At 45.6% G+C, this 278895-nt stretch overlaps 28 protein-coding genes, 8 long non-coding RNA genes, 1 other non-coding gene and 3 pseudogenes across 53 annotated transcripts; 25 read left to right on the top strand and 15 right to left on the bottom strand.

Annotated features, from left to right (window-relative positions):
- Window positions 1–1990: 1990 nt before the first annotated feature.
- LOC100825881 (MEIOTIC F-BOX protein MOF) lies at window positions 1991–8416 on the bottom strand. The gene is made up of 3 exons (XM_010231814.3): window positions 3065–8416; window positions 2750–2923; window positions 1991–2497 (listed from the first exon to the last, which is right to left on the bottom strand). Exons 1-3 carry the CDS (start codon window positions 4121–4123, stop codon window positions 2162–2164), a joined length of 1569 nt encoding a protein of 522 aa, XP_010230116.2. The 5' UTR covers window positions 4124–8416; the 3' UTR covers window positions 1991–2161.
- An 11482-nt stretch (window positions 8417–19898) lies between these two features.
- Window positions 19899–20894, top strand: LOC100824958 (annotated as a pseudogene).
- A 24199-nt stretch (window positions 20895–45093) lies between these two features.
- LOC100824655 lies at window positions 45094–48065 on the bottom strand (annotated as a pseudogene).
- A 6916-nt stretch (window positions 48066–54981) lies between these two features.
- On the bottom strand, window positions 54982–58056 carry LOC100824040 (ervatamin-C). Its single transcript, XM_014896317.2, has 4 exons — window positions 57526–58056; window positions 57363–57421; window positions 55745–56046; window positions 54982–55665 (listed from the first exon to the last, which is right to left on the bottom strand). Exons 3-4 carry the CDS (start codon window positions 55968–55970, stop codon window positions 55070–55072), a joined length of 822 nt encoding a protein of 273 aa, XP_014751803.1. The 5' UTR covers window positions 55971–56046; window positions 57363–57421; window positions 57526–58056; the 3' UTR covers window positions 54982–55069.
- An 846-nt stretch (window positions 58057–58902) lies between these two features.
- On the bottom strand, window positions 58903–71250 carry LOC100841566 (suppressor of RPS4-RLD 1). The gene is made up of 23 exons (XM_003557625.4): window positions 71068–71250; window positions 70806–70915; window positions 69511–70079; window positions 69403–69447; window positions 69220–69321; window positions 69065–69145; window positions 68830–68896; window positions 68530–68630; window positions 68014–68121; window positions 67416–67486; window positions 67265–67321; window positions 66396–66504; window positions 66149–66229; window positions 65180–65266; window positions 64896–65102; window positions 60860–61161; window positions 60700–60786; window positions 60509–60608; window positions 60214–60305; window positions 60042–60080; window positions 59871–59961; window positions 59560–59657; window positions 58903–59483 (listed from the first exon to the last, which is right to left on the bottom strand). Exons 1-23 carry the CDS (start codon window positions 71181–71183, stop codon window positions 59195–59197), a joined length of 3009 nt encoding a protein of 1002 aa, XP_003557673.1. The 5' UTR covers window positions 71184–71250; the 3' UTR covers window positions 58903–59194.
- A 4957-nt stretch (window positions 71251–76207) lies between these two features.
- On the top strand, window positions 76208–78504 carry LOC100840462 (uncharacterized protein At2g23090). Its single transcript, XM_003557620.4, has 3 exons — window positions 76208–76398; window positions 76511–76551; window positions 78090–78504. Exons 1-3 carry the CDS (start codon window positions 76326–76328, stop codon window positions 78207–78209), a joined length of 234 nt encoding a protein of 77 aa, XP_003557668.1. The 5' UTR covers window positions 76208–76325; the 3' UTR covers window positions 78210–78504.
- Window positions 78505–78871: 367 nt separating this feature from the next.
- Window positions 78872–83344, bottom strand: LOC100839551 (casein kinase II subunit alpha-2). The gene is made up of 10 exons (XM_003557617.4): window positions 83061–83344; window positions 82089–82218; window positions 81811–82005; window positions 80891–81048; window positions 80321–80411; window positions 80140–80205; window positions 79792–79874; window positions 79645–79708; window positions 79482–79550; window positions 78872–79243 (listed from the first exon to the last, which is right to left on the bottom strand). Exons 1-10 carry the CDS (start codon window positions 83144–83146, stop codon window positions 79184–79186), a joined length of 1002 nt encoding a protein of 333 aa, XP_003557665.1. The 5' UTR covers window positions 83147–83344; the 3' UTR covers window positions 78872–79183.
- A 1344-nt stretch (window positions 83345–84688) lies between these two features.
- Window positions 84689–84805, bottom strand: MIR1127 (microRNA MIR1127). Its single transcript, NR_126835.1, has one exon. It is a non-coding gene; the product is annotated as a microRNA MIR1127 (primary transcript).
- Window positions 84806–87529: 2724 nt separating this feature from the next.
- On the top strand, window positions 87530–91499 carry LOC100839855 (peroxidase 50). Of its 3 annotated transcripts, none has more exons than XM_024458105.1 (4): window positions 87530–87884; window positions 88005–88371; window positions 88946–89387; window positions 91123–91499. In XM_024458105.1, exons 1-3 carry the CDS (start codon window positions 87657–87659, stop codon window positions 89338–89340), a joined length of 990 nt encoding a protein of 329 aa, XP_024313873.1. In that variant the 5' UTR covers window positions 87530–87656; the 3' UTR covers window positions 89341–89387; window positions 91123–91499. The 3 variants fall into 3 exon arrangements, with proteins under 3 accessions (XP_024313873.1, XP_024313872.1, XP_003557666.1); XM_024458104.1 differs by lacking the exon at window positions 91123–91499 and adding an exon at window positions 89639–89656 and having other exon boundaries at window positions 87531–87884; XM_003557618.4 differs by lacking the exon at window positions 91123–91499 and having other exon boundaries at window positions 87531–87884; window positions 88946–89519.
- LOC106865850 lies at window positions 89489–94477 on the bottom strand. Its single transcript, XR_001405247.2, has 3 exons — window positions 94158–94477; window positions 93954–94076; window positions 89489–89810 (listed from the first exon to the last, which is right to left on the bottom strand). It is a non-coding gene; the product is annotated as an uncharacterized LOC106865850 (long non-coding RNA).
- LOC100840154 lies at window positions 89810–90892 on the top strand. Its single transcript, XM_003557619.3, has one exon. It carries the CDS (start codon window positions 90009–90011, stop codon window positions 90723–90725), a length of 717 nt encoding a protein of 238 aa, XP_003557667.2. The 5' UTR covers window positions 89810–90008; the 3' UTR covers window positions 90726–90892.
- On the top strand, window positions 91702–93398 carry LOC100823730 (putative disease resistance protein RGA3). Its single transcript, XM_003561450.4, has one exon. The coding sequence runs from the start codon at window positions 91733–91735 to the stop codon at window positions 93266–93268; it is 1536 nt and encodes a 511-aa protein (XP_003561498.1). The 5' UTR covers window positions 91702–91732; the 3' UTR covers window positions 93269–93398.
- A 5336-nt stretch (window positions 94478–99813) lies between the features above and the next one.
- LOC100823429 lies at window positions 99814–102535 on the top strand. Its single transcript, XM_014896515.2, has 2 exons — window positions 99814–99955; window positions 100262–102535. Exon 2 carries the CDS (start codon window positions 100293–100295, stop codon window positions 102261–102263), a length of 1971 nt encoding a protein of 656 aa, XP_014752001.1. The 5' UTR covers window positions 99814–99955; window positions 100262–100292; the 3' UTR covers window positions 102264–102535.
- A 10295-nt stretch (window positions 102536–112830) lies between these two features.
- LOC112270057 (GDSL esterase/lipase At5g03610-like) lies at window positions 112831–114483 on the top strand. The gene is made up of 3 exons (XM_024457715.1): window positions 112831–112953; window positions 113079–113396; window positions 113533–114483. The coding sequence occupies exons 1-3, from the start codon at window positions 112908–112910 to the stop codon at window positions 114369–114371; spliced, it is 1203 nt and encodes a 400-aa protein (XP_024313483.1). The 5' UTR covers window positions 112831–112907; the 3' UTR covers window positions 114372–114483.
- A 1475-nt stretch (window positions 114484–115958) lies between these two features.
- On the bottom strand, window positions 115959–118611 carry LOC100822501. The gene is made up of 4 exons (XM_024458775.1): window positions 118528–118611; window positions 118339–118374; window positions 117193–118167; window positions 115959–117092 (listed from the first exon to the last, which is right to left on the bottom strand). Exons 1-4 carry the CDS (start codon window positions 118609–118611, stop codon window positions 117027–117029), a joined length of 1161 nt encoding a protein of 386 aa, XP_024314543.1. The 3' UTR covers window positions 115959–117026.
- Window positions 118612–120133: 1522 nt separating this feature from the next.
- On the bottom strand, window positions 120134–122063 carry LOC104581751. Of its 2 annotated transcripts, XR_002962384.1 has the most exons (3): window positions 121733–122063; window positions 120730–121634; window positions 120134–120579 (listed from the first exon to the last, which is right to left on the bottom strand). It is a non-coding gene; the product is annotated as an uncharacterized LOC104581751 (long non-coding RNA). The 2 variants fall into 2 exon arrangements; XR_729878.3 differs by having other exon boundaries at window positions 120730–122063.
- Window positions 122064–123462: 1399 nt separating this feature from the next.
- Window positions 123463–124467, bottom strand: LOC100822187. The gene has a single exon (XM_003561446.1). The coding sequence runs from the start codon at window positions 124465–124467 to the stop codon at window positions 123463–123465; it is 1005 nt and encodes a 334-aa protein (XP_003561494.1).
- A 7379-nt stretch (window positions 124468–131846) lies between these two features.
- On the top strand, window positions 131847–133615 carry LOC112270713 (GDSL esterase/lipase At3g09930-like). Its single transcript, XM_024458767.1, has 4 exons — window positions 131847–131907; window positions 132040–132381; window positions 132933–133240; window positions 133439–133615. Exons 1-4 carry the CDS (start codon window positions 131847–131849, stop codon window positions 133613–133615), a joined length of 888 nt encoding a protein of 295 aa, XP_024314535.1.
- A 1053-nt stretch (window positions 133616–134668) lies between these two features.
- LOC100821567 (putative disease resistance protein RGA3) lies at window positions 134669–143242 on the top strand. 6 transcript variants are annotated; one of them, XM_024457004.1, is made up of 5 exons: window positions 134669–136972; window positions 137684–140060; window positions 140411–140601; window positions 141650–141758; window positions 142492–143242. In XM_024457004.1, the coding sequence occupies exons 1-2, from the start codon at window positions 135484–135486 to the stop codon at window positions 137704–137706; spliced, it is 1512 nt and encodes a 503-aa protein (XP_024312772.1). In that variant the 5' UTR covers window positions 134669–135483; the 3' UTR covers window positions 137707–140060; window positions 140411–140601; window positions 141650–141758; window positions 142492–143242. The 6 variants fall into 6 exon arrangements, with proteins under 6 accessions (XP_024312772.1, XP_024312771.1, XP_024312773.1 ...); XM_024457003.1 differs by having other exon boundaries at window positions 140411–141463; XM_024457005.1 differs by having other exon boundaries at window positions 140411–141758; window positions 142492–142565; window positions 142762–143242.
- A 973-nt stretch (window positions 143243–144215) lies between these two features.
- Window positions 144216–145367, bottom strand: LOC112269802. The gene is made up of 2 exons (XR_002961937.1): window positions 144603–145367; window positions 144216–144494 (listed from the first exon to the last, which is right to left on the bottom strand). It is a non-coding gene; the product is annotated as an uncharacterized LOC112269802 (long non-coding RNA).
- A 633-nt stretch (window positions 145368–146000) lies between these two features.
- Window positions 146001–147776, bottom strand: LOC104581750. Its single transcript, XR_729877.3, has 2 exons — window positions 147325–147776; window positions 146001–146293 (listed from the first exon to the last, which is right to left on the bottom strand). It is a non-coding gene; the product is annotated as an uncharacterized LOC104581750 (long non-coding RNA).
- An 11757-nt stretch (window positions 147777–159533) lies between these two features.
- LOC100846776 (cysteine-rich receptor-like protein kinase 6) lies at window positions 159534–166010 on the top strand. Of its 3 annotated transcripts, none has more exons than XM_010230149.3 (8): window positions 159534–159688; window positions 161898–162075; window positions 162157–162406; window positions 162992–163214; window positions 163321–163441; window positions 164358–164561; window positions 164993–165027; window positions 165137–166010. In XM_010230149.3, the coding sequence occupies exons 2-8, from the start codon at window positions 161914–161916 to the stop codon at window positions 165840–165842; spliced, it is 1701 nt and encodes a 566-aa protein (XP_010228451.1). In that variant the 5' UTR covers window positions 159534–159688; window positions 161898–161913; the 3' UTR covers window positions 165843–166010. The 3 variants fall into 3 exon arrangements, with proteins under 3 accessions (XP_010228451.1, XP_024313844.1, XP_024313843.1); XM_024458076.1 differs by lacking the exon at window positions 159534–159688 and adding an exon at window positions 160913–161767; XM_024458075.1 differs by lacking the exon at window positions 159534–159688 and having other exon boundaries at window positions 161774–162075.
- Window positions 166011–167384: 1374 nt separating this feature from the next.
- LOC100846168 lies at window positions 167385–171215 on the top strand. The gene is made up of 7 exons (XM_003561440.4): window positions 167385–167724; window positions 167858–167953; window positions 168474–168514; window positions 169619–169730; window positions 170148–170228; window positions 170691–170880; window positions 170994–171215. The coding sequence occupies exons 1-6, from the start codon at window positions 167491–167493 to the stop codon at window positions 170754–170756; spliced, it is 630 nt and encodes a 209-aa protein (XP_003561488.1). The 5' UTR covers window positions 167385–167490; the 3' UTR covers window positions 170757–170880; window positions 170994–171215.
- A 356-nt stretch (window positions 171216–171571) lies between these two features.
- Window positions 171572–176670, top strand: LOC100845865 (annotated as a pseudogene).
- A 245-nt stretch (window positions 176671–176915) lies between these two features.
- On the top strand, window positions 176916–179876 carry LOC100845557. The gene is made up of 3 exons (XM_014899979.2): window positions 176916–177943; window positions 178061–178665; window positions 179327–179876. Exons 1-2 carry the CDS (start codon window positions 177234–177236, stop codon window positions 178089–178091), a joined length of 741 nt encoding a protein of 246 aa, XP_014755465.1. The 5' UTR covers window positions 176916–177233; the 3' UTR covers window positions 178092–178665; window positions 179327–179876.
- Window positions 179877–182478: 2602 nt separating this feature from the next.
- LOC100838937 lies at window positions 182479–185472 on the top strand. 2 transcript variants are annotated; one of them, XR_002962496.1, is made up of 4 exons: window positions 182479–183481; window positions 183715–183984; window positions 184662–184830; window positions 184930–185472. It is a non-coding gene; the product is annotated as an uncharacterized LOC100838937 (long non-coding RNA). The 2 variants fall into 2 exon arrangements; XR_002962495.1 differs by having other exon boundaries at window positions 183715–184830.
- A 3891-nt stretch (window positions 185473–189363) lies between these two features.
- LOC104582342 lies at window positions 189364–190008 on the top strand. Its single transcript, XM_010231808.1, has one exon. It carries the CDS (start codon window positions 189364–189366, stop codon window positions 190006–190008), a length of 645 nt encoding a protein of 214 aa, XP_010230110.1.
- A 1347-nt stretch (window positions 190009–191355) lies between these two features.
- On the top strand, window positions 191356–191800 carry LOC112271544. Its single transcript, XM_024460844.1, has one exon. It carries the CDS (start codon window positions 191389–191391, stop codon window positions 191776–191778), a length of 390 nt encoding a protein of 129 aa, XP_024316612.1. The 5' UTR covers window positions 191356–191388; the 3' UTR covers window positions 191779–191800.
- LOC104581749 lies at window positions 191779–193974 on the top strand. Its single transcript, XM_010230145.3, has 2 exons — window positions 191779–192492; window positions 192802–193974. The coding sequence occupies exons 1-2, from the start codon at window positions 191811–191813 to the stop codon at window positions 192834–192836; spliced, it is 717 nt and encodes a 238-aa protein (XP_010228447.2). The 5' UTR covers window positions 191779–191810; the 3' UTR covers window positions 192837–193974.
- Window positions 193975–194642: 668 nt separating this feature from the next.
- On the bottom strand, window positions 194643–203780 carry LOC100844947. Of its 2 annotated transcripts, XM_024461871.1 has the most exons (7): window positions 203426–203780; window positions 203158–203310; window positions 202921–203075; window positions 198480–198762; window positions 198234–198360; window positions 196507–196624; window positions 194643–194859 (listed from the first exon to the last, which is right to left on the bottom strand). In XM_024461871.1, exons 1-4 carry the CDS (start codon window positions 203733–203735, stop codon window positions 198526–198528), a joined length of 855 nt encoding a protein of 284 aa, XP_024317639.1. In that variant the 5' UTR covers window positions 203736–203780; the 3' UTR covers window positions 194643–194859; window positions 196507–196624; window positions 198234–198360; window positions 198480–198525. The 2 variants fall into 2 exon arrangements, with proteins under 2 accessions (XP_024317639.1, XP_024317636.1); XM_024461868.1 differs by lacking the exon at window positions 194643–194859 and having other exon boundaries at window positions 196490–196624.
- Window positions 203781–223726: 19946 nt separating this feature from the next.
- Window positions 223727–229865, bottom strand: LOC104581747. 3 transcript variants are annotated; one of them, XR_001407454.2, is made up of 5 exons: window positions 229520–229864; window positions 229164–229240; window positions 228683–228943; window positions 228531–228589; window positions 223727–224023 (listed from the first exon to the last, which is right to left on the bottom strand). It is a non-coding gene; the product is annotated as an uncharacterized LOC104581747 (long non-coding RNA). The 3 variants fall into 3 exon arrangements; XR_002962107.1 differs by having other exon boundaries at window positions 228918–228943; window positions 229520–229852; XR_002962106.1 differs by having other exon boundaries at window positions 228531–228943; window positions 229520–229865.
- Window positions 229866–236216: 6351 nt separating this feature from the next.
- On the top strand, window positions 236217–243869 carry LOC104582341. The gene is made up of 2 exons (XM_010231807.1): window positions 236217–236390; window positions 243126–243869. Exons 1-2 carry the CDS (start codon window positions 236217–236219, stop codon window positions 243867–243869), a joined length of 918 nt encoding a protein of 305 aa, XP_010230109.1.
- A 2982-nt stretch (window positions 243870–246851) lies between these two features.
- LOC100838628 lies at window positions 246852–248578 on the top strand. Its single transcript, XM_024458081.1, has 2 exons — window positions 246852–247945; window positions 248230–248578. The coding sequence occupies exons 1-2, from the start codon at window positions 247480–247482 to the stop codon at window positions 248262–248264; spliced, it is 501 nt and encodes a 166-aa protein (XP_024313849.1). The 5' UTR covers window positions 246852–247479; the 3' UTR covers window positions 248265–248578.
- On the top strand, window positions 246867–247325 carry LOC112270709. The gene has a single exon (XM_024458749.1). The coding sequence runs from the start codon at window positions 246867–246869 to the stop codon at window positions 247323–247325; it is 459 nt and encodes a 152-aa protein (XP_024314517.1).
- Window positions 248579–249870: 1292 nt separating the features above from the next.
- On the top strand, window positions 249871–256013 carry LOC104581744. Of its 2 annotated transcripts, XM_024458080.1 has the most exons (5): window positions 249871–250315; window positions 250608–250686; window positions 250803–252172; window positions 253985–255404; window positions 255674–256013. In XM_024458080.1, exons 4-5 carry the CDS (start codon window positions 254333–254335, stop codon window positions 255706–255708), a joined length of 1107 nt encoding a protein of 368 aa, XP_024313848.1. In that variant the 5' UTR covers window positions 249871–250315; window positions 250608–250686; window positions 250803–252172; window positions 253985–254332; the 3' UTR covers window positions 255709–256013. The 2 variants fall into 2 exon arrangements, with proteins under 2 accessions (XP_024313848.1, XP_010228444.1); XM_010230142.2 differs by lacking the exons at window positions 249871–250315; window positions 250608–250686; window positions 250803–252172 and adding an exon at window positions 253172–253198.
- Window positions 256014–260486: 4473 nt separating this feature from the next.
- LOC104582339 lies at window positions 260487–261608 on the top strand. Its single transcript, XM_010231805.1, has one exon. The coding sequence runs from the start codon at window positions 260487–260489 to the stop codon at window positions 261606–261608; it is 1122 nt and encodes a 373-aa protein (XP_010230107.1).
- Window positions 261609–262462: 854 nt separating this feature from the next.
- On the top strand, window positions 262463–264041 carry LOC106865866. Its single transcript, XR_001405353.2, has 2 exons — window positions 262463–262820; window positions 263724–264041. It is a non-coding gene; the product is annotated as an uncharacterized LOC106865866 (long non-coding RNA).
- A 2296-nt stretch (window positions 264042–266337) lies between these two features.
- On the top strand, window positions 266338–270853 carry LOC104581745. 2 transcript variants are annotated; one of them, XM_010230143.3, is made up of 2 exons: window positions 266338–267683; window positions 267994–268332. In XM_010230143.3, exons 1-2 carry the CDS (start codon window positions 267212–267214, stop codon window positions 268026–268028), a joined length of 507 nt encoding a protein of 168 aa, XP_010228445.1. In that variant the 5' UTR covers window positions 266338–267211; the 3' UTR covers window positions 268029–268332. The 2 variants fall into 2 exon arrangements, with proteins under 2 accessions (XP_010228445.1, XP_024313208.1); XM_024457440.1 differs by lacking the exon at window positions 267994–268332 and adding an exon at window positions 269536–270853 and having other exon boundaries at window positions 267021–267683.
- A 148-nt stretch (window positions 270854–271001) lies between these two features.
- Window positions 271002–274091, bottom strand: LOC100838329 (L-ascorbate oxidase homolog). Its single transcript, XM_003557613.4, has 6 exons — window positions 273622–274091; window positions 273023–273132; window positions 272557–272936; window positions 271726–272449; window positions 271533–271611; window positions 271002–271446 (listed from the first exon to the last, which is right to left on the bottom strand). The coding sequence occupies exons 1-6, from the start codon at window positions 273784–273786 to the stop codon at window positions 271243–271245; spliced, it is 1662 nt and encodes a 553-aa protein (XP_003557661.2). The 5' UTR covers window positions 273787–274091; the 3' UTR covers window positions 271002–271242.
- A 6-nt stretch (window positions 274092–274097) lies between these two features.
- Window positions 274098–278637, top strand: LOC112269921. Its single transcript, XR_002962182.1, has 3 exons — window positions 274098–274234; window positions 274689–274917; window positions 278483–278637. It is a non-coding gene; the product is annotated as an uncharacterized LOC112269921 (long non-coding RNA).
- The last annotated feature ends 258 nt before the right edge of the window (window positions 278638–278895 follow it).

Genomic DNA, 278895 nt, shown 5'->3' with positions numbered 1-278895 from the left:
AGATATGATATCTTATGAAAAATAGCCACACAATCTGAAACATAGTCTGTCAAAATCAGAACTCATAAAACAATAATACACCACGTGAGCATGATTATCATATCAACTGTTATTAAGTAAGATGATTTCTCTATCAACTTTCATTAAGCAAGAAATACGAGTAAATTTATGACAGTTAAGACATCAATGTGCAATTATACATGGACATCAACGGTAGATAGCCAAAATAACTAAGAGTGCAGAAGTTGCGTCTCCCGGAGAACCTGTCTTTGCAAGCTATATCGTCGTCGATTGCGCAAAGTCACGTTAGAACGCCACACACACCACCTCACATGGGCGTTGAAGGCCACCGATGTAGGCGACAATTGACCCGTCGTCACTGCCTCCTACGACATCTTTCTCAGACCCCGTCCAAATGAATAGCTTGGCAAGTCATCGCCATCGCGGCGATTCAGAGTTAAATTAGTTGAAATTTTGCAGATTTATTTTATATAGAAACGCAAATGCAAAATCTAAAGGAGCAAACAAATGTGCATCTAGCAACGATTTAATAATTTGTCTTAAAATTAATCCGAATAGCCAGTAACTTGATGCAATGGTTACGTTATCTAACACGAATTTGTCCTTCCTTCATGTAATCATGTTATTCTCATTTGCTTATCTCCTTGCCGAGCGACCCAGCCCCTCGCTCCGCGGATCTTCTTCCTCCTCGTGCAAGCGCCGCCACTCATCACGCTGCCGAGCGCCCAAGCCCCCTAGCTCGTCTTCCTCCTCGCTCGAGCACCTCCACCGCAGGTTAATCTCCCCTTCGATTCTCTCGCTCCTGACCGTTTCTCCTCCCATCACCCCACGAACGGATTCCGCCCTTTAGATCCCCGTTTCATAATCTTCCCCAATTCGTAACTGAGGCAAAAAATCAAGGTAGGACGGCCGCCCTGCCTTGCCCTACTGGGTCCTCCGCCCGTGCATCTGAGAATCTTTACACTATCTTATAGTTTGATGTAGGAAATTCTTGCAGAGGATGATGACAAGCTTCAGAAGTTAAAAGAAGAGCATGGCGAAGAATTATGCACCTTGGTAAAAAGGGTGCTGCTTGAAATCAACGAGTACAACCCCAGTGGTCGATATTTTGTACCGGAGCTGTGGAACTACAAAGATGGCCGGAAAGCATCACTGGGAGAAGTCATTGAGTTCATCCTGAAACAATGGCAGTCACAGAAGAGGAAGCGTTGATCGAGTCCTCATTTGACAGCAGGCTTCTTGTGCTGCTTTCGCTTTCGTAGCCGTAGAATTAGTACTTCCACCTTGAGCTAGACATTATGTAAGTTTAATGCCAGTGGATTAGTTAGAGGCATGTAGACTGTAGTTGTTCAATGGTCTTGCTGATCGTGCAGCTAGATTGACCGTTATCACCTTTGGCAACTAAAGCTGAGCTAGATTCTCTTTTGCAGAATTGGCATGGATGCTAGTACTAATCTAGAACGTAGATTACCTCTTATATTTGCAAATGAGATGCTTGCCCTTGGGAACAGCTGCAGGTATGCTCCTGTGTGTGTTTGGCAAGAAGCTCCTGTGTTGTTAAGAAGTAGAACTGCGTCATGGACCTTAAACCGAACATGCAAAAGCAGCAGCACATAACATAGTGCAGTTGTTCTATTTGGGTGGTTATAAACTAGATTTAGCTTGCCTTTTCATCATGTTTGAACAAGTTCCAAAGGTTGTCTTCAACATTATTGGTGATGCTGCTCTATTTATTGAAGTTAATTTTTCTTCTGTTCTCCTACGCACAATATTATTTGCAGAATTAGCCTTTTATTATAAATGTACACTGAAATCAGTTAATGATTAAAGACCTGAATGCCTGCAAGTTGCCTATTCAGTAGGTTATGGATATTCTGTCAACAAAAATATAGACAAGAGATGACCCACGAAACATCATAAAATGGAAATAGGCATATCAAATTCCTTGTCTATAGTTTGCAACGATGTATTACTGACGGAGCAAGGATCTCCCTTTAAAAACAAATCGATTTTTTCAAGGATATGTGAATGATCCACATTTAACCACGGTTTTTCAATAAAAGGCTTTTAGGCACCATCTTTATTAGAAAGCCAAACAAGGTCAAGCATCGGACATGAAGACAAACTGCACAACTGCTAATCACAACTGATCGTCGGGTGTCTTCGGGAAGAAGCTGGATGGTGGTTGATACAACACTTCCGTTGTATTGAAATATATCTCGGAACATATCCCTGGGGTGCCCAGGCTGCACAGATCCTTGCAAGGCTCTTCACTTGGACGGGCCAGATGATGGTATGTTATCGTCAACCTCTTTATATCCTTCGACATAGAAAACAATGTATCCACAAAGGCAAAATCATGTCCCGATCCTCTAAAGTTATGGATTTCCACTTCATCAAGGACATCCAAGGTGTAACATTTACTCAAGTTCGGTTGCTGACCACAAGCACAAACCGATGTGCATGGAGTATCCACCTGAAATGAGGAGACAATAGCTCAGGAGACAGAATAATAGGAGTACCAAACATAGTGCTACGAGAAAATCGTATTTTTATCTAACACCAAACCTAATGTGTTTATCACGATTGAGGCTATTGGGTGACATGTCAACCTACTTGACATTCATTCGACTTCTATCTCAATATAACCGTGGAGATAAATTTTAGAGGTTCATTTCACAGCAGCTTTCATAGAGACTAAACCAAAGAGAAGCTATAACTACTTTACCTTAAAGTTATCAAGTAATGTCACTTGCAGCTTTCTAATACCAGGACATATACTGAGCAAGTGGAACACAGAAGCTCCAATCGCATGTCCTTTTGTCTGTAACCACAGAGACAGAGTCTGAATGTTGGGAAGCCCGGTTATGATTTCCATCAAGTATTCAAACTGGCTTAAATCCTGCAAAATCAAAGAAAGTCATTAAAAAACTGAACAATCCCGTTTCAAAAGCAAACCTGTTTGTTACAAATAAATATAGATAATACATTCAGCTAGTTTGAAGTTCTTGTTGCCATTTGGAGATAAATTAGAGAGACTCACCCGTTCATAGATGAGCTTGAGGTCAAGCCGGTGGACAACCGGGAAGTGCTGCAAGAGCATGACATAGTCCTGAAGGAGCGCGTAATCGAACCGCCCATAGACAGGGATGTTGAATGTGGTGAGCTGCTGGAGGCTCGCCGCCTCTTCGTCGCCGTCGCCGATGCCGAAGATGGTGAGGCTCGGATCAAACGCATCGTTCCACCAGAGCAGCTCCAGCCGCGGCACACAGACCATGGCCACCGGCTTCCTCCAGGCAAAGCAGGCGTGGACATTCAGCGCCCTGAGCACCGGCGCCATGACCGTGAGCTCTTCCAACCCGTACAGGATATCCAGTTCGAGACGCTCCAGCGTCTCGGAGACGATGGTGAGCTTCTCCACGCCGCGGGCGATGGAGATCCGGAGGTCCCGCAGCGCCGGGCACTGCGGCATGGAGAGCACGTCGCCGAGGTGGTACCCGCCGCACCGGAAGTGGACGCGCTCGAGGCGGAGCTCGGTGAGCCTGGCGAAGACGCCGCCGGAGCCGGAGGCCGGGGGGAGGTCCAGGTGGGCGAACCCTAGGCGGAGCCAGAGCTTGGCGGCGGCCTCGAAGCAGGGGAGACGGAAGGCGGTGCGCTGCCATGCCGCGGCCCCCACCTGCTGCCGCTCGTCCCCCGGCGTCCGGTTGTAGAAGTAGATCTCGCCGCCGGGGGCGAGGCGGCCCGGGGCCGCGGCGGCGAGGAGCCAGGCGTCGGTCGCGGCGGCGGGGGCGTCCCGGCACGCGACGTGGATGAGGCGGAGACCCGGGGATGAGGAGGTTCTCGAGGCGAGCGCGGGGAGGACGGAGGCTGGGGAGGAGGGGAACGGGAAGCGGATCTCCGGGAGCTGGGTCCAGAGGCGGCGCCAGCGGCGGGAGAGGACGCTGGTGCGGGCGGCGGCGGCGGTGGAGGGGAGGCGGAGGAGGATGGAGCGGAGGACGTCGTCCGGGAGCGCGCCGAGACGGTCGTCCCCCTCTCCGCCGCCGCCCAAAGAGAGCTCCTCCATCCCCGCAGCGAGCTCGCCGTCGCCCGCCGGAAGAGACATTTCGCGGCGGGTGATGGGGGCTAATGTAACGGGAAAATTTATTTATAGCCATGGAAGGAACTCCTCCGACAAGTTCAAAATTTGAAACTTTTTCTATGCAGTTGTATATGGAACGCTCCGCCCATCCTAAACTTAATTATAATTTGGCCGATTATAAGAAGATGATCATTGATCCAATCGCCAGCTGCTCGATCGCTAATTTACTCTGACGGTGTCAGCAATGGCGATCGATCGATCGAGAGGTGTCTAACTAACTAATCAATCCCCCAGGGCGAACGAACTGGGTGGTTCGTTTCTTGTGGTGGAAACAGGCACCCATGTTCAAGTTCCGGACTTGTGTTTTCAGTGGAGTTCCGTCAACGACGAGACGTCAATGATGACTTCGTCAATCTTAAAATGATCTGCCGGCGGTTCAGTCTCTGAGAGGGGTGAGTGTACGTGCGTGTGTGTGAACTGTGTTTCCTAAAAAAGAAAAAAAAACCTAGGGCTTGCTTTAATGAGTATTAATCCCTGTTGATACAGAACAATACAGAGCACTTGTTAGCAAATCTTTTGATTTTCATCCATTTAATACGGTACATATATGTAATGCGATATTCTGATTATAGTTGACTGAATTGACATATGCTTTCAAGACAAAAAAAAATCGACTTTATGATCTTTTCGAGCGGTCATGGATTCATGGTGAGAACGTTGCAACAACGCGGTATATATAATTTTTGAAAAATGTTACTTACCGCTCGTTTGGGTATTCCTCATTTCATTCCATTTGGTTGAAATCGAAATCAATTTTTGTTTGGATTTCATTTGGTTGAATTTGAATTCAGGAATCAAAAACCATGTTTGTCTGCCACATCGATTTGGTGAGCGAGAGACATTTTCATAAAAATGATGGCTTTTTCTAGAGGAATTGAAGTTAAATTTATGAAATTTTAAATTAAATTTCTATATCCAATTCGGAGACAAACAAACAAGTTTCTGCAATCTAAAATGAACTCAAGAATTATGTGTCCAAATGACGATGACGAACAAACTCGAGTTGTCATCGGAATTCGGCATTACGATGGATGTATGGAAGAGATTTGGATTATTTGAAATGCTTCGATATTTTTCTACTCCTTCCGACTCATATTACTTGTCTCAAATTTGCCCAAATATGGATGTATCTATGTTTAAAAAGCGTCTAGATACATGTAATATTTCGAGAAGTAATATGGATCAGAGGGAGTAATACTTTTCGAGCTGTCATGGTGAAAATGTTGCAACAATGTGGTATACATATCTTAGAAAACAATTATTACTTGGGGAAATTCAACATCGCGAGGGACGTATGGAAGAGATTTGGATTATTCGGAGGGTCATAGTGAAAATAATCAGCAGTCCCTTCTTCTTCCCCAAATGGCCAAACCCTCCACTCTACTCACCGTCTTCCCCGCAAGCTTCTCCCATGTCCAAGGACGAGAGCAAGGAGGAGGTGCCCAAAAGATACAGGGAAGACCCGGACCTCCCCCTACGGGAGCTGCCTAGGGGAATCCAGATCCCGCTGCACAACTGGATCCTCGAGGTGGCGGTGGCGCGCGCCTCCCGGAATGGCCGTGCCAACCTACGCCTCCTTCCCCCGCCCACCGCCACCGCCGTGCCGGACATTGATCCTTCCCAAGAGTCCGGCCTCCGCGCCCTCGGCCTCCTCCCCTTCGTCCGCCTATCCCTCTCCCTCTCCCCCTCCGTCGCCGCCCCGCCGCGACCTCGTGGCGGCCCTCATCACCAACTACCTCCCGACCCGCTAGTGGAGCTACGCGTGAGGCGGCGGCTTCCAGGTCTCCACCGCCGCCTTCGTCGACGCGCTCTCCCTTCCTGCCCCCGGGCGGTTGAATTCCGTCGATTACGACCCCCCGCCCGGCGTTGACCCGGACGCCGTGGCCTCTGCGTTCTTGAAGGTCTATATCCTCACGCAGTTGGAAGCCACTACCACCACGGACAACAAGGGGAAGAAGAAGCTGCCATTGCCCGGCTATATGTCCCAACAACGATGACGAACAAACTCGAGCTGTCATGGGAATTCGGCATTACGATGGACGCATGGAAGAGATTTGGATTATTTGAAATGCTGCGATATTTTTCTAATACTTTTCGAGCTGTCATGGTGAAAACTTTGCAACAATGTGGTATACATATGAGAGAATATCTTGTGCTCCCAACCCCTTAGGTGCTACCGTGCTACCAACGCACGGTAGCATCGTTAAAAAGTTTTCAAATTTTTTGAAATAAATTGAGTAGATTCATAAGATGTGTGTCTATCACCTTACAAAGTTTCAAATCCAAATTCATTATATGCATAGAGAAACAAAAAAGACAAATGCCAGCATGAATATGTCAGGAATTTTGTCTTTTGTGTTTTTTTCTTTTTGCGACCTATTCACATCAGGATTTGTCTTTTTTGTTTGTCTACGCATATAATGAATTTGGGTTTGAAACTTTTCAAGGTGGTAGACACAGATCTTATGAACCCACTCAATTTATTTCAAAATATTTGAAAACTTTTTAGTGGTGCTACCGTGCGTTGGTAGCACGGTAGCACCTAAGGGGTTGGGACCACTATTCTCTCATATACATATCTTAGAAAACAATTGTTACTTTGAGAAATTCAACATTGTGAGGGACGTATGGAAGAGATTTGGATCATTCGGAGGGTGATAGTGAAAATAATCAGCGGTCGCTTCTTCTTCCCCAAACCCTCCACTCCACTCACCGTCTTCCCCGCAAGGCCGCAAGCTCCACCCATGTCCAAAGTCGAGAGCGAGGAGGAGCCCAAGGGATACAGCGGTGATCTGGACCTTCCCCCACGGGAGCTGCCATGGGGAATCCCGATCGCGCTGCACAACTGGAACCTCGAGGTGGCGGTGGCGCGCCTCCCGAAATGCCGTGCCAACCTCCGCCTCCTTCCCCCGCCTGCCGCCGCCGCCGCGCCGGACATTGATCCCTCCCACGAGTCCGGCCTCCGCGCCCTCGGCCTCCTCCCCTTTGTCCGCCTCTCCCTCTCCCTCTCCCCCTCTGCCGCCGCCGCGCCGCGCCGCGACCTCGTCGCCAACTACCTCCCGACCCGCCAGTGGAGCTACGCCCGAGGCAGCGGCTTCCAGGTCTCCGCCACCACCTTCGCCGACGCGCTCTCCCTCCCTGCCCCGGGGCGGTTGACTTCCGTCGGTTACGACCCTCCATCGGGCGTCGTCCCGGACGTCGTGGCCTCCGCCGCCGCCGCATTCTTGAAGGTCTATATCCTGACACCGTTGGAAGCCACCACCACCACGGACAACAACAAGTGGAAGAAGAAGCTGCCATTGCCCGACTATGTCTCCTCGGCGGCGCGGAGGGTGAAGGATGGGATGGTGCATACTGTTGACTGGACATTTCTCATCTGGCGCGCGCCGTGGAATACGAGATGTTCGAGCTGAGGGAGGGGGAGAGGGCCGATTGGGCGTGCTACTATGGCGCGTACCTGCAGAGGATCATCTGGGTGAAGAGGCCGGACGCCCGGACCTCTTCTTGCCGCAGCCAGAGGCGCCTTTGGTGGATACCGTGGATGTACCAGTAGAGCAAGCAGCATTGGTGTCTGTCAGGGTGGACGCCGAGCTGGCTCGGCTCGGCTCGGTCCGAGCTCGCCGGCGGCGAGCCGAGCCCGGCTCGTCCCGAGACCTTGGCGGGCCGTTTTTGCTGCCTCGGCTCGGGCTCGCTCTCAGCTCGGGCTGCCTCGGTCCGGCTCGGTGGCGATGAGCAGCAGCAGCACATCGAGCAGGCAAGAACCAGCACAGCAAGCAGTAGCAGCAAGCAACAGCAGCAGCACAGCAAGTAGCAGCAGCAAAGCACAGCTAGCAAGCAGCAATGGCTGGCAAGCAGAAGCACGGCAAACAACAGAACAGCAAGCAGCAGGCACACACACACAACAATAGCGAGGAGGAGGACGGTCCCTGCGTTGCGGTGCTACTGGCCCGGGATGGTCGGCGAGGACAGTAGCTGGGTTCGCCCTCGAGGCTGGAGCTAACCTTGCCGTCGCCAAACGCCGCCGGCACCTTCTTCCCCGCTGCCGGCGTCTTCTTCCGCAACGCCGGCTTCTTCTGCTTCCCCGCCGGTGGCTTTACCCTACGCGAGAGTGCGTTCCTTCTCCTTCGCGGCTGCTGCAGCGCCCTTATCCATGGCGGCGGCCGGCGGCGCCGCGGACGGGCGAACGGGGCGGCCTGATCACCTTTGGCGGCTAGGGGTGAGGCAGAGTAGGAGGCGGCTCGGGATGGAAGGAAAGGTATCGAGGTGAGGTCGATTTGGATCGGGGAACCCTACTGGGCCAGCCACTTAATCGCCCAACTGGGCCAGATTGCTAGTTGGGCCGCAGCTCGGCCCGAAGATTTAACGAGCCGTTTTTGTGGGCTCGGCTCCGCAAAAAAAAAGCTGGCTCGGCTCGCCGCGGGCTCAGTCCAGCTCGCCGAGCCCAGCTCGAACGTCCACCCGGAGGTGTCACGAGACAGCCGCCGGTCAGAAACTGACGAGAACCGAAAGCTCCGTTCAAAGCTGGAGTCTAGGATTCAGAAGTTTGAAGCAAGATTGAAGTTGGTCGATGGGAGATCCAAGCTGCTTGACGCTAGATCAAACCAGCTCGAAGCAAGGTCTATTGAGGTTGAAGCGAAATCCGAGCAGCTTGACATGCTAGCTGCGCGATATGATCATGACAGGAAGGAATTTGGTCAGGAAAAGGAAAAGTTGCACGGTGAGATGCGCGTAATCAAGTTGCTCAACCAAGCTCTGGTTTCCAAGGAAGCAAAAGACCGCGGTGAGTTGCGGCGTGTTCAGAGAGAGCTTGTAGATGTGAGAAAGCAACTAGCGGATTTTCAGGAAGAGATGCAGGCTGTGAAGTTGCTCAACCAGGCTCTGGCTACCAAGGAAACAACAAGTAATGATGGACTTCAACAAGCGCGGAAAGAGTCGCTCAACCAAGCTCTGGCTACCAAGGAAACAATACTCAGCGATGAAATTCAACAAGAGAGGGAAGAGACGACAGATGTAAAAAAGCAACTAGCAGATTTACAGGAAGAGATGCAATCAACAAAGTCACTCAACCAGGCTCTCCTTGCCAAGGAAAGAACGAGCAGAAAAGAGTTGCGATGCATTCGGAAAGAAATGTTGGAGTTAAGTGATGACCGGGAAGCACTGCAGTCACTCAACCAAGTTCTAGTAACCAAGGAAAGGGTAAGCAACAATGAGCTGCAAGTTGTCCGGAAAAGGCTAATAGATGTAAGTGAGCGATTCCTAACTTTTTTGTTCACCATCCGTCTTTGTGATTGATCCATTCCAACATTGGCCGGCACAAGTTTGCTGCTTTTGCACCACATTTCATCATATCGTTACTAATTCACGTCGTGATCAATATGTTCCAATAATTTCTTACATGCATTGATGTGATACTTTTGCACCAACTTCCACTATATTGCACTAATTTTCCCTGTGGTCGATCTTCTGCATGTTTTGTAGGGCTTGCAGAAGTTTACAAATGGACGAGCCAATATAGGTGTCAAAAGGATGGGCCAGCTTGACCTGAAGCATTTGCAAATGCTTGCAGAAATGAATTATCACAAGATGATGCACAAGTTACTCTTCTTTGTTCAAAGTGGCAAGCTGAAATTACAAATTCAAAGTGGCACCCTTTTAGGGACAATGTGGTTGATGGTAAAACGTCGGTACGTAGAATTTCTCTTCTATTCCTTATAAATCAAGATTTAGTTGTAATTTTCTATTACTGGTAGCTTTTTTTTAGCATCTCTGCTTGTCTAAACATTTATTTTTATAATAAGAGTATAAGACGCACAAACATTTCCATGATTCCATCTGATAGTACACACCATCCTTTGGTGTAGGAAAATCTCTTGGAGATTGATGGCAAGCTTCAGAAGTTAAAAAAAGAGCACGGTGATGAAATATACACCTTGGTAACAAAGGCTCTGCTTGAAATCAACGAGTACAACCCCAGTGACCGCTATGTTACACCTGAGCTTTGGAACTATAAGTATAACCGGAAAGCAACACTGGAAGAAGTAATTTAGTTCATCCTGAAACAGTGGCAGTCACATAAGAGGAAGCGCTGAGCCCTTGTAGCTGCAGGCTCGGGGTGCTGCTTTTGCTTTCGTAAAGCTACTACTTCCACCTTGAACTAGACATAATGTGATTTTGGTGACACTAGATTAGTTCGGGCCTGGTAGTGGGTGCAGTTTAACGCTGATCTCCTTTTGATTGTTAGAGTTTAGCTAGATTCTCCTGTTGCACCATTGACATGGATACCAGTACTAATTTCAGACTTGCGGACTATCCTTGTATCTTTGTGTATGTGCAGCTCCTGCCCATGGAATGCTTGTATAAAATGGGTATTTAACTGATAGACTTGTGAGTTCATTTTTATGTGTTAACACTTAACATACTTTCTCCGTCCAACAAAAAATGTCTCAAGTTTGTCAAAATTTGGATGTATCTACAAATGACTTAGTGTATAGATGCATTCAAATTTGGTCAAAATTGAGACATCCTTTGTTGCACGGAGGGAGTATTATGTTTTCGGGGGAAAAGTTGTTAAGAGTGATCTCCCATCCGTGTGGGCCCAACGGCCCATTGGGCCTAGATCTGACGGGCCCTGATTGGGGGCGTCCAACCCAATATGGTTGGCGGGCCCCTGTCGCGCTGCGCTATATAAAGAGGTGGGGGACCGGGGCACGCACTACGAGGTTCGCTGCGTTTGCCACCGACCCCACCTACATCCCCTACCGATCTAGGGTTGCGCAGAGGCGATGGGAAGCTCCGTCCACGCCGTCGCCCCACCGTCTCTCCCTCGCTGCCGTTTGCCATAGCCATGGCCGCACCGTCGGGATCTTCTAGCCAAGGCGAAGGTACTGCTCTCCCTCTCTCTCTCTCTTTTCGCCCCATACCCGAACCATGTTGAATCACAATATAAAGTTCATCTTCCCCGGATTGTTCTACACCTAGTTACATCTAGGATATTAACATTGGTATCAGAGCACACTGTTAAAAGTTGTAGATCCGTCGGAAGAAAAGGAAAAAGAGAAAGAAGAAAGAAAAAGCAAAAAGAAAAAGAAAAGAAACCCTAGCCAGAGACTTACCCGAGGATGGCCGCCGGTCACCTCCACGGGTCACCGGGAAAGGGCGGCCGCCACTGATCCCTTGACGGCGACGCGCGCACCCTCGGGTGCACGCGCACGCCGGCAAGAGGCCAATGAGGCCGTCGTGGAAGCTGGGGTGGCGTCACCGTCAAGGTCAAAGAAAGGGAAAGAGAAAAGAGGGAGGCGAGGAGGAGCGTGGCTCACCGTCGCTCGCCGGCGGGCGGCCGCCGGCGCGCCATCCAAAAGATCTCCCCGCCACCGCCGCCATAGAGAGGAGACCAGGAGGGTTTCGGCAGTTAGGGTTTTTTTTTGCTGCTAGGATTTTCGGGAGTCGGCCGGGGGCTGGTTTTGATCCGGCCGAAACCCGCGCTCAGCCGTCCGATCTGATCGGAGGGCTGAGACTGAGCCTGGCGGGGCTGAGCGCTAGGTGGGCCGGCGTGGGTCGGCTTGCCGATGTGGGCCATGGGCCACGGCCGGCTGCACAGTGGCGCTCGGGCCAGCGCACAGCGAAAGAAGGCCGTGGGCCGTCGGCCGAGGCTTGTGTCGGGACAAAGAGGCGCGCACGGCCGTGGGCCGCGTGTGGAAAGCAAGGCCGTGGCACCTGAAAGTTTTTTTTTAACAGAGGCATTCTTTTACTGTTTATACTCAGTTTTTGCACATTTAGTCTAATCTTTTATCCTATTCAAACTGAACTAAAGAGATGTATTTTTTAGGAAATCGTAAAGTGCAAAATGATGCTTCTGAAAAATATAAAGTTATAATTGTTGTTCACAGTTTCCGCTGCAAATAGTTTAAAAATATTGTTTAACTCAAAAGAACGTGATTAAAAGTGTTTATTATGTTAATTGTGACCGTGTTATTTTTCCTTGATCGACGTCAATAGCATGATCATGATTAATGGTTAAAGTGTGCATTTAATTCTATTTTCTGCCCAACGGTGATATAGATTAAATTGCACAAACAGTTGTATGTATCAATTTTGACCAAGGTTGGATTAATGCATGCAATTGTTGTTATCTTCTCACGTCATTGTGGTTTCAGGATGGTACTACTTGATGGGATTCCTCAAGGACGTACCAACCCTCAGGGCTGACAACTACACTGAGTAGAGAAAGAAAGTTGAGCTGGCCTTTGTTTGTGCCAAGGTGGACTGGGTAGTTGATATTCCACAGCCACCAAAGCCTACAGAGCCAGTCAGGGATGCAAAAGATGATGCTGCTGCTTGGGAGAAAAGAAGAGGGAGTATGCTCCATTGGAGATGTCATACACCGTCGAGAACAAAAAGTGGCTCACCGCCAATAAAAAGTGCATGGTTTTCATAAAGAACACAATTGACCATGCTATTGTGGGCTCAATTGCAGAGTGTGCTTCCGTAGGGGAGTATCTTGAAAAGATAAAGACCCAGTTTACTGGTTCTTCAAAGACGTATGCTACTCAGCTGCTGAAGCAGCTGGTGACAGAAAAGCACACAGTAAAGGGACATGGCATAAGAGAGCATATTCTTAGGATGAGCAACATGGCTTCTAAGTTGAAGCCCATGGATGCTGATCTAGAGATTAAGCCTGCAATGCTTGTTCATCTCAGTATGGCTTCATTGCCAAAAGAGTTTGACACTTTTGTTGTCAACTACAATATGCAACCAGAGAAGTGGGATGTTGAAAAGACTATAGCCATTTGTGTGCAAGAGGAGGATATAATTAAATCCTCATATGGTGGTTCCCTGAACTATGTGAGGGATAATAAGAATAAGAACTTCGCTCAAGGCAATCAAAGTTCTCCTTCAAAGCTACATGGTAAAGCTCCCATGCAACATCAGCAACAGCAAAAGACTTTTCCAGTGGACAAGACACATGCCTCCACTGCAAGAAGACCGGACATTACAAGAAAAAGTGCCCGGAATGGCTAAAGTCAATCATGGCAAAGAATGGTATAAACTCCATTTCCTTTGTAAATGAATCCTTGTATACACAGTTTTCGAAATCTACTTGGTGGATTGACTCTGGTGCAACTGTTCATGTTGCAAATTTTTTACAAGGATTCCGTTCGACACGGACTACGCAAAGAAACGAAAGATGCATTGAAGTTGCAAATGGAGTCCAAGCGGACGCAGAGGCTATCGGTGACATCTCTTTGGAGCTTCCCGATGGATTTACGATCCAGCTTAGAGATGTGTTTTATGTTCCTTCATTACACAGAAACTTGATTAGTCTATCACGTTTGGACAAAGTTGATTTTGAATGTCATTTTGGACATGTCAAGTGTGCCATATGGTTTAATAATGATTGTGTGGGTGTTGCCTTCTTTCACAATGAGCTTTATTTATTATCCATACACGAAAAAGTACATTCTGTGTGTAAAGTGAATGAACATGTTGCCTCATCGGAGAAAGTACAAAAGAAAAGAAAGAGGACTAATGAATCATCGAAATTATGGCACTGTCGTTTAGGCCATATTTCGAGGGGGAGAATAGAAAGACTTGTTAAAACAGAAATTCTTCCTCCATTAGAGTTCTCGGAAATAGAGAAATGCGTAGATTGCATTAAAGGAAAGTATGTAAAATAAATAAAAAAAGGGTGCAATATGTAGCACCAGCACACTCGAAATCATTCACACTGACATTTGTGGACCATTTCCTTTGAAAAGTGTGGATGTTTATGATTCGTTCATAACATTCACAGACGACTACTCCCGTTATGGTTACATTTATCCAATAAAAGAAAGGTCAGAAGCATTGGATAAATTTAAAATATTCAAGGATGAAGTTGAAAATCGGCATGATAAAAATATAAAGATAGTAAGATCCGACCGTGGGGGGAGTACTACGGTCGGCACACCCCATACGGCCAAGTCCCTGGACCTTTTGCAAGGTTTCTACAGGAGACTAGAATAGTTGCCCAGTATTCAATGCCGGGCAAGCCTCAGCAAAATGGAGTAGCTGAAAGGCGTAACCGTACCCTTATGGATATGGTGCGCAGTATGATGAGTTATTCCGCATTACCATTGGGATTGTGGATGGAGGCATTAAAAACCGCCATTCACATTTTCAATAGAGTGCCAAGCAAGTCGGTGCTCAAAACACCGTACGAGCTGTGGATAGGAAGAGTGCCTTCTCTACAACACTTGCGGGTGTGGGGGAGCCCAGCTAAGGCCAAAGTGTTTAACCCAAATATTGCAAAGTTGGATACCAAGACAGTAAGTTGCCATTTCATTAGCTACCCTGAAAGATCACAAGGTTTTCGTTTCTACTGTCCAGACAGATACACAAAGTTTGTGGAAACCAGACACGCCGTCTTCTTAGAGGACGAAATGATGAGGGAGAGCACGGTAGCTCGGAAAGTTGATCTTGAGGAGAAGAGGGTGCACGCACCTAATCCGATGACTCAGTAGCCATTCTTTTCACTACCTGTTGTTGATGCACCGACAATCCCTGAGATTGTGGTGCCGACACCTGTTGCGACTCCCCACATGGCAACAATGAGTGAAGGTCCGGAACCTATCCTTCAGGAGCCGACTCAACCCATTGTTGCACATGAAAGGGAGTTGCAGCAGCCTGAACATGCGCCACGTGTAGAGACACAGAACGTGCTAGAAAATGAGGCCCCTAGAAGGTCTCAAAGAGTTAAAAGGTCATTCATTCCAACAGATTATAAAGTTTACAATACAGAAAGAGTTCATATGGAGAATGATCCCACTTTATATGAAGAAGCCATGAGTAGTTCTCACTCATCGAAGTGGCTGGAGGCCATGGAAGATGACATGAGATCCATGAGTTCCAACGAAGTTTGGGACTTAGAGGAAATTCCTAAAGGAGCCAAAACGGTAGGCTGTAAATGGGTCTACAAAACCAAATATGACTCTAGAGGGAATATAGAAAAGTACAAAGCACGACTCGTGGCAAAAGGATTTACACAAAGAGAAGGAATAGATTACAATGAGACATTTTCACCAGTCTCATGCAAAAATTCTTTCAGAATAATAATGGCACTAGTGGCACATTTTGATTTAGAGCTACATCAGATGGATGTAAAGACGACATTTCTAAACGGGGATTTAGAAGAAAAGGTCTACATGAAACAACCCAAGGGTTTTATCATGGAAGGCAAGGAAAACATGGGATGCCGCCTAAAGAAATCCATTTATGGATTAAAGCAAGCCTCAAGACAGTGGTATCTAAAGTTTAATGAGACTATTAAAAAAATTGGGTTTAAAGAGAATGTTGAGGACAACTGCGTTTATGCAAAGTTTAAAAGTGGGAAATACATTTTCCTAATCTTGTATGTGGATGATATCTTGCTTGCTATCAGTGATGTCAGTCTACTACTAAAAATAAAGAAGTTTTTGTCCTCAAATTTTGATATGAAAGATCTTGGTGAAGTGTCATATGTCTTGAGCATAGAAATTCACCGAGATAGGAAAAATGGGGTTCTAAGACTATCGCAAAAGGCATATTTGGAAAAGATTCTAAAGAAATACAATATGCATGGGAGCAACGCCACACTTGCTCCTATAGTCAAGGGCGATAGTTTCGGGAAATTTCAATGTCCGAAAAGTCAATATGAGATCGATCAAATGAAAGCGGTTCCATATGCTTCGGCCGTTGGAAGCCTATAGTATGCACAAGTGTGCACTCGCCCTGACTTAGCTTTTATCACAGGAATACTCGATAGATATCAAGAAAATCCAGGCATAGAGCACTGGAAAATGGTAAAGAAAGCTTTGCGTTACGCGCAAAGCACAAAAGACCTCATGCTAACATATAGAAGATCTGATTCCTTAGAGATAACAGGGTATTCAGATGCAGATTTTGCGGGAGATAAAGATGATAGAAAATCCACGTCTGGATATGTATTCACTCTCGCAGGCGGGGCTATTTCGTGGAGAAGCTCCAAACAGTCAATAGTTGCATCGTCCACGATGTATGCAGAATTTATAGCATGTTATGAGGCCACGGGGCAGGCGATATGGTTAAAAAAATTTATACCCGACTTGAAAGTAGTGGATTGTATCGACAAACCACTAAAGATGTACTGCGATAATCAGCCCGTAGTGTTTTATACTCACAACAACAAGTCAAGTAATGCTACCAAACCAATAGAGATAAAGTATTATGTTGTGAAAAATAAAATCCAGGATCACACTATATGTCTCGAGCATATAAAGACAAAGGATATGCTTGCGGATCCGCTTACGAAAGGCCTACCACCCAGTGTGTTCAAGGAACACTTAGCCGGCTTGGGTTTAAGGGAAAGCCTATGATTCCTGGATAAAGAATGGCCCGAAAAGAACAGAATTTGTTTCAACATTGAAAGGTATGTCGTAGCTGTCTGATTCTATCGGCAATTGAGCTGAGACGATGAAACATGCTTTACGTACTAATCGATGGTGAAACGAGTAAAGCAAAAGGTATATAGTTAAAAGAAAGTTGAGATCAAGGGGGAGAATGTTAGAGTGATCTCCCATCCGTGTGGGTGTCTGGGGGATGACCCCGGGTAGGGTCATGACAACACAACACTAGCCGGGATGACAGAGGCAGCTCTAAGCCGAGATACAGGAAGTCAGGTCGGCTTAGGAAATCCTGCCTGCGTCTCCAGGTTTGGCTAATGCTAAGCCGACATACCTAGCTTATGTCGGCCCGGCGGTTCTATGTTGCTCAGCTCGTAGGATCAAGAAGAGCACGGGAGTCTCGGCAGGAGCCGAGATCCCTCAACGGTCTTATCCAGGCTACGCGGCTGGAGGAAAAGCAAGCTCATCATCATCACGGGAAAGCGGTCAGCGCCTGCATCCGGACGTCAGAGGACCACGCGCTGGAAGCACCAAAAGGAGATTCCCTGGAAGAGTTGGTAAGGTAAAGTAGTCTTGTTCCCCACCGCGCGAGCTGAGGGAACAAGGCCGCGTGTCGGCAGGGCCCCCGGATGACGACAGGCAATCCCGGCCCACATGGCAGTGAGCCGGGAGGCACCCATAAATAGACCCTCACCCCTGGGTGAGAGAAGGAGGCTCCCTGAAAGATAGAGGTTTTTCCCTGTTCTTCCTCTTCTTCTTCTTCTTCCCCAAGAATACAACTCAAGGAGCGCCATTGTAAGCTTCTCAATCTCGGTTAATACATCTAGGCAGGAGTAGGAGTCTTACCTCGACAAGAGGGCTCCGAACCTAGGTAAATCGGGATGTTTTTGTGTGTTTTGTGCGTGTTCTTCTTCACGTCCTCCCTCCTCCGGATCCCCCATCGTCCATCGGCCCCAATTCAAGCCATCCCATGACATCTGCCGTGACACCACCACGACAGTGGGCCCAACGGCCCATCAGGCCTAGATCTGACGCACCCTGATCGGAGGCGCCCAACCCAATATGGTTAGCGGGCCCCTGTCGCGTTGCGCTATATAAAGAGGTGGGGGGCCGGGGCACGCACTACGAGGTTCGCTGCGTTTGCCACCGACCCCACCTACATCCCCTACCGATCTAGGGTTGCGCAGAGGCAACAGGAAGCTCCGTCCACGCCGTCGCCCCACCGTCTCTCCCTCGCCGCCGTTTGCCATAGCCATGGCCGCACCGTCGGGATCTTCTAGCCAAGGCGAAGGTACCGCTCTCCCTCTCTCTCTCTCTTTTCGCCCCATACCCGAAATATGTTGAATCACAGTATAAAGTTCATCTTCCCCGGATTGTTCTACACCTAGTTACATCTAGGATATTAACAAAAGTCACTTATCTTATTTCTACAGGCTGGAAAGTTTAACCTTGCTGTAAATTTTAACTTGTGATTTCCAGCCTAAGAATCTCTTTATTGTGGTATTACTAAAATTTTGTGTTTTTGTATCTTGTTCTACATTAAGACATCTAACGTTCGCTGTTGACCAAGTTCTGCTACCAGATCCCTGTCATTTTGTTGTTGTTGGCATGCTTTCAGCACTGCGTAAACTCTGATTCACATCAAAAGTATTCACTTAATCTTTAATTCATTACCTGTAATAATCGTTTTCCTCTGGTCGATCAAATCAATAAGTTCCATTTGCAATTCCTGCATGAACCTGTGTTACAACTTACAAAGATTATTATATCCAGTATTTATGGTCTGTATAATAAGTTCAACTTGTTACTCTTGTAGCTTCTGAAATTGATCCTAGTAATGATGCTGCCCGGCAAGATAATGAGGTATAATCTTTCATTCTTTATATTTCAGTCTCACTAGGAGTCTTGATGGAGTTCGTTTCTATCAACTACCGTATTTTAATGTTTCTAATTTGGTAGTCAAAGCCATGATAGTTTCATATATTATCCCACCTTTTGTTTTCTTTGGAATGATGTATGTGCGACTGTCATGTTACACACATTTGTTTCTTGTTTCAAACTTTTTGGCCATAAATTTGATCAAGTGCATTTTGTAGCGAGCTTTAGTTTACCGAGTTATACTGTGTTTGGTTTGGAAATGGTGATCGTCAATGTCATGCCAATTGCTTTTGAAGGGGGGTTTGGCAGCTGCTGTTTCTTCTTAAGGTATGTGGGGTTTCTACTTTGGCTGCTATGCTGTCGCGTCGATGAGCCTCTATCAGTCACTTGCTGCTCTGGTTTGTTTTCTTTGATGAGCCTGTTCCACAGAGATTTTGCTGGGCATTGTCATTCATGTCTTCCTAAGAAGTGTAAGCCAATCACCTTAATCTTGATTTAGCGTCTGTAGCTAACTTCTTCTTTGTTTAAGACCGTAACTAGTACTGAACTCATTCCTCTGCCACTTTGCAACAGTTTCCATTTTGTACCTTACATATTTGGCAATTTTCAGTTAAGCTGACGAGCTTCTCTCTGATTCACAAAGAGGGGGACAACAATCAACGCGGCAAGGTGAGGCTTTTAATTAAACCTTTTGGAGCTGACAGCTACTGATACGAACACACACCACATTTTACTTGAGAAATACATGGATCATGCACTTAATTTGTTTTGTTTATGAGAAAAATTAATGGTTTTGCTATTTCTTACGCGACCGAGAAATAACTATTTCTTACTCGATGATAACAACCTTTTGATTCAATCATTGAGATTCGTGTAAGATTAATGTAGGTCTGATGGATAAGAAAGTCTTCATTGGATGATTATGATTGTCGATTGAGAAATAACTATTTTTTAGGCGATTGAGAAATGGACGCTCCCAAAAATTAATGAATTAACTTAGGTTTCAATATATTCGGGACCACCGATTAAAGGATTGCTCAAAGATCTTATATATACTTAGAAACGGAGAGGGTGTTTTTTTTTTCCAGAGGTGCATGGTTTCTCTTGTCAGTGCCGTCGCTTTTCATTCCGGATTAATGGACTAATTAACTTGACACGGCACTGTCTTCCGTTGGCCCGTAGTTTTTATCGGAAGAGAATCGGATTCAGCTCGGACTGGTAATGTTTGGCGGTGGCGCGCCGAGTCTGACTCGATCTCGTATATACGAGCTACGAAGCAAGAATACACCAACTAGGACTCGATGCTGGGCCCATGGACGAGTATAAAGGGCCGAGGCACCCCTGCCGCTTCTCTCCACCAGGAATCAATCGAGCAAGCAAATTGACTCAAATCGATCACGCACAAGAGCTTTCAAGCGCACGTTTTAGCCAACGAGAAACGGGAGCAATCCAAGCAGATTATTAAGATGGGGTGCAGCATGAGCCGTCCCGCAAAGGCGATCATCTCGCTCGTCATCCTGGTTCTTCTCTTGATGCCCGGCGCCATGGCGGCCCTCGCCAGCTTCGACGCCACCCGCAACCAGCAGCACTTGCCACTCCCTCGCGGATACCTGCGCGGGCCGGAGAGCGTGGCGTTTGACGGCGAGGGCAACGGTCCTTACAGCGGCGTCTCCGATGGACGCGTCCTCAAGTGGAACGGCGACAAGATTGGTTGGACCACATATGCTTACGGCCCCGACTACAGCAGCGAGAAGTGCACCGCGTCCAAGCTCTGCCCGGAGACCGTCACGGAGAGCCGTTGTGGCCGCCCGCTCGGCCTGCAATTCCACCATAAGTCGGGGAGCCTACAAGGGCCTCATGCGGGTTGGCCCTGGAGGTGGGGAGGTGGCGGTGTTGGTCAACGAGGTGGACGGTGCACCTCTCCGCTTCACCAATGGTGTCGATGTTGACCAGATTACCGGGAAGGTTTACTTCACGGATAGTTCAATGAACTACCGAGGTCGCAGCACGAGATGGTTACGAGAACAGGGGACTCGACGGGCCGTCTCATGGGGTACGACCCACGGATGAATAATGTTACCACACTGCAGTCAGGCATTACGTACCCAAATGGTGTCTCCATCTCTCATGATCGGACGCACCTCGTGGTTGCGTCTACCGGCCCGTGCAAGCTCCTGAGGTACTGGATCAAAGGGTCCAATGCTGGCATGATGGAGCCGTTTGCCAACCTTCCAGGTTACCCTGACAACGTCAGACAAGATAGTAGGGGTGGCTACTGGGTGGCCTTGCACCGTGAGAAGAATGAGCTTTCCTTTGGCTTCGATAGCCATCTACTGGCGGTGAGGGTCGGACCCAATGGGAAGGTACTTGAAGAGATGAGAGGGCCCAAGAGCGTGAGGCCGACAGAGATAATGGAGAGAGGCAATGGCAAATACTACATGGGCTCCGTCGAGTTGCCGTAGTTACTCGTAAATAGGAATCAACTTAATGCTTAGTTCTATTTTAGTTATTCTTATCCTGGTCTAATAGTGTGATTTACGATCTATGTAATCAATAAATTTGCATCTGTCTTTCCTTAAAATGTTGACATTGACATGTGCTACTGTAATTGATGTTGTGTTCGGTTGTCACCATGTTCTCCTTCTGCAAACGAGCCTTTCTACAATGTCCTCGTGGTGTGGATCACAAATTATTTCTGAATTGTGGTGAGCGAAAAATGATGTGAAAGAATTTTCAAGATTCAGAACAGCCATTTTGTATTCTGTTTGCCTTTCCCCCGTCAGATGAAGCCACATTTTCAATCACAAACTCCTAACAGATTTGGATATGGCAGGGAAAACCTTCTAGAAACAAAACCTTTTTATACCCAAATCAATCTTGTACCCTAACAAACTAGTGATAGCAATGCAAATCAATCCGCGAGATGGAGTGGAACATGAGGGTGGCTCCGCGAGCATGAGGCTCGCTGCTGCAGGCGATGAGCCGGGGCGTGGCGGGCGTCAAGACACCGATGTTCTATGTGGCGATGACTGGTCTTCATTTTTATTGAATAGAAAACTAATTACTCTAGTCAATTTGAGTTCCCACCACTTTTCGCACCATACAGTTTGATTCCTTATTACGAAGAAAATTGTTTTTCCGTTGCTAATTAAATACGTTGCAATATGAAAGAAGCTCTGTTCAGCCGGGTGCACCAGTGATTGTGGTAGCAGCGCCCAGGGACATGGGTGAGACGTAGTGGAACATGGGGGTGGCTCCGCATGCACTAGAAATGCTCCACATACATACTATTGGTTTAATCGTCGGTCAAAATTCGACCTCGAAAAATGTGGGCGCCATTCTTTGCGAAAAGGAGTGAGTATGTTGCAATATGAAAGAAGCTCTATCATGTTGTGTGTACGACACATGAAACACTAACGTTAGAAGAATATATAGTTGGTTAGTACAACCAAAGATTTTCTCAACTCTGTAGGAACCTATACACAAATGTTGGATGCATGTGTACGAAGCATAGTACTGTACAACATAAGCTTTGGTAAGCGGTGCAGGAAGCATAGTACTGTATAACATAAGCTTTTTCCAACTGTGTAGGAAGCACGATGCACTAGTGTAGGAAGCTAGCATGCATGATTTAATTATGTGTGACTCAAACTTTGTTAAGTTCTGTAGGCTGAACCACAATGCACTAATTTAGGAAGCATGATTCATGTGTGATAAACACTTGTTAGGCTGTGTAGGAAGCATACGGGTATAGTGAAACCTGCAACATTTTCTTCCTGTGTTTAACCGCAAATAGCGCTCCAGTTTGATTTTATTATTAGGATGTGTGTGGGTTCCGTGGATGATAAATTGCAACATTATGTGATTTGCACTTGTTTGATGGAAGGATGAACGAATGGTGATGGGATGGTTCGATTGGAACCAGGTATGTTTTTCGTAACAAATGGTGATGGGATTGTTCAGGATGCATGAAGCACCTTCAAGAAAGGACAAGATATCCAAGATACTCAAGCATGAAAAAATGACAATGATCTATATATCCATTAATTGAAACAGAAGTTGAAGGAGATTATTGATGCATTTCAACAAGAACACAATTTCTGCAGAAAGTAGAGTGTCATCTTTGGAGGCTATTTGGGATGTGTTATGTGGGACCACCATCAGCCGCGCACCAAGTCCAAGGATCCTCCAGGGGCGCTGGATTATTTGGGATAAGTTAGGAAAACAGATTTTCTTATGGTAGAGTTTTCGTCCCGTAGTAGAAGGTTTCTTTGACGTTACCATATCTGTTAGTCAAAAGGCAGATTCCAAGTCAATTGCAATCCGTAGTCAATATAATGCCCCAGACAGGTTATGGAGAATCAGGCAAGGAAAGAGCTCTAGCTAGAAGAGCATGTCGCTTTTGAAGTCTTGCGCGATCTCCCGCAAGAGGCGCTGGAACGACAACTTGCGGATCAGAAACTTGGTGCTTTCCTGGTACTTGCCGATCTCCCGAAGCGAGATGGAGCTGGGGCGGAAACGGTGGGTCTTCTTCACTCCGCCGCTGGCCGGGGCCGACTTGCTTGCCGCTTTCGTCATCAACAGCTGCGGGCTGACTACCTTGCCGTCTGCTTCATGCCGCCAATGGAGAACAGGGTGGAGGGTTTCTTCGGACTACTAGTGCTTACTTTCTTGGGAGATTTGGGAATTGGATGAGACGAGAAGGGGAAGATGGGGTGTTTATGTAGGGGAGAGCTAGCGGTAGATTGGGAAATTTTGCGGGCATCGGCGGGATTTTGCAGAGGAAAGATGAGTTTGGACGTCAGATTGGTGGCAGGTGGACGGTTTAGATCAGGTTCTAGGGGGTGTGTGCTGATCGATTGTGTGTGTGTGTGTGGGGAGGGGGGGGGGGCTAGGGGGTTCTGGCTTCTGATTGGCTTCTCTTGGAAGGTTGGTGTCACATATATCGTGACATGGTTAGTTCTCGCCTTGTGGTTAGCCAGCCCGTTAGGGTAGGTAGTTGCGCACAGTGGAGTGTGCATATAGTCAATGACAAGTGGGTCAGATAGCCTGTAGCCACGTAGGATGCGGGGCTACGATTGGATTTGGATTTTCATTTGTCAACAAGAGACAAGGTGTCAAAAGGAAGATCTTTTCTCCGACGTTGATGGGGTGATCCTTCCTGGAAAAAGGAGGACATGCCTGCCATTGCAACAACTCAGGAGGATGGATGAACAGTTAGTGAAATTCGGTGAAGCTGAGGTGGAGGTGGAGAATTGGCCTATTGATCAACTATTCGCTGCAGAACCAACGACGGAAGAGGGGTTAGCTTTAGGAGTATGCGAGAACATCGAGGACACCATGATCCTTGGAGACAACAAATATTACCAATGTCCGGCAGCAGAAGAAAATTAGATGGACACCATATTGGTTTCACTAACATGAAGAACATTGGGGAGTCCGAGGAGATGCCGAATTTTGGATATGACACGACTCAACAACATATAATGGCAACCGAAGATCAAGAAGGTGATGGCATTATTGATGTTTGTCCTAGCCATCATGTCATTACAAATCACTCATGTTTTCATACCCACTGAGATGAAATCCTAGCAGTGCCCATGCTTTAGAAAATGTCATTTTTAATAAGAAAAAATATTTGAAGGATTTTTTCTCAACTATGTTGGAAGCACAATGCACTAATATTGGAACGATGTTACTATGTCATTGATTTGTCCCCAAGAGTGCACGGAATGATGAGCGTAGAGTACAATCAATTAATATAGTGGAAGCTCAACGACTTGTAGTACCAACGTAAAGGATGCACCATCGTCAAGCAAAGTGGGTTCCCAAGAATGTTTCTTGTTATCCCTTTACACCATGGGGTCATTTGCTATTAAACACGTGAAGAAAATAGTGCAAGTTTCACTATACCCATCTGTTTACACAACCTAACAAAAGTGTCTATCACATATGAATCAAGCTTCCTAGATTAGTGCATTGTGGTTTCTACACAAATTAACAAAGTTTGTATCACATATAAATCATGGTTCCTACATTAGCTAGTGCATCGTCCTTTCTACACAGTTGGAAAAGCTTTTGCTATACAATACTATGCTTCGTGCCCAGCTTAGAGACCTATATATGGCGGCGCGGTGTTGGTCGCTTTTCGTGCGGTGATGCAATGCAAACGGTGAAGGACAGGATCCGTCAAACGTCGCATGATCATCCCCCGAGGCACATGCTTGTCATGCCATGGCATTGTGTGAATAACAGTTACTCCTATATTTCTAGCTAGTCTATTGTCTGCATGCATATGCATGCCCCTTGTTACATGTGAATGAAGAAATAAGATCGTCTTATATCACCAAGCCATCAGTCCTACGAGGCCAACCTACATAGGCTCATCTTGCTGAAGTGGCTAAAAGTTTTTGTGGCGCAGCCGGCGTGAACATTGGAATCAGCAATTGAAGACGAGGAGGAATATAGTATGAAGTCGGTGGATGCGACTCAGAAGCTCTGCTCAAAGCTCGACTCAAAGATGCAGGAGATTTTTGTGGCGAGATATGCACACGTTGAACCAAGATCTAAAGACTGGGAATTGAGAATTGAGATCCAAACAACTTGATATGAGATATAATTAAGCAAGTTGTTCAATGATTCAGGCTACTTGAAGCAAAATGAACATGGGGAGAGAAAATCAAGAAGAGGGAAAGCAACAAGAGAAACAACAACAATGAGCTGCGGCCCTCGCAGTTTGATTCTGAAAAGAAAAATATTTTTGACATGAGGTCCTTGCAGATAATTGAAGAAACAATCAAAGAGTTTTATGCAAGAACCATGCAACTAACTTGAAGGAAGATCTAAGAAGAGTAACATGGTTCCAATATTAGTGCAGTGTGCTTCCAACATAATCGAGAAAAACTCCTTCAAATCTTTGTCCTTATGGAAAATGTCATTTTCTAAAGCATGGGCACTGCTAGGATTTCTTCGCGTTGGGTATGAAAACATGAGTTATGTAATGACACGATGGCTAGACCAACATTAATAATACCATCACCTTCTTGATCTTCGGTTGCAATTATATGTTGCTGAGTCGTGTCATATCCAAAATTCGGCATCTCCTCGGACTCCCCAATGTTCTTCATGTTGTTAGTGAAACCTATTTGGTGTCCATCTCTTCTTCTGCTCTCGGACATTGGTAATATTTGTTGTATCCAAGGATCATGGTGTCCCCTATGTTCTCGCATACTCCAAAAGCTAATCCCTCTTCCATCGTTGGTTCTGCAGTGAATAGTTGATCAATATCGATGTTTTCATGAAGCCAATTATCCACCCTCCACCTCAACTTCACCGAATTTTACTAACTGTTCATCCATCCTCCTGAGTTGCTGCAATGGCAGACATTTCCTCCTTCCAATAAGAATCACCCCATCAACGTCGGAGAAAAGATCCTCGTTTTGACACTTGAACAAAACGGAGAAGGTGTTGACTGTAAAGCCATGGATTCCCAATCAAACACAACACTCTTCAGCAATGCCCAAACAAAGCTGCCCCAATCCACCTCGTACGGCTTCCGCTCATCCACCAGCTGCAAAGGCACACAACACCTCCTCCAGAAACAGGAACGCCCACCACCCCCTCCACTTCCCAGTAGCAGTCGGTACGTCATTGATGAACTCCCTCATGGCGGTGATCACATCCGGGAAGGAGAACACGGCCATGTTGACCTCCGGGGTGAGGGCCCGGTAACCCTGCCCAGCGGCAGCGTGAGGGCCTCCTAGAGGTCGGTGGGCGAGAAAGTGACGCAACAGATATGAGCAACACCCAACCATCACCACAAACCGCAAATTAAGAGATAGTAAAGAGTATGATTTTCATTCCAAAAAATATATAAAGCTACATGCATGTAGCACGGAACAGAAAGAGTTTTTGCTTTCTAATTCGTAAGTTTTCATCGAGGTCTCCTTTCGTGCTCGCACTACTACAGAAAACCCCATCCGTGATCCCCCTCCAGTGGCAATTAAAACGGACCAAAAAACACACCTCCACTGGAGGCCTCTCGAGGCATCCACGAGGGCTACCAGTGGCGGTGACTATCACCGTCGCCGACCCCCTACTCTTCAACGCCACTTTGCTTGGTCCAGACCCATTGTTGGCCGAAAGTAGAAGGTTGGCGATTGAATACCTCACTCGATTCATCTTGAAGCACAGAGACCGCCATTTCGTATTGATATTGTACCATCTACAGTAAGTTGTTTTCAATTCGCGTGAATACATAAATCTTTTTCTGTTGGAAGACTTGCTTGTTATATTATTTGGCTAATACAATGTGCATTTTTTTGTGAAACAGCGGCCATTGGGTGACAATCGCCATCTGCCTTGATATGGGAGGGGTCACATATTTTGATCCACTAAGACGCAAGGGGAATGAACCACAACGTGACTTTGGGCCCATCAAATATGTCATCGACTTAGCCTATCGCAACGCGGTGAAATGGTACGAGATGACTGGCTTCAGCCGCAATCCTGACGCTCCCCTCAAGCACAATTTCAACTTCCCCTGTGAGCAACAGCCTGAAGGATCCGTCTACTGCGGTTACTACTGCGCGCACACTATTCAGCAGATGATCAACGACTTCCAGCCGAAGGGAAAGAAGACCTTCGAAGAAGTGAGGAATTGGTTTCTGGCCAACGCCGAGTTAGGGCACAACTCTGAAATTCTCGTGTACGAGATCCAGAAGGACATCGGCGAAATCCTCAACAAGGAGGTTCTCAAATCGAGCAGGGATTACTACGGCGGCGGGATTGTCGCCAAAAGTGGCTAAATTGTGTGGAATACTTTTATTTGTGGCTCATTCTTTCAAACACTTTATATACACATGCATGTGACTTGAATGTTTAACTCGTGTGGAACTTTGTAATATATTTGCTACTATTTCTGTTTATTTGGTATTGTATATTGTGCCGCTGTTATTATCTGTGATGTGCTGTATTCCTGCTATTTCTGTGCTACAGGAATATTTATTTTTATAAATAACTCATTTATTTTTTTCGGGAAAAAATAGTACCAGTGGCGGTTAAGAACCACCGCCACTGAACACATAGCAGTGGCGGTTAGGCAGGACCGCCACTGGAAATTGTCCAGTGGCGGGTACTTTACCCGCCACTGATGTACTTCACGCACTTTTCGGGTGGTGCCGGAGGGATTTACAATGGCGGTTTGTGGGTATTCGGTGGCGGGTATTTTACCCGCCATTGTTGATCTCGGAGCAGTAGCGGCGGGTATTTTACCCGCCACCGGTGCCGAAATCTCCAGTGACGCAGAGTTGGTGGCGGGCGTGATCACCGCCACCAACCCCATTTTTTGACCGCCACTGGAGGGGTTTTCTGGAGTAGTGTCGTGTAATTTTTGCCCGAGCTAGTTTCATCTTGTCTCTTGTTGACAAATGAAAATCCAAATCCAATCGTAGCCCCACATCCTATGTGGCTACAGGCTATCCGACCCACTTGTCATTGACTATATGCACACTCCACTGTGTGCAACTACCTTCCCTAACGGGCTGGTTAACCACAAGGCAAGAACTAACCACGTCACGATATGTGTGACACCAACCTTCCAAGAGAAGCCAATCAGAAGCCAGAACCACCCCCCCCCCACCCCACACACACACACGCACAGATTGCACCCCACGATCAGCACGCTCCCCCTAGAACCTGATCTAAACCGTCCGCTTGCCACCAATCTAACGTCCAAACTCATCTTCCCTCCATGAAATACGCCGCTGCCCCCAAAATTTCCCAATCTCCCACCAGCTCTCCACTACATAAACACCCCATATTTCCCTTCTCGTCTCACCCAATTCCCAAATCTCCCAAGAAAGTAAGCACTAGTAGTCCGAAGAAGCCCTCCACCCCGTTCTCCGTTGGCGGCATGAAGCAGACGGCAAGCGAGTCAGTCGGTAGCAAGGCCCCAAGGCAGTTGTTGGTGATGAAAGCATCACACTTCGGTAGATCGGCAAGTACCAGAAGAGCACCAAGTTGGCCCCGACCAGCGGCGGAGTGGAGAAGCCCCACTATTTCCGCCCCGGCACCATCACAGTTCGGGAGATCGGCAAGTACCAGAAGAGCACCAAGTTGCTGATCCGCAAGCTGTCGTTCCAGCGCCTAGTGCGGGAGATCACGCAAGACTTCAAGAGCGACATGCTCTTCTAGAGCTCTTTCCTTGCTTGATTCTCCATAACCTGTCTGGGGCATTATATAGCCTACGGATTACAACTGACTTGGAATCTACGTTTTGACTAACAGATATGGTAATATCAAAGAAACCTCTTCTACGGGACGAAAACTCTTACCATATATAAGAAAAATTGTTTTCCTAACTTATCCAATTAATCCAGCGGCCCTGGAGGATCCTTGGACATGGTGCGCGGCTGATGGTGTCCCCACATAACGCATCCCAATAGCATCCAGAGATGACACTCCACTTTCTGCAGAAATTGTGTTCCTGTACTCTTGAAATGCATCAATAATCTCCTTCAACTTCTGTTTCAATTAATGGAGAATATATATCATTCTCATTTTTTCATGCTTGAGTATCTTGGATATCTTGTCCTTGGTTGAAGGTGCTTCATGGTATCCTGAACAATAGAGTTGATTTCATTGACGTTCTCCTCCATCATGCATTGTATTTCAGCTTGATTATCAATTCAAATCTTTGTCCTTAATTATTCAGAACACCATTATCTAAAGCACATGCACGGGCTAGGATTTCTTCTTGGCAGTGATTTTAAATTAAACCATGGCTACTTTGGACCAGCATTGACAATGTCATCACCTTCTTGATCTTCAGCTGCAATGCCGAGTCACGTCATAGCCAAAAGGTTGCCTCGCCTGCTCCGACTCCCCAATGTTCTGGCATGTCACTGAAAGCAATATGACGTCCATCTCCTCCTCGTCTTCCCGACAATGGTATTAGCTGTTGTCTCAAAGGATCATGATGTCCTCGATGTTCTAGCTTACTCGAAACACCAACAACCCATGTTCCATCGGTGGTTCTGCTGCGGAAAGAAATGTTATTTTCAAAGCTGCTCTATTTTTCTTTCTATGCACATGAGTAAAGCTCGGGTTACGCATAAACAAAATGCAGCAAGTTCTCCTACACAGCCTAAATAACAAAAATGTTTATCTCACATGAATTCTTCCTACATTAGTGCAATGTGGTTCCTACACAAAGCTTGTCTCACGCATGAATAATTCTTCCTACGTTTGTGCATCTTGCTTCCTACACATTTAGAAAAAGCTTATGTTATACAATACTATGCTTCGTGCACAACATAACAAAATTTGCTTCCAGCATTTGTGTATAGTACTTTGTTACACATTTGAGAAAAACTTCAGTTACACTAATTAACTATATATGCTTCTGATGTTAGTGCGCTATGCATCCTACACATAGGTTGAATAAACTTATTTCATATCGAAACAGATCTACACAATCAACTATATATCTTTATACTCCTATAAACAGTGGCGGAGGCAAGGGGACCAGCAGGTGCCCTGGCCCTCACTAAGATCTGAAAATCACCCCTAAGTCCCTACTTTTGTACACTACAAAGTGTATATTTTTGTGTTTTGGCCCTCCCTAATTCTTGTACTTTATGATTTGGCCTCTGTTATAATATTTTTTCTGCCCCCGCCCCTGCCTATAAAAGACTTAATTGGTGACGGCGGTCTGTACGACTTAGAGTGTCAAATCATTGAAATGATAATCAATATGAATTAGTCGTTTAAAAACATAGATTACAACAACATATTAATACCCGAAAAAAAACAAGAACAACATATTAATGGCACGCGGCCAATGTGCATGGATGCTGTGGAGTGCACACCGACAGAACAACATGAAACAACGATCAATGCACAGGCACGGCGCACCGGTTTGGTGGCCTATCTAGGAGGAGGTGGAGCGGGCACAGGAGGAAGGGACGTCTCCATGGGGTTTCTGTTTCAAGTTTGGCTAACTAGAGAGAAGCTGGAATGTTCAAATTTTCCATGCTTTTGGAAACCATGACAAAATATCGGTTCTTACGAATTGAATGCATTTGGTTTCTAGCGCTCAGCATAGATGATCAAACACTGTAGAAGTAATAATATAGGGAGGGAAGAAATTCTCATGATCCATTTTTCTTGCATACGTACAGGCTGCATCGTCAAATCTTCGATTTAAATACATAGGCAGCTTTGCAACCATAGCTGTGTGTTGTGTTTGCGAAATAAAACATTCATGTGATTATCTGCGAAATAAAATGATATGTTCTTTTAATTATTTTTGTACGGCTCTTTTTGGCTTTGGATTAGATAGGGTGGATTGGGTGGAACAGTATTTTTCCTGCTTCTCTTTTCTCCTCAAATTCTTCTTTCTTGATGCAGAAAAGAACGGCATCTCCATGCGTTTCTTTCAGTGTTTGACAAGTTAAATATTGATTTATGGTGAGTTTTGGAATTGCAGAGTGGTTGCCTTGTCGGCTGACATGCATGTTGCCCACTAGCCTCAATTGTGGTAAACACATTTTTTTTCTTCGAGAAAGCAAAAAAAGCTTCAGTTGTGCTAAACACATTTAGAAAATAGTTCTAGGACTAGATATATAGCCATGCAATATCCTCATTGTGCAAGGTTTTGTTTTTGCATATTTGTCACACCTACACGTGTACATATACTGGCCTTTGGCCTCTTTGTAATACAATTTGCATATTTCCTAAAATGGTATCTGAGACTAGGGTTTTGATTTCTCCACCGAATGCGCAACTCTAAATTTCAATCTATCCAGATTGATTCCTCTTCCCCGATCTTTTCCCTATCTCATATGTTCCTTATCAGGTCACTGGCTCTTCTCAGGTGCTGCACATCGCCGGCACTGATTCTCTTCTGCCGCCGCTGGACCTCGCCAATCTCGTCGGCCGCCGCCGCCTCAGCTAGCTCCTGAGTTATTCCCAATTCCCTTCCCCTTTCAATTGGATATGTTTATCTCGTAATTGAAAGAATCCTTACTCAAATTATCGAATTGGTTGGACCTTCTCATCAATTCATTCCATTTATGTCAATCGGAGGTAGGTCATAAGCGGAATTGTCGTGGGGCTTAACTCCACATCTGCAGATCGGTTATAAGAGGGGTTGTAATCTCGCTCTGCAGGACGTGCAGGAATTGTCTCGGGGCGACTCTGGCCAAACTCCTCCACCGATGCATCCTTCCATTTACTTCGACTCTGGCCACTGCTCTGTCTCCTGCGATCTCTCTCGTTGGTGAGAATCTCCTAAATACCTTCACGTGCACCATATACTGTCCGCTCAACCTCTTCATTATATGCCCAACCTTATTAGTCCTCTTATAAATTATTTAGTGCTATACATTGTGGATTCATGTGAATAAGGTGGTTAGAATTATGTTGTTCTAGCTCCTAGATTTGTTTTGGGCATCCATATACAAGCACACAACTAGCTAGAACATTCTAGTTTGGGTACTTTTTACTATTGTTGTTACTCCACAATCATCTCCACAAGGTTCTTAGATTATAGTTCGTAACTATGTTTTAGGCTCCTCGGGTCAGTTTGAAGCAATCATCGAATATGGATATATAGCTGGCCTGGCCACTGGTGTTGCAATATGTTTCATGTTATTGTAGACTCTTCTTACTGAATTGGTCGGCGAAGAAAACCATGACCGGCAAGGGTCTCCAACGAGAAGCAACACGGTACAGATCTGGTAGCCAATGCGAATCAAAAGCTCAGCTCAGAGCTCGATTCCAAGACGCATGGGTGTTCGCCAAAGAACCTAAATTTAATCAATATTTTGTATTATTGTCTTCTGAACTTGTCAATTATGAAACTATTAAGAGATACAAGGAAAATGGGGATGGGGCCCATCCCTGTAATTTTGGGGATCAAATCTCCCCATACCCCTCCCCTAATAGATGAATTTCCCACAGGGTCACGGGGAAAGGGGCCAATTGCCATTCGTAGCAATAGCGAATATGGATAGCTGGCCAGTGGCAGCACAATACATATTAATTCCGCCATTGGAGCGCTCTTGTTCGATGTCGTCTGTCAGCTGAGCTTGCCGATGTTACCGGAGGTACTCACGACGAGCACTGCATAGATGGAAATATATATGAATCAAAATTTAATTTGTTTCGTTGAAAATATATGCGATTGCAGTTGGAAAGAAATGTTATGTCCAAAGCTGCGTGATTTTGCTTTCTACGCACATGAGTAAAGCTCTAGTTACACATAAACAAAATGCTTCAAGTTTCAATAAACCCATATGCTTCCTACACAGCCTAACCAAAGTGTCTATCACACATGAAATCTTTCTTCCTACATTAGTGCAATTTGGTTCATACACAAAGTTTGTGTCACACATAAATCATGCTTCCTACATTAGTGCATCGTTATTCCTACGCAGTTGGAAAAAGCTTATGTTATACAATACTATGCTGCGTGCACAACGGGCTAATAGCTCAAACGAACTCCACGAGTGACAGCAAACACGAAGCGAACCGATGTGGGTGGCAATCTCTCAAATTAACGAGCCGTGCGGCGCGGAGGCAATGTACGGAACGCCACCGCAGGCAATGTAGGCCATAGCCTTTGACCTCATCCCTGAGGGGCTGATTGGTTGGCCGGCCCAGATCTGGCTTGCACCCACTATTGTATAGGCCGTGGGGAGGAGCTGCAGCCCGAATGCAAAAAAGCCCTCCACAGCCTGCATGCGTGCTGCATCAGATTTGGGAGTTTTTATTGCCTGCACCGTGTCCATGTTCTTTCCAATCGATCTCGTTTCTTTCCTTCCCGTTGCTCCACCGACCGCAATTCTTCTCTTCGGTACCGTCCTGAACTCGCCGCCACCCAGATCCCAGATCTCGCCGCCCACTACTCTGCCCTCGCTCGATGTCCCCCTCCTGCGTCCGCCCTGGCGCCACCACCCAGATCCCACCAGCGACCACTTCGCCCTCGCTCAACGTCCCCCTCCCGCGTCCGCTCTGTCGCCGCCACCCAGATCCTGCTGCCCATCGGATCTCACAATCACATAGGTCCCGGCGCGTGCGCGATCTCGCCGCCTGCTCGACGCCACCGAGGTCCCACCGCCCGCTCGTGGCCACCCAGATCCCGCCACCCTCCACTCCGCCCTCGCTCGACGTCCCCCTCCCGCATCCGCTCCATCGCAGCCCCGATCTCGTCGCCACCTCGATCCTGCCACCCACCCATATCCCGCTGTCCACCACTCCGCACTTGCCCTTGCTCGATGTCCCCCTACCGCATCCGCTCTAGCGCATACCCGATCTCACCGCCACCAAGATCCTGCCGCCCTCCCGATCTGCTCGCCACCAAGATCCCGCCGCCCACCACTCCTCTCCTTGCCCACCGCCCACCCGATCTCGCCGCCACCTGTTGGCACAGCCCTCCAGCGACACACGCCGAGCAGCCCTCCGGCGAAACGAACGCCGGATGACGGAAGGAGACGAACTCGAGACATGAGTATTTCCGGCGACATACGCCTCGGCGCACAAACGCCTCTGCCGACGAACGGCTTCTGTTTACTCAAATTGGGCACATACCCATACCTCGCGCACATACGTACAAGGACTCGACCCTACACGACGGCAGCCCCGGCAACCACCAGGGGCACACCCACACGAGAGACTACTGGAGACTACATTTTTCTCCTAGCTACTACTCTCTACACAGCTCTCTAAGCAGTACGGGCTTTATACACGGGCCAAGCACATGCGCACGCACGCACGCTGCCCACCTCGCTCGCCTGGCCACGCGCAACGCGCTCCAACGTGCACGACGCGGCTGCCTCCAACAGCCAGCAACGGTCCCTACTGCATGTAGCCAACTTGGTCCACACGCCTGAGCAACAAACTCATGCATGCCACTAACCACTAGTCTAATCAAGATTACCACTAACACCACCCAGATCCCGCCGCCCACCACTGCGCACTCGCCCTCCAGCACCGCCCCGAACTCTCTGCCGCCCAGATCTCACCGCCCACCACTACGCCCCTCGCCAGATGCCCCCTCCCGCGTCCGCTGATCGCTATTCTTCTCTCCGGTGCCACCTCTACCTTGCTGCCACCCAGATCCTGCATGCGGATGACCGATAGTTACTCTTGGATCTAGATCTTGTGTTTTTTTAAAGGTACGTTGCCAACTTTTTAGGTTATTTCTCCCGTTTGTGGGTGAGCTTCTAACCAGAATTCTTGAATCGTAGGTGTGAGGTGGCGCCGCTGGGGCTCCTGGGTCTCCAAGATCAGCCACCCTGTGTTGTATGTATACCACATTCAGAAACAAGCTTAGATTATTTTCTAATCCCTACGTTCCTCAATATAAGAAGTTCTAGATTTGTCCTAAGTCAAGTTTGACTAAATTTATAGAAAAATATTACTCAGACATACAATATCAAATGAGTATAATATGAAAATATACATAATGCCAGATTTAATAAAACTAATTTGGAGTTCTATACGTTGGTAGGATTTTCTATAAATTTGGTCAAACTTGAAGAAGTTTGACTTAGGACAAATCTAGGACATCTTACGTTTAGGAATGGAGGGAGTGTGTTTTTGTCTCTGTCTCTCCAGGACATACGTACGTACAGCCCGCATCTATATGAATTTCGGATTTCTATTTTTTTATTGAGGCGCGTTTGAATTTTTTATTCGTGCGTGCAGTAAGACGAGGATATGGCTGGGGACGTGCAAGAAGGTGGAGGATGCGGTGCGGGCGTACGACGAGGCAGCACGGGTCATGAGTGGGCTGCCGCAGGCACCAACTTCCCTGCTTCCGACAACGTAACTGGCTGCTTGTCCCAGGCCGAGCGCGCCAAGCTGGAGAAATGTTACTTGTCTCTGTCGTCCTCCATGACAGTGACGGCTCCGGTGTCAAGCTCGTCATCGACCGGACGTGCGGGTGGCACCTTGACCGACAGCGAGGAGTTCATCGAGGAGATGATCAGGGAGATGACGCACTCTGCCCTGTGGAGATGGGCTGCATACAATTAATATGTTGTTGTTATCTATGATTTTAAAACCCTAATTCGTATTGATTATCATTCAGATGATTTGGCGCTCTAAGGGTGACGGACCGCCGTGACCAATTAAGTCTTTTATAGGAGTAAAGATATATAGTTGATTGTGTAGATCTGTTTCAATGTGAAATAAGCTTTAGTCAACCTGTGCGTAAGACGCATAACGCACTAACGTTAGAAGCATATATATAGTTAATTAGTGTAACTGAAGTTTTTCTCAACTGTGTAAGAAGTACTATATATACACAAATGTTGGAAGCATGTTATTACCGTGTCCTGGACATTTTATATAATGTGCACTAAGCATAGTATTGTATAACATAAGCTTTTCCTAACCGTGTATGAAGCATGATGCACTAATGTGGGAAGCATGATTTTCCTGTGACACAAACTTTGTGTGTATGAACGACATTGCACTAATGTAGGAAGAATTCATGTGTGATAGACACTTTTGTTAGGCTGTGTAGGAAGCATATGGGTTTATCGAAACTTGCAGCATTTTGTTTATGTAGAAAGCAAAATAGAGCAGCTTTGGACATAACATTTCTTTCCAACTGCAATCACTTATATTTTCAATGAAACAAAATTTCGATTCACATATATTTCCATCTATGGAGTGTGCTAATCATGAGTAGCTCGGGTATACCATCGGCAAGCTTGGCTGACCGCCGACATCGAACAAGAGCGCTCCTCCAGTGGCGGAATTAACAAGCACCGATTGCGAGACAACGGAGATAGTCAGCGATGGTGCAACGGGAAAGCCCGCGCCAGCTTAGTGCAGCCATCGCATGGCCATATCGCGCGGATCTCACGACAGTTTGCATACAAATCGAATGCTATCACAATGCTCCTGGACTCCTCGACCGTCTCCACTTGGTGAATTGGTGAATGGGAGTGCAGCCAGACAAACTGTCAATGAGGCGAGGAGCCCAGGCGGGAAGGCGGTGGTGAAGCAAAGGCTGCAGAGTGCGGCCGGCAGCGTCGCCGTAACCAAATCAACGTCGATTACGAGACTGTGCACAGTGCAGCGGAGAACAGAATTCCGGATCTGAGATTTGAAAAAACTGACCGAATTCTTTTATGGGCTTAGAAGTTAACAGGCTGGCTACTAGTTCAACCCTTTATCAATTTGGACTAAAAGCCCGGGCTGAGCTGTTGGATCCTAAGCATTTTTAGAGATTTACTACTGGGCTTAATTACCTATACTAGATGGGCCACCACCTGGGCTAGAGCCCAGGTTGCCCTGGGTGTAGACCCGCTCTGCTCTTATATCTTAATTAATCTTGGATGCCATTTGGAACAAATGAAGAACGCAGGAATTTTGGATGATCATATTTCTACATGACACATTCCTAATATGGAGTATCCACCTGAAATGACGAAACAAGATGGTCAACATAAGACTAACAGATTCGTGAATGATAAATAACACAAACAGGACAGAAACAGAGGAATGGTGCGGGAAAAGTCGAGATACACCATCATCAAAGAACAAAATCCTTATAGTGCAAACGTAGTGCTAGAGAAAAAAAAGTATGCTTATATAATAAAAAAATGAAACATAAGTATTACGCTGCCACTGGTGAGCTATCAATATTCCATATTGCTAGGAATGGCAATTGGCGCCTTTCCCCGTGACCGTTGTGGGAAATTCATCCATTAGGGGACGGGTATGGGGAGATTTGATCCCCAAAATTACGGGGATGGGGATTGGAAGATCTCCCCCATCCCCGTTTTCCATGTATATGTTAATAGTTTCATAATTTACAAGTTCAAAAGACAATAATACGAAATATTGATTAAATTTAGGTTTTTTGGTGAAAGCTCACGTGAACTGAGCTTTTGATTCGCATCGGCTGCCAGACATGTACCGTGTTGCTTCTCGTCGTTGGAGACCCTCGCCGATCGCAGTTTTCTTCGCCGACCAATTCAGCAAGAAGAGTCTACAATAACATGAAACACATTGCAATACCGGTGGCCAGCTATATATCCATATTCGATGATTGCTTCAAACTGACCTGAGGAGCCTAACAACAACTATTGGGGTTGATCGCTCGTATCGAGTGACATATATCTACTGAATACCGGACACATCATGATATAAATGAAAAGTGGAACATAGTTATGAACTATAATGTAAGAATCTTGTGGAGATGATTGTGGAGTAACATCAATAGTAAAAAGTACCCAACTAAAGATGATGTGTGCTTGTCTATCGATGCCCAAAACAAATCTAGGAGCTAGAGCAACATGATGCAAAACAGTTATGTAAAGCTAAATGATTAAAATGTTCTCACTAATATAAATTTCTCTATCCACCTTATTCACATGAATCTACAATGTATATATAGAACTAAATAATTTATAATATGACTAATAAAGTTGGGCATATAATGAAGAGGTTGAGCGGACAGTAAATGGTGAAGGTATTGAGGAGATTCTCACCAACGAGAGAGATCGCAGGAGACAGAGCAGTGGCCGGAGTCGAAGAAAATGGAAGGACGCGTCAGTGGAGGGGTTTGGCCCCGAGACAATTCCTGCACGTCCTGCGGAGCAAGATCACAAACCCTCTTATAACCTCCAGATCTGGAGTTAAGCCCCGCGACAATTCCTCTATAACCTACCTGCGATTGATATAAATGGAATGAATTGATGAGGAGGTCCAACCAATTCGATAATTTGAGTAAGGATTCTTTCAATTATGAGATAACATATCAAATTGAAAGGGGAAGGGAATTGGGAAGAACTCAGGAGCAAGCTGAGGTGGAAGATTATATCAGCAGGCGGCGGCAGAAGAGAATCAGTGCCTGCGACATGCAGCACGTGAGAAGATCAGCCGGTGACCTGATCGGGAACAGATGAGATAGGGAAAAGATCAGGAATAGGAATCAATCGGATAGATCAAAATTTAGAGTTGTGCGTTCAGTGGAGAAATCAAAACTCGGGTACCATTTTAGGAAATATGCAAATTGTATTACCAAGAGGCCAAAGTCCAGTACATGTACACGTATAGGTGTGGCAAATATGCAAAAAAACGTTATACAATGGGGATATTGCCTGTCTATATATCTATTCTTAGAACTAGTTTCTAAATGTGTTTAGCACAACTGAAACTTGTTTTGCTTTCTCGAAGAAAATAAATGTGTTTACCACAATTGAGGCTATTTGCCGCTTTGTCTGCGACCTGAGCTTATTTGAGCTGAATAATGAGGATGAGGGGGACGAGCCCCCCTGCAGCGGCGCCTTTGAGCTGCCCAGCTTTGAGAAAGCCAGACAGATCTGGCTCGACCAGCTGGTTCGACGGTTTCACAGCCTCGCCATGCCGCCTTCTGGTGTGTTCGCCCGGCTCACAGAATTCCACCTGGACGACTGCTTCGATGCCGTGACTAAGCCGGTTGCCGACATCTCAGCCCCTCAACTGGTTTCACTTGGGCAAGCGTAGAAACGCCACGGTTGCACGCTGAGGTGCGGCAGCTCATTCATATTGTGTCACCCACATATCTAATCTTAGAACTATATATTTGCTAAATGTGTTTAGCACAACTGAAGCTGTTTGGTGCTTTTCTCCAAGGAAAAATGTGTTTAACACGATTGAAGATGTGTGGTGCTGTGCAGGTGGCTATGAAAAGGAAGATAAGGCTGCTAGGGCATATGATCTTGCCGCTCTGAAATATTGGGGTGCTAATGCTACCACTAACTTCCCTGCAAGTGTCATCCATTCCTGATTCCCTACAAAGGCCAGTTTAGCTATTGAAAATCTTAAGGTTCCTAATAGTTATTAACGTAAATTTGTTCTTTTCACTTCTGCACTTGCTTTGGAATTAATCTTTCATCTTGTCCGATGACATCTCCAAACTCATGATGTGGTACTGACATACTGTTTGAAAGTCACATATATAAGGTTCTTACAGTCCATTGCCCAAAGTTGGAATTTGCTGTGGGCTTCCATTGTGCTGTTAAATTCATTTGTTGATGTAGATTATGATGTAATTAAAATTGATTTTCTTCGTTTTTAGAAAGACAGCTACGTCAGAGAGACCAAGGAGATGCAAAACATGAGCAGGCAGGACCTTATAGCTTCATGGAGGAGGTTTGTGTTCATAATTCGTAATGAAGTTCAAGCATTATATGCGTGCTTAATTACAACTATCTGTAAATCTGCTGCAGGAAGAGCACTGGCTTTTCTTGAGGTGCATCTATTTTTTTCGAAAAGGGGTGGAAACCCCGGCCTCTGCACCAATCGATGCACACATCTTTTTTTATTGCAAAGTTATAAAGAGGTGCACAAGGTAATTTTCTACTATAGGAACCCATCAGTTGATTGATAATATTCAGCAATGGTGACAATCTTCTCAACTTAGTCCCTGATATTTTTGTCAGGCCCCACCACCATGGACGCTGACAAGCGAAAATTGGTCGAATTGCAGGCAACAAGGAGATTTGTTGATGCAGGACTGTAGGAACTAGAGTGCTAGACTTAGTTTGTTAGATCCTTGTGAATAGATGGTGGTTGATATTGTTTCAATTTATGACTTTCTCCAAAGAAGATCGAGGAGCCGGCGAGTGACCTGAAGGAGATAGGAGTCTTACGGCTTGGACTTGGAGAGAAGAAGAGGAGCCGGCGAGTCGAGGTACGACCTGAAGAGGAGAGAAGGCTTGCGGATTGGACCCAAAGAGAAGCACGAGGAGTCAAGGTAAACAACAGTATATTTTGTGCATGCTTGATTTTTTTAGGAGGATTTCTCTATGCACTGTATGGCTATTTGTTAGATCTACAACAATGAGTATCTTGATGCATGGAGCATTGCCATTTTTTTGATAGCCATGTATGCATTGTAGATGGTAAAGAGGATGTATGTGAGGCAAAAATTCCTGATTAGGGGAGCTGTAGCTATTGTTGTAATTAATGTCATCGGTGGCTTTGGTTATTCGTGATAGAATAAAGAAGAGGAGACCCTGGATTACCTACGGACCAATTTGGGAAAGAGACCAACAAAGAATCAATTATATGAACAATAAAATTTTCCAGTGTGATGTGAGATGCAGAAATATGTTAAGGATTGAAATAGCACCCTTTTTTCGATTGTTATGTTGCATGTATTCTTATATATATATATATATATATATATATATATATATATATATATATATATATATATATATATATATTGTTGATGTGAAAAAAGTACAAAGAAAGTGCTGCCATTTCTTTACTAATGTTATTACAAATCAATATTTTGTCAGTATTTTGTTGGTTTTATCGGTCACCGTGATTGCTAGTTGGTTTAAGGACGTATTTGTAGTTTTTATTACTTTTAGGATCTTTGTACTGTTGTTGTTGGTTATTGATAGTTCGATGGACCTTTTAAAAATAAGTAAGATATTCAATCAACCTCAAAACTAACTGGAATACAACTTTTCAGTCGATTTGAATAAATGTCAGGTCTGCAAAAAAAAATCATGAAAGTGATCTTATTTGTTTCGGGGATGCTGTGGAAAAGCAACAGATTTATAGTAGCATTTTCACGTGTAAATGTGGGGATCTTCCTCTGACTTACTTGGTGATCCCAATTGATTATGTTAGAATAAGGAATAAACACTGGAAGGGGATTGAGAATAAGATTCAAAATAGACTAAGTTGCTAGCAGGGGAGGATCTTATCTATGGGTGGTAGAAATTTTCTGATCAATTCTAGCTTGAGCAGTGTACCTTTATACATGATGTCCTTCATGAGCTATCTATTGGAGTTTGTATACGAATTGACTTCTATAGAGCTAAAATGCTTTGGCAGGAAGAGGAAGGTATTACAAATGTTGCTTTGGAAGAAAGCTTGCCAACTTAAGGAACGGGGGGGCTTGGGGATACTTGATTTAGAGATGATGAATCATGCTCTAATGGGAAAATGGATATGGAAGTTATTTCATAGTTCGGGTTTGTGGCAGAATTTGCTCAAATCTAGATATATCAAGAACAATTGTTTTCGGGGGGTCAAGCATAGATCTGGGGATTCTATGTTTTGGTCTAAATTTTGCACAAGGATGATTTTCTGAAACTCTGTAAGTTTAGAATTAGAAATGGGTTGAATACTAGATTTGGGAGGATTGATGGATTGGGAGCAAACCCTTGATGTACCAATACCCTGACCTATATGAAATCTGCTTCAGTATAAATGTATCTGTAGCAGTTATGGTGCAAAGGAAAGGGGAAACTATTAGTTTTAGGCGTAATCTGTGGGGAGGGGGGATTAAATACTTGCTGCTTGTGAAAAGGTAATGTTGAATGCTTCTGATGAGAAAATTTGGTAGACTCTCTTCCAAAAGGGATAGTTTAATGTTAGTTCTTATTATAGACATTTGATGTGGACTGCTGTTGATTTCCCACGGAAATTTCTGTGGAAAATTAAAATTCCATTGAAAATTAGGATATTTTTGTGGCTCATTGCTCATAAAAGTATAGTGAGCAAAGATGTGTTGGCTCACAGAGGGTAGAAAAGAGATACTAAGTGTCGGTTTTGTGGGTTGTAGGACGTCATTGCACTGCTCTTGCATTGTTCTTTAGCTCGTTTTATGTGGAATGTACTGAAGTGTGTTTTTGACCTTCCAAGACAGCCAGGCACCGTTGCTGACCTGTGGCAGGTCTGGCTTCCTGCTTTCTTTGGAACTGTTAAAAGTTGGTTATGGTTGAGGTGGCAGGTCTATTGTGGGTGTTATGAAACACTCGGAATAGAGTTTGCTTTTCTAATATCAGACCCACTTCTCTATTTGGAATGGTGAAACTCTTGTGTTACTGGCTAATCTCTGGTCAATTTTGCAGAGAAAGGAGGCAAGCAGAAGTCCGTGGGGTACAAGCCTATGGTTGCTGAAGTTCTGTGAAGCTTGAGGAATGGGGTTGTTTTTTAACTGCCGAAGAATGTTGATCTTTGACAGTTGGCCCGCATGTATATGACTTATGGCCCGCATGTATATATATACTTATTAACCGGGCAGGGCAGGTCTGAAGAAATAGGACGTACATACGGCCCACATGTATATGACTTATTAACCGGACAGGGCAGGTCTGAAAAAATAGGACGTACATACGGCCCGTATGTATTTTTTTATTGAGGCGCTTTTGAATTTTTTATTCGTGTGTACAGTAAGATGAGGATAAGGCTGGGGACGTGCAAGAAGGTGGAGTACGCGGCGTGGGTGTACGACAAGGCGGCACAGCTCATGAGTGGGCCGCCGCACGCACCAAATTCCCTGCTTCCCGACAACGTAACTGGCTGCTTGTCCCAGGCCGAGCGCGCCAAGCTGGAGAAATGTTACGTGTCTCTGTCGTCCTCCATGACAGTGACGGCTCCGGTGTCAAGCTCGTTGTCGACCTGAGGTGCTGGTGGCGCCTTGACTGACAGCGAGGAGTTCATCGAGGAGATGATCAGGGAGGTGACGCACTACAGCCCTGTGGAGATCGTCCCTTCCTCCTCCGTCCACTTCACCTCATCCTAGATAGGCCACCCAGCCGGTGCCCCGTGCCCGTGCATTGATCATTGTTTCATGCTGTTCCGTTAGCGCAAAGCTTGATAGGCCGCTGTGCACTGCACACCATCCATGCACATGGGCTGCACGCCATTAATATGTTGTTGTTATCTATGATTTTAAAATCCTAATTCGTGTTGATTATCATTCTGATGATTTGACGCTCTAAGGGTGACGAACCGCCGTGACCAATTAAGTCTTATATAAGAGTAAAGATATATATATAGTTGATTGTGTAGATCTATTTCAATGTGAAATAAGCTTTAATCAACCTGTGTGTAAGACGCATAATGCACTAATGTTAGAAGCATATATAGTTAATCAGTGTAACTGACGTTTTTCTCAACTGTGTAAGAAGTACTATACACAAATGTTGGAAGCATGTTATTACCGTGTCATGGAAATTTTGTTATGATGTGCAATAAGCATAGTATTGTATAGCATAAACTTTTTCTAACTGTGTATGAAGCACGATGCACTAATGTGGGAAGCATGATTTATGTGTGACACAAACTTTGTGTGTATGAACGACATTGCACTAATGTAGGAAGAATTCATGTGTGATAGACACTTTTGTTGCACTAAAATAGGAACATATGAGATAGAGAACATACGAGATCGGCGAGGTCCAACGGCGGCAGAAGAGAATCAGTGCCGGCGACGTGCAGCACGTGAGAAGAGCCAGTGGCCTGATCGGGAACATATGAGATAGGGAAAATATCGGGAAAGAGGATTCAATCTGGATAGATTGAAATTTAGAGTTGCGCATTCGGTGGAGAAATCAAAACCCTAGGCTCAGGTACCATTTTAGGAAATATGCAAATTGTATTACAAACAGGCCAAAGGCCAGTATATGTACACGTATATGTGTGGCAAATATGCACACAAAAAAAACTTGTACAGTGGGGATATGCATGGCTATATATCTAATCTTAGAACTATTTTCTAAATGTGTTTAGCACAACTGAAGCTTTTTTTGTGTTCTCGAAGAAAAAAATGTGTTTGCCACAATTGAGGCTAGCTAGTGGGCAACATGTCAGCCGACAAGGCAACCCGTCTGCAATTCCAAAACTCACCATAAATCAATATTTAACTCTCCTTCTTCGGCTTCTTGAGCAGCGCAGCGGAGGCGGGAGCGGGAGCGGTGGCGGCAGGGTCTGGGGCTAGGGCTGCAGCGGCGGCGACGGGGGCTGGAACGACGGTGGCGGTAAGAGGGGTGGTAAAATTTTCGTCCGCCAAGTCGAGGCCGCGCGAGAGGGGCAGTGGGGAAGAAGACTGGAAAATTTGAAATGTGGTGTCAGTCGCAGACAGGAGGGCCAGGGGTATATCGAGGGCGAACGAGCGGCGTTCCGTTTCTTGTCCGCGCGCGAATCAAACCCAGCCCAAATTTGGGTTGGGAACGGGTTGCGCTGGACCGAAATCCGGACACAGGCGGCAATGCGTCGCCCCGTTGGACCGCAGTTTCGTCCGTTTGGACCGAAACGGACCGGTCCGGCCCAATTGGGTTGCCCTGCTGGAGTTGCCCTGACGGCAATCAGAGGCGTCATCATATGTTATACTCCCTCCGTTCCATATTAAGTGACTCGAATTTGTCTAAATATGGACGCATCTATGTATTAAAAAGTTTAGGTACATGTAATATTTCGGCACTTAATATGGGACGGATGGAGTATGTAGGAGAGTTGGTATTCATATTACAGAATCAATCAAATCAAAATAGAATCATAAGAGTCATAACTCCAAAATCTTTTGTAACAGATAATAAATTAAGCAATAATTTTTTTGATACAAATTACAAGATGTGAACAAAATCTTTTGTTCATCCATTCCGGAGGCTGATTTAGATCAAATCTAAATTTAACAATAGGCGCTGCCATCCTCTCGCCGTCAATGGGTTGTGCTTCAGACTCATCAACTCCAGCCACGTTTGGCACCTCTGCTCCCATCTCCATCATCTCTTTGCACTATCTTGTGTCATATTCTTTATGGTGCCTCCCGGGGATAAGGCAGGCGAGACCCCATCCAAAGCCAGACGATCCTGCGTCACCGGTGCCTTCCTCGACCACCCTCGTGACTTACCTAGATGGTTCTTCGATCATGAAGGTGGCATTAGGCAGAGCTAGCACAATCATGTGCGGTGGTGAACTGGATCCTTCGGCGACCTTGACGGACATGCCCGCCTCAGCCTCATCGGGCGCCCTGATCTTGCGTGGACACCCCCTCTTCCTTTTCGGCTGCAAAGGAAGTAGAAAATTAAAACTTCTATATAGCTAGTAGCCAAAACAAGCATCTCGTGCATGCAAAAGCAACCAAAAAAACAAGAGAGGAAGGAGTTTTTTTTTTACCGGAAGAAGAGGAAGGAGTTTGTATACGCACCTGCGCCTCTTTTCGTTCCCCTTCTGTGCAGATCTCCGCCGCACCCTTGTTCATCCGGGATGAGTTCGCAACCAGTGCCTTCTTATTCTCTTCATCCGTCTCAGTGTTGCCTTGAGCTCCTCAGCCAGGGTCCATGAGTGATCTCCCAGTTCATCAGAATTGGACTCTGGCGACGCCTTTCGTCACAGTTCTGTGTGCCAGCTCGACTTGCGATGAGGGGAGGAGTGGGTGGAGGGTATTTATAGGAGCGGGCATACTATGGGCCGTTGCTGGTTTTGCTTAGGCGGTACCTGAGAATACAAGTTACTAGAGGTGGAGCCACATATCTCGTGGGGGCCATCTATTCACTCATTTCGTCCCTTGGTGTTATTTTTCATTTTGGGCATCGTAGGTGGTGGGATGCCAGTGCTCTGGAGTATGGATTATTTAAATTGCTTAGCAATGAGAAGTTGCATTCCCATAGTAATTTGCATAAAAAGCTAGAAAAACCGAGCAACACTTGTGTTTCAGCTATGAGCACTACGGGAGAAGCCAGCTTTGCCGAGTGTCAGGGGCACTCGACAAAGCGAGATATACACTCGGCTTATACATTTGTAGTGTACAAAAGTAGGGACCTAGGCGTGATTTTCAGATCTTAGGGGGGGGGGGCACGACACCTGCTGGTCCCCCTGCCCCTGCTACTGTTTATAGGAGTATAAAGATATATACTTGATTGTGTAGATCTGTTTCAATATGAAATAAGCTTTGTTCAACCTATGTGTAGGACGCAAACCATATATAGTTTATTAGTGTAACTGAAGTTTTTCCCAAATGTGTAACTGTACACAAATGTTGGAAGCAAATTTTGTTATGCCGTGCACGAAGCATAGTATTGTATACCATAAGCTTTTTCTAACTCTTTAGGAAGCAAGATGCACAAATGTAGGAAGCATGATTTATGTGTGACACAAACTTTGTGTAGGAACCACATTGCACTAATGTAGCAAGAATACATGTGTGATAAACACTTTTGTTAATTAGGTTGCGTAGGAAGCATACGGGTTTATTGAAACTGCTGCATTTTGTTTATGTGTAACTAGAGCTTTACTCTTGTGCGTAGAAAGCAAAATAGAGAAGCTTTGAAAATAACATTTCTTTCCAACTGCAATTCGGTTAATTCACACGTACACCATATCGTGTGACATACATATCTGATCTTAGAACTATTTTCTAAATGTGTTTAGCACAACTGAAGCATTTTGTGCTTTCTCGAAGAAGAAAATGTGTTTACCACAATTGAAGCTAGTGAGCAACATGTCAACCAACAAGCCATCCATTTAAACTTAGTGTGAATTCCACCTTTTCATGGTTTCCAACAGCGTGGACATTTTGAACATTCCAACTTCTATCTATCCAGTGTTTATTTTTCATGTGATTCAATCACATACTGACTATCGAGAAACTTGAAAGAGAAAGGATCAACGATGAATTTCACTGGCAAAACTTCAGATGAAGGATGGACCTAAACTTATGAGAAAGGATGTACCATCAATTTCAATACCAAAGACCAACATTGATCAAACACCAAGAGGTCCAACATAGATCAGACAGAGACAGCAGGAAACAAATATAAGATATCATACTAATTTCTTACATACAAAGATCGATCCAAACATGCAAGATCGATCAGGCCGTAAGCACCGGGTATACTCCTGGAGCATGTAGATACCCAAAGCGCCTCGCTTGTCGGCAACGTGCCGGCGGATCCTCCCAAACCCACCCTCACCCCACTCCTCTCCCCATGAATTCTTGAAGCGCCAGTACTCGACGCCTTCGGAATCCTTGCCATAACCGACAATTAGGACATAGTGCCTGCGGTAATTGCTCCTGTCAAACGTATAGTCCATGATGCCCCCTTTGTACCTCTGAAGATCATCAGAACTCTGCAAAGTGACAATCACGGGCCGCTTCGCTACCGCTTTCTCCAGAGCATTCTCGGATGGGTAGACATAATGGAAGTTCGATATCCTTGCTGTGCTGCGGCTGCTGTTTTAATCCGCTTGCAACCCAAGGTACTCCTGCGAGCCTCGTATGGGTAGGAGGATTCGCTCGATAGTCCATTTTCCCATATGTAACTGAAAGCATTGTAGTGATAACCACTTCGCAGCCATAGTTCCCTGTGTCGCAGTCGATGAGCTCTTGAGTCGACAACGTGATTGACTGTTTGGTCTCCATGTAGTGTAATGCCTCGACAGAGCCTACAGAAGCCATGGCCCAACAACTGCCTGCAACAAATGCAGTAGGCAAATTTGTGGCGAATTGCAGTATAAGGAGATCTATGTGCTATAATTAAAATGTTAAATTGTAATAAAAGGAGTCGATGTGCTAAAATACAAATAAATGCTATCTTTGTCAGCTTCCATTGCATAAATAATCTGCACGCGGTTGGAGTCAACTAGGATCTACTTAGCAGAATAATTTAGCTCAAGACACTTACCACAGTCGTTTTGGTTCCTCACGACCGGAGAAACAACACCAGCTTCAACCCAGTCAATCTTTGATGGGTGGAGGTTCTTCATATACCAAAGTCCAACAGCAAAGGTAGAACATCCAGCGATTGCCATAGCATATGATTTTCCGTCCCTGTAGAAGGATTTAAATACATTGTAATTACAATCCTGAAGAAGGTCATTACGGGAAACTTAATTTCAGAGCAATCTCGATACTCTTTTTAGAAAGTAAAGTGCTTTTTCCGAAAGATTATCCTAACCGAATTGTAAACCCTAGATTGTGTGTGTCTATATATAAAGAGTACACGCCTACCGTTGAGAGGCACGGCGATTCAATCCAATATACTGTTTTTACATGGTATCAGAGCCAATCCGCTCTTTGATCATCCATGGCTCCTTCTTCCCCCGCAGCTCCAACCAACATCGCTCAAACCATCGGCGCTGTGATCACCGTCAAGCTCGACCAAGATAACTTCCTGTTATGGAGGGCTCAGGCTCTCCCTGCTCTCTACAGCCTCGATCTGTTTGGCTTTGTAGATGGGAGCAACGCCGTGCCGTCCAAGAAGGTTCCAGCGTCCGAGGGAAGTTCAGAGACGGTGAACAACCCTGAGTATGATGTCTGGTTCAAAACAGATCAACAGGTTCTGTGTGCTCTCCTTGCATCTCTGAACCCATCCATGCTCGGCCATGTGATGCTGCTAAAGTCATCGGCGAGCGTATGGGATGTACTCGTCATGATCCAAGGCGAAGATCGTGCAACTACGCACGGCGCTTGTGAAGTCAAAGAAAAGGGAGATGTCCCTTGCTGACTACTACAACCACGTGAAGAAAATTGCTCACACCATGGCAAGAGTCGGCAATCCTCTGAGTGATTCAGATATCATATCATATATTCTTGCTGGGATCAGCAAGGATCATGAGAATTTCACCACGTCGATATCGGTGATAGCTTCGAAGGGTGACGATGATTTCACTCTCAGCGACCTCTACAGGCACATGGTCACGTACGAGGCACGCAACGGCGATCGCGTGTCCAATGGATCTCCTCAGTTCCAACACTCTGCCAACAACGCATCGCGTGGAGGAGGACGCGGTGGTTTTCAGCGTGGCGGCGGAGGCTGTGAACGCGGTGACAGCGGCGGCGGCTATGGAGGAGGTCGCAACTACAACAATGGCGGCGGCTATGGCGGTCGCCAAGGAGGCGACAACTCCGGGCACGGCAATGGCCAAGGAGGAGGACGTGGACGCGGCGGCAAATCCACGTGCCAGATCTGTGGTGTCTATGGACACGATGCCCTCCGCTGCTACTCTCGCTTCAACCATGCCATCCAACCAGAGACGTCGAATCATGCCGCCAACTACTCCAACTCTAACGACACTTCTGAACCAACCTAGATCATGGACTCCGGGGCGACGGATCACATGACCAACGACATGGATCGTCTCCATGTACAGAAGAATTATGAAGGCCACGATCAGATCCACGTGGCCAATGGTACGCATATTCCTATTTTACATGTTGGTGAATCCTCTTTACCTGGTTCAAATCAATCTGTTCTACACCTGAAAAATGTCTTACACACTCCACACGTTAGCAAAAGTCTCATATCCGCAAATAAACTTGCTTTCGATAACAAATGTTTTGTTGAACTTCACCCCTTTTATTTCCTTATCAAGGACCGCATCACGAGGCAAATTCGTCTACACGGTAGGGCTCAAGGCGGCTTGTATCCGGTGTCACATCCACGCTCTCGTCAAGCACATCTCGCCACTCCATCCAAAGACTTGTGGCACCGGCATCTTGGTCATCCGACGTCATCCATCGTTCAATCCATCATCTCCACCAATAAATTAGTTTCATCGTTGAATAAAGAGCTAATTGAGCATATTTTTGATGCGTGCCAACAAGCGAAAGTTCATCAACTCCCTTATGAGTTGTCAAATAGAGTCTCTACTATTCCCCTAGAGTTGGTCCACACGGATGTGTGGGGACCAGCGGTTAAATCCTCCGGTGGTTTTCGGTATTATGCAAAAAAATTGGATGATTTTAGCAAGTTTTCGTGGGTTTATCTATTGAAACACAAGTCAGATGTTGAGCATGTCTTTTATCAATTCCAGAAACGCGTTGAGCGATCTTTGGGTGTTAAAATTCTTTCCGTTCAGTCCGATTGGGGAGGGGAATATCAGAAATTACATCGCAATTTTCAGGATACCGGCATCACCCATCGCCTCTCCTGCCCCCACACCCACCAACAAAACGGTGCAATCGAGAGAAAGCACCGTCATCTTGTTGAAACCGCCCTTGCTCTTCTTGCTCAAGCTTGTGTTCCTCTTCGTTTTTGGGATGATGCTATCCTCACAGCTTGTTATCTCATTAACCGAATGCCTAGTCGTGTTATTCACAACGAGACACCCGTCACAAAATTGTTTAAAATACCTGTTCGGTACGAGGCTTTACGCGTTTTTGGGTGTGCCTACTGGCCAAATCTTTGACCCTATAACAACCGAAAATTGTCTTTTCGGTCTACCCGGTGCGTGTTTCTTGGGTACAGTCCAAATCATCTTGGGTTCAAGTGCCTTGATCGGTCCACTGGCCGAATATATATCTCCCGTGATGTAGTGTTTGATGAAACAATCTATCCATTCTCTGTTGACCACTCCCAAAATTCCCAACCCACTGAAGATTTACTTCTTCTTCTGGAACCAGCTAGAGATTCATCAACGTATACTGATACGGACTGCTCTACTAATCTGGTTCCCAATGATGTTGTTTCAGGTGCAGGCGATCATGTCGATCATACAATGCATGGCGAGCATGCTCCTCTTCACGTCGATCATGGGGCGCCGGCTCTTGCGGCCCAGGACGACCATGCGGCCCAAGACGATGCGGTCTCAGACACGGCCTCGAAGCCTGCCTCGCCTCTGTCTCCTCCCACACCGGCGTGTGGGCCGACCCATGGTGCGGATCGTGACTCTCCCGCATCCTCTCCGTCTGCTGCCTCCTCACCATCGCCAAGTCCTGAACCTGTACCTGCACCTACTCATCCTATGCGCACTAGGCTGCAGAATAACAAAGTTCGCCCGGTTCGCCTCTATGATGGGATCATCCGATATGAACCGTCCAAGCGAGCCTTTGCGGCTGAACCCACGTCTCATCATGATGCTTTGGCTATTCCTGCCTGGAAAACTGCTATGGATGCGGAGTTTGTTGCTCTCCGCCTCAACAACACCTAGCGTCTCGTGGAACCGCCTCGTGGTCATCATGTCGTCGGCTGCAAGTGGGTATTCAAGGTCAAGCAGAAGTCTGATGGCACCATTGGTCGTCACAAAGCCCGTCTCGTCGCGAAGGGCTTCACCCAGCGTGCTGGTATTGACTACACTGACATGTTCTCCCCGGTGGTTAAACCCACCACAGTTCGGTTGATCTTGTCCATCGCCGTTTCTCGTGGCTGGGATCTTCGTCAAGTGGATGTTCAAAATGCCTTCCTCCACGGCGATATCCAGGAGGAGGTATACATGTCTCAACTGCCAGGATATGTTGATCCAGATCATCCTCATCATGTCTGTCGTTTGCAGAAATCACTTTACGGTCTTAAACAGGCGCCAAGAGCGTGGTATTCCAAGCTGAGTGTCAAGCTCCAGTCCATGGGTTTCAAGCCATCCAAAGCAGATACCTCCCTGTTCATTTTCCTTGACCCACGAGTCACCATCTATATGTTGATCTATGTGGATGATATCATCATAGCCGGTTCCTGTCAACAGACTGTAGAAAAGCTCTTGAAGCAGCTTCGTGACTCTTTCGCTGTCAAGGATCTCGGGGAACTCTCCTACTTTCTCGGAACAGAAGTGACAAAGGCGTCCGATGGAATAGCCCTAACTCAGACGAAGTATGCTGCCGATCTACTTCAGAAAGTGAATATGCAGAATTGCAAGGGTAGTTCAACACCCATGTCGTCGTCCGACAAGCTCAGCAAGAATGCTGGCACTATACTCACTAAAGCAGAAGCCTTTGTCTACAGGAGAACAGTGGGAGCTTTGCAATACCTATGCCTGACACGGCCAGACATCTCCTTCACTGTAAACAAGGCATGCCAGTTCCTCTCTGCTCCCACAGATGTGCACTGGTCTGCAATTAAAACAGTGCTGCGATATGTGAAAGAAACTCTGAAGGTTGGACTCAACATACGACGTTCCCAGTCCACATAATTAAGCGTGTATACGGATGCAGATTGGGTTGGGTGCCCCGATGATCGCCGATCAACTGGAGGCTACGCAGTGTTCTATGGACCCAATCTGATATCTTGGAGCTCTCGAAAACAACCTACTGTCAGTCGGTCGAGTACTGAAGCGGAGTATAAAGCCATTGCGAATGGCACGGCAGAGGTGACATGGCTGCAATCAGTTCTTCGAGAGTTGGGTGTGTTTCAGGCTCAAGCTCCAATTCTATGGTGCGACAATCTCGGTGCAACTTTTCTCACAGCCAATCCTGTGTTTCATGCTCGAACAAAACACACTAAAATCGATTTTCATTTTGTACGAGAGAAGGTGTCAGCAGGAGCACTGAAGGTGCGGTTCATCTCTACACGGGATCAAATTGCTGACATATTCACGAAGGCCCTTGGCAAGGGAGCGTTTGATCGAATGAAGTATGGATTGAATCTGGTTAGCCCTTGTTTGGATCAAGGGGGACTGTTAAACGGAGTAGGACGACGCATGAGCGGATAGGATCCTGCCACGTCAGGCTAACTAGACTTGCGGTAGAAGTTGTAATCCTAACCGAATTATAAACTCTAGATTGTATGTGTCTATATAAAGAGTAAACGGTACCCTTGAGAGGCACGGCGATTCAATCCAATCTACTGTTTTTACAGGTAGGTGGGTAACAAAAATTACACGGCACAAACAAGGAGTGATCGAATGCATTGGTAGCCGAACTCTGCAGATGTAAAGCACTGAAATGCATTCCATGAATATACATATTGGTCAGAAACAATCTCTCCTCTCCACAAGATTAGGAGGATACAATGTCGCCGGGGTAACTCCTGATACTCTAGTGAATTCATTATAGTAGAACTAACTAAGCAATTGGTTTCAGCAGATATATTTTAAAGACAGCAGGATACAATGTGATGTGACCGGTATGGACTATGGGAAGGTTAGAAATCAATTTACATGAGGCAGTAGCATCCCTAAAATTAGAGTAAAATACACCACTAATCCATGAACTCGGCAAAAATGAACACTTTAATTCACGAACTCGGAAAACGCACGCTTAAATCCTTAAACTGTGACTACTGTGCCACTTTAGTCCAAAAGGGTTCGACGAGGCTTAAACACGCCATGTGGCCACCACGTCGGCTTTGGCCAGGACCGCGGACTGCTAGTCGATCTTTTCAGGATTTTTTTTTTGCAAAATCACCATGCCGAGCCGCCCGCAAGGAGCAAGACGGCCGCACCCAAACGGGGATCCTGGGCCATGAGAACCACGCCGTTGCCTCCGCCGCCTCGCCTAAGGTTGTTATCAAGTCCACAATGCTCAATTTTGACGAGAGGACGCCGGTGAAGGGGTCGCCGAAGCAAACGTGGTGGCCACGTTGCGTGTTTAATCCTCGCCGAACCGTCTTTAGACTAAAGTGACACACTAGTTTCAGTTTAGGAGTTTAAGTGTTTGTTTTTCGAGTTCGTGGACTAAAGTGTTCATTTTTGCCGAGTTCATGGACTAATGGTGCATTTTATTCATAAAATTATTCCTCTGTGACTTCAATTTCATCAGCACCGAAACAAACATAAATATGACCACTCAAAGTTCAAACCACAGAGCAGGAGACTTTGAGAAAGAGTGAAGCTTTGGCTTTGAGAGGAGTACGTGTAGCAGCCTTGTTCCGGCCGGCCTCCACCCCGACACTACCGCCGCCGCCTCAGGGGCTTGTCTGAAGATCCGGCGCGACAGGGTCCACCCGGCGACGCCAAATGCCTGAAGAAACATGGCTGCCTCCGGTCTCTCCCCTCTCTCCGCTGAATCGCCGCGCTCTAGCAAGCTGGGGTTTCCAACCCGTCGGGATTAAGGAGTTAGCCGCCGCCAGCCTCCTGAGGATTTGAGATGGCGAACTCACCGGAATCTGAATCGGAGTCGAACTCACCGGAAGCGGGGATCCGAATCGCATTCGCATGATTATCCGACATCCGCCGCCGTTGCACGCGGGGAAGAACCAAGGTTGCCTGATCTATGTCCCCGCGGATGAATCCTCGGCCGCCTCCGACGGTGAATAGATGCCTCGAATCCGCCATGGCCGCCGCCGCCCACGACGACACGCCTCCAATCCGCCATGGCTCCCCACGCAGCATCCGCCGGAGGAGGAACCGCCAGTGATCTGCGCCAATTTGGGGTTTGGAGTTTGGGTGAGGCGCAGCGCAGCTAGCTCGGGGAGATCTCAGGATGGAGAAGACGACTTGCGCCAAAGGGTTTCGGATCATCCGCAACTCCCGCCTTCAGCATTTTACGTTTCATAAAAATAAGTATATAAAAAAAATAAGCTTAGCAAGTCTATGAAAAATATTTTGAAATTCCACCACATCATTTCAGATTTTTCTTGTAATTTAATTTTTCAGAGTAGTTTATTAAAAAAAGTTTTATGTACCGAAGAAATATTTTGCATAAGTAGCCATCTTCGTAATACCGGCAAACTGCACTAGCCTTGCCGGGACAACATGTTTGGCCTTTTTTTTCCAGTAGTTCAAGTTTAGACTAAAGACCAGTAGTAAATTTTGAAGTCCAAGCCATAATAATTTTTTTTCCCGAGAAATAGTTCTGTTTCAAACAGGCCTCATGGGGATGTAAAATTTCGGTATGTAAGTCCAAATTTAAACTGCATACATACCACAAACATACTCAGCAGGCGCTGTCAAAAAAAAAACATACTCAACAGGCTCCCAAGTGATAATTGGAATTTTATAAATTTCCTCCAAATTCGTAAAATTTTACTATTTTAGTCAAAATTGGATCGGAGGGAGTACTACATATATAAGCATCGGTTCGGTATATAATGTCACAGCACAGAGCATATCTCAAGCTAGCTGTGAATAAAATGCACCAGCAGAGGTATAACAAAAACGCAAGCTCTCAAACACAGGGGTACATAAAATTTTCACAAACCGAGGTCCTAATTAACCAAGATCAGGTATCAAACTACACCGGATGTAATAATGGGTACATGAACATACCCAAGGCACCTCGCTCGTCGGCGACGCGCCTGCGGATCCTCCCAAACCCCCCTTCGCCCCAACCCTGTCCCCATGAGTTATTGAAGCGCCAATACTTGATACCATTAGGATCCGTACCATAACCGACAATCAGGACAGCATGCGGCGCGATCCCACTGCTGAGTGGCAATGTTTCACAATCAATTATGCCGCCTTTGTAAGCCGTCAAACCAGAGGAGCTCTGCAAGCAGACCACCACGGGCTGCTTCGCTACCGCCTTCTCCAGAGCGTACTCGTTTGCAGGGACAGCGTTGAAGCCAGTTATCCGTGCTGCTGCTGTTTTGTCCCTCTTGCAACCCGAGATACTGCTCCGAGTCCGGGCCTTGTATGGGTTGGAAGATTCTGCTGAAAACCCATACATCTGTACATAAACAAGAGCAGTCTCAAGTTGACCGCCCTTGCATCCATTGTTCCTTTTCTCGCAGTCGATGAGCTCTTGAACCGACAACATGATTGGCTGGTTGGTCTTCATGTGATTCAACGCCTCAACAGATGCTACGACTGCCATGGCCCAGCAACAGCCTGCAAGCACAGTTTGTGGGTATATGACGAACCAGCAAGACAATTCTAAACACAAAATAATTAACCTCAAGACACCTACCACAGGCTCCTTGGTTCCTCACAACTGGAGAGACAACACCCGCTTCAACCCAGTCAACCTTTGAAGGGTGGAGAGACTGTACCAGATCATTGCAGTATAGCGCATCCAGAGCCGCTCTGTACTCTTTGTATGTATCATAACCATGCAATTCCACATTTGCCTTGAATATAGAGAATCTGTCCTGCCTTGTTTCCTCATTTGGATATTGAATGTCATATTCATGCATCCACTCTTTGAACTGTTTGATCCTTAAATCATCCTTTCCTTCACCCTTTTGAGTATGTGTGACAAGTAACAGCACTCTGAAACAGAACAGTAGGTTTTACATAAACAGTCTCCATCCAAGAAGAATAACAATAAGTTACCTGCACATGCTTATTTTATTTTTAATTTAAACATTCCCGCAGGTACTCTTTTTTTTTACTTTTTAGAAAGTAAAGTGCTTTTTCGAAAGATTATCCCTGTCTTTGTTTATGTTTCGGGTTAGAGCAAATGACTCTAATTCGGCCACGCCTACGAATCAGTCGACATTTTGTACAAATTTTACGAACGGAAGCTCTTATTTTCATATTTCCGTATCCTTTCTTAAACCATGAATCTAATCTTTTGGAAAAAAATAAGTCTCTACGCTGGAATTTTTGAACTTTGCATTTATTATTCTAGAAAAAAGAAAAACCTAATCCTTCAAATCTTCGCTATCCTTCAAATCTTCTTCGCTAATGGAGGAAAAGGAATTGAAGGGCTTGGACACACACTTGGATATCTCATTTACGCCCTCCTCCTTGTTTGTGTGGTTGAAATCCATGCTCATATGCCAAATTTGACCAATAACAGCAGAGAATGAAGCTATAGCCATAGCAGCATTAGCTTTTGGTCCCTGTAAAAGTAATTCAATACTACTGTGTAATTGCAATCCTGCCAAGCAGACCCTTATGGGAGACTTTCTTTTTTGACGAAAAAATTATGGGAAACTTTCTGAGTGATCTCAATACCAATCGATCTAGGCATGCATATGGTATGAGAAAAAGAACAAGCCACGATATATCAGGTAGGTAGCTAGGTGCTTGATACAGGAAAGTCCTGAACAGAATGCAGCCATCCGAATTTAGAAACGTTCCAAAATTTCTGACTTGACATTTAGAAACTATCAAGACCAGACTGAAAAAACCGAATTGTCATCAAAATATTCCATACTTGAACAAAACAAGGCATACGTAGGCGGTGGTTAGATCCAAACTCTGAAGACATGAGTAACTAAAAATATTCAAGCATCACAAACAAGGATTGACACTGACAGAGTGCATTGGGTAGCCAAACTCGTCAAGTATTCATAGCACACATCAAAACAGTTTCAGACAGTTTGAAGAAAGAACTTGCAAAGAAAACAACTGACAAGGTACATTCGCCAACTGATACACCTTGAGGCCATAAGCATTATTACTCCCTCCGTTCCATAAAGATTGGCGTGGCTTTGAATTAGATCTAGTTGAAAACCGTGCCAATCTTTATGGAACGGATGGAGTACCACACAGCACTGATGTTGCTACGTTCGCTTACAAACTCACACTGTCTCAGAGCGCAGTTGAACATTAATCTGCGAGGAAGGCTAGAGATTAACCTGCGAAAGACGGTGAACCGGTGTTCAGCAGCAGCAGCATCCCCGAGGTTCCTGTGTGGCTGCAAATTCCATGATTTTTCAGCACCATGGAGATGGACAAAGAGTCAGAGTAAGAGGAATTGAGATTTGAAGAGGAAGCTTTGAGTACGGGATTCGCTATTACGTGCAGCTGTAGCCTTGCTCCGGGTGGCCTCCAGTACCGCGACCCTACCGCCGCCGCGGACGACGGGCTTGGCTCGAGATCCGGCGAGGCAGGATCCTCCCGGCGACGCGAAATAATGCCGGAAGAGACATGGCTGCGCTAGTCTAGGGTTGCTCTCAAGCCGTCGGGGGTCGGTCAGGATCGAGGTCGCCATTGCGCGTGGCGTGAAGTGCAGGGCCTCCGCCCTATCGTGTCGAATCATGCCACCGGAATCCGAGTCCCGGCGGAATAGGAGGCGGAGCCGGGCGGGACTCGCACGATAGATCCGTCGTCAGAGCTCTAGGCATTCTCTCCTCCTCCTCTTCTTCCGCCGCCGCCGCCGGTACGCGCGCCTCTAATCCTCCTCCTCGCACCAGCGCTGCTTGCCTGCCTTTGTTCCGCCGCATCGTGGATCCACTCTGATCCTCCTCCTCGCCCGGCGGCTGCTCTGCGCTGAATGAGGAAGAGGGAGCCCGGCGGGGATTCGCGGCGGTTTTCGGTTTCAGAGCAACTCCAGCGATACCGAAAACAGGTAACTGAACTCGTTTTGCGGATTTGGGCCAAAATTTTGGGCCGAACAGATATTGTAAATGATCCGGCCCGGAAAAGAAGTTCGGGCACCAAACTAGCCCACACGAGCCCAAAATTTTGGCCCTAACAGATACCATAAAATGGCCCGGCCCCTAAAAAGAGAGTCCGGTTACCAGACTAGCCCACCCAAGACACTTATATCTATGGCTCGGATCGAGTTGTTCGGTACCAAATCCGAATCCGGCCGCCGCCCCCGCCGTCCAAACCGTCCTTTCCCTACTCCTCCATCTTAGTTGACCTTCCTCTCCGGCTAGCCAAGTAATTGACGTGCCACAAAGTTAATTCGGGATGGAGAAAGTATTGTTTACCTCACCCCACAAAGTTCGTTTCAGTACCTGCTAAAATTGCTCTTACATGCGTTCAGTGAGTTTACGAGTACCTAAGGTTGATGTATCTGTCAATCATTCAGTGAGCACAGACGAACACGGCATCGTGGGATCAGGCTGATGTGAGTGAAGTCTCAAGCGGATATGATCCAGACCAAACCAGAATGACCGCAAGCTCAATTAATTATCAATACTCTCTCCTTTTGGAGCTAAACAAAAAAGTTTGGCCAAGAATTACCAAATTAATGTATTTTTTATACTCTATTTATATCGACTTCAAAAGTTCTCGCTAATAATTATGGATAGGTATTATAGAAATTGCATATTAATAGACATATCATTGGTTAAAGCCTTGTTTAACTAACCAAATATGCCAACCTTCGTAAAAAGAAAGTGGTAGTATTTATTTCATAACGAAGAACAAGAACAAATGCTCAGTGCATGCAATTCATCCAAAGATGGGTTCCTTCACGCAAGAAAATGTTACATGCAATTACAATTATTCTTGTTGTTACAAAGAACTATTTGTTCCAATGGAAAAAAAAACGATGGGCTTATTGTTAAAGTTACAACACTGATCGCAGCACATGATGCTTGTGCACACAACCCTTCCAAGCACTGCAGATCGAAAGAAAGCAAACCGCGGGAAATTTATGCATATGGTGAAACAAAGAAAATTGTTACAATTAACAACTGGATCGACCTATAACATTTGGTGAGAACCGTTCATAAGCTCAGGTGTCGACAGAAGTCAGGGCAGCTATGACCGACCCCGTCGTGCCGAAAGCGACGCTGATGTCCGCGTAGTCTTTCAAGCTCTTGCTCATCTTTACGGATGGGTACAGCCAGGGCTTGACGGCATCGACAAAGGTGTCCGGGTCCGAGGACAGCAGCGCCTCCCAGTCCACCTGAACCCCTGGAGGGATGCTCGCTGTTATATCCATGCCTGCAGCCAGGAATAAGCCGAGCAGCACCACGTAGCCGACAGCCGATGTGCCTCTTGAGAGTGGCATGAAGTTGTACCTGGAAGTTCCACCAAATTGATTGGCAACTGTTTTGGTGGGAGGGAGATAGACAGAGTTGAAGCTGTGGTCGTTACCAGTAATATGTCATGCGCAATATTGCCGCCTTCACAGCATCAAGTGCATTGGAGTCGCGCGTAGGGTTCGGGTCACTACAATATATCTCACAAATGGCCTGCAGACGCGTAATTCTTAGTTTGTCTCAGAATTGTAACCGTTATACAGGTAGAAACACATGTGGTCTACTACAACTAAATCTCTTTGCAACACTACAACTAATTAAAAGTAACTGAGCTCCCAAAAGGTGTGGTCCAGCAGGCTATGGCAACATATATTACTTCATTCAAGAGAACGTAATCAACAAGCAGAACAACAAATCAACAGTTACCTCCCAAGCAGCAGTCATTTCTTCCTGATATTCCTCCCATCTAGATGGTGTGCAAGGAGTTCGGATTGCGAAGTCAAATCCTGTTTTGCCCCTGTAATGGCATGAACACAAGTAAGCAGGATGGCAGGAAAGAAAAGCCAATGACCAGTGTCTACAGTCTACACAACTTACACGTTTTGAGTGGTAATTCTTGTCCCTTCAAGACGCCTCCTGAAATGGGTGATACTTATTAAATAAGCACAAGGATTACATAATTCTCTTTCGAAGTACTTTGCTGCAGTTTGGCATGGAAGCTATCAAAATACTCATATATAAGATCCAGATAGGGTAAAGAGTTATTTACCCCTGAAATGCGATACTGTCGCATCTAGTAGCAACCCAGTAGGTCTCACCAACTATATTGTACAAATCCGAGCATGATGATGCAACTTCTATCTGCAGATTTTATTCTCATGAGAACATTGGTTAGTTTGCAGGCATAGTATAGAGAACACATGCTATGAGAATCAATCAACTCCTAAGCAACCTATCACATCCAAGAAGCATTATGCCCTTGAGGTTGCTGATCTGATTAGTAATCACTATTTTTGTTTATATGGTTATGGTTAAATGTAGATGCAATGGGTTGCACAGCTTACCTTTTTCAACTTTTCAATATCCGTAAGAAAAATTGCACGATCCTCCGCATTATTGACATACTTCAAGTCAAGCATAATGGCTTTCGCAGCTTCCAGAGTTCTGCCATGCAAAAGACGATAAGCTAGGACTATTAGTGACTCACTACAAGTAAACCAATCGCGAAAGTGGAACATGATGGGCATCTACAAACCTTAGGTAATATGGATAATAGCGAACAATTTTCGCTTGACCAAGAAGCAGTGGGGTGTGAGAGCCAAATCCAGAATTGAACTCTTCACTGGTATAGCAGAAAAGAAATTAAACAAGATAGTGGTTGAACAAATTAATCCTTGTGCAAGCATTTAGCTCACCTTAGCTTATTGACCCAAACAACTGGATCACAAGGTTCAGATATCTGTCTCCACTTCACAGCTATATTATATACATCCTGCCAGGAGAGAGAAATCCCAGAGGAAACCTTTTCCTCACTTGGACTAGATGTTGGAGATCCAGCTAAAGTACTGGTGCTACAATAACCTCCCCTGTTTACGCTCAAGTTAAGCTTATCCCTTCTCCTGACTAACTTCGCACTGTTCTTTGGATTTCTCAGAAAGCGCCAAGCCTTGGAAACTTTCTGGGCAATCTCAATAGCAGCTAACCCAGCCATGCGGTACTACAAAAGGAAAATAAAGTCTCATTAGACCAGGTACTCAGTAATGACAACACTTGAATAGGATACTGATAAAGCAAGGCATCAGGATTTGGTACACTTGGAAATTCCTGAAATGGCAGTGGTGTGCACAAATATGAAACCACTCCACACTTCAATGAAGCGACGCGCTTTGGTGAAAGCTTTCAAGATTTAAACTATGACAAAAGAAAAATAGCACAAAGAAGAGTAAACAGTGTATCGGTAGACAACCTAAGAGGGCCCTGAACATCAAGTGCATCCGTAGCCAACATCCGCAAACCCCAAAATAATTTAAAATAAGGCATGCATGTAAGAAATCAGTAAAAGGCAGGCATTAGCTAATAGCTATGCATATGTATTCTATAATCAAGCTTTACCTATATCACACCAATATTGTGAACAAGAGTGCTTTGTTCAATCACCCACGGTAAAAAGAAGGAACCAAATAGCTCATTCTAAAAACGCACTTAGTTCTGTACAATCACCACCCATACCTTGTATATATTAGAAAAGAAAATTTTGTCTCCGCACCAATAAAAGATAACCTCTTTTGCAAAATACCATCAAAAGGATTTTATCTCTTCACTATACGGTCAACAGATTGCAGTTACTCAAAATACCACTGTGTTATCTTAGATCAAACCTGCAAGGCGAGATGTGTACCCACCTCCTCAGACCCTCCCAGAGAGACACATTTCCAGCCGGCAAAACTTGGATGGGAGCCAGCTGGATCACCCGTTTGCCTGGTGAGGTAGATTTGTTTGTTTCTGAGGCTAGCATCCCTCTGACTGATACTGCGTCCCACGTGGTGCTGGACCAGCAGTTTAGTGAGGTAGCCAGTCTTGGGCTGGTGGAAAACTCTCGCATCCTCTCCCTACCTACTTGACATCATCTCTCTGCTCTTCAGGACTTCAAGCTGCAACTGCCGCTACCGATGCTGTTCCACCGATGTGTCACCCTCCACCACGCCACCGACCGGTGAGAGCGATCGCGCCGCTTCTCAGTGCCCGGTCGTTCTTCGTCCTCCCCTGCACTCTCAGCACCGCCTCCCGCTGACCCCACCACCTCGTGCCGCTTGAGGCCGACCTCCCAGCAGGCTTCCATGTCGGCTGCTGCGATGCCAGGCAATCCATCCCCGGCAACCACCATGACGCTGGACTACCCCTGCACCACCTTTAGAGGTACAAAATCCCCTCCCCTTCTTCTCCTCCCCTCCCTCTCCAGATCTGGTGAGAAAGGAGAGAGATCTCACCACATCATCCTCTGCTGCTGGAGGCTGCCTTGCCGTTTGGCTGCTAGATAAGTGAATTCGGTGCTGCTCTATGGCATCTGAGGATGCGAGGGAGGAAATTTAGGTCCAGTTTGGCCCCCAGCTGGCTGAACAATTGAATTGGTAATTTTGTAGCATTTGGGATCTGATGGCACGGATCATTTAATTTCTCCTATGCAAATTGGGTTGGTAAATTTGCTAGCTTTTAGGACAACCTTGTGGATGCTATTTAAAGAATGTTGTTAGTGATGACAAGTGTCTTCTGTTATCTATGGGATGTTTAGCATTGTGTAGAATCTTTCTTATGGTTGATGAAGTGTTTCAAGTTTCTGCAGCTTCAAGCTCGGAATAGAATAACATGGCAGGCTTCTGTAGACTACTGTGCAATTGTGCTCCTGAGAAACTAAATAGGAAGCTAGCTTCATGCTTGGAATAGAATAGAATGACAGGCTTCCATAAACTACTCCCTCCTTTTCAGTTTATTAGGCCCATCTTAAAAATCCAAAATTAGCATGTTAGCCCACATTTTCTTTGGGTATAGGCAAAAAGTAATTACACCCAACATTAATGTATGTCTAATTTTGGTTCTCAATGTGGAACCAACCAATGCATGAAGGAGAGAGATGGCCATGCATGCTGCGTTCATTGATACGTGGTCTAGCACTTAACTGTGTCCTCCTTGGTTCTTGTGATTTTTTAGATGGGCGTAATAAACTGAAGAGGGCGTAATAGTATTGTGCAGTTGTGTTCCTGAAAAACTAAATAGGAAGCTAATTGTGTTCGCAAGATCAGATTGGAAACATCTAAGGTGTATTGGGTAGTATTGGAATTGGTGGTGGTGCTCAAACTAGCATAATTATCACTCCTCTTCCTCATTTCAGGACTCTGTTTGTGTTGAATTTTGTGTTTTTGGGCAGATGCTGTCTTCTAGTGCATCATCCAGTGATCTGCTCTTGCGTACCAGCGATTCCTACCTTCATTTGATTTTAAGCATCAGTCTTGCCCTGCTGGTTACTGTTGTAGCCATTGACTGGGCTACTTCTCCACATGTTCGCTTGGTAGTCGTATGTCTGGTACTTGCTCACTTTTCAGCGAATGAGTGTACTATGTTGCAGTCGCACTTCCCTTGATGTGTGTCAGTAATATTCTTTAGAGTTAATTTTCATATAATTTCTACAGAAATCTTATAAATTTTGATCTGTTTGATTTATTTTTTTCAAATGGTGCGTCATGTGACCATCTGCCGATTCTCTTTACTAAATACAAAATATGTCTACAGAGATTTGGACTGTCGAAGGTAAGCAATACAGATAGGGCCAATGTTATGCGTATCAAAATCCATGCTGGCTAAGCAACTAAGTTATGCACTAATATATGCCCATGTGATATTTATTTATTTGGAGACTCCAAGCTAAAGAATCAAATTTGCTTTTTCGGCACTTGATGACTACCACAATATAGCCATATCCAAACGCTGCTGCTTTCTCTCCTCTGCAGCGTGGAAAGGTGAAGGTGAAGGTTTGTGTCGATGTGGATCCAGGCGGTGGCTAGCTGTGTCAGATCAACATGTTGTGGGAAAGAGGTATGTATGCTTATGTTTGGCATTTTGCTACATGCCATCAAGCTTTTGTTATGAGATTATTCAATTGACATAAGCACGCACCCAAATTTGTCCAGGTGGTGTATTTTAAATCATTAAGTTGGTTGAGGCTAAAATGTTCAAGAACTTGGTTGTTGTTAGAATCTCAGGTTGCATATGTTTAGTGTTGAGCAAACCGGTACTGCAATTCAACTAGAACAGCCAATATATAGATGGTAGGGTGGTGGTCATTAATTTACGTGCTTGGCTAGGTTATTTAGAAATAGGTTGTTTAGTTACAGGTTGTTCAGTTCTGTGACATGATCGATAGACTTGAAAAGTGGAAACTTTAAAGGATTTGTTTGTTATTAATATAATTCCGAGAAGCTATTTTTGTAGTTTACAAATAGGTCCAGACGAATTTGAAGGTTACGAATATGTTTGGATGGTGGCCAAAAATTTAGCATGGCAACCTTGGGCTCAAACCAAACAGACCCTATATTTCTTACGGTCCTCTTTCTCTTGATATTATACATTTGATACAGAGTCACTTCTGAAGAGGTTCTAAACAACACAGTGGTCAAGGCCACACTCGCCAGTGCGGCGAAGCACACATATTGTGCTAGTATATTACGTTGTTTGGCATCAAGCTCTTAAAAACCATCATCCAAAGAAAATTGTAGGTGGGCATGTGTTCCTCATTAAATTGCAGCAAATGTTAACAATTCAAGAGGAAGGAATCGTAATGCAACACCATAATCATCCATCTAAAAAACAACCCATCTCACTATGTCAGATAAGTTGAACATTTGAACAACAGTAGATGCAACAGAGATAAGGAATCTGCAGAGATTCCAGGAGGGATACCTGACGTTGATTTGGCAAAAAGCCGCGGCAATCATACTGAATCTTCTTCCCAATTGAATCCGCAGCTAGGAGAAGACTTGTTTGATGCTTTGTGAACTTGAAGTCTTGCTTGTTAAGGCGTCCACTTCTCAGTGAGATCCGTAATGGTGGTTGGCGATAAACCTTTTCAGCCACATTTTTCGGGTGCAGTCGTTTGCACCAATATTCCTATTGTCCGCATAGATGTTACTGTTAGTAGATGCATCACAAAGATTATGCAATAGATTTAGGATATACGATTTAACCTTGAATAGTGCGTCAACATCATCATCAATGTTGAACTGAGAGAACTCTAAATTGGCCTTTGAAGCGGTATATAGAGCCATTTCCTTCTGCAAGAAGTACCACATAAGAAAACCAAGGTTAGCATTCCTATGACAAAGCAACTCTATAAGAGAGTAAACCAAGTCAGTAGTAAATAACAAAACCCAGCCAAGAGCAAAGACAAAGAAATGTTTGTATTTGATAAAAGCTTGCTGGAGCCAAGGCAACAGCCAAAAATATCAACTGAGCAATATGCTTGTTGTTGTAAGAGAATCACAGCCAAGTCTACCTAAAAATAAATATTAACAGTTTAGACAAACAGAAGGTTGGCTCTGTAATATTGAATCATGGCATAAGCACTGTATGTTTTGGGACTCGATGCTATGACAATCTTTGATTCGCACGATTCCAACAATGCAGGAACAGATAAAAATGGCAATGTCATGCTTTCTTCAATCCTATATAGGATTAGTGGGTTACCATTGGCATCAAAGGATATTGGATTATGTTCACGACATAGAAAAAATATAGGAACTCATGACCCACAGGAATTTTTCCCAAGGGGTCAAACTCGATAGAAACTTCCGTTCAGAAGTGAGTGCAAAGTGGCTCATAGAAAAATTCCTCAACTTTATAATCCTACAATCAAACAACCTCTGCAGGAAAATTTCTAAGGACTGGAATCCTACAAATTCCTTCAAAATTCTTTTAAATCAAATAGCCATATATATGTATTCAATCCTGCAATTCTTTAGGCTCAGATCTAGTCGCTTATGTGGATGGGATTGAAGCTTTTGCAGTAGTGGGACACAAAATATCCTTTTCTTTTTTGCATGGTGGCACCTTATATGGCTTTTGTGATTTTTAGCTCAAAGAAATATATGGCTCTGGGTTCTGACCTAAAGAACAAGCTGTACGGAAACACAACTAAAAAGGAAGAAATTGTGGACCTGATAGAAGGCCAAACATTGCAGCACAAATTTATCCATGGAATCAAGCTCCAGATCAAGTACGTCATCATAATCTTTGATCTTGAAATGAGAAGGATGTGAACACAAGGAATAAAGTAACAAAAGTGTTAAATTTGCTGCAATCCATGAATAAACTGGAGATTTACAAAGGAACAGTAGCATATGGGATGTGGCAACAAAAAATATAATTACACTTGCTAGTTCACCAAACAAGAAGGCAACATACCGCAGCCTTATATTCTCCAACAGCATGGTGGCAAGAGGCACGCAAGTATAGGCACTCAATACTTGAACTATCATATGTCAAAGCAATTGATAATTCTTTAATAGCACTCCTGCAAAGCCAAAATTAGGTTAAGGGGGAACTTGGGGAGCTGCCAGTTTGAGATGGGAAGTAGGATAAGCACTGTAGTTAGCACAAAGCAAAGAAAACAATATATTACAAGATAACATTAACTCTTTGAGTTGGGAACCAAATTTCAAGATGTTTATTGTAAATTGTACAGAATAAATACCTAATGTAGAAGATGGATAAAGACTCCAATTCTAGCTCTATCAAGGTATCAGAGTAAGAGATCCAGTACTGAACATAAACCTATTAGAACTATTATTCTTTGAAAATCAAATACGGCGGTCTGTTTAAACAAATCCCATTTATGCTCCCAACACACAGTTAGTCATTGTGTCCCTGTAACAAATCCACTAAGCATCAAACTGCACAGCAAACAAAAGGAACAAAGCCCTTACAATCGGAATAAAATTAACATTCATGACAGCTAGCACATCAACATCCAAAAGTATGCAAGCAAAACTAAAAATGCCTAAATATTATTCCAAAGTAATGAAAAAGAATATGGCAATAGAATTACACCCAACAAAGCAGATGTATTGACCTAAACAGACAACAAAACTAAACTGCAGAAGTGTAAGAGAAAAACTCAAACATTCAAACATGGATATGTGAACATGTAATTCAACTTAACGCATTTCTTCATTTAAACAGTGACAAATATTAGTGTACTGAGAAGGTATAATTATATGTCAAAGCTTATATGACATACTAACATAAGACAGAAGTTTCAGAAAAGGGATTACCTATGCCTACCCATCCCATGGTAAAGAATTCCACGTAGATGGTATGCTTTGGAAAACCTAGGAATAGTCAGGTAAATTAAGTGATTGGATAAAGAAAATAAATAATGTAGTTAGGCAGAGGAAATATATGATAATGAACACCGAAATTCACCTCGAATCAATTTGAAGAACTTTCTCAAGGTTATTCAACATCTTCTCTGGATAAGCCAAATCAAGATAAAGCTACAGCACAGGACACCACAGAGTGGCAATAAATCAGTCACTCTCCAGAGAATGAACGTGCTTCTAGTTATCTAGTATAATACAGACAGAAAAAGAAGCTTGCGCCAAAGCCATGTAAGGCACGTGGAGACCATAGACAATTAGTGACCACTCTTCTAAAACAAGAAACCTCCTAGAGTAGACTCTTGAATAACACTACCGTTCACTGGATTTTACCATAAGAAACCTGCTAGAAACTTCAACAACAATACTTATCTATAAGCATGAGGCACTATTGCATGTCTTGATAAGCTACAGAGATGACCAGTCTGGTATCAGTAGTTCAAAACTTATCAGAGTAATGCAAGCCAAGGAATCTCTAAAGGTCAAATTATCATGTCTGAGTAAATTTTATTTTAAGTAGGATCACTGTAGACAGCTGAATTTGCTACACCCAATGGAGCAATTGCAACCAGTAGCAGTCATAAACAGTATAGCATGGAGAAGGCATGGAAATGGATACACGTTTCTGAGTTAAGGGAATGAACCTGAGAAAGATGAGCCCAACTGTCAAGGAAACTTCCATCATATTTTATACCAAGGAGATGCTCGTCTTCAGCACGTTTGTACTCTCCCACTGCTGAAAGAGTAAGACCCTAGAGCAATATGAAAAATATTATTCTAAAATAGTAGTAAAGCAAAAGAACCTTCAAAGAAGAACTACCTATGGTCACACATTCAAATACCTGAAAATTTGGCATTCTCTTACATGCCACTTACAAAGTTCAGAAGCAAACAAGATCAGTTATTGTCTCAGAACTGACAAAAATTCAACAACTTTTGCATTACATGGCAAAACATTCCTCAAGGTCTTATGACTTTTAAGGTTATTTATTAAAACATTAAGTAATGTCGAGATGGGAAGCTTGGTCAAATTCAAATTCTGTATTAAGTTACAAGGTTATTTACTCAAACAGTGAGTATTTCCTGTTGATTCCTGGAACAAAAGAAACTGGAGTTTGCAGATAATAAAATGAATTTTCAACAGAAAACCATATACTTACTAAATAAGTGTGTGCAGAACTGTTCTTCTTGTCACGCTTCACACATGTTGAGAGATCTTCGACTGCGGAATTGTAGTCCTTGAATTTGAAGCTCACAATTCCTACCATCAGCCCAGATGTGCTATCAGAATAAAAGAATAGATAGTGTGGTCCGATGTCCTAGCTACATCACTTTATTACTAACATGTAAGGTAGCATGAATTCATCATGAATCCCAATGTCCTTTAGTTTTCATCAAAAGATATACTACAAATGGCATTTTTAGTGGAGTTGAGATTCAGCCATGGGTACAGAACTAACCCCTTTCGTGTAAAATATCAGGAGAATCTGGCTCGAATTCCAATGCTTTAGTCAAGTCTTCAATAGCCTGAAATAAAATGATTATTAAAATGTAATACAGCTACATTTTCCTTGATGAATTGCTCTTAAAATGTAGCTTGACTATAAAGTGTTCAGAGGTTCTCAAATATAGTCTTGTCTTTTATTGAGTCAACCCATATTAGTTTTTAAATTTACACAAACATAGCAAGCTTGCCTCAACGAACTCTCCTAAAGCAGCGCGTGCTTGCCCCCGACGCTTCCATGCCTCCCCAGCTAATGGGTTTGATTGTATAGCCTGCCATTAAGGTAAAGACATAAGGTCATTTTGTGCAGCAGGAAAAGGAAAGTTCTGACTCTTAAGTTTTCTACCTTGGTGAAGTCAGAAATAGCAGAGTCCAATTCTCTTTGAAATGCATATGCTGTCCCTCTCCCAATCAGTGCCTCCGGATATGTTGGAGTTTCCCGCAGTATCTAGAAATGTCGATGCATATATTGTCAGGCTTCTTTACTGATTACAAAGAATGATTAAGCAAATCGATAATAGATCAAAACCTGATCAAAAATGGATATAGCTTGGTCGTACCTTCCTTCGTTTACCTGAAAAGATATAGTTCAGTGACAATGATCAAGAGAAGAATATTGTGTCTCTATCTAAAATACCTGTGCAATGCCTCGGGAAAGTCGGAAATCCAAACTTATTGATTTGGATGATTTTGATACTTTCGTACCAAATAATGCTTCATCTAGTGCTATAGTTTCACCCAAACTTCTTCTCTCTTCCACATCTTCCGAGTGGACAATTATTTCCTTCTTTCCTTTTGCTTTATTTTTCTTATCTAACTTCGAAGTTTTCTTGGGATTTGGATGTGTCCCTGTGGCGTCATTTGCTGGACTGCTAGAATCTTTATGGTCTTTACAGCTATTAGGTAATGTCATATCACCATTTGATGAATCTTTGGAGTTTTCAATGTTATCTTCACAGACAACAGATTTTGTATCAGTTGTTGTGGCTGCAACACAATCTTCTGAGATAACAACTTTGGTATCACATGGTGATAAATCCACAACGCCTTCACGTTCAACCGTCTCGCAAATTTTAACAGAAGAAACTAATTCTTCCAACTCAAGCAGCTGCTTCAGGTCAATTGTGTCGCGGGCAGCAATTCCATGTCCTTGGTCCCAAGCAACCAAAGCTTCCTCTTTCTTCCCTAATGCGCACAGTGCCTTGCCTGATTAAAAATAACAACGATACAGTAAATGTTACTTGTATCACTCACTTTCAAAACAACATGCATAAATACAAAAGGAATATGACACCGCATACGATCTAGGGAAGCCTTCCTGTGGATGAGAGAACTTTTTTCGTTCAGGTGTTCTTTGGATCAATTGGTGTACCTCAGGGCTCAGGCTCTTCGAGGTGAATGCAGAGGAGGTAAAAGGAGATAGGACACAGGGATAAAGAGGAAAAAGGATCAGAAAGAAAAAATAGCATACACTGCTCACATGACCAAAAAAAAAAATTGAATCCTTGTAACTGTACATTATTTTTATTTTTACCGGAAAAAAATGCAAGGGAGTTGTACATAAATGTTGTCCAAGGTTTAGCAAGACATTCGTGTTCTCCTCCGCTGAGCAGAAAGTTTCTTCGTTTAGAGAACATAACCAGAAGCTTTCACCTCAAGCAATGCACAAACAGGGGATCATGCTCATGAAAGTACTCTACTCTCTGCTCTCTGATTCACGAGGTGTCTGAAAACACATATGCAATCAGGTCGCACTACTCAAACACAACGGGCGGCAGTGCGTACCAAAAACAACTGTAAATTGTCCATCATACATCTAGCAGGTGGTAGTTCATATCCCATCCCAAAACAGAGACCAGGAAAGGCAAATCCACTACTGCAGCAGGAGGGGGGAGGGCAGGCACAAGAGGGAGGTCAGTAAAAGGACCATACCTTTGAGGACGTAGGCATGGAGCAGCGTGGGGTCGAGCTGCAGGGCGCGGTCGCAGTCCTTGACGACGTGCTTGTGGAGCTCGAGCTGGGAGTAGCAGAAGGCCCGGTTGCTGCAAGGAGGAGGCAAAAAAAAATTCGGGGATCACCGCCGAGCCACGAAGTAACCACCCCAGGAGCGCTGCTAGATCAGAGATCCATCACCCCCGCGGGGGAAGCGGATCGGGATGGAGAGAGCAAGCAGTGTGTGTATATAGGCACGTACCAGAGGTCGTGGATGGAGGAGGGGGAGCGGGCGAGGAGGGCGTCGAGGAGGCGGATGGCCTTGGACCAGTTGCGGCCGCTGCAGAGGCGCGCGAGCTCCCCGCGGTCGGAGCCCATGGCGGCGGCGGAGGCGATCGGTCGCCGGAGGTGTGGGGAACGAGCGGATGAGGATTTGAGAATTGGAGGTCAGGTCAGGTCAGTGAGTTGTGTCATGTGTGCCAGTTTTGCGCGTGGGACCCTACCCTTTCTGGATTTTCTGGTAAGGTAGTTGATACTGTATTTCGCTTTTTTGCTTTTAGTCCTTTTCTCTCTTTTTCTTCTTTTTGTTTTTTTTTCTTTTGCTTTGATTTTTTGTGCGGAAAAGCTTGGCCAGGCGCGGCGAGGAGATCAAGGGCTCGTGACCATTGAAGAGGGGCAAAGAGGGTTGAGTCATGGGGAGGAGGGGCTTCCCGAGAGTGGTCCCGGAGGCGGCGTGGCAGATGGGTAGCAACTCACGAGCTGGCGGCTACCTGATTGGGAGTCGCCGAGTTAGGAGAGAATGGGGGTCGAGATGAGGGAAATGGCTAGATGGGGTTGTAGAGAAAAGGGTTTGAGGGTCGGGACTGGGCCGGAGGGGAACGAAGGACGGATTAGGAAGTAGGTCAACTAATTAGGCTATTGGGCTAGCTCGAAGCCGCGGTTAATCCATGTAGTTGACTTTTTTTTTGTTTGCTTTCTCTGGTCTTTTCAGGTACCCAAGGATCAAAATTTGGTGACTAATTAAGTACCAAAATTATTGGTTCTCCTCTTATCGAATTTGGTCTAAATTCTTTCGCGTTGGGTGTCCGGCTCTCCGTTGATATGCCTACCCTCGCAAAGTAGCATGTTACTAATAAAAAAACTAAAGTAGTTTTTTCTACCCTAATATTAGTATATAGTACTCCTTTTGTTCCATAAAGATTGGCACGGATTTGAACTTCCGTACCAATTTTTATGGAACGGACGGACAACTGTGTTATGTTGCTGATAAAAAAAATAGAGCAGTTATACATGTCCTGCTAATTTGAATAGCGAAGATCAACGTTTGTCAGGGTTAGCGCGTTAGGACACCTCGATCTCCGTTTAAGTATTCCACAGGCCATGTGGCATCTCCTTGGGCTTTTACATGGACAGGAATGTTAACATGAAACACCTTCATGTCATACGGAATGACATTCATGGTAAGAATGACTATAATACCAGAAATACAAGGACCCAGTTGAAACTGAAAATGACCACACACGTGCTTCGATGATGGAGAAATAACCCCACCAGGAACTGAATTCATCACTTGTATTAACTCTAAGTAAGGCTTTAATTAGGAAGTTGTTCTTAAGTAGCATGGTATGATGAAAATTGTAGGCTGGATTTGGAGAGGAATTATCCAAATTTTATATAATTATACTATGTAGCATCATAAGGTCTGAAGATTAGTTACTGTGCACGTTTTGATGAGCATTTATATACGCTAAATTAAACTAGCTAGATACCCACATTTACAAGAAAGCAAAAGATAAAGAAAAGGTGATATCACGTAACAGCATCATGTAGACTAAAACGATCTTTACTTCTTTTACATAGGCTTGTGCTTTTTTTAGTAACAGAGATAGTAAGGGTTAAGAAAACAATCATGCTTTGGCGCCTTTAACTTTAGTGGGGGTAGGTCGCGTTTCTCTAACGAGTACGGTACTGGTAATTAATTAATCGCGCCTGACTTTGCATAAATAACCACAAGGTTAATTAAAGGCTACACAAGTAAACTGAAGGCGGGGAATTGATTAAACTACAGAGGAACTTAATTACGTCTGAATTTTTACCAAACAAGCACTGCTTGCAGACAGGCCGGGGATTAACCGGCAGCTAATTGGCTGCACATCAGTCTGAAGCGTGTGGGCTCTGAAGAAAAAAAAAATGAGTAGCTTAGGTCGATTTAATTACATGGATGCAGCATGCTTTCCTAAAGCTTCCGATCGATCGATCCGGCTTAAATTAATCAGAACCGTTGATACAACACCGTGATGGCAAGGGTGTAGCGTGGAGGCGCACGCATAGATATGTTGCTTGAGGTGCATGCAAGGGATCGATCTATGTATCACTCGATGACGCCGACAAGCGAAACCAAGAGGAGACCGATAGTACTTTTTGTACTCGCTCCAACTCATGCTAAATTGTTGTCGTCATTTTAGTTCAAATAACTAGATGCCCAGAAATAGGAGGTTTGATACCCTTGCAAAGGGCGGAGACAGGGCCAAATTCTTTCTTTGTTATTTTTGATGATTTGAAAAGTTTGCTCCTGTTATGTTTGGTAATTTGGTGATTTGAAGCAATGGCATGGGCTCTAATGGAATTCTGGCTCCGCCACGGCTCTTGTTGTATCGCTTGACATTCTATTAGAGCAATATAACTCCATTGTCGAAAGAATAGTGTATGGCGTCTATATATAACGCGGCTTTAACCAACACATTAGCCTATGAGCTTGGCAATGGATTAATTATACTAATTAGCACATAGGAGTTTGGGGTTTGAGGATTTGACTTTTGCGTGTATGTTTTGCAAAACGAACTAATAGGTCTGTCACCTGCGAACGGACGCTAACCAGCGGAAAGAAAAGAGTTTGGTCAGGCGGCGGTTAGTTATATATTTTTAAAAAGCATCTAGATACATGTAATATTTCGACAAGAATTATGGAACAGAGAGAATACATGTAATATTTTTAAAAAGCGTCTAGATAAAAAGCGTTTAAATACATGCCATCGTTATTGTTTCTCGACCACAACATCGACATATCACTTCTCGTGTTGCCATCGGTATTTGCTCGGTGCCGCCGAGCAAATATCGATGGCAAGTTGGCAACACCAAGAATGTGTAGAACGAATGAACGATGGACGTGAAGGATTAAATTATAGAAAACCATCACATTAGGGGATAGGGTTTCACATAGGTACCAGTTTACATTTTAGTTGCTAAAAACCACCGGATTTACTTAACCCCTCATTTGCTAGCGTCTAAGCCCGTTTTTGACAGATGTGGCCCACTGTCGGGCTAGCGTGTCTTGCCAGATAGGCCTGCCAGCATGCTCTCCCTCTATTCTCTCCTTCTCCCCACCGAGCCGGCCACGCGCCTTCTCCAGCGAGGACGCCGAGCTCGAGCCGCCTCCTCCTGCGCCGCAATTTCTTCAACCAAGTCCAGCACCTGTGCCGCCTCTACCACGCCTCCTCCACCACTGCGACGCGCGGGGGGAATACAGCGTGCGGCACGAGCGGCGGCACGCGGCGTGAGCAGAGCGAGCGCAGGGTGCACAGAAGCACCGCTCCGCCACCCCCGACGGGCGCGTGCAGCGCGAGCAGCAGAGCAAGCCCAGGTCGTGCGGCCTTGAGCGGCGCGGGCAGAGAGAGCGTAGGCCGCACGGCGGCGCACGCGGCAGAGCCAGCAGAAAAAGTCAGAAACATGGCCATCTGTTCAGTCAATGGCCACGTTGGCTTGACTGTGGACCCGCTTCGTCAGAAACGGGCTTAGACGCTAGAGAGCGAGAGATTAAGTAAATCCGGTGGTTTTTTACAACGAAAACGTAAACTTGTACCTATTGAAACCCTAGCCTCTGATGTGGTGGTTTTTTGTAATTTACTCAATGTGGAACGTGGCAGAGGAGATTGGTCGGGGGCTCGGAGCACGGTTTGGAATGGCGGCCACGGTTAGGAGATATTCTAGTCATTGTTTTATTAGTTCAAAAGAATTTAGGAAGAGGGAGTAGATTTTTACATCTTCATAGATGGGGTGGGCTTTTTGGGCCACCGTGGCAGCACTATCAGGCCCATTGTTTGAACAATGGTTACGTGTAAGCCACCAGTGACCAACTTTCCGTAAAAAAAACTAGTGACCAACTTATCGATTTGATATTCTCAAAGAAAAAAAAAACTTATCGATTTGATCGTTGATCAAAGTCACCACTAGTCCACTCTTATCTCTGTTTTCATGTACTCATCGGAACTTCCGATGATATTTGGTTGTTCAGCACAGCTTCCTCTAGCCCGTAGCTTTCTCCTCCAGCTCACTCCAAAGTCCAAGCGAAAGAGTGTGTCTGTGGGTGCTGACTGCTGAGTCAACGGCAACGGCGCCCGTCGGTGCGTAGACTGTAGTGTGGGACCGGACCAGCAAGCATACATAGTTCGTGTTGCAGGGTCCAAACTAATCTGCCAACATGAAATGGTTTTCTGTACTTGCCGACCAACCTGTCTCAGTGATTAGATTTTGTTGGCATCGACTTGAAATAGTTATTTTCCAGTGGATAGCAAAATAATAACCAGTTCACCTATAATTTTGATTAACTTGGGCTAAAGCGTGTTCTTTTATGATTTAGTGTGAAAATTTTGTAAAAAGTTGACAAAATTTGGTTAGGCAAAAAGGGTGGGCAACCGGGGTTATGATACTCCACCACAATACCAAATGCAACCTCGATGTATTGAGAACAATGTCCGGTGGATCATATGTATATGTACTCGTGTACTCCTAAACTAATGACTACATAACAAAATGACCGGAAAAAAATATATCATATCCAACTCAATATATACACCAAGAAAAAAAAAATACATAAGACGTGTATATAATCGAGTTTTGATTCTAAATTTTTCGTTGCAAAAGACAACATTCACACATACAAACATGATACAAGAGGGCACGCTAAAGGAACAAATGTCCACCGTCGTCCATCTGGGGAGGCGAGGTTGGCTTAATTTTCGTCTTTTTCGTTCCTCTTTTCGACCCTGTTGTAGCAAGGCTCCTTCCGGCACGTCGACACGAATACAGTGGTTTTATGTAAGTTTTTTTTCATTAAAAAAGATACATGTCACATTACATCCATGTTTATTCATAGAGCTTGGTTTGGTTATTTATTTAAGGAATTCTTTTTTTTAGGAAATTTATTCAGGGATTCTTTGGCAACAAGTGGAGAGATGGTTCTAACGAACCTTGGGAGGAGCACACAGCAACCCCAAGGCAAAACGGACGGCCCAGATCGCGTCTCCCTTCCACGTGGGCCCCACACGCCAGTACCCGCAAAGCTGTCCCGTTCTGATAGATTGACGGACGCCAACGGCGACCTGCCTCTATTATAAACGCCGCCGCCGCCGCGTCTTCTCCTCTTTCTTTCCCTACCACCGAAAAATTTCTCCAGCCGAAAAACTTCCTCCGAGGAAGAGCATCCTCTCGTCTCGTCTCGTTCTCGCCGAGGAGAAAGAAGCCATGGGCGGCGGCAACGCGCAGAAGTCCAAGATGGCCAGGGAGAGGAACCTCGAGAAGCTCAAGGGCGGCAAGGGTAATTTATCCCTGATTCACCCCTCCCTGCCCCCCCGACGGATCTTGTTCCTTCTCTCTCTTGATCTGACCTTGTCTGTCGGCGGCGCGTCTGATTGATTTCCTTTTCGCAGGGAGCCAGCTCGAGGCCAACAAGAAGGCCATGAACATCCAGGTGCGCCGCCGATTCGGGCCGATCTATCCTAACCCTACTCTTTCGGCTCCTCGCGATTGGGGAATTTTTAATTTTTTGGCCGATGAGACTTTTTTGCCGGCCTGATTCGTTCATTGGGCGGGCGTATGGAATGATTGGGATGGGGGAAAGCGTGTTCGTTCAATTTCTACGACGAATCGGTGCCGTAACGAGTGTATTCTATGAGTTTGCTCTGCGAAGATTTCTCTGTTGAGCACAGATCCGACGGGTTTCGTGAGGATCAGTCCTCGGTGGAATCCGTAATCCTCCCGGTGCTGAGGTGCGGGTGCGCAGATAAGCGCACATCCGCAGAAATTCTTGCTCGTGCTTTGCTTGTTTGTAGTGCTATTCAATATATCAAGGCAACCGAAGAAGGCTGTATTCTGTTAAGGACATGCTAGTAAGCCAGACTGCTATCAGAGCTTATCTGAGCTAGCTTAGGCACTACTTACGATTGCTTCGTGCGGAACTAATTGCGGATTCTGGCAGCAGTGTATTATGCTTGTTACTCCCTCCGTTTCTTTATATAAGGCGTGTATCCTTTGGCACGAATATTAGCGTGGGTACTTGATTCCATCCACGGGCGAGCCAGCCAAACGCAACTACCTGCATGCAAGTCAATTCCCACGAAACAAACTGCCTCCTGCACTCCTGAATGCGTGCAACCACCCAAAGCAAACTACCGATTTTTCCTCCACGTCTGCAGGGGCTGCCGATTTTCTCCTAGCCGATGCTGCGCGCCTTATATTTCGGAATTTTGGCACAAAATTTTACACGCCTTATATAAAAAAAACGGAGGGAGTATTGGTTAAAAGTCTTAGGATTTGGTCCATGTTGTTTTAGGTCAACTTTGAACTCCAGATCAGATTTGAGAAGCTGGAGCTGGAGGACTGATACATTAGGCTGTAATCCCATAGCTGCTATTTGCTAATCATTTAATTGTGTGAGATGTCATCAGGTTGACCTCTGGTAGAATGATCCTGATAATTATGTTGGGTGTCACCTGCTTATTCTTTGAATCCTTAAGTGCCAATTGTTGAGCTAGTAATCTGTAGCTATCTAGTCTAACTTGTTCTTTGAATCGTTGAGTAGCAATTGTTCTGCGAGTAATTTGTAGCTATCTAGTTTAACTTGTTCTTTGAATCCTTGAGTTGCAATTGTCGTGCAAGTAATTTGTAGCTATCTAGTTTAACTTATTTGGTACATTTATCTGATCTAGCAGTCATGCCAACATGCAAATTCCCAATTTTCTCCCACATACAAACTATTCGTAGCAATGCGTTTATATCTAAAAAGGGCAGCCCGGTGCATGTAGCTCCCGCTTGCGCAGGGTCCGGGGAAGGGTCCGACCACTTTGGGTCTTTTGTACGCAGCCTTTCCCTGCATTTCTGCAAGAGGCTGTTTCCAGGACTCGAACCCGTGACCTCATGGTCACAAGGCAACAGCTGTACCGCTGCGCCAAGGCTCCCCTTCAATGCGTTTATATCTGGTCATCTGAAAATGTTTCTGTCTTAATGCAGTGCAAGATATGCATGCAGACTTTCATCTGCACCACCTCTGAAGCAAAGTGCAAGGAGCACGCCGAGGCGAAGCATCCGAAGAGCGAGCTCACCCAGTGCTTCCCCCACCTCAAGCAGTGAAATCTGCCTAATCACAGTGAGAGAGAGATAAAGAGAGAGAGAAGCTGTCGTAATCCACCTAGTATTATCATGTTCCGCAATGACTGGTTGTTGCCCAAAGTTTGGGTCTGAACTTCGGTATGCTGCTGTCCCAGCTGCTTTGGTTGTGTGCCCATATACTATGTAATCGTCCTGTATCAGCCTGTTGTGCTACAATATTTTAATTCTGTGTGGATTTGCTGCTTGTGTTAAGTCTATTTGTCGAAGAAGTTGATCCTGGTTATTTCTCATGTAATTCAGCATGATCTTGGTTTTCTCTCTTTGCTGCTGTGCCATTAAAACATGAGATAGCAGAGGTTGAACATGAAAATGTTTGATGTTCAGCTTGAGGCTTGTGGTTACCAACTGTGTCCTGAACCGTTTAGGGATAGCAAGAGAGTTAGAGAAAAAGATATCCAAGCGGTAACGCAAACTTTGTGAAGTTAAACTGAAAAAGTTCATTAGGCGAACAGTAACCCTCTCCAATGCCAAACATAGAAGCATGCCAAAGACAAGATGATTTCAAATTTAAAAAATGTCTAAAGTCATCAGTCATTGTTGTTTATTAGAAAATATAAGGTCATTTCATACTGCACAAATAAATAAGTGTTGGCTCATCAAAACAAGAAACTCAGGAGAAAGAATGGCTGCACGAAATTTGAATCCAAACCAATTAATCAAAGATATCCTTTACAAGCAGTCATACAGATCCAAACACGATTACATGAATAATCTGTTGCAAACATGCAATCAACCGGGTTTCATTCATACACAAACAACAGGATTAAATCACAGTTCTTCCCCCATGCAGATAGGCAGACGCAACAAAGATCTCCCAGAATTGACTCTCCCAACTGACCCAACCACTATCGAGTCACAATACATGACGAAGCCGCTGACAGGGTGCGGCTTCGTTGAGCGCTGCTCGTTGATAGTTAGCAGCAGTCTGCTATTACCTACTGCGCGCGCGTCCTGCTGTTTTCCGCAGCCCTCACCTGTAGGAAGTATGGATGTGCCTGCAAGTATTCATGCATCAGGGTAAGAACTAAGATCTGAGACAGGTGCGGGTAACAAACAATAACCTTTAAGCAACAGGCCCAATGAATCTAGTTCACAAACCAAATGCTCGAACAAAAAGAACTATCATGCAGAACCAAGATAAATAGGAGACCAGATTTTCCTCTCTTTTTTAGCATATTTTAGAGTCAGTCAGTGGTGAGCTACTGAACAACAAGTCCAAAATAGAGAGCTTACCATAGCTTCACGAGCAGTGAGCCTATCCTGGTGATCATAGCGCAGGAGCTTATCAAGGAAATCTATGGCCTAAAATTGGAGAAAAACACCTTGGTGAGAACACATGAACTCAATGCTAGGAAGGTACACTTCAGATACATGCATCCATGCATAATTGACAGACCTCAGGGGATACTAGGTGTTGGTTGTCTGCATTAATAAACTTTGACCAAGGTTTCCTGCTGTGCCTGCATGTGAAGATGTAGAAATTGCGATTCATATAAAACTTAGAGGTCCCGCATCTAAATGACTGGGGAGTGTGATAATATACCTTCCAACAAGGGCTTCAAGCTGAGGGTCAAGCTCAATTCGGTATTTGTTCAAATAAGTATTCAGCCCATCTGTTCCAAGTACCTGAAAACACAGGGATTGTGGTCAAAATCTAGTTTCATGCTTTATAAGTTGAAATCAAGCCAGTAATAGATAATTTAACCAGAGTACAAGTTCATCTAAACAAAAAGACAGAACTGTTACTCAGTCAATAAGGTAAACTAATAGCAAATGACATGGCAACTGAAATCATATTAAAAAAAAGTATGTCTGATGAGCTAAACATGAAACACAACCTGGTTAACTATAATTTAAAAGATTGCGAAGAACAAACTGAATAATCACCCACCTTGGCAATCTTAACAAGTTGATCATGGTTGTCATGGCCATAGAAAAATGGTTCCTTGCGGAATATCTGCAGTCAACAGTACATGATTACCAAATTGACATCAATTTTTTTTGAACAGTCTGAAGTACAGAACACAAGGCTATGAACAATATCCAATTATAAACTATCATGGAAGTCATACCATTCCAGCAAACATGCAGCCAAGGCTCCACATGTCCAAAGAGTAGTCGTAATCTTGTAAGTCGACGAGAAGCTCAGGTCCCTTGAAGTACCTGAATCCCCATGAAACAGGAAATGTCAGCAAATCTTTTGAGAAACAAACATAGAAGGGGGATGCCAGATGCATCGAGAAAACATGTGGAATATGTGAAAGGAGAAAAAATGATGCGTACGTCATAGAATGGCACATTAACTAAGGTACTAACTAAAGTATTTGTTCCATCACTTATTCTGTAAATATAATAACAGGACGTGTATTATGAAGTTGAGATATATACTCATGTACCTACTCATGTACTTATAATATACATCACCAACTTTAGCCTATACTGTACTGAAGAAAATAAAATATTAAAGAAAGAAAACCATTTCCACCTAGAAAGTAGATTTAAATAACTAAATTTGTGTCTGCCTATTGACACACAAGTGACATGATCAATAACCAATCACAAGCGCATTAAGTCAATATCTGCTATTAATTAGTTAGTCCAAGATAATACATTGAACCGCGCATAGTTTTGTATGCGCTTACCTTGATGCAACACGGACATTATATTCTTTGCCAGGATGGTAGAATTCAGCAAGGCCCCAGTCTATTAACCGGAGTTTCCGAAGCTCATGATCTATCATAACATTGTGAGGCTTCACATCTCGGTGCATAATGCCTTGTGAATGGCAGTAGTCCAAAGCCTGCGCTCAGATCAAGAGCAATCAGAATAAGAAAACACTGATGAATCATAACCAGAATAACTAAAGCCTGGCAATCAGATCAAGAGCAACTTGGCTTGGTCCTCCCAAGAGGGAAAAACAGTTACTTGTTACGGTTCCTTATTATCTAGGCCAGTGGCGGGGCATGAGACAAAATAGAGGGAGGGCCATTTCTTTTTACTTAGAGCTGAGAACATGTGTTGGGATCAATTTTATAATGGAAAATGCAAGGAAGAAGTCAATGAGTTGGATGCCTGGATGCATGCATGAGCACAATGAGTGAGCCTGCAGCCTGGGCTATAATGGGCTGGCAAAGCAAGTGAATAACATGGTCATCAAGTAAACTTAGTTGGAAGGTACGGTCATGGCCCAGGATGGTCTACACTAGGGCACTAGGCTCCGCCACTGATATAGGCACATGATTCTTGTTTTCCTTACTAACATAACCATCCTTCCCCAAGCACAAGAAAGGGTCCTAAAAGAAAGTCTAACCAGATGCTGGAGCTAGACAACTACACATATAAGCATTCAAATCTCCAATGCTTTATCTAGGCAGGGAAAAAATTACTCCCTCCGTTCCATAATTATTGTCTCAAATTTGCCTAAAAATGGATGTATCAATTCCTAAAAAGTTAGATACATGTAATATTTCGACAAGAATTATGGAACAGAGGGAGTAGATGTTTTAAGAGTCAATTTTTGTTGGCAATAATAAAGCAACAGAAACCTGAGAAAATTTGATACCTTAAGTAGTTCATAGATATAATAGCGAATGTCATAATCTGTCAATGTCGGGTACAGCACTTTGAAATCTGTATTGTTTATATATTCAAAGATCAAGCTTGGTGTCTTTGAATGCTGGTCTCGAACAATATCAAGCAGCTTCACGATATTTGGACCACCACAGAGATTCTGAAGTATTTTGATCTCTCTTTTGATCTGCATAAGCATGAAAAAGAAAAACATAAGCTAAAATCTTAGAGAACATATGTCCATTTAAAACCTTTTGACATTTGAAAAACCTTCTTTTTCTTCACAGGCTTCAGTATCTTAATAACACATTTTTCATTGTTGTTAACATTGATGCCCTCAAAGACTTCACTGTATTTGCCTCTCCCAACTTTCCGGACAACTTCATAGTCATCCTGCTCACTGATTGGAAAAAGAACATCATGCTAGTTAGAATCAAATCAATCAATCACTGGGTGGATTGGTCAGACTTAAGGTTCTGTCTTTTTCATCAATATAAGATCAGTAAGAAAGCAGTAAATCACATGACAAGCTCAAAGGAGAACAGGCAAAAGCCTAGGCCCTTATTATAATTTACGCACCATCCAAGCTTTATTGTCACTAATATTCAAGCATCAAGTGTACGTCACAATTTTAAATATAGCTGTGCGTCACAAAATTTATTACACACATTCACTAAATTGCAAATCAACATAGTTAGAACATGCAGGTGTCATGTGTAGTGTTTCTAGAAGACAAGAGTGGGTTCACAATCCAAGACAGATATTCAAGTGCCTGTTTCAGCAAGATATGTCGGGCATAGGAAATAACACCGGTGTTGGATTCCGACAGTCGAACTCAGCGCCCTATTTGGCAAAAGTAAACAACACTTCCATTAAGGATGTTCAAAACTAGTAATAATGATTTCCAAGATACACAACCATGGCACGTCACGGACGCATAACTTCGTACTGGCCTACCAAGAGCAAGAGTATCAGAAAACAGTAATATGAGGGTAGTGAGTAGCGAACTCAGGTATTGCTAGAAAGCAATCAGGCAACAGCATCCCTGAATCAAGCTAGAATTCGAGCGCAGGTTCATCCCTGAATCCCGTCGCGACGAGGCCATGGGTCGAATCCACGACGACACGCAAGGCAGATGAGATGCGCTCATGCGGCACGGCCCACGGGGGGTGGGAAAAGAAGAAGAACAAAAGCTGAAGTAGGAGGATGGGGAGGGGTACACGGAGGGCGAGCTCGACTCACCCCCACTGCACGGCGAGGGCCTCGTAGTCCCAGTACTCCTTGGGGCGCACCACGTTGACGTCGGAGTAGACCCTGGCCTTGGACATGGCTGCCGGCACCGATTCGGATCCCGCGGGCGGGGCGACGGATCAGGGGGGCTGGGGGAAGGGCGGCTGCTTGAGAGGCTGGGTGGGGGCGGCGGCGGGCCCGTCAGGCGGACATCGCCGGCGGCGAGGTGGGCTCTAGGGTTTCGACAAGTACGATTTGGCTTCCGCCTCGAAAATTTGGGGATATATGTTGGGGAATACGTGGGGAAAATGTGGCTGACAGGTGGGTCCATAGCTTTGTGCGGGCCCCACCGGAAGAGTCCTGGAAACACACTTTGTCTATGAGCAGAAAAATCAAATTCACACTACAGTGTGTATCGAAAAGAAATGCCTATAAGAAGAAAATCATGCCTAGGCCCAAATTCAAAATTAGCAAGTCAACGATTCAACTGGTGAAAAAGAATTCAACATTTCAACTATACAGTAGCATCACACATGGATTTAACAAATCGAGAACTTTTAAAAAATAGATATGCTTTGAAGGTATCAGTTAACGATGAGTAAAGACTTAAGTGGTAAGTCGACGTACTTGTTGTACTTGTGGGTCAAATATTCTGCAAACATTGGGAGATAACCTAAGACAAACATAACTAAAGTGAGAAGGGAGATGGCGGTTCCTTTGCAGTGGCGGATCTTGGGTTTTTATCATTGGGGTGCCATCTTATACACGCACAATATAATTGTGTCATGCAAATATCAAGGATAACAAACATAAGTTTAAATAATGTTACACGGAGCTGAAATTCTAAAAAAATCTGAATTTTATTTATGAAATTCACATCTTTGGATAAACATACACACCGACATGGAGTAGAAAATACGCCACTAAGGGAAGAAAAATAACAAGACATGCATATGCAAGAAGTAAATAACCATTACTGTATTGCTATACCTAACTAATGACATGGACTTAATTTGAAAACTTTAGGAATGAAACAAATCATAAAAACATGTAATGCAGGTGTTTACAGAACCGAATAAAATAACGGAAAATTCAAAGGTGCACATGCTTTGACATGAAAAGCAACAACTTTTTTCATTGTCAACAATTTTTTTTTATTTAAAATCACACATGGTAATGTTCAAGTCATCCAAGTCCATGTAAATTTGAAGTTTAACAAGTAAAATTGGGTAGTACTAAAAAGGTTGCCTTTACAAATAAAAGCTTAAATGAAAGTGGACGGAGCTTATGTGTGCTCGACGATGTGATTTTAAGCAGTAGTAATAGTACACAAAATCTGTTGAATACATGTACTCGATCGATCGGCGTCTGGGTGCTCTATCATGTCCAATAAAGACCTGCACTAACATATCAATCCAAATGTATAATGTACCCAGTGCAATGTGGAGCTAGCTAGCGTTGACACGGTAATGGTGGACCTCCTCAAGCCACTAATGACACTATGACAGTAGTATGATGTCTTGTCTTTGGATGTGATGTCTTGCTATATATGTTGCTTTAATTGGCGCCCAGATGGATCCAAGGCACTTGTACGTAGTAGTATTTTATTCCATCCGTCCCATATCAATATCTCAATATCAAGTGACTCAAGTTTGTCCAAATACGAATGTATCTGTTTAAAAAACGTTTAGATACATGTAATAGAATGCCACTTAATATCGGACGGAGGGAGTAGTTAACTAACTTGTCCCGGTGGAGTACGTGCGTGCCAACACTTGGTTAATTAGTGCGCCGGTCACCTTCATCGTCCATCGATGTCTTAGCTTAATCCACAATTTACCCAAGCACTAACACAGTATTACTAGAACAACAGCAGAGCAGATTTAGCGTAATCCACTTGTTTCTTTAGCTGCCTATCCACTTGGTTAGTCGACTGAATTTTTGGTCGGTTTGATCTTCCTGTAAAGTGGCTCATTCTTCTTGTTCTTGTTGGTCTGTATGGAGTGCGTGCTAGTAATTAGGCCGGCCGTTGTTGCGCAGGATGTTTGTGGGTTTGTCACGATTTTCGTCCGATTTTTTCTAATTAATTCGACATCTTTCTTCTCTCTTAACGAAATGAGGCATATATTTTGAATAAAAGAGTATAAAAGAGTAGATAATGTATGGAGACTCTCTCTAAGCTCTGTTTTCTCTGCAATAAAAGATTTTTCACTGCAATAATATAATACTCTCTCTATAAAAGATTTTTCTTTCTGTTTTGCGATTAAGGGCTTAATTTAATTTTTCACTGCAACAATACTCTCTCTTTCAGCTCTGTTTTCCCTGCCATTTTCACCCCATAGATTTTTTTCCCTCTAAAAAAAAGGAATTAAAAAGAAGAAGACGATCGCTGTACAAAGGCAAGTGTTGGAGCATTCAAGTAGCATCATTTTCAGAGATCACTGTCACCAAGGCAACACACACACACACTCCCTACCTCCAACACTCGAAGTTTTAATATCCCTGAAGACCACACCACAGCACCCATCCATCTTGCGAGTGGCCGCCGACCGGCGTTGTATCGTGACCGACCGAGACCTTATCCTCCGTATCATCTTGAGTGCTCCAATCCGGCCCACCACAAATGCATATTTGATTTATCAGAGATTGAGGTGGATACATATTTGGATGTCATTGGAGCCGTCTCGTACCCTTACCCGTTTCTCATGAGTTTACCCATTACCCGCACTACTCGACAGGGTGGACGTATACTCATTTGTAAAGAACCATGTTTGCAACAATAAGATTTTAAACGACAACACATCTACTTGAGCAGCAGACATATAGTCATGGTTGAAATTTGGGAGAAATTTGGAATTTAGGGTTCATAGGAAGGGGCGCTAGGCCAAGCCCCAACATGACGGTACGGCCCCACTCGGATATCAGAAGAATCGTATGTACATAGGTATAATGAGCGCTTTTACGGTGATTGTCGAGTACTTCTCAGTACTTTTTAGTACTTCCATCGGAATTAATTCTGTCCCTTGATCTTTCTCTTAATTATCGATTACATCTTGGCGTTCGTTCGCCACAATTTCAACCTCTTCTCGCGCCTCCTTCCTCGACCCTCCTCCGTTCGACCTGTGCTGAACTAGATTTTGAGCCGCCGCCATATGAGAAAACAGTAAGCAAAGCGGCAGCGCCGGCGGAGGGCACGAGGCGGCCGCACCGCTCGAAGGGCGCTGCGCCGCGGAGGTAGCACAGGACTGCTCTGAATTTTGAAGTCAGCTTTGTACACGCCCAAATCCATCACGGAGGACACCCAAATCCATGACAACCGCACAACAAGTAGAAAAATCGATCGATGTCACAGCACAAAGAACTAGGATCTCACGGAATCAACTTAATTCACTCGTAACTTCATGCAAAATTCGGACAATCGTTTTTAGGTACATCTGGGTGGAGGCGGGATAGGCCATCGGCACGCAGGCCGCGTTGTAGCATTCATCGTCGGCAGCACCATATTTGGAACTTCGGCGAGGTGCTCAGGGCCACCGTATTGATCCCTTGCAATGTCGAGGAAGCTGCTGACCTGCAGGGAGAGCTAACTGGGGGGTGGAACATGATCTCATCGACGGGAAGTGCAGTGTGCAGAACGTGCACAAGCCTGCCAACGAGTAGAGATGGAGAATTGGAGAGCCACAGGAGGCTTTGCGTTCTCCGCTCGTCCGCGGCGTGAGACGGGGCAGGACTGCAGGAGGAGCCAGCGATCCGAGAGATAGTTGTGTATCGTGCGATCGATTGGAAGCAGAGGCGGTGGCGGCCGATCTAATCAAAGGCTACTGTAATAGGCCAAAGACTAAATTACCCTCGCTGATGGACGGCTAGATTTGCGTGTTACTCCCACCTTCTATTATGGGTAAAATACCTCAAAAATAAATCGATAATTTCTTGTACTTTCCAGTACTTTTCAATACTTTTCTTTTAGTACTTTTCAGTACTTCGTATTTCTTCACCGTTGGATTAACTAGGTTGGACGGTTCCTAAAATCGCCAACCATTGTAAAACTTGTAAGGTATAATATGTGTTGTACGTTTCATACCCGTGCCCGCTCTACCTAACGGGTGTAAAAGTTTCACCATTTAAATTTCTTTGGGTAAAAATCTGGACAAAACCCTTTTTTCTTACCCACCGAATTGCCATCTTGAATTTTCATAGTCAATTATTCCCTCCGTTTCATAATTCTTGTCAAAATACTACATGTATCTAAACGCTTTTTAGTAATAGATACATCCATTTTTGGACAAATTTGAGACAAGAATTATGAAACAGAGGTAGTAGTTGACAAGAAAAACTGAAATTTGTAACGAGGCATCGTCTTGCAAAAAAAAGAGTTGATCATGCACCGTCCAAAAAAATCGGTCGGTCATGACGACAAGTTTAAGTTATCATCGAACCCTAATTAATTAATTCGCCTTGCGCTAGCTAGAGCGAGCTATCTTCGGTGCCACCACGAACCCATGCTAGCTGCAGCATATATCCTCGCCCGCACGCCACTGTCGACACGACGGCTGGTAAGCTAAGCCAAGCTAGCTAGGACTAGGAGGAGTACAGAAAATAAAAAAATCCATGGATGGCATGAGGTCCTTCTTCTTCTTCTTGGCGGCGCCGCTCCTTCTTCTTCTCCTGGCCGCCACCACCCTGTGCGTGGACGCGCAGCTCCGGCGAGACTACTACGCCGGCACATGCCCAGACGTGGAGTCCATCGTCCGCACCGCCGTCACGCAGAAGTACCGCCAGACCTCCATCACCGTCGGCGCCACCGTGCACCTCTTCTTCCATGACTGCTTCGTCCAGGTAACAACTACTGCTCCCTCCGTCCCATAATTCTTGTCGCGGTTTTAATCAACAACCACCAAATTTTCACGCCGTGCCCCGTGTCATCATATACACGTCATTCATGGCCGTTCGTTGCAGGGCTGTGACGCGTCGGTGCTGGTGGCGTCCACGGCCAACAACACGGCGGAGAAGGACGCCGCCGCCAACCTCTCGTTGGCAGGGGACGGCTTCGACGCCGTGATCAAGGCCAAGGCCGCCGTGGACGCCGTGCCGAGGTGTCGCAACAAGGTGTCGTGTGCCGACGTGCTCGCCTTGGTCACCCGCGACGCCATCGCGCTAGCGGGTGGCCCGGCTTACGCCGTGGAGCTCGGACGGCTGGACGGTCTGAGCTCCACGGCGGCTAGCGTGCCGGGGAAGCTGGCGCCGCCGTCGTCGACCCTTGACCAGCTTACGGCGCTTTTCGGGTCCAACGGGCTCGACCAGACCGACATGGTCGCCCTCTCAGGTACAATAATCTACTTATGGCTTAATTATTAAGGATTTTGCTTGCTTTGCTTGCAATTTGAGATTGAGTTGGTTGGTTGATTTGGACGACGGTGAGAGCTAGGGAGGTGACCCAGGCTTGCACACAATGCCAAATCAGGCAGACACCAGCATGCTTACCAGCTGCTCTGTTTTGGAGTGTCCAAAGCTGCCAAACTCTTGTCCGAACCCATCAATGGACCCTAGGACATTGAATACGACGAGGCACTATCTACGTGCCGGCCCATGACCTGTCTTGTGAACTATAGTTTGATGGTATTTTTGGTCATTGTCTCAATAATGAAGACTAGTTTAGGTTACCCACGGAAGCTAAACTTATGCTGTTCTTCTTCTTGTTACAAGCAAATTAAAGCCGCCATGTTGTGTCTCATGCTAGCCGGATCACACTTTTTCAATCTTAACCCTTGAGCTATATCATACTTTTTTTTTGTGAGATCATCATATGGTATTGCTCATGTTGAGTATATTAATTATGGTGTGATGACATTGACATGTCCACACATCCTGGTATTTACCTTCTTTTTGGGTGCATGAAGGAGGGCACACGGTGGGGCTGGCCCATTGCAGCACGTTCGCCAGCCGGCTGCGGCCCACGCCTGACCCGACACTGAGCCCGAAGTTTGCGGCCCAGCTGCAGACGTGGTGCCCGGCAAACGTGGACCCACGGACCGCGGTGCCCATGGACACTGTGACGCCGCGGTCCTTCGACAACCAGTACTACAAAAACCTGCAGGTCGGGATGGGCCTTTTGAGCTCGGATCAGCTACTGTACACCGACTCGAGGACTAGGCCCACCGTCGACGCATGGGCCAGCAGTAGCGCAGCGTTCGACCGGGCCTTCGTCACCGCCATCACCAAGCTGGGCCGCATCGGGGTCAAGACCGACCCGTCCCAAGGGAACATACGCCGCAACTGCGCGGTCTTCAACTGAAAATAAAGCTCCTGTTTTCTTCCATGTCCGTGAAGTGAAAAAAGAAGGTGAGAAAAGTGTGAAGTGATAGACAGTTTAAATTGTCACTATAACGATTTCTAAAGGTTATTCTGAGTGGGGCAAAATGGTGTAATTAACCGTTATTCTCTGCACATAAAAGATGAACTAATCATTTGTGATGGTGATTGATCAGTTGGTAGTTAATATTAGCTGTAGGATTTGTAAATAATGACTAATCTTTTTGAAATCTGAGTCCAGATTTCAAACAATTAACCTTCTTTCTTCTTCTTTTTTTTAGGGAAATTAACCTTCTTTCTCTGTTGGCCCAGCCATCCTCCTCTTCCATACTCTTGTCTGGTTGCACTACGCGGCCCAGGTCCACTATTTCCCCACGCGCTCCACAGCTGCCCGCCGCGCCACCCGGCCCAGGACCATTTCCTGGCCTTTTTTCCCCCTGAGAAAACCATTGCCTATGTAAAATAGAAGTAGAATTAGTAAAATCAAATGCACATATAAATTAAGCAGAAAAATGAAGATGAACATGCCGGTCTCCACGAGCAGAAAAGGGCTCCGGACCACACAACCAACCAAACAATCACATCACATGCACGCCTCCATCCACACAAATATATATAACCCACATTAACAACAGGCTTAATCAGGATTCCATGCATGCATATCTGCAAAAATTAACCTCAGTTAATTGCCTCCTAAACACGCCGCCGTTGCATCAATCCCACAACCACCGATTGGCCATGGCGACGCGGCGGAGCTCCCTCGCGCACCTCTTCATGGTCGTCGTCGTCCTCCTCTCCGGCGCCATCTCCTCAGAATTCGCCGACGGCGCCACCACAGTCAAGGAAGCCTGCGCCAAGACGTCACAGGCAGACTACTGCGCGGAGCTCCTCGCCTCGGCCTCCTCCGCGACAGACCCCAAATCCATCTCCGAAGCCGCCATAGCCGCCGCCATCAAGCTCGCGGGGGAAGCCGCGGCGCTCGCGAAATCCGAGCGAGAGAAGCTCCCCAAGGGCAACGCCGACTGGCACTGCATGGACAGCTGCGCGACGGGGTACGAGGACGCGGCCACGAAGCTCGCCGCGAAGCCATCCGGCGGAGGGGGGAACGCGGGCGGCACCGACGGGAAGCTTCTGGAGGTGCTGGACTTCGTGGAGGTGACGAGCGAGGAGGAGGAAGAGAAGTCGAGGAATTGGGAGTGGAAGTTTAGCTGTGCCGAGTGTAAGAAGGACCCCGTGGCACCGAAGCTGGTGGAGAAGAACAAGGAGTTCGATAAGGCCATGGAAGTCATCCCTGCGCTCATCAAGCTTACGCCCGCCGGGGCTAACGCTACGGCTAACCCGATCACCAAGGAGAAGCTCACCAGCTGATGATTGATTGAGTGCAGAAGGAGATTATATAGATCAGGAAAGTATATGGTTGATTGTATGAAATAGCAATTGGGTATACGAGTTTTTGCTGTTGCTGTTGTTGGTCTCTTTTGTTTTATCACATTTGTAACATTTATGTATTGATTAAAGACATTGATTGATAACTATATAGAATTGCACATACACACCATTCTTCCGTATGAGAGACACTAGCGGTTAATTTTTATAGAAAAAAGATATCAAAAATAGGTTCATAAACTTATGATATTATGAAGGTATATTGACAAATCTAGAGATGGTATTATCACCCGACCAGTTGAAGTACCATTTATATACATTAATTAACATGTACTATCTCCATTCCAGATTACAAGATCTAGTTTTTTCTCTAACACAGATCGAAATGCTTATGGTTGTCATTAGGAGAGCACCAAGATGGCACAAAACAGAACAAACTTCATGGAAGGTGGTATTGTTAGATTCTAGATAGTTTACGGTAAACAGAACAAAGGAATATTTATTGCAGGGTCATTTTCATGCCTCAATGATTTTCCAAGCAGGAAAGGGAAACCATTGTCAAGTGGCAGGTTCAATTTTTTTGCCGGATGGCAGATGCAATAGCAACTGCAGAGAAAGAAGGTCTTCATGGGATTCAAAGTTCAAAAGGTCAAGCTTGGTGTCACATCAGATCTTTGTTTTCATATGCTCTCTGTAGACAGACCATTTCCAAATTCTTCCCAGCCAGGCAATAAAAGATAAAAACTTGGGCACCAATGTCACTTCCGTTTGATAGTCTATATTCAACTCTACAATCGAAGAAAGAAATAACACGGCTTCAGTGAAAAGTAAGTAAGACAAAGAGACCAGCAGGCCTCATTGCTCAACAAGACATAGGGCGAGTACTTTGAGAAGTTCCAAATTATAGAGTTTCTCCCACCTCTCCGTGATAGACCCGTTGCAGTAATTGATTGCTGAACAAGGACTAGCCAGGAGGCTCTCAGACATACATGGAGGTAATTTGTTCTGCTGTTATGGGTGAACTTGTCAGTAGAACCATATCTTTCCTTGTCGACAAGTACCTGAAGCAGACTACGGCGCCGACCGAGGAGGAGAGATTGCACAGCCTGCAGCGGTTGCTACTGAGGCTATGCATCATCATCGAGGAGGCCGAAGAACGGCGCATCACAAACCAAGCCATGCTGCATCAACTCTGCATACTAAAAATGGAGATGTACAGAGGGTATTACATCCTCGACAGCTTCAGTTGCCGAGCCCATGGAGAAGAAAGGATGAATGATCATCAAGTCAGTCACTCTTTTGCCCCATCTAAGTTTAACCCTGCCAAGCGTGTATGTTTCTGCAGTGGCAGCAGTCAGAGTGCATCCCAAGCTGAGCTGCTGGAGCAAGTTCTTGGCAGCATAGGGAACACCATTGAAGATGTGAGTGAGTTTGTTATCCTTCTGAACAGATGCCCACGTTTATACCGCCAACCATACAACATGTATTTGCTGTTGGACAAGTGCATGTTTGGCCGCCATATGGAGCTGGAGTATATCATAAACTTCCTGTTGCAAGCAGAAACTACTCTGGGTGCCGAAAATCCAGGCGTCTTGCCAATCATCGGTCCAGGGAAAGTTGGAAAGAGCACCCTAATAGAGCATGCTTGCAACAATGAAAGAGTGCGCAGCCACTTCTCTCAAATTTTGTGTTTTGGTGGAGATGATCTTAAGGATGCAAGTGCAGTGACCCTAAGAGATGCAGGGATAATCAAGCATCAAAACCTAACCATGGGTAGCGGAAGGACATTGATCATCATTGAACTAGTTCTAGATATTGACGAGCGTTTATGGAAAAGGCTGTTCTCATCTGCTAAAAGAAGCATTGCAAGTGGCAGTAAAATTATAATTGCAAGCCGATCTGACAAGATTGCAAGCTTTGGATCCACACAAGCCCTCAGAGTACAATCCTTAACTCAAGAAGCATACTGGTATTTCTTCAAGGTGCGTATATTTGGATGCATGAATGCACAGGACCACCCAAAACTGGCAGCTATAGCCATGGACATAGCCAGGGAGCTGAATGGTTGTTTCATGGGTGCAACCATATTTCGTGGACTACTGAAATCGAATTTTAATCCCCATTTCTGGAGCATGGCTCTTGCATGCCTTAGAAAATTCAAGCGACATAATATGTTGGTGTATGGAGAACGCTTTGTTGCTCCTTGGCAGATCGAGGAACCGATATATGTTAGGAGATTAGAGAAAACTTCTTCTGAATACATTGTGATACTAGATGACTACCAAACAGAATCTGCTAAGAGCTCGGCTAATAGTCCCACAAATTCTGGTCAAAGTAAACCTGAAGCTCCCAAGATGAGTGTTCAGGATCTTTTCTTTGGAAGTGTTAGGCCTCAAGGGAAATTCAATGTCCTCGCATGGACATCTCACCTGCCACCTCACTATAATTACATGTTTACCTGTGGGATACAGAGGCCACGGCGTAAGGTCACCAGGAAAAAGTGCTTTCTGAAGAATGGCAACTGATTGTGTAGTGTTTTCTTCTTTAAATATGGTTTGTATTGTCATGTCTGTTGTCAGCTGAATACTTAATCTTACATGTAATACAGTAAAATCGTTTCCCTAGTATAGGAAATTAGGAATGGATGAACCAATCCAAGACATCACGCTCATGCATGTTTGATTAACTATTATGTTTTTTTTTGCTTTTCCTGCTGCAGGTCCTAAGCCAAATATATAGGTCAGACAGTAGTCCTAGGCACATTGTAAATTGTCTCCTGGCTTCTATTAAAGAAATTCAATACTTCTGTAGTAGCTATTTAAACTGGCAGTAGTTTTTATTGTTCCTGCTCTAAGTTTTTAAGCCAAAAGCATTGGTCAGACAGCAGTTCTAATTCCTAAGCACACTGCATAGAAAAGAAACATTAGGTCCGAAGATGAGATTTTGGAGATAAATTATCTCCTCCTGGTATGTACTTCCTCCGTTTCGTAATTCTGGTCTCAAATTTGCCCCAAAAAGAATGTATCTATTCCTAAAAGGTGTCTCGATACGCTGTAATATTTCGACAAGAATTATGGAACGGAGGGAGTATTATGAATTTCGATGTTGTTGTAGCTCTGAAACAACACAGTAGAGTAAAAGTGAGCGATTATAAATCATTTTACCCAACAGACAGACATGACTCAGTCTGGTCTGTTCGAGTTGCATTACCTTGTTCGCGCTAGCCAAATCCTTAGCTCAGTTGAGGTCCCTGGACTGGAGCTTCGTCTTCCTCGAGAACGGCGACTTGCCGCTCTAGACGCCGGGGAAAACGGTGTTTGGAATAGAGTCTGGCTGCAAGCAGAAACGGGGATCAATTCCTCCTTTGATTGCTCTTAGTGTCGATGACGACTCAAGCAGGGTCAGGGGATTTACCCGACAGGACGGCCGGCGGTGGCGGAGAATGGCTGAGCAGCCGAGAGTGGACGGACTCCGGGAGACACGCGCAGCGGCGCCTCAAGGGCGCGCCTGGCGCGCACTCCGAGGCCGGTGGTGGGGCAGTTCCGGCCCCGGCGCCTCCGCCTCATCCAGCTACCAATTCCAGTTCATACTCCGGTGCCTCCTCCTCCTTTTGCCCACTGCCCCCTTCAGCGCCGGTGGCCGGTGGTGGATTTCTGGCTGCTGCAGCAGGGCTGGTCCAGTCGGGCTCTGTCTAGCGGCTGGAGGAAGAAGAAGGCTTCGTGGGCCGACGAATGTTCGAGGCCCATTTGCCAGCTGATCACGCCGAAAGAGAAAATTATACGAGACCACCGCATTTGAGAAAACATTTTTAAAAAACTATTTAAAAAAAATACAACTGACCACCACTTTTGACTTTTGAGCATCCAAATACTCCCGTGTCCTGATTAGTCAATTGAGCGTATTTTGATGCAAGCTGACAAAGGGGTCCACATGTCAGTGCCACCGTGGCGACACGCTGAACAAGGAACTTTCTTCCTTGCAACTTGAACGCGACGACGATGCCGTACAAAGCTCATGTGCGAAGATAGGACCAAGTCTCTCTGAAGTACGGTATGTCCTCTTGACGGTGAGTTGTGCTTTTCATTCAATGTAGATTTCCATTTGAGTTGATTAAACAAAAACAAAAGAAATGTCCAAAAAGCGGAACGCCTCGGTTATATATTCTCATACGCTGTAATCGATGGGTACGAAGTTTTTACATCTACCTACCCGCGGGTTAAATATCCGTAGCAGCAGTCGTCGTCTAGCGGGTCACGCGTGCCGACTGGGACACGCGTTGCTTCTTCTGAAGATCTGCAACCAAACATGTGCTCCACTTTATAGGAATGGAGAGTTTGTACAGTGCAGCTACCACGTTGTACTCGAGGCTGGCCCTGGACAATGATCCAGAGAAGCAGACATGCATGGAACTGAAATTTTCATCGTGCACAAAGATCTGCAACTATACTTGTGGTGATCAATAGAAAACCACATGCAGTGAGTAGGATAGGAAAAAACCCTAGGGGAGCAAAAACGTGTCGTTTGGGGATTTGAGGGATTTGAGTAGGATAGAAAACCACACATCTGATTTTGTCTTTGCCCAGCACCATTACAACTTTGCGGTCATTTGTCACAACACACCGTCTGTACCAAAACACAAACACCGTTTTTGTAGCAAATGATCACAAAATTGGTGGTACTAGATAAAGGCAGAATTCGGCGATGTGTTTTGGCAAAAAGCTACAAAATAATGGCGTCTAGTGGCCAATTTCCCATTTATTTTAATATGTGTCTCACTCGAGTAAAATGCCCAACCAGACAACCGAGTCGTCTCTCTAACGATAACCATAGTCATTCTCTTTGCCTTCTTTTTCGCAAAGTCTTTCACTTTGCTGATAGTCATTATTGCTGCGAGCATGCATGTTTTAAACGGCTCGTAGGTTCATGCGTGTAATGATTGAGGCCTTTGGCGATATAGAATATAATGCCATTTTAAAGAAAAATAGACAATAGTGGAGTGCCTCGTCGGCCGCGAGCCGCCGCAGCGCGTGGAGGTTGTCGTTGACACAAGCAGCTAGGCGCCTCCAGGTTCTCCTACTGCCTCACCGCCCTGGTCGACGACGACGCATTGACTGTCACCAGCCCGCTCTTCGTCGGCTCGTCCGCTGGCCTCAGCGGCGCCGCCCCGGTGACGTCGGTGCCGCTGGCGGCCACGCCAGGCTCCTACCGCCTCCCGCTGATCGGGATCACTGTCGGCACGTCCAGGCTGCCCGGCCATCCCGGCCGGGGCCTTCGGCATCCGGCCCGTCTTCGACCCGTTGAGGACAACAAGTCAAGAACAAAGAAACAAATGAAACTAACAAAGCAGAGGGGAGACACAAACAGAGGCAGAACAAGGCCTTGCTGGGCCGGACTGGTGGATATTTGTGGATATGATGCTATCAGTTCGATGAAATGCTATGTCGCTGGAAATCAAAGTCGGTATCCTTTGAGTATGAAGGAAAGTGGATTACGTTGCAAGGAGTACAATATACTCCGGTGCCATCTCTTTCTGAGATACCCGTTGAATAACTTCTTAAATGGACTGTCGGCAATGATATTTGGGTCATGGTTGTAGTTGTAAACGCCAACAAGGAGGTGCCCCAGGATACATCAACCGAAGTACATGCAATCATTGATGATTATCAAGATGTGTTTCAAGAACCAAGTGGCTTGCCTCCTCAACGTGAGTACGACCATGTCATCACATTGAAGTTAGGATTCACTCCAGTAAATGCAAGACCCTACCGATACTCACCTTTTACACAAGACATAAATTGAGAGGCAAGTTCAGGCCATGTTATCATCTGGTATTATCACTCACAGCATGAGTCGTTTTGCATCACCAGTCTTGCTAGTTCAGAAAAAAATGGAACATGGAGATTTTGCGTCGATTATCGGTGGTTGAATGATCTTAGCATTAAGCACAAATTTCCAATGCCGGTCATAGATGAACTTTTGGATGAGTTGGTTGGCGCAAAACTTTTTTCGAAGCTTGATTTACGAGACGGATATCACCAAATTCGGATGAGAAAAGAGGATGAGGAAAAAATAACTTTTAAGACCCATCTAGGTCATTACCACTCCACTAAATTCCTTACGTATAGCATATTTCCCTTTTCCTTTCGCCGCGAGTCATGATTTTCTTGAGGGCAGAGCCGCCGCATTTCACCGCGAGAAAAAATAGCATATATATATTTCTATGTTAGGGGTTTTGGAATTTGGGATGGTGACCTAATTCGGTACAAGAATATTGATTATGAATTAGAACTCCAAATCCGTGGAGGCCGCATCGTTTACAAACTATAGTGTTTGATCCCCACTGGGTTGGTAGTTGGGATTTTAGGTGTGCAACATTTATTTCATGAGATCATTTAATACTTTAATATTTACATATTTCACACTACTTTGATGTTATCGAGTTCGTCACACCAAAATTTTGTTTCGTCCTCTAACACTGTTAATAATCTAGTCGTTGTGAATGAATAAACTGATGCCGTATTTTAGCCGGCGATGTCATATTTTTTATATGGAATTATATCCTACATCAGAGTTTTTTTTACTTGATTTTTGTGCAGACAGAAGACCCTAGAAACAAAGAATATCTCACCCCACAACCGCGTGATCTTTGATGTTGTTTAGCTTATGATTTGGATGCAGGTAGAAGATCCTAGAAACAGAGAGTATATCACCCACAAGGACACATGCTCTTATTTGTGGGTTAGCTTTATTTTAGAGAATGGTATTACCGAAAAGGATGAAAAACCTTTTTCGCAGAGCTTCGGCCAGTGCTATTAATTTCCAATTCCAACAGAACCCATATCGCTTAGGATTCCGATGTAAAAAGTCCTTCAAAGGGACAGACCCACAAAATCCACGGTTGGCCCATCTTTTAATCTTTTTCTTACTATTTTCCCATGATATTTGCTTAGAATATTTTGTAAAGCTTGATTTGCCATTCGAAGACGCGTCGAACGTCATCAGCGCGATGCGTCATGCGTGTGCACAGGTCAGCAAATGTGTTGATCGTCATGCTCGATCCTCTTCCCTCGCGTCCGTGCGATGGCTCATCTCTGCGCCGGCCGGCGGTGATTGTTGCCGACGCACACAAGAGGAATAGGAATAGCAGACAGGTGGAGTTGTGAGACAGGTAGTGAGAAAGTCGAGCTAGCTAAATATTTGTACCTAAGGAATAAGACTTTTCAATTAGTTCCGTCACGCATCAAGTATAGGACGACCCGTACGTGGATCGGTTGGGTCATGCATCCTATACTATCTATCCGCACTAAGCACTTCAAACGGCCTATATAAGCAGTAGTTGGCCACAGGATATATACTCTCACCCTTCCATAATACAAGACGCCACGCATTTTGAGATCTAACGTTGACAATCAGTTAGACTAACAAAATGTGAATTACTACCTTCATTTCAGCGTATTTTGTTTCGTTAAGACAAGGCTTTGATCAAAGATAACTCTATTAATATGTGTTTTTACATACATGAAATTTATATCAATAGATTCGTCCTTAAAAATTCTTTCTAATAATCATGATTTTATATCATACATGTTACATATTAGTAGTGTAATTCTTGGTCAAAACCTTGTGTTAACGAAACAAAATACGCCAAGCTTTGTGAAATGGAAAGAGTATGTATTATAAAAATTATACAGTCAAAAATTATTAGTGTAATTGATGGTCAAAACAAAATCTTAAAATACGTGCGTGCCTTACATTATGGAACGGAGGGAGTACCTATTAGTCACACTTCACACAATCATACAATTACACCGCATAAGCCAATCAAAAAGTTGAGATCTTGGAAGAAACCAAGAGACTACGTCCAGCGGCGCTCCGGGGCCGTGCGCTCGTGGCACCATCACCGGCGTCTGTGCCGTCGACCATCTGTGCGGCGGATGCTTATTTCGAAAGAGCCGGCATCACTTGAGGTCGCAATCGGTGTTATCAGCTCCGTCGGCCTGAACGGCATCGGCGGCGCTGCGATGACATCCGTGCCGTTCGCAACAACCCCGTCGCATACCGAGTGTAGTCTTCTTGTGGACAGGAGCCTCTATTGCTATTGTAACTGCTACTTCTAGACTCTAGAGATGTCAAAAAGAACGTGGTCTTGCCGCTGTTTTGTTTGGCGAAATCTTCTCCCTCTTTTGGAACAGGCGAGAGTGGTTTGTGTGCTCACGCATTTTTACCAAATGGTGCATGTGCAAAACATGCTTGCTTATATTCTAATTTCACCGCATTTCATGAATATATTAAGCGAATTTTGAATATTCGCAACTGCTCTGTTACATGTATTTATGCGTAGGGTATGACACTTTGCTCTGGTTCCATCCATTTGTACAGTTAGTGGAGGGTGAAATGATCAAATCTCGGCCCGTTGGTCGATAGGCTCTAGCTTTGGCTGGATCCTGACGTTGGTCGTGGGCCTCCGAGGCAACATCGTGGGCCGTAGTCGAGAGCCTGTCAAGTATACAGAGGCCGCGCTACCAAATGGGCTCCAGTTGCAGGCACTCCTCAGGGCTGTAGCTTTGGCCCACCGCAGCCCAGATGCAGAGTAGCCAAGTTCGCGCATACAAGCTAGCTCCATGGGAGTACGAGATACGTAAAGTACAAGGAGATGACCTCAACTTTAGGCAAGGCATATATGTCACGTGGCTACGTACTACAAGCTGTCATGAGCATCCAACATTACATGTTCTACGATTAGACACTTCCTAAAAATCATGAAACAAATACTGAAGCATTGTGATGTGGATCTACAAAAATGACCATCGCAGTATGTTTTTTTGTGCAACACACATAGGGTAATTTTTTTTTTCAATCTAAGCAGTAGATCAGCTTCGTTTGTTATCACAATGTTCCACTATTTATTTCATGATTTTTGAGAACTTTCTAACCATAGAAACCCTTAAAGTGTTTTTGGGTAACCATGGATAGAACATTAGTGAAAAGATTATACTTGGTTAGGAATACAAGAAAGGAATAAAGGCCCTAAGTTGCCAACTCTGCTAGAACAGATATAATTCCCGGAAGATGGCATTCCGCCTACATGCGGGAGCACATCCACGGGGGAAATATATTCAAATTAACCAAAATTTTCTTTCTTCCCATTTTTTCCTCTAGCGTGCGCATATACTCAACGCATTCATCTAGGTGCCATTCATCGACCGTCGCAGGTATGCCTTGATTTACATCTTATTTAACTTCAATTTACATTTGCAAGTACTCATGTTTTCTCGGAGCAGCCTCGTAATAGTGCACAAATTGCATGGTAGAAAGAAAATTATCATGCGCCTAGACGATCCTCTCTCGATCTCTATCTCTCTCAATTCATTAATTTCACAAAATCTCTCATGTCCCAGCTTTTATTTTTTTGAAGTGGAATGTCCCAGCTTTTGGTAGGGGTTAATTTATATATAGTTATAATTCACATATGTTGTACTAAGCCACTAAGTAGGAACCGCTGATTTGTTGATGTGCAGTTGCAAATCAAAGAAGTATTGAAGACACAACATGGCTGAAGCTTCAACCACCATCATTGTTCAGTTATTTATCGGTTGGGAAATCCAGCTATTGATACTCCTGAGCTTCGCCTTGCAACTATTTCTCTTCTTCTTTGGCGGCCTTCGGCGTCGCAACCACAATGGGCTGCTTAGTCTCTTGTTATGGTTGGCTTTCCTATCAGCCGACTATATTGCAGTGTATGCACTAGGCTACCTTTCGCGCCATCTGCCTAACACCACCACAAACGATGCTAAACTAATTAGCCAAGCAAGGTCCAGCCAAATGCAGCTCTTGTGGGCACCTTTCCTTCTTATCCACCTTGGTGGACAAGACACCGTGACTGCTTTTTCCATTGAGGACAATGAGCTATGGTTGAGACACCTGCTAAATCTGCTAGTCCAAGTATGCCTAGTTCTCCGTGTATTGTGGAACTCGTTGGCATATGACCCACTTGTACTAGTCCTGACAATCTTTTTGTTTGTCACCGGGATCATCAAGTATGGGGAGAGGATATGGGCTCTTAAGTGCGGGAGTCAAAAGGCCCTCAAGAGCTCCAATCGTAGCGAAGTAGTGAAGCAATTACCTGAACATCAAGATGCAACCGAGCTAACATATCCAACAGTTGTCAAGTATGCCCTTCACTCTGAGAGAGGCCTCCGGGATGTATTCGCGGGACGAAAGTTCTACAATACAGGAGTAGGAGACGAGGAAGGATATGACACCTACCGCAAATTTCTATTTCGCGGCCGAGAAGATGCAGAACTAGATTTTAAGAGGGTAGAGGTTGAGCTTACCATAATGTATGATGACCTCTTCACGAAAGCCGGGGTGATTCAAACAAGGCTTGGCACCGTCCTTCGGTGTGTCTCCCTCATCTCGACAATGCTTGCCTTTGTGCTCTTCATCATGATGAGGGCCAAGCAAAGGTATGGATATACCGGAGTCGATGCCGCAATAACCTATGTGTTATTCATCGGAGCATTTTGCTTGGAAGCTTGTGCGGTCATGGTTGTGATCATGTCGCCGCGGGCATGGGCAATCTTGGAAGCTCGATGTCCAAGGCTCGGTCGAGTATCCTGGTATGTCTTGGTAAGAATGCAGCCAAAGACCAGGCCATGGTGGTCAAACTCCATAGGGCAGTACAACTTGTTGAACTCCTGCATGGCTGACAAGAAGTCGAGCACCGTAATCGCAAAGATGATAAGTGCGGTTGGAGCTACTGATCTCTGGAACAACATTCGACACACCAAACATGTCAAAGTCACAACAGGGACCAAGAAGCTCATCCACCAACTAATCAGTTGGGAGTGGAACAGGCCGGTGGAGGGTCTCCACAGGTTGGGGCAGCATTTGAGCCATGACTCAATGCGCCGATTTAAACCACTATTCAAGTTGCCCTTCGAGGAGGCCCTGTTTGTGTTACATGTTTTGACAGACGTGATGATATATAGGGCTGGCATGCCAGTGTATAATGAGACTGGCATCACTGAAGAGATGCAAGGCCTTATGGACACATGCAAGGGGATGTCTGACTACATGTTCTACCTGTTGGTAGAGAACCCTGACATGCTGCCCGTCAGCAGCAGAGCAAGGGATTTACTGACACAAGCCTTTGAGAGCCTCAAGGCTAGCTCTCCTTCCAGCAAGGAGCAGTTTCTTGAAGAGTTTTCTTCCAAGGGCCATGGCATCCTCACGGATGCAAATCATGATAAGATCCACATCCTCTTCCAGAAGTCGCATAGATTGTTGATGGAGCTAGGTTTCCATGAAGCTTTCCAAATGCTTGGGCAAGTGTGGGTACGGCTGCTCGTCTACGCCGCCGGCAAGTCCCGGCCGGAGGAGCACGCCCGGCGGCTGAGCATGGGAGGAGAGCTGCTCACCTTCGTTTGGCTTCTCATGGCGCATCGGGAGCTCGGAGACGTGTGTTATGAGGTCAATCTTATACAAACAAAACAGAGTGGTGTATTTCTCTTCGATTGATAAACGGCAAAGAATTACTCCCTCCGTTCATAAATACTTAAAATACTTGTCGTGGTTTTAGTGCAAATTTACACTAAAACCACGACAAGTATTTAGAAACGGAAGGAATACTTCACTAACCCTCCGGAACTGAACTTAATGACTCAATTGTCTACGAGATGTACGACTGCAATTGGTGGCGGTGTCTTTTCCGTGATCTCCCCTTTCTTTGCTAATCAATTTGGTCTTGTAGCTCCATTATAGTTTGTATTATTTGTTTGAATTCAATAAACTCATTTCATTGATATAATTTTATTTCTAACGAAACGTTTGTGAGATTTATGGCCTGCAAGTGCACACTGATTGTTATAACCTTTTCAATGAGAGAGAGTGTCGAACCCATGAGGAAGCAAGGCAGCGAAGTCCACGGTGAACAACCTGAAATAAATCTCGAAAGAAATGTTGTTGCAAAATATTATGGTCATCACAACTACTGCGAGACAGCATTGCGACTAGAAAACGAGGATATGATTTTATAAAGTAGCAATGCAGAAAATAATTTTGGAATAAAAAAAGAGAAAATAACAAAGTAATAGACGATCACGGAAAAGGGTTTTAAACAGCTAATAAACAGAAACGTCGTGCAACTCTAATTTTCTTTTTGTCCATCAATGTTTATCTACCTACTACTCTGATTTTCCCACTAGGCGCATTATTCATACATGCACATTTTGAAACTCATCCAGCAAGTTCGCAAATTCTTCTTTCTAGTTCATTGTCAGGTGCAACGGAACGACTGCATCCTCGAGACTCCGTACGGTGTGCTCTGGTTTATGTAGTTGCCGCTAAGCGTGGTCGCATGGGCAGTGTGGTCTGGTGTGTTCATCTTAGGCTCTGTCAGAAGCAGTTCCCGGAGGAGCTTGGCACACTGCGTCCGTATGAGGTCGCTGTCGATGCTGGTGGCTCAGACTCTGGAGTCTTAACATGGCAGATGATCATCCTACTGCGTCTCAAGTTGCTTCACCAAATTAATCTGTTATTGGCTCGACAGGCTAGATAGATAGAAGAAGTAGTAGTATGTAGTCGATGAAATAGGGTAGAACTGTTGAAATCTGAGCCCCAACACTGCGGTGCTAGAATCAACACCTGCATATGCAAGCACATAAGCATGCTCACATCGCCAATCATAATCTGCTATTTTGTTTTAGAGGAACTAATGCATGTTTACATACCTGGAAGTCTGTCTCAAATTCCACCTGTAGCTAGCTTTTTCTAAGGCGGTGAACTCCGGCAATACCGGTGAAGATTGGTCTGCAAACCATATATTCAATTTGAAGGCTGAAACATCATAATCACAGGCCGATCTGAGAAGATCATGAATCTTGGAACAGCACAGGCTGTAACACTAAAGAAACTGCCCCATGAGGCATACTGGTAGTTCTTAAAGGTGATTACATTCTGCTGCTGTCGTACTTTCGACTTCAGCTGTAAAAAAAAACCACTAACAGAATTTACTTGTTCACTTAAGTGGACTTTTAGAGTAATTCTGAAACAACCAAAGACGTAAATATAAGAGGTAAAAACATGCATTACATTATGAGACAACATATTGTTACAACTAGATCTTGTGAGGTCAACACAAACTCTTCCTCTTCTTACAACGGTTATTCCACTTAAGCATACACTTTGAATCACGTATCTCACAGCTAGTTATGTAGCTGTAATACGGTGGCAAGTGAGATTTCCATACTACAACATCAAATCTTTCTTGTGGTGGGGCACTTCCGGAAACGACTTCATCCATGGTTACTTTGGTAACATCTTCATGAGAAAGCTCTACTCGAACATGACTGTCAACTACACAATCCTTAGTAGGTTTAGCTGCTCGAGGAATGTAGAAGTAGAAATGTTTATTTTCCACCCTAGTAGCATCACTTGGACCTGTACTAAGTCGACATTGATTTCTCAGCCTAGTTCCCCTAACACGTGTAAGAATCCTTCGCCAGTGCTGTATATTAATATTAGCTCTTAGATATCCAGCAATATTTATTGTATTTGCAAAAGGACCAGTGAAATCATTAAAAACTTCTAGGTCAAAGTACTCCTCAAATATCTCCATTGCTACGGATGCTAGTTTTGGTTGCTCTTCAGTATCTGTGCTTCCGAACACAAGCACCTTGAAGAAGTACCAGCTTGCTTCCCGAGGCAAAAAGTTTAGCCTAACGGCTTGTGTAGTTCCAAATCTTGTAATGTCCTCAGAAGGGCTTGTGATTATAATTTTACTGCCACTTGGAATGAAGCTTCGAGAAGCAGAGTACAGCCTTCTCCATGCCCCCTCATCAATGTCCCCATCTAGTTCAATGACAACAAGTATTTGTCCTTCATTCAGAGCATCACTTTGATGCTTGACTGTGCCCCCATCTTTCAGGTTACAAAGCTCTCCTTCTATAAATTTGTTCCCACAGAAGAGGACTATTTAAGAAAAGTGATCACGTACCCTTGCATCGCCGCAAACATGCTCAACAAGTGTGCTCTTTCCAACTTTTCCTTGACCAACTATTGGGAGGACACCCATCTTGAGTTCACCAGGAGGATCCCTTTGCAACAAGAAAGCGATGGTTCGTTCCATTTCCACTTGGCGACCAAACATGCATTTTCCCAAGAACAGATGCATGCTATATGGTTGACGAGTGATTGGAGGGTAATTCTTGAGAAAAACAACAAACTCACTCATATCAGTTACTAAATTTCCGACACTATCAAGCACCTGTTTCAACTCCCTTTTTCCCTTTATTGTGCTAGCAGAGACAGGAAGACGCTTTCCTGGATTGGATATGGACATAGCTAAGGAGCGGCTTGCGTGATGATCTTTGGCCTTCTCTTCTTCACGTGCAAGGTACCGGAATACGTCAAGCATGTAATAGCCTCTCCACATCTCTCCTCTGAGAATGTTGAGTTGTCGAAGCATTGCTTGGTTTGTGATGCATCTCCCCTCGGCCTCTTCCACAGTGATAAGAATCCGGAGCAGCAGCCGCTCTAGTTTCTGTAGGGTCTCCACCTTGGACAGTTGTGGCACTGCCAAGTATTTGTCGATCAGCAAGGATATAAATCTGCTAAGAACTTCCCCCAAAGTTGCAGAAACTTGGCTTTCCATCTTGCAGCTAGCCGTCCTGACAAGATGGAAGAAAGGAGTGGAGCCGGTATGCTGTGTGTATGATCATGCCAAGCCTATAATCTCTGTTTCACCAAAAGGTTGCATGGTTAAATAACTGTGGCCAGGGGAAGCTGGTCAAGACCTGAATAGTTATTGTCCCTGCTAATGGCATATGAGAAAGGAATTGGAATAAGAAATCTGAACACCCTGTAGTTGTCAGTTTCGATTATTCGGGAAAAGAAAAAGAAAAACGAAATCTGAGATGTTTCAGAGGACTCGTCTAATGTCCTTTTGGTACCTCAAGTTCCACCTTGTACCAAAGCTCTCCAAGGCGCATAGCGAACTCCGGCAATAGCGGTGAAAATTCGGCATACATACGATATTCGATCGAAGGCAAGTAAGCACACTGGGACGAGAACTCCTGTGTGAGTTTGATGTGAACAAGAGAGATTAAGTGCAAGCAGCCGGCCACTGAGGTGAGGCGTGCGTAGGTCCGTCTCAAACTTGAGGTGTTTCTTGAAGACATCAAACAAGTGCGATGATTTTTATTGGTTGATGTCAAGAGATGGAGCTCCCCAGCTTGATGTCAATCGGTTGGGTCATGCATCATATGTTATCTATTGGTTGGTTGGGTCATGCACTCATTCATACATCGATGGTGTACTATATTTGAGCTAAGCAATCAGCTAGCTTGCATATAAATAATTAAATTGAATCATCGATCGGTAACCTATCACTCACACTCGATTGAATATATGATACGTGGCGATCGATACCACAGTTGACACACGATCTCCAACTACGCCGCAAAAGTCATCCAAAATTTGTTTTTGAGACGTTGGAAGAAACCAAGAAATCATGCCCATTAGAGGCGCCCACGACGTCCCCGCAGCTCGCCGTGGAGCTCACAGAGGGGGCGCTTCACAGCCCGTGCTAGTACGATCCTCTGATCGGGGCGACGGCAGGGGGCGAGTTCCACGAGCGGTGGGCCGTGCCGGAGACGTACGCCGGTGGCACCACCATCGGCGTCCGTGCCGCCGACCGCCTTTGTGGCGGACGAGTATCTCTTCTCTCTCGACGCCTTTGGAAGGCGTGTCGAGCATCATCGGCGCGACGCGTGAGCGAGTCAGCCAATGCGGTGGTCGCCATGCTCCCATTCTTTGCGTTCTTGCCGTGGCTCGTCTCTCGAGGAGGACCGCGCCGGCAGCAGGAGCAGGAATAGCACAGCGAAGACTGCCCAACTCAGCTGCTAGCTAGAGATTACCCTTTGCTCTGAAATTTTAATTTCTATGCATGGGACCTGCTAAAAATAGCAATTGCATTGCCGGTGCCCGTCTGAGGCAGAGCAAAAGAAACGGATGGGAAGAGAAGACCTTCCTGGGCCGGGCTGGGCTAGCGTGGCACTCAGGACTGGAGGCACAAGAAGACCTTCCTGGGCCGTCAACTGCTGGACGCCAATTTTGGCACCTGACACATGAGCAAAGGCACGCTGGCCAAGAAGCGCACGCGGCCCCTTTTTCTCAGATCGGCGTGGGGAGGCCCGGAGGACGGACGGGCCGTGTTTCTGGCCCAGTTAACCAGCTCCTCGCCATTTTAACGGGCGGTGATGTGGAAATATCCAGCCTGGTAGGCCCGCGAGGACCGTCGGGCCCAGAGAGCTTCATGGGCCATGGAGACGATGGGCCGGCTTGGGCATAAGCACGAGTACTTCACTTATCCTCGTGAAGTGATCTAGTAACTAGTGTTGTCTCTAACCTTTTTTTTTGTCCTTCAATTTTTATCTACCTACTCTGATTTTCCCACTAGGCGCATATCATACATGCATCTTGAAACTGATCCAGCAACTTCGCAAAATCTTTTACTAGTACTGTTGCACGTAGCAGCTAGCCAGAGAAGTTCATGTGATGGAGTTTCCTTGATTCCAATCGGTTGGGTTCACGCAGCATATGCTATATATCTATCGGTTTGGGTCATGCATCGTACATGTAAAGCAACCGATCAGGTGTCTACAAATAAAAAACTTATTTGGATATTGGCACCGGACCATAAGATGGACACAAACCATTCAAAAAATTGAGATATTGGAAGAAACCAAAAAATTATGTCCAATAGACATGCCGACGACTTCCGTGTGATCCGCCTTGAAACCGATAGAAGAAATGGCCCATATCCCGTCCTCGTGCGATCCCCTGTTTGTGACGACGGCAGGGGAAGAGTTTCGCCAGCGGTGGGACGTGCCAAGGACGTACGCCGGTGGTGCTTCCACCCACCCTTATATGGAGACGTCGCCACTAACCACCACACCTCGGTCATCGAGACGGCCGCTGTCGAGGACGGACCTGGTCGGTCGTGGCGGCGGTGGCGGCAACTATTGGTGCTGGCGGCGGAGGAATCTGCACCAAGCGCAATGGCCATCTGCGTCACTGACGGCGGCTCGATGTTGATCAGTCTGGGGGATCGCGGGCCAAGGCTAGAGTCTGGACGCACTGATAGTTGTAACGATAGGAAGAGAAAAGACCAAACTACCCTTTTCTAATCAACGGCTAGATGTTTTTGGTACTCCTCACGTAGCCTTTTGGAGCACTGGGTACCGTAAAAACTCTCATATGCAATGTTTTGTTCGAATCCAAGAAAACTCATTTCATTGATATCTTATTTGTAACGAAACATTTGTGTGATTTATGGCCTGCAAGTGCACGGTGATGTTTATAGCCTTTTTGATTAGAAAAAGCGTCGAACCCATGAGAAAGCAAGGTAGCGAAGTCCACGGTGAACAACCTGAAATAAATCGCGAGAGAAATATTGTTGCAAAATACTAAGGTCACGACTACCGTTGTATCGCAGTTATGGACCAAGCCTTGCGATTAGAGATTAGAGATTGCAGATATGATTTTTTAAAGCACTCCCTCCGTTTCATAATTCTTGTCTCAAATTTGATCAAAAATGGAATTATCTATTCTTAAAAAGTGTCTAGATACATGTAATATTTCAACAAAAATTATGAAACGGAGGCAGTAGTAATGTAGAAAATAATTTCAGAATAAATAAAAATAGAAAATAATAACAAAACAGTAGACGAGAGCTTGATAAAAGGTTTTCACTTCAACAGCTAAACAGAAACGTCACGCAAAACTTTTTTTCATCCATCAATTTTTGTCTACCATACATGCATCTTGAAACTGATCCAGCAAGTAGCGGCCAGAAGTTCATGTGATGGAGATTCCATGGTTCCAAAAAAGGATTCCATGATTCCAATCGGTTGGGTTTGGGTCACGCATCATATGCTATATATCTATCTGTTTGCGTCATGCATCGTGCATGTAAGCAATCGATCAGGTGTCTATAAATAAACAACTAATTTGGATATCGGCACCGGACCATAACATGGACACAAGCCATTAAAAAATTTGAGATATTGGAAGGAACCAAAAAATTATGTCAAACAGACACGCGGACAACGTCCTTGCGATTCGGCTGGAAACAGAAGGAACAAACGCTTCACGTCTCTTGCTGGGACGATCCCCTCTTTGGGACGACGGTAGGGGAAGAGTTCGATGAGCGGTGGGCCGTGCCGGGGACGTACGCCGGTGGCGCCATCATCGACCTCCGTGCCACCGATACCTTTGTGGCGGACGAGAAACTCCTGTCTCTCGGCGCCATTCGAAGGTCTGTGAAGCATCATCAGCGCGATGCGTGCGTGGCTCAGCCAATACGGTGGTCTTCATGCTCCCATTATCGGCGTGGGAGCGGTGGGCACGTCTCTCCGGGAGAACCGCGCTGCGGGCAGTAACTGTTGCCGGCGAGTATAAATTAATATAGGAATAGCAGAGGGAGAACTACCCAGCTCGGTTGTTAGAGAGATGGAGTTGCGAAGGAGATAGCGAGAAAAGTCGAGCTAGAAGCTAGCTAAGCTAGAGCATTGTAGTTCTCAAATTTTAATGCAGTTGTTTCTATCCATAAAACCTGCTATTGTAATATAAAGATTGATGGTGGCATTAATTCAACAGCTATATGTTTGCTCTCTTTACATGCACATAAATCTAGGTAAGAATGATGGATCAACCTGGGTAAAAACTTTTGACAAGGTCAAATGGAGTAGTATTCATTTGCAGCCATGACTTGATATGGAAATTTGAATCGTTCAACTAGCATTTGAGGATGATTGGGCACATCGAATCGAAGAGCACCGTGGATATCGATGTCCAGGCAGGGCAGCATGTGCAGAGTAATCCCATCGACTTTGCATGCAATTACCCAAGGCGAGCTCAGTTGATTACAACCCATCGGTTCGGTCACGCGTTTCTGCAATCCCTCCATTCAGTCATGCAAACTATCTGAGCTGAGCCGTGCAATTAATCTGGTCTATATTTTATTTTTCAAAAAAGGGTGGAAATCCCGGCCTCTGCATCAATCGATGCACATAGCCATTTTTATTGCAAAGTTATAAAGAGTAGGTGTTATAAGTCACCAACAAGCGATCGTGGATACAAAAATAAGCCAGCTAAAAACATCAATCATGACAAATCTATAATTGAAGGCGTCTAGTACACCGCCAACCAGCCCGGTTGAAGGTACCGAGATACCATCTCCAGCCGGTTGCATCCAATATCCATAAGTCCCTGCAGGTGCACAGGGAGCAGGAAAGCCCAAAGACGGATCCAGTGTGTAGCTTTGAAGATAACCTGCAAAAAGTTGTAAACTCTGGATCGGTTAAAAACCACATCATTCTTGCAATTCCAGATAGACCAACAGAAAGCCGAAACTCCCATCCGCATATGAGCTTTAAGTTTTTTCTCTGCCCTATTAAGCCAGTTACCAAACAAATTAGTAATTGATGTCGGGGGTGGAAGATTAAAAGTAATAAAAATGATGCGCCAAATAATACGAGCAAGAGGACATGAGAAAAAAAAGATGTTGAATGCTCTCATCAGCACCACAGAAGCAACATTTTAAACTCCCTTGCCAATTCCGCTTCGCAAGATTGTCTTTAGTTAAAATAACCTGCCGATCTAGGAGCCACATAATTTTTTTTGACTTTGGAGGGAATCTTTAACTTCCAAATATATTTTCGACGAAAAACCGTTTGCCCATCCATAAAGTCCGCATACATAGACTTTACAGAAAAGACGTCCGAGGGAGTAAGACTCCAAACAAATCTGTCGGGCTCAGTCGACAAATTAACCGTCATAAGCCGCTGGATCAAGTGCAACCATCTTATCCATTTATCCCCAATGAGATTTCGTCTGAAGTGAATATTCAAAGGAATCGTCTGAAAAACCGCGGCAACAAAAATGTTTTTATGCTGAACAATGCGGTATAGGGATGGATATTGGTAGGCGAGCGGCGTAGTGCCAAGCCAGGTGTCTTTCCAGAAACGAATTCCAGTCCCATCCCTAAGGATAAAACACCCGCGATTAAAAAAATCATCTTTAACATGTATGAGGCCCTTCCAAAACTGCGAGTCAGTCGGTTTGGCCAGCGTTTGAGAAAGAGTGCTATTTTGGAGGTATTTATTTCGTAGTATCTCTTGCCACACATACCTTCCTCGTTAAGTAGCTTAAACAACCATTTGCTGAGGAGTCATCTATTTTTAAACTCCAGAAGCTCAATGCCCAAGCCCCCCTGATCTTTGGGACGACAAATAATATTCCATTTGGTCAATCTGTACTTGCACTTATGCTTGTCTGATTGACAAAAGAAACGAGATCTGTAAAAATCGCAATCCGTCGGTCGGTTGGGTCATGCAATCTATGTGAGGCGAGCCATGCATCATGCAATCTGGTCGTCTATAAATGATTGTATTGGTGATTATTAAGTACTCGACTAGTATAGGATAGACACAATATGTGTCGCCGATACCCATCGACCATTTGAAGTTCTCCAACTACACACTGCACAAGCCAATCAAAAACTATTGAGATATCGGAAGAAACCAAGAGATTATGCCCAGCGACGCCGCGGGGACTTGCGCAAGTGGCGCCACCACTGCCATCCGCACCAATGGTCAGTGATGCAACGTGTGCATATCTCGAGCGAGCCAGCGCCACCGGAGAACATGTCCAATGTCATCAGCTTCATCGGCGTAAGCGGTGACGGCACTCCAATGACATCCGTGCCAATCTCAATGACGAAGGATTCTATTTGCTGCCTTCCCGACCGTGGTCTCAGGGCGATAGTGGGGACGTCCAGCCTGGCCATCTCTTTCGGCTGGTCAGGTTCTACACGATGTGCGACGATCCGGCCCCCACGCAGGATGCTTGGACTGCGCCGTCGTCATGGCCTACCTCGATGAAGACATTAAGAACTTCTTTGCCCCTGCTCAGCAGAATTAAGCTAGCTATAGGTGCGCAGGTTAAGGGTTAATTAGGAGGAATTCGCCTGTAATTCCAAGTTTACCTCAAGTTTGGTTGGACACTAATGATGTCATATGATATATATAATCGATGGATTAATTAGTAGTTTCTGCGAGTTGAGTTCAGTGAGTCTCAAGTGTGCAAAATTCCATACTGATTTTGAATCTCAAGAAAAAGAAATTCTGAGTCTCGAACTCCTCCTAATTCAGAATCAAGTTAATGGATATTTACAGTAGATAGCGCGTGAGGCAACCAATTGAAACTTCCATCAGTCAATAGCATGAACATGTAATCGACTAATTTCAATAATAACTACTGGAATCAATAGCAATAGCGTTGCCGGTGGTTGATTTCTGGCTGCTGAAGCAGCGCAGTAGAGACGGAGAGGAAGAAGATCCTTGATGGGCCGGACTGGGCTGGGCAGTCGGTAGAGACTGGAGGAAGAAGGTCCGTCAGCTCGGGCGTACGTGGGGAGGCCCGGAGGACGTACGGGTCGTGTTTCCGGCCCAGTGGCAGGAGTTGCATCTACAGGGCTGGTTCATGGTCTCATGGGCCGGGCATTCTAAATGGACAGAGTAAGCTATACAACTACGGTCGGCAGTTCCTAAAAAAAAAAAAAAACTGCGGTCGGCAAACACATATATCCGGAGTTCATCCACCTCTAAAGTAATCCATCGATCTGAGAACAAAACTGAAAGAACTTGCACCTGCTGGAGTCCTTTAGTCCTTTAATAATTTTTTTAAAAACTTTGCCTCTTCTATCGCACGTAGACAATATATCTGGCCATTTAATTATAAGTGTTTGAACCTTAAATCCTTTTTGGTCTCGCTTCTGGCCGGACTCTAGAGTTTGAACCTTAGAATTCTTTTCGCGCCCCTGGACTCTGGAGTTTGAACTTCAAAATTCTTTTCGATCTCGCCTCTGGGCTCCGGAGTATGGAGTTCGAACCTTAAAATTCTTTTCGATCTTTGTTTGATCTGGACTCCGGAGGAGTCATTTGAAGTTTAAAGTCTGGGCATGATGACTTGTATAAATAGCAAAATAATGCACGCTCGGGAACATATATTTCCTACACAAAACCATCGATCGATCATCACTTTGGTGCCCCCTTCAAATCGCTCTCCACACGTAGATTGATCTCCATCGAGAGAGCTGCCATGGCGAAGCTAATCCTCCTCCTCCTCGCGTTGATGGTCGCTGCTTGTAAGCTGGGGATCGGTTTCTAATTTCTTACAACATATCATATACGTACTCTCGTTAATGAATCACCATGCTTGATCTTTCCGTCTAATCAAAAATTCATTAACAAACGTGCATATATATTGCAGGTGATGTGTGTGCGATACCCTCGAGAGTCCAGCGTCCTGATCCTCGAATCTGCGCGCAGTTGCCCTTGTTGCCCATTTGTGCTAATATTGCCCCGCCTAGCCCTGTCGTTCCTGCTAACCCGCCGCCGCCAACCGGTCCTAGCCTGTTCGTCTTCGGCGACTCCTTCGCCGACAACGGCAACCTCGCCAAGGACGCCACCCAACGTGTCGCCGACAATGGCCTCATCCGGCAGTGGTACGTGCCGTATGGCTCCTCTGCCAATGACTCCACCCCCTCTGGCCGCTTCTCGAATGACAAGGTCCAATCGGACTTCATCGGTACGTGTTCATAGTTCTTCATCCATTGACTAGTTTGCAGATTTGCACTTAATGGGAGTTTTCACTTGATACGTCGCCAGGCCAACAAGCCCTTTTAGATCATATATTCTCGATCTTTAACTTGTGTGCATTGCAGCGGCGATGATGGGTTTCGAGAAGTCGCCGCCGTCGTACGCGTCGACGGGGGCCAAGGGCCACTGCCACCCGACGGGAATGAACTTCGCGGCGGGCAGCTCCGGCGTGTACGCGGTGCCACGCGGCGCGCCCCAGCTCTCGGACCAGGTCGCCACGTTCGCCGGCCTCGTCCGCTCCGGCGTCATCTCCAAGGCGCAGCTCGCGGCCGACTCCGTGGCGCTGATCGCCATCTCGGGCAATGACTACGACCGCGTGAGCGTGGCGGCGCCCGCGGGCTTCGGGGACGTGACGGCCTTCATCAAGAACGTGACCTCGGGCATCGCGGCCTCAGCAGACCGGCTGAAGAAGCTCGGCGTCGGCAAGGTGCTGACCAACAACCTCCACCCCGTCGGCTGCGCGCCGTCACAGACGAGGGCCATCGGATACGGCGCCTGCGACGGCGTCGCAAACGCCGGCGCCCCCGTGCACAACAGGAACCTGGCCCACCTCGTCGGCGACAAGGAGGGCGTCTTCGTCGTCAACCTCCACGCCGCCTTCTCCAGCGTCCTCGGCTCACTAGTGTCGTCCTCCGGGTCATCGTCGGGCAGTAGTAATACCAGAGGTGGCCACCACGGGCAGTTCCAGCACAAGCTGACGCCGTGCTGCGAGAGCAACGACCCCAGCGGATTCTGCGGCGACACCAACGGCGACGACGTGAACCCGGAGCAGCTCTACACGCTGTGTGAGGATCCGGAGAGGTACTTCTATTGGGACGAGATGAATCCCACGCAGGCTGCCTGGACTGCTGTCATGGCCTACCTCGAGGAAGACATCAAGAATTTCCTGGCTCCGGCTAATTAAGCAGCGTCATAGTTTTAGTTTCGGACTTCAATTCACACTGATGATGCCATAGAGTAGATATAGTTCTGTCGGTTAATTAATGGATTAGCAGTTAATTTGTGTCAGTCGAGGAATTTCGTGGCATTATATTATTATTATACCATCGCAGAATCAACCAATATTTGCATGCTACTGTTTCTTTCACAGCTTAAATATATATGGACACGCCTATGAAACTGATCCAACAACTTGGCAAATTCTTTACCAGCTAGTGTTGCACGCAGCGGCCACATGAAGTTCTTGTGATGGAAGCTTCCTCGATTAATTCCAATCCGTTGGGTCACACGCATCATATGCCATCGATTGGTTAGGTCACACATCATATCTGAGCCTCAGAACCAAGTGCAATCGCAATCAGCTGGCCTATAAATAACTGAGTTGGATTATCGGTAGATATGATATGTGACAATTGATACAATTATACCGGCCTTAAAAAATTGAGATATGGGAAGAAACCAAGAAACTATGCCCGTGCCGTGCAACCACGCGCTGTGCTCAGGCGACGCCATCATCCAGACGGGCTCCCCTTTGATCGTCTTCCTCGACGTCGCCTACGGCATGCTGGCGCAGCAGCTGAGGCGGCAGCTCAAGCGCAGCCCGATCCTCGTCCCGGTGCCGCAAAGGTCTCGGGAAGAGGAAGAGATGTTGTGCGTGGCGCCGGAGGATTTCTGGCGGGTGCCGCCTGAGAACTAGTGGGTACCGTCGGTGCCGGAGAAGAAGGCGTGCTTGCTCGTGACCACGCTGCCCGTGAACGAGACTACCTACATTGGGAACTATATGCAATATTTCGATAGAGTTGAGCAAACTTGCTTCATTGGGAACTACACAATATTTCGATAGAGTTGAGCACATGCGATATTTCAATATTTCGATAGAGTTGAGCACATGCGATATTTCGATAGAGTTGAGCAAACTTGCTTCATGACAATTTCGATAGAGTTGAGCAAACTTGCTTCATGACAATTTCGATAGAGTTGAGCAAAATTGCTTCATGACAATTCGATAGGTCATCACAAATAATGCTGTGTCAAGTATGATAGCTGATGCTCCCCGCAACAATTAAATCTTTGCCCATTCAGTGACCTGCATGCAGTTTCTGTGACCAAATTTTCGCAACTCTTTTCCTGGTTGACATCACATGCTGACTTGGATGAATTTGGCCTCCCTTTTTCCGAGATGTTGAGAGGTACTTGCAGACATTCTCTCACAGGAAAAAGAAAACAAGGCAAGATAAGAGCATCTTGAAGCACTATGCCAGTATATTTTTGTTGTCAAACTGATGCTATGTTGGAATTCTGAATGCCCGTATATTTTTGTTTTCAAACTGATGCTTATATTCGAATTCTGAAGTCGGAATCCTCAAATAAGACCGTACCTCTGCATTGGTACAAGCTATAGTTCAACAGTGGTTCATTTTAATTTCAGTTCTTATGCATATTTGCTTATTATTTATGTGATGGGATACACCTCAAGGTTAGCTGGAGAAAGGAACAAAAATCAGCTCCCAACAAGAAATGGTTGGACAAAAGTACACTCTGCACCTGAAGAAACATGACGAACATAGACTGAATTTATCATTAATCACGCAGCACAGCAGGAAGTATAAGTAGTAGCTCTGCCACATAACGATGCATCAAAGGACACTTTTTGTAACGATGCATCAAAGGACAGTTCTTGTAGGGCAACCAAAAGAACACCCACCAAATTACAAACGAGAAACAGCTAGCAGTTAGCCTCTCTGCCATACCCCATACTAGATACAACAGCACACAGCGGCTCATATGAGAACATGAGAACAGCTACAACTGAACCAACAGCAAGTCCTTGGCCAAAAAATATCCTCCAATGTTTCACCGTTCTGAGGATAAACCACCAAACCTGTTTCAGATTCAGCCATGGTTCCAGATTGCTCCAAACGTTTCTGAGTTAGCCTTGTTTTTATGAAAGAGAGTGGATAACAGCTGGTCCATTGTTCAAAATTGCAAACCCTGGAAACAGCTCAAGCACATGATGCATAAAAGGAAGCACGACAGGATAAATCCTTACTATGAGTCCCAAGGAAGAAAAAATAACTTACTATACAGAGTCACGTTTTGAGCGAATTATTACCTTGAATCCTTGACATAGACATGCAGCTCACATAGTTTAACCATGTCAGTTCACAGTTCCACGCTTGTCCAAGAATTCCTTCAGCTTTCTCAGTACTTCAGAACCATGCACAATCAAACTAGGAGCATAACTTGGCTACTTTGAAGAAATGGCCGAAACTACAACTTGGGACTACCAATACAACCTGGTAGCTACATCACTCTATCCTCACTTCCAATGTAACACTTAGGAAAGAAAACTGAAAAGATATCAGAAAGTACGTATAGGAACATACTGTTACCGAAAAGATACAGTGCAGACAGCATTGGAACATAATGTAGTTCAACTTCAGAAATAAATGAGATATCGGGTTTTGCATGATAATAAACCAATAAGTTGGAAATTGTACTAACTTTTGACTAAATCCAAGACACTTTTTATGGTTCGATCAGAGGGAGTATCTAAGATCACTACTCCTACCAGTCTACCACCTGTCCCTTGATCCATAAGCCTTTGCTCTAGAAATTATCAGGCCTTGCCAAACAGTTGAAACACAACCTCATTGCCCCTGGCCTGTACGAGCTGCTTCCATTGCTGCAAGAATTTAGAAAACAAAAGTGAGCTAGTTGATGAATCAAACACTAGCAGATGCGCCGACGAAAATGACTTGGGTGCCCTCAGCGAAACCAATCACCATGGTCTCAGACGAGAGGGCGCCGCGAGGGAGCAGTGTCTCAAGATTGACGACCCGGTGTTTTGCCCATCCTAGAGCTCCATTGGGGCTGGCGGCCCTCGACCACAAGGTTAGTGTTGCACCATCCGACTTAGCAAATCCCAAACCACCATCTTGTGCCATGACGAGCCTCCCAGGGATACCCTCAGGCTCAGGCGGCAAATCGATGAGAGACAAGCGACGGGTACCGAGTCGGTACTCGATGATTTGGTTACTGACGCTTGTGAAGCACAATGCATCGCCCACAAGGATGCTACGCATAAGTTTGGAGCATAGGGGATGGGGGTGATGAACCGAGGTTACTTGGCTCCATGTGCCAGTCTCTGAAGAGTAGAGGCGGGCGCATATCTCTGGGTCCTGACCGACGGCCACGACGGCCACAAGGAACGGCCCTCCTTGGCAGCCGGAGTGGTCGCAGCCTTGAGCGGCGCAGAGCACCGCCGCGCCGAAGCCCGACGTGTATCTCATGTTGGGCGGAGGGACGCGGGTCTGGTATGCCGTCACGGGGTCCCAGACGAGGAGGAGGCCCTTTCGTGCCTGAAGAGCAACTATGAGTTCTTGTCGGCCAGAGCGGACGAAAAGGGCGCGGCCATGGCGGCAGTCAACGGCGAAAAGGCCGCGGGGACGAAAACGGCGGGAGGCGGCGGAGGTGGGGACGAGACGGGCGTCGGAACGGCCGCCGTTATGGATGAGCCCCAGCACGGGAGGCGCCCCGTGGAACTTGAGGTAGCGGCGGCGGAACCCGCGGCCGGCGATGAGGCGGCGCCACGGCTTGCAGACGGCGGAGGCGCGGGCGAGGTGGTGTGGCTCGTCCGGCGGGAGGCGGAGGAAGACCTCCTCGAGGAGCTCGTCCAGCAGCGGCGGCGGTGGCGGCGGTGCCGCGGCGAGGGTTTCGACCTCTCCTGTGGAGTTTGTATATTTTTTTAAGCAACCATATAGTCACGACAAGAAATAAAACATGATTGTCAAACAACTTTATCCCACCTGGCAAAAAGTAAAAATAGAATTTTATTCTTGGAGAAACTTGTCCCTCGCCGAACCGTCATCCACCCACGTCCTTCAACGCCATCATGGCAGCACGAAAAAAGGGGAAAACAACCTCCATACCAAGATCTGGGAGAGCACCTTCGCATACAAGTAGGCCTGGACAAAAAATTCGTTGCTTAACAATCTTAACGAGGGCTCGCGAGTTTGGTTCGTTAAGAGTTCGGTTCGTTAGTCAAAAACCAAACCGAACAACTGAACCGAACATCAGTTTCAGATCGTTAGTGTTAACGATCTTAACGAGCGACTCACCGAGCTCTCGTTAGGCTCGTTATGAAGCGCGTCACGCACAGGAGGCCAGGAACCACCGAACCAGGCCTTGCGGTTGCGGCCCATCTCGCTCTCTCTCGTGTCTCGTACTCTCGTCGACTCGTCGTCTCTCCCAGTCACACTCGATCCCGAATTCCCGATCTCGTCGTCTCATCGACCCGAAGCAACTGGCGGCGGCGCGGCGGTCCCTCCCCAGTCCCCACCCCCACCAGCCGCCTCCGACTCCGGATCCGCCCCCACCGGATCTGGCTCTGCCTCTATCCAGTCCCCCGCCGGCCGCCGGCCGGTTCCCATCCAGGGATCCAGGCGCATGGAGAAGGAGAAGGAGAAGCAAACACAGGGACGGCGCCCTAGAAGTACAACTACAAGCATGGAAGTCTGCGAGTGAGACTGTGAGCCTATCTTGATTCTTGTGTGATTGGAATGGAAGTCTGGACTCTGGAATAGGTCCTTATTTTGCTACTGTCTTGTGTGAACACTTGAACTGCTCATCTGATGTGTTATTTTCAATCTCTATAGCATTGTCACCTAACTGTCAGTTTGATATAATTTGTTTGTTGTCGGAATTTACCCCACGCAAATAGGTCATGCCAAATTTTTTAGATCAGCTAGCTTTTGAGCTATTTCTGTTAAAGAGTTTTTAACGATCTTAACGAGCGCTCGCGAGCTTTTATCGAACCGAGCCGAACTATTGTTGGAGATCGTTAAGGTTAACGATCTTAACGATCCGAGCGCTTAACGAACCAAGCTTAACGAACCGAGCTCTTAACGAACCGAGCGCGCTCGTTAGCCAGGCCTACATACAAGGATGCTTTCCGAACCGATGAACCGGACCGTCGCAAGCAACGAGACAGAAACTTTGTGGCACGTCGGCTGGGAATCTTCCCCATGGTCACCAGAACTCAACGCCGTCATCTTCATCCAACACAGTCGAAGAAGAGGAAGAGGAACGCCGCTGCCTGCCATCATCCACACATCCAATTGCAAGACAGCAAACACAATTACAACAACTAACATTATCGCTACTCGCAAAAGTGCCGATTGCTGACCACGAGACACGAATCTCGCTGGATCCAAAGATCGGCAAGACAACCAGGCCGCCTGCCCCTTGATGCCACCCGTTGGAGCGACGTCAAGATGGAGGAAGAGTAGAGGCAAATTATTCCGACACGGCGCCGTCTCCTTCATAGAAGCAACGCCTCAAGAAATACCATGCCAACCTAACTACAGCCCGGAGTCACAACGTCATGGTTTGTTACACTTACACGGGAGGGAGAAGAGATAAGGAGGACGAATACTTACTCTTCGGCCGGTTTGTTTGTTACCCGCACGGCCCAGGATTGCTACTGATCATCTACCTTAATTACCTTGGATTAATCTTTTCCTCTCGAGAAAAAAACCTTGGATTAATCTTTTTTCTTTCTTGCTTTGATCTTGATCGGATCGATCCAACTTTTATATATGCTGGTCATTATTTTTTTACTCAAGTCTTGATTAGATCGATTTGTTTTTAATTATATATATCGATGCGTGCATTAATTAATTAATTAATACCTTGATATATACTTGATCTTTGCCGGCCCTGCAGTGTACTAATATAATACTTTGCTTAATCTTGATTATACCCACCTTACATTGATCCATGCGCATGCATGCATGCATTAATCGGCATTCGTGCGTACGTACCAATTGATCATGTTGGATCTTACATAATTTGCGTGTATATATTAATTGCAGCGGCCATGATGGGTTTCAACAAGTCGCCGCCGCCGTACGCGTACGCCTCAACGGGGGCGAACGTACGGCAACTGCGACCCGACGGGGATGAACTTCCCGGCCGCCACCTCCGGCGTGTACCCGGTGCCACGCGGCGCGCCCACGCTGTCCGACCAGATCGGCAGCTTCGAGAGCCTCATCACCTCCGGCGCCATCGCCCCGGGGGCAAAAAACATCCCCCAATGTTTCATCCTTCCGAGGATAAACCACCAAACCTGTTTCAGATTCCTCCAAACGTTTCTGAGTGAGCCTTGTTTTCTGAAAGAGTGGATAACGGGAGATATGAGGTCCATTGTTCAAAATGGCACCCTGGAAACAGCTCAAGTACAACTGAACAAGATGCATAAAAGGAATCACGACACAAGAAAAATTAACTTACTATACAGAGTCACGTTTTGAGCGTATTACCTTGAATCCTTGACACAGACATGCAGCTCACATAGTGTTAAACCATGTCAGTTCACAGTCCCACACTTGTCCAAGAATTCCTTCAGCTTTCTCAGTACTTCAGAACCATGCACATTCAAATTTTGAGCAAAACTTGGCTACTTTTAAGAAATGGTCGAAACTACAACTTGGGACTACCAATACAACCTGGTAGCTACATCACTCTATTCTCATTGCCAATGTAACCCTAGAAAAAAAACCCTGAAAAGATACAGTACAGAAAACATAGGAACATACTGTTACTGAAAAGATACAGTGCAAACAGCATAGGAACATAGAGAAATGAGATATCTGGTTTTACATGATCATAATTCAATAAGTTCGAAATTAGATGTTGTCATTTTTAAGCAAGGGAAAATTGAAGGGAAACCAAATTAACTAGGAGTGACTCTGTGCATAATATATTATGTCATTAAGAATTGCCACTTTCATGCACTTACTTTCTTGAGGATAGACAACTTTAGACAAATGTAGTCATTTATACCCGGGCGCACTACTACAGAAACGGTTATCAGTAACGGGCGGGCCGCCCGTCACTAACTTCCTGTCACTAATGTACTGAACATCAGTAACGGGCCTACGGACCGTCACTGATGTGGTACACGTAGTGGCGGGCACAAGTAGGGACCGACAATGATGAGTTGTGGCCATAATTAAAAAAAACTCATGGCTAGCATATAATTATATGCTAGCCATGTTTATTTTGTTCTAATTGCACACAAATTGCTGGCATAATTGTCAGGGCGGCCACATCCGGCGTCATGGCCGTCAGCTGCTCCTCCAAGCGCCACGCGCCGCCGCTGCTCCAGGTCCCGCAAGCCGCTTGTCCTCCAGGCGTTGGTCGAGGAGGCTGCGGGTTGGCAAATCTGTATATACATACAAGCAGTATCTTGACACCACAACAAATCACTTAAATCCGGAATTAGAGATTCTATATACAAATTTGTATACAAAAACAAATCACCAAATAATCCGGCTAACTTGTTGCTTGCCAAAATTGCACGCCGAGCCGGCCACCAACCAAGAAATCTACGAGAGAGAAAGTGAGATTTAGAAGAAAAAAACGAGAGAGAGGGAGAGATGCGTACCCGGCGACGCTGCTGCTCCTCCATACGCGCTCTGTCGTCGCCGGCCGCTGGTGTGGGAGGAGGAGAGGGAATCACAGTGAGGGAGGAGGGGCAGTGGCGCTGGTGAGGAAGGAGATAGGGCTGTTCGTGTAGGAGGTAGACAGGGTGAGAGATGGGGAGGGCAGAGGGAGAGATAAGCATGTGGCGGCTAGGGGAGGAAAGATTGGGGATGGGGGAGATGAGGCTAGCTTTTATAGGGTATCCCTCCAAACCCTAGGGCCCTCGGGCTGGGCTGGGCCTAAATGGCCATTAGTGGCGGGTATCACAGCATGAGTCGACACTGATGGGTTCATAATTTGTATTCTTCATTTTCATCTAATTTACAAATATTCTAAATAAGTAAATTGGTCTATGAGTTCATCAATGTGGTCTACTATTTTTGGAAACTTGATATGTGCCATTTTTAACCATTTTATTTGTATTTGCTTCACAAAATGCCCCGTTTTCCGAAACACATAAACATTCATACCTAATACTAGTACATTTGGTGCAGAATTTTCAAAACCTTTGGACATTAGCAAAGAAACAAGTTCTACTTTGTGTGAAAAGTTTAACTACGGGAAATAACAAGATTGTATTACATAGGCCATTTTTCAAATGTCACCATATGGTATTATTGTTCCAATATGTTAATCAAGAAAAAATAAGACTTTAGCAAAAAGAATCACATTTTTATGATTTTTTTATGAATTAGTTATGATTTTTTCAATTTTCATAGGTCCCAGGGATCATCAGTGGCGGGCCTATACGCGAGGCCCGCCACTGATGTATGTTTTTCTGAATTTTGCAGTTTTTCACTTGTGTCCATTAGTGGCGGTCATGAGCAGAGCCCGCCACTGATGTCTGTCGGGTCCAAAATTGCAAGTCTGCAGCTATTTATCAATGGCCGGCGCGTGACCACCCGTCACTGATGCTCGACATCAGTGGCAGGCAGGCTGCACCCGACACTAATATGTCGTCACATATATACGTTTTTGTAGTAGTGGTGTCGTTTCATTGCAAGCTGACATTTCAAGCTATAGATAAAGGAGGGTTATATATGGTGGTTTTACTGGCTTGATTACAAATATAAGCCCTTATAGAACTTGACACCAACGAGAAAGCTACCAAATATAACAAGCTCTTAAATAAAGTTCCATAAAGCAAGACTAAGACCAGCTGTAATCTTTGGTCAAAAGAAAAAAGAGAAAAAAAGACCAGCAGTAATCTCACATATCCAGATCCACACTTGTGATATATCTAAAATCACTACTACCAAGTATCCCTTGATCCATAAACCTTTGCTCTAGAAATTAGGCCTTGCGAAACAGTTGAAACATAACCTCATTGCCCCTGGCCTACGAGCTGCTTCCATTGTTGCAAGAATTAAGAAACAAGAAGTCAGCTAGTTGATGAATCAGTTTCGCCTCAGCCTACATTTTGCTTACTCACGAGCCACAAGTACCAAACAAGTGGCACAATGTAAATCCACACATGCACAAAACCATTATATGCATGAGTTGGTACCTGGAAAGCTCGTGTAGGGAAAGACTATCATTGCCTCATCAAACACCTTCCTCGCTCGCCCTTACTTGAGTTCAATCACGTAGACACTACCAAATATGCCCACGAAAATGGCTTTGGTGCCCTCAGCGAAACCAAGCACCTTGGTCGCGCCCGGCACAAACCAGAGGTCGCTGCGAGGGAGCAATGTCTCGAGATTGATCACCCGGTGTTGCGCCCATCCTGGAGCTCCATTGGGGTCGGTCTCCCTCGACCACAGGGTTAGGGTTGAACCGTCCGTTTTCGCGAATCCCAGCCCACCACCTTCTGCCATCATGAGCAACCCAAGGAACATGGCCTTACCATCAGGCAGCAAATCGGAGAGTGACAAGCGAAGGGTACCGAGTCTGTACTCGATGATCTGGTTCTTCATGACTGCGAAGTACAACGCATCGCCGACGAGGACGCTAGGCATGTGATTGGCCCATGAATGGGGGTGATGAACTGAGGTTACTTGGCTCCAGGTGCCGGTCTCTGAAGAGTAGAGGCGCGAGGATATCTCTTGCTTGGCTGCATCGGTGGACACGACGGCCACACGGAACGGACCTCCATGGCAGCCGGAGTGGTCGCAGCCTTGAGCGGCGCAGAGCACCGCCGCGCCGGAGCCCAATCCGAAGGCCATGTTGATGTCGGGCGAGGGCACGTGGCGCCGGTCGCCCGTCAGGGGGTCCCAGACGAGGAGGTCCCCCGAGATATCCTTGATTCTGGTGGGAGAGGGGACGAAGAGGGCGCGGCCGTGGCGGCAGTCGACGGCGAACCAGCCGGGAAGGAGGTGATCGGCGGGGCGGAAGGCGGAGGTGGGGACGAAACGGTCGGAGGTGGGGACGAAACTGTTACAGAGGAGCCCCAGCACGGGAGGCGCCCCGTGGAACTTGAGGTAGCGGCGGCGGAATCCGCGGCCGGCGATGACGCGGCGCCACGGCCTGCAGACGGAGGAGGCGCGGACGAGGTGGTCTGGCTCGTCCGGAGGCAGGCGGAGGAAGACCTCCTCGAGGAGCTCGTCCAGCAGTGCCGGCGGCAGCGGCGGCATGGTGGCGGTGGCGCGGGTTTGGGGAGCAGGGCTTCGTGGGCTTGCCGTTGCAGAGTGGCTCGCTCTGGATACACGGTTGGCCGGTTTTCAACCAGCTTTAGCTGAGCACCTGCCATGTGGGGCCAGAGCGCAGTGAGAGCGGGACGCTGATCGCAGATGGTAGTACCATTTTGTTTTAATTTTTTGATTGGGGCACATACGAAAAAACAAAGCATTTTTTTCCCGTGACAAAATATTTTGTTTGTATATATGAATTTAAGATTTGACCAAGTTTATAAATCTATCCAAAGTCAAATTCTCTTAAGATTTGACAAAAACTAATTTTTTTTGACTTAGTACAAAGTTACTCTCTCCAATTCATAAAAAGTGTCGTCCATTATGTACTAAGACCCTGTTTGTTTGGGCTTTTGCTTCAACTTTTGCTGCTTCTAACTTTCTAAAAACATCTTTTCCATTTACACATAAAGCTGAGAAGCACATCAGGAGATGCTTTACCACGAAATTCTCAATAAGAAGCTGATTCTAAATTATTGTCAAACATGGATGTATCTATTCTCATAAATCGTTTAGATATATGTAATATTTCGATAACAATTTGGGATTGAAGTGAATACTTTGTTTCGGTTGGGTCACGCATAGTCACATACCGCTATCCAACGATCGGTTGGCTCATGCATAGTGATTACTGGATGCAAGTACGAGTGCAACATATGATCGATGGAGCCCGCTTGATTTCAATCGGTTGGATCACGCTCTGTATACGAGCTATCCGTCCATCGGCTGGGTCATGCATCCTATACTCTCTGGTCCCTAAGCAATTGATTTGGCCTATAAATAAGCTAGCACGATTCCATCACAGATCATATGACATGTGCTAGCTACTAGTCACACTCCACAGGTCCTCAACTACACCACACACAAGCCAATCAAAAACTGAGATATTGGAAGAAACCAAGAGGTTATTATGTCCCCTGACGAGCCGGGGACATGCGTCGGTGGCGTCAGCATCGGCATCCGCGCCCGCCGACCATCTATGAGTCTACTCATACTCGAGACAGCCGACGGCACTTGAGGATGGGTTAGACATCATCGTCGGCATTGGGCAGAGCGTTGACGGCGGCGACTCGACAACGTTCGCGCCGTTCATCCACGACTACCTCATTTTATAACATTTGTTGGCGTGACATGGCCGCATTAATTACCAACATTATTAATTGTTATATTTCCTTCAATCCCATACGTAACCTACAATATAACTTGGTAATCGTGAATCTCGGGCTGGCACTGGTGTTTTTTTAATATTTTTAGAAGTATTATTCACTCTAAATTGAAAAAAAAAACACTATAAATCCTAGACGGTTGTTTGTTAGGGAGGGATAAAGGTGGATTATATCCCTAGTTTTCGGTCGCGAAACACTTCCCTTTTTAATCAATTAAAAACACTTTTACTAAAAGATACATTTTTTTTGAGAATTACATTTTTTTGAGCGAATTTTGAGAATTACCAAGAGATACATCAGCGTCAAACAAAAGTCTGTACTGTACCTTTCCGGGCTGGGCTGGGCAGTCCACACGAGGAAGAAGAATTTTTTTTTTAGAACTAGCAAAGTGCCCGTGCGTTGCCATGTGGCCGCTTCGCTGCGCTCCGCTCGAACAAATTGATTTTTTTTCTTGATCATGGTGCCTTGCCCGTGGCAGTGCCCATGCGCTGGTACTGCCCGCTGCGGTCCGCTCCGCTTCGCTCGTTTAGGATCACAGTGTCTTCAAAGATATGCGAGTTCACAGAAATAAGGTGGACTCTAGATGTTGCCATGAGTGAGAAGATTGAGAATTTGCAATTGCAGGAGATGGATATAGATGGGACTATATCTTGGAGTTACTGTTCTTGATTCTGGGGCAGCTACAGAATAATAGGGCAATGCATTTTGCAGGCAAAAAAATGAAGGATAGTGAGGTAAACGACCCCTTCTCTTTCTCTAATCAACAATGTTTGCTCCTAGGTACATCACGTAATAAAGATATCTCAACGAAGAGTTCAAGCAAGAATTTTATAGAGAATGGATATATTCAAACTCTCATTTCATAGTAATTCCTGTAGCAGCCCCTATGTCCATCTATGAATTACTCACCCTTGCATGTGCATTTGTTTTTACCATTCTGATAGAAGAAAACCGAAGAATATTATTACTCCCTCCGATCCATATTAATTGTCTCAATTTTGTCCAAATATGGATGTATTTATGCCTAAAAGGCGTATATACACATGTAATATTTCGACAACTAATATGGATCTGAGGGAGTACTTGCTTGTTCCAAGCCAACAAAAAAGAGAACATCATGCTTTTTGTGTGTGTAAATCAAGAGCTACACCATTATGCACAGAGAATACTCACCTTATAAATAGGCCCTCTAAACAGGAGTCTATATGCATGCACTGAAGCTTCTATCGGATCAGATCAAGGTCCTAGACATAGTTGCAGTAAATCAGTTGAAATAATCGTAAGAAAACACTTTGGGATAGAGGATTATATGTTCAGCAAACTCCTAGCAGGTTTCAGGCTTCACCAAACTCCTAATAGGTTTCAGGCTTCACCAAACTCTCAACAGGTTGGGCAAACAGCACGCTACGTAAACAGCAGGTTCAGCTTCAGTAAAGCAAGCCGTGTGGTCGACGTCACATGGAGGCAGACGCCAGGTCGCCGTCGACTAGAGGCACCACCGCGCGGGGGCATCACCATGGCCGTCCGGCCACCAATGCATGGGGCCCGCGCCGCCGGGACACCGTTCCATGCAAGCACCGCCTTGGCTGCCGCGTCTTCCTCCAACGATGGCCACCTTCCCCTCCGGCCTCCTATGCTGCAGCAGGTAGCGGCGACGGCAAGGGAGGCGGTGCGGGAGGAGGCCAGCAGGCGGCGGCGGCCGAGGCACACAGTGCGGAGGCGGATGGGGATGCGGCTGAGGAGGATTCGGGGGACGGATCGGGGCAGGACTGTAGGAGGCAGCGGCGACCTAGAGGAAGACGGAGGGAGAAGACGTGACGGGGAGGCCGAGGGATTGGGGCCAGCGGGTCGGGCGGACGAAATAAACGGGTGGAAACGCGTCGGACGAGGAAGTTTGACGGGCGATGAAAACGCATGATGAAGGAACGGTTCGTATTTTTTAGTATGTATAGATAGAAGAACTTCCTGAAGGCAGAGCTTCAACCGTTGGACGCCAATTTTGGTTGCGCGGCCCTTTTTCCTAAGCCCGTCGCGTGTATGGGTCGTGTGTTTCCAGCCCAATTAACTAGCTCCTTTCGCTCAAAAAACAAAAAAACTAGCTCCTTGCCATTTTCCGGCACTCACGAAAAGACTACCGGACCCCTTTTGAGAAAAAAAAGACTACCGGACACGGCTAGATACTCACGTACGCAGCTGTTGGCATCCTAAGAGCATGTACAATGCAAGATGTCTAGGTGGGTGCTTAGAAAGATGTCTAGGTGGGTGCTTAGAAAAATTAACCGGTTTTTGTTAAGCACTGATGCTTATTTAGATTAAGCAGATGCTTACCTTGGCACCTCCTCTATACAAATAAGCACTGGTGCTTAAAAAAGTGTGTGGTTTATTTTCGTAAGCACCTTGCATTGTACATGTTCTAAGAGCATCACCAACACAGGTGCTTAAGGAAAAAAACCAGATTTATTTCCGTTTATTTTGCCACGTCAGCTGGACAGAGTGCTTGAGGCGCCCGGTGCCTCCAAAAAAAACTGCCGTCGAGTGCTCCACACGGTGCTCTATCCCTGGCTTTGCTGCTCGCTCCCTGCGGCCCGACGACCTGCTTTCTTCTTTCCTCTCCTTGTCCATGGGGACCGAGACCACGATTCCACGAGCAGCAGCAGCCTTGAGTGGAGCTGCGGCGGCGGCGGCGCGAGAGCAGCAGGCGCGGAGGGGAACGGCGGCGGCGGCGCAGCAGCAGGCACGGAGGGGAGCCGTGGTGGCTAGAGCGACAGCAGCAGTCGCGGAGGAGACTGGCGGCGGCGGCAGCGCGAGCGGCAGCAGCAGGCGCGTAGGAGCCTGGCGGTGGTGGCGGCGCGAGCCGCAGCAGTAGCAGGCGCGGCGCGAGCGGCAGAGCGACGCGACTTGGCTGTGCGCAACTTCAATTGAAGAAAGGGATATGGGAGCAGAGGAAAGAGGCAGTCTTGTGACTCTGTCGATGGAGTGTAGACGACTGGCGAGCTCCATGAGCAACTAGCCGCCGGCGAGCTCCATACCTCGAACGAGCTGGGGGCGGAGACGCAGGCGCGCAGCAATCCGGCGAGCTCCATCCCTCGGAGGACCTGGGGGCGGAGGCGCAGGCGCGCAGCAAGCCGGCGAGCTGCACGCCTTGGAAGAGCTGGAGGCGGAGGCATAGGCGACGGCGAGCTCCACGAGCAGCTAGCCACTGGCGAGTTCCATACCTCGGACGATCCCCGACTGGTGGGGGAGGCGCGGCGCGCGCGTCCACGCGGGTGAGGCGGACCACCGCGTCGAGCTCGCCGCCTGGTTCCTGTAGGAGCGCCGCAAGGATGAGTTCGACTCATTGCCGCCGCTGCTCGCTCCTCGCTACCTGCTGCCCGCTCGCGCTCGCAGCCTAGCCCGCCGATGTGGCACCACCCGGCCGCCCTCTCGCTAGCGCCGCCGCTGCGCGCTCCCGCCACGCGCGTCCATTATGGGGAGGTGAACCGCGGCGTCATGCTCACCGCCTGGCTCCGGACAAGTTCGACCCGTCGCCGCTGCTGCTCGCTCCATGCGGCCCGACGACCCCGCTCCTCGAGTTCCCCCGCGCCGTGGTCTTCTCTGGGCCTGGACCTCACCGTCGCCATCTTTGCCCGAGCCCTGCTCACGCTCTTCTTTCACCTTCTCTCTGGCTGCCTATATTTTAGAGAAGGGCTGTGCCCATAGCTTGCCCACTGCTATATCACGTGTGTCTCTGTCGATAGAGCAAGGGATGGGAAAGTCTCGGATGGGAAATCAATAGAGAATGGGATAAAGAAAGAGAAAGCCTGCAACGTACATGTCCATAGGAAAAGTGATAAAAGAAAAAAAAAGCCTGCGACATGCATGTCCACGGTGCCATCCCTTTGACTCCAAATTAATGGTTCAAAGCTGTTGGCAGGGCCCTGGCTGTTGGCATGTGGACTGATCAGTTTAGGATGTTCAGCCTTGACCGATTGCAAAGCCAGAGACCATTTGTATTACTCCAATAGATCACGGAGAGCCCATACAGATGAGTTCTGACTAGAAGTCCTATACCTCTGTATATACACTTCTGTCTTTGAGCATCCGTAGCATAGCACAACTCCAACAAGAAAATGAATTCAGATTTTGGCTTTGTGGATCTGTTGAGCTCTGGTTCGGCTGAGTATGGAGCTGGATGTGAAAGCTTTCACAATGCTTCATACACCGGTTCCAAGCGGAGGAGGAAGAGGAACAGGAGGCGGCGGCGGCAGCGGCGGAGATGACCAAGACAATGACGACGCGGAAAGAGGGCAACCCCGCTTACCATGGACAGAAGCAGACAATCTACGACTGGTAAGAACTTACTCCTTGCATCATTGTTATCTATGTAAAGTCAAACATATTCATCATCCGAGCACTTCTTGGTACCAATCGTAGCCGTCGTCGCCGTCGCAACAGTGGTAAGAGGAGATTCATTCATAGAGATAGGGAGGCTGGTCATGAACGCCTCATTGGAGATTATTTCTCAGATACACCGGTATACATAGATGTCATGTTCCGTCAAAGATACCGAATGAGAAGGCATTTATTTCTCTGTTCCGTCAAAGATACCGAATGAGAAGGCATTTATTTCTCCGCATTGTGCAAGCTCTCGGTGATTCTTACACACAGTAGACATGCATTCAGTAATTTCAAGAAGGACCATATATAGTACTCATGAATTATTGTCAAGTAGAAAAAGAGAGAAAGTAGAAAAAATGGTTTGTTTATGGCATGGCATACATCAGACCTGGATTTGAGCCAATGTAATCAATTCTTGAACGGTCGTTTCCATATGCTCTGTTTAATACTCCTAAACATGGGGTTTGTAATCTGCAGTTCACCTGCAAATAAGGGTATCTCATACGTTCAGAACAAGAAGTGCTGCTAAGACTGAAAAAATACTTGTCAGAATGGCTTCCAAAGTATGACTCATTCGGTCTTTACACAGGTTATAGAATCGGTTTACTTCTCTTCAATTGTTGGCACTAGCATTGACAGACTATGCCTCTCCAAACACGGACATAATCCTTGTGAAGCCCAGTACAAACACTAAGTATTGATAAACCAAGAGGTGATACATAATTACTAGCATGTACAATACAACACCATTAGCCAGACAAACAATTGTAAAAATTAATCAAAATTGGACAAAGAGATTATGCGTTCCTGTAGATCCATCAATCAAGCCCCAGCCTAAAGCATTCACATCCAGCACTAGAGGCACGGAAGCAACATCATAATTCTTGAGTCCCCTGCACTATCTAATTGGAAGATTGCAGTACCAAATCATATAGAATTCGTACCGTCAGAAATGCGCATACCCGGCGGGCAGAGGAAGCGGCTGGGAGCCGGAGGCGCAGCTAGACGCCTCGGACGAGCTGGAGGCGGAGGCGCAACAAGCTGGCGAGCTGCACACCTCGGGCAAGCTGGCGAGCTGCGTGTGGGACGAGCTTGGGGCGGAGGCACGGCAAGCCGGCGAGCGGAGGCGCAGCTTGTTGACGAGCTGCACGTCTTGGGCGAGCTGGGGGCGGAGGCGCGGCAAGCCGGCGAGCCGAGTCCTAGTTGGGGGCGGAGGCGCAGCTTGTTGACGAGCTGCACGTCTGGGGCGAGCTGGGGGCGGAGGCACGGCAAGCCGGCGACCGGCGACTTCGAATCCTGGACGAGCTGGGGGCGGAGGCACATCTAGCCTGTGAGCTCCATGCCTTGGACGAGCTAGAAGATGAAAACCAGTCAATATTTTTTTAACAAAGCACTTGTGCGTTGGACAACAAAAGTGCGTGAGGGAGTGCTACAAAAATGCTCACACGAATTAAGCACCTGTCTAGGCTTCTCAACATTGGAGTAAATTTATTTTAGATATGTGCTTAGTGATATGGTAAGACTCTCTCTCTTTAAGCACCTGTGTACAAGTACCTTGCATTGAAGATGCTCTAACGAGCATATCCTGTGATTTTTTCAACCTAATTAAAAGTGTTTTTAGCTAGTTGATTAGCTAGTCTGAACAATCTCCATAAATAACCTAGATCCCGTCCCGTCCCAATAAATACCCGTACGTACATCCTCCATTCTGAGCATCATCAATAACCAACACAACATCTTCCTCCTCCTGCTACACTACTTTGGAGCTAACCTTAATTAGCCATGTCGACCAAGCACGTCGACATCCTCTGCAGCCTGGTGCTCCTCCTCGCTACTCTCGACGGTAAGTAATAAACTAATAATCCATTTCCATGCATCTATAACTGACAAGAGATTTTGCTGTTAATTTCTTCGATCGATCCTGCTGATGATCAATTAATTAACCATATGTAATGTGCTTTGTATATACGTGCAGCTGCCGCCGGCTGGCCGTATTATCGAGGCTGGCGGCCGTCGGACCAATTTTGTCGGAACAATCCCTATTTCCCCGCCTGTCAAGGAAGAACTCCGCCGAGCCCTGTCGTTCCTGCTAACCCGCCGCCGCCGCCGCCGCCGCCGCCGGCGTCTCCGACGGGTCCCAGCCTCTTCGTCTTCGGCGATTCTTTTGCTGATAACGGCAACTTGGCCAAGGACGCTACTCAACGTGTCGCCGACAAAGGTATTACCCGGCAGTGGTATTTCCCGTATGGATTCTCCGCTAGCGGCTCTGCCCCCACCGGCCGCTTCTCCAACGGCAGGGTCCAATCTGACTTCATCGGTACGTCCGCTACTGATCATCATCTACCTCACTAGCCTTAGCTTAATCTTTTTCTTTCTTGCTTAATTTAACCTTGATTGGATCGATCGATATTTTGTGCTGATCATTTTTACTTAAATCTTGATTAGATCGGGTTGTTTTTATATCGATGCATGCATGAATACCTTGATACTACTAATTGATCTTTGCAGGCCGTGTACAAATATATACTTCCTTCGTTTCATAATTCTCAAATTTTCTCAAAATGGATGTATCTCGTCCTAAAAACATCTAGATACATGTAATATTTCGACAAAAATTATGAAACGGAAGGAAGGAATACTATGTATGCATTGCTTAATCTTGATTTATACCCACCTTCTGTTGATCCATGCGCGCATGCATGCATTAATACCTTGATACTAATTAGTTGATCTTTGCCGGCCGTGTACTAATATAATACTCTGCTTAATCTTGATTTATACCCACCTTATATTGATCCATGCATACGCATGCATGCATCAATCGGCATACGTACGTACCTACCAATTGATCATGTTGGATCTTACCAGATCGGCAGCTTCGAGAGCCTCATCTCCTCCGCGCCATCTCACCGGCACAGCTCGCGGCGGGCTCCGTGGCGCTGATCGCCGTCTCCGGCAACGACGACTACGGCCGCGTGACCGTCTCGGTGTTCGGCGACGTGACGACCTTCATAAAAAACGTGACGTCCACCATCGCGGCCTCGGCGGACCGTCTGAGGAAGCTCGGCACCGGCAAGGTGCTCGTCAACAACCTCCACCCGGTCGGCTGCGTGCCCTCGCAGACGCGTGCCGAAGGGTACGGCGCTTGCGACAGCGTCGCAAACGCCGGGGCCCCGGTCCACAAACAAGAACGCAAAGCTCGTTGGCGGCATGGACGGCGTGTTCGTCGTCGACCTCCACGCCGCATTCTCCAGCGTCCTCGGGTCCGTGTCGTCGTCGTCATCCTCGGCGGCGAAGGAGGAGGAGGTGGAGGGGGGTAAGAAGGGGGGATACCATGGGCAGTTCCAGCACAAGCTGACGCTGTGTTGCGAGAGCAAGGACCCCAAGGCGACACCGAGGGCGGCCCGTATGAGTATCGGTACACGCTGTGCGAGGATCCCGAGAGGTATTTTTACTGGGACGAGATGCACCCCACGCAGGCTGCTTGGGAAGCCGTCATGTGGTATCTCCAGGAAGACATCAACAAGTTCCTCGGCCCTGCACAACAGTAGCAGAATTAAGCCAATCTCTGTAGATTAGATATATAGCATCTTTCCGTTAATTAGGAGGAAATATCTGGTCGGACGTTTATTTAGGTCAATTAAAAATCAACACAGACCTCCTTGCTCCTCCTCCTCTCCTACGAATCTCACCCCGCTCCTGCCCTATCCGGATCTCACCCACGCCCGCCGCCGCTCTTGTCGCCTCCGCCAGCTCGTGCGCGTCGGCGGGGTCCGTGTGCGGAAAGCGCGCCGCCTCCACCGGCTCGTGCGCGCTGGTGGCTCCCCACAAAACTTGGACAGCGATGGGATGAGCCTGAGGCCGGGATGGCGGTGGCCTCGAGCAAGGCAGCAGGGACCGCGTCGGCGCGAACCATCGGTGGCCCTCTGGACGGGCAGTGGCGCGCCACGATCAGTGGCCGTACGCGATGTGTGGGCGGCACACAGGCGTACCCGGCGGCAAGTGGGAGCAGACGGCGCGCGGGAGTGGACGGGTGGCGGGAATCTACAAGCGGGTGGCCGCGCATGGCGGCGTGATGTTCGGTGGCGGTATAAATCGGGACAGGGAGAGGAGAAGTTTGCACTCAAGGTGGATGGAGAGGATAGTCAGAGGGAGAGCGAGAAATTAGGAGAAGAGATTTGAGAAATAATGTACGGAGTAGGAGTAATAGGAGAACAGGGTAAGGACAAATATATAAATAAGACATGTGAAAAAAAGAAAGAGACAAGAGTATAGCCCACGAAAATAAACATATCATAAACACATCAACATTTAATTTGATGTTTTGATACAATTTCCATTGTTCCGTAGCAACGCACAGGTTCTTTTGCTAGTTTTGGTTAATTAGCAGTTTGTTTTCTTGAGTTGAGTTTGATTTGACGGCTCAAAAAAAAATCGGCACCGATCTGATTTGAATCTCAAGCGTTTTCTTCTTCGGAATTTTTGTTTGAAAGCAGGCCGGGCTGGGCTTTGTTAGCGAGAGGAGTTGGGTCTACTGGGCCGGGCTCATGGGCCGAAAGATGCACAGTCCACGTCGGCCGTTAGGTCCAGGTCCTCTGCCTCCCCGCCGCGGCTCTCTCTTCTTCTTCCTCTTGTCCTGCTTCGCCGCCAATGCACGGCCAAATCCACCGCCGGCCGCCGACGACCGCCACCCCGCGAACTCCTCAGCATGTCGTCGCCGTGCTAAACCACCCGTGCACGTGCTCTGTCTCCCAAGGGAGGGACTGCCGCCATGGCCGCTGGGTGGGGCGGGGGCGGGAGGGGAGGTCAAATCCGAGCCGAGGTGAGGAATCTCCAAGCCGAAGATCTCGAGCTGAATCCCTCTCCAAGCACAGTTTGAATCCGCGAGGTGAGAGTTGAGTTTGGTCTTGTTAGAAGGGGAATATTTATTTTTTGCTGTTTATTATAGAGGGCAGTAGCAATCCCGTGCTGGTTACGATGGAGAGAACACTAGAGTAAAGTATGCTAATTAATCTTTCCTTAATAAAGCAATATACTCTTGTCTGACTGCTGCTCAATTTTGACTCTCCGATGAATACCGGAGTTGGAGGAAGCACTAGCCTGCTCTTCTTTGGCTTGCTGAATAAATATCACTAGGATAATATATATTGGGGGTAGTTTTGCGTGGTCATTGTCGACAGGAGCAGGTGGCGATGCTTCATCACGCAAATGGTACTACCAAGTTCTGTCTGTATCTGCTCCTCAACGATCATTCGATTCTAATTCTAGTTACTAATAAAGAAAGGGAAATTGTAACCAATAGTAGGCAGTGACGGTTTCTACAGAATGGATTGACCATGATGTGTGAAAGCCTCCCTTACAACCGATATAAAGAATTTCAATTCGCAGCTCACTGACTCATTCTGCCAAGTCCCCCCAAATGGAGGTTTTCCTTTCAGCGGTGTTGGGCGAACTTTCCACCAGAGCCATGAGTTTGTTCATCAACAGATACTCCAAGTCCATGCTGCCGGTAGTGGCCGTGGAGGATAGCCTAGAGAGGATATTGCTCCGGGCGCAGGTCATCATCGACGAGGCTGCAGGGAGGCAAGTCACGAACCAAGGGATGCTCCGCCAGCTGAGCATGCTGAGGGATGCCATGTATCGAGGCTACTATGTGCTCGACACCTTCAGATGCCGTGCTCACCGAGAAGACGAGGCGGAAGAGAATCAGGTTGCGAGAAGCTCGTGGGCTTTGTCTAAATTCAGCTATGCAAAACGTCTTCGTTTCTCAAGCAGTGGCGACATGCAAAATTTACAAGAACTTGAAGGGGTCCTTGGCAGTTTGAGAACCATGATTCTTGATGTCAGTGAGCTGGTCACGTTCTTGACAACATATCCTCGTCTGCATCGCCAGCCTTACAGCATGCATCTTTTGTTTGAGAAGTGCATGTTTGGCCGCCAGATGGAGATGGAGCTGGTTATCAACTTCCTGTTGCACACGCAACCTTGTTGCGGCAGTACTCCTGACAACTGTGATATCCTCCCAATTGTTGGTCCAGGGAGAGTTGGAAAGAGCACCCTTGTCACTCATGTCTGTGATGACGAAAGAGTCCATCGACACTTCTCACAGATTGTGTTCTTGAGACATGACAATTTTAGGGATAAAGAGATATCCACTCTGACTCTGAGAGATGTATGTGCAGTGGGACATGAGAATAATATGAGAATGCTGGTTGTTGTGGAGGTAGTTGGGGATCTCCATGAAGATCTGTGGGAAATGCTGTGCTCTCTCACTCGACGGTTCAGCAAAGCTGGTAGCAAGATCATAATCACAAGCCGGTCAAACAAGATCAAGAAGCTTGGGACAGTGCAGGCTCTGACGCTGAAGCATCTGTCCGATGAGGCGTACTGGTATTTCTTCAAGGTGATTACGTTTGGAAGCACAGACCCGCATATGCACCCAGAACTTGTGCACTTGGCTATGGAGATAGCCAGGGCTCATAATGGTTCTCTCTTTGCTGCGAATATGACTGCTTGCTTATTGAGAGCCAATTTTGACATTCAGTTTTGGCGCAAGGTTCTGGCATTCCTGAGAGGATACTTAGAAAAGCATTTCTCCATGTTTGGTGAGCATCCGTGTGATATGCTGGAAGGAAATATCCCTACATATATTCAAAGAATGGGTAGAACTACAGAAGATTTTTATGTTTTTGATCAGTATCAAATGTGCTCTTCTCAAGAGGAAATTCCCACGATAACAATCCAAGATGTGATGTACAGAGGCGTCAAGCCTCATGGGATATTTAAGGTCCTCGCATGGAAATCTCAGATACCGCCGTACTATTGCTACGTCTATACATGTGAGATTCAAGAGCTGCAAACTAGATTTATTAAGAGGAAGCGCTCTCTGATTTATGATATTAGACAAGGTTAATTTTGTCACTCGAGTCACATATACTGTTGTGTTAATCTTGTTGTATGTAAAGTTCATGTGTTTATTGACAGAAGGCGTGATATGGAGACATTTTTTGTAAATTCATGTGCACATGCAGTTTTGGAGCAGCTATCAGTTATGTGTACTTGTCAATGGACACATACTTAGCTTGTCTCAGAGAGAAGAGTTTTTTGTTTGCATTATCTATTCAACCAAGTAATTTATTTATTGCATTAGCTACACATATGCATCATGCATGTTGGTTGATTCCACTTAATCTTGTCTATCTCCTTCAAGTTCTGTGCCTAGTGTTAATAATCAGTCAAGTCTATTTGATATAGAAACAAAAGCCCAACCAAATGTTGATTGATTAATGTTTCACAGTATCGGGCAATTAACCTTGGATTGGGACAACTGTGCCATGTGAAGAGAGGGATAGAATTAGAGGCAATTGCCTGATGTATAAGACCAAACTCTTATCCAGATGATATGAGGCTTCTTAGAAATAGTAGAAGCAGCATAGAACAAAGACATAAACACATGGTGTTTTTCTAATCCTGTTTTGGATTTATTTCAGTTTTTCTATTTGGTCCCATTTCCTTCTGTTTTTTCTCTCAGCTAGGCAGCCAATTAAATTTAGCAGTTCACACAAACACTTCCGATTTATTATAAGTATACATCATTTTTCCATTTTCCTTTTGACCAGGGAGTCTGGCTTGTCAACAATGACCAAATGCAGGTAGGCGTCACTTTCTGTAGCTGTCCATGATCCACTTGTTGTGCAGTCGTGGTGGGGAGAGGGTCCCAGACAGAGACATCCCAAATTCCCTATAATTTGTCCAAGCCACCAATGCTGACCATTCTTCAGAGCCTACAGGGATTCTTGTCTAAGCACAGATCACAGTTGAGGTGGCTGTGGAACGGCATATAACAGCACAAGTGTGAAACAGGACATCGTAGGCTGCACTGCCATTTCCCTAGTTCAGCAATTGAAGATCCCAGAGGTCAAGATCTGTAAAGTCAATTTGATAAAGAAGAAAAATGCAACCAAATGACAAAGATTGTATGCATGGGAGAACTGGGATTTTCTCCAGAAAAGCATTTGACTTTGACCAGGCTGCATGACTTTGTTAACCATCAGTGGCCAGGGATTGAGCATAAACAGTAAGTTTTCAGAGACTTCAATTTTCTAGCCCCTGAGGAGAGAGTCCCAAGACCCAAATGGAGATTTTCATTTCTGCCGTGATGGGTGAACTCGCCACAAGATCCATGAGTTTCTTAATCAACAAATACTCCAAGCCAACAGAGCTGACCCTGCAGGCTAGCCTGGAGAGGATCCTCCTCAGGGCACAGGTCATCCTCGACGAGGCTGCAGGGCGGCACATCACAAACCATGGGATGCTTCTGCAGCTAAGCATGCTGAGGGATGCCATATACCAAGGTTATTACGTTCTTGACACCTTCAGATACCATGCTCATAAAGAAATCGAGGTGAAAGATCAGCAGGTCGTGAGTCGCTCTTGGGCTTTGCCTCAATTTAGTCATGCGCAACACTTTAGCCTCTCCAGCAGCAGCAGAAGAAAAACTTTGCAAGAGCTTGAAGAGGTCCTTGACAGTTTGAGGACCATGATTCTTGATGCCAGTGAGCTGGTACTGTTCTTGAGTACATATCCTCACCGGCATCGGCAGCCTTACAGCATGCATCTCTTGCTGGACAAGTGCATGTTTAGCCGCCAGATGGAGATGGAGCAGGTCATCAATTTCCTATTGCACACACAACCTTATTGTGGCAGCAGTCTTGGCAGGTTTGATGTCCTCCCAATTGTTGGTCCAGGGAGAGCTGGAAAGAGTACCCTTGTCGCTCATGTCTGCGAGGACGAAAGAGTCCGCGATAATTTCCGACAGATCATGTTCTTCAGACACGGTAATTTAAGAGGTGAAGATATGGCCACTTTGAGAGAAGGATGTGAGAATAATGGGAGATTGCTGGTTGTTCTTGAGGTAGCTGGGGATCTCCACGAAGATCTGTGGGAAAGGTTGTGCAATTTTGCTCGATGTAGAACTACAAGTGGCAGTAAAATCATAATCACAAGCCGATCTGAGAAGATCAAGAAGCTTGGAACAGCACAGGCTGTAACACTAAAGCAACTGCCCCATGAGGCATACTGGTATTTCTTCAAGGTGATTACATTTGGAAGCACAGACCCGGAGATGCACCCAAGACTTGTTTATTTGGCAATGGAGATAGCGAGGATGCTGAATGAATCTTTGACTGCTGCAAACATCACCGCCTGTTTATTGAGAGACAATTTTAATGCCCGTTTCTGGTACAAGCTTCTGGTGTTCCTGAGAGGATGCGTACAGAATCATCTCTCCAAATTTTCTGCTCATCCATCTGCTTTTCTCAATGAGAATAGACCTACATATCTTGAAAGAATGGGTGGAACTACTGAAGGCTTTCTTGTTCTTGATCAGTATCAGACTTGCTCTTCTCAAGAGGAAGTTCCGAAAATAACGTTCCAAGATGTGATGTATGGAAGCATCAGGCCTCATGGGACATTTAAGGTCCTTGCATGGAAGTCTCGAATAGCACCCTACCATTGCTGCATCTATACTTGTGAGATTCGGGAGCTTCAAGCTAGAGTTGCCAAGAGAAAGCGCTCTCATAGTGTTATTAGACATTGTTAATTTCGTAGCTGTTAGTCTCATATGCTGTTATCTTCTTATGTGTAAATCCTAGATCATTACTGAAATAATGAGGCATGGCATGGAGACCTACACTTTTTGGGAATTAAAGTTGAGATACACATTATAATGAGCTATCAATTATGTGTTCTTGTCAATGATTTTACTAAACTTAGCTCAGAAAGTAGATGCTCCCAAATGGAGATGCTTCTTGCTGCAAGTCCAAAGCTAATTCTGCAGGAAATCATGTCTTTTGAGGGGATGTTTTGGGCTTTTGGCCGTGGACGGAGATCTGAATGTCTGATGCACTACCACCATACAACAACTAATGATGATGTCTATGCTGCAAAATTCGCGACGCACTGTTGCGAGCTGCTAAGAAGAGATTGAAAAATAAGGTACTCCCTCTGACCCATATTATTTGTCTCAAATTTGTCCAAATATGGATGTATCTATGTTTAAAAAGCGTCTAGATACATGTAATATTTCGACAAGTAATTCCGGCCGGAGGGAGTAGTTATTTGAGTTGAGATTTTTGTGTGTGTGTGTGTATTATCGATTTGACTAATATGCGTTTTGTTGCATTAGCTATATTGAGTATTCATGCATGTTCTGCTTGATTCCACTTGGTCTTTCTCATTTCTCTCAAGATTTTTTGAATCTAATTTGATTTGATGTGAACGTATGAAATGATGCTTGCTACATTATCATCGTCTAACAAATTTCAGTGTTGATTTTGGAATCATAGGTTGAAGTCCTTGTTTTGTAGTAACAGTCGCTGTCTCACTGAAGAGCTTTGGTTCAGAGAAAAAATCAACTGGTATGGTACCTTGACCTTGTCTTGTGGCTAATGGGTACAATTGGAGACTGCTAGTCCTTTGATTATGGCCGTGAACTCCTGCAATTGCATTCTTGACTGTGATCTTTAGGGACAGTAGGGTGAGTTGCCTCTTCCCCTTGTGGGCTATCTCTCTACAGTTGGTTTGTGGTACACTGGTCTTATTTCTGAACTAAATAAGTAATGCATGGAACATTTATGCATTATGGCAAAATTCATGTTCAATTTCTAGGTGACTTTCCAATGCACCAATATAGGTATCAGGTATGGCATTGACTTTGTTGTTAGTTTGATCAACTGGATGTTCTTTGAGTCCAGATTGATTGGGAGAACCGGATAAGGTTGGTTGCTTTGACACAAAGGAAGTTTTTCCCGTGCTTCAAGCAACTTCTTGTGCCACGATAGCTTTTTATGCCCCTGAAGGTCCACTTTAGTTGTAGTTCTATCCTGTTCTACCTTCTACTTCTGCAGTAAAAAACTCTACTAACAGAATTAACTAGTTGACTTAAGTGGTCTTTTAGAGTAATTCTGAAACAACCAGGAAGTAAATATAAGAGGTAAAAACATGCATTTCATTATGATACAACATATTTTTACAACTAGATCTTCAGAGGTCAACACAAACTCTTCCTCTTCTTACAACGGTTATTCCACTTAAACATAAACTTTGAATCACGTATCTCACAGCTAGTTATGCAGCTGTAATACGGCGGCAAGTGAGATTTCCATACTACAACATCAAATCTTCCTTGTGGTGAGGCACTTCCAAAAATGACATCATCCATGGTTACTTTGGTAACATCTTCATGAGAAAGCTCTACTCGAACATGACTGTCAACTACACAATCCTGAGTATGTCTAGCTACTCTTTGAATATAGAGATGTTTATTGTCCACCCTACTGGTATCTCTTGAACCTGTACCATATCAACATGGATTTCTCAGCCTATTTCCCCGAACACATGTAAGAATCCTTCGCCAGTTCTGTATATTAGCTTGGCTCTGAGAAATCCAGCAATATTTATTGAATTTGCGAAAGGGCCAGTGAAATCATTAAATACTTCTTAGTCAAAGAACTCCTCAAATATCTCCATTGCTATGGAGGCTAGTTTTATCTCCAAGTATTTAATGGATATGCTTTTCTCCGCAGTTGCAGGTGACACTCGCCAATCGATCAGATCAACATCCTTCATGATCAACAGCCGACATGTCCACTCAACACCGACAACAACTGCTGTGGAGAACCTACAAATCCTATGGTAAGCGCCACTGCAAGTTCATGTCATCGTCAAGGCACCAACTGTAGCCTGATGTTGAGAACAAATTGGGTGCTGTACCAATCACTGCTCCTACATGTATTCATTGAGATAGGGTGTGCAATCTTGTCCCAAATCATCATCTTTAGTGCGTATCTGATACGAGTGGCTGTGTCCAGTAAAAGAAATATTATGATGTGAGTCAAGATGCCAATTAAAATATAGAAATATAAGTCAAGATACCAATTAATATTATGATGTGAGTCAAGATGCCAATTAAAATATAGAAATATAAGTCAAGATACCAATTAATATTAGAGTCTTTGTATGGCTGGTCTTTAGGAATAGACAATTCGGCCAAAAGTGTGTGGAACGGGCGAAAAAAAGCCCAGTCAATTTTGTGGAGCAGACTTCTGACCACCTTCTGTTCCTTTTGTCTCTTGGTTAATTTCTGGAAGGTAGCAAGCTGTGACTGTTAGTTTCAGAGCTATCCTCTGCCAGCATCTCTTGTCTGCTTGATCAATGGTTAAGCAGTACTGCGAAGAATCTCATGGCCTTTGGGGCTTTCGGCTATGCTATTATATAGACTGCAGAAAAGAACGTAATATGACATGTTTTCTCGAAAATGAATTCCCTTCTCACTGTATTCAGTTTGATTGCCATGATCGGACAGTCGTTAAAAGATTGTGCCAGTGACTTGCGGAACTCAGATTTCAAGACTTCTTTTTTGCTGTAGTGGGGATTGCTATTCTCCTGAAGGATGCCAAAGCTGAAGGGAGTCGGGCCATTCTTGGCGTGAAGAAAAACAAGGTCATTAGTCATTTTTCTGTTTGTTTGTTTATGTCAGCGAGCGTGTTATGGTCCAACATTTCCCGGTCGACATTTTGGGGGTCATTTTGCTTCTGCTTTTTTAGAAATATGTCTGCTGTTTTTTTGTCAAATTTTGTTTTGTGCTGGCATTATCATTGGTCTGTCCCTGGTTGTTTCCTGTACCTGTTTTCTTCAGGAAGGTGAACCAGAACAATGCTCCTGCACTGGCGTTCCCGGAGGACGGCGAGCGGAGGAAGATCGACCGGAGAGCTGCATCCTAGAGGTTTACGTTCATCGCTGAATCCGTGCCAGAGAAGGTCCAGGCACCGGCTGGCAACTGCCCCTGAGACTGAGAGCTTGGTCCCAGCGTTTGGGCTGAGACCTCAGGGAGTTAGGAGACTGAAGATCACGCACTAGCTGGATATTGCTATATCTTGCAATCGCAAACACGCACGAGTATATTTATATCCTCGTGATCTTCGCTGATGATAGTAAAAAAGGTATGCTTTTGCTGAATAATGCTCGAATTGAATCGGTTCATCGATCTCTTGAACTTCATGGAGCCGAAAGAACTGCTTGCTAGCTAGCTATCCGTGGTGTTAATTTGTTCAGAGTAAGCAACTCTTTACTCCTACAAAAGATTGAATCGGTGGCCGCGGCCAGTCACATTTCCAGAATGCATCACTTGTTGATTTGGCAAATACAAATATGAATTATACGAATCAAAGACAATATATGACAATACAATATTCTTTTTAAATATGTACTCCCTACGATCATAAATTCTTAAAACCATGACACGAATTTAGGATCAGAGGGAGTAATATATTTAGTCTGTAGCAATGCATAGGCATTGTGTTAGTGAGTTCTAAAAGTACATCAAATGAGTCACGAGATGTCCGAGTTTTTTACTCTTGGCCCCCTGTGCAACGCGATTGACAAAAATAGCTCCCTCTGAAATGAAACGCCAAAAATGGCCGGACGAAAAGTCTAAAAAGCGACACGTGAGCTTTTTGCCAATGGGGTTGGCGGAAGGGCTCTGGATACATTCAAAGCCACCAGGTCATTTTTGGCATTTCATTTAAGAGGGGACCATTTTTGTCAATCGTGTTTGACCGCATGGCCTGCCTGTGCAAATAACACTATTATGTGTCTGGAACCCTTGCGCATGACCTATTTGTGCAAATAACAACACTATTATGTGTATGGAACCCTTGCGCGTGTCCTGTTTGTGCAAATAACACTATTATGTGTCTGAAAAGAAATGCTTGAGGATTCCTTTGACTGCAAAGTTGAAGCTCACCTCAGAGTGGATACTTTCGGAGGTAGCTCTAAAAGGACAGAAAATAAGAGCTGCATTACACGACTATAGTAGCAAATGGAGCATAACGAGAATGGGATTCCAAAAATGAAAAGAAAAGGAGGCTTGATAAATACTTAGAGTTTGCTTTCAATTTCATAAAACCACCGCTTGGATTCATGGAGCAATCCACATTTGAGTTTTCGATGCCCCAATAACGAAAAATTCCACCTGGTTAAAAAAGAGAGAAAGAATTCACCTGCTTACGACTATAATTCCAAGTTTAACCCCAACTAAATAGCAAGAAAATTCCACCTGATTACAACTATGATTCCAAGTTGAACCCCAAATAAATAGCACATCCAAACTTATTGTCTAATTTATACATTCTACAAAGATGACACCTCTCAGGTACATGTTAAGCCACTCCTTGTTGCATCCTAAGCTACGAGTTAGATTTATTGATTTCTCTGCTGCCGCGACAGATGACTTCTCGTCCCGCTGAAGAACTCTGAATGCATTTAGGACATTTACAAAATTTACCTATTGGGAGCATCTCTTAAATATCATAACACCGAACCAATCCAGCCTCCAGCTTTATGTATTGCATAATTCTCATCACTTCAGCTCTGACAACAAAACGAGCTTCAGAAGAATCAAATACTGAGGTACGACTACTGATCTAATGTCAAGTCATAAGTGAATGTGTGGCAACAAATATAAAGAAAAGCATATACCTGTTGGGCAACATGGACTAGTAGTTTATGATATGTATATGTATCTCAGCAACTTTTAAATGGTTTAAATCTCCAATGGAATCCATGGCATCCTTTGGCGCAAGAGTAAAGAATATACTTAGCTGAATATTGATGCTGCCTAGGAACCATGTAGGAATATAAGGATAGCTAGCTGCAGCAAGTTATGCCTTGCTTCAGCCTTTAGGTAATACTATTACACCTTAATTTGGTGATGCTGGTCCATCTTGTTCTCGTTTTTCTTTTTCTTTTTATGAATTCCATTTTCTACCTCATGTTTGTAAACCCTTGACAGTGTTTGTCACATTTATCCATGTTTGTAAACTTGTGACAATGTTTACCTCGTGTTTGTAAATTCATGGCAGTGTTTGCCATATTTTACTCCGTGATTGTAAACTTGTGACAATGTTAATCTCATATGTATAAATTTAGGACAATGTTTGCCACATTTTACCCCGTGATGTTAAACTTGTGAAAATGTTTCCCTCATCTTTGTAAAATTGCGAAAGTGTGTGCCACAATTTTACCCATGTTTGTGAACTTGTGACAACGTTTACCTCATGTTTGTAAATTTGCGAAAGTGTTTGCCACATTTAACCCATGTTTGTAAACTTGTGAGATGTTTACCTCATTTTGTAGATTTGAGACGATGTTTGTCACATATATCTCATGTTTCTAAACTTGTGGCAATGTTTATCTCATGTTTGTAAATTCATTACAGTGTTTGCCACATTTTACCCCTTGATTGCAAACTTGTGGCATTGTTTACCTCACATTTGTAAATTGCGGAAGTGTATGCCACATTTTACGCAATGTTCATAAACTTGTGATAATGTTTAAACCATTTTGTAAATTTGAGACAGTGTTTGTCACATTTTGTTTAACTTGTGACAATGTTTACCTCATTTTGTAGGCAAATATCACTAAAGAGGGCAAAAAAAACTGCGGGCAAAGGTTTTTTGCCGGCAGTTTGGCCTGCCCCCTATAACGCTGCCGGCAAAGCAAGCTTTGCCGGCAGTTTTAGTTTTGCCGGCAGTTGGACTGCCCTAAAATGTCAGTTTTTGCCGGCAGTTTTATAATTTGCCCGGCGGATAGTGTTACCTGCCGGCAAAGAAATTCCCGGCAGTTTGTCTGCCTTAGATTGTGTATCTGTCGGTAAAGAGTTTTCCTGGCAGTCTCTACGCCCTATAGCATAAATATTTGCCGGCAGTTCACTCTAAGTTTTCCCAGCAGATGTGGAATATGCCGGCAGTCTGACTGCCGAGAGAAGCAAGAATTTACCCGGCAGTTTGCTCTCATATCCCGGCAATCAAACAACCCTCAATTAAATTCCAGGCAGTTTTGGCTCCCAACTTCCAGTACACACCCAATTCTCTCACAGATTCACAATTCAATGTAATTTTCAAAAAGCAGATATCATTCACGCACACTGCTCATTGACAATCTCAGAACTTCATACATATATATGTTCCTGGAAAGCATACATGCAAGTACTGTTGATCCCAGAACCAAAAGTACAAGTTCACAGCAGACTCAACAACTCCACAAGCTATTACTGTTGATCCCAGAACCAAAAGTACAAGCAGATCAGGCCGGAAACCAAATACATGAGAACTTCAATGATATTGAACCAAATCATCAGCAAGCATCAATCAGTGACTTGTGTTGTTAACCTGTAAAAAAGAAAGTGAAATGAGAGCTAATAATGGTGCAAGTAAATGGCGAGAAGTTAGTGTAGAAAAATGAAAAAAAAAATTGTGCAACCAAGAGTATTTGTATTCGTCAATGCTAACTACTAGCCGGATACGCGCGCTTCGCCGCGCCGTTAGCTGATGTTAGTGGTTGTCCCGAGTAATCCCAGCCTTGACTGTATGCATGAGTTTATTTTTCCCTTTTCCTTCTATTCAATCAAATTGTTGATGATAAACATGTGTATAACCAGAAATCATACTAACTGACCAAGAGGTATTACTAAGTGCGGAGTACTTTCCTATAAACCTTTCTAGACTGATATCTCAACAGAGTGTAGTTCGTTCTTAAATCAGAAGTAATATTTATCAACTGTTAACACAAGCAGAAACTGATTCAACTGTTCAACATTAAATGAGAAAATTATTGATTGTTATACTACTACCTTGGTGTTACATATTTGTATTGCTATACTGCAAAATGTACTTAACGGTAACTAGATGCCAAAGTATACTGACTGTTAATGTACTAGACAAGCTAATGACTTCAGAGGCAGTTCACAGAACAAGTTAATGAACACTTTATTATTGATATGCTCAATTTAGAAGCACAACTTGACTACTGCATTGTGAAGCCACTAGTATAATGGTATTGTTACTGACTGTTAGTAGACAAGCTAATGACATGACTTCAGATGCAGTTCACATCACAAGTTAATGAACACTTTATTATTGATATGCTCAATTCAGAAGCACGGTTTGACTGCTGCTTTGTGAAGCCACTAGTATAATGATATTGTTACGATGGTCTTGAAATGCATGCTATTAGATCTAGATAATACTCCGTATACAGTTTCATATCAGTACTATCCCACATATATTTTTTCAGATAACACTGGCGGATAACATAGTTTAGCCCCAAATTTGCTGCTCTTCCTTCATATATCATAGAAAGACACTGCACAATTGATTGGGATACGAATTTCCATTGAAAAATAAATCAACCCATTCCTGACCTGCTAGCCCGCGGAGGAAGTTTTGGAGGTGCTGGTGGGGTGGAAGATGACGAGGTCCACTGGGAGGAGGAAGCGTAGTCTGGGCAGCAGGGCGACGGTGAGCTCAGCTTCGTCGACGTGTTGACGACGAGCCTGGATGGGGGGTTGGCGTCTCAGGTTCCTGACTCGACGATGTCACTCGCCGCTGCTGCAGATCTATGGGTGTGGTACGGCGACAACGACGCGCATGGTCGCCTGGTTCGCCATGGGGTACAGCAGGGGCGGCGGGGGCAGAAAATGATGGGCGCTACGGCAGCTGTGGGAAGGGATGGGGCGGCAGCCGTGGGGAAAGGAAACCGCAGCAACGGAGAGGAGGACGGAGGCGGGGACGACGTAGATGAGGTTGGAGGCGGTCGCGGCCGTGGGTGCAAGACACGAGAGAGATGGAGTGGCTCAACACTTGGATTGTATTAATGAACACAAAGGGTATAAATACATGTACAGATGCGTTCGGCAGAGCAGCTAACTCCTACAATCTAGCCAATAAACTACTGGATAAGCTGCCAACGAACTATTAGATAAGTTAGAGACGTTGGAATAGACTAAGTCAGCTAACCAATACTAACGGCTTGTACACACACGTGCAAGACCAAGTCACGTTACTAACACCCCCCGGCAGTCACAGCATCAGGATGAAGAATGCTGAGACTGGAGCGTAGAGTATCAAACACCGCCGTGGGCAGCCCTTTCATCATGATGTTCGCGAGTTGTTGTGTCGTGGGAACATGAGTGACTCGAACCTGGCCGATGGCCACCTTCTCCCGGACGAAGTGTACATCGAGCTCAATGTGCTTCGTTCGTTTGTGATGGACAGGGTTGGCGGCAAGGTAGACGGCGGAGACGTTGTCGTAGAACACAGCAGTGGCCGTGCGGATGTCGCAGTGCAGCTCGCCCAGAAGTTGTCGAAGCCAAGTACACTCGGCAACAGCATTTGCCACGGCACGGTACTCCGCTTCTACACTGGAGCGGGAGACGGTGGCCTGTCGTTTGGACAACCAGGACACAAGCGGGCCGCCAAGGAAGACGCAGTAGCCTGAGGTAGACCGCCGCGTGTCCGGGCAGCCGGCCCAATCTGCGTCGGAGTAGACGGTGATGTCGACGGTGGACGACGCCCGGAGCTGCAGACCAAGTGAGGTAATTCCTCGAATGTACCGAAGAACTCGCTTCACCAATTGCCAATGAGCGTTCGTCGGCGAGTGCATGTGGAGACACACTTGATGAACGACGTAGGCAATGTCAGGCCGTGTCATCGTCAAGTACCGTAGGGCACCGACGATGCTACGATAGCCTGAGGGATCGGCATAGGGAGTACCATCGGTCGAGGACGACTTGGGCTTGGTGTCGACGGGCGTACCGGTAGGCGTGCAGTTGCACATGGAGGCATGGTCCAGTAGCTCCTCGGCGTAGTGTTCCTGTGACAGGAAAAATCCGGCGGCTGTCCGAGTTACCTGAATCCCAAGAAAGAGCTGAAGCGGTCCTAAGTCCTTCATTGAGAACTCAGAACTCAGGCTGGTGATGATGTGTCGGAGCAGTCGTTCAGTGGACGCCGTCAGGACGATGTCATCAACGTAGAGCAGCAGGTACGTGGCGTCGATGCCGTGACGAAGCACGAACAGCGACGGGTCGGAGGTGGTGGCAACAAAACCTGTAGATCGAAGGAAGGTGGCGATGCGAGTGTACCAAGCCCTTGGGGCCTGCTTCAGTCCGTACAGAGACTTGGAGAGGAGGCACACATGATCGGGCTTCGATGGATCGACAAATCCCGTCGGCTGCTGCGAGTAGCTCGGACAAGATGCCATGCAAGAAGGCATTCTTCACGTCGAGCTGGTGGACCGGCCATGCACGAGCAGCAGCAAGATGGAGCACAGTGCGGATCATGGCGGACTTAACCACTGGAGAGAACGTCTCGCCGAAGTCGACTCCGGGGCGCTGAGAAAACCCGCGGACGACCCAACGCGCCTTGTAGCGCTCGAGGGAGCCGTCAGGTCGAGTCTTGTGGCGAAAAATCCACTTGCCGGAAACGAGGTTGGCGCCGTGCGGTCGTGGAACTAAGGTCCAGGTGTTGTTGTTGATGAGGGCGTCATATTCTTCCTGCATAGCAGCATGGCAGTGCACGTCGCGAAGGGCGGCACGAGCTGACGACGGAATTGGTGAAGGTGTGGTCGATGCAGTGCAGTCGAACAAGCGCTTGGGGAGGAAGATGCCGTTCTGTGCACGAGTGACCATGCGATGCACCGGCGCTAGCGGCACAACGGGCAGGATGCTTGAGGACGTTGGCGTGGACGGCGATGGCGTAGACGGCGATGGCGTGGGCGCGGTGTCGATGCTGGAGGTGGGTGGCACGGGCCGGTCAGCGGACGGTACGAAGCCGCCGGAAGACGGGTGCGCGCCGGACGAATGCATCGAGGGCGTGTCAGACGTGGGAGAGGTGCCTGCAGGGCACACCGTGGCTGCAGCTGGGCGCGATGGAGAGGCCGGAGGAGCAGCACGTTTGGGACCCAGTGAGAGGATCGCCGGGTCGAAGGACGGGGCGTCGTCGGCGGGTGTCGGAGCGGGCGTCGGCGGGGCGTTCACCTGTGCAAAAGGAAAAACGTCCTCGTGGAAATGAACATGCCGAGAGGTTAGCACACGACGAGAAACCGGGTCAAAACACCTGTATCCACGGTGATCTGCAGAGTAACCAAGAAACACACAAGAAACTGAACGAGGCATTAGTTTGTTCCTAGAAGTAGCAATAGTGTTAGGAAAACACAAGCAGCGAAAAACACGCAGATGAGAGTAAGGAGGAGGAATGCCAAAAAGAAGCTTGTAGGGAGTGTGCATTTGACGAGGTTTGCATGGCCGAAGATTGAGCAGGAGGGTAGACGTGGCAAGAGCATCAGCCCAGAATTTTGGTGGCATGGAGGCTTGAAAGAGGAGAGTGCGCATGCCGTCGTTGAGGGTCCGGAAGATGCGCTCCGCCTTGCCGTTCTGTTGCGAGGTGTACGGACACGAGAGGCGAAGTTGGATGCCGTGCCACGAGAGAAAAGAGCGGAGGGCGGCGTTGTCAAATTCCTTGCTGTTGTCAGTTTGAAGTGCAAGAATGCGCAGACGAAACTGAGTAGCAACATACGCGTGGAAGGAGAGGAGGGAAGGAAGAGCGTCAGATTTACGGCGCAGGGGAAAAGTCCACACAAAATGTGAGTAATCATCAAGTATAACTAAATAATAAGTAAATCCTGAGGAGCTCACAACAGGCGAGGTCCAAACATCACAATGAATCAATTGAAAAGGAAAGGAAGTGACAGTAGTAGATTGCTGAAATGGAAATCTAGTGTGTTTGCCTAAGCGACAAGCAGTACAGTGGTGAGAGGCATCACTGTCTTTAATACAGGAAAAGGGGAATGAACGAATAATGTGAGCTAAAGAAGCATCTCCTAGGTGACCAAGGCGACGATGCCACAAGTTGACAGAGGTGGCAGTGAAGGCGGCATGACAAGGACGAGCTCCAGGGGATGACCGAACCAGATACAGATCGTCGGGGCTGTTACTTCGCAGAATCGCCGCCCTGGAATGCAGATCCTTTACAGAGAAACCAGCCGGGTCAAACTCAACAAAAACGTTGTTATCTCGTGAGAGAGTTCGTACAGAAAGTAAGTTCTTAACGAGGTTAGGAGAGACAAGTACATTACGAAGATAAAGAGGACGAGCATAAGTAGAAATAGAGGCAGTGCCAATTGCAGTAATAGGAAGATGAGCACCATTACCTACTGTAATTTGAGACGAGGTAGAGTAAGGGGAGAAGGAGGAGAGGTTACCTGTGCTGGACGTCATGTGCGATGAGGCGCCCGTGTCAAGGAACCAGTCGTCGCCGCCGCCGCTGTTGTTCTGGAGCGACATCTGTTGCATGGCCGCCATGAAGTTGGGATCCAGAGCAGGAGCCACGGGCGTCGCCGAGCTGAAGGATGGCGCCATCATGGAGGTGTTGGCGTTGTAGGCTTGCGGAGCAGTGGGCGCCATGGGTGGGCGGGGACCGAGGACGCCAGCGCCGGGCGCACGCGGTGTCTGTTGCCAGGCCTGAAAGGTGCCAGACCACGGGTTGACGCCGTGTGGCTAGGATGGTGCAGCAGGCGAGTTGGGGAAGCGCGAGCCGCCGCCGGCCGGAGAGGTCGACGCAGTCTTGCGCTTCTTGTTCTTCTTGTTGCTGCTGGAAGGAGAGCCCTGTAGGGACGCAGGTGCCGGTGCGCCGGAGCGGTCGACGAAGAAGGTGGCGGCAGCTCGACGACGCGCGGCTTGCTCCTGGCGATGCTCCTTGAGCAGCAAATACGAGCGGGCGCGCATGAAGGATGGCAGTGGCTGCTGCATGGTGAGCACTGGGATGGCGTGGCCGAGAGAAGGGTTGAGACCACGGAGCATGTTGAAGAGCATGGACTGGTCGGAGACCTGAACGCCGACGTCACGCAGGCCGTCGGCGAGGACCTTGAGGCGCGAGCAGTAGTCCGTGACGGAGAGGTGGCCCTGCTGCAGACTGCAGAACTCCTCCTCCATGTAGACGGCCTGAGTCATCATGTTGTCCAGAAAAAGACTTGAGAGTTTTGTCCATACCACGAAAGCCGGATCGTGCGGCGCGAGGATGATGTCGAGGATCTCCTCGCTGATGGTGGTGTAGAGCCAGGACACAATGGTGAGGCCGACCTTCATCCATTCGGCGTCCTCAAGCTTGTGGTCGGCGCCGGCAACGAGGTGGTCCTCGAGGCCATTCCGGCCGATGACCTTCATGAAGAGGGTGCTCCACCGGCCATAGTTGTTTCGCTTGAGGTCGAGGGCGGTGAGGACGTGCTCCTTGATGCGGATATGCTGCAGAGAGGCAGCCGTCACCGGGATGGCGCCCGCATCGCGGACGACAGACGTGGCGGCCACATCATCATCGAAGAGAGCACGGGCAGTGGGGAGACGCCTGGGCCTGTGCCGGCGCCGAGGGCAGCGGCGATGCCTACAGGCTGTGGAGTGGAGCCAGGAGGGAGGATAGTAGGCGACACAAGAGCGGCAGTTGAAGCTGTGAGTGCGCCGGCCGCCGTGGAGGTCAGAGGGAGGCTGGTGTCAGGGTTTGCCATGAGGGCAGCGGAAGTGAGTGCGGTCTCAGAGACGTCGAGCGTCTGATACCATGTAAGACACGAGAGAGATGGAGTGGCTCAACACTTGGATTGTATTGATGAACACAAGGGGTATAAATACATGTACAGATGCCTTCGGCAGAGCAGCTAACTCCTACAATCTAGCCAACAAACTACTGGATAAGCTGCCAACGAACTACTAGATAAGCTAGAGATGTTGGGATAGACTAAGTCAGCTAACCAATACTAACGGCTTGTACACACACGTGCAAGACCAAGTCATGTTACTAACAGTGGGGAAAGGAAGCCGCAGCAACGATGTTGAGGTTGGAGGCAGCCACGACGAGATGAGGTTGGAGGCGGCGACGCCCTGGGGAAGGAGGCGGCAGCTGAAACCCTAGATCGGGCATTGGGGGTGAGCACGATGAGACACAGAAGCGAAGTGTGGCTCGGGGGAATGGGCTTTGGAGTTTTGGGGTCCAGTTGGAGCTTTATCTTGCAAAACAAAAAAACAAAAAGAGCAGCTAAAATTTTCTGGACCCCACATAGGCATGTGCCAGCGGATCATCTGCCCTTCACTAGTTATGCCGACAGATGATTTGCCATCAAAAGCCTACACCATTGCCAGCAGTAAACTGCCCCTGTTCCTCAACTTTTCCCGGCGGCATATTTTTGCCGGCAGTTAAGTTTTGCCGGCAGTCCAATTGCCTCCGAAAACCTATTTTTCCTGGCAGTTAATTGTCCTCATGTTTGGTCCATCGTGTAGTGTGCGCCTGCGGCCCTCGGGCTTCGACACCGCAGTCTACGACTGCAGCTGTTTCTTGTCCTCCACGCCTAGCAGCAGGAGAGCCTTGGGGCTCAAAGCCGGCACCGGCCGTGGAGTCGGCGGCGAGAGTGTTGGGAATATGCCCTAGAGGCAATCATGTATGATGTAATTCCCAATGTATTCATAAATATTATTGAGTTGTCCTTGTTTGAACATCTGATATGTATCATTGAATATGTGATTTGATTGTGGAACTATGTATTCATGTTGTTCATACTAAATTGTCCTTAGTCATTGAGGTTGTGCTGGACACATAACCTAGACTAATGTGAAAGTTGGCTGATGACTCGGTTCCACTTGTCATGGGCATGGTGATGTCATTCCAGCTTACACGGACTCGGCTAAAGAGTTTAGCGAGTCGGACTGACCCATATTGAGATGCAACGAGTAGGTCGTCATTTGCATGTCTCAATCAATGTAATCCTTAGACCTGAGGTTATCGCACAATCCGAGTTGTGGATCACCAACTTAGGTTCTGTCAAACGTTGTTCCGTAACAGGGCAGTTATAAAGGCAGAGTTCGGGTTGACTGAGAATCAAGCTGTGTGATGTGGATAACCAAGATGGGATTTTGCCCCTCCGACTGGAGAGATATTCTCTGGGCCCTCTCGAGTGATATGATTCGGGAAGCATGGCCATGCGCGACTTGGTTAATTGTTAACCGGGTCGATCGACTAAGAGTTAGTCGGATGAATCGTATATCACAGATCGAGAAGAGAGTTGAACTATTAAAGGGATGACGATTAATCGCCTATAGTTCGACAAGGTATATCGTGAGGCAAAAAGGGACTAAGACGTATGTCACATTGGAAGGTACGTCGTCATGACTCGATGGTACTTGGGAGTCGGCACGTTCTGCTAGGAGCCGCTACCGATTGATCGATTGTGAGTCGGACTCCAATCGTGTCCAAGTCGCCATGAGCCTGTGGGGTCACACACTTAAGAGCGGGAGCAAGTATTTGGTCGGGTTGGACCCGAACTGGAATTGGGCTGACAATGCGAGTTGGACTCGCAGGGTGGATGGGCCACAAGGCTTGGAGCCCACTTCCACTCGATATATAAGCAGGGGCGTGGGATGCCTAAAGGGCACGGTTTTTTCCACTCTCATGCGTTGAGAACCCTAGCCCGATTCAGTTCAACCGTCGCACCGGATCTAGCAGTCCGCCGCCGGAGCTCCTCCTCGCACGTGTGGATACCGGCAGAGGTGCTGTACGTTCAGCACTTCGACGATCGCGGGATTGGATCGGCTGGATCGGATCGAGGGACTGCACTGCATCAAGGCGCCGCATCAATAATCCGCAACTGCGCGTCTAGTGGTAATCCTCGTGGCCTTCTACCTCGGCTAGATCTTGGGAGTTCGCGTAGGAAAAGTTTTTTGTTTATCTCTACGCGCCCCCTCAGAGAGAGCCTTGTAGGGGCTCAAAGCCTGGATCGGCGGAGTTGTGGGTGGCGACGCCGAGGAGAGAGCCTTGGGACTCGAATCCAGGACAGCTGACGTAGGCGAGGGGACAACCTTGTTGGAGCTCAAAGGCGGCGGCGGCGAGAGTGATGGAAGGTTTACATGCTTGAACAGAAGACATCCCAACTGAAGAAAGCAATTGACGGTGGGCTGGGGAGCGGCGGCGAGGAACGGCGGCGCGCAGTAGGGGTAGGTTGCGACGATGATGGGGAAAGGCGCGGCCTTGGCATGGTAATGCGCATGCAGAGCATATCACGATAGCATGAAGAGCACGCAGAGCATAGCCTGCCTCTCATCTCATGGCATGCCAACCTGGAGAGCAGCAATATGGGATATGCGTTCCTCGACCTTCGCGGTGGAGGCGCGCAACGACGGCACGGCGACACCATCGTCGTGGAGCAGCGCGGCCGCTTTTGAGCGCGATCAGAGAGGAATGTTAAGATTTGATTCGGAGGAGCTTTTTGTATAAGCGAAACAACGCGGGTTTTTTTATGTAAAACAAACAAGTCAACCGGCAAGCCAGATGTCGACCATCCATTGGCTATGACCAAACGTGCACCCGCAAGTCAAGTTGGTGTACCACCTGACCTCATTTTGCAACTTTTTGTACTAAATTGCTCGCAATACAAGTTCTTGTACTTCCAGTATTATTACCTCAATGTTTAACCTATCCAACTAGTTTGCTTGGTTCAAATGTTTGGCTGACCTGTCGTACTGATGTGGCAACTGACTCCTCTGTATGACTTTACCATGGCGGCATATATAGCAAGCAACAATCGTGCGCACTACGGGATTGGGGAAGATTCCGTCGAGCTTGTGAGAGCACTAAAAACAGTCGATAAGCGAATTGGGTCCAACTGAGGAAGCAAATACACTTCTAATTGGCCTGGCTTAATGACTTACCTTAGCCCTTGTATATAGGTCCCCTTGTACATACCTGACTTTGTACCTTTTCGATTACTAATACAAATGCTGTCGGGGACTCCCCTACAGTTTCCGGTAAAAAAGATTGGACATCCAGTTGCTATTTTTTAGAGCAACTATCTGGCTTTATTAATTCAAGCGACGAAGTACAAAAGATCGATACACGAACGAATACAATTAACAAAGATATTCAACAAAACTAAAACTTCATTGTAGCCTTCGAAGTAAACTTCTCTTGATCCATCCTTCGCATTTTGATACTTCTCCACGTATTCGTTGACAAAATTGAAGAATACCATGCTTGCACAGGCTGAACTAACCTCAGAGGTTTTGAAAAGCCGCATGAGCCGCCCACCTCAAACGGTGAGAACCTAAGATCATTGAACGCAACATGGCCGAGGTAATACCCTTTGCGAGACAAGCTGTAAAACTGCTTTTCCATTGATGAATCCACAAGGAAAAAGATCAGCGACCCGAAAAGACGTGTCGTGAGAATCACTAACTCCATGACATTGATTGCAACGCCTACACCAGGACGATGAAGAAGCCAGGACACCAATCTTCAAGACGACGGCGTCTCCATCACCAAGACGCCACCGAGAAGCACACAAAAACCTAGCGAAAGAAGGTAGCAAAACTTGATGCCAGATGTTGATCCGTGGTTCCCCTCGTCTCTTAAAACCAGATCGGCCGTGAGAGACGAGAGGAACCGCTGGAGATTGAAGTTTCTTCCGAAGAAGACGACGGCTAGGGTTTCTCTTAGACGAGGGGAACCTATCCAGTTGCTTGTCACATCAGCCTGACAAGTGGGCTCTTCGTCTCAGAAAAGTGCAAATTAGTTACATGAAGTAAATCCTATAATAAATCTTACATACAAAGATGGAGTAAAACATGGCACAAAACTTATAATCAGATAAATGTTATCACAAATTCACAAACGCCGCCCAATGAATTGTGGGACCAACAAGTCCAAGAGCCACGAATGTTAATTAAAAAAGGGTGAATTGAAACTAATAATTTGTCTCAAACGCTGAATCATCCATCTGCTAGAAAATGACTTGAGAAGACAGAATTGAGCTGCTAATCCCTCACTCTAGAAACATTACCTAACAGTATGGGTGCAGGGAACTCTCTTGACGCCAGCTAGGCACCCACGACGTGAGCTCCAATTGGCTCTCCGATTGCCACATCTTAACTTGTGACAATGTTTGCCCCCGTTCAACTAACTATAGATGATGCCCCGCACGTTGTTGCGGAAATTTTTAGTTAACATATGTGAGCTTTGAGGAAATTTTTAGTTAACATACATGAGTGAAAAGTAGCAAGAAAAGAGTATCCAGTGAAAATGTATAATGAAATTGTATGATAGATTATATATTCTTCAATTAGTTGAGATAGTTTGATGAAAAGTAGCTTGCATGCATGCGCAAAAAATATGAGTTTCCCACTAAATAGATGTGAACAAATTAATGGTGTGATGACGTAGCATGCTTGCATGTTGAGAAAAATAAAGTAGTGGTTTTTTCTACTTAGATATAGAAGATTTGTCCAATTCTAACATGATATATGGGTCGAACCGACGTGAGCTGACTTGAGGCTAAAGTACTCATGTATAGTATAGGACTTTACTATAGTGGCATAGCAGGTGATACTTATACGGCGGTGCGGGATCGGTAATAGATTAGGTCGAGTTTGTAAGAACATAGAAATATCAGTTGGCGAGCGTGCATGTTGAGTCGACTTGAGGGAGAAATGGCCCGTTTGGTTTATGCCCCAGCCCACCGCGCCAAGGAGTTGGTTCCCAAGCGAATTGGCGGAGGATTTTGCCGCCCCTTTTTCGTCAGGGCGTGGGCGCAAAACTGAACTGGTATTGGCGTGTTTTCTGCAGAAGGTGGTTGGCGAGCCAACGTGCGGACGTTGAAGCAAACCAAAGCCCCGAGAGCGTTGGCGTGCCAATACTTGACAAGGCGCACGTAGGTGCTAAACCAAACGGCCCCAGTGTCTAGCGAATACACGCTTCCAATTCGGCGTCCAATCACTTGTCACACCAGCCCACAGGTGCACCCAACATGTAAAAGCCGGACAAATCAGTTAAATAGGGTAAACATCGTAACTAAATTTACAAACAGGAAGTTAAATATGACTACATTAATATGAAATAAACATTGCCACAAATTTATAAACATAAGGTAAAAAATAAATGCAATTCACCTTCTTTTTTTTTATTGCTTATGCGCACAGGAGCTGCTACACTGTGGAGTGAATTGCACGTACGTGTGTAGCTTGACTAGTTAGTCCAAGAGCCGCGAATGCTAATTATTTTGTGTATATATGTCTATTTCCTCCGTAATCAGACATGCCTAATTCTTTGTGTATATGAATATTTCCCCGCAAAAAAAAGACTCGCCTAATTCTTTGACCCATTTACCCACTAATCACTATCAGTGATGTTGATTATAACTTTATTTGTGTATATGAATATTTCCTCTGGAATCAGACTGGCCTAATTCTTTGACCCACTGACCTAATCCTTTGACCCACTGATCGGGATCAGTGATGTTAATTATATACTGTTTTGTTTATATGTCTATTTCCTCTGCAATCAGACTCACCTAATTCTTTGACCAACTGACCGCGATCTGTAATTTTAATTTTCTCTTAATTAATCGTCGAGCGTTAGAAAGTTTGTTTCAGCACAACTTGTGATTATCTTAATTCCATTGATGGGTAATTTGCAACAGAAGTACTGAGGAACAGGACGAGCGAAAACGCCATGGACGATTCTAATTAACCTATATGTCCCTTGGGGCCGGCCGGCGCCCCCATGCATTTGTTTTCGGTGACGTTCAATTAAAGTTTGATCCAAATCTATATATATCTATCTATACCTATCTATTCTAAAAACTAAAATACGTGAGGTTCCGTGAACTGAGCCTAACTCAAGTGGTTGGTTCCTTGTGGTGGAACTAGGCCAACTAGGTTCAAGTTCCAGACTTGCCATGGGTGCTTGCATTTTTTGAATTTATTCCATGCTTTAACCAGACGATGATCGGCTGGTGGTTCCATCTCTCGGAGGTAAAATACGCGAGGTTCCTTTGTCAACAAACTTCGTCCGTCGTACCTCTTCCCACGTGACGGAAAAAAGAAGACGCAAATGCACCGACGGTCCTACTATTATTGAGTTGGTGTTATTTCAGTCATAAATTATGAAACTGCACACTTAGTTCTTGATTTTATTTTAAGTGTCTCATGCGAGATCCTAAACTGATTTTGACACGTTTGACCCACCTACGTGGTTCATTGACCAGGTACACGTCAGCAAGGGGGCACAGACCACAACCATTGACAATGTAATTTAGCAGAAACCCCTCGCAGCGATATCATGCTGGAGGAGGGCGAGGATGGCACCGGCGTGGTGAGGGAGGGTGGAAGGCTGTGAGGACTGGGGAGGGAGGAGACGGTTCGGGGGAAAACTAAGGGAGACGAACTTTATTTTTTAACATTTTACTAGTGAAAAGTGTGAAAAAGTCATATATGACCTTTCTCAATATTCATGTGTTATATATTCTGATCATATTCCAAACGGGGCGTTAATATGTGTGCGTTTGCCTTCGGTTGCTTCTGTCGGTGGATAAAACAGAGACAGAGGGAAGTGGATGCGGACGAGGAGACGGGAGACCTAGCAGTACTACTAATCTACTGCTAGGTGCGGAGTCAATAACAACACAAGACAATTAGAAATTGTAGAAAAAATAAGAAAAGTATAGTGGTATCTTCCTTGCACTTGCACAGGACACCACACCCGTGATCACTCACTCGTCCCCACGCGCGTGGAAGGCCACCTGCCCTGGACCTGCTGGCTTACAAATAGAGATCCCCATGTTTGGAGAGAGCAGGCCAAGTTTGCGGCTTTTCTTCTCCTCCCTTTGCTGGTTTGAGAGGCAACCAGGCGACTTCCCCGCGCACTTGGGAAACATCATCAGAAACATCTCCAATCCGCAGCCGGCTTCTTCGGGTATTCAAGGTTCTTCTTCTTCGAACCTCTTTCTAAAGATATAACTTTTAACATATATCAAATATTATTTATATAATTATTGGTTAAAGTTAGGCATGAATTTCAATACAGGCTTATAAACCCAGAAGGATGGAGTAGCTCACTTCTCGTTTGTCCCAAAATTTATTTCTTCCGCCTCGTTATTCTTTAGTACTATAGATCATGGTTTTAAATAGCGCTATTTCCTCGCCGACGTTATAGCATATTTAAAGACCTGATGTTACGTAAGCAATTTTTCTCGCATGCCTCTATTATCGCTAATAGCGTGCCAAACGGCGCTAAACGCTATTCTCGCTATTAGTGCTAAAGGGCGCTAAACGCTATTTCCTATAGAGCGTTAAAGGTGCATCACAAGGAGCAATCGCGTCATAAAAAAGAAAGAGAGTTTCCCACCTTAGGAAGAAGAAGTTGCTTTCTGAAGCCCAATCTGTTGGTTCCTCTTCTGAATTGGAAGACAACAACGACATGCATTCTTCATCTACTTCTGAATGAGTACTTTATGCTATGTTGTTGCCCCGTGCGTTGTGGATGTTACGCTTGGTTCCTTAAAACTATTTAATACTTGAATTATGTGTCATATCTATGTTTATGTCATGGATTTGGTCTTGTAAAGGGTTGGAGAATTTTTTAATACGTTGCTATGCTGAAACCTTTAATTTTGGACTATATTTGATTTTTCTTTTTCGCAAAACACTATTTAAAATGGTGCACGCTATAGCACACTACCAGGTGTATGGCATCTGGAGGAGGCCGCCGCTACATGTCATAGTGCGCTATTCAAAACCTTGGCATGGATATATGTTTGGGATTTGCCAAATTATAGTTTGTTACGATATTAGGCAGATGCACGATTAATGATGACACTGAGGCACAATATTTGTTAACGAGGTTCTGCCGAAGCCTACATTCCCGAGGCATGACTACCGACGCTCCTCTCTCATAATACCGCAATACCGACCACCTCGGACGCCGCTACAAGCCATCTGCTCCCCTGCGAGCATGGTTGTCATATATTCTCCTAGGCCTACCCACGGTGCCTTTATATATTAGACCCGGCTTACACGTGTTCGACTACCAAATCCTCCGCTAATTACAAGTATACCTCTACTCGTACACATAGTTGACAAATATATCAACATAGTTCCGGAGGTAGCCCAAACCGTAGGCTGCATTTCACTTGTTTTATTTTTTCAGATGGGAACTAGGAACATAACGTGGGACATCTGACCTTTTATCTCAATATTGTTGTTGTCGCCAAGTAAGTTTTTTTGTGGTTGTTTAATTAAGAGCCTGCTAATGTTTAACCATGTTTTCTGATTACAGCTCCCCTGTTTGGCACCAATTTGACCTTGGATATTAGGGATTAGGCAAATCGTGCTCCCTCCGTTCCCAATTAGTTGGCACCGGCCATTTTGCAAAAAAAATCCTATTAATTTACGAAATCAACATGCAGTACACATGTTCAATTGAACGTGGACTGCGGGTTGATTTCGAAAAACTACAGGTTTTTTTGCAAAAGTTCTGGCACAACGTGGACAGTATGTCGATTTCAGGAAATAACAAGAGGTTTTCTTTTTTGCAAAATTTCCAACGCCAATTAATTAGAAACAGTGGGAGTAAGTTTTTAATGGCTTCTTAGTCCTTTCTCCTATTAATTCTTCGTTTCATATGAGGTCCAGATGAAATAAAGAAACACATAGACACCACTGCAGCTAGCACATCCCACTTCGAGCCAGCTTAAATGTTTGAAAATCTTACTTGGGTTCGCAGCCTCAGAAGGGCACATCGGTATACGTGATTAAAAATGAGGATTCTTATGGTACCCCTTACTGCTTAGGAGAGAGGAGCAGTATATAAATCTCCACCCTTCATTTGTGGAGACTGTCATCGTCAGCAAGCCGCTCGTTGCCGTGGCCGCCAGCCATAGCCTCTTTTAATCCAGCGAGAGAATTCTTATTTTCTCCAAATTACGACGTTCGATTAGGGGAGACGACGGGGTGGGAGAGGAGACGGTGTCCCAATTTCACCTTTTGGGTCGTGCATAAACAGGTGTTCCGGAAATACTCTTTATACTGTTTTATTTGGCCCAACAGTGGAATATACTGCTTACATCGTGATAGCAGTACAGATCGACCTTGACCTTAGGATTAACCGAAATGGACGGCCATATCGATTTCAGGGTATAGCTCAGAACGATGGATCGCCAAAGCACCATAGGACCAAGTGACCTGGAGCACATGCTATTAGATGAAAGTGTAGAGCCGAGAGAGCTACCATTATCACTTCTAGAAAACATCACAGGAGGATTCTCTTGTGATCAGGAAATCGGCAGCGGTGGATTTGCCGTGGTTTACAAGGTACTGTTAACCGCAACTACTGTATCCAACTTTTAGTGAAAAATATGCTTATCGTGATGACAAAACATGCTGCAAATGCAGGGAACGCTTCCGAATAGGTTGGTCGCTGTGAAGAAGTTGATCAACTTGCATGCTTATGAGAATAAGTTCACGCAAGAGGTTGGTTGTCTCACTAAAGCAAAGCACAAAAATATAGTGCGGTTTCTGGGATACTGTGCTGACACGCAAGGACAAGTGAAAAACATGGACAACAACTTTGTCCTGGCAGAATTACGAGAACGATTGCTATGCTTTGAGTATCTACCAGGAAGTCTTGATGTGTACATTAAAGGTATGTGGTAACCATCATTTGTTTCCGAAGGGCATAACCATCATTTGTTTGCATCTTTATTTCCTTGAACATACTCCCTCTGTTCCTAATTAGTTGGCGCCGGCTGTTTTGCAAAGAAATCCTGTAAATTTTCGAAATAAACCTGCAGTCCACGTTCTAACATACTCTCTCTGTTCCTAATTAGTTGGCGCCGTCTGTTTTGCAAAGAAATCCTGTAAATTTTCGAAATAAACCTGCAGTCCACGTTCTAACATACTCCCTCTGTTCCTAATTAGTTGGCGCCGTCTGTTTTGCAAAGAAATCCTGTAAATTTTCGAAATAAACCTGCAGTCCATGTTCTTTCGGATCTTTTGCGAAAAAACCCTGTTGTTTTTTTGAAATCAACACGCAGTCCACATTTAATTGAAGATGTGTACTGCAGGTTTATTTCGGAAATTTATAAGGGTTTCTTTGCAAAACAACCGGCGCTAATTAATTAGGAACAGAGGGAGTAGATCATTTCATTCAAACATTCCATTCATACAATTGATGAAGAGTATTCCAGGTATCTCAATTACTAAACTCTGTTTCTCCTACACTCCATAGATATATCTAATGGACTTCAATGGAAAAAGTCCTACCAAATAATTAAGGGTATCTGCGAGGGGTTACATTACCTCCACGAGAACCACATTGCTCATCTAGATATGAAGCCTTCTAATATATTGCTAGATGATAACAAGGAACCAAAAATAGCTGATTTTGGTCTCTCAAGGTGGTTTGGTGAAAACAAAACGCGGACTATTACTTCAAGTTTAGTTGGAACACTGTGAGTTTCTCAAGCCACTTGAAATATATTTTTCTTGGTTATGTATGAGGAATACTGTTCTGTCCCTTAACGTTCTTTAACCAGGATCATACAAATTTTAATGCAGCGGATATATGGCACCAGAATATTTTAGTGGGGAAATCACATTAAAATTTGATATTTTTAGTCTTGGCGTTATAATATCAGAGATACTGACAGGAAAGAAGCATCATGATGAAATTGACGAGGTAAGAACAGTTGCTTGGCTGGTCCTACATTGGACTAAAACCACGACCGGAATTTAGAATTGGAGGAAGTACAATTTAGATCAGTGGATATCTCTGCCCATTTGCCATTTGTCCAAGCGCCTTTACATTCTACCATAAATTTTCTTCAACTTGGTTGGCTGGTCCTACATTGAACTAAAACCACGACGGGAATTTGGGAACGGAGAGAGTACAATTTCGATCCGTGGATCTCTGCCCATTTGCCATTTGTCCAAGTCCCTTTACATTCTACCATAAATTTTCTTCGCCTGCACACAGGACCCTATTCCGTCCAATCCGTTGACATTTGCTACCTCTGTTCAATTATTCCAGCAACGTACATTACCAATTCTAATTCTAAGGTAACGAGCATAAGTGGCAAAATCATGCAATAGAGCTAGATCTAGTGGAAAATGTGTTCTCCAAGAGATAAGTTTGAAAACATATTCACCACATACATACTTGTGGGTATACAGTGTGCACTCTTACTTTTTCTAATAATATTAATACCAATTTTATAAAAAACAGTTTTGGTATTTACACTTCGAAATTCTGTATTAACTAGTCCTCCAGTTCTTTTCTTTTTGGTGTATAACTCAAATGTAAATTTGTTTTATTAAAAATTACAAATACGAAGTGTTCAAACATCCAAGTTTTCTGATGATCTCAAAGTAATTTAATTCGATAAAAAAATCAAAATTAGTTTCTTGCATGGTCCATGCCAAGGTGTATAGTACTCCCTCCGTCCCATGTTAAGTGACTCAAATTTGCACAAATATGAATGTAACTATACCCAAAAAGTGACTAGATATATGTAATATTTCGTCACTTAATATGGGATGGAGGGAGATCTAGAAAGATGTTGCTCCTTTTGATGGCACAAAATTTACTTTTCTAGGTATTTGAAAGTTGGAGGAACATGGTGGACATAAGAGAAAATCAGTTGGAACAAATAAGAGTATGCGCTGAGATAGGAAAAGAGTGTAGGGACAATAATCCTAAGAGAAGGCCATCTACACAGAATATACTCGACCGACTTGTCAAAATGGAAAGGACGAGATGGTCCACTGAAACTAGTGGGAGCACTTCATCAGTAACGACCGTAAGTTTAATCGTGAAACCTTATAGTACTTCATTTATAATATATCTATTAGTACATTGTTGTTAGATATTAATTTCTACGTTATTACGCCTTAATCTTTTCCATTGAAGATTATAATCTGAAACGAAATTTGGCGCACCATCATGTGACTAGTTCTAATCGCACTACTGATATAGAGTTGTCTCTTGTTAATTAATGTCTTCTATATATTCACCAAAATCATACAATTAATATGTTGCCAACTACAGTAATTGATTAAAACTGCAGCCATACTGATATAGATTAAAACTGTAGCCATATTGATATAGATTGAAACAGTAGCCATATTACGGTTGACCAAAATCTAGCCAACTTGATTAAAACAGTAGCCAAAAACATACTGTTTAAATTTAGTTGTCTATCTGCTACTCATGGATTTTTGTGACAATCAGGCCGACAGATTCTGCAATGCATCCCCATGTCAGAGGTGCGTGAAGTTTCTTTGATAACTACTACAGTTTGTTAGGAAATCTACTTTTGTTGTCGGAAATCATACTAGCCAAACTGATGGTGATGTACGTATGCACCATTTTCAGGCCAGTATTCAAGGAGCAAAGACATGATTTGGGCGATGGCAAGCACATTAACATCACCGGTTTGTTGGACTACTTCGTGGTTGTAGATTTCAAGGCAACCTGCGAGAAGGGCTTGATGTTCAATCCACAAGAGATCATCGAGTTCTCATCCGTTCTTGTCGATCCTGTTACCGGCAACTCTGAATCGCCCCCCTTCCACAGTTACCTGCGCCCACAAGAGCGCCCTGTGCTGACAGATTTCTGCAGGGAGTACAATGGCATCCAGCAGACAGACGTCGACAAGGGCATCGTGTTAGCTGAGGCACTGCCGAAGCATGAGGCATGGCTAAAGGAGGCGGAGACAAAGAAAGGAAGGGCCCTTCGCTTCGCCATTGTCACATGGGGAGACTGGGACTGCCGCAGCATGCTGGACAGAGAGTGCCGGCACAAGGGTGTCGCCAGCCCTCAGTACTTCCACCAGTGGATCGATCTTAAGATTCCTTTCATGGACAAGTTTGGCAGAGAATACATACCGGGGTCTGCACTGAAGGCGCTCACGGAGGCCGGGCTGCTCTGGGAGGGCCGCCGCAACGGCGGGTTCTACAACGCGCACAACAAGGCGCGGCTTCTTGGGTTCCTGGTCCAGCAGGGCGTCCAGTTTAGCATCACGAGCAAGTTGGAGCAGAAACCGGCGCCAAAACTGCTCTACTCTGTGCTGCAGGGGTGACCGAGCTAGCCGCAGATATATATATTCTATAGGCACCACAATTCAACAGCTAGTAATTATAAGCGTCTTTGTTTCCTTCAGAAATAAGCGCGGTCTTTGTACCATGTATATCAGAATTTTTTTCGCTGGTGCCAATGATATATATGGAGTGTGCTTTAACTAAGATAAGGTTTATGGGCCCCACGCATCCCTAGGTTGAGGATTTATAACTAATGTAACATGAGTTTTATATTACAAAAATTATACCATTAGAAACTTCAAATGCTCTATATATTTTCTAATGGTACAATTTTTATAATATAAAAATCATATTATATTAGTTAGATCTTTAACTTAGAGATGCGTTGGGCCCATGTACCGGAACGGAGGGAGTAGTTAATAAGACGGTTGCTTTATTAATAGACACGCACGTGGTTTCCTTTAATGAAACCATAAAAAAGCTAATAAGACGGCTCATGTTTTAGGCTTTGAGCTAGTCATGCGGATGGGTTCTTGGCTACTGTTTGGCATAATGACCCTCCGAATTTTATTTTGGATGCAATCACAAACGATGTAACACTGTTTCCTGATTAATAAAGCTTGTCATGATGGCTTTCCCTAAACAAAAAGTGCACAAATCTTTTATCTTTTCTGTTTTGCTATTGAGAAGTTGTTTGTTTTTTAGTTAGAGATTAGCCAATGTGCTTGACCGTCTTAATCCAACGATATCACGTGGAAGAAGAGAGAGTGGGGATGATCCTTAGATCTTCAACGGCTCTGTTACGTCAATTGAGACTCGATACTTTTTACGTCAATTCAGACTCGATACTTTTTCCTTAAAAACCAAGCGACTCAGAAGTAGTCATACTGGGGACCCGGCCCTTACTTTTTTGTGCTTGTCTACGGTACCCCGGGATCAATATGAACCATTCGTTTTCTCAATATAAAGGCTCAGGGTAGGTGATACTCCTTAATACTCTAGTTTGGAGTGTGGAATATCATCTCAAAAATAAATGGAGTATCAAGAAGGCAAGGGTAGTATTTTGTGTAGTTTGAACTTGATGATGACTATGTGTGATGAACTTGGCAGTAGAAGTTGATGAACTAGTAGCGCGTAGCTTTTTCTAAAAAAATGTTGAGATCTGAGTTTGGTATAGAGACTATTCGGCACTGAATTTTCGAGTTCAGCTCAACAGAAACCGAGTTCGGATCTCTATTTTGGTGTGTCCGCTAAAGATGCTCTCGGTTGTTCAGATTAATTTTCTTAAGCGCTGAATCATGCATCTACTAGAAAATGACTCCAAAAATCAGAATTGGGCTACTAATCCTCATTCGAGAAGCATTCCTCTAAAACAGCATGGGAGCAGGGAACTCTCTTGACGCCAGCTAGGCACCCACGAACGTGAGCTCCCATTGGCTCTCCCTGCCACCTCACGCGTCCACGTGTCCCTTGGCCCCACTCGCAGCCCACCCTGCACCGGGTCCACGAACGCCAGCCCTCGTGCACCCGGTCCACGGGCGCTTCTTCTTCCCCCCGCTTTATAAGCTCGCGCCTCCACCTCACACTCACTCGCTCCGCCTCTCGCGCCACCTCATCGTCGCCTCGAAGCCGAATCCTTCGGAAGGAAGCAAGGAAGGAAGACCTAACCCTAGGCATCTCTCTCCGCCCATGGCCAGGGAGGCGGAGCCGTCGGCCTCGTCCGCGCAGGCGGGGTCCTCCGGGGAGCTGCCGCCGGCCGCTGGCGGCGGGGACACGCCGCGGGGGAGGCGGCGGCGGGCCCGCGGCGACCCGCTCCTCATCGTGTGCGGCTGCTTCAGCGTCGTCACGGCCGCCACCGCCTTGCTCTGCGTCGCCGTCAACGTCCTCTCCGCCGTCCAGTCCTTCCGCCGCCACCACGGCGACGTAAGACGCCTCGATTGGCCCCCTCTTCCCTCCCCTTTCTTTTCCAGCCCATCCCAATGGGGTATAATCTCCAGAACGGTAGAGTCGATACGCTTCTGCTGATTCGTGTCTTCCTGATTGGGGGTTTTCTCAGATATTCGGGGGCATATTCCGGTGCTACGCGGTGGTGATCTCGCTGTTCGTGGGCGCCATCGAGACCGAGTGGGGATTCATCCTCAAATTCTGCGCGGTTCGCTTCATTTACCTGCTCTTCCACTCATTTCACTTGTATCTTACATTGTAATTTGGCATGTTTAGGTTGTTTGAACACATAGATATTGTTTGTATATTGTCCAATTTGAGCAGATTTTTGTATAATCTAAGCTATCTACTGTACAACTGTATATGCGTTTAATTTATGGCCTTCAAGTGCTGCTTGATATACACAATTAATTGATTGGTACAATGGGCTGGTTGCAGAGTGTGTTATGTCGGTGTCGGAATTTTAATTGGTTTTAGGTAGCAATCATTTAGCTTCATAAATTTAGATGATTACTTCGTGCTTTCAGATGCCATGTCATCATAATCATAAATGATCTGATTGGTCTGTTAACTGCTTCTGTCGGTAAATCACTAAATCTTAATTGGATTGCCTTTAGTTTTAGAGACCCATGGATTGGCTTTCATTCAGTTTTAATTGGATATGAATCGAGTTAGAATTTTAGTGCCTTCTTTTGTTTTGTAATGATTCTATTCTTTGGCATGACTAGATATTGGAATACTGGCCTGCAAGGGGAATGCTACAAATATTGTAAGTATTCTGGATGAGTATATCTTTCTCAACTCTTATTATGTTTTCAAATTCAGTTCTACAGTGGAATTGGTGCATATTTATACGATTATCCAGAATACTTGTTGCATATGCTTAGTGTCATGTGAAGAAATGATGTTCATCTAGTGTTTACCTTTTAGATTTAGTAGATTAGTTTTATTTCCTTCCTTTTTGGAAGTGATGGACATAATGAAGCTCAAGGAAAATTATGGGATGAAGCATGGCTTCATGGATTTCAAGTTAAATGGCATTTGACAACTATAAATTAGCTGTCACTAAATATATAAGATAAAGGTGTAGTTGCTATTTTGCAAACACCGCATGTCAGCATAGCTAATGACATATGGGGAAAACCATGACAAACACAAACCATTGTTGTATTTGGCAACTCTAACCTTCATTCACAAATCGGCTGATGAGATGCATATTTCTTGTTAGTGCTACTACAACAGCATGGCCAGCTATGGGCAACTCTAACCTTCATTTTATTGATATTCTCATAAACTTTACAATTATATCCTACTTTGTCTTTTCAGTGCATTGTGGTCCTCACCTGCATGCATGAACCTGACATTGCCTATATTAGCATGCATTGTTGCAGAGGAATACTTCATAGCTTGTGGAGCATAGGAGGCCACCTTAGTTTTGCTGGAAATATCTCTTGCGTGTTTATATAGGTTTCAAGTTATCAATGCATCAATATAGATTCAACCAGGGTGACTGTAAATGCAAGACAGCATTAACTGTGGGCACATGAGCGGAATGTTATATAGAGTACCCAGGATGATAAAACTTGAGAACTCAGGCCATGGATTCAGAGTAAAGCTCTTATCATCCTGTGGAGTTTTACCACATTAACCTCTGCATTCACATCATGCACACCGCACCATATATTCTGGCATCCGAAGCAGTTGTGTTTGATTTCTTTCCTGCTACACTATGAGCAGTGTCATGGATCATGACTTAACACTGAGCCGCAGAAACAGGAGTTTGGAAGTACTATTAATTGTTTCTTGCTTTATGTTGAAATGTAATCCATATCTGTTCCTCTTGTTAATCCGTTTTTCCTTTGGTTCCTGGCAGCGTTGCTGTCATGACAAAGGCATACCCAAATGTTGAGAGGAGCGACCTGATTTTGCTTCAGGACATTGCCAGCTACCTGCTCCTTGCATGTGGACTGATCTATGTAGTCTCGGTGAGTAGAGAATTTTGGTTGGTTGTTTGTGTTCTATTATACGTTATGCTGCCTTTCTATCCTAAATGCAAGTCCATACCGTGATACAGCTGGAAATAAGTTTTGATAGTAAAAAATTTGATGCCTTGGAATTTTCAGATCAGTTGTTGTTAGCCTGACAACTATTTCGAGCCTACTTGAATGACTAAATAGATAGCATTATAAATCAGTTGAAAGTTTGATATGCAGCTTCAATCTTTCTCACAAGCACTAGTATGAGATACTGCTTATAGTATCATGAAGTTGTCTCTAACCAGGCATTTTTATCATAGCAAAGTATCACCTTTCAGTGTGCAGTGGAATCAGCAATTCAGCATTGCCCTCATTTATGTTGCACCACCACGTTATTTATTTGCATTAAGAACTTTGAATATGCAGGGGGTGTTGTGTCTTGGTGTGTTGAAGCGTTCTAGGCAGCAGAAAGCGATATCACGAGAGCAAGCGACCAAGGATCTGGAGGTGAGTACCTTGGTCTCTATTTTTGGTAATCGTAATCAATGCATTTAATTTAATCTTGAATATTTATAGTTTTAGGTTTTTCTATTGTTTGACCCGTAGAAAACATCATTACTGTGGTTCCTACCTCAAATGTCTCAGTTCGATCATTGATTACTTCAACATTTAATGTATACACATGTCATATGTTCTTTCCATTACAATTGTTAAGTTCGAACTATGAAGGTATCCTGAATCATACTCTGGAATGCCATCGAACAAAATATGTGCTCAGAATAGGATCAGTACCCATTTATAGAAGGACATACACGTCTTTGTAACCCTTCAGTCAGAGTCAAGCAACTGTCTACTGCGTACTGTCAACTCCACTGCCATTGTGGCCCTCTTTGAGGCTATATTCTGTGATTCTGTCCCTACCTCGAGGTTATCTGCTGATCATTTCCCTAATTTCCGTTGTTATTTCAGGAGCTGGAGAAACGCAGGGAGGAACTCGAGGCATTGTTACTTGCCGAGAGATCCGAATTGGTCTGATGACAACAGTCTAACGTTTTTGCCCAGTGTAGATTGATTGTTGCTCCTGCTGATTCCATACCGCTTGTTCATCCTCGTCGATCTGTCACCCGAAATCATTTTCGTTGCTGTGCCTCTTTTTCGTGTAAGTACTGACATTTTGCCAATCATTTCACCAGAACATATCGTTTCTGTTTTCTCTGTCTGTTTTCTCTGTCGAATATATCTTGCTAACATGATTTTGTAAAAAATGGACAGGTTTCTGGTTTTCGTCTCGATTTCTGTTGAACTGGGTTTCCGGTGTGAGCATTTTGCGTGGATACATTGATCGGCTGGGATTGTCTCGTGTTAGTGTAGTCAGATTTATGTCAATGTGGTAGTTCTGATGAATGATGTACCATCCGTCTCTCTCTGTAGTCTGTCTGAACTGTGAATGTTAAATAAATTCAATGGAAATTTGTGTAAAGAGGGTCCCCGCCAGTGCGTGCTTGCTTGGTTAACTTGCTTTTGAGGGCTTTGAATTCATGTGAGTTGGTTTCATGTATGAATTCGTAAACTTATATCCATTCCAAGCAATCTAGAATCAGTATTCCTGGATAATAACTCGTAAGTTAAATATGGCGCGTACACTAGCTTGTTTAAACAAAAAAAGCCCTTCAAAATTTGGAATAAGTGTTAAATTTTTTCACTGATATACATTGTATGTACGGGTAAAAAATCACGCCTAAATATGTTCATCATTAGAATTCAATTTTCTTTGAAACTTAAATTCAAATACGGAGTAATGTTTTATGAGAGAACTAGGGTATATATACACCATACTGTATACCCGCAAAGCCCTGGTCCCACTAATGAACAACACATTTCCAAATCGTCCCAATCCCATGGAGGGCGCCGACGACGCGGAGCTCGCCGCCGGCGACGGCGAGGACCGCCTGAGCGCGCTACCCGACGACGTCCTCCTGCACATCCTGCTCCGCCTCCGCGCCGCCGCCTCCGCCGCCCAGACCAGCGCCCTCTCCCGCCGCTGGCGCCGCGTCTGGGCGCTCCTCCCGGAGCTCCGCATCTCCGGCAACACCCCGCCGCATCTCGCCCTCGCCGCCCACGAGGCTCCTTCCATCCTGAGCCTCAGCGTCCCTCAAGGACGCCACCGCCGGCTCCCTCGCGGCCTGGCTCCCCGCCGCCTCGCGCCGCCTCACCGGAGATCTGGTGCTCCTCAACGCGTTGCCGCTGGATAACATCTGGCTCTACAACGAGGCTGCTGCTGCTGCGGCGAATGAGGCCTTCGAGCTGCCATGCTTCGAGAGGGCCACCAAGGTCTCCCTCGACCTAGGGTTTCTCGCCATCGCCGCGCCGCCGTCCGGCGTGTTCGCGCGGCTCACCGCTCTCTCCCTGAGCAACGCCCGTCTACAGGGCGGGCTCGGGGACGCCGTCTCCTCGCCGCGGTGCCCGTCGCTGCGAGACCTCACCGTCAAGGATGTCTGAGGTCTGGGCGATCTCGCCATCCATTCGGAGTCTCTGCTGAATGTTCTGCTCAATGGCTTGGCTGGCTTGCAGCGGCTCACCGTCGTTGCACCGGCACTCACAAAGCTATCTCTGCTTTACTGCTTTGACAATCATCGGCAATCGCGCCCACCGGTCGCCAGCATCTCGACCCCTTGGCTAGAGGAGCTCGTGTGGGGGGATTCTTATGATCCGATCTCCGTCCAGCTTGGCGAGATGGCGCATCTCCAACGGCTGGGCGTCTTCACCACCCTTTTATATGGACCACCTCAGCCTACATTAAATCGCGATGTTATGAGGCTCTTGCAGCACTTTAAGTTCATCCACAGCGTGACTCTTGTACCGGTCTGCTTGCAGGTGAGTTCATTCGTTCATTTCGAGCTATGTGGTCCCTGTGAAATGCTAGCAAGTCGATATATAATGAAGAAACCATGTAGTTCAGGCATTCGGGATTATTTTTTGAATACTTGTAGGGCTGTACGTAATCATGTAGATGACGGTGACGTTTGAGAACAGCGATGCAAAATTCTCACTTGTGTATCTTTGTTCAAGTTCACTGCAATATTGTTGAGCTCACCGAATCTTCGTCGTCCTCCAATAATTATCTTGATATCCTCTTAGATGGCAGTGCCTTTTCCTACCTTTGAGCAGTTAGCATGAAACTTACAGGCTAGCACTAGTATATTAAAGGGTCCATCATCTTCCGGGAGTTGGGAGAACTCGAACAACCACAATCTGTACTCACATGCTACTACGTATAATTATCCTCAAACTTACCTTGAGATATCACTCAAGGTTTACCCCTTCAATGCCCCCACCATACCAAAATAATAAAATAATAAGATTTGAGATTGAAATATGTTTATAGAAAATTGGCATTGTATTTTGTTTTCGTGTTTTACGAGCAAGGCTTATAATGCCCATAGTTTGTTACAACTTGAACTTGTTAGCTTATAGCAACCACTTCTTGTGTGCTAATCACATTGAACAAGATGGTGTGTGCGAGTTCTTTTACAACTACTATATATATTCCTATATATAACCCCTTTTATGACTTCTTATGATCTACAGGACCTAGGTAACACTCAACTCTTAATGGAAGAAATAACGACAATGCCCCCTGTCGTTTCATCCTTGGAAGTCATTGTAATGCTAAATGGACATTCCTTCGGAGCCAGCTTATTCCATGTTCTCCGGATGTCTACTGGTTTAAGAAGGCTGAAGCTAATATTCGAAGTATTATTGACTTCTACCAACTCAGAGGTAAAACTATCCTTAATTTGTTTATCCAATACTTGATTTACCAGTGAAGCCACAAAGGCGATATGCATTTGCATTTCATGGCACACCTTGACTGGTAGTAACTACCGACATGAAGATGGCCCGATGGCACGGTGGGGACATCCGGGAGTAGAACATAGGTCAGGGATGACAAATGAGGGATATAACAGATTGATAAATAGTTCTTTTATTGCTTGCTTGATAACTCATACATGTGGTGGCGTGGTGCCCCTTATATAGGAGGGCTTATTGGATCCCTAAGTAAGAAGTCAAACTGTCAAAGGACAGTAATCCTTTCTCTAACTCTAATCTTATATCTTTAGTGTTCCAATAACTCTGCTGACTATTTCAATAATATTCCATATCTGTTTGTATATTGGCTAAGACTATCATTCATGCCTGTAACAACTACTGACCCCTTGACAAGCCTAGCTGCCTCTGGTAGAGGCCATGTTTGCTGCCCCACATCAATGAAGTGGTACACTTCTTCATGTTGTGGTCGAGCAAGCTGCCACCATGAAGACAGAGAGCTGAGCCTGTTCCACTGAAGCTCACGAGGTTTTGGATATGCAGCATTAGCATGTATTAGCACCCACTACCACTTGTTCTGGTTTGTTCCGACGCTGCTACTCCTTCAGTCCTTCTAGTGCCTCTGGCACTGCTGCACGTTGCTGTGTTGCCATTGATGCTGCAAGGTGCGTCTGCGGTTCTTCTTTCCCAGTCCGCGTCACCACCGCTGATGCTGCTGGCAGCGCCTACACAGTAATTCTATCCATAGAGTTGGGTACTCACAGATAATTCTCACATGGAGCATGGGTATGGAAGGCATTCTTGCTCCGTGCATACTCTTGGGAGGGGCGGGCATGAAAATCAATCTTGCTCCATGGATATCCATGCGGTACTCGAAGAATTAATTAAAAATACAATATTCATATCATATACGTTATGTGGGCTTTAGTGGAAGCATATATATAAATGCTCAAAACCTATGTGAATCTTCTTTATTGCTGCAGTTTCCATGAAAAATTAAGTATTGTACCGTGTGAGTCTTTTTTTGTGACCATGAAATGTGCAAAACTAAGTATTTATGACATTTATTTATTGTTGCATAGTAGTATGTGATATACTCCGTCCTTTCCATTTTGTAGGGCGTATGAATTTTTTTGTGCATACCAAGACAGAGTTTAGAGAGAATTAGTTTAATGTCTTTTAATACATGGAAGCAGATGCTGGCTTTGCATGCAGCCAAAACTAAATGCAAAGGCTGCTGTGCATGATAATTCGACCAATCCACTTTAGCTTTGCATGTATTCAATCGCAAAAAAATGTTCTGCATGCTTCCGCCTCAGTGCGGAGGCGTCTTTTTCTCTCCTCCAGCGAGTAATGGGTATCCATCGGGCATCGACAGAAATTGCACCCCATGGATATACTCGTGGGCAGGAAATGGGCAACCAGCCGAGTTTGGACACATATTTGAGGAAGCCATTGAGGTGGGGAGCAATAATTGGTTCGGACACAAATTAGGAGAAACTATTTAACTGCCGACATAAAGATGGCTCAGCGGCACGGCATAGGAGTTTGGGGGGTAAAACTTAGGACAGGGAGGACTAACGAGACATATAACAGATTGATAAACTATCCTTTTATTTTTCAATCGATAATTTACACATTTGGCGCCTTTATATAGGAGGGCTTACTTGACCCCTAAGTCATAATTCAAAGCATACTAATCCGATCTCTGACTCTAATCTTATCTCTTTCCTATTCAAATACACCATCCCATTTTAGATGTCGTCTAAGATTTTGAAAAATTCCCAATTTAAGTGTCGTCTTAGTGCTTGGCCAAAGAAGTTCATTTCTTATTTAAAGCGTGGGCACGCTTTTGGAGAGATGCATGCAAACTGCATGCATGATTAGTGCGCAGCTCTAGCGCATGCATTGATTAGGGGCATGGGGAAAATTGCAAACAGCTCATTATGTAGGTGTCTAAAGCGTTTTTAGCCTATGTGTTGATTCCTAGTCTACCTATTTCTCAGGGCTTTAACTGCTTCTTGGTATTAGGAATTTTGCTAAGACAACATTTAAACTGGGAAGGAGAGAGTAGCTCTCTTGCCTATTTCAATAGTACATAATACATATCTATTTGAGTATTGCCTGATGCTATTGTACACGTAACATTGCCTAATGCTATGGTCGTGGTACACAACACTTTAATCTGAACTTCAGTAGTTTATCTGTAAGACTGTAACTATATGGCCTATGTGTTTCCACAAGTATCCATAGAGCCTTGTTGAGAAAATATTGCCAGAAATTCAAAACTATATGTTTTTAACATGTTTTGTTGTAAATTTTGTTAATTGACGGCATATAACAAAGGATTCAGACAGGTTTCTGGTTGCTTCTCCTTTTGTGCAATAAAACGACATCAGTTAATCTTACTAAGCTGATGTGCTCCTCATTTGACTGTGCTCCCCATTTCAGGCACAAACTGCATGCCCACCAGGTTGCATCTGTGATCAGCTACAAAACTGGGAACATGAGGAATTCGTACTCGATCGCCTCGAAGAATTAGAGATCTTCCAGTTTACAGGAAACGAACATGAAGTTGCTGTCTTGAAACAGTTGTGCCGCTGGTCTCCGTCTCTAAAAGAGCCGAAAATAATCTTCTGTCCCACAGTTACTGAAAGCAAGAGGGAGGAGTTTGAGCAGATGTTTCAAAACTTTCTAGAGATGGCTAGGTTTGGCACTTTGTAAGAGTGCAAGATCCGGTTTTTGCCATGCTCAAGAGCAGCCACATATTTATGCAGTGAGATGATGTTGTATAATCCGCTGGTACTTGCGTAAAATGGTGATCTGCTTTGTCGTTCACAGATTAACTTCTTTATTTTGAGATGTTGGCAGATTAACTTGGTTTCATGTTATAATTTCAAAACTTTTATCTAGGCAGATGTAGTCGGTGACTGGTGCAATGGGCTTGATGTTTTTTTTCTCGGGGAAATAATCTTCCATTTCTGTGATGGTTGGTTACTGACTTAGTTGGATGTTTAATGTAAGTGAGTTAAAAATAATGTACTCTTTCGTTTCATAATTCTTGTCAAAATCTTACGTGTATCTGGACATTTTTTAAGAATTATATCGATTTTTGGACAAATTGGAGACAAAATTATGGAACGGAGGAGTACATTTTTATAGTATGATATCAATTAGTGACGGTGGTTCGATTATTTTGGTGCCTTACAGGCAGCCCTCAACTCTGCAAAATCCTCCGGTCTGGTTATGAGTTTCGCACTCCACAGGCGAAATCTGAATTTTGGCAATCTTGGTCGGCATAGCGCTCCGCTCCAGTTCGTCTATTTCTTGATTTTTCATTTGTGCGTTTGGATGATGAGCTGGGTGGTAAGTTCGTGATTTTATAGCCACCAATTGAAGTTCTTGTATTATGAATTGGACGAATTCGGTTTTATTGTACTATTTAAAAACTTTTCTCGTTTCAGAGTAGCAAATTATGATTTTCCTTGAAGTGGCTTCAGAGGGAAGAAAGAACACAAACGCAAATCCCCAAGCGTCTCCATCCTCCTCAGCCCCCGAATCGGCGCTCGCTCCATTCCCCTCCCCTCCCTCTTCCATCGGCTCCGGCGTCCTCGCCAACTCCGGCTGCCCTCCCTCCTCTGATGTTAGACGCCATCAGCGCTTAGGAGACGATGGAGCACGACGATGGGAGGGAGGCCGACGCCAAGCGAGCGGCCGGCGGCGGCGAGGACTTCATCAGCGCGCTACCAGACGACGTTCTCATCCAGATCCTCGTCGGGCTGCGCAGCGCCGCCATCGCCGCTCAGACAAGCGTGCTCTCCAGCCGGTGGCTCCCCCTCTGGGCCCTCATGCCGGAGCTCGACTTCACCGCCGCTCGCGACGCCCCCGACCGCATTCGCGCCGCCCTCGACGCCCACCGAGCTCCGGCACTCCTTAATCTACGCGTCACCGACGGACGCGACTACTGACTGCGTCGCGGCGTGGATCCCCATCGCAGCCAGCCGCGCCTCCGGTTCTCTCTCCTTCGTCAACAAGTTGAGCGATGCGGATGGGGGTCAGGACAGAGGTGGCTTTGAGCTGCCGTGCTTCGAGGACGCTACCTCGCTGTGGCTCGACCTTGGGCTTCTTGGCCTTGCATTGCCGGCTTCCGGCATATCCGCTCGGCTCACCGATCTGCACCTGCACCTGAGACTGAGTAACATCAAGGTACAAGGTCCATGGGTGCTCGGTGATGCTCTCTCCTCGCCCAGGTGCCCGTGCTTGCAAAGACTCAACATCTCGAGTGCCCGTGGTATTGACAAACTCACCATCCATTCCGAGTCCCTCCTGCAATTGAAGCTTTTCAAGCTATGTGGCTTCCAGCAACTCAGTGTCGTGGCGCCGGCGCTCAAAGGGTTAGTTGTGATCTGCTGCTTTCTTACTCTCAATGAGACTCATCCGGTAGCCACATCTCTGCCCCCTAGCTGGTGTCACTAGAGTGGCTGGATGCTTATGATCCATGCTCTGTCCAGCTTGGCGATACGGCACATTTGCGGCAGCTGAGCCCTGGTGTTTTTTCTGTACATGGACGACATGACATTAAACCAATCACAATCATTATTGCCTGAGGCTATGCAACACTTCAAGGCCGTGCACAGTCTAACCCTCAGAATCTTCTATAAATCGGTGAGTTCATTTTCTTGTGTGAAGTTATGTCATTTTCTTGGGTTCATTCGTTATCCAAGGGGACATGAACTTTTGAACTGCTCTCTTTTTTGTGATTTACCTACAAATCTACTTGACAAGGGTCCAGAACATAACATATACTCCCTCTGATCCTAAATTCTTGACTCAAATTTGTCCAAATATGGATGTATTCTATTCTTAAAAAGCGTCTAGATACATGTAATATTTCGACAACAATTTAGGATCGGAGGGAGTAGTTCTTTTTGTAATGTTCTGTGAACCTACAGGACATAGGAACCATCGATACATGATGGCAGACATGGCAAGGCTCCCTGACATTACATTCTTGTCCCTGACTGTGGATTCAAAAGGACACACCTTTGGAGGCAGCGCATTTCATATTCTCAGAATGTGTACTGGTTTAAGAAAGCTAGAACTTGAATATTTCAAGGTAAACTATCCTTAATTTGTTCATCTCTTCTTTAGGTGTTTAGCTGATACTTGAATTACTAGTGAAGTCACATGAAGCAATATGCGTGTGTATTTCTTGGCACGCCTAGGCCCGATTGCGCTCTGCCTGTTGCCCTACTCTAGGTGTTGGTTCAATGCAGATACTTTGTCTGCGAAAACACATTGCTGATGTATCTCCTAGTTATAATACTTTGCTCTTCAAATTTGACAAAGTTTATCCTACTCGATTTTGTAATAATTTGACAAAGTTTATCATGCATGCCTCTTTATTGCTTGACACTTGGCAGGCTCAATCTTGAAAACACGGTTAGATTAGCGATAATTTAATGAAGCTTAGAGCATGTTTTTAGAAAGATTCATTTGATAGTGAAGTCCAAAGGTCAAATTTGACGTAGTCATGCCTCATAATTGACGTAACTTCTATAATATTTTACATTTGGTATACCACTCGCTTTGTACATGATAAACTTATTTTCTGCAATATGCTAGCTCCAAAGTAATTTCCCGGTGTTTTCTTTTGTAAATTCTATTCATGCATATCCTCAAGTTTTCAGTCAGTCTGATAATTTATAGCTTCTTCTCTTTTTATATCATCAAACTACACCAGTTTATCTTATGTAGTTGATATGCCCTTATTTTAGGAACGGGCGGTGACTCCATGCTCATCAGGTTGCATTTGTGATCAGTTGGAAAACCGGAAAACCGAGGAACTTGTGTTGAATCAGCTCCCGGAAGTACGTATCATTGGACTGCTAGGAACTGAACATGAAGTTGCTTTTCTGCAACGGTTTTTCAGTTGGGCAACAGTGCTAAAAAAAATGACAATATCTTTCAAGGATTCAGTCGCTGAAAGCAAGGCCAAGTGGTTGTGCCAGACTTTCCGAAGCTTCTCCAGCCCAAAAACACACATGAAATTTTATCTGTACCAAGGCTTGGTCAAGAAGGTTTTGTATGTTCCAGAAGAGTAAAGCATGGACTTCCTTAGATTGTAGTAACCTAGTGTGATTTCTAATGATGTTGGGAATGTATGTTAGACTGGCGGTGTAGTGTGTTGTGTGTTTTGTTACTTATGTTAGACCTGTACTTGTTATCATGATCCTTTATGTTATGTCCTATCTCGCGTAGACACACTAAACCAAATCAGATTCGTGATATACTAAGTGCCAACGCTGAACTACAGCATGTCCGTAAGTTATATGAACTTTATATTTTCAGTTTTTTTTTTCTATTGGTAGAGAGCCAGTGTTACTGAGGATAGTGATATATCCATTAACTTGATTCTGTTTTTTCAATAGGCAGGTCAAGTCCTGCAAAAGCCATGAGAAAATCTAGAACAAGCGTGGGATTTGGAAACTGGAACCGCGTTTCTTTTTGCTCCCTCTGTCCCAAAATGTAAGATGCCGCCAAACTTTTTTAAATTAACCATCTTATAAGAAAAAAAAATCTCAACACTTGTAGTGTCAAATTAAGATCATAGGTCTTTTTTTTGCCTCCACCCCGTAACAACGGAATATGGACCTTGTTTAGAGTCCTGTTGAAGAGGCTCTTAGCCACTTACAGAGATGCGAGAGACAGCTATTTTGTTTAAAGCTGAAGTTGGCCCTGGAATGCAAATGCCTAAAACATCTATGCACTGAACCTGATTGGTGGATTTCATCTCTGTTGAAATGGAACAGGGGAAGGGTCCCTCCTTTTTTTTTTTACAAACAAATAAAAGCTCGGTTTGGCGCCGCGTATGAGGGATCCATGACTGCAGAAAAGCTTCAAAACTCCATGAGACTGGGTGAAGTCGGGGTTCGTAGGTACGTGCGCGGAATAGGGGTCCGGTCGAGCGCCGTCATCGTAGCGGCAGGCTGCATATGTCGGCGAGCTCGAGCATGGTGGGCGGCAAAAGACTGCTTGCCACGTCTCTGACCGAACCATTTAAGAAAAGAACCGTCCTTGCCCCTCCATCATCGGGCGGCCATAGCTTGCCAAAATAGAGTTTATGATAGTAGACGATGTGTTAGTTGTCGTACTAAGGCCCCAAAGAACCAGCACACCAAAGCAACAACCATCGTCAAAAATGAGAATCATAGATCGGAAGAGTCATACCTAAAACCACACGAACAAACAGCCGCCGGAACAAAGACAGGATATTGAGGACCTTATTCTGAGTGTGAGATGTTGCCTCCGTCTCACAATCTTGAAGACACCGAAGAAAAACTAGAACAAAAAACTGAGAGGTCCTTCCGCCGAGCGGTCGGGATCCGCCTCACCTCCGTGCCCAAGGAAGCCAACGGATGCCGAACTGACCATTGGCAGAACTGACGGAGGAAAAGTTGTGCAGCCGCCGCCTCCGCATGTATATGCGTGGGTGCTAGCTAGCCGCACGTGTCCTAACTGAACATGTACATACTCTTGTTGCCGTAACCCTTGGTGTGGAACAAGTCCAGCCAATTTACTAGTGCATATCTCACCATCTATCCAAGAAATTAGGTCGAAATCTTACATGTATCTAGACGTCTTTTAGAAATAGATACATCCATTTTTGGGCAAATCTGAGACAAGAATTATGAAACGGAGGGAGTATAGTTTTATTTGATACAATTTAGTTCAAGTCACTGTTAAGTAATAAGAATACCAAAATATGCAGTTTTTTTATACACTTTGTTGTGTTGTTGGGCTTATGATATTTAGTAAAAAAAATTTAGGCAATTTAAGAATGCAAACGTGATATCTTTTGGAGGTACTGCGACAAAGGACGGGAACAGAAATCCGGCTGGCGACCTCCATTCTAATGATGTTGGGAGCGTATGTTAGTCTGGGGTGTACTGTAGTTTATCAGTTTAATTTCTGCTATGAACTGAAGTGGCTGTTAAAAGCTAATAACCTTGTTTATTTGCGTGATGGTTATCTGGGATCGGTATTTCACATGTTTGATTTATTTTTGCTTGAATTTTTGTGAAGGTATGGATTTTACATGAGTTGTGAGACTTGATGTCAAGTAGCTTTGGTTTCATCGGGATCTTACAGAGAAAAAAACTAGTTGGTACAGGTTTGCAAGTGGTCTCCAACAGATACGATGTGCAGGTGTCGATCTTCAGGAGATCTTCCTTGCAAAGATATTTAGCTTTTTTAAGATTGACAAAGTTTATATATTTTTCTATAAACTTGATCAAACTTTAAGAAGTTTGACTTTGAACAATTTTTACAGGCTTGCACAAAATTTAAGAATTTTGACCAAAGACAAGCTGCTTCTTTTAGTACAATTTTCATTGGCGTGGTTTGTGTCCTTTTAGTTGGAAACAATTTTCATTGGCGTGGTTTGTGTCCTTCAAATGCTGCCTTCAGAAAGTTGTGAAGTATTTCTTTTTAAAATTCATATATACAAACAAAATATTTTGTACGGCAAAAAAAATACTCCACTTTGTTTGTCTTATTGAAATCAACACACATAGAAATAGAATCCCCGAAAGAATAAAACAAAATGGTACCATCTGCGAGCAGCGTCCCGCTCTCACTGCCTTCTGGCCCCACATGGCAGGTGGTCAGCTCAAGCCACTCCTTGATGGCAGTCGGCGAGCCCACAAAGCCACTATACTCCCCAAACCCTCGCCGCCGCACCATGCCGCCGCCGGCGCTGCTGGACGAGCTCCTCGAGGAGTTCTTCCTCCGCCTGCCGCCGGACGAGCTAGACCACCTCGTCCGCGCCTCCTCCGTCTGCAAGCCGTGGCGCCGCCTCATCGCCGGCCGCGGGTTCCGCCGCCGCTACCTCAAGTCCAACGGGGCGCCTCCCGTGCTGGGGCTCCTCCATAATGGCGGAAGAACATTACCTCACAGGCCCCGCTTCGTCCCCACCTCCGGCTTCCGCCCCGCCGCGTTCTACCTTCCCGGCTGGTTCGCCGTGGACTGACGCCATGGCCGCGCCCTCTTCGCCCCCTGTCCCACGACAATCCGTCCCATTCCCAAGGAGTTCTCGGTCCTCCTCGTCTGGGACCCCGTGACGGGCGACCGGCGCCACGTGCCCACGCCCAAAATGGCCATCGGTGTGAGATTCGGAGCGGCCGTGCTGTGCGCCGCTCAAGGCTGCGACCACTCCGGTTGCCAAGGAGGGCCGTTCAGTGTGGCCATCGTGGCCGTCGGTCCGGGCCGAGAGATATCCGCCTGCCTCTACTCTTCGGAGACGTCGGTCCGGGCCGAGAGATATCCGCCTGCCTCTACTCTTCGGAGACGTCGGTCCGGGCCGAGAGATATCCGCCTGCCTCTACTCTTCGGAGACTGGCACCTGGAGCCAACTAGCCTCAATTCAGCACCCCCATGACTACCCTTATTACTGGGCCAAACATATGCGCAGCTTCCTTGTGGGAGATGCATTGTACTTCATAAGCATCAAGAACAAAATCATCGAGTACCGACTCGGTACCCGTCGCTTGTTGCTCTTCGATTTGCTGCCTAACGGTAGGGCTATGATCTCTGGGAAGCTCGTGATGGCAGAAGATGGTGGGCTGGGATTTGCTAACCCGGATGGTGCAAAACTAACCCTGTGGTCGAGCCGTCGAGGGAGACCAGCCCCAACGGAGCTGTAGGATGGGCACAACGCCCGGTAATCAATCTTGAAACACTACTCCCTCCTGGTGCCCTCTTGGTCCCGTTTGAGCCGCGCGTGGCTGCAGGGGTGTTTGGTTTCGCGGAGGGTACCCAAGTCATTTTTGTCGGCTCATGTGCAAGTGTTTACATGGTTGACCTCAAGTCTGGGCGAGCAAGGAAGGTGCTTGATCAGGGCACGGAAGTCTTTCCCTACATGAGCTTTCCAGGTACCACCACATGCATATAACCATGTGCAGTCTTTCTTGGGCTGTTATTCATGAGTGGAACAAAGAGAAGTGTTCCGGTGTGCGGAGTACAAGTCCTTCTCTTAATGATTTATGCATGTGTGGATTTACATTGTGCGGCTTGTTTGGTCCTTGTGATTGGTGAGTAAGCAAAATGTAGGCTGAAGCGAAACTGATTCATCAACTAGCTGATTTTGTTTTCTAAATTCTTGCAGCAATGGAAGCAGCTTGTACGGGCCAGGGGCAATGAGTTGGTATTGCAACTTTTGGCAAGGCCTAATTGCTAGAGCAAAGGCTTATGGATCAAGGGAGAGGTGGTAGAGATATCACAAGTGTGGATCTGGATATGTGAGATTACAGCTAGTCTTAGTCTTGCTTTATGGAACTTTATTTAAGAGGTTGTTCTATTTGGCAGCTTGCTTGTCGGTGTCGAGTTCTACAAGGGCTTATATATGTAACCAAGCTAGTAAGCCCACCATATATAAGTATGTAACCCTCCTTGCTCTGTAGCTTGAAATGTCAGCTTGCCACGAAAAACCAGTATAAATGCCTACTTTTGACTAAAGTTATCTAGAGTGCAGCAATTCTTAATGGCGTAATGTATATATTATGCATTGAGTGACTCCTGCCTAATTAGGTTTTACTCCAATTTTTTCTGACATAAAAATGACAACATACAGTTTCAAACTTATTGATTTATTATCATGCAAAACTAGATACCTTATTTATGTGTGAATTTGAAGTACATTATGTTCCTGTGTTGCCTGCACTCTTATCTTTTCAGGAACAGTATGTTCCTATGCTGTCTGCACTGTATCTTTTCAGTTTTTTTACAATGTGGATAGAGTGACGAATCCATTAACCTGACTCTGCTATTAATTGTCATATGTCTTTTTCGCAAAAAAAATAAAAAATTGTTGTGTGTCTTGTGGAACCTTGGGGTGTTTCGAGTTGGGTCTTATAAATTTAGTAGACAGAAAGTAATCATGGTCAAGTAGATCTTCTTCTCTTGGATTATTTGTGATCTTGACACAGGATCAACGCTTGAGGTTAGATTAAATTTCACTTATTTAAGCTGATGTTCATTTATGCTTGGGAAGGCAAATTGGAGGTGAAAATATAATGAGTTTCATTACTGAAATAAGGTTGTCCCAAGTTGCAGATTCGGTCATTTCTCGAAAGTATTCAAATTACGCTTAAAGTCTGAATGGGCATGGTTCTGACGTACTGAGAAAACTGAAGGAATTCTTGGACAAGCATGGAGCTGTGAACTGACAAGGATTCAAAGTAATAATTTCAATTGGTCGGTGCTCAAAACATGACTCCACGCAGTAAGTTATTTTTCTTCCTTGGCAGTTTCGTGCTTCCTTTTATGCATCTTGTACTTGAGCTGTTTCCACCTCATATCTCCAGTTCTCCACTCTTTTCAGAAAATAAGGCTTGAACTCAGAAGTAACGCCAGAAACGTTTGGAGGAATGTGGAACTATGGTTGAATCTGAAATAGGTTTGGTGGTTTATACTATGAAGGATGAAGCTTTAGATGATATTTTTGGTTCAGTTGTAGCTGTTCTGTTCTAATATGAGCTTGGTGCCGAGGGTGCTGCTGTGTGCTGTGTGCTGTCGAATCCATTCGGCTAAGCTCCAGGTAGTCTGGTTGCGGATTTAGGAGCCGGAGTTCTCCTGAATGGAGCCTATATAGCTGGCTGCAATAGTCTGAAGGTTGCACCAGGAAAGGCTTCAGGGATACCCGATGCTGACGGAGAACCTCAACAAGAGATGCGAGGGAGAGCTATTTTGTTTAAAGCTGAAGTTGGCCCTGGAATGCAAATGCCTAAAACATCCTCGTACTGAACCTTCTTGGTGGATTTCATCTCTGTTTTAGATATCTGTACATTTGGGTTGTCTTAAGTCAAACTTGGTCATCGTTGGGACTACTGTTAAGTATATTTTCATATGCATTTTTTTGGTATTACATGTGTTGGTGTTTTAAAAAAAATTATCTTGTAAGATCGGTCAAAGTTGATGAAGTTTGATTTAAGACAACACGAAATTTACAGATATTTAAAAAGGGAGGTAGTATCAAAGAACTACACCATTTGTAATTCTTGTCACTAAAATTGTCTCTTGAACTAAACTATTTCATAAAACCCCTAATTTAGCCATCAGCTGGGCTAACAGTGATAATGACGGTGTGTCCCACTTGTTGGCCTTAAGTGCTAAGGTTTTCCGTCGATCCCCGACGGTGAGTCCACTTCCTCCTGCTGATTCTTGGCGGTGAGTCAACTTCCTCCCGCCGATCTCAGGCGGTGAGTCTACTCTGTCCTCGTCAAACTTCGTCCTGGGTTATCCATCTAGGGTTTCCTGCGGATTGAGTCTGCCGTCAAGCTTCTCCTACCGATCCAGATCGGTCTCAAGTTCTGTCCAGGTGTTTCTTCGATTGATCCAGGGAGACGTCTGTCGTCTGCCTTGCATTGTCGTTCGCCTAGATGAAAACTTTATGTTGGAAGTGTCGGGGGATCGGCGATCCCGCGACAGCACGTGAACTTCGCGATCTTGTGAAGGAATGCATGCCGTCGGTGCTTTGTCTGGTGGAAACTCAGTTGAGCAAGCAGCGAGTGGAGGGGTTGGCAAGTACCTTGGATTTTGACAGTGCTTTTGCTGTCGCTAGTAGCGGTGGCAGTGGCGGTTTATGTATGTACTGGAAGAGTTCTCTTAATTTACAAATTAAGACCTTCTCAAAGTACCATATTGATTCAATTATTATGGAGGACGGGAAGGATCCTTGGAGGTTGACTTGTTTTTATGGTGAAGCTACGCGCACGCTCCGTCACCTCTCATGGCAAATGCTTTGCTTCTTGAGAGGTGAGAGTACTCTTCCTTGGATGTGCCTCGGGGACTTTAATGAGGTTCTTTGCCGTGAAGAACACTTGGGGATCAATGAGAGAGAAGGCTGGCAGATGGATAATTTTCGTGAGGCGATTGATATCTGCGGTTTGTGTGACATCGGCATAAGGGACTGGTTTGGACCTTTGAGAAACGTGTGGCTGGCGGGAGTTACTGTCGGGTCAGGCTGGACAGGGCGTTAAGCATCTGCTGGAGCTCTTTTTTTCCCTTATGCTACGTTGCAGCATCTTATTGCAGAGAAATCTGACCACTGTCCTATACTGCTGATGAACGAGCAGGAGGCCTCGAACAGGAGAATTGCTATTGATCGCCCGTTCCGGTATGAGCTGATGTGGGAGCGCCATGCCGAGCATCGAGATTTTGTGGAAAGGACGTGGAATGAGGACGTGTGTGCAGATGTCTATGATCTCAGTCGGAAGCTTGATCGTGCGGCTGGGTCTATGAAGAGATGGGCGAATGATACTTTTGGGCAAGTCCGGGCTGAACAACATGACTTAAAGGCGAGGCTGTCCCTGTTAAAGATGGACCCATTGCGTGTGGGGCCATCACCGGAAGAGCTGAGCATTGAGGAGAGATTTGTAGAGCTCAACTATAGAGAAGAGATCATGTGGCGTCAGATGAGTCGTGTGGAGTGGCTGGCCGTGGGTGATAGTAATACCCATTTTTTTCAACAGAAAGCAAGTGGTAGGCGGAAAAAAAACAATATTTCCAGTTTGGCTCGCCTGGATGGCTCTATCTGTTCGGAGCCAGGGGAGATGGGATTGATGGTAACTGAGTTCTATGGAAATTTATATGCTTCCGAAGGAACAATTGGGATCGAGGAGGTTCGATCTCACGTGCCGCTCAAGGTGACTCCGGAGATGAACCGCATTCTTACGGCTCCTTTCAGGGCGGATGAAGTTAAATCCGCCGTCTTCCAGATGTTCCCAACAAAAGCTTCGAGTTCTGATGGCTTTCTGCCGCATTTCTTCCAGCGTCACTGGGATATTTGTGCCTTTTGTGGTGATGATGTTGTCAGAATTGTTCTTCAAGTGCTCAATGGAGATGACTCTCCGGAAGTGATAAATGGTACGTTCATCGTTTTGATCCCTAAGGTATCTAACCCAAATTCTTTGGTTCAATTCAGACCTATAAGTTTGTGCTATGTGATCTATAAGATCATATCAAAGGTGCAAGCAAATCGGCTGAAGCTGATCCTTTCGGATATTATCTCCCCCGAGCAATCGGCGTTTGTTCCTGGCAGATTAATCACCGATAATGTTATTACAGCATATGAGTGCTTGCATTTTATGAAGAAAAACTGAAGTAAGAAGAATGGTCATTGTGCTTTGAAACCTTACATGATGAAGGCTTATGACCGTGGCCTAAAAAAAAAGGCTTATGACCGTGTGGAGTGGTCTTATTTGCAAGCGATAATGCTAAAGTTGGGAATTGACGCGAATTTTGTGCGTGCTGTGATGAGGGGAGTTTCCTCAGTGTCTTTCATGGTTCTTCTCAATGGTGGGAAGATGCAGCAATTTCGGCCTTCCAGAGGAATTCGCCAAGGAGATCCAATTTTGCCATACCTTTTTCTGTTGGCAGCCGAGGGCTTGTCTTGTTTGCTCCGCGATCAAAGTGTGCATCCAGATGTCCGGAGTGTTGCTGTTGCCCCAACGGCGCACCATGTCAATCATCTTCTTTTCGCTGATGACAATTTGCTTCTTTTTAAAGCTAATGAATTCGGTGCAAATATGATCAGAGAATCGATTCAGATGTATTGTGATGCCTCCGGCCAGAGGGTGAACCTCCAGAAATCCTCAATATTTTTTGGGAAAGGTGTGCCTAATGCTGCTCGGGAAGTGGTGAAACAGATTTTGGATGTGACTAATGAATCATTGTCTGAGCGGTACCTTGGTCTACCTTCTGACGTTGGGCGATCGTCCAATGGGGCATTTAAATATTTGAAAGACCGTGTTTGGAAACGAGTTCAAGGTTGGCTTGAGAAATGTTTGTCGGCGGGCGGCAAACAGATCCTCATCAAATCTGTGGTTCAGGCGATCCCCACTTATTCCATGTCCTGTTTTTTTGCTACCAAGAGGTCTCTGCCAGCATATGAATTCTCTTAATGGGAAGTTCTTTTGGGGCAGCAAAAATGGAGAGAGGAAAACAGCATGGGTCTCGTGGAATGTGATGACGATGCCGAAGTATATGGGTGGGCTGGGCTTCCGTGACTTTGAATTGTTTAATCTAGCTCTTCTCGCTCGTCAAGCTTGGAGAATTCTACACGATCCATCCTCATTGAGTGCTCGGGTTCTCAAAGCAAAATACTTCCCGGACAGTGAGCTGTTGGAGGCTGATTTGGGGAGTAGCCCCTCCCATGTTTGGAGGGCAATATACGAAGGGATGAGAGTGCTTCGTCAGGGGTTGGTCAAGAGGATCGGATCTGGCAAGGAGACAAGAATTTGGTGGGACAATTGGCTGCCGAGGGACTCTCTTCTCCGGCCTGTGGGATGCAAGTCTGCCAACCCGCCAGAGCTTGTCTCAGATCTTATAAATGCGGATAGATGCTGGGATGTGGCTAAACTGAATGAGCATTTCTTCCCAATGGACGTGGATGTGATTATGAATATTTCTCTGGGAACGACTACTCGGTCTGACTTCTGGGCCTGGCATTTTGAGAAGACCAGGGTCTTTTTCTGTCTGGTCAGCCTATCGCATGCTAGCTCATACGCGGAGCAGAAGAGAGGATTGGATTGAGCACCGTGAGGGTGGATCCGATGTGGTGGGGTTGCAGAAGAAGTGGAACCTTCTATGGAAGATGCCTGTGCCAGCGAAGTTGAAAGTCTTTTCCTGGAGGTTGGCGAAGAATTCAACCCCAACTGATGCTGTCCGTTTTCGCAGGAACATGGCACAATCTTCAATCTGCCAAATTTGCCATGCTGCCGAGGACACTTGGCGCCATGCGCTAATCGATTGTACCATGGCTAAATGCGTTTGGGCTCTCCTTGACGAGCAGCTCACTGAGCATGTTATAATGAATTCCATGCCGGATGCCAAGGTCTGGCTCTTCATGCTCATGGAGTCTACTCCGAAATGTGATATGGCTGTTATACTGACTACACTCTGGGCAATATGGTGGGCTCGAAGGAAAGCTATTCATGAAGAGAAGTTTCAGAGACCGCTGACCACTTTTGCTTTTATTCAACGATTCCTGAAGGATCTTTCTCTAACGGAAGTTGCCACTGATGGTGTTGTTCGTCCCTCTGCTGCGCAGCGTCTGAATCAACGACCTATCTCGGGGCGTTGGCTTCCACCACCTGAGGACTTCTTTAAAATCAATGTCCATGCCGGGGTCGCCCGCTCTGGGGCCGGTGGTTCTTTCGCCGCTATTTGTCGGACAGCTACAGGGAAGTTCCTGGTGGCTTCGACAATTACGATCGCGGGACTTTGTGATCCTACTGCATTGGAGGCTCTGGCGTGTAATGAAGCTTTGTCGCTGGCTATAGACTTGAATATCTCCCGCTTCTATGTCTCTTCGGACTGCATGTTGGTGATCAAAAGTTTGGAGGAGAAGAACTTATGTCACTATAGTGCCATCACCCGGGAAATTCTGGAAAGGAAGTAGCTGTTTGAGGAGGTCATCTTCAAATTTGAGAAACGTGTCTTCAATGTAGATGCTCATAATCTAGCTAGAGCGGCTTCACCGCTTTCCTTTGGTCGTCGTGTTTGGCTGTTAGATGTTCCTGATATCACTTGTATTCCTGACCAAGTGAGAGTTGAATAAAGGCGTTCTACCCGCTCAAAAAAAAAGTGCTAAGGTTTTGGTGGTCTGGTCCTGTCATTGGCCGGTTCGTTCAGCCTGAGCCATCTACAAGCAGAGCAAAAATGGCAAGAATGGATGGCTGTATTTCGCTTGTTTGATTTATTTATTTTTGCTTGAATTTGTGTGAAGGTATGGATCTTACATGAATTGTGAGACTTGGAAGTCAAGTAGCTTTGGTTTCGTTTATGAATTCATGTTGATTTAGCTATCCTTTGCCTCCCAAGGAGGGGAACTGTGGCAGAGGAACCTGCTCTTGCATATGCTTTTCTTCATCCGGCGGTGGAAGCTCGCATCCTAATTAAACAGTGTTGGGACTAGGTGCCAGACCGTTGTGATGCAGAATTTCACTCTATGCAGAGATGATTCCAGAGAAAAAAACTAGTCGGGACAGGTTTGGAAGAGCAAGCGGCCTCATCAAGAACCTATCAAAAATTACATTGACCCTCCTTTTTTGTGCGAGAAAAACATGACCGTCCTTGCTCCGTTGCTCGAAACAGTAGCTTGTAATGAAAAGCTTGGAACCAGTGTTTTCATTCACCAAAATTTTTTAGTACTCCCTCCGATTCTAAATTCTTGTAGTTTTTATAAGAAAAATTTGAACTAAAACAAGGACAACAATTTAGGATCAGATGAATAGTTTTTTTCCGGTAAGAAGCCACGCTGACCAATTGCTTTGCCAGCTTGGTTCGACCAAGTTTTTTTTTTATAGAAAAGTTCAAACTTTGTACTAAGTGAAACCTCTTTAAGTTCGACCAACCTGTCCAAACTATAAGAATTTTGACTTTGGATAAGTTTTATAAACTTGGACAAATTTTATATTTTTTAACCAAGGACACAGTTAGCACATTTTATATAAGGAAGCCAATTTTTCTTTGGTGTGGTTTGTTTCCTTAAAATGTTGCCTTAAAAATGTTGCATTTCTTTTCTAAATTCATATATACAAACAAAATATTTTGCCATGGGAAAAAATACTTTGTTTTTTCTATTGAAATCAACACAGTGCCCAATGAAAAAATTAAAATAAAATGGTATACCATCTGCGAGCAGCGTCCCGCTCTCACTGCCCTCTGGCCCCACATGGCAGAAGCTCAGCTCAAGTTGGTGGAACCCAACCGTGTAGCAGGACCCACTCTGCAACGGCAAGCCCACCGGCTCTGCTCCCGAAACCCTCGCCGCCGCACCATGCCGCCGCTGCCGCCGGCGCTGCTGGACGAGCTCCTCGAGGAGGTCTTCCTCCGCCTGCCTCCGGACGAGCCAGACCACCTCGTCCGCGCCTCCTCCGTCTGCAAGCTGTGGCGCCGCCTCATCGCCGGCCGCGGGTTCCGCCGCCGCTACCTCAAGTTCCACGGGGCGCCTCCCGTGCTGGGGCTCCTCCACAACGGCGGGAGAACATTCCCTTCCGGCGCCCGTTTCGTCCCCACCTCCGCCTCCCGCAGCCGCCCCGCCGACCACGTCCTTCCCGACTGGTTCGCCCTTGACGCCGCCATGGCCGCGCCCTCTTCGTCCCCTTCCCCACGAGGATCCGTCGGAATGTCAAGGAGATCTCGGGCCTCCTCGTCTGGGACCCCGTGACGGGCGACCGGCGCCACGTGCCCTCGCCCAACATGAGCTTCACATTGGGCTTCGGCGCGGCGGTGCTCTGCGCCGCCCAAGGCTGCGACCACTGCAGTTGCCATCGAGGGCCATTCAATGTGGCACTCGTGGCCATCGGTCAGGGCCGGGAGATTACCGCCTGCCTCTACTCTTCAGAGACTGGCACATGGAGCCAACTGGCCTCAATTCAGCACCCCCATGACTACCCTTATTGCTGCGCCAAACATATGCGCAGCGTCCTTGTGGGCGATGCATTGTACTTCATAGGCATGAAGGACCAAATCATCGAGTACCGACCCGGTACCCTTCGCTTGTCGCTGTTCGATTTGCTGCCTAAGGGTAGGGCCATGATCTTTGGGAAGCTCATGATGGCAGAGGATGGCGGTTTGGGATTTGCTAAACCGGATGGTGCAACCCTAACCCTGTGGTCGAGGAAGACCAGCCCTAATGGAGCTGTAGGATGGGCACAACGCCTGGTAATCAATCTCGAGACACTGCTCCCTCCAGGTGCCCTCTTGGTCCCGTCTGAGCCTTGCATGGCAGGGGTGTTTGGTTTTGTGGAGGGCACCCAAGTCATTTTCGTGGGCACTTCTGCTAGGGTCTACATGGTTGAACTCGAGTCAGGGCAAGTGAGGAAGGTGCTTGATCAGGGCTATCACGGCACAGTAGTCTTTCCCTACACGAGCTTTCCAGGTATCGCTGCTTGCATATATAACAATGTGCAATCTTTTTTTGGCTATGATTCATGAGTGCAGGGCTTAGCATTTAGCAACATGAAAAATATATGAAACTTAGCAATGTAACCATACGCATGATGATATATTTTCTCAACAAAGAGAAGAAGTGTTTCCGGAGTACAAGTCCTTCTCTTAATGATTTTGTGCATGTGTGGATTTACATTGTGCGACTTGTTTGGTCCTTGTGACTGGTGAGTAAGCAAAATGTAGGCTGATGCGAAACTGATTCATCAACTAGCTGATTATGTTTTCTAAATTCTTGCAGCAATGGGCGCAGCTCGTACTGGCCAAGGGCAATGAGTTGGTGTTTCAACTGTTTGGCAAGGCCTAATTGCTAGAGCAAAGTCTTATGGATCAAGGGAGAGGTGATAATAAATATAATGATCTTAGGACATAGATATGGCACAAGTGTGGATCTGGATATGTGAGATTACTGCTGGTCGTAGTCTTGCTTTATGGAGCTTCATTTAAGAGATTGTTATTTTTGGTATCTTGCTCGTTGGTGTCGAGTTCTACAAAGGCTTATATGAAACTAAGCTAGTAAACCCACCATATATAACCCTCCTTGCTCTGTAGCTTGAAATGCCAGCTTGCAATGAAAAACCAGGTATAAATGCTTATTTGAGTAAAGTTGTCTATCCTCAAGAAAGTGAGTGCATGAAATTGACAATTGTTAACGGTGTAATATATTACGCACTGAGTCGCTCCTACCTAATTTGGTTTTGCTTCAATTTTCCTGACATAAAAATGATGACATATAATTTCGAACTTATTGATTTATTATCATGCAAAACCAGATACCTCATTTATGTGTGAATTTGATCTACATTATGTTCCTATGCGGTTTGCTATCTTTTCAGTAACAGTGTGTTCCTATGCTGTCTGCACTGTATCTTCTCAGTCCTTTTCTTTTCTAGTGTTACATTGGCAGTGAGAATAGAGTGATGCATCTATTAGCTCGACTCTGCTATTAATTGTTGGCGTCTGGTGGAACCTTGAGGTGTTTCGTGTTGGGTCTGTAAATTAAGTTGACAGCAAGTCATCATGGTCAATTAGCATGTTCTTGTCTTGTATTATTTGTGATCTTGACACAGGATCTATGTCTTTGGTTAGGTTAAGTTTCACTTATTTTATGCTTGGCAAGGCAATTTGGAGGTGAAAATATACTGATTCTATTCTTTTCTCTGTTTTTTCTTTTTCTGAAAAGTGAACTTTGAACCTGTCTGGCTCAGTTCCATTTCTGAAATAAGGTTGTCCCAAGTTGTAGTTTTGGCCATTTTTTTGAAAGTATTCAAATCATGCTCAAGTTTTGAATGTGCATGGTTTTTAAGTACCGTGGAAACTGAAGGAATTCTTGGACAAGCATGGACTGTGAACTGGCATGGTTAAACTATGTGAGCTGCATGTCTGTGTCAAGGACTCGAGGTAATAATTTCAATTGCTCAGCGCCCAAAACGTGACTCGGCATGGTAAGTTAATTTTCTACCGGGGGACTCACAGTAAGGATTCAGCCTGTCGTGCTTCCTTTTATTCATCTTGTACTTGGAGAAAACAAGGCCTGAACTTAGAATAACATCAGAAACGTTTGGAGGAATCTGGAACTACGGCTGAATCTGAAATAGGTTTGGTGGTTTATCCTCACAAGGGTGAAACTTAATATTTTTGGTCAAGAACTTACTGTTGGTTGGTTCAGTTGTTAGCTTTTAGTGTTCCTGATGCAAGTCCTAAGCTAAATGTATGAGGTCAGACATCCTGCTTCCTCTAATTCCTGTACTCAGACAGTCAAAATTGAGCAGCAGACAGACCATTGATCGAACACCATTCAGCCTGGTTTTCTCTCTGCCGTTGCCGAGGCAGAGCACGGACGAATGCACCTGACCCTGGAACTACTGAAAATCACCTCTTGACTTGCGGAGAAAGAGCTTTGAACTGGACCAATTGATGAATGCAAGGATTCAAATCTTGCATTTGGATTTGGCTGTGCTATGGAGGCGAATCGGTCGAGTGGGAGGTTGGAACTTGTTAGTGTCACAAATCAACCAACATCCAAATGTGCAAAAGGAATTATTAGGCATTTATTTAGCAGAAACTTGCATGTTCTACTCCAAAACCATGTCTTTTTTTTACGCAGTAGGGAAGGTCCCTACTGCGTCATTTTTCATTTATATAGAATGGTATTTACAATGAGGGTATATACAAGAGATTCCAAAACCAAGTCTGCCCTCCACTCCCTAAATAAAGCCACCGTTGTCCCTCGGTCAAGTGGGGCACGGTACTGATCCTGGTGTTTCACTGAGCTCCCTTATTCAAGGACAACAACGAACTGCACAAAGAAAGACGTCTCAGTTAAGGAATATGTTTTGCAACACAATCAACTACCAAAAGGAACACCACATATTTGCCATATACAGAGCAAGTGCAGAGAGCCAGTTGACCAAGAATTTTCACAAGATGAACAGACTGCTCTCTTTATCGGTGCAAGCACTCTAGATACTCTTCGTATCCTCCATTTAATAGCATTTCTTAGATTTTGTAAAATCGTTCTTCTTATGTAAACCAAATGAACTTCTGTAGCTCTTTAGCTCCAGGAGACGAGCGTATTCATTTTGTTTGTAGAATTGATGCAGCTCCAGGAAGAGTGGCAAGAAAGTAGTGACAAAAACTCAGGAAAAGATCCACAATTTGTCAGGTAACAAGAACGCTTACATCAAACTAGCCACAAACATCACCCTATGATCAGATTGCAACAGCAGCTGCAGCAGATACTATTGTCATGTAAATTGTGGTTTCAGACTTGTAATGGCAAGTATGCAGTCCTGGCACTTCCGAAAAATTGTATAACAAGTATGTAGACCTGATGCTTTACAAAGTAGAGAGATATGCGAGACCTGACCTAATGCTTGTGGTGTAGCCTAATGCTTGTTTATTTTCTAGAATCTTTAGTGCTTTCTCTGCTTGATAGCTGCTACTTCTTAGATAATTTTGTGTCATAGCTATACGCGGGACCTACTTTTTTTAGGGTATAACAAGAGATAAACTTCTGCCATTTCTGTGAGGTCTAAAATCTTACTGTTTACAATAAAAATTACATTTTGGGGGTATTTCTGCGAGATTAATACAACCTGTCATGCAAGAGCTGTAAGTTTGTATCTGCGCTGCAAAATACTACTTGGTATTCTCACATCATCAATAGCCCAAAATGCTCAATGTTTCTGGCTGCCCTGCTATCACACAATGCCTGGCTAGGTCTAACTAGGGCTGACCAACGGCACACAGTGGTGAAAGCAAAGGATAGTGAGAGGAACTAATGACAAATGTGTAACCAAAAGTAATGGCAAACGAGTGAAATTTCATTTACAAAATGAAGTAATGCAGATCCTCAAATATAATAGGTTGATAAAAGATGCATACCTACTATGTCGACAACTTCACCATTATCCGACACATTTACATTTAATGTTCTGCTTCTCCAGAGAGACTTGCGTATGTTTGTGAAATATCCAAAGCTAGGTAACATCATATATTTCTTAGTGCCAACATTTTGCTAATTGCAATTTTCGTATAAAGGCATGAACTATATGAATAAAGCACTTCATAAATTAACTACCTCGATATCCACTTTAGAATTAAGGCTGCCACTCTCATCCTCGCATTTGCCCAGCAACATATTCTCTAACTGACAACAGCGACAATAAACTATGTAAGCCAATAACATACAGACTAGAATGTATTTTGAATTATTTTCATATTACTTCAAACCTAATAAATCCGTAGTACATCTACCTCAACTGTTGTAGAGATGTGTTCTCCATCAACACATCTGATAACATCACCATCTCGTATTCCAAGTCTTTCAGCGAGAGAGCCTTGTGACGCCTAATACTCGTAATAACCAGTCATATGCATAATAGATAAACACTCACAAGAAAGCTAACCGGAGTCCACAAATAAACAACGTCCACATATATACCTCTTCAACAATAAGGCCATCATCAATATTGCACATGTACAATATATTCTCAGCAAGCGCAATGTCTACAAACTTGATTGACCAAAACTTCATTCCAAGATGAGGCCGAGGGATGCACCTATAAAAAAAAATCATCCAGTATACATTACGAACGAGTAAACATGAGCTCAACCAAAATTATATCTAATGTATCATAAAAATGACAATAGTACACCAAATTTATCTTTTTACCCATGGTAGACCAAATATTTTTATCAGCAAATATTAATTCTATTGACCATAAGATCATGTTGATCTATAAAGCTACACCAGGTAAAGGGTATTCGCCAACAACTTCAAATAAATCAAAGTGGAAAAACTCAATCCAAGAGTAATAGACTACAGAACTAAGTTTGTGCGACTTGGCTTTGGTCAGTGTTGTGAACCTTGATTCACGACAGGAAAACTGCCATACTGAAGACAGCCAGAATGGCAGCGGAGGGATTGGTGAACTTAGGTTTAGATGAAAGCATAACTTGGGGGGAGATTAGATTGATTCTTCTTGCTTCTCTAACATAGATACATACATCCTTATATGGTGGATACTTGGGCCCTTTACCTTTTCTAACACGACATGTATACTTAAATGGATTAGACTCCTTCCATCCTAGATATCCTAGTACAGTACTATGCCCAAAGGACTCCTGATCTCTCAATATTCAGATTCTGTGCTGGTAGTCCACACTCCACAACATCAAGAAAATGCTGAAATTGGACAGCCTTTGATGAAGCTACAGATAGCCACCAAGGTTTTTGAGTCGCTGACTAATCACCTAGTTGGTGTAGGGAGGGTGGTGGCTCGCTGCAGCGACTTGACTAGAGGAGCAAGTCGCGTGACACAAAGGCTAGCCAGCGGCTAATCTCCGACTAATCAGCAACTAGGAGCACAAGAGACTCGTGGCTTGGATCCGTGAGGCCCAATGCCAAAATTTTGGGGGAGGCGAGGGGAGGAGGGAGGCGACAGTTTAGAACTCGTGTTCTGGTTTAGGACGCCAACGGACATCGATCTACTTTGCTGCTGGTGTCACATGAGAGAGAGAGTAAAGCATGGGGAAGGAAGAGAAGGATGCCACAGTAGCGGCTCCTGTGAAGCAGAGCATTGTCCCACTTGCCTCCTTCTAGTTGGAATGGATGTCATAGATTGCTTGGAGAAGTATGGATGCACTGGATGGCTGAAAGAAAGCTAGGTTTTATTATTGGTCCTTCAAGGAGCAGATATGCTCATACCTTATAAACTAGGATTCTGTCTTTTTTCTAGAGCTCATCCAACAGCCGCCAGGAGCTAGCTCCTGGTTGCTCCTGGTTACCTCCTCTCCTTCAAGCTGCTTTACTACTACAACTCTGTCTTCGACCTTCCCTGCTGCCACGACCTCTCCTCTCATCCTGAATTGATAAAAACCCTTGAATAGTTGGGCGACTTGGGGCGATTAGTCCTGACTAGTCAATGACTAATCAACCTAGTCTCCTAGCCAATTGGTGGGCGACTCAACTTGACTTGGCGACTCGAAAACCTTGATCGACACCATTAATAGGTGTTTCTTTCTAGCTTTGCACAATAGCATGTTAGTGTTAAATGTGTTTTTTTGTAGTAGTTCAGAAACTAAGTTCAAGTGTGAAATAACAAGCAATAATAGCAGATAAGAATGTTTTTCTGCCACTACAAGAGAATTTGAAGTAAAAGAACGTACTGAAATTTCCTCCATAGCTGCAAGCACTTGACTAAAATGGAAGATGGTATAAAAGAGCCTCTCGTGTTGCCATTGAACATTCCAACAATTTTTCCATCAAAGTCAATGAGTGGCCCTCCCTTGCATACTAGAAAATTGTATTGAAAAATTCAGACACAATAACAATAATTGACAAATAAAACATCAAAATAACATTGCCACAAATAGTAATATACGATTCAATCCAAAGATGAAACACTGTTGTACCTTAGCATGTTGATCTGCACCATCAACATGCATATAATGATATCTTTCAAGCAAGTTTTCTCTCGAGTATCTCATTTTTTCCCACACCATGGCATATCCTCAGAAATGATTGTTCATCTCTTCCAAGCTCCAAAACTTGGTCACCATGTTTCACACCATCATTGAAAGGAAGTATATGGACAGGCTTATCTACTTTAACCTTGAAGAAGGCCAAATCATAGTGCTTCTGATGATACTGCAGTTGGGCCTTTTCAGTGGTGTTACCCCGCAGGTGCACGAGAACCTATGAAGGTGCAAAATGCAAGATTTATGTGTTTCTAAAAATTACGACATAAACTATCAAACTTGCAACTAGTTTATCATACAGCAATGACAGAGGTAGAACCTGTCCTTTTATTTATGCTTCGAGAACCCACACTATACAGGGGATTTCTCTTAATTCATTTTAGTAAATAACTAATTTTGGTTGAATGGTTGGGAATGCATTTCCTCCTAATTGACCATGGTAAATATAAAATATGTGACTGAACTTTATCAATTAGGAAATATTGAGATGTTCATATCTATACATATCATAACTGTTGAGATATGTGTCGAATATGTGTACGAGTAGGGTCATAGTTGGATTTGGAATCAGCGGAGGGTTAGGTGTTGGAGTTGAACACGTGTAACCCGGGCCTAATATATAAAGGAACCGCGGGGTAGCCCAAAGAGATCATGACAACATAATAGCAATAGGCTCGTAGGGGGAGCCGGCGGCTTTGTGCCGGCGCCCAAGGTGGCCGGTGTTGCGGTATTATGGGGGGAGGAGTGCCCGTACTCATGCCCCAGGGATGTAGGCTTCGGCCGAACCTCGTTAACAAATATCGTGCCTCGGTGTCATCCTTGATCGTGCATCCGCCGGATTTCGTAACAAGTGGTATCAGAGCGAGGGGGAGGGGATGCGGGAGATCTTGTGGAAGGTGCGAGGATCATGCTCGACGGGCGCCGCAGAACGTCCAATGCGGTGCAAGGTGGAGCATGGCGGCGATCGGATTTCCAATCGGTGGAGTCGGACACTTCAGGCGGCCTGAACCGTTCGATGGGCTGCAGTTGGCAAGGATCGACCAGGCGTGGTGATCGGGCTGACACAGTGGCCGGGAAGACGTCGCGGATCGGACGACGGCTTCGGCTCGCGACCAGACCGGCGACCAGACACATGGGCGACCTGATAGATCGGAGCGGGATGCATCGCGGTATGGCGGTGGATCGGGTGTGGCATAGGGCGGCATGGTGGCACGGTGGACGAGTTGTGTCGACAATGCAGGTGGTCAGAATGCAACACGAGTTTATGCATATAATTTGCACAAGGGTTGCAACTATTACAAATTGCCGGCGTCGGCAGCAGGTGACAGGCACGGGAGTTAACTCGTCGGACGAAGCTGCGGCAACTAATTGGATTGGAAATCTGAGTCGAGTCAAGAGTTCTACGGACAGCAGCCACAGCGTTGCACAAGCAAATCTTGGAGGTCGAAGGAGCAGTGGCTAGCTGAGTACTAATCGGTTTCCAAATTAAGAAAAAGAAAGAAGGGCTTGCATGCAGCCAGGCCATCACGTGGGGTGGGATTTGATCAATTTCTAAGTTAATCAAGGAAAGGGTCAAGGCTGGGGGCTGGTCGGCTTTGAAGGAATAAAGAAAGGAAAAGTACTAGGAGGCCAAGGCACTAGGTGCATGCAGGTTGTCACGTCCTTGGCTAGCGGTGCCTCGGTTTCGAAGAAAAAAAAGGCCCTTTTAGCGGGGCTCTGGTCGGATTGAGAAAAAAAAAATCGCATGCAGTCAGTAGCAGGCGTGTGCAGGTCGGACTCAGGTCGCGGTCCGGCTTGACTCCGGGGCTCGGTTTAAATTCGAGGCAGGAGCAGGCTCAGGCGGTGCGGCAAGGAGCAGAGGCCGAGTAGGCTTCGGTGCAACGCGCGGAGGGCAGATTGATGTCGAGTCTGTACGGCGCGGAAGGCAACGTTAAGTACTCGAGCAGTAGGACACGAGGAAAAGCGGTAGGGCGACTCAGAGAGGAAAAATCCACGGAGCTGCTAAGCAATCGTTGGGCAAAGCAAGGTAGAAACCACGGGAAAGCCAGGGGCAAACCAGACAATTAGAGGTCAGGTCATTGTTGTTGCAGATCAAATTTTTCGAGCGCAGATGTTTTGCGAGGAGAAAAAAGGATCGCATACGGAAGTGAAGGATCTCAGGAGTTTCTCTGAAGAGCAGGCTAGTGTTGGTTTGTCAGGAGCTTTGGCAGGACGTTGGGTGCGTGCAGCGTGGCTTCAGGCGACGAGAGACGGTGCGCGTATAAGGCTAGGAGTAGCCTGGAGCGTGTCGTGTGGATCGTGTGTCTACAAGGCGTTGAGTAATACACTTGGTGTTGGGATGGCATGACACAAGGTGGAGTACAGTCGCAATCGGACAAGTTCAGCTGGGGTCAGACGACAGTCTGGCGGATCGACAGGGATGTCGGTCGGAACAGAAGAGGACAGAAGATCGGCGACAACGACGTAGGAGCGTGAGGGCTGATGGTGTCCGAATTCTGTGGCGTGACAACACGTGGCGCATGCCTGAGGGATGTGTGGAACTCGACATCGGTCGGGTATGACTGATGGATGTGCAGTGGGGCCTAAGGTGGTGTGAGTATGCTACCCGGTAGATCTTGGCCAAGATTGCGGATGCTTGACGCGGTAATAGTGGCGAGGTGTGCGGTAAGCACGGGACACGGCAACAGACCAAGGCATATGCGGTCAGACAGTGGCTTGACATGTGTGCAGGGGTGCTGAAGCTGTCTTGGCGAGTATCAGGTTCAAGTTGGTGACTGGGTCTATTAGGATGGTCTGAAGTGATGGACAAGAGTCGGCCATGGGGAAGCTGAGAAAGTGTTTTTTTGGAAAGTCTGAATTGTCAAAGGCTTAGAGAGCACGTGGTCGTATATTCTGTGATGTTCGATGCACATAGCAAAGTGCAGGTGACGGTATGCAGAAGGAGGCGGAGTGCTATAGCTGTGGGACATGTAGAAGACTATCCGAAAAGGATGAAAAAACTGTGAATTCGACTCGAGGTGACTCAAGGGCGACGGCGAGATTCCTTCAAGTTTCATGAGGACAGTCAACGATGGCGAGGATGATGAGTTCAGGTAACTCTTATGTGGCAGCTAACATGTGAGTTGTTCATTTTCACATAGATCAAGGAAGAGGCTACCAGGGTGACGATACATCGGTGTTGTCGAATATGGTGACTTCATGATCGGTGTGTGATGGCGTTGAACGGATACTTCGGAAAGTTAGGAGCACAAGGCGGGAGTGTGGAGGAATTTATTTTTCGCAGGAGCATTGACTGTTCATGAATAAGAGGAGGGACTACGGTTGCAAGTGGAGTCATGTGATGTCAAGGAAGTAGCAGTGGAACTCATGATTGATGGTTCAGGTCCAAAGGTACACGGAGGTTCGTGCATGACGGCTTCAAGGTGGCGAGGGACATATTCGCCAAGGTGGAGTTTGTTGAGATATGTGTCGAATATGTGTACCAATAGGGTTATAGTTGGATTTGGAATCAGCGGAGGGTTAGGTGTTGGAGTCGAACACGTGTAACCCGGGCCTAATATATAAAGGAACCGCGGGGTAGCCCAAAGAGATCATGACAATATAATAGCAATAGGCTCGTAGGGGGAGCCGGCGGCTTTGTGCCGGCGCCCAGGGTGGCCGGTGTTGCGGTATTATGGGGGAGGAGCGCCCGTAGTCATGCCCCGGGGATGTAGGCTTCGGCCGAATTTCGTTAACAAATATCGTGTCTCAGTGTCATCCTTGATCGTGCATCCGCCGGATTTCGTAACAATAACAAACATGTGAATGAATTCTATCAACTGCTAGGAAATACTGAGATGTTCGCATCCTGCTTGATTATGATAACTCTGCCTTGTCCTGCCAACTTTTCCTTAGTGTTTGGCTAACCAGATTTTTTCTTCTTTTGTGGCTATTATTCCACAACAGGTTATGGATAAGTTCAGTGCAGCATAAATCAAGAACCTCTAATTAAGCCTTAACCATTGAGAGCACCAGTCAACTAGCATTATGCTGAAGGATAAAACATTCAAAACCAGCCAGTTCCTAGATGGTTTAATTTGACAATTCAGAAGGGAAATTATTATCAACTGAGAAAGAGCAATATAAAAATTGGGTATTTATTATCAAAAAATGGAACTCGCATGCTATTTCTGGTAGTCTTGGAAAGGAACTATTATGTTTGCATCGTTGATGAGCGAGCAGCAACCTAACAACTTGTGCATTTCCTTGCTTAAGCAAGAGATACATCAAAAACCCCAAGATTAGCAGATTGCACGGATGTCTATGTCGAGAAATAATAGCAGAATAAATTATAACTTCTGCGTTGGGCCAAGTTAAGAATATCTGTAGAACTCACCTCAGCATCAATATCATACTCTTCTTGTCCTAACCAGGCGCTCCTGGATGGGGACTTGGTGCAAATTAGACGTGACGTTGTCAGAACCGTACCAATCTTTTTCTCCTCATCCCAATGAACCCAGAAACCGCAGGATCGTGCTAGCGGCTTACCACCTACAAATTCATGAAAATGTCAGCACAAAACTATGCTTTCACGATGCTAGTAAATAAATAGCCAAGGTATCACTGTTATTACCAACAGAGGATGTAAGTCCAACAAAAGATTGAGCAGCATTAAGCACGGCCTTTCTTGCAGATTCACGGTCAGGAACAAGCTTTGGATCATCAAGTACGCACATGCTACCTCTGAGCATGCGCATATTAAGCGTGGCCCATGCCGTGCGGCGAGCTATAAGAAGATAAACATACAAAGTAAACACCAATGTACCAAACGTATCATATGAATTTTGTACTAAATGGAATACACGATGATGGAAGGAAACGAGAGGGCTTGTAGAGCAAACCTAATTTTGCATCGATTTCTGCTTGCGCCTTATCAATTACTTTCCATATCTCCGGATCGTCAAGATCATAGATCTCATCCGGTACGTCGAGCTCGCGAAGTGGAGAGCTTCCGGCAGACGAGACCTCCTCCTCCTTCTCCTCCTCACTGGCACTCTTCCGTTTGTTCGATCTCTGGTTCCCAGCCGCCCTCCTCTTTCTCTTCCTTGTCCGTGCCGATTGGGAGCCGGAGGACTGCCGCCGCGTACGCACCTGGGCCGTCGTGGCGGGCGTGGCCGCGACGGAGCGCAGGGGCTCTGGACCCCGACGCATCTCCCTCTTGAGTCATCGTTGACCTACCGAGGAGCGGGTCGGCGCCAGAAGCAAGCCGTCGGCTCCCTCACGATCGCCGGGGACGCTCGCGCGCCGCTGCTCGCAGATGGCCAGATGGGACTTGAAATTTGGGTCCTTCAATCGACAAGGGGGGAATAATAATTCTCAGATCTAAAGCCGCCGGACCGGGCCTGTATCGGGCCGGCTCTGTGTTTATCTGGCGAAGCCCGGTACAAACAGATTCTTCTCGGCCCAGGCACGGCACCAGGCACAGATCGGCCCGGCCCGTGAAGCTCGACAGGCCTAAAAGAGGTCCCACCAGCCGGAGGTTAAGACGCCATGGCTTTTTAAACAGATGCCTGCCATTTTCCTCGTAATCATCCTTAAAATGCGACAGCGACCCAACACATCTTCGTCGTAATTGTCCTTCAATCGACAAGGGGGAATCCGTCCAATAATAACTGTTATGTGGGCCTAGATGGAAAAAAAGTGTTTAAAAAACAGAAAATGGTATTTTGTCAAAAGTTTCAAAGAAAAGTGTCATTTTGTCTAACACAAGGAAAGATGTGCTTTTGGGACAAAGTCCAAAAAAAGTTGTGGCATTTTGTCAAATTTCTCCAAGTTCATTGGCGGCCGGCCGGCGTTGGAAATGGAATCGTGGAGGCGGGTGCTTCCCTCCCTAGATTAACCGTCACAGATGGCCACCGCCACTACGCCCTCACCGCTCCTCCCCGATCCAAGCTCTGGCCGCTGACTCTGGAACCTTCTAGAACCCTTCCCACGCCTCCTTCCACCCGCCCGCCCTCGGAGGTACGTTCACCAATTTCATTTCCTCTCTCGGCTACCTTTATCTCAAAATTGATTTTGGTGTTGTATATTTGTCATTGGAGTTTGTTGTGTTTAGTTATGAATTGTGTATTTACCACTGGATAAATTGTTGTTTGTACTGGTATGTTTAATGGTTTGGTGTTTGTGGATTTAATCTTAGTTGTATTTATCATTGGATATGTTTGTTGCATCCTAGGCACACTGAAAATTGACAAACAAGATGAATGTTGGAATATAAAGCGCAAGTTAGATTGTTTCTGGTGTGTGTAGGGATAAGCTCTAAATAGCAAAATTCCAGAAAAGTTCTGCCTTCTTCTCTTTTTCTTACTTTTGATGTATAATACTGACTTGTGAATTCTGCCAGGCTTGCTGACACACACAACTATGTGCTATCTGAATTCACATTGCTAGCTACGTGCAATGATTAATCCTTTCAGTTTCAGCGGAGACAAAGGCTATCAAAATGGGGATTAAATATATATAACAACTACGAGTACATTTTATGTACGTCCATCATGTACCACTAATCTCTCTTTGGTAGGGTTGTTCTCGTGCCTGTGTTTTGGAACATCTTCTGTGGTACTGCTGCTTGGATTAAAGGGGGTGGTATCTTCTCTTTTTTAGATAAAATATGGAGTACATTTCACAAAACCACACTTCTTGGGGCTAGGGTTTCAACGGACCACAGTTATGACTAATAGTCTCATAAAACCATACTTTTTCGGGCAGATCTTCTCACAGAACCCAAATCAGGTAATTAGGAGCATTTGATGGTGTTTCTGACAAGTGGGACCCACATGTCGGATGCCAGGTTGGACGGGTCAAACCCTTTTTTTGTCCACGTCAGCATTTGCTCGACACCCCGTTAAGCTTCTCTGTCTACCCGGGAAATCCCGATTCGATCTTGGCATCCGACATGTGGGTCCCACTTGTCAGAAACACCATCAAACGCTCTTAATTACCTAATTTGGGTTCTGTGAGAAGATCCGCCCGAAAAAGTGTGGTTTTGTGAGACTATTAGAACTGTGGCCCATTGAAACCCTAGCCCCAAGAAGTGTGGTTTTGTGAAATTTACTCTAAAATATGGTTTCCAAATGCATTGTTTATCATTAGTACTGATCCTAATTTGATTCTATTACTTATGGGTGCACGTCCAAGATGTGTTATTGCTCTTGTTCATTGCCTTTTCCACCAACTCGGACAAAGAAGTAAGCAAACTAACCATATATTCTGGCCCACAATTTTGTTCTGCGGCTTCTCAATGATCTTACATTCTTACTTCGTGCTGGTTGTCTTGCTGCTTCGGTAAGGCTTTGAAGGCGAAGAACAGAGTTTTTCGGTCATCCCTACCTACGGACCCGATGACTTGCATGAGACACACAGATTGCAGAGTTTTCTTGGAAAATTTGCCGAGGAAGATATGCAGGGAGAGTGGGAGACAAGGAACCCATGAATAATTGGGCTAGCATGACCAATGTGGCTGTGCTAGAAAGTTTCCAAGTGAAGAGGTGCTAAGAAAAAGACTCCTCCAATGTGCTAGACTCACTCATGGGACCCACCGACAGGATAGAAAATAGAATTCCGGGATCTCTTATCCAACCTTCTCTGTCTCACTCGTTTCTGGGTCCACCAAAGTCAACAGAAGTTAGAATCGTATCAAGTACTGGAATCGGTGCAGTGGTTAGAAGTGGTGCTAGTTACTACTTTTTACTCTCTTAGATATGCTTGCTGACCAACGCTGCACTTGCTTTAAGAAAACCGCTTCGTCTCGCTACACTAGCACGACACATTCTTCAACGAAACACCTGCAAATGATCTCAGGATGTGGCATCGCACTTCATGTGGGAATACATTTTTTACTGTAGAATCGACCTTATGTATTTCCATGGAGGAGATGCGTTGTACATGCCCGACCCCCTGTCGAAACACTAGTGATGACTACGAAAGCGAAGGCCGATAGAAGAAAGGAAAAAAAAACGCGGTGAGGTGGCTCAACCACAAGCCAAAGAATTCTCTGCTTATAGTATACTAAGACTTGTAGGATGCATGACCCAACCGATGAACCGAGAGTATTATATGATGCGTGACCCAACCGATTGGAAATCGAAATCAAGGGAGTTCCATCGATCACTCCTGTGGCATGCTAATGCAATTGATCAATGGAAGTTTCAGTTGGTTAGTTCACGCGCTGCATGCTATTGCTACTGATTGATGCAAACTTCAGTTGGTTAGTTTCATGCGCTGCTGCATGCCTGTTTACCTTAGCATATATATATGGTTGCACCTCTATCGATCCTTCCTTCAATTCCTTCCACAGCAGGCAAATTAGAATCATGCGGGTTGAGCGTCACCGGCGGCCATTTCTGTCTCGCAGGCCGTGAAGCCGATGGAGGAGACGAACTACTGCTACATAGTTACTCCGAGCATCCCATTGATGGGAGGTGCAGGCTGGCCATCCCCGCCGGGACGTTCGACGCCGAAGCGACTGCAAAACGGGCCGGGGCTGGCATCATCGGTTGAAACCAGCTACCCGGCCGGCCGGACTCACACCTTCGTCTGCGTACGGGTGTCGTCGATGATTGCCGGGACCTTCCGCCTTGAGTCGATACGGACCACGTCTGTCCGATCATGGTGTGGGGATGACATCTTCGTTGGCGGAGGAGCTATACGGCGGGTACGGGTGGCCGGTTGTTATTCTTGACTATAGGATCATCAAGACTCTAATTACAAGACGATTATAAACATATGATATATTTTTTTTAGCAAGGTCGGGAGAGGAGGCCCCTACCTAAATTTTTATAAAAGAGGAATCCAAATAGTTCCAGACATTTTACAATGACAGACCAGCGGCCAGAGAAATTACAAAAAGAACATGCAAAGAGCATAAGAAGAAAGGAAGAGAAACAAGCTAGTCACACCAATCTTCCAACCAGCAATAATGAGCAGCCATCTTCTCTTTTGTTTTTCAGCGATAGAACCAGAGCTTCAAGGTTTTAAACACTGCCTCACAACTATCGGTGCGCAGGGATAATTCGGTCATCAAAGACTTTGCGGTTTCTTGCGAGCCAGTTATTCCAAAGAGTAGCAACAACAACCACTTCCAAAACAGGCACCTTGTTCTGAGCAGCAAGAGTTTTGTCATGAATAGAAAGATCATCAATCTGCTCCATCCCGACAACATCAATACCCAACAACGTGGGCAATCCAAGGCCAGATGTGTTGGGGATTCATTAGAATTGCAGCCAATGTGGCGTTCATATCCGTAGCAAAAATCTGTTGTTTTTTAATTAAGCACCGTTCTCGCTTAAATTCTTCCTTTCAATCATAAACATGCACAAAACTTTTGTTTATAACATATATTTCTTCCGTTCCGAATTAACCGACGTAGATTTGTATAACATGTACTCCCTGCTGTGAACGAGATCAGCTTGCCTTGTAGCAGCTGGGCCACGGCCCATAACCATAAGCTCAGCCCAGTAGACTCGATCTACCCCACTCCTGGGATATAGCCTTTGATGAGAACGTACCTGTGCACCCGTCAATCTGCAACCCAGTAGACTCTAAGAAAATTGCTTCGTCTCGCTGTACATGATATAGTCATATAGCTAAGAAAAAGAAAAAGAAAAAAATGTAGCTCTTGGATCAATCGAAACTCCTATGAACTGCCCAATCAGAGCATATATTTGCTGGGTAAATTAACCTATCCAATCTGGAACCACGTGACGTGAGTACACAGCCGTCCGATCCTTTTTGTTCCGGGGAAGAAATGGCGAGGTGCCAAAATTGGCCTCCAACTTCACGGAAAAAAAAAGGGGATTTTTATTTTTGTGCCCTCCATTGCTTAGCTCTGCTCAGTTTTGTCCAAGACTTAAGACATTGCTCGTTTCTACCCTTCGTTCCTTAGACAAATGCCCACAAATACCTTCACGGCGCACCTGTTAACAGTCAAGGTACTTTGACCATTTGCTTCTGACGTGTGGGACCGGGTTCAACCTTGATTGGTGGGGCCGACCACTTGCCACGTCCATGTTCTTTTTCCTCCGACTCGAGCCATTTGAAGGCAGCTGCGGAGCTCCGGGCTCGTCAACGAGGTGTGTGATGGGCCCGACAAGAGACTTTAGGCGGCGCGCATCGTCGGGCGAGAGGTGGTGCGCTTGTAGTGCATGGGTGGTCAAAGCATGGCCATCAACGGCGGTGGCCGGCGGCATGAGCATGGAATCAGCACGGGGATTCAGTGCGCGGGAGACTCGTTGGACGGCACTGTCTGGTTCGTCTTGACGATACGAAGCTCATGGAGGTAGCGACACAGTCTAAGGATCTTTGGATGCATGAGGAGATCGGCCTGGCGGCGCGGTTGGCTGGATTTGGGGGAGATGGATGGGGCGCAGGATATTGGGGCCGATTGGGCTAGATTCCCTCCATGGGGTGGCTCAATGCGGCGACGCGAGTCTATTAGACATGGTGGCGTGGCTTGAGGAGCTCGGTGTTCCGGCCGTTCAAGGCGGCGGTGCACGAGCGTGCACCGGACGCACGCGGAACAAAACGTGTGCCACTCGTGTTCCCGGCGGCGGGGGCAACCATAGGAGATGCGGCTTGGGACACATGATGCGCAGTCTCGGGGTCAGAGGGGAGCTCTACGGCGTCGCGGTGGACACCAATTTTGACGCGGGATGTGCATAGCTGACTCATGCCGGTCGCGTCACGCCCGCGACGTGCGAGCTCGGGTGCCAGTTCGGGCGTGGCGCGGGAGAGCGAAAAGGGAGGACGCTGAGGTGCTTTCCAATGTGGTAAAGGTGGCGAGCAACCGCAGAACCGACATCGTGGAGGTCAACTCCGGGGTGCCTGCGCGTGGCCAGTGCATGCCAGCCATGGCAAGTAGTGGCAGAGGAAAGAGATGAGCTAGGAAGAAGCGGAGGACAGAGGCTGCCAGGGTCCCTAGGCGGCTAGGCCCACTCACAGTGAAAGAGAGGAAGAAGGGTATAAGGGAGATGGGTAGATGAAGCTAAGCTATAAAATCTAGTTTTGAGCTTGGTTTGGATCTGGGGGTTTGGAGCTGGGAGCTGGGGGTTTGGAGGCAATCATATGGCATATACATATCTCAGTTTCTCGTTTCATCACCAAATTTTGCACCAACATAGGTCTCACAATTGTACACAAGATTGCCAACTAGAGTTTTTAATTTTATGTGATAAATTTTTCATCAAATTGTTTTAAGTGTGAAATATGACATTTTTTGTGAAACAAGTACCCGAAATAAACTGATAGTTTGAATTTTTCAACTTGAATATTAATTGAATTATAATGGAGGTCTAATGCCGATATTTCATGAATCTTGGAGGCGTTGTGCTATTTTAATATATTTAATGGATTTCTAGACATTTACCTTAAGTAATTAAAATTTCAACTACAAGTGTGTTATACATTGTTCAAACAATATGGAAAAAATCATTTAATGTAGTGCTAGTATGATTGTACCTGCCCTGAGGAAATAAAGTTGAAAGAACCAAACCCTAACATCAAATAGTCATGCATGCAAGTTTGACCACAATTTGTAAAAAATATTAGAAAATGAAAAACTGAAATCCTTTTGCATGGAGTCATTTTATGTGTACTACTTTGTAGGAAAAATTAAAAACCTCAAATTAAACATAATGGAAGAAATTCTCTTCACAAAATGCCCTATCATGTATGAAGTTTAATGAGTTCTAAGCTAAATGAATGAATCTTAGGGCATATGCATGTCTCATTTTTTATTTCCTCACCAAATTTTGCACAGACATGGGTCTTATCATTGTAAACAAGATTTCCAAGTAAAGTTTTTAATTTTAAGCTATACATATTTAATTTAATTTTTTTAGGTGTCAAAATTGACATTTTTTATGAAAGAAGTACCCCAAATAAGATAGGTAATTGATTTTTTTTCAACTTCCATACTAAATAGATTACAATGGAGGACTAATGCCAATTGTGCATGAACTTTCATACAAAGTCATGTGATGAGTTTTCAAATTTTGACATGATTCGACAACATGCGCATTTCATCGAACACCCTAGGGGGGGGGGGCGGCGAGGCAGCCGCACCTTGCATACATGCAGACGAGCGCGTTCCATGCGGCTGGCTGACCGAGCCATTGCCGGAGGTAGGCATCTCACAGGCGCGGAGGACAAGCTCAGACACACGTTTTGGGTTTCTGCGAGGACTGGTATACAGTGCGCTGCGGTTTTGGGTCGTGCAAGTAGGCACCTCGCATTTCATCGAACACCCTGGGGGCGTCGGCATGGCGGCCGCACCTTGCGTACATGCAGATGAGCGCATTCCATGCGACCGAAGGAGGCGACGAAGGGGCAACAATCGTTTCATGCTGCTTAGTGCACTTTTAGACATAGTTCATATGTTTGTTCATAATGCCAAAATGACACAAGTGGTTTGGCTGCATGTACGCAATCACGAGCAATCATTTTCTATCTTGGCGTTTGCAGCTGTCTACGTGTTTGGTTGCATGTACGCAATCACGAGCAAGTTGTTAGCTCGGTTAGTATAGTTTCTCAGGCGCACGCCGTATCGTGGGATGGGCATCTTCCTGGCCACTCTTTCTGCCGTCCATCGTGACACCGTCGCTTCTCCCCTCAGCCGCTAAACTTGGACGCCATGACCTCGTAGACATGCCGAAGCTATATCCGCAAGCCGCGCATCCTATCGTGCTCTATTCTGGCCGGAACGCGAACGGCGTTCACGCCGTCCAGAGTGCGCTCATGCGCCGCTGCCTTGCGCCGTCGTGGCCAGCGTCCTCCACGAGGCACGGCACCTTGCCCAAGAGACCCGCATCGGCTTGAGATCCTTCCTACGGAATTTATCGACCCGAGGTGCCTCCAATTGCCGCATCACAATCTTCTTCCTCAGCTCCCGCCAGTAGCCGCCACCGAGTAGATCTCCTTCTCCGGCGACCTCCGGAATCCACCGCCACCTCACTCAGCTCCACCTGATCACTCTGAACCTTCTGGTGATTCTCATCGAGCCTCGCGTGATCCGAGTCATCCCCGCGTCGCTGCTCTTCTCTGCTCGCCACCCGCCGGCGTCAAGGTGCTCACGGCAATGCTCCTCCACTCCTTCCAACGCCTTCGTCAGATTCGTGATGACCTACTCATTCTTTTGCCCCTCTTTCCTGCCTATCCTGTGCTCTGTATCGCCCTCCGCCGCGCCGCACAAGCCCGCGGCCAGTAAGATTTCGGCAACGAGAAGCTCAAGCGCCACCTTAGAGTGAAGCGGCCTTGCGCCTTCTAGACACCCCACCCCCTGTCTGGCCTGTGTCGCGCAGGAGACCAACTCCGGCGACGGCAAAGCGTCGGCGAGGCAGTAGCCAGAAGCCGCCGGATTTTTCCTTCCGACGGTGGACCCACTTGCAAATTAATCATTTCCTCTAACAGTCAAAGGGATCATTTTCCTGTTGCTTCAGCCCCACATGTTAGTAGCTAGGTCGGCCCCATCAGTCAGGGTTTAACCCGATCCCACACGTCAGCAGCAAACGGTCAAAGCGTCTTGACCGTTAACAGGTGCGCCGTGAGAGTATTTGTGAGCATTTGTCTAAGGAATGAATGGTAGAAGCGAGCAATGTATTAAGCCTTGGACAAAACTGAGTAGAACTAAGCAATGGAGGGCACGAAATAAAAATCCCCAAAAAAAATGGCCTCCAACACAGTTGACGGCCAAGGAAGGTCTTCTCGCTCACTCATGTAGGTGGCATGCTAATGCTATTGATCGATGCAAGTTTCAGACTTGGTAAGTTCAAACGCTTCATGCTATTGCTATCGATTGATGCAAGTTTCAGTTGGTTGCTTCATGCGCTGCATGCCTGTTAATCGAGTATGTATATATATGGTTGCACCTCTAATCCTCTATCCTTCCTTCCTTCCACACACCAGGCAAATTAGAATTAGGATATCGGAGAAAAACAAAGAAGCATGCATGTTGAGCGGAGGTGAAAAACCTGAAATTGGTTTGGGTTTGTGACCAAATTGAAAAGGACCACGGTACCGTTTGGATTTGCCACGAAGCTGCTGGAGGATGCGGAGTACCGCTGCGTGGTTACTCCAGCCGTACCGACGATGGGGTTCTGCGGGCTGACCTTCCACGGTTAGCAGCAATTCTTCTTACACAAGAAAAAAGAAAGAGCATTCTTCTTACACAAAACAGAGTATTCTTCTTACATCCATAATACACGGGAAAATAGATTAATAACAACTGTAACATTTGACTCAACACGCTTTTTGCGCCGTGATCTTTCAAACCGTATGTTAGAATATAATTTTAGAAAATATCCAGATAACTAAAAAATCATTCATGTACGTTTAAAAATATATTGCTATATAGTTCCTAAAATATGTTCCAACAGGCAACATTAAAACTGACCTTAAGATACATTTTAGAATATAAATATGTTGGTGTTCTTGCGTCCAAGGAAAATGTTCATGTATCTTAGAAGAATTGTTCATACAGTTTATATGAAATGCTTATACAAGGCAACATTCAAATATATGTTCCGTTGTCTATGAAAAAACAGAAAACAATAACTGTTCATATAGTTCACAATAGTTGCTCATATGGTTCTTAAAAGTTGTTCATCTCTTTAGAAATTGCTCAAAAATTGTTCACAAAAGTAGTCATGTACTGTGTCAGGTACTAAAGTTGGCCTCCAACAGTTCAGGTCGAGGAAGGTCTTCTGCATGCCTCAGCAGAAATTAACCGCCGGCAAGGCCATATATTGCTATTGATTAATTATTCAAATTAATCGATTAAATGTGCATGCTATCGCTATTGATCAATGCAAGTTTCAGTTGGTTGGTTCATGCGCTTCAGGCATGTTTATGGTTAACCAGTCCTATAAAGAGTCACTCACAGAAATCACAGGGCCGATCGATGGCGCTCAACATGTGCATGCTATTGCCATTGATTGATGCAAGTTTCAGTTGTATAAGTCTACCCTCCGTCCCACAGCAGGCAAATTGAAATTAGGATATCGGAGAAAAACAAAGAAGCGTACATGTTGAGCGCAATCGCCGGCGACGTCTGCGCTGTAGGCCACGAAGCCGGCGAAACAGGCAGCCCTGCATACAGCTCCGATGTTGCTCCGGTAGCCATCGACAACAACGACACTGGGTGCAAGTCGTCGTCGACATCAACAGCGACCTAATGTATATGCAGTTTGCCGCCTCCCGCGGCTCCTCCGGCCACTGCTCCGACCAGAGTCTACCATGAACGAGAACACGCTGACCGGCTATGCATGAGGGAGACCACGCTTATCGGCAACTACCTGCAGCAGAGCACAATATGGTTGGGTGTCCTCTGCCATCTCCGACAATAGAGTCGCTCTACCCATCTTCGTGCCATAGATTAGTACTGCCTCCGTTCCTAAATAAGGACTATGCACGAGGATGGATCTCGACAATGGAGTTCTCGCGTCCAAGAACCACTTAATGAATAATAAACTAGCACTGTCTCTCCGTTTCTAAATAATGACTAGTATGCATGAGCATGAGGATGGATGTGTTTCGCCTAAACGGAATGTTCAGCTGGCTAGCGTTCTGTTTCAGCAATGTATTATAGTAATTGGAGTACTCTAGTAATTGACAAGAGCATGGCATCTGTGTGTGTGCACCTCTCTTTATGGATCCAACAAGCACGCTTATGCGGCAAAAGAATGCAGTTCAATATGCTACTCTATCCATTTCTAAATATAAGATCGATGTTTAATTTCTCTTTGTCCTATATATAAGTTCAACTTTATAAAGTCTGATCAAATTTATAGAAATACCTTTTTTTGCGAAGAAATACCTACCAATATCTATAGCTCCAAATTTATTTTATTAGATTAGTTATGATATATATTTTCATAGTATTCTTATTTGATATTATAAATGTTAATATATGTTCCTATAAATGTGGTCAAACTTGGAAGATTGACTTAGGACAATGCTCAAATACAACTTAGAATTTTCGCCTTCTAAATATACCACTTAAATTTTGCACCGTGTCCAATTAACCACTACCGTCAGTTGACCGTTAAGTGGCTTATGGAAAGACAATTAAGCCCGCATCACCTTTAATATATATAGTAAGCAACAAATATTCATTATACTGCTACATAATTTTCGTCATGAGTTTAGCAAAATCGTGATGTTCGGATCTTGTTTAAAGGTGCCAGGAGCAAAATCGTCTTTTCATCAGCCACTTGACGGTCAACTGGTGGTCAACTGATGATAGTGATCGATACGCGCCGTGCAAAATTGAAGTGGGAAATTTGGAAAGTGAGAATTCTGATTGATATTTGATCATTTGGGCAAATTCTAGATGGTATTTATATATGAGATTCCCTCTATTTTGATTGGAATCATCCAAATACAAGATCCATATATATAATCTCCTTTTAATCCTAGCTGTATCCAAATTAATTGATTACATGTGCGCATGCTATTGCCATTGATTGATGGCAGTTTCAGTTGGTTAGTTCATGCACTATGCACTGAGTGCGTGTTTATGGTTACCCAGTCCTATAAATATATGACTCACAGAAGAAATCACAGGGCCGAGACATATATGCATGGTTGTACTACCTCTATCCTTCGTCCCACAGCACGCAAATTAAAATTAGGATATAGGAGAAAAACAAAGAAACGTAGATGTTGAGCGCCAACAGCGCGACGTCTGTGCCGTAGACTGTGAATCCGACGGAGGGGACGGCCCTCCATATAGCTCCGAGGTTGCTCTGGTCGCCATCAACAACTACGACATCGAGTGCAAGCCGTCGTCGACATCAACAGCGACCTCATGCAGACGCAGTGCGCCGGCCGCCGCCGCTCCTCCGGCCACTGCTTCGACCACCACGCTTATCGGCAACTACCTTCAGCACAGCACAATCCATCTCCGACAATAGAGTCTCGACAATGGAGTCGCTCCGTCGGAGCTCCACAAAATAAACAATAAAATAAGTACAGTTTTACGATGGTTGACGATTTTAGTAACCATCTAACCTAGTTAATCCAACGGTGGAAAAATATGAAGTATTGGAAAGTATATCAAAATTATTGATTTATTTTTCTCAGATTCTAGGTGGGGCACGTGCCCAACTATGTCTTATCGGGCGGCGTTGCTTTAAGATCCGAATGGATCCAATCACATGGTCGCTCTGTTTTCAACCTCTCCGATTTTCTCTCGTCTTCAACCTCTTCCCCAATTCCCCCTCTCTTCTGTTTCTCCCCGATCCCATCTATGTCGATCTCACTGACTTGGCCTCTCCTCTCTCACCTCGCGGCGTGTGCAGCGGTGGTGCCCATGAGTGGCGGTGACACCCGTGTGCGGCGGCCGTGCGGCGCCGCGCGACGGAGAAGATGCTATGGCGGACGTGTAGCGGCTGCGGCAGGCATGCAGCAGCACATGACAGCACGTGGCCTATGCGGCAAGAGAGAGCAGTTCAATATACTATTCTATCCTTCGTTTCTAAATATAAGATCGATGTTTTCGCTTAATTTGTCCAAAGTAAAACTTTATAAGATGCAATTTTTTTTATGAACATGAATATCTACGGATCAAGAATACAGAGGTATAGTCCACCGTGCAGAAGGAGACGACTTTGTTGTCGAATGCACAATATCCACACTACTGTCCTGAGGCTGCAGATCCTCTGCCGTTGCTATTTCCGACGCCGACCTGACGCCGTGACCCGCCATACATAGGAGTGCTGCCGCCGCCGCTCAGGCATATGACCGCCAAGACGTACAGCGCCCTCGAGTGGCGCCGGCTCTACGTGTCCACTACATGGATGGCAAGCGGCGCGAACGTCGATGATGGGCTGATGGCGCGTCAGTGGACGTGATTTTTTGGTTTCTTCCAATATCTCAATTTTTGATTGGCTTGAGCGATGTAGTTTGGACAAGTCAGATGGGGCGTGCCAGATACCACATCCGTCATGTAATTGAGTACTTATATCCAATTTACTTATTTATAGGCCATATTGCATGGCTCACCTCAGATAGACGATAGTATACGATATGCATGATCCAACAGATTGAAGTAGGGCTGGAATACCGCGCGACGTTCGTGCTAGAAACCTGCCGCGCGTCGCGCCGTGAACTACGGACTTGCCACGTTGGTTGCCACGTCAGGGTGCCACGCGAGCGCGTGCGCGCAGCAGCGCGCGAGCTCGTACCGTGCGCGCTGGAACGCTCTGGCGCGACGCTAGTTGCCAGCTTCTTCCTGCGCGAGCGCGAGCTGTTTCCGTGCGTGCTGGAACGCTCTAGCGCGACGCTAGTTGCCAGCTTCTTCCTGCGCGAGCACGAGCTCGTACCGTGCGCGCTGGAACGCTCTGGCGCGACGCTAGTTGCCAAGCCTTGTCGATTCGGCGTGAAGTTCAATTACGGCCCGGGGAAGAAAAAAGGAGAAGAGTTGCCATAATGGATGCCTCAAAATTGCCAGCGAAAAAAAGCCCACAAACTGAGGCCTGCGGTTGGTTGGGGCCTGGTTTTCTATCTTCTTTCCAAGTTGCCAACAAGACTCCGCCTCCAAAGAACGGGACGACTCCGCTGGAGAAGGAGAGAAGGACAAGGACGAGAGAACAGGAGAGGGGGGATTAGGGCATGGCGGCGCCCATGGCAGCCACGCCATAAGGGGTTCCTCTCCAGCCAAAAAGCATCAGAAATCCACCGCCAAAAAACAGGTAGAATTGCCACCAACATGATGAAGAACATGCCCCAACATTGTTGATTGAATCCCCTCTCTCGAGAAAGAAATCTCCAGAAAAAAGGTGACCCCAACTTCTCAACCTCCCCAAATCCAACTATGCAACCACTGCCTACACTCGATTCCAAACAAAAACGATGATTTAAAGATCCTGCGTACAGACCAAGATAATTGTCCTAATTATGCACGAAAAGTATGCCTGCCTCCGGCTGAAAAATTGGATGAATTGCTTATTCCAACTGTGGTTGTTATAAAATCTGAGTACTTTCAACTATGGGCTGTGTATGCATGCTGTTGATTCTGGATTACATGTGCCTAAGTGTGTGTGTTTGTTGATTGACACTAACCCAATATCTAGCATAAATGGATATTTTGACTCTAGCCCAGTAGCTAACCCAATCCATTACCACCATGCATGCAGGTAAACCTGCCAGATGATTGAATCTAAAGTTGCCACATGGTCGTTTAGATTGCCAGGTCTGAGCTACGAAAACGACACCATATTCTGTTTACATGTAGCAGCCATCTAACAAAAACCATCTCAACAATATCTAGCATAATTGGATATTTTGACTCTAACCCAGTAGCTAACCCAATCCATTACCACCATGCATGCAGGTAAACCTGCCAGATGATTGAATCTAAAGTTGCCACATGATCGTTTAGATTGTACGGTCTGACCTACGAAAACGACACCATATTCTGTTTACATTTAGCAGCCATCTAACAGAAACCATCTCAACATTTACATGACCGTGTTGCCATATAGTCCTATATCTAAACCCAACCACATAACTATGTTCCTGGCACATCGAACATCTATGAACATTTATATAGTTGCTGCATTGCATTTTAAAGAGCTGAAAATGAAAAACATATTAATATGTGCAGACATATCTGGCCCCACTTCAAATGTTGTCCAAACACAGCCTGGTGTGTTGGTAGGTTGTCCAGAACAGCAACGTACCGTGACAACACCCCCCCCCCTCCCTCGTGCATGTATGTGAAGAACACAAATGGTTAATTTGCTGCGGTTATTATAAACAAATAACTATGCAAAACTGCTACAATGGTTTGACCTTGCAATGACAAAGTGCGCACTAGTTTGACGATGTATTTCCTTATCTAAACAGGAGGGCGCCTGCGAAAAAGGAAAAAAACGAAAGGATCGCAACATTGACCCCGGATGATGTTTTGGCGGAAACCTTTGATGGACTGCATGCCTCATACCCGCTGCTACCGCTGCTACATCAAGTCATATCGCTTTCGCAAGGTTTTAAAAAAAAAACACTTGCATCCGTGAGATTGATTATTGGTCAGAAATGATGTGCTGCGGTTCATCTCAACTTAAAAGTTGCCATCAATGTCATGCTAAAAATTGCCAGGCACTGGATACTGTAATTACATACATGTGAAGTAAATCATGCATTGTTGGTGCAGGTCCGCACGATGCAGATGAGGTTGCGGTTGATGCTACAGGTCAACGCATTGCGTATGAAAAGGGACCACATCACACAGATATGCTGCATGAGCCAGTGTTGCTGCAAGGTATAGCAAACAAAAAAAGAAAAGAAAAGGCAAGACAACAGGGTGTCCATTGTCATTTTACCCCCTCCCCACCCCCAGTTAATTTTTTTTTCTAATACTACTCCGCTGCAGGTCCGCGCACTGACATGGAGCATTCAGAACTGAGTAGGTTTGCTGACAGTGTCACCCGTGTGCTACTTCAACAAGAGAAGGCAGGAGGTAAAAAAGAGTTGCCATTTTAATTGACATGAAATTGCCATAACATGAATTCTAAAGTTGCCGCGTGGTAAGGTGTTGAGCTGCCCATGACAATACGACACACATGGCAAAAGCTTGTAGTTGCCATGGAACGACTACATCGGTTGCTAGTTTTCCGCAGAACGCGCTGGTTGATTTTTCTTCGCCTACATTACATTGTTTTCATGTAATTTTGTGCAGATCCAAGTCCTATAGGGGGGCCTACGCACACTGAACATGTCGGGACAGGCACGGTGCCAGAAACCCCTTTGTCGCATGGATCGAGTGGAGAAAGGGCAGTTGATGGAGATAACAATGAGGATGACGAAGATGCTGATGACGTGATGTCAGCTCCTGCGAAACCAGCAGTGGGCATGAGTTCGATAGCATTGCATCAGCTAGAAAACACTATCTGGACTATGCAAGATGGAACGGCTTTGGCATAAGGATAGATTACCAGAGGCCTATAAAGAGTGGCGAAACAAGCCGAGCTCAGTTCGTATGTTACTTGGCAGGCAGGAACAAAAAAGAAAGGGAGGACCCACAGCGTCCGGAATCAGTGGTCCCCAAAAGGAAAAGAAACATTACAGAAAGGACTGGTTGCCACGCAAGAATGAAGGTAAAGCTGGATGGTGCAACATATATCGTGGAGCCGTTTGAGGAAGAGTACAACCACAATGTGTTAAAGAAATTCGATCTTGGCAAGTACTTGCAATAGCACCGCCACATGCCGAGGGAAGAGAGGGAGTTTGTGAAGCTTATGCATGCTTGCAACCTTCGAACAAGCCAAATGATGCAGATCTTGTCAACCCTACATGGCAAGCTGAACGATTTGTCGTACACAAGAACATACATGGCCAACTTCAGAGCGGCACTGCGGAGAGAGCATTGTGTAATGGACATGAAGTATACGCTCTGGTATTTCAAAAAACTGAAGAAAGAGGATGATGACTTCTTCTATAGCTTCGAGCTAGATGATGAAGATAGGGTGATCAACTTGTATTGGATAGACACAGAAGCCAGGAGATCATACAAGTACTACAGCGACTGCATTTCCTTTGACACTGCATATCTGACAAATAAGTACAACATGCCGTGCACGCCTTTCATTGGAATAAGCAACCATTGTCAGTCGGTTCAATTTGGGTGTGGGTTCCTGCGAAACGAAGACACCCTCAGCTTCGTATGGTTGTTCAATACATTCTTGGAAGCGATGGATGGAATTGCACTCGCAAATATCATAACAGACCAAGACTTTGCAATGAGGAACGCGATATCAAAGGTTTTCCCAGAAACAAGACATAGGAATTGTCGCTGGCACATTATGAAGAAAGCGCAAGAAAAGATGGGCGGATTCATGGGCAGGAACCTGGAGCTGCACGCTGATTTGGCCAGACAAAAAGAAAAGAAAATCACAAGTTGCCATGGATAAAAAATGCAAAAGATGTGTGGCAAGCATGAACAAAAAAAATGGACGCACGTATTGTCAATTTATAGTACCTGCAGAACCATACAGGGAGGCCGCGTTTGCTTTCCGGTATTCTAAGTCGAAAGCGTCAAAAATATCGATCTCTCCCTAAGATACATACGCAGGTGACCCCAGGTAAAATCGGCTCCCTTGGTCTGGTCTGAGTGCGCACCTGAGTTATTGCAAAAAAAAAATAGAAAAGGAGATAAGATTGCCACATAGAACATAAAACTTGTCACATGGCATTAAAAAAATGTGTAAAAAGAGAAAAAAAAAAGGATCTAATGGGCAATAGAGTGCACACCAGCCTTCTCATCTGGGAGTACAAATGACACGTGTTTTGCTTGCTTGGAGTCAGGTTCTCTAACTTGATCACTCCCGCTCGTGAGTGTGCTTGCTTGCGGTGCTATCAGACTTATACAAAGATCACACGAAGGTGGGGTGAATGCCATCGGATGGCGGGTACTACCATGGGCATCAAATTTCTTTTTGGACAGTCCGTCGCTTGTGCCTGCTGGTGCTGATGCATCACCAGCAGCAGTCGCTACTGATTGCCGCCTTGAGATCACACTTGCCCTCCCGAGCCCCAATTTAACAGCAGCTTTTGTTCTTGTGTGTTTCTTCACTGTAGTTTCATTCTGACCAACAGTGCGGTTCGCAAACAGTAGGGAAGCAGAGAACATGCCTGTGCGCAATCCAACCAGCCCCTCCGCAGCTTCTAGACCTGCTGGCGATGGCTTGTCAACCAAATCCCCCCCTGCTGCACCTGCTTGAACCGTTTCAGATGCACCGTCTGAGTTAGGGAGTTCGGGTGGCGGGACAGCAGGTAACACGATGTCGACCGGCCTTGAAGCTGACCCGACGACGGGGGAGACAATATCAACTGGCCTTGAAGCTGACCCGACGACGGGGGAGACAATATCAACCAGCCTTGACGCTGACCCGACGACGGGGGAGACAATATCAACCGGCTTTGTCACTAACCTGACGACGGGGGACGAGGCTTCAACACGCCTGCTGTCGGGAGCAGTGACGGCCCCAGGGTCTGGCAATGCAATGGCTACAACCCTGGCAGCAGACCCAAGAGCAGCGCTTGGAACGCCAGCATCTGCAGCCGGTGCCGTCAAACTTGTTGGATCAACACTATGGCCATCCCCCGCCTTTGGTACTTTCAGCATTTCCCGCAGCCTATCAAACACGGCAGTGGTTTTGCGTAGTCCATCGAGAGCATTTGCTTCCTTTGCTTGAACAACTAAAATTATACAAAGTTGCCACATCGAAAAATGGTGGAATTGCCATGTTATGAGAACACAAAAAAAAACACAGCAAAAAATGAATGAAAAAGAATTTTACGGGACAAAAGTTTTATACATACTTTTCATGAATGCGGGCAGCATCATCTTTTGATGTCCCATCCATTTTTTTAGCAATGCGGGGAGAACTCCTTGCAGGTACCGTAGCCTTCGGATGCACCTTTTTAGTGACTCTGGTGGGAGAAATTATGGTAACAGGAAAAACAAAAGAAAGTTGCCATCACTACATGCTTGTAGTTGCCATGTAAAACTAACATGGAGGGAGAGGGGTCGGGCATACACGTACATTTTAGGGATGCAAGCTGCGGTGGTTACATCATCATTTAGGGGCCCCCCTGTTTTGCGAGATAAACGAGGAGAACTCCTGGAAGGTGCAACAATTTTCATGTGCACCTTTTTAGCAACCCTGGGAGAAGGAAAACAAAAAAGTAATTTAAAAAATGTGTACCAAACAGATGAAACATGTATTGAAACATTCATAAAATTCCATTAAAAAAACAGAAAACAAATTGCCATATAAAAAATGGTTCATTCATACTTCCCGAGGGCAGGAGCTGCAACAGTTGAGACCCCGCCGTCTGTCCTATCCTTATTTGGATAAAACCGAGGGGACCTCCTTGCAGGTCTAGTGCTTTTTGTTGGAACCATCTTACTAACTCTGGAAAACAAAATAATATGAGAGCAAAAAAAAAAATACTTGACTTGCCAATAATAATATAGAAATTGTTATAAATAAATATATAAATTGACACATCAGATATCATATACTTGGCGTGCCACATAAGGTATTGGATAGGAGAACGGGATACCTCGGTTTCTTGTGATCCACAAAATCATCATCGGATGACGACTCGCTCCTGGATCAATGAATACAAAAATCATCATCGTATGGTTGACAACTAGGTAAAGTTACTACAACACAACATGAATATAAAAACGGAGCAATGTGCATCTATTAAATGTGCATCTAAGCATGTCGGTTGCCGGACTGTTTTGGCCAAAATTGCCATATCAGCACAGCTATAGTTGCCTCCAGACACTACATCATATCAGTTGCCGCACTGTTTTTGACCAGAATTGCCATATAATCACAGCTGCAGTTGCCATAAAAAAAAAGAAAATGATGACAACAGAAGATGTAACAAAATGTACATCTGCCTCTTTAACTTCAATTCACCAGCTGCATTTCCGGCGGCTCCGCGATGGACATCTTTCACATTTCTCGGCGCTGTTGCTCTAGCGTCCAGCTCACCTCCGCCTGTCCCAGATTCATCGTTCTGTACTGCCTCGACATTGGCATTTTGATCGGCGCACTCGTTGTTGTCCATGGCTTTATTACCACTGCCGTCTCCCCCATGGCCGTCGTCTTTGTCCATTGCATCGTCATGATTCCCACCATCTTGAGGGGCATGGTGCAGGTCGTCATCATCCTTGTCACTGTCAGACCCATCGTCCTTGGGCACTACACCACGGTACAGAATCTCCGACAGACAAGTTGGTCGGGAAAAGGACATTCATCGACAGAATGTTGGTAGGGAATGGGTTTTCCCGACCAACATCGTCTGTCACCGAAAGTCCTGTCGGCAAAGGTCATTCCCGACCAACATTCTTTTACCGACCGACTGTTCGTCGGCACTAAGAAATCTTTCCCAACCAACATTTTTTTTCCCGACCGACTACTCATTACCGACCAACGGTCTGATGGTACGCGCTTTGCCGACCAACTGTCTGTTGACTTTGTCAACACTCTTTGCCGACCAACAATTCGACGACATTGATTTTCCCGACCAACTCCTATATATCATATGGTAGGCTTTCTGCCAATTGCCTTTACAAGGTGCTTTGCAAATCAACTTTTTGACGTTTCTGTCCATCCAAAATCCACCAATTAACAACATGCATATTATTAATCAACTGATAATATGGTACATTAATTCATCGCATTTACAAACTGTGCATGAAACATCATCTAAGTTCACTACTACCAAGATAGAGAAAAAACTAGGGACTATAAGTTCATACTGATCCGGTTTTACAAAATGATAGCTAAAAGGTTCATCTCCAACATCAATCCTCCATTGTGCAATCTTGATGTCAACCACCGGCTACTATGTTCTCTTGTGTATTTCCTTCCTACAAAAGGCAAACATGTCTCGATAGATCCTAGTCTGTTGGATCTACAAAACTAATAACAAAGAAAAATAATAAGTTAGAAGTTGGAGGACATTAATGATTAGCACATAAGCATATTAATCAACACTAATTAACTAATCCAACAAAAAACATATAGTAGCAGATCTACGTAATTATTTTACTTTCAAAAGATTCTACTCTCTTTTTTTGTACTAATTAATGTACTTCTACAGAACAGTAGCTGTGCATTTTCTACTAACCACATTTTCTTTTTTTTGAGAAACTAACCACATTTTCTAGCTGTACAGAACAAGTAGACCCATCAGAACTAAAGGAATTGATAAGTCGTTACAAAGCAAATTGCATGAAAATTGGATACATTAGTCTATCAAAGTGCATGAAAGTGGTTACACGGCAAACAGAAAACATACATTATACTATCAATATAACAAATTCAATTATCCAGGAACTTTTAAATATTGTAGTCCTTTCAAACTGGCATAAGAAACAGTACTGAACTTGTAATGCTTTCTAGTGTTTCAGGAAATTGATTGCTCCAGCAAAAATACAAGTACACATACAGACAAATAGAATATTGGAGCTGCAGAAATCCAACAGTACAAATACATACAGAGACTAACACTACTACTGACAGAAGATGTGACAATACTTTTGATGTTCTTTTATGGAGCAAGTTCTAAAGCATTGTACTTGGTTCTCCTTTCAACAGGCTCTTCACCATGGATATGGTTTAGAGTTTCTATGCAGAACTTTAGAAAACAGTTTACCGGATGCTGTCTCTTAGTGGTCTGTTCCCCTGCTTGTGTATATGGAAGTTTACTCTGTAGACTATACTATAGTAGTACAGTTGACAAAACACTATACTTCTCATCCATATGTATTCACTCTTTTCACAGATTTTAGTTGGGTCATACTATTCTTCAGAATGTGTATCCATATGCCAAATGAAAACTGAGCAGTAACTAATCCTATCCATACGACTTAGCAAAACTAATCTTATGCATATGACTTGGCCAAACAAATGCATCTAAAATGCAGCTAAGGGATGCAGACATTCAGTTCATCAAAAAAATTCGGCACATCATGGAAGGAATGATGACATTCAGCACAGCATGCAGAAATATGCATTCCAAATCAATCTTTAGGCCAGCACTTGTAACATCCCAAAAATTTCAAACTTTTACATGTGCATTTCATCCATAAGCATCATGCCACAATTGCATATTTGAATTCAAATTTTGAATCTCAAAAAGGCTTTAAAAGACTTTGTTTCATTTTGAACCCTAGGGTTTACACCCTTTTTAGCCTTGGATTTTCAAACCAATAGGTTTTATGTACAAAAGGGGTTTAATGCATATATAAGCTATCCCATAATTTTTTGGATAATTATTTGGAGTTGAAAAAGTATTTTATTTAAATAGTTATATGGACCTAAAAGCATTTATATGGCAATTGTATTTTTGTGTATTTTATTTTGAACAGAAACTACTCCCAAAAGCTGTATCATGGTAGAACATGATTTTACAATTTTTCTGGAATTTATTTGGACCAATTTGGAGTTCAAAATCAAAAGATATCAAAGGAATAAGAAAAACAGAAAAAGAAAAGGGTAAAAGAAAAAAAAAGGGAGCAAACGGACTGGCCCGGCCACTTTGGGCCGAACCGGCCCAATTCGACCGCGCCCGACCGCGCGCGCGCGCCTGCACCCGCTGACAACTGGGGCCCACCAGTCAGGGGCTTCTTCCCCGGAAGGAAAGCCCTGCGTCCGCCGCGCGCTCACCGCCGGATTCCCCTCGCTCCGCCCTTCCTTTTGCACGCCCGAGCGCGTCCTTTTAAGCCCCGCGACCCCCTCTCTTCTTCCCCTCTGCTCCCCCTCGCTATCGCGCCGCCAGGCCGCCCCGATTTCTCGCCGGAGTCCGACCGCCCGCGCCGCCGTTTTCTCTCTCGCCGACAAAGTCCGGTGAGCCTTCCTCGAAGCCGTCCATCTCTCTCTTCTTCTCTCTCCCTCGCGGTCAAGATGACGCGCTTCTTTTTCTTTCTCGTGCCCTGCAGCTCCCCGCCGACGAACGCCCGAGGCCGCGCCGCCGTCCGCCAACCGCGCCGCCCGCCCGTCTCGTCCTAGGCGCCGACCCCGCCGTCCCCGAGCGCCGCCGACCGCGCCCCCGTCTCCGCCGTGCCGCGCCGCCCTCGCCCGTCGCTTCCCCGTCGCACCCACGTCGCCGGAGCACCCCGCGCCGCCGTCCCCGTGCCCGCGCCGCCATCCCCTCCATCTCCGGTGACCGCCGCCGCCACCGGTAAACCCTAGAACTCCCCTCGTCCGTCCGATCCGGATCCGAGGGCTAAGATTAGATCCCGTTTTAATTTTTAGCCAAACCGGTACGCACCATTTAGATGCTGACACGTGGCACCCGGATTTATAAAATAAAAATGTAATTTTTAATCCCCCGAAATTAATAAAAGGCACTTTTGCAGATAGGCCCGAATAACTTCAAATGATCATGACTTTAAATCTGTTTTGCCAAATTTAATGATCCATGCCTTTTTGGAATCCTTAGGAAATTTAGAATCTTTTGGCACTGTCCAATTTCAAATTTGAATATTTGAATCACATTCAAATTACAGGTTAGGGTTTTATGCCATTTAAATCATAACTAATTATTTAGAAGTCCTTTCTGAATGAAACCAGTGCCCAAAATTTTAGTTTAATGTCCTCTGTCCAATGGGACAGAGAAATAAATATTTTGAATTAAATTGCTTTGCAGATGCAAATAAAACCTCATTTTAGGATTTAAACCCTAGCTTTCGCTTTTTGTTTAAAACCCTAATTACATGTGTTTAATTCTCAAGGCATTGGATCAATAGATCACCCCAATAAAATAAACCAAACTTATGTCACATGTTTTGCATTGTATCATGGCATACATAATCTTTTGATTGTATGGTGTGTTTATGTATGTGTATGTTTGCTTCATTGTATAGTTTTCTCGGAGAGCGAACTGTGTGACTGTGAAGAGTGTCTGAATACCAACTACTATCAAGGCAAGTTCACTTTGATCATCAACCCATTATTTTATTATGCACTAGATTTTATTAGTTGCATTGTCAGGATTATTATTGTATCTATGCTAACTATGATTTGTCATAGTAGTATAGGATACCTTGGCCATGTCCTCACCACCAATTGCCATCGTAGTAGTAAAATGCTATGCTATGATAATAAACGAGGGCGGTATTATTACAATGTGATACTATTGAATTACAAATATAGTTTTCCTAGTGTATGGCAAAACAAGTAATTCAATGAACCGTCCTGGGTGGGCTGCTTTGAGGAAGTGGAGATGTATGCGGCGTCAGGTCCATTTCTATGGGTCCATTTCTATGAGTCGTCTCGCCATTTCTATTGGAGCGCCTGCGTTGCAACCGAGGAATGCCACCCGGGGTAACCAGAGACTGGACTAGTTTCCTGTTTAGTAGCTTCCAGTACAACCACATGCTATTATGGGATCTACCAGGATGGATGTAAGAAATATGAACCCGGATCCGAGGTGACATCGGTATGTAGCAGTGTAGGTGGGGGCGCGTCCCTCAGGTGGTCTGGGGGATTATGTTCTGAAAATTTCTGTAGTCGATGCCGTTGCAACTCTACCCTGAGGACAGCAAGGGATTAACACGTCGATTTCTTGTGGGTAAAGTGTACCACCTCTCGAGAGTGTCAAACTAAGTACTTAGCCGTGTCCTTGGTACGGACAATTATAAGCAACTAGATATTGGGGCTGTAAGGAAGGTCTCACTCATTCCAATTTCCTAATAAAATGAATGGTTTGAACCGGGTAGGAGCATTGATGTTTCTACTCAATGTGCTCTAGGTTAATAAGAGCATGGGTGTTTCTACCCCGTGTCTAACAGAATTCAAAACTATTTATCTAAAAATGATAGGATTTGAATAATGATGCTTTTATGCAAAATAGCCAAACCTCACTTAGCCAAACTATGCATATACTTGGTAGGTCCTTTATAACTCTAGTGAGCTTGCCAATACATTCAAATGTATTGACCACGTAGTGGCTGCAATTAACAATGCAGGTGGATCCGACGATGAGTGAGGTTCGTCGTTTTGTCGTGGGTCATGTGCTTACATTCCAACATGCTCTCACCTTGGAGTGGTGTGGCCCTTATGATCTACCTTTTTTCCGCTGCAGTTTTGAAACCTTGTTTTATGATGATGAAACAGTATTTGTTTTATGCTGGCCCAAGAGGTCATGCGAGATTGTAAGTACTATTTAAATTCTGGATGATGCGATGTAATAAAGTACTTAGACCTTTGTTTCTGTACATTTCATCATGAAACTGTGTGTACTAGTGAGTCGATTCAGGGACTAGCACAGTAAACACAGATATCGAACCCTAGTAAGGGGAAGGATCACTTCAGCACTCCATCCATCAATTATTTCAGCAAGAAAACTGATCTGCTTGTTATAGTGATCTACCACTGTGGCAAATTGGCAAATATACCTAGATATGCAAGCAGGATGACTTACTTTGGATTCCGTAGATCTCCAATTTTTAATAAGGGTTGCCCAATGAGCTGACAAAAAGCCTATTAAAAACAGAATTTTCAGCATCCTACTATTCTCAGATAAGTAAATTAACAAAAATACTGGAACTGGAACTGAAACTTAATTAAGTGCACCTGCTACTAAATTAAATACTGTGTTGTACCATAGTAAATCTGAAATTTCAAGCATCACTCATGAATCAAACATTGCTAGAACTACTCTCTCTGAATTAACAATATATACTCAAGTATTGTTCTGTATCATATTAACTCCTGCAAAAATCATCACTTAATCACTAGTGATTCCATAGTAACTCTTGCTACAACAATAACATAACCAGAAACACATGGAGGTAGTAGATGGTCTCACAAAGAAGATGCCCGCGTTGTTGCCTCCTGAAGAAATTTTTTACCACAATTAGTATCCTTACTGCTGTCTTTCCTTTCTACTATTATCAAGTCAAAACAAATACTGAACATAAGTATACAATAGACTTTGGTGGAGAAGAAAGCACTATATTCTAAAATATGAGCTGAAGAATTTGCAGGAGAAAAATACTAGTATGCAGCCAGAAATAGCTATACTCCAGAATAATACAAAAGAAAGGGGTCTTACATCACTTGTTTTCATTATCTGCTCAATTTCTGTCAAGATGACACCGAGAAACATAAAATGGCTTCATTAGCAATCTCCTGTCAAAGAAAAATCATACAAGAATGAAGTTTTTTGGTTGTTCAAGCATTTCAACAAACATTTGCTGGACATGGGCTAATAATGGCTCTCTGCCCCAAACAACGAAGAGCGAAATTATTCAGTTCATAAAGAATCTTATCTAGATCCCTTCATCCCCCAGTTGCTTCACAAACACCCCACCAACACCCATTCCCAGGACACGACCCCAGCCCTAGCAGAGCACCATTGAAGTTACGCATCATCATGCAAAATCAATCGTAGGGGAGAGAGAGATTCACCTGAGGGAATTGGGATGGCGAACTACCACCTCAACGAGGGGAAAGGGCGGGGTGGTGATCCAACTCTTGTGGCGGCGGGGAGGAAGAGTAGCAGCGGTGACAGGCAGGACGCGGACTGCGGTGGAGAGGAACGATGGGGGCGGCGACGGTCGAGCACATGTGGTGCCACGGTGGCCCGTGGTAGAAGTAGGCCGCGTGTGGGGGCGACGGTGGAGATGACCGGCGGCGTGGGGGGCGGAGGTGGAGAGTGGCGGCGGCGTGGGGGAGAAAAGAAAAATCTAGGGCAATGCGCGTGGTGGAAGGGGCCGAAGGGACTTGGGGTGGGGATTTCAGAAAATTTGAGAGCGAAATTTTTCCCGGGCAGAGCAAAGAAGCTCAAAAGATTTCGCATGCCCGACCAAGCGTTGGTCGGCATTATTTGCCAACCGAATATTTGACACGCATGCGTGTATTGCCGACAAACTGTCTGATTGCAAATCTTTTCCCATTCCCGACCAACATTACGTCGTCTTATGGTTTTATTACCGACCAACAGTCCGTAGAGAGTTTTCCCGACCAACAGTCTGTCGGCATATATTGACTTTTCCTGACCAACGCCAGTCGGGAATTCTGTACCGTGGTGTAGTGGGGGTTGCCGACCGAATCATCATCACTGACGTAATCATGATCGTCATCATCTTCTGACCCACTTGGCTGACTATCCATCTCAAACCTGCCCCTTGCAGAACGAAAACGCGTCGGCACACCACCAGTTACTGCATGCAGCCGACGGGACATTTCTTCACTTTCGGGGTGTCAGCCCAGGCCATCCTTGCACGAGGTTGCCAAGTAGGGACGTCATCCCTGAAGCAAACTGACCCACAAGTGTTTCAACCTTCTTCTGCATCTACAAAAAAGAAGAACATTCAATAATTGGGAGAAAAAAAAGACTTAAGGAACAAAATAAAAGGTTGTCTTATGGTTGCAACAAAAGAAAAACAGTTTTGAAAAAAGCAGGGGAGGCAAAACAAAAAACAGAATACCTTTGGCCTGACGTTAGGGTGGCTGTTTAGACGAATCCACCTAGAAAACTGTTGAGGGCCCCCAAAAAAGGTATAGTTCACAGCGTAGTCAGAAACGAGCTGATACAAACACACACACACACACACACAATTAGTGCGCCAAAAAAAAGAGAGAAAGTGACAACTGACATGCCGATAGGACAAAAAGGTATCAAAATAAAAACCGCATAGCTGAACCTGGAGATTCCCAAAAGAGCCATCTTCTTTCGTGTCAGCTCGGATGACCATCAATCAATTGATTGGTCCATGCGCTCACTCCGAGCGGGGCGGTTGGCACAACAAGGCCAAGCTCACTTATGTCTAGGCTATCAACATACAAAAGCTGCATAAAAAAAAGTGAAAACCCACCTCAATAGTCCATGGATGGGAAAGGGAAGCAACAAATTGTCATCATTATAAGGGGACCAACAGACAAAAACTTGCATACCATCAGGTAAAGACGACAACCCTTGTTTAATTTCTTCTTAGACAATGCTTCATGGAGTTGATCAATGACAAACTTGCAGAAATTATATCTGTGCGCATTGTGAATGTTATCCTGTGTGCAAAACAAAAGCTTGGTTGTTACAATATTCAATATTCCACATGTGTTTTCAGGGAAAAAAATGGATTTACCATGATAACTGTATGAGTTGCCTCCAATACAACCAATCACACAAAGGATAAATTGCCAGGGGCAAACAGGTATTAAGTTGCCAATCACATAAAGGATAAATTGCCAGGGGCAAAACAGGGGGAAAAATGTTGACATGCCAAGCACACGGATGAATATGTTGCCCCAGTTATGGGGATGGGTGAAAAAATGTGTAAATTGACATGACAATAAGGATGTGATGATGACAGAACATAGATAGATGTAGATAAAAATGGGAGACCCTCCAATACGAATGACAAAACATACCACTGCAGGATAGCACCTGCTGCTTATCCTAGTGATTGTAGTTGGTGCTATTATAGTGCTCATGATGTACATCAGCACAAGCCTCTTAAATCTGTCCCCGGAATCCGTCATCTCCTTCAACATAGTGTTCACCTGGCTGTGAAGGGGGGCTTTGGATAAGTCCATACCTGGGAACAGCTCCCGTGCAAGCCGGGCCTCGATGTCCTTGCCTACCCTGTATGGCACCGGCAACTCGCCACGTGGTGCCCCAAGGGCATTATAAACAGATTCTTCAGTCATCGGGATCCTCCCCCTTTCAGGCAAGACAAGACACCTATCATGTGGATCATAGCAACTCGCAAGATGATCGACCAAACGATTGTGTAGCTTGGCAGTCTTTATATGGAGAAATGACGGCCACCCAATAATCCTGAAAGACTGCTTTTGGACACCATTGAAATGATCATACAATTGGGTCAGCCCATAAGGGGAAGCCCTGTTCCTTGCATGAACAAGCGGTTGAAAAAAAGTAGTTAAAGAAAATAAATCAGTGTCAATTAGATGATCGGATGATCATTCCAATGGTGGCCATAAAAAAACACCAGAAAACAGGGGAAGTTGCCATGTCAATCTTTACTAAATTTGCCATATCTCATATGGCAAATTTCCATATACATGTAGAAAATGTAAAATTTCTAAAGCTTGACCTCAGTAGTAGCAAAGAAAAAGCATTCAATTGACATGAAAATAGATAGTGTTGCATTCATTTGACATGAATAGATAGTATGATCCATAAATCAGCTTTTACAAAAGATGTCATATATAAACAGTGAAAGTACCCATACACAAGCAGTTAAAAAACGGGTAGTATTGCATGTGCTTTTATTTCAAAATAGTAACAACATGCATTTAACATTTGTAGAGTTGCCATGCGAAATACTTATAACATTGCCATGTCAGGAGAGTAAAGGTAACCATGTGCATGCAGTTCAGAGTTGTACCATGTAAAAATGCCATTCCAATCGTTACTAAAATTTCCGTGACAACAAACATATAGTTACCTTTGTGTCTTCACTGCCCGAGTCATCGCCTTTGCGTTTCCTAGCCATCGCACAACTAAACCACTTGTACCCACTTTGTCAATTGTAACCTAGAAACGGATACACGTGTTGGATAAGGGCAGAAAAATGCATACATATTGCTACGCGCAAAAATACCTAGATACTGTCATATGAACCACATCGTAATGATACACCAGGGTACAACAACACATCACTAAAAAGCCGAAAAAGGGCATGATTCAACAATTTGAGTACATGATTTTACATAGAAGGATTGTATTCAACAAACGTTCAACAAACAGGTACATGATTCACCACTTGTATCAAACACTAGAATACATCGCCCATACATCTTACATCACATATTTCGCACAAAACCCCGCCTAAGTAACCTACAGAACAACCCCGTGCCCGTACCCTTATTGCCCAATGCAGAAACGGAAAAATCCAGAAAATGAGATCAAACTCGGATGCAACGGGGGGGGGGGGGGGGGGGGGGACCGGCCTGCCAAATCGTCGCCCCAACAATACGGACTGCCCCCCGTATATTTAGACAGTATTGACTGCAATTGAAAATCAGAGGCGATGAAGGGCGATTAATCATCAACACAAAAACGAATCCACACTACGCATACCCATGAAAAACAGACTGCGAAACCCTACACCCCACACCCCTTGACACCGAGATGCATAATCCATGCCAAAATCCGAAAAATCAACACTAAAATCCGCACCGATTCTCTCCAATCCACCAATCAAACGGTACACCCACCCGCTCCTGCCCCCGCAGGAACGAATTCCGCCACGAATTTCTCGCGCGAGACCACCTTCTACTGGAATCCACGACGAAATACGGTTCCAAAAAATGTCACAGGACGGCGAGTGAGGAGGAACAGATGGCTCTCGGGAGAAGGGCATGGGGAATACCTGCTGTTGCGCCGTTCGATTGGACCGAAACCACGATTTGCCGGCTGGTTTGCCGGCGGCGAGATGCAGACAAAATCGCCCTCCTCTTCGCCCCCCCACAGGATGAGAAACCCGCACGGCGGAAGGAGGACAGAGCGAGAGTAACGAGCGCGAGTAACGGCAACAGTTTGGGCAGAATAAAGGGGGGAATTAAACGCGCACCTAACGGAGATGAGTGAGCGAGGGGAAATTGGACAGGCGCGGTTGCCGAGGTTCAAACTGCTACTTCTGGGCCATGTGATTCAAAGCAACGGAGATTCGAATGCGAGCGCAGCACGGTGCGCGTGGAGAGCCACGCTGGCGCTGACGTGGAAAGAGTCGAGACGGCAGAACACGTGGCATACGCTGGGATCGTGCGCGCGAAAGAACGAGCGGCCAGGAGCGCGTCGCGCAGAAAGACGCGCGCGAGAACGTTCACGCGATATAAATTCCGATTGAAGTATGTATGATTAAAGACACCTAGCTAGCATGTAGCACGGCCACGGCCCATAAGCCCAGCCCAGTAGACTCGATCTTTCCAGTAATCCCAGGATCTCCTTTCCTCATGGTAGTCTAAGACCCAGTTTGTTTGGGCTTGTACTTTAGCATTTGGTGCTTCCAGGCTTCTAAAAGCACAAGCCCAAACAAACATCTACTTTTCTACTCCGCATTCAACTTGTGAGAAGCACTTTTCTCCATTACCCATGAAGCTGAAAAGCACGTCTGGAGTTCACCGTAATTACGGAAAAATGACATCGCCTATATACTCTGTTTTCCCCTTCACAAATCCCTCCCCTCACCCACCCCAATCAGTATTCCCCACCCTCCGCCCTGAAAGCTAGGGTTCGCGTGCCGTGCGCCGCCCCATGGCCTGTGCTGCCTCAATGCCGCCGCCCCACAATACCCTGACGCTCTTGCAATACTGTAAGGTCGGGGGCAGCCTACTCCTCCTACCATTTAAAGCTGAAGTTGGCCCTGAAGTGCAAATGCCAAAGTTTAGTCCCCCCACAAAAAAAGTTGTTGGATGAAAAAAGTTCGGTTTCCATTGAACGGAAAAATATTTCCACACGATTATTGCGGTGTACATACCATGAAACAATGTTTCATATGTCAAAGAAATGTTTCTATTAGACGGAAAAGTATTCAGACAAAGGGAAAAGTGTTGTTTCCATTCAAACATAGTATGTTACTACGGCTTCACCGAGGGCATTATAGGGTGCGTTCTTTTCGGCTTCTAGGACCGGCTTCTCCTAGAAGCTGCGCTCACCTAGCTTCTTGGAGAAGCCGCATCACAAATTTAGCTAGACTTCCAAAATAGTTTAGGCCAAACTAATTTGGTAGCTTAATCAAATTTAGGTAGCGGCTTCTTCAAGAAGCTGGGGTAGGACAGCTTCTCAGAAAAGCCGGTCCAAGAAGCCGAAAAGAAGTGGCCCATGATCAAATTCAAGTGAAATGCGATGTAGGAAAGTGCTTGAAAAATGATTTTGCATACAGTAAGGTGTTTTTTGTGTACGTGAAATGAAACCATGTTTCTTTATTAGCTGAGGAGAATGTTTCCGACACATGGAAAAGTAGTTTACACAAATGGAAAAATGATGTTCACCTTGCACATGTTCCCCGCCCCTCGTCTCCAGTTTTTTCTCTTTGGTCAGCAAGGTGAGCAATGGAACCCAGGACACATACCCGCCCTTTGAGATGTCGTGCTACGAGGATTAATTACCTTGCCGAGGCTCTTCTAAGGGTTTCTTTGCCTTGCAGTGCCGGCTTCCAGCATATCCGTCTGGCTCACCAAGCTAGTCACGGAGGTAAGGGATCCGGTACTGACGTTGACGAAGGTGATGAAGCCGTCGTCCTCGCGTGCCAGCATGATCCAGTTTCTGGAAATGAAAGCACGGGTCGGTGCCGTCCGGCGTGGGCTTTGTGGCGCGGCACTAGTGGACGGTGCCAGCACGTCAGCACGGAAGTTGTAGTAGTAGTCGAGGTCCGATGTCTCCAAGCCGGATTCAGCGTTTTTGCGGAGGAGGCCACGGTGCCATGGTGGTGGTCACATCATCTAATGTACATGTGCATGTGCGTGTGCAAGTATATATAATACACCGCCGTATCTATATATCCCCAAATCTTATTGTGTTGAACGCACATATATATCCTATTAGACGGAAAAGTATTGAGGCAAAGGGAAAAGTGTTGTTTCCATTCAAAAATAGTACTATTTCTGAATGGAAACAACATAATCTGCTCCTCCGTGAAGCCGTAGTAACTAAGGGAAATGACCAAGAGAATGGAAGATTTGCGCCCGCCTCCCTTTACGCTGCTCTGCCTCCCTCACCTGATCTCTTCCATTCCCACTCCTCCGAGTGCCGATGTTACCAACGACGAGCAGCGGCTCGCCAGCGGCGGCCAGGGCGCGCACAACGTGGTTAAAACACTACGGAGCACGGAAAAGCGAGCGAAAAGAAGCCACCGAGAGAGGAGATCACCCCAAAGCTGGCAGACGAAAATCACGAGCTTTCCATGGACAATGCTTCGGAATTTCGCCGGAGGCCGAAGTCGAACACCTGCTTGTTGTACTCGTCCCGTGGCAATTCGTAGCATCGGGACGTAGTGGTGGACGATGCGCAGCTCATGACATGGTCGTTTCATCGTGGTTCGGAAGGAGGCCACGGCTCCACGGCAAGCCAGCAGGCCGTCGTCTTCGACCCTGACAAGACCTGGTGGCCACCAACAACATTGGCACCTTCGAGCATCGAATGGACAGGCTCAACGGGTGGCTCCTCGAGTGCGACGACAATGATGCTTCCAAGATGAAGGCCATCTCGGATGAGTTCTGTAGGACTTCCAATGACATGGACTTGCTCGTGGATTTCATGGACACGGGCGTCATCTTCATCGACGACCAGGAAGCAATGAGTCGTGGTGAGGAGGTGCGGCTACGTGCTCCTGCGGCAGCGGCAGCGAGGTGTGCGAGCGCCTGCGCGAGGAGGCACCGAGAAACACAGAGAAAAAAATGGATGAAAAAAGTTCCATGTGGTTTCCATTGAACAGAAAAATATTTGGACACAATTCTTGTTGTGTACATAGCATGAAACAATGTTTCATAGTCAAAGAAATGTTTTATGTTAGACGGAAAAGTATATATTCCAACAAATGGAAAAAGTGTTTTTTCCATTCAAAAATAGTATGTGAATATGTCACGGAGAGCACTAAAATCATTTACATGAGCACATATGTTAGTTTACATGATCGAACTCAAGTCAATGCGGGTCAGGAAAGTGCTTGAAAAATAACTACTTTGCATACAGTAAGGTGTTTTTTTTTGTACGTGAAATGAAACCATGTTTCTTTATTAGCTCAAGAAAATGTTTCCAACACATGGAGAAGCATTTTACAAAAACCAAGCTAGTCACGGAGCCAAGGGAGCTGCTTGCGGAGGAAGCGGCCGGTGCTGATGTTGACGAAGGTGACGAAGCTAGCCCTCTCGTGCGTGGGCTTTGTGGCGCAGCGCCAGTGGCAGGTGTGGCAGCACGGAAGTTCTTGTAGTAGTCGAGGTCCGATGTCTCCAGGAAGGATTTGCCGATTTTGCGGAGGAGGTCGTAGGTGAGCGAGGCCATGGATCTTGCAGCCGGCGGGCGCAGGCGCCGATTGATCGATCGGTGTTGTGTTCTAGCTATATATTGATCTTGCCACCATCGATCGATATGACTATATGATTGTAAGACTAGATAGAGAGAAGGTAAGCGTATATGCTTTCTGTGCTTGCGAATGGCAATGGCTTGTTGTGTGGAATGCTGCGTTTGATCATGTTGTATATACTCAACACCTACCGCTGATCGAAACGAATTCGAAAAACGTGCGAGATATCCTGGCACGATGAATTCTTCCAGAAATTACAAACGTGAGCAGTGGTGGCTCAGAGACATTTTTGGAAGAACTTGATAGCTCTTCTCTCAACGTTCTTTTGCTTTCAAGTTGTTCGAGCTAAGAAATCACCAGCCGGCCGCCCAAGCCACAGCTAATTAACACTAATTTTGTAAGTTTGGTGGAAACTAATCCCGCCACGCTCCAAATCTCGCACGGTTTCACACACCCAAATATTTTGAAATTCGTTTGAATCCTCCATGGTAGGTGGGGGAGACACGCGCCAGGCCAGAAACTGCACATATATATAATCGTAAAGACCCAAACACACCGTAGGCAGAGAAACATCCATACAAGCCAAGTCCATACTCCATAGTAGGAGTGTTTCATAGGTCAAAGAAATGTTTCTGTTGGACGGAAAAGTATTCAAATTATTGGAAAAGTGTTTTTTCCAATAAAAAATAGTATGTGACTGTGGCTTCAAGGAGAGCATAAAATCATTTACATGGGCACATATGTTAGTTTCTACATGATCAAACTCAAGTGAAATGCGATATAGGAAAATGCTTGAAAAATAACTTTGCATACATAAGGTGTTTTTTGTGCACGTGAAATGAAACCATGTTTAATTCATTAATTAGCTCAAGAAAATGTTTCCGACACATGGAAAAGTATTCTACACAAATGGAAAAATGATGTTCACCTTGCACATGCATGTTCCACGCCCCACGTCTCCCGGTTTTTTTTCCCTTTTCTCAACAAGGTGAGCAATGGAGCCCAGGACACATATCAAGCCCTTTGTGATGTAAACATTTTACGAGGACCAGAGAGAGCAGATTATTTGATGGAAGTGCTTCTATGCTTTTTAACTATTTTTTTTGCGCAAAGCACCAACCATTACTTAACACTATGGGTAGATTAGTAACTTAACCAAGTGTCTTATGGATCCAGCCATGGACGGAGCTAACCACCGCTCGGCTACCCCGGGCAGTTTCCGACACTTGATAAATTCACTCATCACGAGTACAAGAGATTACAGATTGGTAGAGCTCTGAAAGACTTGATGGCTCATGACATTCGTATGCTTATTTCAATTCAGCTGACAGAAGGTACTCTACTTAATTCATCCCGGCCGGAATCATCACCATCATCTTGAGACTTGAGCTGGGGGGATGATGACGCTCCCAGAATTTCTTGGTACAAAAATATGTGACCAACTTGAAGATGCAGCTCTAGGCACTGGACAGCCAATCATATTCTGCTCAGCACTTGCTGCTGAGATTGGGGTTGATATTGATCCTTGCTCCAGGTCTTGATGCTGATTCCAAAAAGCTAAAAAATGTCATTATTTCATCCAAGATCTTCACATGCATGTTACGTACTAATGCATGATTTACATGATGAAAAGCAAGTAGCTAAGCAGAACATGATCTAATATGTTTACCTTCTTCTCTAGTACAGGCAATATATATTGCGCTAGTACAAAACAGTATCTCCTTGTCTAGATCAGATTTTTCTAAGCGATATGGATACGATACATTATCACCTTTACGAGCCAGCAGAGTATCCTTGGCCTTTTTCAGTGTTGTATCAATGATTTGCATAATTAAATAGCCTTTGTACAGTATAGGGTTGCTTCTCTAGTCTTTGAAGTCAATTTGAAGAACATATGACGACATATTTATAACTGAATTAAGAAAATCAACAAAGGAAGAACCGCCAAAATATACCAGCATCAGTACCTGACATTTCAGATGGATATCACAATTTATTTACCATGGATCATGAGTACACCAAATGATTTATTTACGTGAAGGTACCCATATCATGCATGTGTATGCTACATTTTTACTCTTAGCCACCTAAATTTTAAGTTAACTAACATCTACGCCAAAAATGCTTTTTCAGAAGAACGGAGGCACTGAAACACTTATGTTGCAAATATACTTCTTAATTTATACTTCAAAATAGCAGACAACTGGATATAGCTAGCATTATATATTACTAGAAGCTAGGAGATACAGCCTGGTAATTTGTTAAAGGTCAGGCTCAATCAAATGCTTCCAGATGGCTAAGGCTTTGAAGCAGACTCTTAACGAGTAGTCTATGTCTTCTGCAAATTAAATGGAGATCATGAGTATTTAAACCATTCACCAATGCATGAGTAATAACTAATATAACTGAGGGTCTGAGGCCACCTCTTAGCATGGAGACTTCAGCAAAGGCAGAAATGTTTGAAATTTCTCAATAGTTTTGCTTGCAGGGTTCTTCTCAGTAGTATTGCGCTCGCGGTACGCAACATTCTCCAAGCCAGATCCAAATCTGAGGAAAATCAGAATTAGCTTTGGCAATTGAGTTTCCCATAATCTGAGGAAACACAGCCTGCCTCTCCATTGCGTCCGCAAAGAGGGATCGCCGCAAACGCTCAAGGAACTAGCCTGGGCGATGTACCACTCTGATGGCGTGGCCACCAGGTAGACGGAGATCTACAAGCTAGATAAGCTTGCACATCAGGAAGCGGCTCGGGAAGAAGGGCGTGTTGGGCAGGCGATGGGCATCGCGTGCTATGCTATGCGCCACTTCTTCACGTAGCTCAGGATGAATTTTTTATATATTTATTTCCAATCTTTGCCGAGTGTAGTTCAGTACATGGATGCCGGGTTTCGGGCCAGGCCACCCATGGATGCATGCCCCAGGTGTACACGTGCACGGGTGTGCCATGCACTTTGAGAACTCTGTCTGTGTGTCATGCACTTTGAGTACTTGATATGTGTGTGTGTCATGCACTTTTGAGGACTCCATTGGTGTGTGTTATGCACTCTGAGGACTTGATTTGTGTGTGTCATGCACTTTGGGGACTCGGTCTGTGTCTGTGTCATGCATTTTTTTTAAACTCGGTCCGTGTGTGTCATGCAATTTGTGGACTCGATCTATGTGTGTGTCTCAATGCACTTTGTGGACTCAGACGGTGTGTGTGCCATGCACTTTGAGAACTAGATCTCTCTGTGTGTCATGCACTTCGAGGACTGTGTGTGTGTGTCATGCACTTCGAGTACTCGATCTCTGTGTGTGTCATGCACTTTGAGGACTCGATCTGTGTGTGTCTGATGCACTTAAAGGACTCGATTGTGTGTGTCTGTCATGCACTTCGATGTACATGATGGAAAGAAAGTAGGTAACGCAGCATGATCTAATATGTTTACCTTCTCTAGTACATGCAATATTGCGCTAGTATAAAACAATATCTCCTCGTCTAGATCAGATTTTCCTAAGCGATCTGGATAAGATACATTATCACCTTTACGAGCCATCGGAGCATCCTTGGCCTTTTTCAGTGTATGTATAAATGATTTGCATAATGAAATAGCCTTTGTACAGTATAGGGTTGCTTCTCTAGTCTTTGACGCCAATTTGAAGTTGGAACATATGACGACATTTCTGTAACTGAATTAAGAAAATCAACAAAGGAAGAACCGCCAAAATATACCAGCATCATCACCTGACATTTTATATGGACATCACAATTTATCTACCATGGCTCATGCGTACACCAAATGATTTATGTACTTTAGGGTACCACCCAAATTTTAAGTTAACTAACATCTACGCCTAAAATCCAGAGACACATGCCCAGAAGAACCGAGGCACTGAAACATTATGTTGCAAATATGCTTCTTAATAATTATACTTCAAAATAGCAGACAACTGATATAGAAGCTAGGAGGATACAGCCTGATAATTTGATAAAGGTCAGGCTCAATCAAATGCTTCGAGATGGCTAAGGCTTTGAAGCAGACTCTTAACGAGTAGTCTATCTTCTGCAAGTTAAATGGAGATCACGAGTATTTAAACCATTCACCAATGCATGAGTAACTATATAAGATAACTGAGGCCACCTCTTAGCATGGAGACTTCAGCAAGAGAAGAAAATGGAAATTTCTCAATAGTTTTGCTTTGCAGGGTTCTTCTCAGTCTCAAGTACTGCGCTCGCAGTACGCAACATTCTTCAAGCCAGATCCAAATCTGAGGAAAATCAGAATTAGCTTTGTCAATTGAGTTTTCCTATAATTCTTCAAGCCAGGTATGTGTGTCATGCACTTTGAAGAGTAGATCCATTTTGAGGACTCGATCTCTATGTGTGTGTGTGTGTGATATGCACTTTTGAGGACTCCGTGTGCGTGCGCTGTGTGTGTTATATGCAGTTTTGAAGACTCGATCTGTGTGTGTGTTATATATATGCACTTTTGAGGACTCCGTTTGTGTGTGTGATGCACTTTGAGGACTCGATCTGTTTGTGTCATGCATTTTGAGGACTCGATCTGTGTGTAGTTGTCATGCACTTTGGGAACTCGCTCTGTGTGTGTCATGCATTTTGAGGACACGATCTGTGTGTGTCATGCACTTTGAGGACTAGATCCGAGTGTATGTATTTTGAAGACTCGGTCCCGGAGCGTGCGCTCAGTTCTGATTCTTGGAATCGTGTGTGCTGCGTGGGTAGATTGACAGCTAGCCAGGAAAGAATTATTCCATCCATTTATATTTCTCAAATGTCAAACAAATGGCAATGTGGGTCAATCCCAGCAGTTCGATGGCCACTAGCATATACATTGCCTGCAGGTGGATGACCATGATTGCTTTCACGTTGCCAGTTGACCATGCATGGCCTAGAAACTAGCCCATGGTGTAGCGGTGGATGACTCATTGCACTTGTCCACGGCCTTGTAGAGGGCATCCATGAAATTTTCGTGGGCACATATGTTAGTTTTTACATTGTCGAACGCGAGTCAAGCGGGTCTGCTGGAAAGTGCTTGAAATGCGTGAATCTGCATCATAGAGTTTTTTTGTACATGGCAGGAAACAATGTCTCTTATAGCTCAATGAAAAAATTATGTCACATGGAAAAATTCCAACGAAAGGAAACATAATGTTCCAATTCCATGAAGAGTACATCTATGGCACGAAGAGTACCCATCACAAAAAATACATAGCATGACAATCATCTCCACTGACACCAAATTTTTAGTCATGACCCCCGGTCCTCAAGATTCCAGAACACTAACTCTAGCCGCCTCCCTCTGTCGGTCCTCCAGTCCTGCGCCAGCTTCCACTCCCGCCGCCGCCCCTAGCCGTCGGTTGTTCATCTTTGATTTCTCATGATATATCACCGCCGACGACTTAACTGGACATTGGATAGAATTCCCGATCCGATAATCACGGATGTGGACAGGCGATTCTCTACCGCCTCCATGCTCCTCCTCTCTATCCTTTGGGTGATAGTATTGGGATGAGTATTTGGTGTAGATTCCGACAGCCCATTTTTGGGACTGGTTCAACAGAGTTTTTTTTTCACCTTTTTGTTCTTTTACATTGTCTTCGCTTCTACTTTTCTAAACTTTTAGTTTTCCAACTTTTTATTGTTCTAAATTTTCTTTTTTCCATCTTTTGGTTTTCGAGACTTTTCGTTTTCCAAAAGTTGCTTTTCAACTTTTCGTTTTTTTTTCTCACCTTTTTGTCCCATGTACCCAAAACCGCTCCGCGCTACACGTGCTCTCCGCCCAAAACTGCCGCCGCCGCCGGTGGCGCTGATGGGCGAACTCGGCGAAGAGGTCTCCCCGTAGCACCCGCGCTCAGCAACCAAGCACAGGAACCCACACCCTCCTAATCTGCTCCGCGCTCGCGCTGTTTCCTGATCCCCAAACCCTCGTCTCCGCCGCCGCGCCATGCCGCCGCCGGCGGCGGCGGCGGCGGAGGTGCTGAAGGAGCTCCTCGAGGACGTATTCCTCCGCCTTCCGCCGGACGAGCCAGAGCACCTCGTCCGCGCCTCCTCCGTCTGCAAGCCGTGGCGCGGCATCCTCGCTGACGCCGGCTTCCGCCGCCGCCACCTCAAGCTCCACTGGACGCCTCCCGTCCTGGGACTCTTCCAGAACATCCGAGGAGACTGCCGATTCGTCCCGACCTCCTCCTTTCGGCCTGCCAAGCCTGACCTTCGCGGCTGGCTTGCGGTGGACTGCCGCCACGGCCGCGTCCTCTTCCGCCACGGTTCTGAATTCGTCGTCTGGGATCCGATTACGGGCGGCGAGCGCCGCGTGCCCTTGCCGGACAACATGGAACTCACTAGCTTCGCGGCGGCGGTGCTCTGCGCCGCGGAAGGCTGCGACCACCATGGCTGCCAAGGACAAGGAGGGCCGTTCCGCGTGGCCGTCGTGTCTACCGCACAGGTTAACAAAGTCACATCTGCCTGCTTATACTCATCGGAGACCGGCGCGTGGAGCCAGCGAACCTCTGTCGGCAACCTCCCTACCTGGGGTTTGGGCGACCGGAATAGGAAAATGACGAGCGTCATCGTGGATGATGGGCTCTACTTCAACAGCATTGGATATCACATTGTCAAGTACCAACTAGCCACACTTGACTTGTCACTGTTTGAGAAGCCGGTCAGGTGCCGTGAAGGGGAACTCATTACGACGGAAGACGGTGGGTTGGGATTTGCCGTCAAGGGAGAACAGCCCCTGATGGAGCCCTGGGATGGGCACAACACAGGGTAATTCATCTCATAAAGCTGCTACCTCATTCTGCACTCTTGACACCTAGTGTGCCGTACATCATAAGTGCGCATGGCTTCATGGATGGCACCCAAGTAATTTTCATGGGCACACATGTTGGTGTCTACATGGTCGAACTTAAGTCAGGGCGAGCCAGGAAGGTGCTAGAGCAGCTCGGTGAATTTAGGAAATTCTTTTCCTATGTGAGCTTCTGCATTCCAGGTATTACTTGTGTGCACGTAACCATGTGCAATCTTTTGTTACGATCTATCTGGCACTTGCCAACATTAAAAAATTAATGGCACTTGGCAAGGAGACCATATGGATGATGATATATGTTCTCAAGAAAGAGAGGTGTTCTTTTAGATTACAAGTTCGTCTTCTCTTGATGGTTTTTTGCATTTCTGGACTTACCTACTGATGTTTTGGTTAGTACGTGTGGCTTGTTGGTGAGTAAGAAAAATGCATGTTGAGGCAGTCCATCAATCAGCTGATTTTATTTATATATTCTTGCAGGAATCTAAGTAGCTTCTTCAGGCCAGGGCCAATGAGTTGGTGTTTCAAGTCTATGCCAAGCTCTAGTTGCTGGAGCAATAGCTTCTGGATCAAGGGAGAGGTGCTAGTACTGCTGTTAGATATATATAACACAACCGTGGCTTTGGATTTGGGAGATTAGTGCTGGTCTAAGTCTTGGCTTATGGAACTTTGTTTAAGAAGTTGTTTATTTGGTAGCTTGCTTGTTGGTGTCTAGTTCTACTAGGGCTTGCAGTATGTAAGGTAGTAACCGCTGCTTATATAACCCTCCTCACTATGTAGCTCGAAATGTTGTCTTGCATTGAAAAGTTGGCAAACAATGCTTCCTTTTGACTAAAATTATGCTCATTAAGTTGAGTGCATGAAAATAACACTTCTTAATGGCGTAATGTCGTATGCACTGTGTCACTCCAGGCTAATTTGGTTTTGTAATGGTGTTTCAATTTTGTTGTGCTTTACATGTGACTTGGAACTTGATGATTCGTTATCATACTCCTTTATGGTCAATCTGGAGCCAATATGTACACCAAAACCCAATCTTGTAAACCTGCTAAAACCAGACACAGTTTTTTGGTAGCTTCTCTCCACCACAGTTTCTAGGGTAGAGAAGCTAAAGCCGTTTCTCCAGAAGTTAAGCCACCAGCCTAACCTTTTTGATTCAAACAGACAGTACCGTCTGGAGGTTCTCCACCGAGGACAGCATCTGAATGAAGATGCCAGTATTGCCAAGCATGGAATGATCAACAGATCAAATAACTTAAATTTAAATCTGAAGCACAGATGATGATGAATAATTAAGAAGAAAAGAACATAGAAGTTGACCAAGATGACTAGTTGTCTACTTCGTTAAATGACCCAACTTAAAAATAAAACACCACAACACTAGCAGACTCAAGTTCATGGACAGGTAACTGCATTCTCGCGGACAAACAGCAATAGAAAAAAACTGAAAAAAATAGTACAATGCATAGAACTTAGGTTCTTGTTGTATCTTGTTGTATTCAAATTGTACTGAAAAAAATAGGACAGAATCAATTTCATTGGATGAAGAAAATGTATCTTGTTGTATTCAAATTGGACTCAAATATATTCCGTCGGACAGAAAAAATAATATTTCCAATACACCGAAATATATTTCGATAGAATGAAAAATGTTTACATTGCCAAAAAAATGTTTGATTATTATTCCATAGCAAGAAAAATGTTTGATTATTATTCTATCGCAAAAGACGTCTGATTTTTACACAATAACAATTTGGGATTTACATGGATTGATTCCTTAAAATCTTGCATTCAAGATGTTATATTGGTTTTAAACTGCAGACCGGCGAGGTACTAGACTTTAAGTCAACTTCTTTTTCCTGTTTCTCAAGCTATAGACCTAGTTTGGATTCGAAAATTTCAAACATCACGTGTAGCATTGGTGTCATAGTCTTTTCTTTTCTTTTTGTGGTAAAGCGTCATAGTCTTTTCAATACATTTAGGGGGATGTATTAGGTGAAAAGATCTGTTTTATGAAAACTTCTCATCCTATCTATTAGATCCTATATAAATGAGTTAGATGAAAGGTGGGACATCTAATCACTTAAGTGCATTTTATGAAGAAAAAAAACCTAGACCACTAATCACGTGGGGTGGTTTCCATAAAATGTGTTTTAGTGACTTCATTCTATGTGGAATCGAAACATGGTGCTCACTGCATCATACTATGCTTATGTTCATGGTTTGGATGGCATAATCAAATAATCTTTGGTCAAATACTCGATCATAGCAAATGAAATAAGCCTGGCATAGTGCGGCCAAAGGATGGTACTCTCACCCTTTGGGGTCATACCTACAGCTGGCCATCGGGTCAGGCCAGCCCGGCACCGGTTGGGCTTAGCCTCGTCCCGCTTATAAAGGGGTCGGGCCGGCCCCAAATGGCTGCATCGAGGCCCAGCACGGCTCAGTGCAACCCGCTTAATTCAGCAGATGGGCCAGATTTGTATAAAAATAGAAAAATATAGATGGGCTGGGCAAAAAGGAGGTGAGAGATCGGCAAAAGAATATTAGTGTTGGGTTGAGCCAGAATTTGAGAGATAATGAAACAAATGTAGAAAACCTAAAAAGTTACGTACCCAGCCTGCGGGCTCAGGGCAGAGGTCCAGGCGCGGCACATGACAGGCTGGCTTGGCCCGATTAAGTATGAGGTGCGCTTGACCCACCAGGCCTCTGGGAGGCCCAGGCCCGATGGCCACCTATAGTTCTACCCGCATACCCTACCCACCAGGCCTCTGGGCTTCCTCCCAAACCCTCGCTCCCCGCCGCCGTCGCACATGCTGCCGCCGGCGATGATGGCCGGACTCGTCGAAGAATTCTCCCTGTAGCATACTAGCATCCAGCACAGGAACCCACCTACTCTGCTCCGTGCTCGCGCTCTTCCCTAATCTCCAACCCGCCCAAAACCCTCGTCTCCGCCGCCGCGCCATGCCGCCGCCGCCGCCGGTGCTGCTGGACGAGCTCATGGAGGAGTTCTTCTTCCGCCTTCCGCCGGATGAGCCAGAGCACCTCGTCCGCGCATCCTCCGTCTGCAAGCCGTGGCGCGGCATCCTCGCCGACGCCGGCTTCCGCCGCCGCTACCTCGAGTTCCACGGGACACCTCCCGTCCTGGGACTCCTCCATAACACTCTAGGAGAGAGCTATTGTCACTCCCGATTCGTCCCCACCTCTGCCTTTCGCCCTGCCGTGACCGACATTCCCAGCTGGACTGCGATGGACTGCCGCCACGGCCGCGCCCTCTTCCTCGAATCCAGCCTGAACATTGAGGGTTTTCAACTAGTCGTCTGGGACCCTATGTTGGGCAACGAGAGCCGCGTGCCCTGGCCGGACCACGATCCTCGCTGCAGGCTTCGGCGTGGCCGTGCTCTGCGCCGTGGAAGGCTGTGACCACCAAGGTTGCCAAGGACAAGGAGGGTCGTTCCGTGTGGCTGTCCTGTCTTCTGAATGGGTGACCAAAGTCACATACGCCTCCTTCTACTCATCGGATACTGGCTTGTGGAGCCAGGTCACCTCTGTTGACCATCTCGCCTTTGTCCAGACTATGCCTAGTGTTCTTGTGGGTGATGCCCTCTACTTCACCAGCATTGATCACATCCTCAAGTACGAACTAGCCACACTTGATTTGTCAGTGTTTGAGAAGCCGACCGTGCACACTGGGACACTCGTTACAGTGGAAGACGGTGAGTTGGGATTCGCTAGTGTGAATGACACAACCTTAACCCTGTGGTCGAGGGAGACTGGTTCTGCTGGAGCCGTGGGATGGGCAAAACACAGGGTAATCGATCTCGTGACTCTGCTCCCTGATGGTGCTCTCTCGGTCCCAACATTATCTAGTAGGCAGTTGATTACACATGTGCCTGGCTTCATTGATGGCACCCAAGTAATTTTTTTGGGCACACATGTTGGTGTCTACATGGTCCAACTCAAGTCAGGGCTAGCCAAGAAGGTGCTAGAGCAGCTCGGCGGATTAAGGAAAGTCTTTCCCTATGCGAGCTTCTGCATTCCAGGTAACACTTCCGTGCATGTAACCATGTACAATCCTCTGTTGCGAATCGCGATTTACCTATGGAACTTAACAACATTAAAACAAATATGGCACTTGGCAATGTGACCATATAGATGATGATATATGTTCTCAAGAAAGAGGTGTTCCTCTGGATTACAAGTTCATCTTCTATTAATGGTTTTGTGCATTTCTGGATTTACCTAGTGCCGCTTGGGTTAGATTGACTTGGGTCGTTGTGATTGGGAATAATCAAACTAGCTGATTATATTTTCTAAATTCTTTCAGCAATGGAAGCAGCTTCTAAAAGCCAGGGGCAATGAGTTGGTGCTTCAAGTGTTTGGCTACGTCTAGTTGCCAGATCTGAAGTTTCTGAATGAAGAAGAGGTGCTGGTAGTGATGTTAGATACGACACAAGTGCGTATTTGGATATGTAAGATTACTGCTGATCTTAGTCTTCGTTTATGGAACTCTGTTTAAGAGGTTGATTTGGTAGCTTGCTTGTGTTGGTGTAGTTCGACGAGGGCTTCTATGTAAGATGGTATCCCCAGCATGACCCTCCTCACTCTGAAGCTCAAAATGTCAGTTTGGATTATGGAATGAAAAATTGTGAATTAAATCTTCATTTTGACTAAAATTACCTATGCTTGTGAAAATAACTGGAGGAAGTTTACACTTTACAGCGCATTTCATATTCTCTGAGTCTTATCTATGCTTGTGAAAATTACTGCGGGAAGTTTACACTTAACAGCGCATTTCATATTCTCTGAGTCACTCCTACCTAATTTGGTTTTACTTAATTTGTTGTGCCTTGGAAATGGCTGTGTATAACTTGAAATCTATTAATTTATTGCCATGCTCCTTTATGGTCAATCTGGAGCAAACAATATTGTGGACCAAACCCCAACTTTGTAAACCTGCAAAATTACCAGGTACTACTTGATTTATGTGTGGTGGTCAAACTACAGCATGTTCCTAAACTCTGTGCACTGTATCTTGTCAGGTTTTGCTACTTGTTAGATTGCTATAGCCAATGAGCATACAGTGTGTATATCCATTAACTTGAATCTGTTTTGTTAGTATCTTAGGGAACCTGTGCACTGTATCTTGTCAGGTGTTCTATTTCAAATCTGCCATTACCAAGCCATTGTAATAGTATCTTCTTTGGAATTTTTTGTGATCTTGGGACATGTGTTTCTGATTTAAATTTCACTTATGTGAGCTGATATTCCTTTCATGCCTGTCAAGGTAATTTGAGGTGAAGATATATTGAATCTACTCTCTTTTTCTTCTTTTTTCCAGAAATGTTATCCTGGTCCAGTTCTTTTCGGCTTCCTGAAGCGGCTTCTCTCAGAAGCTGCCCACCCCCAGCTTCCTGGAGAAGCCACATCCTAAATTTAGCTAGATTTTCAAAATAGATTAGGCCAAACTATTTTGAAAGTCTAATCAAATTTTGGATGCGGCTTCTCCAGAAAGATGGGTGAGGGCAGCTTCTCAAAGAAGCCGGGTCTATAAGCCGAAAAGAACGCACCCCTGTCTAGCTCAGCTTCCATTTTTTAAAAAGGTTATCCTGGATAGTAGTGTCAGCCTTTTAAGCGATACACTTGGATTAGAGCTATTGAAGTTACATTCATGTTTGTATAAGCATGATTAATCAAGTACTGCAAACCTAAGAACAAAATCTTTGACAAGCATATGACTGAGAGCTGGCATGGATAAGCTATGTGAATCTGCAAACTAAGTTTTTGTTTCTTTATTGGTCATTGTAAGGATTTGATCTTGTGGCTTACCTTTTCTGCTTCTTGAACTTGGAACCTTTATGTCTGATGAAGGGTCTGCACTGTGGCTTGCTTAATGGAGTTAATGGTCATGAGTGCTTGATTAGGCCACTTGAAACTTGCAGCTCAAGATATCCCAACTGTCTTTCAGAAACAAGGCTTGAACTGGAATGAGAAGTCACGGACTCATGGTGACACAGCACATCAGATTTCATTTCTAAAGCAAGAGCACGGAGCAGCAATCACAGGGCTTGAGGTCTTGTCTACAGGCCAAAACAAGGAGATGAAAAATACTGACATTGTCAAAAAATAGTACTCCCTCTGACCCATATTACTTGTCGAAGTATTACATGTATCTAGACGCTTTTTGAACATAGATACATCCATCTTTGGGCAAATTTGAGACAAGTAATATGGGTTGGAGAGAGTAGTACTTCAGTTTTAGTTAGGATATATATTTCCAGTAAATCATAATTATCATCTCCATTTCAGCTATATACTTATAGTACTCCGTAGTATTGATTTGATGCAGAGTGTGGTGTTCATCACGATGCTGTACTCATTGGAGAAGCTCTGGTACTGGACTACTGGTACAGGTGCTGGTCCCAGTTTGTCGACCTCACGTTCCATATCCCTTGGTTCTTTAGTTGGCTTGTTTAAATTAAGTAAATAGCAAGTCGTCAAGGTCGGTTAGTATTGGCAACGCAATTCGGAGGTGAAAAATTACTGAATGTCCTCTCTTTTTTTTTCTTTCTTGAAAGTGATCCTGTTCCATTTAGTATCATTTCTTGAAAAGGTTGTCCTAGATAGTAGTTAGTTTCGGCATTTTAAGGCATGCGCTTGCAATTACTAATATTGATGTTACGCTCATGTTTCTAATTTCTACAGGTTGGTTAAGTACTGCAAAGCCTGAAGAAAATCTTGAACAAGCCTAAATAAATCAGCCTACTGGGCCTTCATTCTAAAGGTACGCCACATTCTTATAAACCCATGCATAATCCAAAATTTTGAACAGGAACACATCCGTTTTGGAGTAAGTGCTCCATCTGTAGTTTAATTCAAGACTAATTATTTCCGCAACAGCATTCCACAGCTTATCCGGAGATAATCAAGAACCTCTGGGTTCAGGGTCAAAAAGCAATGGGATTTCCATATTCTCAACACTTTCTGAAGATGGCCCGCTGGGAAAGGAAAAGATTTTCATGGCCTGCAGTCGAGACGGTATGCCGACTTCGAATAGCAAGGAGGATGCGTCGTGCTGCTGCCTACACTTCTCCTTGGTCTCCAAGTCAAGGACGCCGGCATTACTACCTACCTGCAGCAGCACCACGCCGCTCTTCTCCCCATGGCCCAGGAACTTAAGGCCGCCGAGAGGAATGTTAGGAGGATGATCCAGCAGTGCCCTCAGCTTCTCCTCCGCATGGATGACGGCCTCCAGCGTCCACCCGCCGCCCACGGGGAGCTGCAACCACACGGATATCACCAACTCGCTGTCGGCGGCGAGCAGCTTTAGCAGCTTGCCGTCTGGGGACGGCGTCAGCTGGAGCTGGTCCAACTTGCATTAGCTGGCCTGCGGGAGCTTCACCGAGCCTGCCGTCGCCATGGCCACGTCGTAGCTGAGGATCACGGCCGTGTCGCCATTTCTGTTCCTTGGCAGCCAGTGGATGAGGCCGCCATGGAGGACGACGCGGTGGTCATTTTTTATATGATTCCACGGGGAGAAAGCGTGGCAACAACTGTAGAGGCTGTCGATTCCAGCCAGCAGTATGAACGTATCGTCTGGGACCTGATGACGGACTCGTCGTCTTCAGCATTGCAGTGCTCTGCGCCACGGATGGCTGTGACCAGAGCAGTTGCCAAGGACAAGGAGGACCGTTCCGTGTTGTGGTCGTCCTGTCTGTGGGATGGGAGAGCAGAGTCACATCCGCATGCTTATACTCATCGGAGACTGACGGGTGGAGCGAGCGCTGCCTGGGGCTTGAATATGCCTAGTATCCTTGTGGATGATGCCCTCTACTTCAGCAGCAACGGAAATCAGATTGTCAAGTGCCAACTAGCTACACTTGAGTTGTCAGAATTCGAGAAGCCGGTCATGGGCAATGGGGAACTCATTAAAACAGAAGAAGGTGGGTTGGGATTCGCTAGCCTGAGTGGCTCAACCTTAACCCAATGGTCGACGGAGACCAGCCCTGATGGAGCTGTGGGATGGGCACAACACAGGGTAATCGATCTCGTGACGCTGCTCCCTGACGGTGCCCTCTCGACCTCAACATCGTCTAGTATGCCGAACATTATGCGTGCGTATGGCTTCATGGATGTCACCCACATAATTTTGGTGGGCACAGATGTTGGTGTGTACATGGTCGAACTCAAGTCAGGACGATCCCGGAAGGTGCTCAAGCAGCCTTGCGAATTTAGGGCAGTCTCCCCCTATGCGAGCTTCTGCATTCCAGGTATCCCTTGCGTGCATGTAACCTGTGCGATTCTTTGTCGCAATCTATTTATGGCACATAAAAGCATAAAAAATATGGCACTTGGTGATGTGACCATATTGATGATGATATATGTTCTCAAGAAAGAAATGTGTTCTTTTAGATTTCAAGTTCATGTTCTATTAATGATTTTGTGCATTTCTGGATTTACCTAGTACTTTTTTTTTGCTAGTATGTGTGGTTTGTTGGTTAGTAGGGAAAATGCATATTGAGGCAATTCATAAATCAGCTGATTGTATTTTCTAAATTCTTGCCGTAATTGAAGTAGCTTCTTCGCGCCATGGCCAATGAGTTGGCGTTTGAAGTCTACATCAATTTCTTTGCTGGAGCAATAGCTTCTGGATCAAGGGGGATGTGACAGTCTGGTGTTTGATATATAACACAACTGTGGCTTTCGATCTGTGAGATTACTGTTGGTCTAAGTCTTGGTTTATATATGGAATTTTGTCTAAGAAGTTGTTTATTCAGTAGCTTTATCGTTGGTCTCTATTTCTGCAATGGATTGTAATATGTAGGCCCTCGTCATTTCAGCTTTTGGACAGCTTCTGGGTCCCAGGAAACCACGAGCTGAAAAGAAGGGAAAATTACTTAAGGGCTTTTTTCCAGCTTTAGCTTCTCGTAGTACAAATGGAGAAACTAGTCGACCAGCTTCAAGAGCTTCTCGACCCGCCACTTATGGAAATACCACTAGGGCACACCATATTTAAGGGCAAATTCCCATCGCCTCCAATCCCTCATGAAAAAAAAAATCCAAACTCTCACCCCCGAGGCCCCGACCCCCTCCCTCCCCTCCACTTGCTCCCAGCGCTAGGGTTCGGGCCAGCGCCGCCGCCCTCGCTCCCCCATCTCTCCGGCAGCTGTCTGACGAGGAGCTCCTCGCCGCCCTCCCCATCTCCCCCGGAAGCGCCGCAGCTGTGTCCCACGGGCCCGGATTCGCCAGCGGAGCCCCCCTCATCGCCCCGCTGTCCATGGCCCATATCTTTTCAGGTTGTTCTACTTATAGTTGTATTTTGCATAGCCAGTGAGGATATATTGATCTGTCCATTATCTTGAGTCTGCTATTGTTGGTATCTTGAGGTGTTTTATCTTCGGTTGCGTTGTTTAACTACGTATACAGCAAATCGTCATGGTCAATTAGTATTATATATGTTTTGAATTATTTCTTATCTTTAAATTGGATATGTCCTTCTGGTTTAAATTTCACTTAATTGAGCTGATGTTCATTTCTTGTCTATACCAAGGCAATTTGGAGTTGGAAATATATCGAATCTCCTCTGTTTTTTCTTCTTCTGAAAGGGGAACCTATCTGGCTCATTTTTGTATATGTTGGTGAACTACTGCAAAGCCCTAAGAAAAACTTGAGCAAGCATGGGATATGTATTTATTAACTTGCTCCTTTATGGCCAATCTTCTAAACCTGCAAAAGCAGATACCTGATTTGTGTGTGAATGTTCAACTGCGGCATGTTCTGCAGCTCTATGCACTGTACTTTCTTCAGTTTTTTCTATTGCTAGTTTGCCTTAAACAGACAGTGTGAATACAATGACCTATTGATCAACTTGAGTTTGCTAGTGTTGCTATCTTCTGGAGTCTCGGGGTGTTTTCTTTTAATTATCCGTCATCATCGATCAATGCTTCTGATTTAGATTTCAGTTATTTCATATGTTGATTATTCCATGCTTGGCAATACTGGCATCGTCAAATAACAGTAGCGCATAAGTTTTAGCTATGGCACATGTTTTCTGACAATCATAATTATCTTCTTCATTTCAGATGCTATACTCGGTGGAGAACCTTCAGATTGGTAGTGTCGTAAAATCTGAAATAGGACGAACCGTTAGTTCAGTTGGAGCTGTTCTGTTCTCATGTGAGCTCGGTGCCAAGGGTGGCAAGGCACTGGTATAAGGTGTTGTTCCTCACACACACCTTGCACTGTCCTCCCAAAACCCTCGACGCCGCCGCCGTCGCACCATGCTGCCGCCGGCGATGATGGGCGGACTCGTCCATGAGGTCTCCCTGTAGCAGCCAGCACAGGAAACAACATCCAGCCACTCTGCTCTGTGCTCGCGCTCTTTCCTTAATCCCCAACCCGCCCAAAACCGTCGTCTCCGCAGCCGCACCATGCCGCCGCCGCCGGTGCTGCTGAACGAGCTCCTCGAGGACGTATTCCTCTGCCTTCCGCCGGACGAGCCAGAGCACCTCGTCCGCGCCTCCTCTGTCTGCAAGCCGTGGTGCAGCATCCTCGCCGACCCCGGCTTCCGCCGCCGCTACCGCGAGCTCCACGGGACACCTCCCGTCTTGGGATTTTTCCAGAACATTCGACGAGGCTGCCAATTCCTCCCTGCCTCCGCCTTTCGACCTGCCGGGGCTGACTTCCGCAAGTGGGTTGCAATGGACTGCCGCCACGGCCGCGTCCTCTTCCGCGCCAAAAGCCTGGACATCAAGGTGCATTATGAATTCGTCGTCTGGGACCCTATGACGGGCAACGAGTGCCGCGTCCCCTTGCCGGACATGAGCCTCATTTGCTTCTCAGCGACGGTGCTCTGTGCCACGGAAGGCTGTGACCACCATGGCTGCCAAGGACAAGGTGGGGCGTTCCGCGTGGCCGTCATTTCTACCACACGGACACGGGTGACCAAAGCCACATCTGCCTGCTTATACTCATCAGAGACTGGCTTGTGGAGTGAGCTCACCACTGTTAACAATCTCGATGCCTCGGGCCAGAATACGATTATGACTAGTATCATTGTGGATAATGCGCTCTACTTCAACAGCGTTGGAAATCACATTGTCAAGTACCAACTAGCCACACTTGACTTGTCACTGTTTAAGAAGCTGATCAGGTGCGGTGGGGAACTCATTACAACGGAAGACGGTGGGTTGGGATTTGCTTCCCTGAATTACATAACCTTAACCTTGTGGTCAAGGGAGACCAGCCCTGATGGAGCCGTGGGATGGGCACGACACAGGGTAATTCATCTCATGAAGCTGCTACCTCACTCTGCCCTCTTGACACGTAGTGTGCCGTACATCATAAGTGCGCATGTCTTCATGGATGGCGCCCAAGTAATTTTCCTGGGCGCACATTTTAGTGTCTACATGGTTGAACTCAAGTCAGGGCGATCCAGGAAGGTGCTTGAGCAGCTCGGCAAAATCATGGACATCATTCCCTATGCGAGCTTCTGCATTCCAGGTATCCCTTACGTGCATGTAGCCATGTGCAATTCTTGTTGCGATCTATCTATGGCACATAACAACATATGGCACTTGGCAATGTGACCATATGGATGATGATTATATGTTCTCAAGAAAGAGACGTTTTCTTCTAGATTACAAGTTTATCTTCTATTAATGGCTTTTTCTATTTCTCGATTTACCTAGTGCTGTTTGGGTTAGTTTGACTTGGGTCCTTGTGATTGGGAGTAATCAAACCAGCTGATTTTATTTTCTAAATTCTTTCAGGAGTGGAAGCAGCTTCTACAGGCCAGGGGCAATGAATTGGTGTTTCAAGTGTTGGCAAACTCTAGTTGCTAGAGCAAAGGCTTCTGAATGAAGAAGAGGTGTTGCTAGTGATGTTAGATTTGACACAAGTGTGGATTTGGATATGTAAGAGTACTGCTGAACTTATTCTGGGTTTATGGAACTCTGTTTAAGAGGTCGTTAATTTGGTAGCTTGCTCGTTGGTGTAGTCTGACGAGGGCTTCTATGTAAGCTGGTCTCCCCAGCATGATCCTCCTGTCTTTAGCTCAAATTGTCAGTTCGGAATTTGAAATGAAAAGATTGTGAACTAAAGCTTCATTTCGACTGAAATTGTCTATGCTTGTGAAAATAACTTCAGGAAGTTCACTTCTTAACGGCACATTCCATATTCTGTGATTCACTGCTACCTAATTTTGTTTTCCTTAATTTGTCGTGCCTTGGAAATTGCTGTGTATAACTTGAAATTTATTGATTTATTACCATGCTCCTTTAAGGCCAATCAGGAGCAAATTGCTGTGTAGACCAAACCCCACACTTTTCTTTTGAGGATTAAACTCTTTGTCATGGTTTTCTCTTGATCCGCTTTGTTAGTGTCTTATGCTGATTTGAGGTGTTTTATTTCAAGTCTGCTATAGCAAGCCATCATAGTAATCATATGTTCTTTGGTACTATTTTGTGATCTTGAGACATGATCTGTGTTTCTGATTTAAATTTAACTTTTTGTGTTCCTTTCATGCCTGTCAGGGCATTCTGGAGCTGATATGTACACCAAACACCAATCTCGTAAAACTGCAAAACCAGATACCTGACTTGTGTGTGTGAATGTTGAACTACGGCGTGTTCCTAAGCTCTCTGTATTGTATCTTTTTCAGTTTTTTATATTGCTAGTTTGCCATAGTCAGACTGTCAGACAGTGAGAATACAGCTAGCGACCTCCATCAACTTGAGTCTGCTAATGTTGTTGTTATCTTGTGGAGCCTTGGTGTGTTTTACTTTTTAAGTTGGGTCCTTTTAACGAAGTGAACAACTGGTCTTGGTGAACTGCTATGTTCTTCCCGGTCAAAAAAAAGACTGAACTATATACCAGCCGTACGGTAGTTAGCATAAGCACCGTACGTCTTCCCCCGCCTCCGCTTTTTTCCCGCATGCTCCCATGCACGAAGAAGTGAGAGAGAGAGAGAGGGCACTGCAATATGAGCAGTGATGCATTAAATGCTAATTCGAAAATTTAAAAAATTGTGTAGGTCAAACCATATGTCAGATTTAAAATCCGTTTTCACCATTGATTTCGTATTGACGAGAGCTTTAGAACAAGATCTTGGTTGGATATGTTTCGGCGAAAAAAATCGAGTACAAAAGTTACCAACCATAAACACGTGAGTTACCAAACCTATTCACAACAAGTTACCAGATTGCAAATTTTACTCACTTGGAAGACGTTAGATGCTTTTTTTAGAGCTTTAAAGTTACCAGGCAACAATAAGTGAGTTATCAAACTATTTACGATTGGTTCGATGCTAAATATATATACATGTTTTGGCTATTTTTCCAAGCTTAAAAGTTACCACCCAATACTATGTGAGTTAACGGGTTATTCACAATTGGTCCCAACACTAGATCTAGCTACACATGTTTTGATTACTCTCCGAATGTAAAGGTTATCCCGGCAAAGCTATATAAGTTATCGGGCTATTCGCAAAGAGTTATTGGCAAAGGAAACTGATCTCACTTGGGAAGTTTTCGAATATTTTTTAATTTTAGAACTCATCAACCAATAACTATACGAGTTATTAGAATATCGACAAGTAGTTATCAACTTGAAACTATACCACAATTGACATCGATTGGTTATGTTTTGATTACGCGTGCTTAAGCTTGAAAGTTAATAGACCACTGCTACATGAGTTACCGTACTATTCAAAAATAGTTACCAACCTAGATACCACTCGCTTGGGTCCGGATATATTGTAGGAACTCTTTTTACATGTTCAAAAGTTATCAAGCAGGAAGATGTGAGTTACCGGCCTAGACTATTCACAGCTAGTATCAGATTTAACGCTACATAAACACATGGATATGTTTGAGCATTGTACTAACTTCGACAACATGGTAACTACAACTGTGATATGGTGATAATTGTAAGATGAAACCAGGTAACTATATTAGTATCATGGTGGTTATTTTAACATCAAAATTTGGTAGCTTTGCGAGAGATATAATGGCATGGTAACTTTAACCCGGACAGGTTGATAACTGTACCATCAACTGGTGGGTTACTCTATATCTAGCACGATGATAACTGTAACCTAATTGTTGGGTAACTACATCAATATCATAGTGGTAACTTTGGGCAGTAACTTTAGTGCACATTGTAATTAAGAAGAGGATTCTAACGAGCACGTCGAGGCCAATGCCCATGAATGTTCTAACAACCAACCGCCAAATCCAATCGGGCATTTCATCGAGCATGTCAAAGGCACCATCGGTCCTGAAGTACTTACTGTAAGAACAACACACTTGTACATTCCGTCGCCTCACACCTGCTAGCTCTTCTCCCACCACAATGTTGATACTCCAATGCTCTTGCTTCGATGTGAGATGTGCCAAGTCCCTTCTCCTCCATGGAACACCACGATGGGAGGGAGCCGCCACCAAGCGAGCGCCCATCAACGGCACCGAGGACTTCACAACTTGTGGCTAGACGATGTTCTCATCCTGATCCTCCTCAGGCGCCGCTGTCACTGCCGCTCGAACCAGCTTCTCTCAGCTGCTGACGCTCTGCGACCTCATGGCGAGCTCGAGTTCTCCTCCGCTCGCGACACCCTCGGTTGCATACGCGCGGCCCTTGACGTACGCCCACCAAGCTCCGGCGCTCCTCAGTCTACAACGGCGGCCGCGAGGCACCGGCGAGCACCGCGTAGGGGAGAAGTGGCTCGTAGGAGGAGAAGGAGAGAGAAAAATTCATGGAGCTAGCCTGTCTGGGGAAAGGATAAGAAAAAATGGTTGGTGGGGGATGACTAGCTTGTGCTATTTGGAACGGCGGTTGGAGATAACGATTGGCTTAAATGGGGCAGTTGGAGATAACGACTGGCTTAAATGGCTTCGATGGGATCGGACGGCAACGCGTGCGTACGTGCGTAACGCGAGGTCGCGTGCGGCAGGAAAATAGATTTCCCGGAAAAAAAAACGGTTACTATGTTCTTTATTTCTCTTAATTTTTTTTGAAGGATTTTTTTCTCTTTTTTTGCTATTGTTTTTCTCTTAATTATCCGTCATTGATCTATGCTCTGATTTAAATTCAGCTATTTGATCTTATGATCATTACATACTTGGCAATACCGGCATTGCAAAAGAACTGTAGCACATCAGTTTTAGCTGTCGCACATATTTTCTGTTCCTCGAGCCACAGATGTAGGTTTGGATTTAAATTTTCCGAACGTTACACCATGTGCAGAATCGGTGTTCTGATTAATTTTTAAGACATTTACTGCCTTTTAGATAGTCTGAAACATTCGTTCGAGACATGGTTCTCTCCAAGCCCCCGCGTCGCCCTCCTCTGGTGACACGGGGAACCTAGCTACCGCTGGCCGCGCTCGCCCTGAGAAGGTGGCGGCGGGGCGTGCTTTCTCCTCCCATGGCGAGCGGGTGCGGGGTGGCGCGGGGGGGGGGGGGGGGGGGGCTGCAGCAGCACTGCAGGAGGTTCGATGTGGGGCTGCGGTGGATGCACCAGCACGGAGCCGCTCGTTTGCGGTGTTGGCCGCAGGGCGGGCCGCGGCCTTGTTGCTCTCTCCCATGGCCAAAGGTGCAGATCCGCGGCCGGTGTCACCGGATTCGAGGCGGGGGCTGCCGGATCTGGTGCTGGAGTGCTTGCGGCGCCATGGAACGTTGATGGAGGTGCGGATCCGGCGCGTGGGGCGGTAATGGCGCCTTGGCCAGTGATGGTTGGGCAGTGTGGTGGCCTGGTTTGCTGCAGAGTTGCTCCTGTCCGTGGTGGGTTCGTAGTGGTTGTGGATGAAAACGGTGGCGCCATCAGATGTCGTGCCTTCCGGATAGGGTAACGGTGGCGTTGCCTCTGGAGCCCTCATCCGGCGGTGGTGTAGTTTGCAGCGGCGGTATTGCCCAGGGATTGTGGCTTCGTGCAGCGTGGGCCAGCTGATGCACGAGTTGTTCCTATCGAGTCAGCCTCTTCTTTGCTCGATCCGGTCGTCGAAGAAGTCTACTGTTGCCTACCTTCTTTTGGCGCAAGGATCTGTTCCATGTTTGACATCGTTGGAACGGGAGGGGTTTCACTTTTGCGGTTGCAACTTGTTTCTTTAGTTTGTTGTGTTTTGCTGCCAGGGTTTGTCGCGCAGTTTTTCCAGAACAAGCCGTGCATGGTATGGTTTTGAGTCCGATTTTCTTATAATTCTTTCTACTAATCGAGCGACGGAAATCAATCGTCTTAAGCTAAAAAAAAGACATGGTTAGATATCTGCGAATTTCAAAATGAAAAAAAAATAATCCCCGCAAAAAAAAATGGAAAAGAAAAATGAATGGTACTCCCGCTCTCACTGACTTTCGGGTCCCACCCGCAGACCCTCCCGGCTGCTTGAACTCAACCATGTCGCACAGCCAAGCCCTCTCTCTTCCTCAAACACACACCATGTCGCACCTTGCTGCCGCCGGCGAAGATGGGCGGACTCGTCGAAGAGCTCTCCCCTTAGAATCCAGCGCAGCAACCCACCTACTTTGATCCGTGCTCGCGTTCTTCCCTAATCCCTCAACCACCCAAAACCCTCGTCTCCGCCGCCGCGCCATGCCGCCGCCGGTGCTGCTGACCGAGCTCCTCGAGGAGGTATTCCTCCGCCTTCCGCCGGACGAGCCAGAGCACCTCGTCCGTGCCTCCGCCGTCTGCAAGCCGTGGCGCGGAATCCTCGCCAACCGCGGGTTCCGCCGCCGCTACCGGGAGCGCCATGGGACGTCTCCCGTCCTGGGATTGTTCCAGAACATTCGAGGAGACTGCCGATTCGTCCCCACCTCCGCCTTTCAACCTGCCGAGGCTGACATTCGCAGCTGGGTTGCCATGGACTGCCGCCACGGCCGCGTGCTCTTCTGCTCCGACGGCATGGAGATCGGAGGGGGGCTCGAATTCCTCGTCTGGGACCCTATGACAGGCGACGAGCGCCGTGTGGCCTGGCCGTACCGCATAGATCCCATTGCGTGCTTCAGCATGGCACTGCTCTGCGCCGCCGAAGGCTGTGACCACCGTGGTTGCCAAGTGCAAGGAGGACCGTTCCGTGTTGTGGCCGTCCTGTCTACCGGATGGGAGAGCAGAGTCACATCCGCGTGCTTATACTCATCGGAGACCGACGGGTGGAGCGAGCTCACCTCTTTTGCCCATCTCGGTGCCTCTGGCTTGAATATGCCTAGCATCCTTGTCGATGATGGGCTCTACTTCAACAGCAGTGGAAATCAGATCCTCAAGTACCAACTAGCCACACTTGATTTTTCAGCGTTTGAGAAGCCGGTCATGTTCAATGGAGGGGAACTCATTAAAACAGAAGACGGCGGGTTGGGATTCGCTTGCCTGAATAACACAAACATAACCCTGTGGTCAAGGGAGACTGGTCCTGAAGGAGCCGTCGGATGGGCACAACACAAGGTAATTGATCTCGTGATGCTGCTCCCTGATGCCGCCCTCTCGGTCCCAACATTGTCTAGTATGCCGAACATTATGCGTGCGTATGGCTTCATGGATGTCACCCATGTAATTTTGGTGGGCACAGATGTTGGTGTGTACATGGTCGAACTCAAGTCAGGACGATCCAGGAAGGTGCTCAAGCAGCCTTGCGAATTTAGTGAAGTCTTTCCCTATGCGAGCTTCTGCATTCCAGATATCCCTTGCGTGCATGCAACCATGTGCAATCTTTTGTCGTGATCTATCTATGGCACATAAAACCATAAAAAATATGGCACTTGGTAATTTGACCATATCGATGATGATATATGCTCTTAAGAAGGAAAGGTGTTCTTTTAGGTTACAAGTTCATCTTCTATTAATGGTTTTCTTCATTTCTGGATTTACCTAGTGCTTTTTTATGTTAGTACGTGTGGTTTGTTGGTTAGTAGGGGAAATGCATAGGGAGACAATTCATCAATCAGCTGATTGTTTTTTATAACTTCTTGCCGTAATTGAAGTAGCTTCTTCGCGCCAGGGCCAATGAGTTGGCGTTTGAAGTCTGCCAATTTGTTTGCTGGAGCAATAGCTTCTGGATCAAGGGGGATGTGGTAGTCTTGTGTTTGATTTATAACACAACTGTGGCTTTCTATTTGTGAGATTACTGTTGGTCTAAGTCTTGGTTTATATATGGAAACTTTGTCTAAGAAGTTGTTTATTCGGTAGCTTTGTTGTTGGTATCTAGAAGCTGTTTGGTTTACCGCCGATACGTGTCACGCCAATATTTGGCACGCCAGCACCCCCACGGCCGTCGCTTGGTGCAACACCTGAAAATTGACGAGCCAACGCAGCAACCGAAGAAACGCGCCCATGGCAGTTTAGATCTGCGCCAACTCGCGGGCGAGAAACGGGCGGCCAAAACTTCCGCCAATTCGTTGACGCGGTGGGCTGTGGTAGGAACCAAACGGGCCCCTAGTTCTACAGGGGTTTGTAGTATGTAGACCCCTTCTTTTCAGCTTTCTGACAGCTTCTAGGTCCCACGAAGCCACAAACTGAAAAGAAGGAAAAATTATTTGAGTGCTTTTTTTTCCGGGTGCAGCTTCTCGTCGTACAAATGGAGAAACTAGTCAACCAGCTTCAACAGCTTCTCGACCTGCCACTTATGGAAATAGCACTAGCGCACACCGTATTTACGGCCAAATTCCCATCGCCTCCAATCCTGCAAAAAAAAAATTCGAGACTCTCACCCCCGAGGCCCCGACTCCCTCCCTCCCCTCCACTTGCTCCCAGTGCTAGGGTTGGGGCCAGCACCGCCGCCCCCGCTCCCCCATCTCTCCGGCCGCGGTCTGGCGAGGAGCTCCTCGCCGCCCTTCCCATCTCCCCCGGAAGCGCCACATCTGCGTCCCACGGGCCAGGATCCGCTGCCGGAGCCCTCCTTGTCGCCCCGCTGTCCATGGCCCCATATCTTTTCGGGTTGTTCTAGTCATAATTGTATTTTGCCATAGCCAGTGAGGAATGGATATATTGATCTGTCCATTAACTTGAGTCTGCTATTGTTGGTATCTTGTGGAGCCTTGAGGTGTTTTATCTTCGGTTGGGTCGTTTAACTAAGTATACAGCAAATCGTATTATATATGTTTTGAAATATTCTTATCTTGAAATCGGATCTGTACTTCTGCTTTAAATTTCACTTATTTGAGCTGATGTTCATTTCATGTCTATAGCAAGGCAATTTGGAGTTGGAAATATATCAATTCTTCTCTGTTTTTTCTTCTTCTGAAAAGGGAACCTGTCTGGCTCATTTTTGTATATGTTGGTGAAGTACTGCAAAGCCCTAAAAAAATCTTGAACAAGCATGAGACATATATTTATTAACTTGCTCCTTTATGGCCAATCTGGAGCCGACATGTACACCAAATACCAATCTTCTAAACCTGCAAAACCAGATACTCCCTCCGACCTATATTACTTGTCGTTGATTTAGTGCAACTTTGTACTAAATCTGCGACAAGTAATAGGGGTCGGAGCGAGTACCTGATTTGTGTGCGACTGTTGAACTGCAGTATGTTCTTAAGCTCTATGCACGATACCTTCTTCAGTTTTTTCTATTGCTAGTTTGCCTTAGACAGACTGTGCGGATACAGTGACCTATCCATCAACTTGAGTCTGCTAGTGTTGTTATCTTCTCTGGAGTCTCGGGGTCTTTTCTTTTAATTATCCATCATCATCGATCGATGCTCCTGATTTAAATTTCAGTTATTTTATATGTTGATTATTCCATGCTTGGCAATACTGGCATCGTCAAATAACAGTAGCTCATCAGTTTTAGCTATAGCACATGATTTCTGACAATCATAATTATCATCTTCATTTCAGATGCTGTACTCGGTGGACAACCTTGAGATTGGTAGTGTCTTTGAATCTAAAATAGGATGAACTGTTGGTTCAGTTGGAGCTGTTCTCTTCTCATGTGGGCTCGGTGCCAAGGGTGGCATGGTAGATGCAAGGCACTTGGATAAAGTGTTGTTCGGTGCAGCTCAAGACAGAATCAATTTCATTGGATAAAGGAAATGTGTCATCTTGTATTCAAATTGTACTCAGATAGATTGCGTCGAACAGAAAAAAAAATACAGATTTTCTACCTCTCAGGTAGCTGAATTTTATTTGACTCTCAAGTCAGTTTTTTTGCCCGTCGATTTGTTATCTGCTCGAATCTTGTGTTTTTGCTAAGATTTTTGGTTGGGGGTTGTGTTGCGGAGCGGGGGCAGGGGTGGTGTGTGTTCGTTTTGTTTTTCGGGGAACTTTTTGCTGCTATAGCTGTGCTGTTTGTTGCTTGAGAAAGCGTGCTTGATTGTTGTTTCTACAGTGGTGGAATTAGGGAGGATTCATAAATAACAGAAGACTGAACTGAGCCAGTGACGTTGGGCTTTTGTTTAGTGGATTTCTGTCGCAGGAGTTAGGGAGGGGTGTGTTGGCAGGGAGCTTGTGTTTTTGTATTGGTTGGGGTAGAGGGGTAGCAATTGGGGAGGGGAATGCCAGGTTTACTGAATGACTTCAGATAAGTACAATGCATTACAAGTCTTCAGTATTGTGTAGTAGATTCAGTCTTCTGTTATTTGTGAAGACAAGTTTCAGTTCGAGTGAAGAGAAAGTAAAGTACAATACAGTATTCTTGTTTTGTCTTGCCTCTATATGTGTGTATTCACTTATTTAGTTGATAGGTAGATAGATATAGATAGATAGACAATATTTCAGTTAGTTTCAGAAAGTATTTTCTGCCAGTTCCTGAGCATATTATTGTTTGTTTCAGAAAGCTAGCAGTGTCAGTTCGATGAATTGCTTTGTCCTGAGCATAAATTTGATTATTACAAAAGTTAATCAAAAATCTGCTCCGTGTCTCAACACTGAAACTAATACCAATGCCATGTTGAAACTACAACGAGACTCGTCTGCAGCTGCTACTGTACTGAAACTATAAGGCTAAAAATGAATAGTAAGACCAATGGCTGAGATTATAAGACGACTCAAACACAGCAGAGACAGCAGCTCTTTATTGCCCGCCTGCATGCATGCAGTTATTTGAATGCAGTTATTTGAAAAGTTGAATTTTTTTAAGTGTGTTAACTCTCGCGTGTTAACTCTCGAAGGATCAACTGCAATTTTCAACCGTCAGCTTTGTTTCAAAAATTCTTCAAAATCAAAGGCAATTAGCAGTGCATGACATGACAATTAATTATGGCCGAATAATATGTCAATTAAGACAAAAAACATTGCGACCGGTACAACACAACATGTCAACTAATAGTGGACGACATGACACTTATGACCAAACAAACGACATGAAAACTAGGTTGTACAAAACATGACAAATTAGTAGTGCATGACATGACACCTAAGACCAAACAACATATCAACTAGGTACTTCACGACATGGCAACTATGACCAAACTGGTGCACGACATGGCAACTATGACCGAACAACATGGCAACTAAACAGTACACGACATGGCAACTATTAGTGCACGACGTGACACATATGACTAATTAAATTACATGGCAACTAGGAGCAAACAACCGACAGTGCATGGCATGGCAACTAACAGTGCATGACATAACACTTCGGACGAACACAACATAAAAACTAGTTGTGCACGAGGAGGCACTAGGACCGAACAACATAATGACCAAATAACATGAAAGCTATGTGGTACATGACATGGCAACTAGGGCCAGACAACATGGCAATTATGACAAATAACATGAAAGCTGAGCCGTATATGACATGGCAACTAATAGTCCATGACATGGCAACTAGGGCCGGACAACATGGCAAGTAGATACCACACGACATGGCAAGTAAATCCACGTGACATGGCAACTAGGGGAGGATAACTTGGCAAGTAGATACCACACGACATGACAACTAGGGACGGATAACATGGCAATTAGGTACCACACGACATGACAATTGATAGTGCACGACATGACACATAAGACCAACAACATGACAACTCATAATGCATGGCATGCATGGCAACTAGGTAGTACACGATATGTCAATTAGTAGGACACGGTATGGCAATTAGTAGGGCATGACATGACAACTTCTTGCAAAGTAGTGTGGTAATTCTTACATTATGATCCGTTAAGAAAGGGATCTAAAAAACTTTGTCAAAATATGTAGTAAGGTCTAATTTTGAAGGCCTCGTCGACAGAAAGTCAATTGTGAAAACGAATTTTGAATCAACTTGGTGTCTTCTTTTTTTTTGCTAGTGGTCTTTTTTTTATCTTCAATTATGGTTAGCAAAAAACAAAATGCATGCGTGTCTTGCACCAGCAGCAGCAGCAATCAACGGTCAAGAGGCAAGACTGCGCGACCAAGGCAGCAGGCCACGCAGCAGCAGCACGCAAGCAGCAGGTCTCGCCGCAGCAGCAGCGGGGGAGCGCGTCGCGCCATATATTTCCCGTTCGTGATTTACATGGCTTGATTTCTTAAATGTTTCCATCAGAATGAAAAAAGTATTTTACATTGCCACAAAATAATTTGATTATTCCTCAGTCCTCACTCACCTTGCGCTCTCCTCCCAAAACCCTCGCCGCCGCCGTCGAACCATGCCGCCGCCGGCGTTGATGGGCGGACTCGTCGAAGAGGTCTCCCCGTAGCAGCCGCCTCAGAAAGCCCACGCCCACCTACTCTGTTGCGTTCTCGGGCTCTTCCCTTAATCCCCAACCCGCCCGAAACCCTCGCCTCCGCCGCCGCGCCATACCGCCGCCGCCGCCGCCGGTGCTGCCGAGCTCGCTCCTCGAGGAGGTATTCTTCCGCCTCCCGCCGGATGAGCCCGAGCACCTCGTCCGCGCCTCCTCCGTCTGCAAGCCGTGGCGCGGCATCCCCGCCGACGCCGGCTTCCGCCGCCGCTACCGCGAGCTCCACGGGACGCCTCCCGTCCTGGGATTTTTCCAGAACATGCCACGAGGCTGCCGATTCCTCCCTGCCTCCGCCTTTCAGCCTGCCGGGTCTGACTTCCGCAGCTGGGTGGCCATGGACTGCCGCCACGGCCGCGTCCTCTTCCGCGCCTCCCCCAACAGCATGGACATCAAGGCCCGTTATGAGTTCGTCGTCTGGGACCCTATGACGGGCGACGAGCGCCGCGTCCCCTTGCCGAGCCTGATTAGCTTTGCGGCGACGGTGCTCTGTGCCGCGGAACCATGGCTGCCAAGGGCAAGGCGGGCCGTTCCGCGTGGCCGTCATTTCTACCACATGGACAAAGGTGGCCAAAGCCACGTCTGCCTGCTTATACTCATCAGAGACTGGCTTGTGGAGCGAGGTCACCTCTGTTGACAATCTCTCGGGCCGGGATAGGAATATGACGAGCATCATTGTGGATGGTGCGCTCTACTTCAACAGCATTGGAAATTACATTGTCAAGTACCAACTAGCCACACTTGACTTGTCACTGTTTAAGAAGCCGATCAGGTGCAGTGGGGAAGTCGTTACAACAGAAGACGGTGGGTTGGGATTTGCTTGCATGAGTTCCAGAACCTTAACCCTGTGGTCAAGGGAGACCAGCCCTGATGGAGCACTGGGATGGTCAAAACACAGGGTAATCGATCTCGTGACGCTACTCCCTGATGGTGGCCGTTCGACCGCAACATCGTCTAGGAAGCCCTACATTATGCGGCAATATGGCTTCTTGAGTGGCACCCAAGTTTTTTTTGTGAGCACACATGTCGGTGTCTGCATGGTTGAGATCAAGTCAGGGAGAGCCAAGAAGTTGCTCGAGCAGCTCGAAGTTGAAGCTGTTCACCTATTTCCCTATGCGAGCTTCTGCATTCCAGGTAACACTTTCGTGCATGTAACCATGTGCAATCCTTTGTTGTGATCTATCTATGGAACTTAACAACATCAAAACGAATATGGCACTTGGGAATGTGCCCATGTAGATTGACTTGGGTCGTCGTGGTTCGGAGTAATGAAATCAGCTTATTTTGTTTTCTATATTCACACAGCAATGGATTACAAGTTCAACTTCTCTTCATTGTTTTGTGCATTTCTGGATTTACCTAGTGCTGCCTGCGTTAGATTGACTTGGGTCATTGTGGTTCAGAGTAATGAAATCAGCTTATTTTCTTTTCTAAATTCTTACAGCAATGGAAGCAGCTTCTACAGGACAGGGGCAATGAGTCAGTGTTTCAAGTGTTTGGCAGCCTCTAGTTGCTAGATCAGAAATTTCTGAATGAAGAAGAGGTGGTAGTAGACTAGTAGTGATGTTAGATACGACACAAGTGCGTATTTGAATATGTAAGCTTACTGCTGATCTTAGTCTTGGTTTATGGAACTCTGTTTTAAGAGGTTGTTTTGGTACCTTGCTTGTTTAGTTCGACAAGTGCTTCTATGTAAGCGTATGCCCAGCATGACCCTGCTCACTCTGGAGCTCAATTATGTCAGTTTGGATTTTGGAATGAAAATTTGTGAATTAAAGTTTCATTTTGACTAAAATTATCTATGCTTGTGAAAATAACTGCAGGAGGTTTACACTTCTTAACAGCGCATTTCATATTCTCTAAGTCACTCCTGCCTAATTTGGTTTTGCTTAATCTGTTATGCCTTGGAAATGGCTGTGTGTAACTTGAAATCTGTTAATTTATTACCATGCTCCTTTATGCCCAATCTGGAGCAAACATTGCAGACCAAACCCCAACCTTGTAAACCTGCTAGACCAGATACCTGATTTTTTTATGGTTGTTGAACTACGGCATGTTCTTAAGCTCTATGTACTGTATCTTGTTAGGGTTTGCTACTGGTAGATTGCTATAGCCATTGAGCATACATTATGTATATCCGTTTACTTGAGTCTTCTTTGTTAGCAAGCCATCATGGTAACTGTATGTTCTTTGGAAATATCTGTGACCTTGAGATATGATCTGTGTTTCTGATTTGAATTTCACTTACGTGAGCTGATGTTCCTTTCATGCCTGTCAAGGCAATTTGGAGGTGAAGATATATTGAATCTGCTCTCTTTTTCTTTTTCTTTCGGAAATGTTATCCTGTCTATCTCAAGTTCGATTTCTTAAAAAGTTTATCCTGGATAGTAGTGCCAGCCTTTTATGGCATGCACTTGGATTAGAGGTATTGAAGTTACTTTTATGTTTGTATAAGCATGGTTTGTCAAGTACTGCAAAACCTGACAAGCTAATGACTGAGAACTAGCATTGGTAAGCTATGTGAATCTGTGAAATAAGTTATTCTTTCTTTGTTTTTCATAGTAAGGATTCGGTGTTGTGGCTTACTTTTATTTGCATCTTGAACTAGAACCTTTATGTCTGGTGAAGGGTCTGCATTGTGGCTTGCTTAATGGAGTTACCGGTCATCGAATGCTTGATTACGCCACTTGAAAGTTACAACTGAAGATATCCCAACTGTCTTTCAGAAACAAGGCTTGAACTGAACTGAGAAGTCACGGTGACACAACACATCAGATTTCATTTCAGGATCAAGAGCACTGAGCAGCATTCACAGAGCTTGAGGCCTTGTTCACAGGCCAAAAACTAGGATATGAAAAATACTGACATCATCAAAGAATAGTAGTACATCAGTTTAAGCTAGAATAAATATTTCCCAAAAATCGTAATCATCATCTCCGTTTCAGCTATACATATATAGTAGTATTGATTATTTGATTTGCTGCAGAGTATAGTGTTCATCGAGATGCTGTACTCGTTGGAAAAGCTCTGGTACAGGTGCTGGTCCCAGATTGTCGACCTCAGGTTCCATATCCCTTGGTCTTCCAGCGAACACCAAGATGACCTCAGGTTCCATATCCCTTGGTTCTTTAGTTGGCTTGTTTAAATTAAGTAAATAGAAAGTCATCACGGTCGGTTAGTATTTGCATGGCAATTTGGAGGTGAAAGTTTACTGGATTTCCTCTGTTTTTTCTTTTCTTGAAAGTGATCCTGTTCCGGTTGGTATCATTTCTTGAAAAGGTTGTCCCAAATTGTAGTTAGTCTCGGCATTTTAAAGCGTGCGCTTGGAATTAATATTATTGAAGTTATGCTCATGTTTCTACAGGGTGGTTAAGTACTGCAAAGCCTGAAGAAAATCGTGAGCAAGCCTAAATCAGCCTACTGGGGCTGTATGTCACATCCTTATAAACTCATGCGTAATCCCAAATTTGAACAGGAACACATATATTTTGGAGTAAACCTGGTGCTCCATTTATAGTTAATTCATGGCTAATTATTTCCGCAACAGCATTCCACAGATTATCCGGAGATAATCAAGAACCTCTGGGTTCAGGGTCAAAAAGCAATGAGATCTCCATATTGTCATCACTTTCTTTGAACAACCAGCTGTCAGACACTATTTTGCAGACTCTAATCGTACAGGCAAATCAGGAGGACGAGCTATATTGGATTCATATGCCAGCATAGAAAGCCCCGCCGTAATGATCTTATTTTCAACAACAAAAAGATTGGACCATGAATACAGGTTCTTCATGCTGCTAGTGCTATAGTTGCTGCTCTTCTCCAACAGCAACAACCACTCTGGACGAGGTATTGCACGTAACCTGCTCCCCAATCCTCTTCGCGCTGCCTCTCCAGGGCAATGCACCGCTCTGCAGTGCATCATCTCATGACAAACCTCCATTGCATGTGCTTCACTTCATGACCCCAAGATTCTGCATGTGGTGCAGTTAACATTAGTAAATTACTGCTCCAGAATACTTTTTCTAAAGCAGGCCTGTGTATTCTTCATCTTCAGCCTCTGTCTCCCCATAAAGCTGTTTCCAAACAAGCCTATTAAAAAAACTTCTATTACCAGGCTCAGGCTATGCTTCTTGCTAGCCGGATTGCTCACGTTTCAGCTTGCAGGGAACGACATATATCACTGATGACAAGATCCCTAGCCAAAGCTGGCAGCTGCCCAACTTGATCTCATGAGTTCTCCATGACACTGGTCAATTTTCGGCTGGAACTTGACCAGCCTCTTCTTCAAACAAAATTATGCAGGAAAACTATGTATTTCACTAGATCCCAAAGAGTACTAGTTACAAAGTGCACTCTACTTAATTCAGCAAGTGTCCATCTCATGCAGTCATGCTTGGTTAGGCCACTTGGAAAGATAGCTCCACTATCTTTCAAAAACAGGGCTTGAACTGAAAATTACCAGACACATTAATTTCATTTCAGAAAACAACAGCACTGAACACTTGAATAGCATTGAGGTGGAGCCTGAGGCCTTGTCCAAAGGCCAAAAAACAGAAGGAGATGAGAAATACTGAAATCATGAAAGAATAGTGGCACATCAGTTTTAGCTAGAGTACATATTTCCTGAAAATCGTAATTATCATCTTCATTTCAGCTGTATATATAGTAGTATTGACTTGTTTCTTCTTCCTCAGTGTTGAAGGCTGGCAGCTCTTCCGCAGAGTATGGCATTTGTTGGGATGCTGTACTCGTTTGAGAAGCTCTGCTCTGCCGTCCAGACCCTCAGGTAGAGCTGCTGGCCGAGGTACTGCCGGTCCCAGTTCGCGGACCTCAGGTTCCACATCCCTTGGTTGTCCAGCGACACCAAGATTGCCGACCATCCGTTCGGGTACACCTGATGAAACCAATTGCAAATATTCGGAGTTCAGTCTTCAAATTGGTTCTTGATTTACTCTGAAAGTGGTTATGATATACACATACCTGAACTGTATGTCTCGCTTGCGCGTCGACCAAGTTATAGTTTGGCCGCTCATTCTCGGTCCACTGGCCATTGCCGTACCTGAATCCAGAGACAAGATCATCAGCCATGACCAATGAATGAGTTCCTGTCAGAGATATTTTGGAGCATGACAAATATTTCAGATGGTAGTGGAAAGAAACTGCTGTAGCTTACCCGACAACCCAGAAATCATATCCATCAAGATGCCAAGACTGCACTTCATCCTCGGTGTTCTGGAACACGACCTCGATAAACTCATGCAAGTTGAGCCTGACCACTGGCGTCCCCTGCCGGGGCGCCCTGCCATCTGGCCTTGCTGGGACGTTGTCCCACTCGATCACGTCGGCAATGTTGTAGTTGTCCACGAGCTTCAACGGCGTGTCGGGGATGACAAACGACACGCCATTCACCGCATACCTCCTCTGCCCGGCGACGACAACAAGCCCAGAGCCGGCGAAGACCAGCGTCCTCGACGTCGGGATGGTGCCATAGTGGAACGACCCCTGCGGGTTGGGCCGCGCCGCGCTAGCCGTCAGGTTCCACCGGAAGGACCTCGCCTGGTTCATCGACCACTCAATGTCCTCCGGCGGTGGCGCCGGGAGCAGGCCGGGGGCCCTGGCGGTGGCGCCATTGTAGTGCAGCGTCCCGACCGCCACCAGCGGAGGTGCGCCGTCAGCATTGAAGCGCGTGGACACCACGACAGCATAGTCCATGGCTGGCTGGTCAAGGTCGACGAGGAACGCCACCGACTGGCCGGCGTGGACGTCGAGGGAGTCATAGATGTTCTGCACCGGGTGCATGCCTTCCACCTCCGCCAGCCTCAGAGAATGGCCCTGGATCCTCACGTTGACCGTCGTCTTCATCCCCACATTCGACACCCTGAGCAGGTATGTGTTCCCTGAAGCACAACAGATTCTAGAGCTCAATCAACAATTCGCAGCAAGATTTTTACAAGAAGTTGAACAAATTCATTAAAATGAGTGGTTGTTTGATCTTGGACAGGACCTTGGTCGCCGGCGAAGGTGGCGCCGGAGGGCACGCCATTGATGAGCACCGCATCGGGGAACGGGAGCGGCGCGCCAGAATCAAGGCTCTGCTGGAGCTCGGCATGACCTCCGGCGGCATAGTACCAGTCGCCGACGAGGAGGGTGAAGTCGGCTGCAGGCGGTGGGTAAGGGACGGGGATGGAGGGCCGCTGGCGGATGTTGATGGCGCCGAAGCCACCGGCGGCGCGGTGGAGCGCGAGGGAAGGGAAGTAAATGAAGGTGCCGATCTGGTCCTTGGCCTGGAACTTGTAGGTGTAGTTCCCGCCGTTGGCCGGGATCGGGCAGTTGGTGCCCGCCACGCCGTCCTGCCATGAGTTCTTCCTCTGCTTGATCCCGCTCCTACCATTGCATTCCCAGTTAAGAATTGATGGGCAGAGTCGTTGGCCGCCATTGGTGAGCAAGAAAAGGAGGAAGATGGTATATACCATGTGATGAGGAAAGGCTCGTCGAGGTAGTTGAAGACGTTGACGATGAGGTTGTCGTTGGTGACGCATTCGATGGTTGGCCCAGGGAACTGCCCGTTGATCAGGATGCCCTGCATTGTTGGAGAGAAAAAAAAGAAAGAAAGATCCGTTAGATCAGATCAGTGGCAGACATGGTCAATTCAGTTCGGTCCAAGCCAAAAGTTTTGAGTTTCTGTACTGATTCCTACGACCAGTAAAAAAATATATGCTACTCCTAGTTGATAGCAGTGAGAACTTAGAAGGTGAAGCGAAATGAGAAGTAGAATGCACAAGGAAGGAAAGGAGCATTCATCCATTTGCCCAAAAATGGCAGACAGGGTCAATTCAATTCAGTTCAGTTCAGTCCAAGCCAAGAATTCGAGTTTCTGTACTACTGATTTCCACTAGCAGTAAAACAAATTGCTCCAGTAGTATAGATTGCTACAGTAGGAAGTCAGAAGGTGAAGAAGAAGCAAAATGGGAATGAAGGAGAATGCAGTAGGGAACATTCATTCATTTGCCCAAAAATGGCGAATGCAGGGAGAGGTGGATTGGTTCTTGATTGAGATTGATATATATACCTGCTGGGTGGTGCCGAGGGGGCTGATGGGGCCGTAGGTCACGTTCCAGGTGAAGTAGCGGTACGGGTCCTCTGCTCCCGCCGCCGCCGCCATGGCGACGAGCAGCGCCCACCGCATCGCCATGGCCGGAGATGGCCTCCTCCTCGGCGCCGCCTCTCTCGCCATGGCCACAGAACAACACCAGATCTGGAACCAGTGATTGAAGCAGAAGGAGACAGAGATTGGTGGCGGCTTTATAGCCCCGGCCGTTGCTTTCCTCCGTGTATTACTCTGCTCTCACTCTGTAGTAGTAGCTGTGGCTGTGCTTTGGGTTAACAAATTGGGAGGGAAATCAGGAGGAGCAAAGAGAGCATATAAATGGAGGTGGCAGCCGGTAAAGAAAGGGAGCGGGGAATGCGCGTTGAGGCGTGTGCCGGCGGCGGCCTCGGCGGAAAGAGCTGAGGAGGAAGACAGGTCGGGCCCGAGCTAGCTCTCTCTCTCTCTGCTTCCTTTTGTCAGTCCACAACTGTTCTAATTACACTGCAGCTCACTTGCTCAGTGTGCTGCATATGCTCACCAGTCAGCTCGCTTATTTTTTACAGAGTGTGAACCCTCTGTACTCTGGCCAGTAAAGGTACAAATTTGAATTCTCGCTGTCTCCCCTTTTTTACTTGTTCTCCGTTCTTTTTTCTATGCAGTGGTTAGTCTTTAAACACATTGAGTAGTGCTGTTACTACTTGCTTCCTGGTAGTGGTAGTAGGAACATGTGTTGGATCATGTACACTTGATCAATTTCCAACTTTTTAAGAAACGTCTGGATTTTGTTTCCAAAATTATCAACAGGGTTAGTGCAACTGCTTCTGCTGAGCAGTTCAAATGTACTGTTTGAATGACGGGACAGCTGACTGTGCTTCTCTATTACCATATACTCCCTCCGATCCATATTAATTGTCGAAATATTACATGTATTTAGATGTTTTTTAGACATGAATACATCCATATTTAGACATATTTGAGACATATGAAATCGGAGCGAGTACTACATAGCAGATGCTTCAAATAATTTATATACTTGTGGCTTCTTTTAGCAGGAGAATGTTCCACATGATGCAGTATATATTATGCAATAGAATAATGGACTTGTATGTTTCTGCGAAGGAGGAAGCTTAGCTTGCAAGAGAACCAAAAATCAAAGTGCCATTCCCACGTGACAGCCATATACCCCAGCAGTACTCCAGCAGTAAAAGAAAAGGGTTCTAATGATGGGCCTAACAAGAAAAGAAACACGTAGATTCTCTAAGCGCATCTCCAACAAAGGTACTTAATAAGTACTTATATTTATTTTTTTGCTTTTTGGGTTGAGATGGAACCAAAAGTTAAAGAAATGATTTTTTCTGAAAAATACAACTACTACACGTACCAAGACTAGAAAAGAGAATGACATCAGTCCTGTTATGAAAGAGAAAAGTATCAAATAAATATCTTTTATATAATAAAAAAGAGATGAGATTAAAATAAAGAGATAAGTGATGACATGTACGCGTGCCCCGTTAAAGATGCACTGAGAAAACATAACCTCCTGTAGCTTTTTCGCTAAAGAAGATGATGAGATTATATCTATACGTACATTAGGTCTATAGTAGACTTAATTTATAACGTACTACTCCTACAAGAATGGCCGCATGCAAACATCCTTTTATGCAAGAATTAGCAAACATGCATGACACATATTTTATATAATAAAAGTATAAACTTGAGTATATATGTTCTGCTGGCATGAGACAGACAGAGGCAGAATGTTTGGTCGTTGATCGAGGGGAGAAATTGAGATGATTAACGAGGCTGCACATGGCCGCATGCATGCATGTATAGAGCATAGTAGAAAGTAAAAATAAAATCAGACACACGTGTAAATTTTGTTACTCTTGTAGTACAGTAGTACTCTATATGTTCTTGCCAACTGACTCCATCCAACAAAAGATGTCTCAATTTTGCCTAAATTTGAATGCATCTATACACTAACTCATGTTTAGATACATTCGAATTTTGATAAACTCGAGACATTCTTTGTTGGACGGAAGAAGTAGTACAATTAGCACAATAGCACATTTGTATTACTTACTCCATTAGCTTAATTTGAAGGTGTTCGAACCATGTTCATATCAATAAGTTGGGAGGGAAATTAGGAGGAGCAAAGAGAGCATGTTGGATCTTATAAGTTTCTTGAGATTTTGAACTGGGCCTCGAGATTTGTATAGGATTATTTTTCGGCCAGTATTGTCGTACAAGGACGTCGATGCGAGACCAGATAACATACTTCCTCCGTCCAACAAAAGATGTCTCAAGTTTGTTAAAATTTAAATGTATCTAGACATGACTGAGTGTATAGATAGCATTCAAATTTAGTCAAAGTTGAGAAATTTTTTGTTGGACGGAATGGTCAGTATTATTACTCACTAATCAAGTACAAGCATTTGAACAAAAATGACCACGCAATCACATGGTCGCTGAGCCGTGTCGTGTGCAGGTCAGTCGCTTAACTAATTGTAGTACTACTGCAAAATGCCTACCCAAGCTAAGGGCCAGTGGACAGGCCGGTCTAAAACCCCACGACATAATTATTAATTTTAGTTTGAACATCCCCTGGCCCCGATCGATGGCCCTTTTTGGCGCCCTTTTCTTCCTTTGCTTTGCATTGCTTTAGTTGAGCGAATGCCGCGTCCGGGATTACACAGAAAAAAAAAACACGTACGATCGGTCGGTGGTGCATGCCCGTGATTTCCGCCGCTTATTTGTGCATGAGAATAAATGTACTACATCTAACTAGATTATCTTCCTCTATGCACATATGCCTCTCTTGATTATTATGCATGAAAACAAGGCGACGGCCAGCCAACTTTCGGAGTCCGGGTGACGGGTTAATGGGTCGGGTTTTAGCCGACATCGCACCAGATAGGTGGGACTCACATGTAAGGGACCCTGTTGAATGGGTTTAACCATCTATTTTGGACCACTTGAGACGGTTAGACTTAAAATGTGTGTGTGTTTTTTCGGACAAATTAGTAAAAAAATTGTGGCTATGTGAGAAGACTGTTTTAAAAATTGTGGTTCTGTGAAATTTAATCGATTATTAATTTTAGTTTGAACATGATCCATGGATCTTTTTGGCGCCCTTCTTTTTCCTTTGTCTGGCTTTGCTTCAGTTGAGCAACTGTCGCGTCCGACATTGCTATTAAAAACGATTGACGGATGTAAGTATCTTCTTAACCACTTAATCGCAATGATGATTACCATCCATGCATGCGTCGTCATGCGTGCCTGTCTCACCATGATCACGGCCAAAGTGCATGCGATCGAAAATGCCAGACATACTACACAATGGTAGCTAGCCGTTAGTAGGCTCAGTGGCGGAGCTGCCATACAATAATCATTGGGTTCATTTTTCATTGGGTTCAAATCAACCCAATGAAATAGTTAAACACTTCACTAATTTGGTCCTTGTGCTGCTTATTACTGAAAATACACAATAAAAAAGGGGTCTGAACCCAATGATTTTGTTTTGTACCAACGCCACCGAGTAGGCTCTCATTGTCAATTAACACTTTTCAAAAATAAAAAACTTCAACACTTTGTCGAGGCTATTGCTACATGTGGTGAATAATCTCACGCAGATGGAGCCTCGAGGCTACTCATCACTACACCTGCATTATTTTTCCTCCTCTGCCTCATTTTTCCTCCCATTAATTTGATTCTAATCTTTATCTAAGGGCCTCGCGTTCTTTTCTTTTCTGTATCCTTACAGCGCAGGGAACACCAAAAAGAATGAGCCATTGTTTTAGTACTCCCTCAGATCCATTATTTCGACAATTAACACGGATAGGGAGGAGTATGTTTTTTTTTTAAAGGAGATAGGGGTTGATCCTTTGCTTAAAGTTGAATGTAAGTTTGAGATGTTTGGGCTGTCTTGTCAAGACGATTGGCAGGGGCCATTTCGGCCCAGCCTGCAGTCTCCACGTCCTCACATACATCCTCACCACTAGCGCTGACATGTCAGGCCCTAGTGAGCCTCCTGAAGTCCTGATCCAACTCACCAACGCTCGTCGACAATCACGAGGAGCCGGCCGGGAGCAATTTCACGTCCCGGGCCGGGTACCACTGCCGTGCAGCTGGGTCGCCCGACCGACGACAAAATGGGCCAAACCGCTATAGGCTCCGTCGATCGAGCTCGTCCCAACAAGGCCCTAGCTAGCAGGCTCAGCGAGCTCCTCTCGGCCCATCTGAGATTCTCCAGCCCACATCCTCGAGCGGCAACGGCAGCGAAATCTGTAATGGGCCGGATCAAACGGATCGTCAATCGCCGTGGCCCACTCAATCCCATCTCGCAACCGGCGACTGCGGGCTCGAACCTTTGTCCGGCTGCCAAGAGCCCAAGACCTTCGGCAAAGCTGTGGGCCACGTGAACTCTCCCGAGATCAGGGCTGCGGTATCTGCTGATCTTGTTTTAGTATGTGACGGGCCAGTGTCTTTTTTTTCCTTTCGAAATGGCCTGGCCGGAAATGATACGACAGCCATAACATTTCATAACAATACATGTTGTGCAGAGGCAAACAAAATCACTTGACCGATTCGATCACCAAGGAGTAAAACTGTCTAATCTAATGGACAAAAGCATAAGTTAATCTAGATGATAAACCCATACATTGTTGCGAGAACTTTATCTCGTTAAAAACCATACTACCTCCGATCCATAATAATTGTCGCTGTTTTAGTACGGTTTTGTACGTACTAGAGTTGTACTAAATCAACGATATTTATCATGGATCGGAAGGAGTGCCTTTTATTATTTGGGAAAACATATATATGATCATATGTCTATGACTAGGTGGCTAGAGCAAAGGAGGTGAGCACGCGTGTGTTGGTCCAAGGGCCATCGAGCACCTCGAGATTGTACACTGCGCTCCGGTGATTGGCGTCCATGGCGTTGATGAGGAGCCGGAATGTGAAGACGGGCCCCTAGGACAGCTGGGAGCCGGTCAACACTTGGTCCAAGGTCAGCGTCTCCCCGGATAGCCTTGCGTGCTCCTGCAAGGCCCGTTTGGCGATGAACACGATCCCACGGTCATCGACACCCGGGATCGGCCCCCACACGCCGTCCTCGGACTCTGCGGGAGCGACACGTGCTGCGAGGAGAGTGGCGACGAGGAGGATTACGATGCAGCTCGTGCCATATGATGCAGTATTAGTGCTCCTCATGGCTGATGACATGATAGCTACCTGCAAGAAGAGTGAAATGAG

Source organism: Brachypodium distachyon, chromosome 1 (assembly GCF_000005505.3).
Source record: "Brachypodium distachyon strain Bd21 chromosome 1, Brachypodium_distachyon_v3.0, whole genome shotgun sequence".
In the NCBI taxonomy this organism is placed as follows: Eukaryota; Viridiplantae; Streptophyta; class Magnoliopsida; order Poales; family Poaceae; genus Brachypodium; species Brachypodium distachyon.
Note: the sequence above shows the minus strand (reverse complement) of the source record. Positions and strands in the feature narration are given on the sequence as shown.

Coding starts and splice junctions, on each gene's coding strand:
- LOC100825881 (XM_010231814.3), bottom strand. CDS start 4,123: ATGTCTCTTCCGGCGGGCGACGGCGAGCTCGCTGCGGGGATGGAGGAG. Junction 2,924..3,064: donor TCAAGCTCATCTATGAACGG/GTGAGTCTCTCT, acceptor TTGATTTTGCAG/GATTTAAGCCAGTTTGAATA. Junction 2,498..2,749: donor CATTACTTGATAACTTTAAG/GTAAAGTAGTTA, acceptor TCCTCATTTCAG/GTGGATACTCCATGCACATC.
- LOC100824040 (XM_014896317.2), bottom strand. CDS start 55,970: ATGCATGAATATGACATTCAATATCCAAATGAGGAAACAAGGCAGGAC. Junction 55,666..55,744: donor GAGGAACCAAGGAGCCTGTG/GTAGGTGTCTTG, acceptor CTGTGCTTGCAG/GCTGTTGCTGGGCCATGGCA.
- LOC100841566 (XM_003557625.4), bottom strand. CDS start 71,183: ATGGGCTCCGACCGCGGGGAGCTCGCGCGCCTCTGCAGCGGCCGCAAC. Junction 66,230..66,395: donor TTGGAGAATATAAGGCTGCG/GTATGTTGCCTT, acceptor TCTCATTTCAAG/ATCAAAGATTATGATGACGT. Junction 60,787..60,859: donor GTTTGGGTCAATAAGCTAAG/GTGAGCTAAATG, acceptor CTGCTATACCAG/TGAAGAGTTCAATTCTGGAT.
- LOC100840462 (XM_003557620.4), top strand. CDS start 76,326: ATGGGCGGCGGCAACGCGCAGAAGTCCAAGATGGCCAGGGAGAGGAAC. Junction 76,399..76,510: donor GAAGCTCAAGGGCGGCAAGG/GTAATTTATCCC, acceptor TCCTTTTCGCAG/GGAGCCAGCTCGAGGCCAAC. Junction 76,552..78,089: donor AGAAGGCCATGAACATCCAG/GTGCGCCGCCGA, acceptor GTCTTAATGCAG/TGCAAGATATGCATGCAGAC.
- LOC100839551 (XM_003557617.4), bottom strand. CDS start 83,146: ATGTCCAAGGCCAGGGTCTACTCCGACGTCAACGTGGTGCGCCCCAAG. Junction 81,049..81,810: donor ATATCTATGAACTACTTAAG/GTATCAAATTTT, acceptor ATCTGAGCGCAG/GCTTTGGACTACTGCCATTC. Junction 79,875..80,139: donor AACTTGTTAAGATTGCCAAG/GTGGGTGATTAT, acceptor CTGTGTTTTCAG/GTACTTGGAACAGATGGGCT.
- LOC100839855 (XM_024458105.1), top strand. CDS start 87,657: ATGGATGGCATGAGGTCCTTCTTCTTCTTCTTGGCGGCGCCGCTCCTT. Junction 87,885..88,004: donor TCCATGACTGCTTCGTCCAG/GTAACAACTACT, acceptor CGTTCGTTGCAG/GGCTGTGACGCGTCGGTGCT. Junction 88,372..88,945: donor CGACATGGTCGCCCTCTCAG/GTACAATAATCT, acceptor GGGTGCATGAAG/GAGGGCACACGGTGGGGCTG.
- LOC100840154 (XM_003557619.3), top strand. CDS start 90,009: ATGCATGCATATCTGCAAAAATTAACCTCAGTTAATTGCCTCCTAAAC.
- LOC100823730 (XM_003561450.4), top strand. CDS start 91,733: ATGGAGGTAATTTGTTCTGCTGTTATGGGTGAACTTGTCAGTAGAACC.
- LOC100823429 (XM_014896515.2), top strand. CDS start 100,293: ATGGCTGAAGCTTCAACCACCATCATTGTTCAGTTATTTATCGGTTGG.
- LOC112270057 (XM_024457715.1), top strand. CDS start 112,908: ATGGCGAAGCTAATCCTCCTCCTCCTCGCGTTGATGGTCGCTGCTT. Junction 112,954..113,078: donor CGCGTTGATGGTCGCTGCTT/GTAAGCTGGGGA, acceptor TATATATTGCAG/GTGATGTGTGTGCGATACCC. Junction 113,397..113,532: donor GGTCCAATCGGACTTCATCG/GTACGTGTTCAT, acceptor TGTGCATTGCAG/CGGCGATGATGGGTTTCGAG.
- LOC100822501 (XM_024458775.1), bottom strand. CDS start 118,611: ATGGGCCGCAACCGCAAGGCCTGGTTCGGTGGTTCCTGGCCTCCTGTG. Junction 118,375..118,527: donor ACGAGCCTAACGAGAGCTCG/GTGAGTCGCTCG, acceptor TTTTTTGTCCAG/GCCTACTTGTATGCGAAGGT. Junction 118,168..118,338: donor AGGTGCTCTCCCAGATCTTG/GTATGGAGGTTG, acceptor TTGTCGTGACTA/TATGGTTGCTTAAAAAAATA.
- LOC100822187 (XM_003561446.1), bottom strand. CDS start 124,467: ATGCCGCCGCTGCCGCCGGCACTGCTGGACGAGCTCCTCGAGGAGGTC.
- LOC112270713 (XM_024458767.1), top strand. CDS start 131,847: ATGTCGACCAAGCACGTCGACATCCTCTGCAGCCTGGTGCTCCTCCTC. Junction 131,908..132,039: donor CCTCCTCGCTACTCTCGACG/GTAAGTAATAAA, acceptor ATATACGTGCAG/CTGCCGCCGGCTGGCCGTAT. Junction 133,241..133,438: donor TCGCAAACGCCGGGGCCCCG/GTCCACAAACAA, acceptor GTGTTGCGAGAG/CAAGGACCCCAAGGCGACAC.
- LOC100821567 (XM_024457004.1), top strand. CDS start 135,484: ATGGAGGTTTTCCTTTCAGCGGTGTTGGGCGAACTTTCCACCAGAGCC. Junction 136,973..137,683: donor GATTTATGATATTAGACAAG/GTTAATTTTGTC, acceptor CCTTTTGACCAG/GGAGTCTGGCTTGTCAACAA.
- LOC100846776 (XM_010230149.3), top strand. CDS start 161,914: ATGGATCGCCAAAGCACCATAGGACCAAGTGACCTGGAGCACATGCTA. Junction 162,076..162,156: donor GATTTGCCGTGGTTTACAAG/GTACTGTTAACC, acceptor CTGCAAATGCAG/GGAACGCTTCCGAATAGGTT. Junction 162,407..162,991: donor TCTTGATGTGTACATTAAAG/GTATGTGGTAAC, acceptor TACACTCCATAG/ATATATCTAATGGACTTCAA.
- LOC100846168 (XM_003561440.4), top strand. CDS start 167,491: ATGGCCAGGGAGGCGGAGCCGTCGGCCTCGTCCGCGCAGGCGGGGTCC. Junction 168,515..169,618: donor AGGGGAATGCTACAAATATT/GTAAGTATTCTG, acceptor GGTTCCTGGCAG/CGTTGCTGTCATGACAAAGG. Junction 170,229..170,690: donor AAGCGACCAAGGATCTGGAG/GTGAGTACCTTG, acceptor TTGTTATTTCAG/GAGCTGGAGAAACGCAGGGA.
- LOC100845557 (XM_014899979.2), top strand. CDS start 177,234: ATGGGAGGGAGGCCGACGCCAAGCGAGCGGCCGGCGGCGGCGAGGACT. Junction 177,944..178,060: donor GTGGCGCCGGCGCTCAAAGG/GTTAGTTGTGAT, acceptor TGCTCTGTCCAG/CTTGGCGATACGGCACATTT.
- LOC104582342 (XM_010231808.1), top strand. CDS start 189,364: ATGGCTAAATGCGTTTGGGCTCTCCTTGACGAGCAGCTCACTGAGCAT.
- LOC112271544 (XM_024460844.1), top strand. CDS start 191,389: ATGCCGCCGCTGCCGCCGGCGCTGCTGGACGAGCTCCTCGAGGAGGTC.
- LOC104581749 (XM_010230145.3), top strand. CDS start 191,811: ATGAGCTTCACATTGGGCTTCGGCGCGGCGGTGCTCTGCGCCGCCCAA. Junction 192,493..192,801: donor TCCCTACACGAGCTTTCCAG/GTATCGCTGCTT, acceptor AAATTCTTGCAG/CAATGGGCGCAGCTCGTACT.
- LOC100844947 (XM_024461871.1), bottom strand. CDS start 203,735: ATGCGTCGGGGTCCAGAGCCCCTGCGCTCCGTCGCGGCCACGCCCGCC. Junction 203,076..203,157: donor TGGACTTACATCCTCTGTTG/GTAATAACAGTG, acceptor ATGAATTTGTAG/GTGGTAAGCCGCTAGCACGA. Junction 198,763..202,920: donor AGTATGATATTGATGCTGAG/GTGAGTTCTACA, acceptor GCACCTTCATAG/GTTCTCGTGCACCTGCGGGG.
- LOC104582341 (XM_010231807.1), top strand. CDS start 236,217: ATGGACAGGCTCAACGGGTGGCTCCTCGAGTGCGACGACAATGATGCT. Junction 236,391..243,125: donor CAATGAGTCGTGGTGAGGAG/GTGCGGCTACGT, acceptor CCGCCGGACGAG/CCAGAGCACCTCGTCCGCGC.
- LOC112270709 (XM_024458749.1), top strand. CDS start 246,867: ATGCCGCCGCCGCCGCCGGTGCTGCTGGACGAGCTCATGGAGGAGTTC.
- LOC100838628 (XM_024458081.1), top strand. CDS start 247,480: ATGCCTAGTGTTCTTGTGGGTGATGCCCTCTACTTCACCAGCATTGAT. Junction 247,946..248,229: donor TGCGAGCTTCTGCATTCCAG/GTAACACTTCCG, acceptor AAATTCTTTCAG/CAATGGAAGCAGCTTCTAAA.
- LOC104581744 (XM_024458080.1), top strand. CDS start 254,333: ATGCCGCCGCCGCCGGTGCTGCTGAACGAGCTCCTCGAGGACGTATTC. Junction 255,405..255,673: donor TGCGAGCTTCTGCATTCCAG/GTATCCCTTACG, acceptor AAATTCTTTCAG/GAGTGGAAGCAGCTTCTACA.
- LOC104582339 (XM_010231805.1), top strand. CDS start 260,487: ATGCCGCCGCCGGTGCTGCTGACCGAGCTCCTCGAGGAGGTATTCCTC.
- LOC104581745 (XM_024457440.1), top strand. CDS start 267,212: ATGACGAGCATCATTGTGGATGGTGCGCTCTACTTCAACAGCATTGGA. Junction 267,684..269,535: donor TGCGAGCTTCTGCATTCCAG/GTAACACTTTCG, acceptor GATTTGCTGCAG/AGTATAGTGTTCATCGAGAT.
- LOC100838329 (XM_003557613.4), bottom strand. CDS start 273,786: ATGGCGAGAGAGGCGGCGCCGAGGAGGAGGCCATCTCCGGCCATGGCG. Junction 273,133..273,621: donor CCCTCGGCACCACCCAGCAG/GTATATATATCA, acceptor CCAACAATGCAG/GGCATCCTGATCAACGGGCA. Junction 271,447..271,532: donor AAGCGAGACATACAGTTCAG/GTATGTGTATAT, acceptor TGGTTTCATCAG/GTGTACCCGAACGGATGGTC.